We start from the raw sequence: 288,358 nt of genomic DNA, 5'->3' as shown, positions 1-288,358 counted from the left end.
TCCCATCACGCGTCCATTAGCACTTTTGTTGAATTACAAGTTCTGGCGATGTGGCGATTACACTTATAATGCCAGGACTCAAATGTAACAGCGGAAAATGTAAAGAGATGCCAGGCAGCGGATCCATTCGTTCCTGGAGTCCGTCTGTTTTCGATCAAGGTCTGCTAAAGTCAATTTATGGCGTTGTTCGTACGTTGATTTGAAGACGACATGACGCCGGCAATTTGAACGGGGGTGGCCACTTTCGTTGCCGAGATAGCAGGTACATACACTGATAAGGCAAAACATTATGACCAGTGCCCACCGCGAAGTTGGATGCTGCCTGGAGACGTTGCTGGCAAGTGAAGCGGTAACAAAAGTATGTAAGTGGAACAGAAACGGACGGGGTTCACCCTAGCGAAGACGTGGGTTGCAAATGGGGAAATCCACGAATTATATGATCTGTGCGTAGACATCTAATGCCACATACCTCCACAAACCTACCAACAAACTGTCGGAACTATATTACGCAGAAACAGTGATATATTTCGTTGCAAAGACCCCTGAACAAGTGATAAAGCCGGTGGTCATAATGTTTGGGCTCATCAGTGTACTTGTCCCGTATAAGTAATATAAATACGGCATCAATACACCCGAGGGGGAAAGAGGATGTCCCATTCTATGCACATTTCCACCGAAAGAATGTCTCTGTACACCAGCAGTCATTCTTGGGTGGACGAGCGTTGCCGTCGTATACTTCTTATTTCCACATACTTCTATAAGAGAATTCTCATCAATTTCAGGTGGAAGATTAAAACTCCTGAAATTAATATATTCCACTTGGGAACTTTGATGCGAAAGCAACGTGTCTACTTGAAGTGGGTCTAGAAACTTTACAAAAAATGTATAGGAATCTGAATCAAAGTAAGCCTTATGAACGTGTTCTTTTGACCCGAATCTCGTCAACAAGCCAGTAGTGGATTTCCAAGGACCCAAGCTGAGCCGGCTGTGTGGTCGTACGGTTCTAGGCGTTTCATTTTGAAACCGCATGACCGCTACGGTCGCAGGTTCGAATCCTGTCCTTAGGTTAGCTCGGTTTAAATAGTTCTAACTTCTAGGGGACTGATGGCCACAGATGTTGAGTCCCATAGTGCTCATAGCCATTTGACGCATTTTTGACCCCAGGCTGAATATGACATACGGACTTACGAAAACCGAAACTTAGAATACTTTACGTGGAATATTCTTGGGAAGCGTGGTAGACATCATGGCACGGGGTACAGCCACGACCAGAAAAGGCACACTAGCAACAAATGCTGCTAAATGAACGACGATGTCGTGTGCTAAGAGACACACACAGCACTAAAGTGAAACAAAGCATGCACTCGCAACACTACGGTAGAGACGGAAGCAATACATGATCTGCTCGTCCGACTCGCCAAACGGAATTGTGACCTAGGCTATCTGTGTACGCTGACCCAAACTTCACTATTTCACACTGTGGCTCTGAGCACTATGGGACTTAACAGCTGTGGTCATCAGTCCCCTAGAACTTAGAACTACTTAAACCTAACTAACCTAAGGACATCACACACAGCCATGCCCGAGGCAGGATTCGAACCTGCGACCGTAGCAGTCGCACGGTTCCGGTCTGCGCGCCTAGAACCGCGAGACCACCGCGGCCGGCATTTCACACTGTCTTCGCTCTACAACACAGTTCCCTACATTCATCACTTAATGCTCTCATATTTACTTTTTATTTATGCACTAGTGAGAACGAAACTGAGGAATCGAGACACATGATATTATCTTCTTTTGCCCGCTCGGCAATGTAGTATTTACTTTCTCTAATTCTCATTGGTACAGGAATACAGAGGAAAGCTGCGAGCATTAAGTGATTAATGTAGGATGACTGTAGTACAGGCACACAGACAGTGCGAAATGCGGAAGTTTGGGTTGGTCCGTGAAGCGCGCACAGATACCCGAAGTGGTTCAGATGACCCCTTGTGATAAGCTGGAAATCAACTTTCGTGATTCGGTCGGGTGCAAATTTTATATGTTAGTAATAGATAGCACGTCTAGACCTATCACAGCTAATGCCAGTCATTAACGTCTGTTTTTGGCTACATACTTGATCACCACTACAAGTACCTGTGATAAGTACATGTGTAATGTAAAATTGTGTTTCTCATTCTTCTGACGATAATGAAAGAGAAAGAGCAGTGGACTAGAAGACATGATAAATGTACTATAAGATACAAGATGTTTTGAAAGAGACTGTCTAGATGTAAAGTACGTTGTGCAGATTCAATATGTACTATCTGCAAGTGTTGTACATCAGTTGAGTCTATCCTGTTTTACATCTACATCTACATCCATACTCCGCAAGCCACCTGACGGTGTGTGGCGGAGGGTACCCTGAGTACCTCTATCGGTTCTCCCCTCTATTCCAGTCTCGTATTGCTCGTGGAAAGAAGGACTGTCGGTATGCTTCTGTGTGGGCTCTAATCTCTCTGATTTTATCCTCATGGTCTCTTCGCGAGATATACGTAGGAGGGAGCAATATACTGCTTGACTCTTCAGTGAAGGTATGTTCTCGAAACTTTAACAAAAGCCCGTACCGAGCTATTGAGCGTCTCTCCTGCAGAGTCTTAAACTGGAGTTTATCTATCATCTCCGTAACGCTTTCGCGATTACTAAATGATCCTGTAACGAAGCGCGCTGCTCTCCGTTGGATCTTCTCTATCTCTTCTATCAACACAATCTGGTACGGATCCCACACTGCTGAGCAGTATTCGAGCAGTGGGCGAAGAAGCGTACTGTAACCTACTTTCTTTGTTTTCGGATTGCATTTCCTTAGGATTCTTCCAATGAACCTCAGTCTGGCATCTGCTTTACCGACGATCAAGTTTATATGATCATTCCATTTTAAATCACTCCTAATGCGTACTCCCAGATAATTTATGGAATTAACTGCTTCCAGTTGCTGACTTGCTGTTTTGTAGCTAAATGATAAGGGATCTATCTTTCTATGTATTCGCAGCACATTACACATGCATACATTGAGATTCAACTGCCATTACCTGCACCATGCGTCAATTCGCTGCAGATCCTCCTGCATTTCAGTGCAGTTTTCCATTGTTATAACCTCTCGATTCACCACAGCATCATCTGCAAAAAGCCTCAGTGAACTACCGATGTTACCGACCAGGTCATTTATGTATATTGTGAATAGCCACCGTCCTATGACATTCCCCTGCGGCACACCTGAAATCACTCTTACTTCAGAAGACTTCTCTCCATTGAGAATGACATGCTGCGTTCTGTTATCTAGGAACTCATCAATCCAATCACACAATTGGTCTGATAGTCCATATGCTCTAACTTTGTTCATTAAACGACTGTGGGGAACTGTATCGAACGCCTTGCGTAAGTCAAGAAACACGGCATCTACCTGTGAACCCGTGTCTATGGCCCTCTGAGTCTCGTGGACGAATAGCGCGAGCTGGCTTTCACACGACCGTCTTTTTAGAAACCCATGCTAATTCCTACAGAGTAGATTTCTAGTCTCCAGAAAAGTCATTATACTCGAACATAATACGTGTTCCAAAATTCTACAACTGATCGACGTTAGAGATATAGATCTATAGTTCTGCACATCTGTTCGACGTCCCTTCTTGAAAACGGGGATGGCCTGTGCCCTTTTCCAATCCTTTGGAACGCTTTGCTCTTCTAGAGACCTACGGTACACCACTGTAATAAGGGGGGCAGGTTCCTTCGCGTACTCTGTGTAAAATCGAACTGGTATCTCATCAGGTCCAGCTGCCTTTCCTCTTTTGAGCGATTTTAATTGTTTCTCTATCCCTCTGTCGTCTATTTCGATATCTACCATTTTGTCATCTGTGCGACAATCTAGAGAAGGAACTACAGTGCAGTCTTCCTCTGTGAAACAGCGTTGGAAGAAGACATTTAGTATTTCGGCGTTTAGTCTGTCATCCTCTGTTTCAGTACCATTTTGGTCACAGAGTGTCTGGACATTTTGTTTTGATCCACCAACCGCTTTGACATAAGACCAAAATTTCTTAGGATTTTCTGCCAAGTCAGTACATAGAACTTTACTTTCGAATTCATTGAACGCCTCTCGCATAGCCCTCCTCACACTACATTTGGCTTCGCGTAATTTTTGTTTGTCTGCAAGGCTTTGGCTATGTTTATGTTTGCTGTGAAGTTCCCTTTACTTCCGCAGCAGTTTTCTAACTCGGTTGTTGTACCGCGGTGGCTCTTTTCCATCTCTTAAGATCTTGCTTGGCACATACTCATCTAACGCATATTGTACGATGGTTTTGAACTTTGTCCACTGATCCTCAACACTATCTGTACTTCAGACAAAACTTTTGTGTTGAGCCGTCAGGTACTCTGTAATCTGCTTTTTGTCACTTTTGCTCAACAGAAAAATCTTCCTACCTTTCTAAATATTTGTGTTTACGGCTGAAATCGTCGATGCAGTAACCGCTTTATGATCGCTGTTCTGCATTAACTGTTTCAAATAGTTCGGGTCTGTTTGTCACCAGAAGGTCTAATATGTTATCGCCACGAGTCGGTTCTCTGTTTAGCTGCTCAATGTACTTTTCAGATAAAGCATTTAAAAAAAATTCACTGGATTCTTTGTCCCTGCCACCCGTTATGAACGTTTGAGTCTCCCAGTCTATATCCGGCAAATTAAAATCTGCACCCAGAACTATAACATGGTGGGGAAATCTACTCCAAATATTTTCCAAATTATTCTTCAGGTGCTCAGCCACAACAGCTGCTGAGCCTGGTGGCCTATAGAGACATCCAATTACCATGTCTGAGCCTGCTTTAACCGTGACCTTCACCCAAATCATTTCACATTTCGGATCTCCGTCAATTTCCTTCGATACTATTGCACTTCTTACAGCTATAAACACGCCTCCCCTTTCACTGTCCAGCCTGTCTCTGCGGTATACATTCCAATCTGAGTTTAGGATTTCATTACTGTTTACGTCTGGTTTCAGCTAACTCTCTGTCCCTAGTACTATATGGGCGTTGTGACCGTTTATTAATGAGAGCAGTTCTGGGACCTTTCTATAGACGCTCCTGCACTTTACTGTTAGCACATTAATATTGTCATTCCCTGTTGCATTTTGCGTACTCCTACCTTGCCGCGTCTCAGGAGGCGTCTTATCGGACCTAGGGAGGGAATTCTCTAACCTTAGAAACCCCCATGTGCATTCCACACGTACTCCGCTACCCTTGTAGCCGCTTCCGGCGCGTAGTGCACGACTGACCTATTCAGGGGGACCCAACATTTCTCCACCCGATAGCCGGTTGCACCGACACGTCTCTCCTCAGTTGCCGAAGTGGCAAACTAACTGTAGTGTGGGTCGATCTAAATGCAGTTATTCCAATGTTGTTTGCAAAAGTAGCTAAGAAAAGAGGTTAGATTGTCGCCTCACTGTTGTTAAACATCCTTGCGACGTGAACGTCCTGTTCTCAGACCCGAACCGATGCACTGATGCACTGACTTTTTTTAAAAAAAAGATTTCTATCTTTTAGCCAGCATATTCCTTTCTTCAAGAGCTCTTAGATGGGGAATCGACGCGACGAGTGAAAATGCGTACCGGAATGAGACTCGAACACGGAATCTCGAGCTTACTAGGCCTTTGCATTAATCACTGCGCCATCCGGGAACAATATTATCGCAAATGCACGGACTATCCGAGCAAAGCTTCCCTGCCGACCTACATTCACATCCAGCGCCATCCGAAGTCTCTGTCCATGTCCTCCGTGCTCGTTAATTTTAGATTCCACAGGAGGTCCAACGATATTGTACATCTACAATGAAGGCTGTGGATTCATTCCTCATAGATGCTAATCAATTATATGAATGCATAGTGTCTGTTCTTTCGGACATGACCGAAAGAACAGACACCACGCATTCATATAAAGTGGCATCTGTAACGGAGCTGCGTTCCAAGTAGAGAGCTGTCATTGAGTTTCTTTTGGAAGAATACCAGAGTATCGCAGACATTCATAGGCGCTTGCAGAATGTCTACGGAGATCGGGTGGTGAACAAAAGCACGGTGAGTCGTTGCATGAGAAGTCTATCATCATCGCAATAAGGTCGTGCAAACCTGTCCGATCTCCCTCGTCCTACCTCACACTGCTGTGATTCCTGCAACGTTGGAAGGTGTGAACACTCTCATTCGAGGTGATTGACGGATCAGAATCAACATTTCGCTGAACAAATGGATGTGTCTGTTGGTAGTGCTCACACACTCCTCCACCAGTTGGGGTTCTCAAAGATGTATGTCCGCTGGGTTCCTCACCATCCAACAAAAAATCATGAAGAGCCACTAATGACCGGTTGTGTGGAACTGCTTCTGCGTTACGAGGCCTATCGTGACAATTTCTTGTCGCACATCGTCACAGGCAATGAAACATGGGTTCATCACGTCGAACTGCAAACAAAATGGCAATCATTGGAGTGCAGCCACATCGATTCTTCCCTGTAGAAAAAGGTCGAAGCCGCACACTCATTAGGTTAAGTCATGGCGATGGCCTTCTGGGACTCTGAATGGGTTATTCTGTTTCATGTTGTCCCTCATAGTACAACGATCAAGTTAGAAGTGTACAGTGCTACCTTCAGGGAACTGAAGAAAGACCGTGTTCACCACAAAACAAAAATGGAAACGAACTTCTTCTCCACGACAACACAACGCTTCACACATGTCTGCGGACCCGAAAGGTGCTCTTTAAACTCTTCTGGATTTCCTTCCTCATTCATCCGGCCGCCCCTATCTCCCACACTCCGGCTTCCGTCATTTTGGCCCAATGAAGGATTCACTCGTCGGAGAACAATACACGGATGATACAGAAGTCATTGATGCAGCAAAACGTTGACAAGTCATTTGGTAGCTTGCGGGCATTTAAGCCCTCCCAGTAAAGTGACACCGAATAGAGAGTAATGTGAAAAATATGTTTTTATAGCCAGACGACTGGGGAGTACTATGGTGTATAGGAATGTTAAATAAAATCAACCTGTTTTTCCGAAGAAATGTGTTGCATTACTTATTGAACGTCCTTGTATGTTTAAGGAATTACTATCACTCAGAGTCTAAGTATATGATAAAGATATGATTTTAAGCATTCATCACAACTGATATGCGAAGTCCGGAACCGCGCGACTGCTATGGTCGCAGGTTCGAATCCTGCCTCTAACATGGATATGTGTGATGTCCTTAGGTTAGTTAGGTTTACGTAGTTCTAAGTTCTAGGGTACTGATGACCTCAGATATTAAGTCCAATAGTGATCAGAGCCATTTGAATCATTTGAACAACTGATGCGCATTTCTGTACGATCACAATTTCGATCACATGTAGTCTAACAAATTCATAGCATACTCGGTTACAACAATATGTCTGGATTTACGGTATATGAACGAACACATCTAATGCCATTCACCTAGAATACTTAGTCCTTCATGAATAATACACAGAGAATATTTATTATTTTATTTTTCATTTATTATCATGTGTTTATTGTTATTTACGTTCTATTTTATTTATTTTTATTCTATCGTTATTTCGCGGGCAATAAAGAGCTTTATGCGTCTTTATGCTCTGTCATTTCATTTCTTTCATAAACCTTCAGGTTCTAGAAGAAAAGACCTCTCCGCTGCTGACTGGTTGAGCTATGTGTCAACTTTGGATTCAAATGTTTCAATTCCTTAGAATTACTGTTAACGTTTATTAATGTCAAAAATCGGTATGTATGTTTAACTTCAAGGTTGTAGTAATATTTTTTCATGTTTAATGTTACGTCAACTACCTGTACAGGGAAAGAATTCAACAAAAGTATGGAGAAAATGTTATGGTCAACCACAAAATACTACACGTGCTTCAATATGCAGATCATTACTATAATTTCCGTAGGTAGCCATGCAGGATAGTTATTGCAGACTACGGCACTAGAAACATCTACATCTACATCTACATGACTACTCTGCAATTCACATTTAAGTGCTTGGCAGAGGGTTCATCGAACCACAATCATACTATCTCTCTACTATTCCACTCCCGAACAGCGAGCGGGAAAAACGAACACCTAAACCTTTCTGTTCGAGCTCTGATTTCTCTTATTTTATTTTGATGATCATTCCTACCTATGTAGGTTGGGCTCAACAAAATATTTTCGCATTCGGAAGAGAAAGTTGGTGACTGAAATTTCGTAAAAAGGTCTCGCCGCGACGAAAAACGTCTATGCTTTAATGACTTCCATCCCAACTCGTGTATCATATCTGCCACACTCTCTCCCCTATAACGTGATAATACAAAACGAGCTGCCCTTTTTGCACCCTTTCGATGTACCCCGTCAATCCCACCTGGTAAGGATCCCACACCGCGCAGCAATATTCTAACAGAGGACGAACGAGTGTAGTGTAAGCTGTCTCTTTAGTGGACTTGTTGCATCTTCTAAGTGTCCTGCCAATGAAACGCAACCTTTGGCTCGCCTTCCCGACAATATTATCTATGTGGTCCTTCCAACTGAAGTTGTTCGTAATTTTAACACCCAGGCACTTAGTTGAATTGACAGCCTTGAGAATTGTACTATTTATCGAGTAATCGAATTCCAACGGATTTCTTTTGGAACTCATGTGGATCATCTCACACTTTTCGTTATTTAGCGTCAACTGCCACCTGCCACACCATACAGCAATCTTTTCTAAATCGCTTTGCAACTGATACTGGTCTTCGTATGACCTTACTAGACGGTAAATTACAGCATCATCTGCGAACAGTCTAAGAGAACTGCTCAGATTGTCACCCAGGTCATTTATATAGATCAGGAACAGTAGAGGTCCCAGGACGCTTCCCTGGGGAGCACCTGATATCACTTCAGTTTTACTCGATGATTTGCCGTCTATTACTACGAACTGCGACCTTCCTGATAGGAAATCACGAATCCAGTCGTACAACTGAGACGTTACCCCATAGCTCCGCAGCTTGATTAGAAGTCGCTTATGAGGAACGGTGTCAAAAGCTTTCCGGAAATCTAGAAATACGGAATCAACTTGAGATCCCCTGTCGATAGCGGCCATTACTTCGTGCGAATAAAGAGCTAGCTGCGTTGCACAAGAGCGATGTTTTCTGAAGCCATGCTGATTACGTGTCAATAGATCGTTCCCTTCGAGGTGATTCATAATGTTTGAATACAGTATATGCTCCAAAACCCTACTGCAAACCGACGTCAATGATATAGGTCTGTAGTTAAATGGATTACTCCTACTACCCTTCTTGAACACTGGTGCGACCTGCGCAATTTTCCAATCTGTAGGTACAGATCTATCGGTGAGCGAGCGGTTGTATATGAGTGCTAAGTATCAGTGTAATCTGAAAGGAACCTAATCGGTATACAATCTGGACCTGAAGACATACCCGTATCAAACGATTTTTGTTGCTTCGCAACCCCTAAGGTATCTACTTCTAAGAAACTCATGCTAGCAGATGTTCGTGTTTCAAATTTTGGAATATTCCATTCGTCTTCCCTGGTGAAGGAATTTCGGAAAACTGCGTTCAATAACTCCGCTTTAGCGGCACAGTCGTCGATAACAGCACCATCGGCACTGCGCAGCGAAGGTATTGACTGCGTCTTGCCGCTTGTGTACTTTACAAACGACCAGAATTTCTTCGGATTTTCTACCAAATTTCGAGACAATGATTCGTTGTGGAACCTATTAAAGGCATCTCGCATCGAAGTACGTGCCAAATTTCGCGCGTCTGTAAATTTTAGCCCATCTTCGGGATTTCGCGTTCTTCTGAACTTCGCATGCTTTTTCCGTTGCCTCTGCAACAGCGTTCGGACCTTTTTTGTGTACCACGGGGGATCCGTTCCATCTCTTACCAATTTATGAGGTATGAATATCTCAATTGCTGTTGCTACTATATCTTTGAATTTGAGCCACATCTCGTCTACATTCGCATAGTCAGTTCGGAAGGAATGGAAATTGTCTTTTAGGAAGGCACTTTATCCGTTTTTTTTAAATAAAATTATTTTGCGTTTGTTTCTGATGGATTTGGAAGAAATGGTATTGAGCCTAGCTACAATGACCTTGTGATCACTAATCCCTGTATCAGTCATGATGCTCTCTATCAGCTCTGGATTGTTTGTGGCTAAGAGGTCAAGTGTGTTTTCGCAACCATTTACAATTCGCGTGGGTTCGTGGACTAACTGCTCGAAATAATTTTCGGAGAAAGCATTTAGGACAATCTCGGAAGACGTTTTCTGCCTACCACGGGTTTTGAACAAGTATTTTTGCCAACATACCGAGGGTAGGTTGAAGTCCCCACCAACTATAACCGTATATGTGGGGTATTTATTTGTTACGAGACTCAAACTTTCTCTGAACTGTTCCGCAACTGTATCATCGGAGTCTGGGGGTCGGTAGAAGGAGCCAATTATTAACTTAATTCGGCTGTTAAGTATAACCTCCACCCACACCAATTCGCACGGAGTATCTACTTCGACTTACTTCAGAAGCGAACAATTTTGTGTTTCTACAATAATCCATATAAAGTGGAGGTGGCATGATTTTGTGTGAGTTAATGGGAGTCTATTTAGTCGACAGAGCAGTTACTAGTTAGCAAGTTTACAGACAAAAGCACACAAGGTACTACAGGAATTTTGCTACAGTGAGAAGCAAGAGATTGTTACAACAACAATCTTCGTCAGTTTGACTTTATTAGTATCAGGAAACTGCAAAAACGTTGCATGGAGTAACCAAAGGATGTATATGATATGCATGGGAACAACTTTAGTAGGATTACGGATTTTGCTGTGAGTTGTGGTAATTCTGGTACAAACAATCCAATCAACTGAAACAATACTAATATCTGTTTGCAAACAACAATTGCTTGACGTTTAGTCGCCTCAGAATTAACTGGCCAATGATCCGAGAGGAAAATGATTGGTGTTTTACAACCAGAGAAGTATTTTTCACACCAAAAGGTAGAGCTTTGAAAGGTGTGTTACTAAACAAATCAGTAAACGTCACGAGGAAAAGCCGTATTGTTCTTCAACAACCCAAATTTCACATGTATCTTCACTTACTGCTCAATTGCAAATTTCTTTTCACAGCGTATTTAAAGTGACAGATTACTACCAACAGTCTTTAAATGTAACTGTGAAATATCTGATACTACTGAAACCGAAATTAACAAAGAAACAATCTTGTTTTGTTAACTACTTTAGGCCACATCAACACAGCAAAAATCAATCAATGCCTTCTTTAAGTTGCGTGAAACTGTTAACCTGCACTTGTATAAATCTTTTGAGCACAAATCAGTTTTATTAAAGGATATTTACTACATAAATAACGCACGAGAAAATTAATCTGGACTGAACCAGTAGTTATTAATTGCGACTGTAGCTGTTTCTAGCGTACTATATGGTTTCGCTGTTCCGGCATTGATTGTGTCAGTATCATAAAAGTTTATTTGGTACTGGCTAATGTGAGATGGTTTCAAAACTCGTTTTCATTTCGTTACGGCTGAATTTGAACTAAGGTCACAAGTTGCGTGAATAGGAATAAAATGATATGTTCGTTAACGTCAGCAATAGTCATGTATACATATCGTATAAACTGACTCGCTCCACATCGTTTTGACAAAAGAATCGTTCAAATGATCTACGGAACATGTATCTAACTAAACAACTAACTGATTAATAGTTTTTCCTGGGATGAGAATCGTCAAAGTGATCGTCATACTGAAAAGAAACTGCAGCATAGTAAGATTTAAATTTCATGGTGTGTAATATGGAAAGAGCGGGTTCGTTGCTGACACACGGAAGAGTCACTGAGGTGGCTATAGAATCGTGGACACAGCTACTAAAGGTAAACTGCATGTGATTGGCGAATACGACGACGTTCGTCGAATATTAAAGATAGTGGCCTCAATAGCTTCACAGTTTATTTTGAGAGTATATTATAGAGGGATTTAATTTCTCCTAGTCAATTTCCTTCAAATCTTTTGGTATTAGCAATGTTACGTGAACAGTATTCCCTTTTTATAATGTCGTCTAGTTGTCAGTGTACCATACTGGTGTACGCACCAAGTAATATCCTATTTTTCTACGCGTTTTATTTGAAGTTGAGGTATTGTCTACAGTTCTCATTATTTAAGAGGCTGACTGACTGACGAAATCATTAAAGTGAATGAATTTCACCTTCAAAGCAACTCTTACATACTACCGAGTAAATTTGAGCGCTATATCCATTTCTTGTTGTCAGCACAACCCCGTAAACAATGACAAAATCTGTCCAGATCAATATCGTGTTAAAGGACTTCCTGCATGGAATCTGAAATAAAATTTAACAGTTATACACTACTGGCCATTAAAATTGCTACACCAAGAATAAATATAGATGATAAACGGGTATTCATTAGACAAATATATTATACTAGAACTGACATGTGATTACATTTTCACTCAATTTGGGTACATAGATCCTCAGAAATCAATACCTAGAACAACCACCTCTTGCCACCCCATACCATCACGCCGGGTGATACACCAGTATGGCGATGACGAATAAGCGCTTCCAATGTGCGTTCACCGCGATTTCGCGAAACACGGATGCGACCATCACGGTGCTGTAAACAGAACCTGGATTCATCCCAAAAAATGACATATTGCCATTCGTGCACACAGGTTCGTCGTTGAATACACCATCGCAGGCGCTCCTGTCTGTGCTGCAACGTCAAGGGTAACCACAGCCATGGTCTCCGAGCTGAAAGTCCATGCTGCTGTAAACGTCGTCGAACTTTTTGTGCAGATGGTTCTTGTCTTGCAAACGTCCCCATCTGTTGACTCAGCAATCGAGACGTGGCTGCATGATCCGTTACAGCGATGCGGATATGATGTCTGTCATCTCGACTGCTAGTGGCACGAGGCCGTTGGGATCCTGCACAGCGTTCCGTATTACTTTCCTGAACCCACCGATTCCATATTCTGCTAAAAGTCGTTGGATTTCAACCAACGCGAGCAGCAATGTCGCTATACGATAAACCGCAATGGCGATATGCTACAATCCGACCTTTATCAAAGGCAGAAACGTGATGGTACGCATTTCTCCTCCTTACACGAGGCATTACAACAATGTTTCACCAGGCAACGTCGGTCAGCTGCTGTTTATGTATGAGAAATTGATTGGAAACTTTCCTCATGTCAGCACGTTGTAGGTGTCGCCACCGCCCCCAACCTTGTGTGAATGCTCTGAAAAGCTAATAATTTTCATATCACAGCATGTTCTTCTTGTCAGTTAAATTTCGCGTCTGTAGCACGTCATCTTCGTGGTATAGCAATTTTAATGACCAGTAGTGTATTGTGAAAAAGTGTCTCTGGGAATAAACTCAAAAGGCCAAATTAAGAGGTTCTAGGTTATGAAACAGTTTTTAAATAATTCTTCTTAATCACTATTGCTTTCTGTATTTAACTTGCTTTCGAACAATAGGAACTATTTTTAAAATCTAGACCAAAAGTACAACTGTTAGAAAGCTGCTTCAGTTTATAGAGCACAAGGAATTACAAAGTTAGAGGCATATTATAGCATGAATAGACGTACGATGCATAATTTCGATGGCAGAAAAATATACTTCCAAAGTACTCAGAGTAGCGAATCCAGTCCTGTCAACCAGGCATAACTGAGTGAAATTTCTAATGTTCGCTACGTGGGAATAATGTTATCCTAGCCCTTGTCTTCGTTCAACGTCCGAGTTGGTGCAATGGTTAAGACACTAGACTCACACTACGGATGAGCAAATTTCACATCTCCATCCTGCAAATTTAAGTTTCAAGGAGTTTCCCTAAATTGCTGCAGGCAATTCCGAAACGTTTTCCTTGAAAACTGTGGGGCCAGTTTCCTCCTACCACCACCCCAATCATTTTGCTTGTTTTCCATACTTAGAAATTTTGTCGTCCTTTCTTGTTTATTCATTCTCTTGCCTTCTCTCTATTTCGTACTTTTCTCCTTTCCTTCATACGTTTTCCAAAAGTTGATATATTAGAGCATGGTCTTCATTGTCCCACAGGCTAATATAAACGTAATGTTGTCACCAATCACGTCGAAGACTGACTGTTGTTTGAGTCTGCATACAAGTGGCCAAAAACCAACGGTATTATGGGGGCATGCAGTCAAACACTGTTCTCTCCTACTAGTGGCCAATCATTTTTTTCTCATGACTCACAGTGTATCTCATTTTGGCCTCACACGAAACAGAAACCTGACGGTACTACGAAGCGAGACCTGTTGCCCGTGTAACAAGGAAAACACTCAGCTATTTAGGTGAATACATTACTATTGTAGCAATTTGCCCCTTGCATTTCGTTTTAAACAGTTCATTAGAGATGCTCTGCTTTTTTATAGGTCCATTACGCTACACCTCCATGTAAATTAGTATATCAGTGTCCTCGTCCACCAGTTACACCACTTCCAGATCAGCGACATGTGCTGCTCGAACAATAACAAACCATAAGAATAATTGAATATATATTTCTTATTAAGAATAATGATTGTAATACACTGTAAGGCAAAAAGGAAAACACGACGCACCATGAAGGAATTATCCGAAAGGGACGGAAAGCGGTAGGTGTAATGCACATGTACAGACAAGAGAGAGTGCTTCACCAATTAGCACGTCAGTAACACATTGGACCAACTCTGGCCCTTATGCAAGTTATTTTTCTTGGCGTTGAATGATAGAGTTGTTTGACGTCCACCTGACGGATATCGTACCAAATTGGCGCGTGAAGGGCGGTTCAAACAAGCAACTACTCTGGTGCCAAAGCTCGTGGCATCATGAGCTACGCTCACACAGGACGCCACAAATTCTATGTAGTTGCACTGCTTTCACTATACCGTCAGCTTAAATCAAATGGGCTGGTGCTAGTGTTATACTGCAGGTTATGACATCAGAGCTGTGACAAGAGTTAAGTACATGGAAGCCAAAACCCAAATGTTGGATCTGAAAACGGATTTCGCACAGGGATAAATCAGGGGCCACAAACACGTTTATAAAAGAAACAATTCTCGGAGACGAAAATGCTGTCTGCAGTGGCAATAACCAACAGCTAGCATGTCCATGTCATCTGCAGATATGCCTCTCTTCCAAGATTTTGGAATGTTATTGCATTCGTTGATATATGAATTTCGATAACTTATTTTTAGTTTAACAGCTGCCACATCTCACTGGGTAGATATTTCCTGCATATAATCCACAATTTATATAATTCATGGTCTCACAGATCATGTTTATACGTATATTATAATCTCTTAAGATCAGGGATACGTCATCGGTTGACAAATATTCCCCTCACACACACACACTCACACACACACACACACACACACACACACACACACACACACACACAATCGCGCTGCCGCGCGCGCGCACTCGTCCACACATATGCACATGCGCTGGTGTAGAAAATCAAACATAGTTTGCTATTCCTGTAGTTCCAGAAGCTGAGAAAGAGTACCTGCCGATCACTGTTTTCACTTTGTTCAGTAACAAAATGAAAACACACAGAAATTGAATGGATTACACCAGTAATTACTCCACGATAACAGCGACAGAATACTCGTGTTCCGAAATACTGCCACCAGGCTGCAGTGATAGAAGAAAAGTGGCGCAACAAAGTACAACCAAGTTGAACTTTCTGTGGCGTGAGAAACGTTGAGTCTCTTTAGTTACGCCACTAAAAACTGGGAGAAAACACATGCAACTGCAGTATGCAACCAGCTGTGGCGATACTTTTGTTGCACGTTTGAACCCGGATTTAGATTGTAAAACTCCCGAGATGATTGGTGAGCCCTGCCCATAATGTTCCAAACAGTTACAACTTGCAAGAGTAGAATCATCAAAGAAACTTTAAAACATGTTTACACAAGAGAAATGGCTCTCAGTGGGTCGTAGCAAAGACAAGGAACATGTTCGTCATTTGTTTAACAGAGGACACACTACAATCAAGGTTACATTTCGAAATTTAACTAGAAGTGTAATTAACCTCACAGCAGCATTTGATGGATGAATCAACAATTACCTTTCATATGACACTAAGGACAACACTTTTATTAAGGCCAAGTTGCTAGATCCACGTTAACATCAGTTACGCGATGTAAAAATGTAACAGAAGGCATGTAAAGAAGTACAGAAGAAACAAGCGATGAGAGTATATATCAGTGCGAGCTAGAAGTACTTTCGTGTTGTTATCTTTCAGTACGCCATTTAACTAGTGCCTAGTTTTTTGAATGAGAAATAAATGATAGTATCTTAATGATAGATTCGAGGGGAACCCTGTCTGCGATAAAACATGCATGCTGTGCGCCGCGACACGGCGCAACACTGCAGAGCTGCTGTCGACATGCCATATTGTATGCAATGCCAACCCTCAATTAGTTTCGTTATCAAAGCTGGTCTTAGCGGAGAAAGAATTTTATTCGACGAAATCCTACCGGTAGCTGATAATTTGCTAAGCACATACGCTAATGCCTTTGCTTATAATTTTCAGTGCTCACTGCTTTCACATAACCAGCCGTTTTGCGTACCATCCAAGTAACAGAAATCCATTTAGATTATTTTTCCAACCGTGGCCTACACATTCGAGATACGAATTCAGTTGCAGAAATTGTTGACAGGGATATTCCACGGGGTGTGTTTAGCCGCCTGTCTTCCGGATGTCCTTCGTCCGCACGCGTTGGCTATTTTCCTTGCGGATAGGTGAGAGTTGTTTCGTACGTGTATTTGTAGAGAGTAGGTGAGGTTCAAATCAAATGGCTCTGAGCACTATGAGACTCAACGTCTGAGGTCATTAGTCCCCTAGAACTTAGAACTAGTTAAACCTAACTAACCTAAGGACATCACACACATCCATGCCCGAGGCAGGATTCGAACCTGCGACCGTAGCGGTCTCGCGGTTCCAAACTGCAGCGCCCAGAACCAGAGTAGGTGAGGGTAATGGAAGTGTGTATAGTGCAGTGATATGTTTGTGTAATACGATGATGTGAAGAGCAGGGAGAGAGTGAAACTTGCTGCTGCGTGCACCTTTCCTACTGCGCTTGAATAGCAACAATGTAGCCTTCGAGTCCAAAGCCGGCATCGGACAGACGGATCACCATCAATAGTGTCACAAGCTTCATTTCCTGAGATACAGAGGAGAGATTTGAAATTTAATGGCTCGCAATGGCACAAGGATTCACACTAGCAACTCTCTCCCACTTGCCGGCCAAATACTAGCAGTGAAAATTTCGTCCACACCGGTATTGGAAAGAGCTTACCTCTGAGTCGAGCGTCACCGCACAGAAGTGCGTTAGCGACCTCTGCAACGCAGTAGGGTTTATCTAACGGTAAACAGCATCGTTAAGTTCAGTTCAATTTTATTTCATTATTGTCATTTTTTCCAGTTGTCAATTGTTTATAACTTTCTAAGCTCCATCAAAACTTTTAGGCTAAATGATCGCATCGTCGTGTTATTGTACAGACTAAACTTTCGGCCACGGTTCCGTGCACCTTGCGCCATTCATCTCACTTTACATGGTGAAGTACTCATTTACTGTACTGAGTGACGAGGCACTGGTCCAGGTCCACTGTTCATTCTGTCGGCTGTAAAGCTCGCCTCCTGGAGTCATGGCGGATAGAAATGTTGTACTCTACGTGCAGTTAGTCCGATACTTCGGTCACAGTTTTCACCGCAGGCTTTAACTTATCTATGTCTCTTTTTCCTATATTCACATCTGTTGTCTTGCCAGAATTCGAAACAAAGGGCAATAATGATAGGAACTGACTCTGCAATTAAAGTAGCTGTGCTGTATTAAGAAACCTAATCAAAAAGGAAAATAATTATTGCTAAAACAAATTGACGTCTTCACTATGTACAGGAAGTTTGGAAATACAAGCTAAATAAATTTCAGTTACGTGTATCACAGTGAAATGTCAGAAAACAATGGAAAGTGACGCCCTGGGAGGACGGTGTTTCAGATCTCCGTCCGACCATCCAGATTTTGGATTTGTTTCGTTTTCCTAGATCAGTTTTGGCAGTTGGTGGGATCGTTTCTAAGAATAGGGGCAGCCAGTTCCGTTGCCCAGCCAGTTAGTAATCCCTCTCCAACGACTCGTCCTTAGACGTGATACTAAGCGTTAATCTTCATTTCTTCCTTCCAAAAGATATCATTCTACTCTTCCTAATTTTTCCTGCATTTTTGTGATTTTATATTTTTACATTATCTCTTACTTCCCAGGCTTCCGTGCTTCTTTTTACTCATAATTCTTCGCCCCCGTACTTCCAGGTTGTCTAATTTATGGTTCACTGCTCGGAACTTATTTGCACAGAGGCATTTCATTTTCCTACTATGGTGTAATGCACTATTCTTTCATTTCTAGAAATATACTTTTATTGTAAACACTTGTAATTATTCCACATAGTTTTTCAGTTAGTGCCTCTTTGCTGCTATAGAAGATCATACTAACAGATTTTTTTACTACCTGCCTTAGGTACAAGAATTTCTTGCCTTAACTATATTATCAATTATATTAAAAATTCTTATGTATTTTTATGGTAGAAAAAGTTATTTTGTTTGCAGAGATCCTTAACTCTGCTTTATTGATTACCTGTTCACAGAGACCGACTTATATTTCTGTCTCTGACAGATTTTCAAATGCTGTACAGTTAACTTCACCAAAATGTTCCTTTCTTCACAGATTTACAGACGATTTGTATTTGTTTATAAAAACTTTTTATGTTGTACCATATACCGTAAACAAGGTCGTATTTATTTCAAAGAGCTTCGTGGATTCTCCCATGAAGGCTACTTCTGAGCCTATGTCCTGAAGTGCTTTAAAGTGTGGTTATCGATGTTCTTGTTTAAGACAAAATTCTCTGATTACATTGTATATGGTATACTTTTCAACAGAGTCAGCTTTCTTGCTGAAGTCCACAGTTGTTTTTGGAATTCATATGTGACTGTCACATTATAAATTTAAAATTAAATATCGGTGCTGAGTAGAAACTGTGTTTTTCGAAGCCGCTTGCTATCAATTTCTACACGTAAATCTACATATATCCTTCGTATGGCACTCTACAGTGCATCTACTATACGAATATTATTGATTTTTTGTGGTATATCATTCGTGTATTGAGCGACGGAAAGCTGTCTATAGGCCCCCATATGCGCCCTAAACTCTTTTAACACGTGATGGTCCCCACGAAATATTTACGATGTTGGCAGCAGAAGCGTTTCCCAATCGTCAACTAATAGGTTTTCTCTAACTATACCCATGAGATATTCGCGAGGTCTGGGCTATATTTCTTCCAAAGATCCCCGCTAAATTTACCGAGAAATCGTTTCTCTTTGGTATAGGCTCTCCTGACAACAGCGAGTCTGTCCTTTAGTAAAAAAGCTTTCATTTCCTAATGAGAGCTCGTAGGCTTTTTGCGGCAATGTTCTGTTTCTAATTACATGCTTTGTTTCCATTCAGTTTATGTTTTACAATTGTTGCTTAAGATAATTTTGGTTACTTATAGTAATTCAAATTACAAAGAAAATTAGTTCCACTTACCTTGCGTTTATTTGCAAGGAGTGTGTTACAAGCAATTTTCGATTTTAGTACTTTGTTGTCTAATTCTAAGTCTAAGTCTAAATACATATCTTCTACTTTATCGTGACCAGGCTACATTTGTGTTTCTTTTTGACAATGGTTTCATTCAGAACTTGTATTTATTCTCAGTCTGTAACTAAATCTAAGATTACATTTAGAGACCATTTCTCGTCTTGACTAGTCAAGTCAGGTCATGTGTCTCACTGGTAATGATGTACTTATCGTATTTTTCTGTCATCCGTTTCTGTTGTGCGCATCTGAGATCACAGATGCTACGTGAAGAGTGAGGGTGCTGTTTCTCACCAATGCGTCCATCTCGAGGATTATGACATTGTAAGTGACTTTTGTGTTAAATGTAATGGATAGCGGTGGGTATATGTACTTCTGTTTAGGTTTTGTCGTGCGCCGGGAACTATGTGTGAGTATTAAGTAAAATCAAATCCTGTTTTTTAAGTGACGTCCATATCTGGCAAGTAGTTTTGATAGTCTAGTACCTAGGGGTATGACTTTTGCTGCAATGTACACTTCTGTCCTGGATGCGGTCCACTGTAGTCTGAGTATGCTAAGAGGTAGTCGTCTTTCTGCTGCACTGTAATGTTGCAGTGCGCGTAAAGCAGTATATTCAAATACAGGTCTAATGGTAGTCTCATAAGTGTTTACAGCTGTGGTAGTGCAGCGCACATTTAAGTCTTCCATGATAATGTAATGCTGAAAGTTCATCACATAGCAAATGAAGTCTTTTGGGATACTGATTAGGTGTACGTTGTAGATGCAAATTAGATTTGGCCTGGGTTTCTTTCACTGCACACCATTACCTCGTCTATGTTTTGGAATTGCGGAGGAAGGGGACTTCTTTGGTTGGGAGATCTGTTCGGGTATGTACTGCCATTCGTCCTGTCTATGGCTAATGTGGAGGTTGCATTCAGGGAGGTAGGACTTGCTGGTCCAACTTTCCGACAGTATTGCCCCATCTATGTTGTGTTGTTCTAGGGAGTATTTGTGTATCAGCTTTTTGTTATTGAGGCCTGCTGCACTGGCAAAGAAAAGAGTAAGTGGTCTTTTGTTAGCCATTGTGGATGTGAGTAAAAGGGGCTTAGGAGTGGGGGAGGGGTTGGGTGGCGCCGGGCTGGCGGTTACTGGGCTGTCTCGCTCCAGTTATTTTTTACCAATGGGCTGTAGGACAGGTTTTTAATGTTGCAGTACAACTGTAGCCGAATATGAGTGACTATACAAGTCTTCTTAAAGATGCTGTACGACACCTGGCTCATAACTTTTATGATGTCTTGTTCTTTGTGCTGAAACATATTCACAAGCACCGAGCGAGGTGGCGCAGTGGTTAGCACACTGGACTTGTATTCGGGAGGACGACGGTTCAATCCCGTCTCCGGCCATCCTGATTTAGGTTTTCCGTGATTTCCCTAAATCGTTTCAGGCAAATGCCGGGATGGTTCCTTTGAAAGGGCACGGCCGATTTCCTTCCCAATCCTTTCCTAACCCGAGCTTGCGCTCCGTCTCTAATGACCTCGTTGTCGACGGGACGCTAAACACTAACAACCACCACCACCATATTCACAAGCACTGTGGTGGCCATACGAATTAGGTGTTATTTTTGAGTGGACACTACGGTGGCACGGCCTGTGTTCCTTCTTAGTTGCACTGAGGCTGCTGCTTCTTTGAGAGAGGCCTGTAATTATTTTGATACCGCATCTTTTGGCCTGGCAGGACAAGATGGCGCTAGTGGCGCTGTCATGTTATCCTTTACAGTTTACATTACACATTTGAGGCAGTTGTCTTTGGCAGTTTTCTGTTTGCTGGCGGTAACTAAGGCTTCTTGTGCAATGCGTTGGGTGGGAAAGGGGTAGGGGGTGACTGGGATTCTGCCTCATGCCGTTTTCTGTATATCAGCACTCCATTGTTTATTAGGTCACCGTGTGTGACTAAGGAGTGAGTGAGCACTTTGACTATAATTCTGTCATTCTGTCAGCGTCATACCTCTCTGCATCACGTACTCTCCGGCCTATTGTGATGCTACCGCCTCTCTGAATGTGTTCGATGCCGATTGTCATATGTAATTGCTAAGAACGCCAAACGCTGGAAGACCAAACTAGAAATGGTTGAACTAGCCTCTTTTACGCAGTTTCCTCTTCAGATCCCTTCCAGACCCCTTTCATTAAATGCAAGTACCACACTCCCCATCTTCTACCCTCCCTTGTTGTTTTTTGTGACTTCTTAGTTAACTGTCTGCCATCTTACATTGCTACACCAGTCTCCAATCATATTAAACCGTATGTAGCGAGCTGTTGATACGGCTAACCGAGTTGCCGTCCGTAAGACCGATGACTAGCGTTGAAAGTTGATGCCCAGACGTCTCTTAGGCGCATCGGTCGCTTCGTGTCGAGTGCTGTAGCGGCAAAAAGGGCCCACATCAGGTCATATATGTATTTATTTAGTCAGAAGTTCCAATATGTAAACATGAAAAGCTGTAGAGATATGTTCAGTATTTCGAATGCTAAATGTATCTTACAGCAGCTTATTCACAATGGAAATGCAAATAAAATTTGCAATACTGTCGAAAAAACACAGTTTTCGCTTTCATTGTTAATTTTTTTGATTGTTAACTTGTTCTACAACGAGTGACCGAAATATCTATTAGCATGTTAACAGCTGAACAATCCCAAAACTACACACCACGTAATGATCTGTCTGTAGCACCATTTCTGTCAAGTTCCTGCGTATGTGGTATGTTTTTTATACATTTAATCAGGCTTATATTTTACCCCTCAAAGTTAAGGACTTAAGGCCATCCCTTAGATCTAGCCAGACATTCTTAGTGCATAAATATTACAATTTGTAAAGACTATTAGAAATATATACCAATAACAATGAAACAAAAATATAAAGGTAACCATAATTAACGTTCCAGTTTCAAAACGCTGTAGAAAGAGAATCACTACTCAGAATGAAATCAAATTTGAACAACATATTATTGACGCAGGGGGAAATGTCATGAAAAAAAAAAAGAAATTTGACGAAAATTTTACCAATATGTGGCACTGTAAGCATCTTAACGTGAATGGGGTCGGCTACAAATGACAGATCAGTCGCAATACGACGGCTATTATGTGAGTTACACATTACACCATTGTAATGGTGCACAAGTTCGGCAGTCAACAGTTGTGGCAGTTTTAGATGCGCAGCTCATCCGCAACGACAGCATCGTATGGGAAAAATCGGCTTTTAATTGTCCAGAGGCGAATAACCGCGTGCATAAAACCCAAAATTACATCTGTTTTAAATTATTCTGGGCCCAAAAAAGGCGTAAAAGACTTATATGTGTTTTTAATTATCTGGGGGCCAAAAACTTCATAAAAAGCAAAGTGGCATTGTTTCTAGTTGTGAAATTGGCGCAAGACAACTTCAATATGCAGTCCACCATTGCGCTGCGCAGTGCGTGCCTACAGTTCAACTACGTCCGTGATTGGATCTTTGAACAAAACATCTTTCACTTAACACTACAGCCAGAAGTCACACGGGTTAAGATCAGGTGTCCTGAACGGTCAAGTTGCACGGAAATGAGTGTTGGAAATTCTAGCATTTGCGAAATTCCTCTGCAGCAGCCGCATTACTGGCTGTGCATTGTGCGGAGCAGCGCCATCTTGCATAAAAATGATCCTACTCACAAATCCGCGCAGCTAAATGTTGGAATGATACTGTACGCAAAAGACACTAATAGCGTTTACCAGTGACAGTAGAGGCAACAGGACCTTCAAAACACGTCTCCTCGAAAAAATACGGCCCTACAACAAATGATACCGTCAACCCGCTCCTCACAGGAGAATGAAGTGGTACCGGTTGATGCGCGTGAGTGTTTGCCCTTCCTGCTTATTGACACGTCCTTGGATATGGAAATGGGTTTCTTTTGTCCACAGAGTGTTCGGTGGCCACTCATTGCCCACTTCCGTGCCAGCAGTAAGTTCCAGGGTGAACGTTTGCCTTGCTGGCAGGTCAGCAGGAAGCAACTCACCAATATTCATATGGGTCGTTTTGTATGGATATCAATGTATTTTTCGTAGGGTTTCACGTACTGCGCTCGCAGGTACGTCCAACGTGCGGCCAATTCCCCGTGCACTGCATGTTTGAACGCGATCGCTCCACACTTCCTATAATGATGAGGCCACCTCTTCGACAGGCGTCAGAAAACTGCTTTCCTCCCTCTGCCCCAGCGCACTTCAAAAGCGCCTGTCTTTCCAAATTTTGTAATCATTTTCTCCAGACACAGCAGACGTCGGACCAACGACTATTTTCGTATCCTTGAGAATCTGGAACTTAGCAGAACTACTGGCGCACAGTCACCGTTCTTATAAAAGAGCTCTAGTTGGCCATCCTTCATGCAGACAATCATTTTAGGCGTCTAGGTTGCAGAGAGAGGAACTACCGTGTACCATGCACCTGTTGGTGTGCATATTCTGACGCTTACAGCACCATCAATTGGTCAAATTTTCGTCTTTTTGTTGCGTGACGCTTCTCCCTTCGTCAATGACATCCTGTTCAAATGTAACGCCATTCTGAGCGGTGGTTTTCCTTCTACACTGTTCTGAAACTGGGACTTCAATTATAAACACTCTGTAGAGACTATCATAATACGAGGAATTTAAAAAATATTAATCGTGTAAACATTTTGTTACGCGATTTCCTCATTATTTACTTCTCATAAGTGAGTAATGACTTGCGACACAAATGTGTAGCAACAGGATGGAAGGAATCAATATCGAGAAGCCGACAGGTCAGAAGAAGAGCAAGAAATAATACGGTAAGGTTACCGGATGAAATGAACAGAAAAACAGAAGTGGAAAGGGATGAGAAAAGCACTGTTACTTCGCAGTGTAAGAGAGATATAGTCTCTTATTGGATGGAAGGAAAACAGATGGGTTATGCTGAGACCCAAGTTACGTCGATGACTAGATGGTTCAAATGGCTCTGAGCACTATGCGACTTAACCTCTGAGATCATCAGCCGCCTAGAACTCAGAACTAATTAAACCTAACTAACCTAAGGACATCACACACATCCATGCCTGAGGCAGGATTCGAACCTGCGACCGTAGCGGTCGCTCGGCTCCAGACTGTAGCGCCTAGAACCGCATGCCCACTCCGGCCGGCCTCGATGATAAGAGATAAAGATTTAACCTCCTCTTCAATACAGAGTCCTTTTGGATTAGTCGCGGGTTACGGGCTAGTTTCTGTCATAGTCGTATAGAAACAGAAGGTGGGGAAATACGTAGCGTTATGCAAAGGTAGAGCCAAGATACTAGACGTATCTGATCTGATATTGCAGAGATGACGGAATATGATACGCAAGGAGAGGTACCAACGCCTCCAGCGACTATGAAACCGCTGAAATAAACAGCGCCTGTGAAAAGCACGTCCCCTATCCGCTCGCATCGAGCCTACCTGAGCGTAGCAAGAAAGATGTGATTAAGCAACCGAATGTTACACACGTATCTTACACAAGCAGTCATAGCTCGATCGAGTCGTCCGGAGTTTTCACTATTCGTACCCTGTTAAAGTATTTGATAACAGTATTTATAACAATGGAAGACTGGACTCACATCGCTGTTAGCAGCAGCGTCTGCTTGCGCTCTGCTAGCGTCTAGCTGTTGTGGCTGTGGCAGAGGCGCGGCGCGCTGGCCGCTCAAGGACACAAGTGGGGCAGAAGGACGTGGGCGCCTTTTGTCAAGCGCGGGACAAATGGTGGTCGCAGCGCACGCGGCGCCAGATGGCGCGATAGGCGCGCCGGGCCCCGTCTGATCCCTGCCTCGATACCCAAATTGCCTTTTATAAGCGCGCGCGAGCTGCACAGGAAACGTAAGGAATTGTAGCTTTTTGTCAGTGGCCGGCGCCGAGCCCGCGGAGCGCTCCCATTAGTTAACGCCACTGTGGAATGAAACGCCACTCCAGACTTTTGTTTGAAGACAGTGTTCGATGTTATTTATTATATCAGTCGAGTACTTGATTCTGTAAAATCGTTGAAGGTCCTAACGACGATGAACATTGGTCGTCTGCCGTTATATGGATAAGGGTCGTTACACTCTAAATAAGCAATTGCCTACATTGCCCCAGAAACATGCGCCACAAAAAAGCATATTGCCTACAATATTTCCCGACAATAAGACCTCACGAATGGCGGACACATTTACGGTGATATTGCAGGTCACCGTTGCTAGTAATGTTTGCTTCAACACATTGCCCGGCAAAACGTATTTATATAAGCCACACTATGGCCGCGACATGGACGAAAGGGAAATAGTGGAAGTGAGTGCGGCTCTACTGTAGTTTCGTTACAGAAGGGAAAACGTTAGAAAATAAAGAGAAATCTGTCCTCGTGTATGTGTTCCTTTTTAAATAACCGAACTACATCCGAAAATTTAACTTGTGAACGTATGAGCCGACCGCTGTGGCGGCGCCGTTCTAGGCTCTTCAGTCCGAAACCGCGTTGCTGCTAAGGTCGCAGGCTCGAATCCTGCCTCTGGCATGGATGTGTGTGATGTCCTTAGGTTAGTTAGGTTCAATTAGTTCTAAGTTCTAGGCAAGTGATGACCTCAGAAGTTAAGTCGCATAGAGCTCAGAGCCATTTTTATGGAGAGGGAAAATTCTCTGTGTGGACTGGGGCCCATTCGTCCTGGAGCACAACATTACCATTGCTGAAAAAATATTGTACCATTGGACGGGCTCTGTCAGCTAAACTGGTCACATAAACCTTGCAGGTTAACAACGGGGCTCATGGAATACCACGATATGGCTGTCCAGATCATCACCGAACACCAGCGATGTTTTCTTCTAGGGACGTAAACTCGGACAGAAGTATTTAGAACGAGTATCCAGACCCGCTTCTGCGTGATATTAATTCCTTTTTCTTTCACAACAGGTCTGTTTCCGCTAAGATAGCCATTATCAATATTTCTGTACGAGGTTGGTGACATTATTTGCATTACACATATTTATGTTAAGGCAGAAAGTTGAGCATAGACTGCTGTCTAAGTACACATTGTCTTGATGGTCGGTATACATATAACATCGTTGGGAACGATATTTTGAGTGACTTTCTATGTTTGTTACAACAGCAATTTGACAGTTTTGAAGCTACGATGTCAGACGTTTACAAAGTATAAGCACTGTTATGCAGATGATATACACATTGTTTGGTCTGCGTATGAAGAGCATCTACTATCGTTATAAACAAAGGTTACTGCAAACACACTGCAAAAATAGATATACGGTTAATCAAATTGCAAACCTAGGACTTCCTAGCTACAAAACTGTCAAATTAGAGTCATAACAAATTAAGTACTAACTTAATTCAACAAAAATATAACGACGTCAAAATACAGTTACCAACGATGTTACATGCATGTCGATCCATCTATACCAGGGCCAGTTAATCGTTTCCACCTACTGCCCACCTTTGTATCTCTGTTAGCAGTAAAATTTTCGAAGCGTCCACCAGTTCCACACTAACATTAATTTATAAGGTACGGAAGTAAATATGTTTTATAAATTTTATAAATCAGAGCTACAGCAAGTTGAAACATAAAGTAACTATTAATTACCAAATGCATTATGTCAGAATTTTAATAAAAAATGTTTTTCAAACTCCAACCAGCTACCACCCGTCACTAGTGGGCGGTAAGGAGCAGGTTGACTACCACTGGTCTAGTCAGTATACACGTAAGTAGCAATGCATGTTCAATGTTCGACCATAACATAAATACATTGACCAGCCAGAGCATTATGACCTCCGATCTACGGTCGATATAAACCTGTCCATGTGATAGCAGCGTCACGTGACGAGGAATGAGTGTTAGACACACGCACGGTGCATTTAGTATCAGTGAGCGTGCTGTCCGTGTGTAGAACGGCGGTGGTGCGCCTTCTGTCTGAATTTGGCCGATGGCAGATTTTGATGACCTGGAGGCTCGGCAGGAGAGTTTCGGAAACTGAAAGGCTTTCCGGGTGAACGAGGAATGCTGTGGTGAGTGTCTTCAACACGTGGCGAAACCAATGTAAAATCACGTCGTGGGGTGGGGCAGTCATCCTTCATGATAGATGTCGGACGTCATAGATGGGCAGACTGGTGAATCAAGACACGCGGCGAACTATGGCGGAACTAATATCAGACTGTAATTCTGGGCAGAGTGCAAGTGTGCGCCGGCCGCTGTGACCGAGCGGTTCTAGGCGCTTCAGTCTGAAACCGCGCTGCTCCTGCGGTCGCCGGTTCGAATCCTGCCTTGGGCATGGATCTGTGTGATGTCTGTAGGTTAGTTAGGTTTAAGTAGTTCTAAGTCTAGGGGACTGATAACCTCAGAAGGTAAGTCCCATAGTGCTTAGAGCCGTCTGAACCAGTTTGAGTGCAAGTGTGCCTGAACACACAGTTCACCGGGCTACGTGGGGTTTCCTACAAGGGTGCAGCAGGTAGCGAAGCTGTCCCGAGCAACCGGTTCACTAACGAGGTGTTTGCGAACAGAGACTACCCTACTGCTCGTCTACCCCAGTCGCTCACCGTCAGTGCAGGTGTTGTCACCGTTTCTCAGACAGTGTCGTCGTCGATAGCTTTCGTTCAGTGCGTTTTCTTATACGACTTCTGTTCTATGCAGTGTACACGATGGAAGTTATAACAACAACTAAAAGGAGGCTGTGTGTTATCAAGGATGGTCATCGCTACCATATTTATAGGAAAAATGAAGAATATACGAACTGGATGTGCGTCAATTATGAACGGAGTAGGTGCAAAGGCCGTTTAAAAATTGCAAATGGTAAAATCGTTGCTCAACAGCAACATTCTTGTCCACCTGACAAAACAGATGTGGAGATAAAGAAAAGACTACATAATTGCAGAAAAAGTGTTCGTGAAGAAAAGACAGTGCCTGTAGCCCAAATTTTTTAGCTGGAATTTCAAGATTTGAAAGATAAAGGATTAGAATTCGTGCCATACATTCCGAATTATGACAGCTCCAAGACTCAATTGTGTATGGCGAGAAGAGGAGCTACTGGGACAACCCAGTACCCTGGCTCTAGTTCGGAAATTCACCTTGGCGAAGACCCTTTGAAATTAACGGAAGGTAATAGTTTTTTGAAGATTTATGATGGCTGTGTTCCAGGCAAGAACGAGGAATGCTGTGGTGAGTGTCTTCAACACGTGGCGAAACCAATGTAAAATCACGTCGTGGGGTTGGGCAGTCATCCTTCATGATAGATGTATTTCGTATTTGCTTGTGAAGAAGCAGGGAAAATCATTTGTGACAGTGGAACTCTGCTTATGGATGGGACATTTGACAGCTCTTCGAAACAGTTCAAACAATGGACAATTTACACAATCCAATTCGACATCGTAAGTACAGAAGAGGTAACTAAGATATTTCCTGTATTATTTGCTTTGCTGCCAAGCAAAAGTCACCATTCATATGAAAGACTTTTTTCTGGATTGAAATCTAAGATGCCGGGGTGGTCACCAAGAACTGCAGTGCTAGATTCTGAAACGGCTACAATTAAAGCAATGAATTCAGTGTTCCCTGAAACACAACTTTCTGGTTGTAATTTTCAATTTAAACAGTGTCTGTGGAAGAAGATACAGGAACTGGGATTAACGGAAGACTACAGGGATAAGTTGGAAGTCCCACTGTTTTGTCGCATGTGTGCTGCAGTGGCACATCTTCCACTTAACATGGTCGATGAAGCGTTGACTTTAATAACGCAACAAATGCCCAGCGGAGAGAAGATCACAGCATTTGCAGACTATATGGTTTATCAGTGGATGGAAAATCCTAATATACCTATTGAAATATGGAATGTTTTTAACCAACGACACAGAACGGCCAATGCTGTCGAAGGTTGGCATAGAAAACTGAACTCCTCAATAAATCAGAAACATCCAAATGTGTAGTTTCTGATTCAAAAGCTGAAGGAAGAGGCAGTGAATGCCATTTTTGAAATTAAAAAAAAAATCCATTGGCCTACCTCTTCAAAAAAGAAAGAAAAGGCACATAGACCTTGACAAAAGATTTACAGACAGTATGAAAACGTATGAAGACTCAGGAGATTTAAAAAGGTGCTTAAAACCTCTAGCCTTTTTACAAAAAAGTGAATAAAAAATTACAATTGATACAAAAAACGTTATCAGTTTGCTACTGTAATGTTGAACAACAACAATAACAACAAAAAATAAACAATAACAATAACAACAAAAAGTAAATAAAATGAAAAAAATTCAAACATACCTATGTACTACGCCCATAGCCAGTACTAAGCCTGGATAAAATGTGAAGGGATGTTCTTATTTTCATGTCAGTGGGAAAGTTCACGGTTACGATATTTATTTGTGGTCGGAAACACGAGCGTCACCACGGAGCGGGTCTAGAGATTCGAAAAGTTGGATGATAAAAAATTTCCCGTGATGTTCTGTGTGAAAAACTCTGTGATTTACTGTGAGCCTTAAAAATATTGTTGCTTCAAAACGGTATGTGTAAATACAGCACACATTTTACCAGCATCAATAATTTCGCAAAGTTAACTTGCCGATTATGGAGTTTCGTCATATCCGTCATGCGAAACTAATTATTTGTATTTGATGGATCTCATTCACAAAAGTACGCTTTTAACGGTATTTCTAAAGTTCTAATACGAAATCTGCTATTTACTGAATTTTTAACTCATAAAAACTTGGTAAATTTCTAAATAACATGGTCACTCGTCCTGTGAAGCTTCCAGAATTTTTGGGGAAGAAGGACTCGGACAGCTGGTTGCCCACTTTTCTGTCAGCCTTTTAAACACGGTCATTTTTGACTTTATTTTGCTCCAACAGGAGCATTTTTCAGCTGATTATTGTGCAGTTCATTTTAGAAAGATGAAATTCCAAATAGATGAACTTTGGTGGAGTCATCTATATTAAGCAACGAATCTTATCATATGTAGACATCAAGAACAACATTCTAGTTATCGAGACTTTTACGCCGCATCTAACCACAGGAAAATATTCTGTGATTTCTTTCAGATGAACACGCCCATTGTCGCGTAAATTTTTATCAAATTACTAACAGTAAACCAGGCATTGCCCGGATATTTATTCAACACAGTTTTATGTCAGATCATCCCCTCTTCCCTCATCTCTCTTGTCCATTTACTTCTATCTCGTCTCTCTACCCACCTCCTCCTCTACGGTCGCAGGTTCGAATCCTGCCTCGGGCATGGGTGTGTGTGATGTCCTTAGATTAGTTAGGTTTAAGTAGTTCTAAGTTCTAGGGGACTGATGACCTCAGAAGTTAAGTCCCATAGTGCTCAGAGCCATTTGAACCATATTGAACCACCCTCTGCCAATATCCTGCATTTGCCCCCCCTCTCGCACAACACTTCCTCCTCCTCTCCATCTCCATCCATCTTCCCGTCTCTGTCCACCTCCTCCTCCGCTTTTTCTAACATTACATCAAATTCGCAATAACACCCCTAATTTATGTATTTATTACAGTGTTCCATTAGTCATTGACCACCTTCCCCCTTTCTCAGTTTACTTGCTGCGCCCTCTGTCTTTTAATCTGCTTCCCTCACTTCTCTGGATGCACCTCCTCCCCCCTCCCCGCCCTCACCATGTTCTCCTCTCTCCGTATATCTCCTCCTCCGCCTCTGTCATGCCATCTCCTCTTTCTCCGTCTATGAAAAAATACGTATATCTGCCAACTTTCATGCTGATTGACGAAACGGTGTTGAATTTATTTAAAGGTAGGCCAACCCTCCGCCATCCAGGATACGTTGGCTTGTATAAATGCCTTCACCACGAAAACATACATACATGAGCCAACTCCCAAGCTGATCAGTCAAACGGTGTGTAATTCTGTTGTAAGATACCCTCCGCCATACACCGCATGAAATTTCACGTAGACGGTGGGGTTCCCCTTGTTTTGAAATCAAATGTACAAAATTTCATCAAGATCGGAGCAACACTGTGGTTTTTGTTGAAATCAGTAAGTAAAGTACCCTCCTCCATGCACTGATCGAAGTTTTATGTAGACAGTGACCTTCCTCTTGGTTTGGGAAATAGGGATTCATTTCTATACACCCCGCTCCCTCTATACCGACTTAGTTGGGAAACATACATAATAGATTCGAACAAAAGAAATCATGTAATTATTTCTGTCGTATAAGGGCAACATAGCTATTAAATAACAGCAACGAGATTTGGCGTGCAGTCACTTTCAGTGTTATGCAAAATAACGTTATACCTTGTACATTATCACGACCCAAAATGAAGATGATACGCAATGTGGGACTTCCTTCCGTTTGCGTTACAAACTCTCGGAGACTCCTGTGTGGTCAGGAGGGTGGGAGGGGGCAGCAAGGGGAGCCTCAATTTTTTTTTGCCGGCCCGGGCCTCTGATAGATTTAGCGCGCCACTGCTCGTAGGAAACCCCACGGTAGCAAACCCCACGACACCGTCCGCCGAACACTCCTAATGATGGGCCTCCGCAGTCGACGCCCCATGCAAGTGCCAATGCTAACACCACAACAATGGCAACTACGACTGAAATGGGCACTTGCCTGCCAGCACTGTACGTTGTCGGAGTTGCAGAGCATTGGATGGTCTGATGAAACCCGATACCTTCTTCATCTTGCTGATGGTAGGTCGCGAATCCGTCACCTTCCAGGGAAACAGCTCCTTGACATCTGCACTGCTGGACGGAGACATGCTCGTGGCGATTCCATTATGCTCTGGGGAACATGCGAGTGGGCATCCACGGGTGCAGTGGAGCTCGTGCAAGGCACCATGATGACTAAGCAGTATCGCATACGGGTTGCAGACCACGTACACCCCTTCATGACCACCATGTTTCCTGACGACAGTGGCATTTTTAAACAAGATAATGCGCCATTTGACAAGGACAGGAGTGTGACGCAGTTGTTGAGGAACAAAGTGGCGAGTTCCATTTGATGTGATGGCTCCCTAACTCGCCACATCTGAACCCGATCGAACATTTATGGAATGTGACTGAAACTTGGCGCCAGAACTCATCACATCCCTTCACCAAATTTATTGGAATTAGGTGACTTGTGTCTGTAGATGTGGTGCCAATTCCCTCCACCTACTTACAGAGAGATAATGACAATGTTAATTGAAACTGATGTGTAGTGAAATTGAAAGAAATTAAGTGTAATATCACACATAAGGACGTTTCTTATAAATACACTATGTGAGCAAAAGTACCCAGACACCTGGCTGAAAATAACTTACAAGTTCGTGGCGCCCTCCATCGGTAATACTGGAATTCAATATGGTGTTGGTCCACACTTAGCCTTGATGACAGCTTCCAATCTCACAGGCATGAGCTCAATCAGGTGCTGGAAGGTTTCTTGGGGAATGGCAGCCTGTTCTTTACAGAGTGCTGCACTGAGGAGAGGTATCGATGTCGGCCCGTCAGGCCTGGCACGAGGTCTGTGTTCCAATACATCCGAAACGTGTTCTGTAGGATTCAAGTCAGGTCAGTCCATTAGAGGGATGTTATTCTCTTGTAACCACTCCACCACAGACCGTCCATTATGAACTGGAGCTCGAACGTGTTGAAAAACGCAATCGCCATCCCCGAATTGCTCCTCAACAGTGGGAAGCAAGAAGGTGCTCAAAACATCATTTTAGACTTGTGCTGTGATAGTGCCACGCAAAACAACAAGTGGTGCAAGCCCCCTCCATGAAAAACACGACCACACATTAACACCACCGCCTCCGAATTTTACTGTTGGCACTACACTCGCTGGTAGATGACGTTCACCGGGCATTCGCCATACCCACATCCTGCCATCGGATCGCCACGTTGTGTACCCCGATTCGTCACTCCACACAACGTTTTTCCACTGTTCAATCGTCCAATTTTACGTCCTTCCACCAAGCGAGACATTGTTTGATGTTTACCGGCGTGATGTGTGGCTTATGAGCAGCCGCTCGGCCATGAAATCCAAGTTTTCTTACCTCCCGCCTAACTGTCATAGTTCTTGCAGTGGATCCTGATGCAGTTTGGAATTCCTGTGTGACGATCTGTATAGATGTCTGCCATCACACATTACGACCCTCTTCAAATGTCGGCGGTCTCTGCCAGTCAACAGATGATGTCGGCTTGTAAGCTTTTGTGCTGTACTTGTCCCTTCACGTTTCCACTTCACTATCACATCGGAAGCAGTGGACCTACCGATGTTTAGGAGCGCGGAAATTTGGCGTACAGACGTATGACCCAAGTGACACCCATCACCTGATCACGCTCCGTGAGTTCCGCGGGGCGCCCCATTCTGCTCTCTCACGATCTCTAATGACTACCGAGGTCGTTGATATGGAATACCGCTCATGAGTGGTTTGGAAATTCCAGCTGGCTGTGCAATCCCCTGCTTACTGAGCTCCCTTCCTGTTGCTGTGGTGCTGGCAGGGTTCGCGAGTTAGAGATTTATTTCTGGGGTGACTTTTGTAGCTGCCACCCTCTCAATTTTCGTCAGTATCTTCTTCAGTGAGTGTCTGTCTTGATCACTCACCAGACACTTTCGTTATGACTAGATGAAGTTATCCCACTTTCTCCATATACGGTATATATTTTCGATACCGTGTTTCTTGAAACACCAAATACTTCGGTTCCCTTGGTTACGGAAGCGCCCTCCATACGAGGACCAACAAATTGCCCACATTTTAATTCACTGAGCTTCGATTTTATGCGCTCACAGCTATATACGAGAGCGTGCTGGAAAGTAACACCTCCGACTTTTATGTGGAAACTCTTACAGATTTTTAAATAAAACAAACGTTCTTAACATTCTACATTTTTGTTCTTCTTGGACACTCTTCGGATTCATGCTTTCAGTTTTCTGAGGGTTTCGCAGTCCCTTTCAGAGTGAGTGAATTCCAAATCCACCACACCTTGAACATCCCAGAACACTGTGAGCATGACTTTGCTTTCTGATGGCATGCTCTCCAATTTATTTGGCGTCGGTGATCCTTTGCGGCGCATCTCCATTGTACTCTCATTTTTTCGGGGTAAAAATTGTGAAACCAGCTTTCGTCATCTATCACAATGTTACTAAGAAACCCATCACTCTCACGTTCAAAATGCAAAAGAAACTTTTGACTGGTATCCAGTTTACTGGACCGTTTTTCATGTTTTAGTCCGTAGTACCACCTCTCAAATTATGGACAGCTAAAAGCCGAAAATAGAAGACATTTGTTTCACAATACCTAGGATCAAGGAGTGTACATAGCTCTGTTTCATGTCAAGAATGAGCATTCGAGGCACCAACCATGCTCACAGTCGTCTGTAGTGTGGATCTGCAATTATGGCTTGTACAAGCTCTCCTGATGTGCAACACTGACCTGAGAGCTGTGCCTGTGTTAGGCTACTTGACACTTTTCTCTTATGAGTTCATCAAAACGTTTTCGCTAAGCCTTGTCGATTGTCGTACGCGGCCGACCACTCCGAGCTCTGTCACTCACCCTGTGGTTAGTACCACCGGGTCCTTCACTACGAGCGCGGGCAACCCAAAGTCGCACGTTAACGATGACGATACAATCATCAACGTACACAGCTCCCATGGATTTCAATTGGAGGCACTTTTTCTTTGGTTACAAACTCGATTACAGCACATTCTTTATCACGCAACGACATAGTTATGTTACACACTACGATTCGGAGCCCTGTAGCGGCGAAGGGCTGCAGGTTGCGTTAGCGAGGCGAGAAAGTTGACCGATTAATATGCATGACATGTAACAGCTCAACTGACATTGAGAACAGAATGAGAAATTCGGGGGCATTACTTTTCAGTATGACCTCGTATATTTCGCCGAGGAACATAAGTGATTCAAAAGTTTGACCTACCATCCTCTTGGAAAGCGTACATCAACGAAACGATAATGCGTGCACAGGTAGAATTACGGCATTTAGTTCTATTCCAGTAACCTCCCTCCCTCCCTTAAACCGTACTCTGTAAATAATGGAAAGAGATGAGACAGCTTCATATCATTGATTGCTTACAAGTGACATCATATCTCTTGATTATGTGTTGTACATCAATGTAATTGTGCAGGTACATTCAGTGGCATTTGTGGACAATGTCTTCAAAATTTTCTGAAAACGGAGTTGATAGGAATTAAGTAATAAATGAATATGTCGGATCTGATGCTGTAGTTTTACTGCGCAAACAGCAAAAATGTATTAAACGATAAACTTTTTTCCATTCATTACTTTGTGGGGAAAGTCAGTGAGGAAAAGTTTCAACAAGGTTTCATAATATATAAAGTTTGTTAGAAGTAGCTAAAAGCTCTCGTACTCAAAATGCTGGATGAACATAGTCCGAGTTATTAGCAGGCCGTGGGTTACGCTTCCTCAAGTATTATCTACTGACTCTAGGTTTAATACTTTGCTCACTGCGTTAGATCCTTAACGTAAGACTACAGTCTTAATGAACGGGTGATGGTTGCATTTTAATTTTATGTTTCGGTCAGTATTAACATGAAATACTGAAACTAAAATTTTTTGTTCCTGTACTTGGTTAAATAGGCAACATTCAAACGGGATAGTGAGCGTTTTAGCAGTTTAGTGCTCTAGATTTCAGTCCTACGGATTCTTACGATGAGGTCATCCACCGATTTTACAACAGCACTGAACAGTAACTTATCTTACGACGTAACTGTTGACTTTAAATCACTTTCTTCACTGTTTATTCCAGGCGAGACAAACCGCAAGTGACCCATTGCCCTTATCAGCAGTACACAGCGTGTTCCAGTAGGAGTGGTAAATATTCAGGGAGAGGACAGGAATGATCATTCGAAGCAAAGAAGTCGAGTAAACATTGGCTCGAAAATGCATACGTTAAGGGCTATAAGCACTTCCTTATCTTCCATACTGTGAAACAAATCTCTTTTACTGAAAGCTATTTGGTTTCACTATTTTGAGAGGTTGTAATGTGCACCAATACAAGAAAAAATGCACAGTAAACAAGGGTTCTAAAGGATATATCTTAAGAGCTATGAACAATCGTTCATCTTCGCAACTGAGAAAGACATCTCTTCTACTGGATAAGTGCTGATAGGTCTTAAAGTTTTAGAACCTATGTTTACTGTACCTTTTTTCATGTTTTGGTCCGTAGTACCACCTCTCAAATTATGGACAGCTTAAAGCCGCCAATAGAAGACATTTGTTTCACAATACCTAGGATCAAGAAGTGTACATATCTGCCGGCCGCGGTGGTCTCGCGGTTCTAGGCGTGCAGTCCGGAACCGTGCGACTGCTACGGTCGCAGGTTCGAATCCTGCCTCGGGCATGGATGTGTGTGATGTCCTTAGGTTAGTTAGGTTTAAGTAGTTCTAAGTTCTAGGGGACTAATGACCACAGCAGTTGAGTCCCGTAGTGCTCAGAGCCATTGTACATATCTCTTAAGATATGCATTGTAGAACCGACGTTAACTGAACATTTCTGCTTCGAACAATTTTTCTTGTTATATCAATGATTACTGACCATTCCTACCAGGACACACTGTGTATAATGTCCTGTGTGTCTCACATGTGTGTCCGGTTGCAGTAAATTGGAGAAAATCACAAGTTCAGTACTTTTTCTCCAAAATCAAAGTCTCTCTCAAGTCACTCCCTAAAATTTCTAAATGCAGCACGTGTTCTCACAAAAATAATTAAAGTTCCCCAACAAGATGAAGAGAACATATTCTAAGTTCAGCACTGGCGCTCATAAAATCAGAGTCCCGCTATGACCAGAGAAAACTCCTAAGTATGACGCGGATTGTCAACGAATATCCAGAAGTCCGCAACGCTGTAACGTGTAATATAACAAGTCCCTGACCACTCTCAGAAATTTCCTGAGCCTATAGTACTGTCACGCACAATTTCTCCAAGACCCCGAAACTGAACTCTGAAAAATGACGACATTTTTGTGAACCAACCGACATATGGCACACACTTGCAGATATCCATGGCGTTCAGCGTCCAGCTACAGTGTCCCAGGGCAAGATGGTTCCGTCCCTCTACCCCATCCGCCATGCGTTGTATAATTCGCTTGGTCGTCGCAAAATTTCCAAAATCCCATTCCTTATACAATAATCACACATATAGCATGAAAGCTGTGGGTTGATTTTGCCATCTTCGATAGATTCAGTTTGTTCCACGTCGATTATCGGCAAACAACCTTCGCTGCTATCATTAAATCCGCTGATCTAACATCGTTATAGCGTGTACCTGCCGAGATTATTTAGTGAGTAATCAGCCCAGATTTCGTAGGCACGCAGTTGGTGGCCATAATTTGTAAGTTTTGAAGGAGAAAATGCCTATGTTTTCTTCCTATCCCGTTCTTGGCTATCTGAGAGATGAGATGTACTTTCTGATGGTGTGAATTGATTATGTGCGTCTGGATGCTGCATTGGCTTCTATATGTGAGATGTTTTATTGAAACAAAGCTCCACTCATTCTACGACTCGGGACAAAAGGTAACATTTTTGCATTACCAAGTGCAGAACGAGCCATGTTAGTTCGTCGAGATTTATCTGGCCCAAATATTGAATGTTGTGCCTGAGTAGCTATCGCAAGGGGGCAGTTTACGTTCTATTTGTGGACGGCTGTTGTCTCGCTGTCGGGTTTAGCATGTCGACGTGTCATTTACCAGTTGGGTTGTGTGTCTTACCTGATTTGCCTTTGTACGATAACAGCGCGTGTTTAATGTAACTGTAATCATTGTGTGCTATGTAGGCATTTGTATGTGTGGGGCACAATAATAATTCAGAGTTAAGGCAGACCTTCTAATTTTATTTCAAATGCATGCCGTTCATATACTCTCTTAAATTAAGTGCTATTTTTGTGAGATAATATATGTGAGCAACTGAAAAGGCCTTGAACGAATGCTTATGTGGAAGTAACTAAACCATTAATGTTTCACTTGGCATCTATTTTGCTCGTAACGAATATTCAGAAGTAAGTCACTCTTTGTATTATCATGCTACTATGAGTAAACGGAAGTAAAGTTCACCTCGCGATTTTCGAGAAGGCAGGTGCCTCATATTTTCACCATGACGAAGTATAACCACTTTGTATATGAATGCAGAAGTTTGAAGGAGAAAATTCAAATGTTTTTAGAGAGATTAAATTCAGTATCAGTAACGGGAATGTCAACCAGTGGGCAATATGAAGTTATTGCATGAACCAAATAAAACGTCCGTTGCGATATTTACGTATAGGTGTGTGAAAACCATAACATATTGCATCATGTTAATAGGGGCTAACTCATTTTCGTAGAAAGAACAACCTTTATGTGAGACTTTGTGACCAAGTGTTCCCCTTTGAATACAAGCAAAATCTGTCACTGTATAGTGACGATAGAAAATAAGAAAACTAGACAAGAAATTTCCCAGATCATCAATGCTGTCCTCTGAATTTTGTTGGCTAGTATAGTTCAAAAGATATTCACAGTTTGGTCAGTATGGTATCAGGAATACATTAATTAGTTACTAAATAACTGAAAATACGATGAAATAAACACAATTATTGATAGTTATCTTGGCCTAGTGTAGCATACTGTTGCTGCTTTTGTTTATTTGCCGGTTATTTTACATCCAATTCAGTTTTTGATATCACCGAATGCATATTCCGGCTCATAACTCAAATACTATCATTGGTACAAAACATATTTTATGATGTGTCTACACATCTTTGCAACCACTATTCGTTAAGATACATTCTGTAAAAACTTCTCAAGGCGTCAAACTGTTATTAATTTTTAAACTTAGTAAATCTTCATAAACGATCTATATAGTGTAACTTACAAGCTAATGACCCTATCGGAAGCGCATTTAGACATTTGCTAGGCCGAGCGGTTCTAGGCGCTATAGTCTGGAACCGCGCGACCGCTACGGTCGCAGGTTCGAATCCTGCCTCGGGCATGGATGTGTGTGGTGTCCTTAGGTTAGTTAGGTTTAAGTAGTTCTATGTTCTAGTGGACTGATGACCTCAGAAGTTAAGCCCCATAGTACTCAGAGCTATTAAAAAAAAATCCATTCATTTGCTATACTTAATTATTTTCTAGTTGTGTCTGTTCCGATTTTAATGAATTTTGGTCAGCTCGACGAATATTACAGTGTGTCGCTTCCTTCAGACGTTGGCTTGTGCTCACGATGCACTCCTAACAGTCGTTGACCTGTGTTTTCCCGACGTCACTAACGCTGGGAGCTGTACAATTTCAGACGCTCGATATTCCACAAATCATGGATTCTGAATTTTCTCCTCTGCTGCCGAGAGCCAAGCGGCCAAGAGCAGCGGCTAGGGTCTTGCCACTTACTCGCTCACGGTGCCGCATGTATCCAGTCAGCCTAGAATGGCGGCGTCCCCCGTAGCCATCTAAATTAGCCGCGTCTCTCTTGGGTTCCGGCGTTTATCCACACCTTTTTGTTACCTCATAACATAACCGACAAGCCACTCCACGTGCATAGAGTCATAAGTCCACCAAAATTCTAGTACCCATTGTGGCGTTTCACAGCCCACAAAAATATTCTTGCATGTAAACACGAAAATTAAAACTTAGAAAACTGAAAGCCTACAGTTCTAGGTGGTGTATGTTGCCTAATATAATTATTACACTTGAACACATATCTTACATTAAGGCGACTGTCGCCGTGCAAGCCTAAAATAAAGAACAACCCTGTAAAATAAGCATAAACAGTAAACAAAAACAAAAGAAACGTATATTATGAACTCCAGTTTCCTTGTGTGTTTGTGTTATGAGAACTTGCTTGCTGAATATTAAAAATAACATACTAAACGGAAATTTAAGTGTCCATCGTACTACATACAGTCCTTCAAATCACTTCTTAGCAGTTCATAGCTGAAAAAAATGGTTCAAATAGCTCTGAGCACTATGGAGGTCATCAGTCCACTAGAACTTAGAACTACTTAAACCTAAGTAACCTAAGGACATAACACACATCCATGCTCGAGGCACACGATTCGAACCTGCGACCGTAGTGGTCACGTGGTTCCAGACTGAAGCGCCTAGGACCGCTCGGCCACATCGGCCGGCCTTAGCAGTTCATTGTTTCTACCCTTTTCGTCATTTCTTTCGTCTTAAGCATGTCGTAAATTTTCTAGAATAGGACGGAAAGCGTGTCGGTTGGCCGAGGCAATTATGGCAACTGTTCGAGAGAAAGTGGAGCCCCGGTCCAGCTGAAATTTTCTACCTTAACCGTTGATTTATTTCAATGCCTGTAATCGGGCAAATGTGCTGATTTCTCAGAATCAGCTTGTATATTTTCGACGTTCTTTTTAACAGATGTTTCTGAGCGCAATATACGATCACAGTACCCTTCACTGTCTTCTTTGTCTGTTCTCAAAATTGGTACAGGGATTCAGTTTCTATCAACAGCACTTTTTGCAGATCTTTCTGCCGCATGATATTATTAGTATCAAGAAAAAAGAATTCATCCAATTAGTCAACTGTCAATTTATGGGCGTCTGAAACAGGCAAGGACCGTTCAGATTGAAACTCACCCCTTTGCTGTCCAGAACTGCCACAGTCAAAAAATCAGATATTACAGACAGACACGAATAAACACGTAAGGGTGATCGCAAGGAATACAATCTAAGTACAGACTTTTCATTTTGACTGCACCACTAGTGGCATTCAGGTAAAGAATATCTCAAGCAATGGTAACTGTACAGCTTAATGAAACAGACTTTCCAATCAAAATGATTTCACATGTCATAGACACTGCTCAGAAACTGAAGATATACAATGACTGGAGTTCAGCACAAGCTTCATCGAAAAACACTATCTCACTGTTCAGCAGAAAAATAACTGGAAAACCTACTTCATTGACCACAAGTGTGGTACAACAAATGGAAAATTTAAATAACGCTGAATTGATCTCTCATCTTCAACGATTAGAAAAACACAAAACAGATTATGAATAAAAAAGCTTACATGTAACATCCGATGCTAACCATATGTAAAAATTACATTCAGTCACACATTTTCAAGATCAGCTGAGGTGCCCGCTGTTGCAAGCTCGACCCCTATATATGAAATATTTTGTAAAACTTACCATCAATCAAAATGCAGAACAAACTATCAAGTAGCTTCCAACCCCACACAAAAAATGTACTTCCCATACCTTCAACTGCTTTCCCACATAGCTTAAATAAATACTACGTCAGAACAAGGAATAAAAGTGAGATAGTATTAATACTTTCATCTTTCTTTACATCCTCTTCATTACTGCAGATGACGTGTCACTGAGCACATTTGTACTGTGCATGCAGTACACGTGAGGTGCCCCGCTGTTTCCACTGCACTGTGCGGAATACATAAGTTCTTGTAAACTTCACTAACCTGCTGTCTTCATGATGATAATGTCCCCAGCGCAGAAAACATCAGCAGGTCGTGGATTCTTTTTCTTGAGGCTGAAATTAACTTCGCAAGGAACTGCTGCTACGAATAAACTATAACTCATTTGGGATGCCACTCGCATTTTTATTAATATAGACACGAGAAACTATTCTTGATCACAACATCATTATATCTGGCTAAAATAACATGAAATACATCCTGCCACAGACAACATGTCTGTCTACTGGAACCATCAGAACAGGAGAATAAAATCACATGAATCAAATACTACTATTACAGACAACATGTCTGTACCTAGCGACGGTCGGGACTGTAGTAAATAAAATTGTATGAAACAAATACTGCTATAACAGACAACATGTCTGTCTAGTGGAACTGTCAGAACTGGCGAGCAGGACTGCCCGAGACACTTTGCGCGCCAAGCCAGCGAGGCGTGACCCGAACGCTACCGAAGTGCATCGGCAGTAGTATCGTCAGTCTTTTGTTTTAGTAATACTTTCATTTTAATAATTTTGAAATGACTGATTGATAGCTGGCTGTTGAGAGATGTTTACTTAAAAGAATGTAGTAATTTGGATGACAGGTTTAATTAATAATAGCAAGTAAAGTTTAACGTTTTGGTGCTCTACTGCCAAACACAGCAGCCAATCACAGAGCAGCAGCATCATGCAGGCGGTCTTTCTCACGGGAATGGAACAGAATCTAACATCTGTCACCGGTACCTCATCCCACATTGCGTCATCTCTATGCTTCTTGCACCTCCACTGCCCTGGGAATAGCTTCCTGGAGCCTAATATGATGGCTGAATAAGCCAGAAATATTACAATACCCATAAAACACTGTAAATGAATAATTTCACTCAGCGACAAATTCTTCTCCTTCTCGACTGCTGCAGCAAATCACCATGGCATATATTCCCATAGTAAATCAAAACACACTTTAACAATTTATTCCTTCCAAAATTTTAAACTTAACATACACATGTGTATACCCACCACAAAAACTCCAAAATTTTAACCTAAACACAAGAAAATCATTCACTTAACATATACATCACATAAAATTACTACCACTCTGACACATGATTTACCAGCTCAAATCATGATCCGACGCCAAATTTTGATATGAGCCGTCCCATTCGTTTTGTTGCCCTACCTTCGGTTTTCCAAAATTGCTGGCCACCTCTGATTTTAGTGTAGCTGCGCTTTGAACATGGGATAAGAGTGCTTCATTTGACACACATAGCAGAGTTTCAGTATTCAGAGCCTGTGATTTTTCATTTAACGTTTCACGCATCTATGTGTATATTATGTCTTTATGTACTCCTATAACCATGTTTACTATGTTTCTACGCTATGCTTATGTTTTTCCTTTCCTACTCTTTCTCCGAATGCCTGAGAGAGTGTATGAGTGTCGGTCAGCCGTATATCAAGATGCTTTGATTCACACTAGACGGTGTTAGGCTCACTGCTGTAATACTTCCCCGTGATTTCACTCTGACGTTTAAGTGCCCAGTTTCGACCGTGTCGGATGCATATCGACTTTCGTGGTTGCATCGAGTTATAAGAAGAGGGAGAAGTCATACTGAATTTCGTCGTTTTAGCTGAAGTTCGTATTTGGTGAATTTTAATTCGCAACGTAGTTTTAAATGAAAACATACGTCCTACGAATATGTGCTGCTTCAGATATTGAGAATCTCTCGATAACGAGTCGTTATTGGTACGATTTTTTATAATTAAATGTAAGATAAATATATATATAGTCTTCAGCAGAGTCACCAGTTAAATGAGTTCACTGTGATTTAATGTAAAGGAAACTAGGGTTAAGAACTGAAACATTGTTTGCATCTGCTGCAACCTTTTTTTTCATTTTCGCTTACTGAGATCTTTCTTCTGTAATATTCGATGTTATGTATACAGAACAGCGCTCTCTCCCAGGAGTTAGTTGTCATTGTCATTAACTTGCAAATTAAGTGCCAAACACGCAAATGCCAGCAAATATTCAGAACCACAATGATAATCTGCTGAAACAAACTAGGTCCTGCTCAGAATAAAAAGGCACTGAAAAGGCTTATGCATGTGAAAAATATTTATAAGGTAGCTACGCCTCAGTCGTCTATGATCGAGACAATAAAATTTACAAACTAGTTATTCTAGGAGACAGACCAGAAAAGAACATATGCAATTAAAGTTCATATACAGAAAGGCTCTTACTCAATCACACTGCTTTGCCACTGAGGATGGGGGCCTGAATACGTTAACTACTTCGAACTCCATCTGCCTGTAGCCCCATCATCCATTTCTTGTCCTTCTTAACAGTCTGCTATTATATCACCACACTTTCAAATCTGTTACTACACATCAATAAGGAGTGCTGACCTCCTCGACATGGGTACATCTGGAGAAATCTTTTGCACTTGAATGGCCGAGGACTTGGTAAGCTTCATTCACTCACGAGACGTGGAATATGGGCGCCTACTTCCGGTCGGCTGCAGATTAAATCGGTAACGGTACTACAGGTCGAATTGGCCAAAGACGGTGCGAGGGGCTCTTACATTCTCTAATTTTATCAGAAGACTGCGAGAATGCTCTGTGACTACCATCCGCATGGAGATGGATCACAAATTAAACACTATGCTCAAGGTGCTAGAAATATGTAGAGTGCTGTCAGGTATACTTTGAGTATGTATATGTTCGAGAATTAGCAATGAATTAGCGTCCTGCACAGTCATCTACCTACGTTGCTATGATACTCGTAAAGTAGATTGGTTCAAATGGCTCTGAGCACTATGGGACTTAACAGCTGAGGTCATCAGTCCCCTAGAACTTAGAAATACTTAAACCTAAGTAACTTAAGGACATCACACACATCCATGCCTGAGGCAGGATTCGAACCTGCTACCGTAGCGGTCGCGCGGTTCCAGACTGAAGCGCCTAGAACCGCTCGGCCACTCAGTAAAGTAGACAACGGCGGTTTAGCTATGATACTGAAAGTGGGAAACATGCTGTCGAACATTGGTTGATGTTAAAATTACTGTAAAATTGTTAAAACTGTTCACACTATCAACTATGATACTTACTATTACAATATATCAACGGTGTCTTTTCCATCCCATCTGTTCACTGGTACATTGTTGGTTACTACATGATGATTGACTGACATCGCTTGTTTGAGACGGACAAAGTTTTGATGGTGGGGTAACACCCTCTGGGATAGGCTAGCACCGAAACAGTGATCGCATACATGACTGCAATATGAGGAATCCGTTGGAATGGAATGCCGAGCTATCAGATATTCCGTCACTGTGACAGATGAGTTTAAATGTAGAGGTCGCCAATCATCTTCGGACAGCAGTTTCGAAACTCCACCAAGCTCTTCCACTTTTCTTGTGCTATAACTGTCTTTTACTTAAAATCATCCAGTGTATGTGATGTGTTACGGTAACAGAGGTAATAAAATGACTTATACCATACATCGTCTAGTTCTCTGGGGAAAGCAATGGATCCAAACATGTTAATGTCAGTTTAGAACCTGAGACAGACCTCGAAGTCGTGGCTGAAAAAACAAAATACATGGCAGTGTACAAAGTGTGTTAAAGCAGATAAAACAATGTTTCAACAACGACACAGGGCCACAGGAGGCGTATATAGCATGGTATAGTATAGTTAGTAGGATACGCTCATCCTCCGACAGTACAGGCGATGCAACTTTACACTGGTCAGTGCAATGGATCAATAGATGTATATTTAATAGTATCATCACATGTGCTCGATGCAGACACACAGGCGATATTTGTTTTCGATATATGGGTGGAGAGAGATGCGGTAAATATCTTATCGTGTTCTCTATCAGCTGAAGTTAGTAGAGTTTTTATAGTTAATAATTTTTCTCTGTTGGATGGTACAGAATAATGAAGGTACAACGCTGGGATGATAGATGTGAATAGGTCCTGAGGAACGTGGATCTGCTTTGGACAGCAGTACTTGTATATTAGTTTGGGGATGTATCATAATGTAGTATCAAAATCCTTGTCTTTTCCCCAGCTCCCGTACTGTCTTTTGTACTACTTCGTGCTGCAGGAGCACGCTTCATTTGGCGCTTACCTTACATATCGTCTTCCACTGGAGTTTATCTATCATCTCCGTAACGCTTTCGCAATTACTAAATGATCCTGTAACGAAGCGTGCTGCTCTCCGTTGGATCTTCTCTATCTCTTCTATCAACCCTACCTGGTGCAGATTCCACACTGCTGAGCAGTATTCAAGCATTGGGCGAACAAACGTACTGTAACCTAATTCCTTTGTTGTCGGATTGCATTTCCTTAGGATTCTTCCAATGAATCTCAGTCTGGCATCTGCTTTACCGACGATCAACTTTATATGATCATTCCATTTTAAATCACTCCTAATGCGTACTCCCAGATAATTTATGGAATTAACTGCTTCCAGTTGCTGACCTGCTATTTTGTAGCTAAATGATAAGGGACCTATCTTTCTATGTATTCGCATCACATTACACTTGTCTACATTGAGATTCAATTGCCATTCCGTGCACCATGCGTCAATTCGCTGCAGATCCTCCTGCATTTCAGTACAATTTTCCATTGTTGCAACCTCTCGATACACCACAGCATCATCTGCAAAAAGCCTCAGTGAACTTCCGATGTCATCCACCAGGTCATTTATGTATATTGTGAATAGCAACGGTCCTATGACACTCCCCTGCGGAACACCTGATATCACTCTTACTTCGGAAGACTTCTCTCCATTGAGAATGACATGCTGCGTTCTGTTATCTAGGAACTCCTCAATCCAATCACACAATTGATCTGATAGTCCGTATGCTCTTACTTTGTTCATTAAACGAGTGTGGGGACCTGTGTCAAAAGCCTTGCGGAAGTCAAGAAACACGGCATCTACCTGTGAACCCGTGTCTAAGGCCCTCTGAGTCTCGTGGAGGAATAGCGCGAGCTGGGTTTCACACGACCGTCTTTTTCGAAACCCATGCTGATTCCTACAGAGTAGATTTCTAGTCTCCAGAAAAGACATTATTCTCGAACATAATACGTGTTCCAAAATTCTACAACTGATCGACGTTAGAGATATAGGTCTATAGTTCTGCACATGTGTTCGACGTCCCTTCTTGAAAACGGGGATGGCCTGTGCCCATTTCCAATCCTTTGGAACGCTTCGCTCTTCTAGAGACCTACGGTACACCGCTGCAAGAAGGGGGGCAAGTTCCTTCGCGTACTCTGTGTAAAATCGAACTGGTATCCCATCAGGACCAGCGGCCTTTCCTCTTTTGAGCGATTTTAAATGTTTCTCTGTCCCTCTGTCGTCTACTTCGATATCTACCATTTTGTCAACTGTGCGACAATCTAGAGAAGGAAGCACATTGCAGTCTTCCTCTGTGAAACAGCTTTGGAAGAAGACATTTAGTATTTTCCTCTGTTTCAGTACCATTTTGGTCACAGAGTGTCTGGACATTTTGTTTTGATCCACCTACCGCTTTGACATAGGACCAAAATTTCTTAGGATTTTCTGCCAAGTCAGTACATAGAACTTTGCTTTCGAATTCATTGAAAGCCTCTCGCATAGCCCTCCTCACACTACATTTCGCTTCGCGTAATTTTTGTTTGTCTGCAAGGGTTTGGCTATGTTTATGTTTGCTGTGAAGTTCCCTTTGCTTCCGCAGCAGTTTTGTAACTCGGTTGTTGTACCACGGTGGCTCTTTCCCATCTCTTACGATCTTGCTTGGCACATACTCATCTAACGCATATTGTACCATAGTTTTGAACTTTGTCCACTGATCCTCAACACTATCTGTACTTGAGACAAAACTTTTGCGTTGAGCCGTCAGGTACTCTGTAATCTGCTTTTTGTCACTTTTGCTAAACAGAAAAATCTTCCTACCTTTTTTAATATTTCTATTTACGGCTGAAATCATCGATGCAGTAACCGCTTTATGATCGCTGATTCCCTGTTCTGCATTAACTGATTCAAATAGTTCGGATCTGTTTGTCACCAGAAGGTCTAATATGTTATCGCCACGAGTCGGTTTTCTGTTTAACTGCTCAAGGTAGTTTTCAGATAAAGCACTTAAAAATATTTCACTGGATTCTTTGTCCCTGCCACCCGTTTGAACGTTTGAGTTTCCCAGTCTATATCCGGCAAATTAAAATCTCCACCCAGAACTATAACATGGTGGGGAAATCTACTCGAAATATTTTCCAAATTATTCTTCAGGTGCTGAGGCACAACAGCTGCTGAGCCCGGGGGCCTATAGAGACATCCAGTTACCATGTCTGAGCCTGCTTTAACCGTGACCTTCACCCAAATCATTTCACAATTCGAATCTCCGTCAATTTCCTTCGATACTATTGCACTTCTTATCGCTATAAACACGCCTCCCCCTTCACTCTCCAGCCTATCTCTGCGGTATACATTCAAATCTGAGTTTAGGATTTCATTACTGTTTACGTCTGGTTTCAGCCAACTTTCTGTTCCTAGTACTATATGGGCGTTGTGACCGTTTATTAATGAGAGCAGTTCTGGGACCTTTCTATAGACGCTTCTGCAGTTTACTATTAGCACATTAATATTGTTATGCTTGTTGCATTTTGCCTACTCCTGCCTTGCCGCGTCTCAGGAGGCGTTTAGTCGGGCCTAGGGAGGGAATTCTCTAACCTAAAAAAACCCCATGTGCACTCCACACGTACTCCGCTACCCTCGTAGCCGCTTCCGGCGTGTAGTGCACGCCTGACCTATTCAGGGGGACCCTACATTTCTCCACCCGATAGCGGAGGTCGAGAAATTTGCACCCCAGCTCTCCGCAGAATCTTCTGAGCCTCTGGTTGAAGCCTTCCACTCGGCTCCAAACCAGAGGACCGCGATCGGTTCTGGGAACGATACCACAAATAGTTAGCTCTGATTCAACCCCGCGAGCGAGGCTTTCCGCCTTCACCAACGCCGCCAACCGCCTGTACGAACTGAGGATGACCTCTTAACACAGACGGCAGGAGTCATTGGTGTTAGTCGGTGTTATACTGCGCTGTTTTCGTAAACATGTTCTGTCAGAACAAGACTTTCGATGTAGACGACCTGAGACATCACGAAAGCGCCTTCAAAAGCGACCTTTAAGTATTTCTGACACATTATACAATTTCTGAGAGGTCTCTAAACATTCATGGTGGTGTCTGTTTGTCCTATATTGTGTCTCCCTACCACTTTCGCGCAACGACGTTCTAAGCGTGTTTTTTAGGGAATTAACTAGTTTGAACCTGGGACCTGTTGCTGGTAAGGAGACGCCAGACCACACATGAGATGTAGAATTCAGAAGAGTTTAGTGAGACTAGCGATGATATAACCAAATACTCAATGATCTCAGCGTCAGCTCCACTGCACTCACTGTAAAAGAATCTTAATACTAACTAAATTTAGTGGAAGGAGTTCAAGGCTTTCCTAGTTTTAGTTAGCTGGTAAAATAAAGTCGAAAAAGCAGTTAAGTTTACCATTGGAAATTTTATTCTACTCACAAAACATTGTTTATAAATTGCACTATTGATAAAAGGAAACGTTTCGATACAGGATGGTAAAAACCAACTGCGTTCAACAAAAATGAGAACGAATATTCCCTGAGTGGGTTTCCAAGTTCTACAATGGATCGAAGGATGACCTATGCCATATCACATCTACAATCTAGGTTTAAATTAAGTTTCACAAAAGAGAAAACTATCAAAATGGTCTACAGTGACCGTCAATTATCTTTAATTACTTATCTAACTTGTCGTAAATTACAGTGGCTGATGTGGCTTCTCAATAATTATATAACAGAAAAATCATCGCGTTTCAGATTTTTACTTCAAGTGGCAAATGTGAACACCATGAGCTTTAATTTGCAATCGACACTAGTATTACGCAAAAAGGGGGGTGTAACAGATGAGACTTTTGCAGTTCTCAGTGAAGCTTTATGCGCTGTATGCGGCATCGCCTGCGTTCATTACCTTGTCGGTGTTCGTCAGGGGGCCGCGGACCACACAGCTCCGCTCACCTCGCCGACTCGGAACTAACTCTTCACCTAACTTCTCCTTACTACCATTTACCGAAGTTGGTTTAAAAAAAACTATCTGGCTGTGTTTTCATCTGACCACTCAGGGTCTCAATGTTAACCTTAAGCTCCGCCTACAAAAATTCTGTCTATCCAATGAGAAACGTTATACTTTTCGTGGTGGGGCAATGTTTTTAAAGTTTGCAACGTAACAAAGACGCGAAAAAGTCTCACGCTAAAACCTGCAGCTGGTGTGGTCCTTTTAGCGTTATCGTAAGATCTATACTGTTCTTCTGGAGGGCTCTATCTTTTAACATGGGCTGGGGGGTGGTCTTAATGTAACAGACAGGCGAAAAAGTCTCACGCTAAAACCTGCGGGTGGTAGTGGCCCTTTTTGTGTTATCGTAAGATCTATACGGTTTTTCTGGAGGGCTCTAGCTTTTAACATGGGCTGGGGGGTGGTCCTTGACGTAACAGAGACGCAAAACAGTCTCACGCTAAAACGTGCGGGTTGTGTGGCCCTAGTGGTTAGCTGGCGACGTGGGTGTCCAGTCCGTCCCTTATCGTACGGCCTTCTAGCTTAACACGGTTCTGCTCTCGGCTTCTGTTCTCGTTTCTTCTCTCGGAACTGCGTCGGTCTCACGGTGGGAAGGTACGACATGCATTTAGTCATTCTTGTGTTAGTCTGTGGTATTCCATTTGCTCACTCATTACTCGTATTACTTTGGTTAATTTAATGTCAAGATTTATTCGGAGCTATGTGACATACTACTGGATTTGCTTATCATGTCAGGGTTTTCATGGAAGGTGTTGGATTTGCCTGACACCTTACAGGTCAACTTTGCTCTTATATAGACCGCCATGTGACATGAGTGTAACATTGAGAACCTTTTAGATGTGCCTGCGATGGTGAGTCGCTACTCAAACATTTCACATAGATGCGACAGTCACGGTGGGCAAGTATACACGCATGCATGGCTAGATGCAGTTCCCATGTCTTGTTTGGATTGCTAGGATCAATGCAGCCTGTGCCATTCTGGGAAGCTTTGGAACAGATTTCTGAAGCATCTGTGAGGGTGAATCTCTCACCAGTTAGATCTTTGCTGGACTGCAGGTAGAGAGGCATTGCGCCAGCAATGAAGAACATGTGCACGTCCAGAGGGTGACTTGGCTCTTATTTACATAGACATGTGACATCAGTATAACACTCGAAGAACTGGAGACACGACTTTCACCTCCTGGCAGCAGCACTAGAGCAATGGCTAGCACCCCATGCATTCGTCTATCTGGCGGTGGCTCTCAGCATGTCAATGCATGCACATGTTGGAGCCTCAGATACATCACGGCAGATGATACTTCGAAAGCGTTTTGTTTTTACGTGCAAAGAATGTTAGTGCACTGCATTATTTTAGGCTATTTTAAGCGTTGCGAGCAGGTATTATTTTTTGACAATCTACAAGTTGTTTGTGTGTCTGTTGCATTATTTGGACAGTTTACGAGTAAAGAGCGTGTCTGCAGAGCAGTTTACATGCATTATTTTGATAATTTACGGGTTGCTTTCGTGTCTGCACTTCTGTGTACTGCATTATTTCGGTGATTTACGAGTCGATTGCAGGTACATGTGCTGCATGCTGCATTATTTCGGTAATTTACGAGTTGTTTGTGTGTTTGCTTATCCATATACTGCATTATTTCAGTGATTTAGAAGTACTTTTCAGCTCTGTGTGCTGTGTACTGTTTTATTTTGGTAATTAATGAGTTGATTTCGTGTCTGTACATCAGTGTACTGCATTGTTTCGATAATTTTCGAGTAGTTGGCAGCTCTGTGTGCTGTGTAGTGTGGCCCCAAGCATGTCAGAGAGAGTTCTTAGTATCAGTGTAATAAATTTACTATGTCAAATCCATCCCTAGGTAAATTGTTCCTAAATAAATACAGACATTCCTATCCAGCAGCCCAGAACAAGCTGAGTCCTCTTTCCACAATTCCTCCCCCCCCCCCCCCAGACCGCCATCTTGGATTATGTCACAGGAGGGACGACAGTGCCCACTGGTGGCAGTACTATGTACTAGGTCAGTTGGTCTCTGGAGCTCATTGTGAAGACACTGGATGGAGGTACTGCCTCTAAATGTTTAAATAAACACTGCATGCAAAATAAAGACTTACATCCATCCTATCAAGCAGCCCAGCACAGGCTAAGTCCTTTTCCCACCATTTCCTAAGAGGAGGTGGTGCTCAGGTGACTTTGGTTAGTGGAAGTAACCCAAGTGACCTTTTTCCATGCCATTTTCTTAGGTTCATGGAGGTAGCCATAGTGTGTAGCATTGTCCTGCTGGAATTTGAACTTCCCGACATTTTCTGGGATGGGAGAGGATTAGGGGAGGGGGGATGGGAGTGCGTTAGTGGAGGCAGCCTAACTGACCTATCTTCCCGCCAAAATTTGAACTTCTCTCCATGACGTCATTGCAGTGTTCCCATACCTATCGCCTCCACTTTGGATCTGCCACCTTGAACACTTTTGTTCCACTACGACCAATCAGACACCTAAGCCATAACATTCGAATCTTACAGCTCAATGTTGAAGGGCTCAGCCGATCTAAATATCAGCAAAGGCTGTATTCAAGAGATCATGCAGCTGGCTATGAAGTCCTGGGAGCTACATATCACCAGACCTATGGCTGTGCTAGCTACATGTTCAGTAACATCGAAAATGCGTATTTGATATCTGCAAACTCCATGTGAATTATTGAGACTGTCGCAGTTAAAGTTGAAGATGTTACTCTAACTATGTCTACAAGCCTCCAGCAGATAAATGGCAGGCTCATGTTCTGCCTGTTTCCTCGCATCCAAGTGTATTGGCAACCTCAACAGCCATCACAGAAATTGGAAATGCAGAGATACTGACGAAAATGGCGAGGCCTCTGTAAATTGGGCTGAACATAACATCCTTAGCCTAGTTTTTTACTCAAAAGGCAAAGGAACATTTAAATCTGCATCCTCGAACAAGGATTCCAACCCTGACCTATGTGTTGTAACACAGGACTTCCATGGACAATCTCTACAAACACTGAGGACAGTCCTTGGATGTATCCCAAAAAGCCAACACTGGCCAGTAATTCTAGATGTAGGAATTCAAATTCCTGTAGTCAGATCAATGCCTAGGCCAAGGTGGGACTTCAGAAAAGCAGATTGTACTAAATTCTCCAAAGAACTTGATAAAGAGGTCAGATCGATCCCCACGCCAAGTGATAGTTCTGAAAGACTCACAGGAGCAGTTCTGACAAAAAAAAATTCTTACCTAGAGGATTCCGAATATAACCCAGGCTGGAGTAATGACTACGAAGAACTGCATCAGTCCTGTTTAACAACAAATGACAATGGAACTGCTACAGAGCTCCTAGAACACCTTGATAAAGATCGTAAAGTGTGCTGGGAGCCAAAAACTGAAAGTTTGGATTTTAAGAGGTCAAGCAGAGAAGTGTGGAACATCTTGAGAAAACTGGGAGGAAGTCGACCACCCACCCGAAAGGCCCTGAAGTAACACCAGACCACACTGTAAACAGAATAAGTTCTCTCTCCAACACACCCCCACATAAGCCACACACCAGAAAGGTTAAGAAAAAGCTTAGAATCCTGAAGCAGAAGGCACCCAACAAATCAAAGTATTCTAGAGACTTCAGTGTAGAAGAGATCACTGCAGTAATCAAAGAAATGAAAAGAGGCAGAGCTCGAGAATTTGATGGGATACACCAAGAGTTCCTAGTCAATTGTAGAAAAGGACTCGTAGAGGGCTTGCAAGTTTCTTCGCCAATATTATGGTATCATAGAGCATTCAAAAGCCTTCAAAAGAACAAAAATCATAGCGAAGCCAGGTAAACCACAGAATAAAGGTGCTAGCTATCGCCCAGTCGCCCTCCCGAGCTGCTCCTACAAGCTTCTGGAAGGAGTCATCCTCAACCGAATCGGTCCAAAGATCCATGATGTTTTTCCCATCGAACAGGCAGGATCCAGACCAAACAGAAGCTGTGCAGAGCAAGTGCTCAGGTTAACTACAGACACTGAAGCTTGATTCCAACGTCGCCTCAAAACATCAGTGGCTTTTCTTGATCTTACAGCTGCGTATCATACAGTATGGAGATAAGGACTTTTGTACAAATTCGCCAGGGTTATACACTGCAAAACCATAATCAGGTTCGTAAACAACATTCTATCTGAGAGTTACTACCAAGTAGCCCTTGGCAACCAACTAAGCAGACAGAAGGAACTTGACAATGGTCTTCTTCAAGGCTCAGTTTTGGCACTAATCCTGTTCAACGTGTATACATCTGACCTCCCTGAAACACAGTCAAGGAAGTTCATCTATGCAGACGATCTGAACTTGGCCACTCAACAGCAACTCTTGAAGCTGCTGAGGAGATCCTATCCACAGATCTAAGCAGAACAGATGAATACTTCAAAAAGTGGAGACTCATACCAAATCCAACAAAGACTGAAGTCAGCTGCTTTCACCTTAACAACAGAATGTCCAATGCGAAGTTGATTGTCACTTTTAATGGTAAGGTCCTTCGTCACTAAAATTCTCCAGAATATCTATTAGTAACTCCCGAAGGAGCCCTCTCTTACAGGAAGCACATAGAAAACGCCGCAGCAGAACTGAGATCACTCAATAACATCATACAGAAGCTGAGTGTTACCTCATGGGGGCAAGAGCTACGACGCTGCAATGCGCTGCCTTAGAGGTGGTCTATTTTGCTGCCAAATACTGTGCCCCAGTGTGGCTTAATAGCACACACATGAGAAAAATTGGCGTGGAGCTAAGTGCAGCAATGAGGACAATAAAAGGCTGCATCAAACCTACTGTTCTATACTGGTTATCACCTTGAAGCAACATTGCTCCAGCAGACCTCCGAATACAGAACACACTCCTCAAGGAATACCAAAAATTACTTATAATTTCCGAGGTTCCAATTCACTCTGATGTTCCTGCACTCTGAATGAAGCGATTAAAACCTAGGCGGCCATCTGTCCTACTGGCAGAATCGCTACAGGCAGCTACTTTCAGTATCAACAAAAAGTGGACACAAATGTGGAACACTATTGCCCATGAGGAACATCAGACCCTCCAAAGACCAGCCGGTATGGAAATAACGTGACGTGCCTGGAAGACAATTAATCGGATACACACAGGCCACGGCATCTGTGCTGAAAACCTCTACCGATGGGGAAGGGCTTCATTTTCTCAATGTGACTGTGGAAATGAACACCAGGCACTCCATCACATTGTAACAAGCTGCAGCAGAAGGGCCTACCATGGGAACTTGGAAGATTTCTTTGAAGTGACAGAGGCAGCCCTTGAATGGGTCAAAAAATTAGATATTAATTTATAGAATTATTTTTTAAATTATAAATTATGAAATTAGTATGTTTTTGTAAAATGTTGTAAAATTACGTAATGCACGATTGTTAGTTCCTGTTTATGTGTAATTCCATACGCTAAATAAATAAATAAATATTACATAAATACTTTGTTTTGCAAGGAGAGCAGCATCTACGGAAAGGGTAGCTGACTTTGAGGAGCTGTCTCCAAGGAAACTTGTAAATCATTTTCTTGCGCCAAAGTGGAAATATTGTCTTCGAAGAACAAAATAATTGTATAGATTAGAAAATCAATCATCGCTTCTACGTTGATGATTCCCTTGTCATCATTAATGCAAACAAAGACGGACGGGATTAATTTCCGAAACACTTTAACATAATGGACAAAATTATTACACTTATTATCAAATATGAAACAAATAACACCATAAACTTTTTAAATCTTGTAATAACTAATGACAGCAGAATTCACAAAACTGACATCCTTTGCATACTAGCCACAGCCGAAAGCATTAAATGAGAAACCGTGTCTTGAATTAATATAAAGAAACATAGCTTTTCAAGTGATGAGTCCCACCAGAAGTGTCCCACTAAGTGCTCATCGGGAGAACAAGGGAACCGATTTAAACACAATCGTAGAAATGAAAGACTATCAGTAAAGTAGAAAGAAAGAAAGAAAGAAAATTATTGACTACATTACTACACTTGGGGAGCATCTCAGCGAAAATATGCTAAATACGTCGTAATACAAAAGTAAAAGTAAGATTTCACAAAGAAACTACTTGAGTTACAAATGTTGTACACAAAAAATTACTAACAATCCGGGAATCATCATGAAGAAAAATTAACGACCTTAAATTAGAAATAAGTAGCAGTATCACAACTCTTTACAGGACAGAAATGAGGAACCAGAGTACCTCAAGTACCCAATGATGATGAGTAGAATATATGAGAGCCATCAGTACCTTATTGATACATTTTAAATGAGATGAACATGTACGTGAAGAAATTATCGTGTCAAGAGAGACGAGTCATCTCCTGTGACCTTAGGATAGCGTAGTTACGTGGTAAAGTAAATGCAGTTGGTTCGTTTCCCCATCGGATTTGGATGTGAATTTGAGTGAGTCATTCTAGGTTGTGTCCATTATATTTACAAGATCAGCTGTTACGAATGACTGCATGTATCTGTGGTTAGCATTCTAACAGGAAATAAGTGATTATGTGGTACCTGATACCCTCCAAACCCTGAGTTGAAGGTATGGTTAAGCAAAAAACATCAGTTACAAAAAACAAAGAAAGATTCGTTTACCAGATATCAAGAATAGAGGAATGACGTTGATGAGAAATTAAGTCAACGTAAACGAATGACGACATAGTGCCATGTCATATTTAAATAATGAAATTCAGAAGCACTTTTGAAACATGAGAAAGAAATAAGAAAAAAGTTATACAACTAACCTCGTCAGTTCTGTGAACATGGCTTCTAGGCACCAACACAAATTAAAAGGCCATCACCATACAAGTGAATGAGTAAAATTGTGAATATTTTCTATCGGCCTTATATGCAACACTTCTCTTCGCAGATTGTTATGATTTAATGACACTTATCTCAAAAGTCATTTCAGCATTAATAAATGACTTAGAAATCCTGAAAGGCTACATAGTTCTCTAATCAATGAAAATTTTGGAAATCTGACGCATTCACTAGGTGAAATATTCACTAAATCATTTCGAGTTCTCATTTGGATTCCGATGATCGCATCTGTGTTGTTACTGGCGTCATTGTTGAGACTGCCTTTACTCCATATAACAGTTTTCAGTGAGTTTATAACATAATAATATCACCGTGCACAAAGTTGCGAAGCACTCTTTCTCTTCATTTTCCGCATAAGTTGAGGATGAAATTAAATCTCCGTAATGAAAAACATTCATTTAATTAGTTCATTTTCGTCCCTTGCAGTAATATTGTGACAAACTCTTTTGTCTACCCCGTATGAAGTAAGAGGAGACATAGTTTCAGATGCAAAAGGCTACTAACAGCAACAGCCTAATAACGGTTCATTGCCTCCGAACGCAGAATGTAACTATGGGATAACGCAGAGCAAGACGGGACGGAAGATGCCGCCTCAGAGAAGATACAAACAGGTTTAGGTGAGTTCCATCTCGTTACTCTGAGCTCATTTTCGTTCGCCGTTTAGGACTGCTCCGGTACTGTTTATTTACTAATGAATTATCCAACGTAAACGCTCGTTCAGTCTGTAAGCTCATTGAGAGGGACTACGGGAAATGATGTTTTCAGAACGTTGTTTCTGACAATGCAGCGAAAAAAACATCGGAAGGAAGCCTGCGTTTTCCGTATCTTCTTATTTACTGCACCGTAGTTTTGTTTAGATCTGAGGAATCAACCTACAATAGGAAAGTGCTGAGTAACAACATAATTTCCTTTACGTTGTAGACACTCCGAATGAATGTTCCAATCTTATAATGATTTTTTATCAAACAACGACATTATAATAAAACAATGGTTGTTATTTGACACTAAATGTTCACCCTGTACAGGAGCAACCAGCCACAACTTGCTGTTCGTTTGCTTTATTAAAACAGCAACGTTACCGCTTTCGAATGTACCCACTCAGCTTCATAAGACTAGCATGTACTTATAATACGTACTGTTTTGATTGGCTTGGATAAACAAGAATTATCAGCTTCAAAAATCCAACAAATATAGTTGCGCTACAAACTTGTATTAAGACGCAACTTATGTCAAATAAGAACTTGAAAAATTTGCTATCGTCTTTTTCCAGAAAATAATATTTACGTTCTTCTTGATATTTTCACACTCACCTGTCAATCGTCATCGTTATTATACACTTTCGTTGGTTAAAACCAGAAAATTTTTATCCGTAGTGTGTTTCCGTGATGATGAAAAAACTTCTGTGGATAATAGTTAAGGTATTAAGGGGGTAGCCCTCTTTGAATGAACGCATGAAAACCAGGTACTTTTTGTGATTTGTTTTTCAAGTAAAATAAAGAGTTATGCTGAATCTGGCGAGATGGTTTTATTCCTCACAGACTGTCCTTAATACATAATTTTTGGGTTCATATCGCATGTTCCCTGCTAGCACCTGGTGCAAGGACCCTGCAGCTGGAGCATTGATCATCGGCGGGAATTTCCCATTCCTGCTACTTGAATTGTTACGACATAATTTCGTATACTTCGTTTTCAAGATATTTTCTATCAGCACACTTAGGATAACCGAAAAGTGGTGATGTGCTAAAACATATGTCGTTTTCGTCACCCACAAAATGGGGACAAAAGTGTCCACAGACACAAAACGTTTGACGATGTCACAAAGCGTCTATGTACGCTGATGGAGAATTCAATTTCGAATTTAGGCATAAAATTCCTATCAGAATCGTATGTACCGTTCTTAATTTATATTTCGCGCCAATCTGAAAAATTCGGTTACAAGAAAAATGCTTTTAAAGTTTTTCGGTTACTTTTTTTTTTTTTAGTTTATGTAAACATACCTCTCCTCAGCGACCAAGACTCCTACAGCAGTACTTCCATATCCCAAAGGGAGACATCCTCAACGTTCTTCTTGGCCATGGTAGTCCTGCCAGCATCTTTGATAGCTTCGGTCATCCGTTGCCTTGCTCGCTCCATACGCTTTTTGTCCGCTTGTGCAGAAGTTGTAACAGGCTGGCTCGATCTCAAGTTCTGACACATTCGTAAGTTCCATATTGCCGGTTAGGCTGTGGTTGAAATTACATGTTTACTATGTTTCCCCGCTGTGAATGGTTTTCGGAGACATTTTCCACAAATCGCCTTGTGACTTGGTAATGAAGTTTCTGGCTGACTTGGGATGAACACAACAACAAGGCAGACATTCCTGACAAAATTTTAAGCAAAAGAAAAATGTTATTTTTTGAAATTTTCGAAGAGGATGGGGTTATTTATTTAATCGTATGGCTAGGGCACCCCCGCCGGGCAGACCGTTCGCAGGGTGACGGTCTTCCAATTTGACGCCACTTCGGCAGCCTGCAGTCGATGAGAATGATGATGGGGAGAGCACAACACCCAGTCCCTGGGAGGATAAAATTCCCCGACCGAACCGGGAATCGAACCCGGGCCAAGAGGAGTGACAATCCGTCACGCTGACCACTCAGCTACTGGGGGCCGACTGAGTATGGGGTAACCTGTTCCGAAAAACTGCGGCGTTTACAGTTATAAGCAATAATCGTGGAAGCCACAATTAATTTTTGTTCTTTAGGAGACTGTGCGCTGGTCTGAAACATCCTGGTGTATTCATCCTGTTTTCTGGACCGATACTCGAATTTTAAGGGTTTGATTTCCACGGTTAATTGTTCTACCAACTGAACTTCCCAAGCACCATTTACGATCCGCCAGCACAGCTTTATTATCGTTCTCCTACCTTCCAGACTTCACGAAAGCTCTCCAGCGTAAGTTGCTGGATTAGCACACCTGAAAGAAAGGATGCGGCGGTGAACTGGCTTACAAGGAGACCACAAGGCAGTTCCCGCAATTATTTTGTATTTAAGAACTAAACTATCAGATTCGGAAAGCTGTTAGATGCAACGCTCAAAAATTCTTGAGAAAATAATATTGCATATTTTGAAGTTTTTCGAGTGCTTATAGTAATATAAAGTAAACATGATTTTTCGACAGGCAGTGTGCCTCTGTTGTGGAATGTGTGTGTGTGTGTGTGTGTGTGTGTGTGTGTGTGTGTGAAGTGGTCGGTGCAGATTCGATGCCCAGCCGGTGTAGGTATTTAAGCAAAGGTACATCTTCCACGACCGTTTCTGTGAAGCATAAAATGCATAAATATGGATAAAAAATTCAGTAGAGGTCGCGACTGGTAATCGCTGGTTTGAGTCTCGTTGCAGTTATTATTTCTTTCGTTCAATTTAATTTAGATTTAAAAATTCACAAACATATGTCAGTTAACACATATGTAATCGCTACTTTCATAAAAAATTGGCATCTTCTTATTTCTGACTATACATCGCACGCTAAATACAGCTTTCAGTTGAAATATTATTTCTTATTAGCTATCTTCTATTAAATATTATTAACAAAGTTTGTTTCAATTCAAGAAAAACATAAAAAATTATATCTTTTGCACCGTCACGTATTTTACTCATTACGGAAATGCACGTAGATCACGCATTTTTATTTGAAATTTTTCCACAGAAAGGAATCGAATCGGGGCAGCCCATATGACGTGCAAGTACGTTACCACAGCGCTTTGATTCCTGTCGAAAAATTGATCTTACTTTAAGGTATTAACGTCGTTCTAAAAAAACTTAAATGCCGATTTTCTCGAGAATTTTTGAGAATTGCGTCGAACTGCTTTGTGGAATTAATATTTCAGTACTGAACTTCATGTACCATAAATATAAACAATTACAAAAATCTGATTACTGTGTGTTCTCCTTGTTGGCCACAGCCCAGATTGCTTCCAGTGAGCACTACCCGCGAAAAGCGAAGATCCCTGGTTATAGTCCCGGTCCGATATATAGTTTTAATTTGCCAGAAACTTTGAACAGCGTGAAAGCTTCAAATTTAGCATAGTTTTGTAATTAATGCCTCTTCCAAGCGCCAGATCTGGCCGTGGGTCGCTGTGTGTGAGTACCACTCCTTTTTCTAAAACTCATTTAATTTTAGACATGCTGCCATTGAGTTCTTCATCGCAATGAACGCAAAGTTACTTTCTTACTTACTCTTAACATAGCCGTCTATGTCAACAATTAAAGCTCGATAATTTTCGTATGAATATTGTGCTGAGTTAGACCGAAAATAAACAGCAAGTAATGACCGTTATGACGAGTTTTCCAGTTCGCATATTCACATTTGCTTATGCCTACAGTATTTCAGGCCTCCATCAATTTGGAGGCTTTTTCCGCTACTTGTCTGAAGCACATACTTTACTGCTATGTTTCATGAATGCCTGGTGTCTGTTGTTTTGGACACGTCCGAAAGAAGAGACACGACGCGTAATCTGCAGCTGTGACACATATTATGTAAACTGAAGGTGAAAAAGGAGAAAGGAAAGGAAGGGGAAGGAACTATTCATGTCAGCTGCATCGGAACTTTATGTGGAATCAGTGGCGGCGACTGAAAATGTTTGCCGAACCAGTATTCGAATCCGGGATCTCCGGCTTACTAGGCAGTTCACCTCTGCCCCATCCGCACACAGTTTTTTATGGCAATTGCGCGAACTATCTCGGTACGCCTCTCGGCAGACCCATATCCCCAACTGGCGCCGCCTATCCGCCGACCGAGTCCATGACTCCAGGCTCTATAATTTTAGATTCCTTCTGGAGGCCGAACGATATTGTGCATCCGCACTGAAGTTAGTGGATTCATTGCCCATCGAGGCGAAACAGTTTTGTGAATACGTGTTGTCTGTTCTTTCGGACGTCACGCATACATACAACGGTCCATCAACCATCTCAAGCACTGGTCAACCAGACCACAATGCAGACCGATATTTTAACTAGAACAAAATAATAGCAAGTTACCAATGGGTCGCCACGTACAGTTAATGGAACAAATACCTCTTTCTTTCATTATCATTAATTTATTCCTTGCTTTGCTACGCTTTCGGGCTCTCTTGTCAAAACAGTAATTTTCTGGTGGTTAAGTATTCTCTCCATGGGCCAATAATGACTGGGATAATTGCCGTGAAAGAGGATTCTTTTACAAAAATGCACATTTATTTCTCAAATGGTCAAGCAGAAACTGACATGTATATTCATGTCCAATGAATGAGACAACAGCTTCCACTGAATTTATATTGGTCTCCTAACACCTAAGGAATATCGTCAAACAAGGTTTGAAAGTGAATTCAGGACGGGATATGGTTACTGTATTCATCACTGTAATAACAAGGCATCTCACGAATACTCGATGCGATCAGTGTGCCAATGGGGATACACAAAGAACTACGGAATAACATGAGCAACTTAAGCACGGTTAGTGCCTCTTGGGACGGGTAGGAAGTTGTCAAAGTAAACATCGACACACTGTCTGGACGACCACAGCTTCTGATATCCCACAGGCAGGTGGGAAACATGTAATTAGATGAATTTAATACGTCAATTAACATTTAACTGTTTATTAATCAGAAACATACTATACAGCGAGTGCATAGTTCTTGGCCAGAAGGACGCATATCCGACGCTACCATACAAATCGAGGGGTAGGGTGTTGGATTGAATGCTATAAAAACAACAAATTATTTGGATGAATTATTTCTATCTATACTTTAAATTACCTTTCTAAAGGTACTTCAGACAAGAAATATTTATAATAATCACAAAGTTAGCACCAAACAGATATCTGCACACAAATGGCAGGTGCATTGGTCGCACCTCAATTACTATGAATCGCAATAAACGGGTGAAATCCTTATATGAAACGGGAGCATCGTCACTCCTATTCTTTGCATCTAACTTTTAATGGAAATACACTCGCTCAGGTAGATCATTAGGACTCTGTTAATTTTCACCACAGCAAAATTGTTATGCGAGGATTGGGGTGGTTGGATTCTGATTACAAAGAATTCACCGAAAAATCATTGAAATTGCCACACAGAATTATACCAGCTTCTCTGATTTGAAATGAACAAACTTTTAAGGTATGAAGCATCACACAAAAACGTATTTTGGGATTAGTAAATTTAGTACACAGCTAAATGAGGGGATATGTGGTTGAAGACCACCCACAAAGATCAGCGTTAAATCCGTAAAATTCCTAAACAAAATTGGTACAGCCTCATTAATATGAAATGAAACTAATTTTACCATAAGAAAAATCACCTGAAAGAATAATCTGGACATACGTAAACTGAAATACAGCAAATGGCGGGAACACAGAGCCAAGCCCACGTACAAAGAAGTGGCCTGAATTTTCACAGTAAATGACCAAAAAGATACCAGCCCAACAACATTACGGGATTTCACACTTGATTCTACTGTTAAGAGTCGCACTGCAAGTGATAAGAGATCGCAAACTGGTAGTTTACAGTCGACCTGGATGGTCACGAGTAAGTCCCGCCTTTACCATTCAGTCTACCAAAATAACAATTGAAACTTCCACTGTAGTTTCCTTGATTAAAACCATTCTGAAAAATAACTTATTCTATTTTCTATCTCTCACCAGTACATTCTAACTCCTTTTTTCGCACCTTCCCTGAGGAGCCGTTCGACACGGCGACACATTTCGCCACGCGGTCCAGCAAGTGCAGTATGGCGGGATCGTAAAGACAACGTTATACCGTTCAAAATCAGTGAAGGGGTAAGGTTCTTACGGGCTGTGACCAGCCTGACATAGCTTAAGTTAGTGATTCCGTTATGTTTGGTGCAAGCCTCGTTTTGCTGAATTTGCCCACTTACGTTGAGTTGGTACTGCTTCAGTCTACTCCCACTACCTGCGGTTAGTTCTACGCTTTCCTGCTTTCATCTCATTCTCATCCGCTTATATTAAAACACAAACACACAGAATCGAAATGGATGCAAGAAAAAAGGAGTGAAACATTAAATAAACAGAAATGGGTTCATATTTATGTTCATTAAGCGTAGTACAGAAATATAACAAGAATATTATCATTCTGATAATGTTTTATTGAATCAACTGTTAATTCTTGGTAAAACATTGTAAATTAACTAAACAAACACTGTTTTAGAATTGTTCACAATTTATTATTATTGTTATTGAACAGCCTAGGTTTCTTGTTAAAAGCCCATTTTCAGGTACATTACAAGACGATACTGCACAGATAAAGGTGATGATAAGACAAAGATAATCACCTCAACTTCTTCAGGTATCAACCCATAGCTTAGTGTACAATTATGCCAAACACACAATAGATGTAGAAGTGCTGGTCGCTGTGGCCGAGCTGTTCTAGGCGCTTCAGACCGCAACCGCGTTGCTGTTACGGTCGCAACTTCGAATCCTACCTGAGGTATGGATGTGTGTGATGTCCTTAGGTTAGTTAGGTTTAGGTAGTTCTAGGTCTAGGGGACTGATGACCTCAGATGTTAAGTCCCATAGTGCTCAGAGCAATTTGAACCATTATTTGATGTACAAGTCCTACACACAGAGAAAAAGGGGGATAAACGCAACCAATTAGAAATTTCAGAAATTAAAAAAACAGATGTGTATATCCCCACACGTATTTTTTAAAACGAGCAAACCCAATTCAATTATTCACCTGTTTTAGATGAGATCGCAAACCCAGGATAGAAGCACAACTTTGGGCCCCGGTCTATCGAAGTTAGAAATATCTTGGCCAATGCATAACTTTAGTCTGGTCATTGTAGTATAATTGGTGAATGTGTTACAATGTATGTATTTTGTTATTAAATGGTCATTGACATAATTGTACATTAAGCTATGGATCGATATCTTAAGAAGTTGAGATGGTTATCTTTGCCTTATCATCGTGTTTATCTGTGCGTTAACGTCTTTGGGAAACAGTAATGTACTTGAAAATGGGCTTATAACCCAAAACCTAGGTTGTGTAATAACATTAATATATAAACTGTGAAACAAGGCTAAAAACAGTGTTTTATAGTTAATTCAGATACCGTTTCACGATATAAAACTGGGCTCGTTTGAAAGTAGTAAATGGGGCGGAACTAACAGTTCCGGTGCACAGCGATACATCGCTGCCTTCAGCAGTGATCTGTGGAACACACCCACACCTGTGGGTCAGGTTTTAGAAGTTGGCGTAGTACAGGTGCATGTCACGATTCACGCATAACGTGAGCAACAGTAGCCGACAGAACACCATCCAGGGACGAAATATGGCTCACGTTGCATCTGCTGTGACGCCAAGGACCTTTGAGAACCGCGTGCTTGCAGCAGGACTTAGATCACTTGTGCCTCTGGCCGAGCTATCACTGAGGCCATGACACCACCAAGCATGACTGCTCTCATATCGTGAAAGAGTCGACTGGATGGTGGAATGACACTCTGTATTGTCTGTGATGAGAGTGAGTTCTGTATAAGCGAGTGATGGATGCGTTGTCGCCTGTGATACTCCAGCAGAACGACAAGTTATGTATTTAGCAATATACACTCCTGGAAATTGAAATAAGAACACAGTGAATTCATTGTCCCAGGAAGGGGAAACTTTATTGACACATTCCTGGGGTCAGATAAATCACATGATCACACTGACAGAACCACAGGCACATAGACACAGGCAACAGAGCATGCACAATGTCGGCACTAGTACAGTGTATATCCACCTTTCGCAGCAATGCAGGCTGCTATTCTCCCATGGAGACGATCGTAGAGATGCTGGATGTAGTCCTGTGGAACGGCTTGCCATGCCATTTCCACCTGGCGCCTCAGTTGGACCAGCGTTCGTTCGGGACGTGCAGACCGCGTGAGACGACGCTTCATCCAGTCCCAAACATGCTCAATGAGGGACAGATCCGGAGATCTTGCTGGCCAGGGTAGTTGACTTACACCTTCTAGAGCACGTTGGGTGGCACAGGATACATGCGGACGTGCATTGTCCTGTTGGAACAGCAAGTTCCCTTGCCGGTCTAGGAATGGTAGAACGATGGGTTCGATGACGGTTTGGATGTACCGTGCACTATTCAGTGTCCCCTCGACGATCACCAGAGGTGTACGGCCAGTGTAGGAGATCGCTCCCCACACCATGATGCCGGGTGTTGGCCCTGTGTGCCTCGGTCGTATGCAGTCCTGATTGTAGCGCTCACCTGCACGGCGCCAAACACGCATACGACCATCATTGGCACCAAGGCAGAAGCGACTCTCATCGCTGAAGACGACACGTCTCCATTCGTCCCTCCATTCACGCCTGTCGCGACACCACTGGAGGCGGGCTGCACGATGTTGAGGCGTGAGCGGAATACGGCCTAACGGTGTGCGGGACCGTAGCCCAGCTTCATGGAGACGGTTACGAATGGTCCTCGCCGATACCCCAGGAGCAACAGTGTCCCTAATTTGCTGGGAAGTGGCGGTGCGGTCCCCTACGGCACTGCGTAGGATCCTACGGTCTTGGCGTGCATCCGTGCGTCGCTGCGGTCCGGTCCCAGGTCGACGGGCACGTGCACCTTCCGCCGACCACTGGCGACAACATCGATGTACTGTGGAGACCTCACGACCCACGTGTTGAGCAATTCGGCGGTACGTCCACCCGGCCTCCCGGATGCCCACTGTACGCCCTCGCTCAAAGTCCGTCAACTGTACATACGGTTCACGTCCACGCTGTCGCGGCATGCTACCAGTGTTAAAGACTGCGATGGAGCTCCGTATGCCACGGCAAACTGGCTGACACTGACGGCGGCGGTGCACAAATGCTGCGCAGCTAGCGCCATTCGACGGCCAACACCACGGTTCCTGTTGTGTCCGCTGTGCCGTGCGTCTGCTCATTGCTTGTACAGCCCTCTCGCAGTGTCCGGAGCAAGTATGGTGGGTCTGAAACACCGGTGTCAATGTGTTCTTTTTTCCATTTCCAGAAGTGTATATGTTTAGTCGCAGTTTAATTCCTAAATTCCGTGGGTGTTTTTGTATTTAAGTGCTGTAATAACGTGTTAGTAACTTTAAGATGTAGATCCCTTCAATCTGTAGCGCAGTTGTCATTTGTTTGTTCTGGACAGCCTGTGATCTTTCGTGTCAGCCTTGTTAGTTTCTAGCTGCCGCCTGAGGCACACCAGGAGAACTGCAAGTTACGTATTTGACTCTTTCTTTGTTTTATAGTAGTTTAATTCTTAAATTCTGCGCCTGTTTTTGTATTTAAGAGGTGTAATCTTGCGTTTTAGTAACTCTAAAGTATAGATTCGTGAGGGCTGTAGCACAGTTGTAACTTCTTCCGAAAGGTCAGCTACACAACTCAGTAAGGCGTCGGCCTTCGTTGGTGACACGTCAGGGACGTAGCAAGTTGCGAATTGAGCTTTCTGTGTGTTCTTTTATGGTTAACTGTGAATTTTGTGCTACTTGGATGCATAGGATATGTACATGCTTTGTGCGGTCGCAGGAGGAGCTGGACGCAGTTCGCGAAGAGCTGAAGACGCTTTTGGCCCCAATCATCCATCTGCAGGCTGAGATGTAGCGATGGCGGACAATCTGGCAATTTGTATGGTGCACCTCAGGTGTCGCTTGTTTCGCCCACGGGCTCTGCGGTCGAGGAACCTTCCAGTATATCCAAAGCGGTGGATGAGCCCTCACCGCAGGGCGATTGGCGTGTGGTAACGTGTTCGTGTCGCTCGAATCGGAGAGACAATGTGGAGCTGGTCGATTACCCTTAGCCATTCATCCTGTGAGTAGATAGGGGTCCGCTTGATCAGCAGGGTCCGAGCTGGCACACGGGGGAAGTTATCGGGAGCTCCAGTGTTAGGACCGAAAATATCTCCTCAGTATGTCATTCAAGGCTCTCATCGGAGATGTGGAGGAGGGCCCCTCGTTGTACTATTGAGCGCCCAGGGTTCAGTCCCCTTCAAGTTTTTTGGTTTATGTCGGCATTGATGACGCCTGTCGCTTGGTTTCTGAAGCGATCCTTAGTTCATATGGGCGGCTGGCGGAACTGGTTAAGACTGCTAGCCTCGCGTGTGAGGTGCAAGCAGAGGTCACAATTTGCACCATCGTTTTCAGAATTAATCGGGGTTCTTTGCACTGGAGCTGAGTCTATCATGTGATGGTCTTAGCTGAACATTTCTGGACCTGAGATATGGATGGAGAATTATAGGACTCCCCTTGATAAGCAAGGGCTGCACTACACAAACGAAGTAGCCATTCGTGTGGTTGAGTACTTCTAGAGTGCACAAGGTGTTTCTTTTTTTTTAAGGCTCGGCCGTAGTTTGACGTTCCCTGATGAACACACACCAGTAAGTATACAGAGCGCCAAACCAGACCGAGTAGGCCGTGCGGGGTAGCCGCGCGGCCTGAGGCGTCATGCCACGGGCCGCGCGGCTCCCTCCGTCGGAGGTTCGAATCCTCCCTCGGCCATCGATGTGTGTGTTGCCCTTAGCGTAGGTTAGTGTGTAAGACTAGGAACCGATTATCTCAGCAGTTTGATCCCACAGGAACTTACCACCAGACCACGTACAAAGTAAAAATATTTCGGCTGTCAAAATTTTAACGGTAAATTTTCGATCTATTCACAATAAAGCCTCTGAATTTATTGCCTCCAGGAAAGCTGTCGCGCTCAAGTTATTCGAGGGCTGATTGAAATTCAAAGTAGAGAGCACTGAAATGTTCAGCGAGGTGCGAAACCTATACCCAAAAGAGAGATCAGACACCGTGCGAGGGGGAGTGTTCATCAGAGTCGACGAAAATATTGCGTCTAAGGAGGTCGAAACTGAGTCTGACTGTGAAGTTATCTGGACGCCTTTAACAGGTCTACGTGAACTTAGGTTAACTGTGGTATGATTTTATCAGCCACCTGATTCCGCTGTGATAGTTTAGAATCATTCAAAGAAAGCTTACGCACAATAGCGCGGAAATCCTCAGATCATGCAATAAGTCTTTAGGAAATAGTTCCACAGCCCTCACGCAGATTTTGTAGCTTCAAAAAAACCTGACCTTATTGACGGTGTCAATAAAAAAACAGTGATTAGTGGTCATGATATCATAGCAACGATGGTTATTGAAGTGAATAAATCCGTCATGAAGGCTAGGAGAAAAATTTTGCTACAAAGAGTAAATAGGCAGTTGTTAACATCCCACTTAGAAAATGAATGGACAGCACGTAATTCCAGTATGATGGAAGTTCAGGAATTGTAATCAGGGATTAAACAGATTGTAAATCACGCCCTTAAGAGGTATATGCCAACTAAGAGGATTAAGAACGGAAAACACTCACCGTGGGTCAATTAAAAACGCGCAAACGGCTAAAGGCGAAAGTTTGTGGAAACTCTTGCGTCTGTAAAAAGATCGACGAGCGAAGCAGATGACTACCAGCGTCATACATTAGCGACAGATCTCGGCGAGAACCCGAGAAAATTCTGGCCCTACGTAAAAGCGCAAAGTGGGCCAAAGGCTTCTATCCAGTCACTTGTTGACCTGTCTTTTGTAGCAACAGAAAGCAGGAAGAGGACAGTGAAGTTTTAAATCTCTCACTTAAGAAATCAATCACGGAGAATGATCATAGAAACATATCGTCGTTTGAAAGCCATTCGGACTCCTGTATGGAGGAGAAAGAATTTGGTATCCCTAATGCAGAGAAGCAATTGGAAGAGCGGAAAACGAATAGGTTGTCAAGTCCATATGGAATCCCAGTTCGGTTTTACAGAGAATACTCTACGGCAATGGCCCCTTGCTTAGCTTGCATTTATCGCGAACATCTCGCACAACGCCAAGTGCCATGTGACTGGAAAAACGTGCAGGTGCGATCCATTACAAGAAGAATAAAAGAAAGGATTCGCGAAATTACAGACCAGTAACCTTAAAATCGGTTCTGTGAGTTAACGAGTATTGCAGTCTCATTAAAATATATGGGCGAAAGAGTCAGCCTACAGGAATTGTGAAACGAACTCTGTCGTCCAGGACCGCGTGCCACAAAGGGCGCAGATTCACCACGAGATGGGAAAATTCATAGGTGTCTTTTGTCTATTGAGGCCTAACCGCTGTAGTGTGCGAGTGAGACAGACGAGAACCTACGTCGTAGGGAAACGTAGCAGAAGCTGTTTGTGGCCAAGGAGATGTAGCAGTGTGAAATATGGCGGACCTAAGTTCAGCCATAAACGGAAACCTTTATGAAAACTATTTAATTCTGTAGTAATGCAGGGAATCAAGCCAAAGCAATTTTAATCTGCCATCCTCCATAAATTTTTATAGTGATCTTAATAAAACATGAATATTGATCATATCTATAATAGTTTAGGATGTACTGTTAAAATGAAATTAACAAGATTTGTAACAAAGACCTGAATGCTAAAATCTGAACGCTTTGCTCGATCATAACGATCGATTTTTCATGTAGAAGCGCATCATTAAAATGACAAACACTGATATAGACAGTGAAACTTTCTTTGTTTAAAAGATATAGTAAATTTAAATTATCAGTATTTACAGTTAAGCATCAGATCATAATTCCTTCCACAGAAAACACATTGAATGATGACAGCATGACACCTTATTGAAAAATGGTTCAAATCGCTCTGAGCACTATGGGACTTAACTTCTGAGGTCATCAGTCCCCTAGAACCTAGAACTACTTAAACCCAACTAACCTAAGGACATTACACACATCCATGCCCGAGGCAAGATTCGAACCTGCGACCGTAGCAGTCGCGCGGTTCCGGACTGAAGTGCCTAGAACCGCTCTGTCACCGCGGTCGGCTCTTATGGAATCATTAAGTAATAGAATATTTAGTGTTAAGTGTAGTGCATAATAGTTACCTTTGTGCTTTATTTATTTACCGGAAAGCACTTTGGTGCAAGGCTACTGGCCGTGGCATTCAAAGCTAAGAAGGAAAGAGTATTGATTTTGTGTAAAAGAATATAACGTTTATTATGTAATGGATATTATTGTTACTTTATTTAGAAAGTCAAAGTGGTCAAGCTTTGTTTATTTAAATATGTTAAAATGTAAAATAATGTAGAATAAGTTGTAGCCAATCAGATGGATAGCTTCAGGAAAGGGAACTGCCCTAGTCAGTTGAGCGAGGATATTCGGCGCGGGGGAAAGGAGGCCAGGGGCGGGCAGAGCGACAGTGCTGGAGCAGACGCGAAAGCGGACAGTTCTGCTGGAAACACCAAAGGGTACAGTTCGGATTGAGACGCGAAAGTGGACAGTCGGTATTTAGACAGCTAGGAAGTGACACGACTTAGAAAATTTCGCGTTGTGTGGTGTCGTGGGACTTGGTCTCTGAGCGGTGAGCAGCCGCGCGCCTGGTGTGAACTCAAACTTTTCACTGACATTTCGACGAAGAGGAACCGCATGTGAGCCCGAACATCTTTGGGATGTTTGCTCGCAGTTTCCTACAGGATTCTTGTATATGTTATCACCTCGAGCATAACAAAGACGGGAGAGCTTTTGTCCATAATACAGCACGGTTTTAGAAAGCATTGCTCCTGCGAAACTCGGCTTGCCCTTTCTCATAAGATATCCTGCGAACCATGAATGAAGGGCATCAGGCACATTCCATACTCCTACATTTCCAAAACAGCGTTTGACACTGTGCCCCGCTGCAGAGTGTTAACGAGGCTAGGAGCATACGACATAGTTTCCTAGGTGTGTGCCTGACTCCAGGAGTTCTTAAGTAATAGAACCCAGTACGTTGTCCTCGGCGTCGAGTGTTCATCAGAGGCAAGGAGATGGGCAGGTGTCACCCAGGGACGTGTGATGGTACGGTTATTAGTCTCTGTATATCTAAATGATCTGACGGACAGGATGCACGGCAATCTGCGGCTATATGCTGAAGATATTGGGGTCTACTTGAAGGAGTTGTCTTTGAGTGACTGCAGGTGGACACAAGATGACCTAGACAAAATTCCTAGTTTGTGTGATGAATGGCAACTTGCTCTAAATGTAGAAAAAAGCAAGTTAATACAGATAATGTTCGATTTCAGCATTAATATGTACTGCTTGACGTAGTCACATATATTAAATGTCTAAGAGTAATGTTGCAAAGCGACATGAAATGAAACGAACTCGAAGAACCTCAGCAGGGAAGTCGAATGGTCGACTTCGGTTTATTGGGAGAAGTTTAAGGACGAGTAGTTCACCTGTAAAGGAAACCGCGTACAGAACACTAGTGTGAGCCTATTCCCGACATTCCCCGAGCGTTTGGAATCCTCAGCAGGTTCGACTACAGGAAGACATCGAAACAATTCAGAAACTGGCTGTTAGCTGCGTTACTGGGAGGTTCAATCAATACGTAAATATTATGGAGATGTTCCGTGAACTCAAATGGGAATTCCTGGAAGGAAGGTGAAGTCCTTTTCGCGGAACAGTGTTGAGAAAATTTATAGAACCGGCGATTGAAGCTGACTACAGAACTATTCCACTGCCACCAACGTCCGTTTCCGGTAAGGACCACGAAGATAAATCAGGTCTCGTACGGAAGCATATAGATAGACACTTTTCTCTAGCTCCATTTGAAAGTGGAACAGGGAGCAAAATTAGAAGTAGTTGTACTTTTTATGCACCAGATAGTGGTGTACGGAGCATGTAAAATGTTGATGTATACGTGTATGGTGTAGACCTGGTGAGCTACTAATTTCATAATGCATCCGCCCACGACATACAGGCCCATCAAAGGATAGCTAGAATGAATACCCTAACATACAAACCAACCAAACATAAACGCAAAATACAGATATCTATAAAAGCAGATAAAAATTCGCTTGACACCTTCGTAACAGACAGTATCCACCTCTTCCAATATGACTACTTCAGGGTAGATCAGATTGAAAGAAATAGTATCGACGGCATTTGAGAGATATATACAAAATAAATTAATAAAAGACGGTACTGATCCCACATGGTACACAAGAAAGGTGAGAATACTGTTGCAGAAGCAACGAAAAGAGCACACCAAATTTGAATGAATACAAAATCCTCAAGATTGGCGAAGTTTCACAAAGGCTAGAAATGTAGCGCCAACTTCGATACGAGGTGCTTTTAATAATAGTTTTCACAACTGAACTCTCTCTCGAACACTGGCAGAAAACCCGAAGAGATTCTGGTCGTATGTTAAATACTCTGGTGACTAGATGAAATCAATGCCTTCACTGCATGATAACAACGGTGAAGTTGTTGATGACAGCGCCACCTAAGCAGAGTGACTAAGCACGGTTTTCCGAAATTCCTTCACCAAAGATGACGAAGCAAATATTTCAGAATATTCGAATCAAGAACAATTGCCAACATGAGTAACTTAGAAGTAGATTCCTCGGTGTTGAAAGTAGCTTAACTCGCTCAGGAAACTGACCATTCCTAAAGGAAAAATTACAAATATGGCTAAATACAGGGCTAACATGTGCAGCACAGTACTTTAATATTCTACTAGACACTCCATCATAACCATGAGAGTCCTTAGTCTTCAGTGATTTGATTATTGTCTCAATCCCCCTCTTGTCTGTATCACAGAGGAGTATTTCAGACGTCAATCTCGGAAAGGCATTTCCTAAGAAATTTATATGATTTCCTGTAAATACCAAATTTTTACTTCATTCACCAGCAATGCTCAGAAAATGGTTGTTAAATACTGTACATATATCTGATTTATCAGTAACATAAATATTATTACTGCAAACTGACTTTATATCGTCAACCCTGTGCTGCTGACTAGACACTTCCTTCACAACTGACCATATGGCTTTAATTTTATCCTGTGAATTAGCTATTCTATTTGCATACTACATATTTTTGCCTTGCTAATAACATTTTTAAGCACCTTACAATACTGTTTGTAATGGGCTACTGTAGCTTGATTGTGACTACTTTGATATAATTCCCGCTTTGTTCTACATGATATCCTTATCCCACTAGTCAGCCAACCGGACTGACACGTTCCATGACCTTGGAGATTTGCTCCTCAATTTGGTCCTACGGAACTTGACATTTAAATAAATAAATAAATAAATAAATAAATCATTTCAACCCTATCGACGCGCAAGTCACCGAAGTGGCGTCAAATCGAAAGACTTGTACCCAGCGAACGGTCTACTCGACGGGAGGCCCTAGTCACACGACATCTACTTTTACTCGATGCCTTTCGTCAGTTATTACGATCTATGACCTTTGTGGCAGGAAATCCCAAATCCAGTCACACAACTGAGACCATACTCCAAAGGAACGCAATTTAATTAAAAGTCGCTTGTGAGGAACGGTGTGTGTGTGTGTGTGTGTGTGTGTGTGTGTGTGTGTGTGTGTGTGTGTGTGTGTGTGTCTGTGTGTGAAATCTTATGGGACTTAACTGCTAAGGTCATCAGTCCCTAAGCTTACAGCCTGCCGGAGTGGCCGTGCGATTCTAGGCGCTACAGTCTGAAACCGGGTGACCGCTTCGGTCGCAGGTTCGAATCCTGCCTCGGGCATGGATGTGTATGATGTCCTTAGGTTAGTTATGTTTAATTAGTTCTAAGTTCTAGGCGAGTAATGACCACAGAAGTTAAGTCGCGTAGTGCTCAGAGCCATTTGAACCTAAGCTTACACACTACTTAAGCTGAATTATCCGGAGGACAAACACACACACCCATGCCCGACGGAGGACTCTAACCTCCGCCGAGACCAGGACAACACAACACCGAGGCCCTGAGCGGAGGAAATCTCCGACCCAGCCGGGAATCGAACCCGGGCACTTAGGATTGACATTCAGTCGCGCTGACCACTCAGCTACACGTGGGCGGACAGTCATCGAGTAAAACTGCAGTAATATGTCGCGTTGCCCAAGAAAGTTTTCTAGGCCCTCTGTTGTTCCTGATCCACATCAATGATTTAGGAGACGATTTGTGCAGTGCTCTTAGAAAGTTTGCAGATGATGCTATCAACTACAGTCATGTAATGTCATTAGGTGATCAGAACGAATTGCAAAATGATGTAGCCAAGATATCTGTATGGTGCCAAAAGTGACAGCTGCTTCTAAATCATGAGAAGCGTGAAGTCTTCAACATGAGCACTAAAAGGAATCCTCTAATATTCAGTTACACGATAAATCACAAAAGACTAAAGGCTGTCAACTTAAATATTTAAAGTGGTACAAACATACATACAATGTAGTAGGGAAAGTAAACCAGACATTACGATTTACTGCCAGAACACTTAGAAAATGTAAGAGATTTACTAAAGAGACTGCTTACTCTTTTGGAATGTTTCAGTGCGGTGTGGGATCCACATCAGATACGACTGACGGAGAATATCGAAGAAGTTCAAAGAAGGGCAGCTCGTTTTGTATTATAGCGAAATAGTAGAGAGAGTGATACTGATATGAACGAGAATTCGTATGGTAGTCATTAAAACAAAGGCGCTTTTCGCTGCGGCTTGATCTCCTCATGAAATTTGAATCTGTAACTTTCTCCTCACAGTGCTAAAATATTTAGTTGACACCCACATACAAAAGGAGTATTGATTATAATAACAAAATAAGAGAAATGAGAGCCCGCACGGGAAAATTAAAATTTTAGTTTTTCCCACGCACTAAGTGAGAATGGAGCTTAACGGTAGATCAGTGAAGCCCCGGCTAGATACTTAATTGTCAATTGGAGAGTAATAATGCTGATGTAGATAGCTTCATGCTGTAGCTTACTATTAGTCAAAGCTCGCGGTCACATTTGGTGTTTCTGCAGGGCAAAATAACCAGTGCCTAGTACATTGCACAGATTGTTTCCGCCGTACGCCGGCCGGGGGTCCCGAGCGGTTCTAGGGGCTACAGTCAGGTTCGAATCCTGCCTGGGGCAGGGATGTCTGTGATGTCCTTAGGTTAGTTAGGTTTAAGTAGTTCTAAGTTCTAGGGGACTGATGACCTCAGAAGTTAAGTCCTGTAGTACTCAGAAACATTGGAACCATTTACCGGCGTGCTACTGCCATTTCTTCGACAGGAAAGTTGTACGCTTTTTCAGCAAAACAATACACGTCCACGTACAGCTGCTCAGACGCCAGGTGCTCTTCCTGGTGTAAAACAATTCCACTGGCCAGCAGCATCACCAGATTTCTCTCCAACTAAACACATGATGAAGCGGGAACTTATTCGATTTCCAAAGCTTGCAAGAACCGTTGCTGAATGCAAGAAAAAGCAAGATTGTTGGGACAGTCTATTGTAGGATGCCATTCGGCACATTTATGATCATGTGTAAATCAGAATACACGCGTACGTTGTCACCAGAGGGAGGCACACTGAGTATTGATGCGACTGTTTGGTCACCCTTTAGTGTGACGTGTACTTCAATTGGTCTGAATTTATCATCCTATATTCTTCACTAGTCAATAAAATGACCTTGTCAATAAAGGTGCTGCATGTTTTTCTGTCATTTATATCCAGGTGCCATTATGACCACACAAGAAGTTGCCAGTGATATACTATTGACAGTGAAGCTTCCAAAAAGCGCTTGATGCTGTTAATTGCGGTTTATGTAACCGTTTAGTTCATTAAGCAGTTTATGCAAAACCTCTCGCAAAGGAATGACGGTTACTAGGTGGCTGAAAATCCTTTACGAGAGCAAGAATATTTCGGGACATCATACACGCTTGGGAGTCCAGATATTCTTTCAAAAAGCTTTATTCCCCCAGAAAAATATGTGTTTTGAATCAGAGTTATGGTATGATTTATATCGTAAGGTTATGTGCACTAGTTGTCTCAGGTGCAAATGAGAGTGGTTACGTTTTAGAAATGTCGTTTGTTGTAACGAATTTTATTTTAGAAGCGTTAAGGACTGTCTCATCTCTAATAGCGTGTTTACTTATATTTACAGTATCTTGTTATTAATTTACATCTGGACTCACTTCCATACAGAAGAGAATTCTATAGTGCTCACTTGTGATAGCCATTTTGTGGTCAAACGACTGTAACGAAAAGAGGTTGTAGGACCTGCGAGAAAGTTACGTTATGTGGGCTGCATGCAAATCAGGTGGAACGCAACTCGGGTCATTAGGATATTTTTGAGAATAACAGTAAATTAAGGTGTGGTTTACTATTAAATTTTCGAGAGCGTAAGCTTTAGGAGAGTACAGCGATAAGTAATTTCGCCTAAGTACATGCCGCGAAAAGACAAGGAAGGAGAAACTAGAGAGATTAGGGCTCAAACAGAAGTCTTCAGCGCACCATTCGCGAATGCGACAAGGAAGAGGAGGGAGACAGTGGTACGAAAAATAACCTCCGTCACACACCCTAAGGTCCTTAAAGAGTATTCATGTAGAGAAGATTTAGATTAACGTTTCTGCGGCATTAGTTTCTCCGAACAATGTAGCTTGAAATATAGGACCAGAAGGAATCATACCCGATAAATCACTTTTGTTTTGTTATTGGAACCTGCAGTAAAAAGCTTTATTCAGGAATTGAATTTTCGCCAAGGTTTAATCATCCAGGGTCCTACAAATCTCATAAATAAACAACTTTTCCCTACCAACCTTCCAAAAGGAATAGCATACGCGAGGGTCAGAACTAAAATATTTAGACTCGTTCATCTCCATCTCAAAAGTCGCCGCAAGTACCTGTATTGCAGCCAGAATTAAAAGTGCATAGGTAGAGGTTTTTTTACTCTCAAACGGAAGCTACAGAGGTAGTAAAATATCAGAGCCAAAAGGACAGTAAGAATATTTAATGTCAACACTCAACTGGTCTTCCTTTATGCATCAGAAAGGTGGTCTTTGCTATCTACAGGTAGCTGTGTGCGATGTTCCAGTAAAGTTTCAGTATTGGCTCTTTTCAAACCAGCAAAATCCCTTACAGAACTATATTAAACATGTTACGAAATACATGACATCAGACATAGAAATGCTAAAACTTCATCAAATGCTCTAAATACAACGTCTTGTGAGCAGCTATGGGACCCATACGACATCTATTACAATGAACCCTCAGCTCCTAGATTGAGTTCAACCCAAAACATGTAAACCTCATGTTCCAAAAAGACATACTGTAATTCTAAAAATTCACTCTCCTTTAAAATCTCTCAATTACTGAATCAGATTTTGAGGCATTACTTTCATACGTTTAATAATTCGTACTCAGTAAGAAATGCGAAGATTTAGAATCTAAAGATATAGAAATTTTTGCAGGTATTAGGTTTGCCTCTTTCGATGTAACTATCCTTTTTACAAATGTACTAAATGAAGAAACAATAGGGACAATTTTTGAAAATTTATTAAACATAAAAAGTTAGTAATTTCTGAAATATCAGAAGTCACCGACGTCTTGTAGCTAATATTGTTACATAAATACTTTGCCTTTAATGATAAAGTTTACCAAAAGAAAGACAGTCTTTCCGTAAACAAAATTATGTCAGGTTTTCTGGCAGACTTACTTATCAATCATTTGCAAAGCAATGTTTCTAAGGAAACCAGCAGGCTCAGAAGTAATACTGTATATTACTCGAGATATGTTGATAATACAAGGGTATCACCTGATGACGCAAAAGAGGATATTGAAGGACTACTTACATTATTCAGTTATTTCCGCAAAAACATGAAATCCACAGTAAAACAGGAGGAAAACATAACAATAAATTTCTAGGATCTTAGGGTCATAATCCTCCAAAAAAATAATAGTTTAGCATACATAGAAAACACACAAAGACGGACATTACAATAGATAAATCATCATGCCTCCCACCACACAGAAAGAGTTAGTACTTAGGGACGATTTTACGCAGAGTGTACTTAGTTAACTTACAAGAAAAACAGTTTTAAGACAGAACTTGACCCAATATAAAGTAATTCAGTATACAACGGCTACACAACCCAAAATCCAATAATTTAGACACACAAATTCGCAAATGTAAGGGAACAAATTGCCATCCTAAAAAAAAGAAGAAATATTTGCTAGCGTCCCATACCTAGACTCATCTCATAAAAAATACAAACCAATCAAAAAACCAATGTAACAATTACATTCTCCACTAATAACACTAATAGTAACTTAGTAAACGTACTAGTCTATAACATAAAGACCGTCATCCAAAAATTCAACCACAGTAGAATACATAAAGTGTCATGTCCCAGTTGCCTTGTCTACTATGCAGGCGAAAACGCAGATATTTCAAAACCCGGTTCGAAGAACACGCGAAGGCTTTCACATTCATTCATTTTGAAAAATTAATCATTGTACAGCATTTGCTGGAATCCCAACGTATTATCAACAGGATAGAAAACAGTTTGGTGGTACTGCACGACGAAGCGAATAACTAGACTAGAACAATTGGAATTTTGTAGCACCTCCGATTGTCCGTGCATCTGTGGTTTTCATCTTGGGGAGAAGCATGAACAGAAGAGTGTTTCAATAGACAGCCACTGCAGAACTTTAATATTCAAATGTTGTAATTTCTCTAGTTCTGTTTTACGTTTCACACGTCTGTAGATACGTTAAATATTTATGTGTTACGATAATCGTGTTTACTATATATCCATACTATATTTTTATGTTCCATGCTATATTTCTAGGCTTCTTTTTTTTCCTACTTCTTTTCTCATCTGTCAGAGAGAGAGCGTGTGAGTGCGTCTGTGTGATGCTTCCATATACTTTGGTTCTCGGGTACGAGTTACTTGAATGGTAGTTTAGCCAACTTTTGTGTAGAGCTTAAGCAGTTTTCTGTTGGACCGTAGTTACATTGAGGAACGGCAGCTATTGCTTAATTTGGTACAGATAGCCAGGAAGTATTTTCTCTACCCATTTCCGCTGCTATCTATGGACCTTACTTCGGTAGCGTGGAACGACAGTGTACTCTGAGTCATCGTTAAGTGAGGGTGTCTGTTCAGGACGTCTCTAGTAGGGAGAAGCTAATTCACCTCGGTAACACTTCCCCGTGCCATCACCAAGATGGGTAGAGGCCAGTATGTCTAGGATGTTTATCGCCTTTCGATGTCGTACTGTGTATGAGTACTGTGAGCCTACCGTAGTATGAAACCATGTCTGGTATACTTGCTGCGGTACCTTAATGGTTCTTAGGAGTAATGTGACCGGTAGCGGTTTTTAATACCTAAACACTTCCAAGAATGAAAGTGTGACTAACCAGGTTACGCTAATTTCAGAAATGCTGTCGGCAAATCCACAATCATTGGTTGTGCCTCGTTAGAACTAATAAATTGAAAAGCATTTATATGTTGCGCGCCAGTGGATAAATCACACTTTGCGTGATCTTCTTCCTTTTGACCTGTTTACTGACTTCGTTTTAAATAATCTGTTTATTCGTATAAGGACCATTTACATAACGCTACGTTGTTTGGTTACATATACAAAATTGAATGTTTTTTGCCCACAAGAATAATAAATGTTATATTACCATAATACTTTTCTGAAACCGTGAAAATATTGTAAACACGGAGTTACTTTGTGAGTGTGGTAGCTATTCTTGCACACGAATTAAAGCAGCAGCTTATTATCTTCTATTATTACATGCATCGCAACTGTGGAAACTATTGCTGCCTTCTTTCTTTCAAAGTCAGAATCTACCATCTTAATACTCGTGGTTTTCATTTGTGTTATGAGAAGTACTTGGCAATAAGCTCCCCAACTGTAAAAGTGTGCTGGCTGTGTGAATTATGTTAGAATTCAGTGTGAGCAGAAGAGGCTTCTTCCTTCGCACTTAAAAGTAACTGAAACAAAGAGAAACAGCAGCAGGAACATTCCTGTACCAGTACTCGTACAGGATACATTTCATCTGCATATTTTACCCGAATTTTTCTTGTTTGGAAAAGAAATGTTTTAAAATAAATAGCGTGTAAGTTTTATCTTATACTCTGTAGACGGCGGAGACCAAATTACCATTTACCGGCAATTATTTTTCAGATATATCAGTCTTTTAGATGCTTTTGAAGTGAGTGGTACCTACTTTATTTTACCCGATGATCAACGTGCTTCGAATATTTACTGGCATCTGTATGTTTTATGCTTAATTTGTAAACTATTGGCAGTGACAACTCACTCCTGGGAAAGAGCGGACTTTCATGTAAGGGAAATCGCATATTACAAAAAAATCGCTGCTGTACACCATCAACAATTTGTTCCGCGTAATATACTGAGCGAAGTGGCGCAGTGCTGGGGATTTCTAAATCGCTCCTGGCAAATGCCGGGATGGTTCCTTTGAAGGAGAACAGCCGATATCCTTCATCGTTCTTGAATTAATGAGACCTTCTTCTACGTCTCTAATGAGCTCTATGTCGATGGGATGTTAAATGCTGATCTTCCTTTCTTCTTCCTTCTACTTTCAAATAATTTTCATGTGTTTTTTTGACAAAATTGGACGTCCGTACTCAACTGCATCGTCTGCGGACTGCATAAGAGGAATAAAACGTTATATATCAGGCTAATTATGTACATAGCAAACAGTCGAGGTCCTATAACACTTATTTTACAAACATCGGATGCTGCATTCGCTTGTGACGGCGTCTTCCAATTAAGAAATACGTCCTGAGATATTCTCAGTCCAAGTGCATACGTTTCCGGATATGTCGCATCAGGTATTTCTTTTCCAAGGTGACGGTGCGGATCTGCATGATCTTTCTTTATTCTTGTAATTCTCCATACCCTAGTTATCCATTAGCATTCAATCCAATTATTAGCAGCAGTTTGACAGAAATGTGTGAAGTGTGACAATCTGTAAAAAAATTATTATATCAAATAATGAATTGCAACTCTGCATAAACATTTTATTCTATCTGATACTGTTTTGTAAATTTTTGCGAGATGTAGTGCAAATACACAACATAAAATTGAAACTGTATACTGTTTCAAATACAGACGCCAGGAAAGCTCTAGATGTTTTTGAGAAAAACGCCTTAAACTTGGACAAAGATCTTTCCGGATGAATTCAAAATCCTCTTCAAAAAGTCTAATTTTTCATTTATTGAGAGGGATCGAAAATTACCCCAGTTAAAAATTCGTTAACAGGACAATCCTTTTAATGCAGCTCTTAGAACAGCATATAAATTAATCTGATACAGCAGAATAATTACGCCCTTACAAAAAATTATTCAGTGAGAAACAGCCCTTCATTTGAAGACGAAATGAAAAATTTCCAGGTCCCTAGAAAATTTTCAGTTTATGCTCTCGGCCTGTGTACAGATATGCGTGCTGATTATGAATTAACCCTTGTAAAGCAGAACCTAATAAGCCACAAGAAACTGTCCCCAGCACATATCATATATAGATCTTCTGGAGCTAACTCCAGAATATAATTATTTGCCTTTCAATAACAAAATATAAAAGCGCATGAGTGGGCAAACAGTGGGTGCCACCATATGTAGAACAGTATCTGAAATGTTCCTTAACCACCCTGAACATAAGTTATTTAGAAAATACTTCCCATATAGAAAAATTATTCTATTTCATAATAGATATGTGGATGACACAGTAATAACCACTGATGGGAACAATATATGTGATATCCAATCCATCCTTCATTTCTGCAACAATTTGCACAAGGACATCCAATTAACATGTTAGCATGAGAAGGACAGCACCTTTAGATCAATGATGCAAGTAATCTTCAGATAAAATAAAAACCCAGCCCTTACAGTTTGTAAACCAGCTACAACGGATGTCAATATACACAATTCTTCATACCAACCTAGTTGCATAAGTTAGAGGAATACCAAGTGGACAAGATTTTACTGAGTATTGGAAACTACCAGATTGAAATAGAGATTGCGTGAGAAACTGCTGTAACTAATGGATACCAGTCTCCATTTATGGACAATTCACATGTGAGTCTGAAAAGAACAGCACCGTTAGATCTCTGGAGCTAGCCGTATCAGACAGTATAAAAACCTTGCCTTCACAGTTTGTAAACCAGATACAACGGATGTCAATACACACAGTTCTTCATACCATCCCAGTTTGCATGAGTTACAAGCATACGAAGTATACAAGATTTTACGGAGTAATGGAAACTACCAGATGGAAAGAGAGATTGTCAAAGAAACAGCTGTAGCCAATGGATACCAGTCGTCATTTGTAGACAATTTGCCCATCACAGTAACAAAGAAAACAGTATTAAACAGAAAGAAAATTAATACCGTATGTATCCTACATGTAGAAAAAGTTTATCAAGAAATTTCCAACACCTTCAGATGCTAAAACATTGGAACATCTCTCTGTATTAACGGTAAGTTAGGCCACAGGTTGCCCCATAATTTTGAAAACAACCCAGACATTTACTGAAACGCTGATATCAACAAAAAATTTTATTCTTAACGACCTGTTGACTATATAGGCCAGAATGGATATAATTCCAATGTCTGATATAAAGAAGACATAATCGACTTCTGATGCAATATACCTATTAGTTGGGAAATAACGCGACACATCAACGACACAGGACAAAATTCATAAGCCTAAACACTAATCTGCTACTCTATAAATTACAGAAAGGACTTAAGATGGGGCAGTACGAATAACTTGAGAATTTCATACACAACAAGCATATTGTACAACTATCAAATGAATTAAATGAATCAAACTCATTTTATTCAAAAAAATTTCTAATATATCAGGGCGATACCAGTAAAACGTAACCAGTAGTTATCTACACCAACCATAGTTGTAACTTCCCCGAAATAAATAAAATAAATAATAATATATCTTCATACCTTAGAAACCATTTTACCATATAGCCGGAACCTTTGTCAAAGATACTATGTTTAAATTGTAAGACTAACAAACGTGCTAACGTTGAAAGGTGTGCAGCCGGCCGCGGTGGCCGAGCGGTTCTAGGCGCTTCAGTCCGGAACAGCGCGACTGCTACGGTCGCAGGTTGTGTGTGATGTCCTTAGGTTAGTTAGCTTTAAGCAGTTCTAAGTCTCGTGGACTGATGATCTCAGATGTGAAGTCCCATAGTAGTTAGAGCCATTTGAACCATTTGAAAGGTGTGCAGCGACAAACACATGGAACTGGATATGCCAAAATACAGCAAAAATACCCGCGTAGATATGCATGCAGGACGATATGTAACCTTCTCACAACAGCGATGTCTCCGAAATACAAAACACTTGTCTATATCATAACCAAATACTAAAACACAAAAGTACGCCAATGAACCAGAAGATGATGGTATGTAATGATATTAATGTAAAAATAAAAGTGACTGAAGCTGTGCACCAATAAGTGTAGGCCAGCAGTTACAGCCCTTAAAAGGCGTTAAGGACCAAATAATTCTTAATACTTGAACGATTCAGAGTAGGAGACACACACTACATTTCGCCGTTTGTGCTGACATAAAGGACGTGCAACCACAGATTGAAAATCAGAATAATTTCCAAATCGTGGATAAGAATTGATCGTCATCGGCGAACCATGACGAACATTGGAAAAAGAAGATGAGTGGTGATATGAAATTGACTCGTTGCTAATAAGCGTTTTGCTCCAGGTCCCCGCAGTAACGCTGGGAACTATACAGGGTGGTCCATTGATAGTGACCGTGCCAAATATCTCACAAAATAAGCACCAAATGAAAAAACTACAAAGAACGACATTCGTCTAGCTTGAAGGTGGAAACCAGATGGCGCTATGGTTGGTTCGCTAGATGGCTCTGCCATAGGTCAAACGGATATCAACTGCGTTTTTTTAAAATAGTATCCCACATTTTTATTACATATTCGTGTAGTACGTAAAGAAATATGAATGTTTTAGTTGAACCACTATTTTCGTTTTGTGATAGATGGCGCTGTAATAGTCACAAACGTATAAGTACGTGGTATGTCGTAACATTCCGCCAGTGCGGACGGTATGTGCTTCGTGATACATTACCCGTGTTAAAATGGACCGTCTACCAATTGCGGAAAAGATCGATATGGTGTTGATGTATGACTATTGTGATCAAAATGCCCAACGGGCTTGTGCTATGTATGCTGCTCGGTATCCTGGACGTCATCATCCAAGTGTCTGGACCGTTCGCAGGATAATTACGTTATTTAAGGAAACAGGAAGTGTTCAGCCACATGTGAAACGTCAACCAGGACCTGCAAAAAGTGATGATGCCCAAGTAGATGTTTTAACTGCTGTCGCGGCTAATCCGCACATCAGTAGCAGACAAATTTCGCGAGAATTAGGAATCTCAAAAACGTCGGTGTTGAGAATACTGCATAATGGATTGCATCCTACCGTATTTCTATGCACCAGGAATTGCGTGGCGACGACTTTGAACGTCGTGTACAGTTCTGCCACTGGGCACAAGAGAAATTACGGAACGATGACAGATTTTTTGCACGCGTTATATTTAGCGACGAAGCTTCATTCACCAACAGCGGTCACGTGAACCGGCGTAATATTTACTATTGGGCAACGGAAAATCCACGATGGCTGCGAAAAGTGGAACATCAGCGACCTTGGCGGGTTAATGTATGGTGCGGCTTTATGGGAGGAAGGATAATGGGCCCCATTTTATCGATGGCAATCTAAATGGTACAATGTATGCTGATTTTCTACGTAATGTTCTACTACAAGATGTTTCACTGCATGACAGAATGGCACATAGCTAGCGTGCGGTAGAAGCGGTATTGAATAGCATATTTCTTGACAGGTAGATTGGTCGTCGAAGCATCGTACCATGGCCCGCACGTTCACCGGATCTGATGTCCCCGGGTTTCTTTCTGTGGGGAAAGTTGAAGGATATTTGCTATCATGATCCACCTACAACGCCTGACAACATGCTTCAGCGCATTGTCAATGCATGTGCGAACATTACGGAAGGCGAACTAATAGCTGTTAAGAGGAATGTCATTACACTTATTACCAAATGCACTGAGGTTGACGGACATCATTTTGAGCATTTATTAATGTAGTATTTACAGGTAACCAAGCTGTAACAGTTTGCGTTCTTAGAAATTATATGTTCACAAAGGTACATCTATCACATTGGAGCAACCGAAATAAAATGTTCAAACGTACCTACGTTCTGTATTTTAATTTAAAAAACCTACCTGTTACCAACTGTTCGTCTAAAATTGTGAGCCATGTGTTTGTGACTATTACAGCGCCATCTACCATAAAGAGAAAAAAGTGGTCCAATTAAAACATTCATATTTTTTTACGTACTACACGAATATGTAAAAAAATTGGGGGTTCCTATTTTAAAAAACGCAGTTGATTTCCGTTTGACCAATGGCAGCGCCATCTAGTTTCCCCCCTTCAAGCTAGACAAGTTTCGTTCTTTGTAGTTTTTCCGTTTGATGCTTATTTCGTGAGATATTAGGCCCAGCCCCGATCAATGGACCACCCTGTAGTTCTTCAGTTAAGAAACGATCTACACATACCATAGTAATAATTCCGAGAAGCGAAAACAGTTAAGTCAGTCAGTGAGGGTAGAAAATGTGACAGCAGTAAAATATAGGATCGGGTCCGAGACTTACGGAATATTGTATCAGATGATTATTTAGGAAATTCAGGGATAAAAAGGTGGCCTTCATAAGTAATTATACAGAATGTATGGCCACCGGTTTAGAAAATAAATAAAATTAAATTTATAAACCTTGATTAAATAATGTGAAAGTCGAAAGATTATAACTTACTAAGAACAAAAAGAGAACATGGTTTAAATGGTCTAAACATTGAAGAAGGGGTTATAATGTAGCATATGAAAAAAGTTTGAAGATAAAAGTTCAGCAGATGAAAAAAACTGAAATTACCACGTAATCTTAACTGTAAACAAAATACTTCACGATATGAACAGAATAATGTAATCTGCACAACCTTTTGTTTTCGTAATCCCACTACCCCAAAACATTTCTCAGTATGTTGTCGGGTGGCAGCAAAAATCCGCCACGACACCGCTCCAGCACCGCCAGAAAGGCGTATTCTTCAGGTTGAGTGCCTGCCCGAAACTGGCCATTAGCGTGAGTCCGCGAAAAGCGCATGGAACTTTCTTCGGGGACTGGACGTTTATGAGTAAACAGAACTAATCCTGGAGACCCGAACGAGGCCTGGGCGGCTTAAGCCTGCTCAGGTAATGCACCTGTCACGCCGGACTCATTATGGCACAACAAAACTACAAGCGCCGCAGGCCCTTAAGCTGCCACTTCTGCCAACTGAGTATTCTCCGGCGTAGCCAGTGTTTCGCCGTCCTGTCCGAAGGGAGCAGCCGAGGTACAGTCCCGCTTTCTATAGTCAACAACAGCAACTTACTGCATTGTAGCTGTATTCAACGGACGCCTCCTTTTTTATAACAAACGTTGTAAGTTTTTACCTGTAATAAGCATTTTTCCTTTCATGAAGCAATCCTTGCGGCCAACAACATTGTAGTGTAATCTACAGATTTTTTTTAATGTCGTGTGTCATAGAGTTTACTTTGTGGTCAAAGCTATACACACGGTAGAGTATGCTAGCAGAGTAATTTGATAAATAAACTACTGGACTCAAGCGAATATTTAAACGCGGCTGGTCCACATGTTTGTAAACCGTTTACTTTAGTCTTCTGTTATTTGTGCACATTGGACCCTACTATTGTTTGCAGTTTACGACTGGTGCCGGAAGGAGGAGCATTACTGGCTACAAGAAGTTACAGACCCGTGTTTACTGGATGATACAACATGATGTACGGCCCAGAAACACGATGGAAGCTACAGGAAGCAGTATTGCAACAGCCGTCATTCTTACTGGAAATAGATTATTGGTATGGGTAGAATATTGTGAGAAACGTGCTCCTTCGAACTACAGATAATCTGCTCAGGTAATGCACCCGTCACGCCGGACTCATTATGGCACAACAAAACTACAAGCGCCGCAGACCGTTACTTTTTTCGTCAAATAATTGTTCGGATAATGTAATTTGAGGCGACGATGTTTAAAAAAGTTGTGTGTCAGGCTTATACATGCATTTTGATCAACTGCTATGAGCATAAGTTTTTATTTTAATGTGCAGGCTGCTTTTGTTAATAAAATTGTCAATACTGAGTTCTGGCTATTAGTTCCTTCTCTCAAAGTACTCCGTTTAGGAACCTCCAATACCTGTACAGTGCTGAGTCAGTATCTTGATAACCCCTTGTATACACAAATATTTGGGACAGTGGCAGCATCAATAATGACAACCTTGATGGTCATGTACCTCAACCCACAAATCGGGTATATGAGAATACACGAACGGTTAGTATTACGGAGATGGCCCGAGTCAGTCTCATAAGACAAAACAAGCCTTTTATTTCGTAAACGGTTCCAGATATCAAAACGAAGTTTCCAGCAAAAAATGGGACGCGAAGGGACACTTTTTTTGATATGTAATAAAGATTCTTAACTCTTGTATCGATCGAGACATTGAAGCAAGTATGATTTCGTATTTAATTGAATGATATACTTCTCTTAACGACATAAGAAAACGTTGAAAAGACAAGTACTGTGATTTCTTGGTTGTTAATTTTAAAGTTGAAACGTTTCTCAAAAGAATCAGAGAAATATTCTAAAACTAAAAGGAAAGTCTGCTGGAATCAGCGATTGCAGACATTCTCGGACTTCTTTCTGCGCAAGTTTACGATGAAAACCTGGAGCTTTCGACGACTACCTCCATCGTCTTCGTCAGGAGAACTGACTGTCAAAACTGCTGCTGTGGTGGCCTTACATAGCCCATAGACACGAGGTTTAATCCTAAATTGACACCGCAACGAGTCCGAGAATGTTTTATACAACAGTGCCATCGCGAAAGACGTCCTTCTCATATAACTGTCCCCTCTTGGGAGGACACTGCGCGCCGAGTTCATGAAGTGGGAAGCTGAACAGCTGTGGAATAATTTGGCACTTCTCACACACCGTCGGGATAAGGATCTCGTGCCCACGTTTGTTGTGTTTACTCATCACATAGGGTTGGTGGGAGTGAATAATACTATACAGAACATCGACCTGGCCATCTCAAAGAGAGGACATACAAAGGTACGAACTGATTCTAATGTAGCAGTTTATATAGTTGCCATCTCGTTTTATCTGAAGTTATCTCACCTATTGACTGGAAGTGTGTCGATAGGTCAACTGCAGCTCATCACAGAGCTTACCACGGCTATACAACAGCTAAACAAACAAAGAAATCTGATGAGCGACTTGGAACCACGCAAAGATCGGTGTCATCTCGTGGAACATCACGCACTGTCAGCAACCCTTCGGATACGAACCTGGACGAAGGAGCCAACTCGACCCTTAATAACGGATTGAATTTCGCTCCTACACCACGCACTGCACCTATCGTGGAGTGAAACCTGCGGTGAGGCATCTCTCACAAGAAGACGCTGTCGACGTAAAACTTACCACTAATCGCATATAAGATTCAGCCAACCCGCCCAAATCTAACATCAGCAGAGCTGAGAGAGAGAGAGGGGGTGGGGTGGGGGGGGGGGGGGGAGTGCTCAATGCGGAAAGATGATCTTGTGGTACTTCCGGCTGACAAGGAAATTGCCACGGTGGTTGTTAGTACCAATGAATATCACAACAAAGTAGTATCGACGTTGGAAGATAATACGCAGAAATGCTCAAAACGCAGCCCAATTCCTTTATACAGCAGAGGAACGGTGTAGCTCATGAAGATTTCTAGTCTACTAGAGGATGCCATGGAAACTCTTAAAGCACGCGACCCTAGACGTCCTCGGCTGTACGGATTACTTAAAGTCCACAAGGAAGGTATTCCACTGATGCAAGTTATTAACTCTGTTGGTACTCCTACCCACAGGTTGGCGAAATATTTAACTAAGTTGATGACTCCGATAGCTGACTGCTGCGAACATCACATTAAAAAATCTCAGATGTTCGTTCAGGAAATTAAACAGATTAGATCAGCCTGAATGTGGTCTCAATATGGTTCAAATGGCTCTGAGCACTATGGGAATTAACTACTGAGGTCATCAGTCCCCTAGAACTTAGAACTACTTAAACCTAACTAACCTAAGGACATCACACACGTCCATGCCCGAGGCAGGATTCGAACCTGCGACCGTAGCGGTCGCGCGGTGCCAGACTGCGGCGTCTAGACCCGCTCGGCCACCTCGGCCGGCTATTCTCAATATTTACATAAGTTTCTATGGAGGATACACTAAAATTGTTGGCACAGCATTTTCCTCCTGAAATCATAAAGTTGTTCCAACATGTTATGGCGACCACCTACTTCTTGTGTAGCGATAAATTTCAATAAATGACGCATAGAATGGCTATGAGTTCTCCTTTGTTTCCAGCAGTAGGCATCCTTTTTATGGAACAGAGAGACAGAAAAAGACATAGACAGATAAATAAGGACGGCTGCGATTATTTGATGTTTTGGTACATAAAAAGTCGGACGGATTTCTCTGCGCCTCAGCGTACCGCAAAACGACGCGCACTGATTTATATCTTAGCGCCCAGAGTTTTCACCATCCAGCCAGAAGAGAGCAGTTTTAAATGCACTGGTACACAGAGGAAAAATTGATTCTGACGAGGATCACATGGATTGCGAAATTAAGTATTTGAAGTACGTGCTCCGAAAGAACGACTATGCGTCCCGCAACATACTCTCATCGTTTTCCTAGAAAAGGAAACGTGAAAATATCGAACATCCACGTGATGAGTTACCGACTGCATTTCCTTCTATCTGTAGCACTGCATCCAGCAAAACAGACAGAGTCGTGGGAAGACTGGTTCAAGTGGTTCAAATGGCTCTCAGCTCTATGGGACTTAACATATGAGGTCATCAATCCCCTAGAATTTAGAACTACTTAAACCTATCTTACCTTAGGACATCACACACATCCATGCCCGAGGCAGGATTCGAACCTGCGACCGTGGCAGTCGCGCGGTTCCGGACTGAAGCGCCTAGAACCGCTCGGCCACCGCGGCCGGCTGCACACCTTTCAACGTTACAACGTTCGTTAGTCATACAGTTTAAGAATAGTATCTTTGACAAAGGTTCCGGCTATATGGTAAAATGGTTTCTAAGGTATGAAGGTATACTATTATTTATTTTAATTTATTTCGGGTAAATTACAACTATGGGTGATGTAGATAACTACTGTTTACGTTTTACTGGTATCATTTCGATATATTTGAAAAGATTTTGAATAAACTGGGAGTAGATCTATTTTCCGACTTCCTAAGAAGATAGAACAGATGCTACGCCCTGTTAAGGACAGTCTCGACCTCAGGATGCTGGGACTTGCAACAACGTTTGTGAGTGCGGAAGCAACTACATCGGTCACTCCACTCATAACGTCTCCGACCGCTGTGCAGAACATCAACAACATAATTAAAATCGAGAACTGGAGAAATCTTGAGTTCCTAAGCACGGCCACACAAACAGACACAAAACATTGTTTCAGGAAACAAAAGTTTTGTACCAGACTCATATATACTGGGATCCTGTAATTAAAGAGGCTTTAAGAGTGTGCGAGAAAAACTTCAACCGCGAAAGCAGATTTAATCTTGGCGGGGAATGGAAGCTCGATCTCGAAGCAGAGAAGAGCCAGAGATATTTGTATGAATGTTTACCCGGTACCGGACGTGAGTCGTGCTTCGGTAGCTCAGTTGGTAGAGCACTTGCCCGCGAAAGGCAAAGGTCCCGAGTTCGAGTCTCGGTCGGGCACACAGTTTTAATCTGCCAGGAAGTTTCTTAAACAACACTGCTGCTGAGAAAGATGTCGTTCTCAAATAAGAAAGGTCTTGGCTACACTTCTCCATACTATCTGTACATAGCTCCATTTGGCATTGACCATGAAGACCATGCAAATGCTGATGTGCAGGTCAGACAATCTGTGTTACCCGTCGTTTGTACATGGTGGCTTCTGCGTATTGAAACACGTCTGCCCTTCGTTAGAACTGTAATCCTAGCAGGGAATGCTGAATAAACTAGTCTAATCTCTAAATGTATTGAAACTCTGTCTGAATAGTTTCTGAAAATGACTATAATGCAAAGTGTCTATTCATTTACATGTGCGTAAACGTTACCTGACGGTAAGATTTACTCTGAAACACACTCAGCTTCGCGTATTGATTCCTGGAGTGCCTCTGACGCCTTAAAGAGTACCTACATGACTTTCATTTCACAAATAAACACACACACGAAAATAAACTAAATGATGATCCGGAAGCGTAGCTCGTAGAAGTGTGGAGGGTGAATGAATTTTATGGAATATCCTGTAGAATACGAGATACTCGTTGACAAAAAGGTGTGAAACGTCATGTTAGATTATCATCAGCTGTTCATTTTTGTGCTCAATGCTGACAGCTATAAAGCCCCACCTTATCACAAATGAAAAAAAAATTATTTCAAGACATAATCGTCTTCCGGAAACGGCAGAACATCACAAAAAACGTTTCGAAATATGATACATGACTCTGAGAGAATCTAAGAGAATTGTGAAACGATCGATAGCCGTAATTCGCTCGTAGGTGGATCCAATCCGCCACGCTGCCTGCAAAAGAGTGTGTCTACTTTCACGCAAGCATTTCCGGCATCTAATATTTGCCAAGGAGTTTCTGCTTCGCCGGCATGTGTCTCTGGTGCCAAAGAAGATATTACTCACCACCATGCTATGGAGTCAAAAATCTATGTTCATCACCATCATCATCAGTAGTGTTCTGCCAAAAGGCAGGTTTTCACATGGTAGTTCTCCAGGCTGTCCGGTTTTCTGCCATCCTCTTCTCTTTATGTCGCCTATCATCTTGTATCTCCTTCTTCCTCTCAGTTTTCTCCCACAAACCAGTCTTTCCAAGGTATCTGCTAGCAAGCACTCCCTTTTCAATGACCGTCCTAACCACTCGTTTTTCTTTTCCCTTTTAACCTCCAGTAGTCATCTTCTCTCACCAACCCTTTCCAACACTCTTTTATTCCTAACTCTTTCCATCCAGCTTATCCTCTCCATTCTCCTCCACATCCACATCTCAAATGCTTCTAACCTTTTTTCATCCTCTCGTCTCAGTGTCCATGTTTCTGCTCTATATAGTGACGCACTCCAGACAAAACGTTTGCCAAGCCATTTCCTTACACCTTTATCTAATTTGCCACATAAGTCTCCTCTTTCTGTTGAATGCGTCCTTCGCTAATACAATTCGAGTTTTCTCCTCCTGGTGACACCTCAAGTTTTCAGTTAGTCTCCTTCGAATATATGTAAATGCGCTTTCTTGGCTAATGGTAGCTTGTCCTATTTTAATACTGGACAGTCTGCGTCTTGTACTGATGACCATATTCTTTGTTTTTGCTATGTTTCATTTGCATCCCATATTCCACACAAGCTTCATTCAGATCTTTCAGCATGTTATTCACTGTCAGCTCACTTTCTGCCACTACTACCATATCATCAGCAAATCTTGTACAGTCTATTCTCTTTCCACCAATACATAATCCTCCTTTCCCATCTAAACTTACAGCAATAATCTCTTCAAGGTATGCGTTCAACAACAGTGGGGAACGGCAACAACCTTGTCCAACACGTCTTCCAGTATTGCTTCCTTGTGACATTTCATTTCCAGTCCTTATCCTAACTTTCTGGTATAAATATAGATTCTGTAGGAGTTGTCTTTCTTTCCAATCCACTCCTTTCCTCTTCAAAATATCCATCAGCTTGTTCCACTGGACTCTGTCGAAAGCATTTTCTAAATCCATAAAAACAGCAAAGATTTCTCTACTTTTTTCCATATATCTTTCCCCTATATTTCTTAACAAGTCAATAACATCTATTATTCCTTTTCCTCTTCTAAAGTGCCCAAAACACTACACAAAACAGAGAAAGCAGTAAGTGTGCCGACATCTACATGTTACACATTCCCTTCACATTTTGTTGGGCACTTCCGTAATATGGCTTCTTGATTTGTTAGAGAGAGGATGTGTATCAGAACTTCTAAAACCTCCCGGACGTAACAGTTGCTTTCCCAAGTGACTCAAATGGTTCAAATGGCTCTGAGCACTATGGGACTTAACTTCTGAGGTCATCAGTCCCCTAGAACTTAGAACTACTTAAACGTAAGTAACCTAAGGACATCACACACATCCATGGCCGAGGCACGATTCGAACCTGCGACCGTAGCGGTCGCGCGGTTCCAGACTGTAGCACTTAGAACTGCTCGGCCACCTCGGCCGGCCCGGAGTGACTCAAACTGCGCAATTAGAAATCTCATGTTGTATGTAACTGCAGCTGAGGCGACTGTTCACTCTGTTGGTGAACAATGCAGAATGCCAGACTGTCGTATGATAAATATATGCGGCTCATTAGTGTGGGGCAGGTTGATCGGAAACACAAAAATTTTGTTGTTCAGCGACGCAACGAAGTTTCACAAGTCCAGTTTGGGACCAGACTTCTTTTTGGTTTCTGAAACAGAAGTCAATGCAGTTACCTGAGTGCTATTTGTCGAATCCGTAGCAGAGAACGTCTTATCGTCGATACAGGCTGGTTGCAATTTTCTGATGCTGAGTCAACACAATACATGAAGCTCCACAGGCCGTTACAGCCATACAGGCAATATGTTGGTCATCTCAAGCTTTTATCATGCGGTGGAGTTCAGTACAATCCCTTCGCTGAATACGAAAGTCTCCTAACCACTGGTTCCACTGCCACACAAATATGCTTCATGCAAGCTAAAATATCACAATATGACACAGCCTTTACCATAAAGATGGATAATTTTGGCCATTTCTAAGTCATTCATTGGCACATATTGTGCTTTTTTGCATCGACGAGAAATATGACCATTGTCTATCAATTTACAACATGATTTGCTGGCTATACAGTGTGTAGGCTTGTGGTTTACCTGATCTCTTCGACCACACATGACAAGGATGCCTAGTTCAGCATGTACGCCATCTGCTGTTTATCACTTAAGTGTTTCGCACACCCTCTTGTTTGCATTCATTTGTGTGTTTCTTCCTGGGCGCTGTAGTGTTCACAGTCGTTAGAGCATATCAAGTACTTCTTTACTGACGTGAAAGTCGGTTTCAGTTTGATAACAACAAAACGTCTGGGTGCTCAAGAAACTGTATAGTACGAGTAAATGAGGAATCAAAAGTCGTACTGGAAGTAAATATTTAGCTTCTCGTTATTTTTACCATTTTTCGTATCAGAACAAATTTTATCAATCATGACTCTGTGCAAGAAAGACATAGCGTGAAAACTCTATTTTTGAACTACTGAGCAAAATTGTAAGTTTTTCGTGACAATTACTATATGTCAGCGCTGCATCCACAACTGATGTGTAAACTAGTAACGTCTAGGATAAGGCATATATATGTGAATACAAATCTATTCATCTGATTCCAAAATGAATTTTCACACTGCAGTGCATTGTGCAACGTTTTAAGCTTTCTATCAGATAAAAAATGTGCGTCCTTCCCTTATCGCATGTATGTAATTACTTATCTCCAGAGAAATTATCCTGTCACCAAATGCTGCCATGACAATGACAGTGACGGCGTCGGACGTCATGTCTTACTGCACGTGTTTCTGTCGAAAAATGCTCTATGTGTAAAACAGATAGCAGATTTTTAAAGTAATTGACATACATTCCTTAATACGAGAAAAATTTGAGGCTTCCTTTCAGTTATGCAAGACAATAATCCACAGTATCAGATTATTAGTAGAAATAGTCTTACTACAATACTTTACGGCAGATTGAAACTGTATGCTGTACCGGGGTACGAAATCGGGACCTTTTCCTTCCGTAAGAAAGTGCACTCCTTCGCTGAAGGGTAACGTCCCGGCTTCGAGTCCTGGTCCGGCACGCAATTTTAATTAGTCAGGAAATGTCATATCAACGCACACTTCGCTGCAGAGAACGCAGCAAGCATCGCATAAAAATCTGTATTTTACTTAAGATCTATCAACATTTCAGCAGTAGTATAACTATGAACAGTGCCGAAAAGAATAAGAAACGCACGGATAAAGCATTTGAAATGCATAGTACAAGAATCATTTGAGCAGTTTTATAGCTTAAATATTGCACACGAAAAACATATCGTTTAGTAAAGAGTCAAATAGACTTAGGCTATTATTAAAACGACTCTGACCTGCCCACAGCTGAATTCACACTGAGGCTGCTGCTTAAAATCCTAAACAGCCAGTCATAGTGCACTTCATACCTAGTATCAGGTGCTCTCAATACTAGCTGCATATTCGTTAGAAACTGCAATGTATATAAAATCTACATAAAACATTTAAAAACAAAAAAAGCAAATTATTACACTGAGAGCCTCGACATATAATTACAAATCAGCGTTCATAAATAAACTAGACTGAAATATTGCAGTAATGAAACGTGGCCCCAGCTGCCTATAAGATGGTTTTCGAACAGCTAATTACTACCTTCTCATTGAGTTCAACACTGTGAGAGGAACTCCGACAGCAAAAATTATGGATCTCTTTCACAAGATCCGTAAGCTGGCCGTTCTCCCGTCTGTGAAGTTTCTTCATATGCAAGGACATCCCCGAAACGCTATGCATGTTTTCGATCAGATGGGCAGAGAAAATCAATTTTTTGGCCACAGCCTTCCGTGTTATCCAGTCTGACGCACGTAACAAAGAGTCAGATTGAGGAGAATCTACCCCTAAACACCTGACTCATGGTAAATACTCTTTGTGTCCTCCCTGTTCGTTATGATGTGACCAAGGCTTTCACAGTCGAGAAAGAGACTTTAATTTTATGCATGTGAATTGAGCTATAGGCAGGTTAGAGTCGCTTTAGCAACAGGTGCACTTACACGTTTTCTGGATCTACATGACGTCACTAATAAGTATGTTTGTCATGTAATGTAATAGTTAAGCCGTACTACTACTAAAATGCTTCTTGTGGTATCCAGTTCTAATGACAGATAATTGTGGTTCTTATGCTGTTTGACCCTGGCGATGGCTATACTGTAGCTGAAATCTAGATACATCTGCAATAAAATAGACATCTATTTCCAACTGACAGCTGTGTTTAACCCAGTCACTGATCACAACAGTTCCTAATGGATTCCTGCCCGTCAGCTGTCTGTCTTGCCCATTGCCAGATTTCTCATTTTCCGCAGCACACCAGTTAGAGACTTGCCAATTCTACTAGATTACATGGCTTACACAATGGTGAGGGGAATAGGCCCATGGGGTGTAGATCGCTGAGCCGGCGGGTGTGGCCGAGCGGTTCTGGGTTCTTCTGTCTGGAACCGCGCGACCGCTACGTTCGCAAGTTCGAATCCTGCCTCGGGCATGGATGTGTGTGATATCCTTATGTTATTTAGGTTTAAGTAGTTCTCAGTTCTAGGAGATTGGTGACCTCGGATGTTAAGTCCCATAGCGCTCAGAGCCATTTGAACCTTTTTTGTGGTTCGCTGTCTGTAGCGATCTGTGCCACGTAGACCGTGCTTTTAGAATGATTAGCTGCTTTTCTACAACTGACAATATTTTCTTCCACTTTCTATTGGGGCACTCAGTCTCAATTTTCCAGTCACATTGTCCTTGGATGAGGCTGCGTAGCTTTCTGGCCGCTACATTTTGAGTTACGAATGTAACGGTAGCCGCGCGGTATTAGCCGAGCGGTCTTGGGCGCTGCAGTCATGGACTGTGCGGCTGGTCCCGGCGGAGGTTCGAGTCCTCCCTCCGGAATGGTGTGTGTGTTTGTCCTTAGGATAATTTAGGTTAAGTAGTGTGTAAGCTTAGGGACTGATGACCTTAGCAGTTAAGTCCCATAAGATTTCACACACATTTGAACTTTTTTTTGTAGCTGTAGTGTAAAAAAGCAATAGATAGTTTCGAAGAAGAAGACTGACGCCACCCAAGTCGATAAATGGTTCGTTGCTCTACAGCTCTGTGTCTTCCAAGATGTGATTTATCAGGGAATTTATTGTCTCGGAGATGAATTAGCATATTTCGTATGAAGTTTGCTATACTTTGCCCCGATATCGGAGAGTTCGAGACCGCCGTTCTCATAACCCATCTTTCTAATGATCTGTGCAGTTTTCTGCGCAGTCCTTCATTTTATACGAACCACTGTACTGTAATTTCCATCATGCTAGATATTACTGTTGGGAATGGAAATGCGTGACTGACTTATCACATTTTTAGGTAGTGCCGCATTGATTATACGTAACACTCTTTGCACCCGTAAAGTTCCCGGTAACTAGATACTCTTACGACTTGTAGACGTGTTTCTCAGTTTAAAGCACTAGCCTTTTTTTTAGATTTTCCCTAAACTGTGTCTCTGGGATTTTTATTGTATCTTTGGTTTCTGTACCGTCAGTGCATTGTAGTTTGTTCTAGGTCCTATGCGTGTTAATTTACACTCCCTTGTATTAGCTTGCAACTAGTCCTCTAATCTTTCGTATGTCATATGTCTTCGTGACATATATATTCGCGTCATCTCCACACGAGCAGAACTATGAGTTTTTCTCCCTGGTATGGCAGACCACGTGTCTCTTACTCCACTACGGAGAGCAATGATTCATGAATATAAGCGAATAAAACCATTTACAAAGGACAGCATAGTCACAAGTATCTGCTGATTTTTACTGGATTGCTACGGTTATCATTGACCATAATTCTCCATGTTGCACCGTGAACTACTGTTTTTTTTGCAAAATGCTTCGCAGGTCACCATCTTATGTAGGGGGTGCTGGCTGATGCTATCAAAGACCTTTTTAAAATACACTAGTAATGAAATTAATGATTTCACTTTGGAAGCACTTGAGACTTCAATAGCGTCACTAGTACTGGGGTAGTGTGGGGTACTGAACGTTTGTTCCCGATACACGTTTGGTAGCTTCCGACAATTTTTGTTGTTAAAGATACCGTTCTTTATGCTATAACGTGAGTAAAAATTTTAAATTAAGATTTAATAAACTAAATAGGCGATAACTTACAAAATTTTTCTAGCTACCGTCTTTATTGAATGTGATTAAATCTAGAAATTCTTTTTTAAGATTTTTTATGATGGAAACGAACAGCTCTATCTCGATTAGTAGTTGAATAAAACTCACCGTCCTTCGGTAACATTTACGATAGTACTACTCGACCACGATATTATTGCACTTGAAATCCTGTGGCCGTTATCGCAATCGCACGGTTGATGTTATAGTGAACAAATACAGTGGCGACTAAGGAAAAAGCGTCACAATGCCAAAGATTTTAGGACAGCTTGCGTATGCTATCAAGTTATTCGGCGTGCCGTCGTGTAATATCACGATAAAAACCCACGATAAGCCGACCGAAGAGCCATCGCTCCCAGCTGCAGTAATGTTGTGGTTGACTAATATTTGTAATATCAGGATAAACACAAACGATAAGCCTACCGAAGCGTTCTCACTGCAGGTGCAGTAATATTGAGGTCGGCTTCGGTAGGCTTGTCGTGATTTTTTATCGCGATATTTCACGAGGACACGCTGAACCACTTGATATTACATGCACAAATGTCCTGAAATCATTCACAATGTGCCACGTTTCCCGTAGTCACCACTGTAACGTTCACCGTAACGTCACCGCGTGTTTCAGTGAGTGATTGGTTGATATGGGGAAGGGACCAACAGTGAGGTCATCGGTCCCATCAGATTATGGAAGGATGGGGAGGGAAGCCGGTCATGTACTTTTACAGGAAACTTTCGGGTATTAGCCTGAAACTTTTAGTAAAATCACGGGAATTCTAAATCAGGATGGCCGGATGCGGATTTGAACCATCGTCCTCCCGAATACGTGTTTCCAATAACGGCTACAGCAGACCAAGTGCAGTAATGTCTTCGTCGGGTAGTACGTAGCACCACAGTGCCCAAGAGAACAACACACTCTCGGAGCGCTCTGCGCTGCTCCGTGCGTCCCCTCTCGATCAAAGTCAGAAGTACAATGCCGGCTGAGCTACGCAAGCACAACTTATAGCTCTACTCTGCTCATAGCTCTACTTCCGCCAGCACCTCTCCCCTACCTTATAGTATTCATAGAAGTCGTTCTGCACACCTCACGGAACCACCAGTGCTGGAAAAAAGGATACTGAGGAGAAAGGCACACACCGTCCACACTTAAGTTACGAGACAGATTTATTCATGGTGTACAAGGGATGTCAACGCAGTCACTACGGTGGCAGCTTGAACTAACAACTGCAAAGAATAGATGTACTTTTGAATAGATGAATGTTCAAAAATGATTCAAATGTCTCCTAGCACTATGGGACTTAACATCTGTCATCAGTCACCTAGACTTAGAACTAAGTAAAACTAACTAACCTAAGGACATCACACATCCATGCCCGAGGCAGGATTTGAACCTGCGACAGTTGCAGCCCAGTGGTTCCGGACTGAAGCGTATAGAACCGCTCGGCAACAGCGGCCGGCTATACGGATGTGAACAGGCAATGTTAAGCAGTGGAAGTGAGGTGACAGTGCGTTAGCGTTTTTACGTCATATCGTTGCAAAATCTCTAAATAAGGTGTGTTCAGGTCATTCTCCAGAATTTTTGAAGAATCATTGTAACGTGCGATTTGAACATTATCTGAAAGAGGAACTTTTCTGACTGTGTCTCATGGTTGTATGAACGTTCTCTTTGTGTACTCAGATGAGAGGAGATTATGTAAAACGCCTGAAGCATTAGAACTACCACCTTAGCTTTTCGTTTTCTTTTTTATTAATTCAGTCTCGTAAATCTTTCGACTGATGGGGTAGGTTCCTGGTTAGAGACCTGATCCGCACTAGGTTTAAATCAGCTTGTCATCTAATGATGCACTCACCTTTTACAAAGATAAAACAGAAAGGCTTTTGCAGCTAGAATAAACAATTTTAACTGGAGACATGAAGTATCTAATCAGTATATCACAAAAACGTTCAAATTAACAACGAGGTCGCTGGTGCAGCTGATAACATTTTTCGTTTTGAGCAATGAAAGAGAGTGACTGGATGGACAAAAAATATAAACAAATTTTTAAAAAGTCTACAGTGCTCTCGGAAAACTAAGTGGAGTTTACAAAACAACTGGTTTTGTGACCTTCAGTATGAATTAGCCTGTCCCGTGCAAGCGTCTTCGTTTCTGACCAATTGCTCCAACATACAATCATTTGAACCTGCGTAGTGTAGTCAAGCCTTGGTCTGCTCCTACAGTTTTTACCATCTACACTTCTTCCCACTACAAAACTGACGAGTTTTTAATGGCCCAGAATACATCCTATCAGTCGAGCCTAACCTTTGGTCGAGTTGTGTCACAAATTTGATTTTCTCCAGTTCGTTTCATTACCTCCTCATTAGTCATTCGATCTGTCCATCTAATCTTGAACATTTAGCTCTATCAACACATTTTTAAAGCATCTATTCTCTTCTTCTCTGAACTGTTCATAGTCTTCGCTTCACTTACATAGAGCCAGGAATGGCTAGAGGAGAAATGCAACGCTGTAGATGTAAACATGACCATGTGAGAGATAGCTACAGCATACGGAAAAATTAAAAAGATCTTTGGAGAAAAGAGAACTTCTTGTACGATTATTAAGAGATCGAATGGCAAGTCAGTACTAAAAGGGAGGGGTGAAAGCGGAAGTAATAATATTTTAATTTTTATTGAGTGTTAACAAATTTTTCTTTTCCGGAAATTATCTTCTTACTGTTGTGGGTGTGTATTTTATGTATTCTCTACTTGGACCATCAGCACTTAGTTTCTTTCCAGAATAAGAAAATCAATCTACTACTTTAAATGTGTCATTTACGACTCTAATCCCCTCAGCATCAACTGAATTTATTGGACTCCATTGAATTTTGTGGATATTTTTCTTATAAGACGACATTCCTTTCAGTTGATTCTCGAAATTCTTTACCATTGCTGTGAATTACAACGCAAATCTCTTGGTTTAGTTTCTTCTCTCTGAACCTCAGTTCCCACTCCAAATTTCTCCTTGTTTTCCTTCACAGCTTCCTCAATGCGCAGACTCCAAAACACGTGGGATAGGCGGGAAATCTTTCTCAGTCTCTTCTCAATTTCTGCGCTCTCTATGTCTATCGACTCTTATAATGGTAGTCTGCCTTCTGTGTAAATTTCGATAACCATAGCTCCCTGTAATTTACACTTCTATTTTCTGTATTTTAAGAACTGAATTCCAGTTTTGATGTTCCTTATCGTAACTGGTCCTTTTTATATATTTCTTTAATGAAGAGCGTAGCGAGAGCTCGTTCTGACGGCTAGAGGTACCATGAGCACGTGTATGTCGTGGCATAAGGTCCATATAGCGGGTGGGTGATGTTAGGAGCGACTTTCTGTGGGAGTAGATATCTAATAAGCTGACGAAAAGGTCACGTATGATCTCCAGAGTGGGTACCAATCACTCAAACATTGTTGTTGTGGTCTTCAGTCCTGAGGCTGGTTAGATGCAGTTCAACATGCTACTCTATCCTGTGCAAGCCTCTTCATTTCCCAGTACCTACTGCACCCTACATTCTTCTGAATCTGCTTAGTGTATTCACCTCTTGGTTTCCCTCTACGATTCTTACCCTCCCCGCTGCCCTCCAGTACTAAATTGGTGATCCCTTGATGCATCAGATCATGTCCTACCAACCGATCCCTTCTTCTAGTCAAGTTGTGGCACAAACTCCTCTTTTCCCCAATTCTATGCAATACATCCTCATTAGTTATGTGATCTACCCATCTAATCTTCAGAATTCTTCTGTAGCACCACATTTCGAAAGCTTCTATTCTCTTCTTGTCCAAACTAGTTATCGTCCATGTTTCACTTCCATACATGGCTACACTCCAAACAAATACTTTCAGAAACGACTTCCTGATACATAAATCTATATTCGATGTTAACAAATTTCTCTTCTTCAGAAACGCTTTCCTTGCCATTACCAGTCTACATTTTATATCCTCTCTACTTCGACCATCATCAGTTATTTTACTTCCTAAATAGCAAAACTCCTTTACTACTTTAAGTGTCTCATTTCCTAATCTAATTCCCTCAGCATCACCCGATTTAATTTGACTACATTCCATTATCCTCGTTTTGCTTTTGTTAATGTTAATCTTATATCCTTCTTTCAAGACACTATCCATTCCGTTCAACTGCTCTTCCAAGTCCTTTGCCGTCTCTGACAGAATTACAATGTCATCGGCGAACCTCAAAGTTTTTACTTCGTCTCCATGAATTTTAATACCTACTCCAAATTTTTCTTTTGTTTCCTTTACTGCTTGCTCAATATACAGATTGAATAACATCGGGGAGAGGCTACAACCCTGTCTCACTCCTTTCCCAACCACTGCTTCCCTTTCATGCCCCTCGACTCTTTATTACTGCCATCTGGTTTCTGTACAAACTGTAAATAGCCTTTCGCTCCCTGTATTTTACCCCTGCCACATTCAGAATTTGAAAGAGAGTATTCCAGTCAACATTGTCAAAAGCTTTCTCTAACTCTACAAATGATAGAAACGTAGGTTTGCCTTTCCTTAATCTTTCTTCTAAGATAAGTCGTAGTGTCAGTATTGCGTCACTTGTTCCAACATTTCTACGGAATCTAAACTGATCTTCTCCGAGGTCGGCTTCTACCAGTTTTTCCATTCGTCTGTAAACAATTCGCGTTAGTATTTTGCAGCTGTGACTTATTAAACTGATAGGTAATTTTTACATCTGTCAAAACCTGCTTTCTTTGGGATTGGAATTATTATATTCTTCTTGAAGTCTGAGGGAATTTCGCCTGTCTCACACATCTTGCTCACCAGGTGGTAGAGTTGTGTCAAGACTGGCTCTCCCTAGGCTATCAGTAGTTCTAATGGAATGTTGTCTACTCCCGGGGCCTTGTTTCGACTTAGGTCTTTCAGCACTCTGTCAAACTCTTCACGCAGTATCGTGTCTCCTATTTCATCTTCATCTACATCCTCTTCCATTTCCTTAATATTGTCCTCAAGTACCTCGCCCGTTTATAGACCCTCCATATACTCCTTCCACCTTTCTGCTTTCCCTTCTTCGCTTAGAACTGGATTTCCATCAGTGACTCTAAATACAAATTGTTTTAACAACTAAACATTCAGAAAACGTTTCCGCCACCATTGCCTCCGAGTACACACACACACGCACTCGTGTTAATACAAGACGTTACAAAATTTTCCATGAAGTGTAAGGTGTTGTCAAGCAGATGTGGTTTGTGTTTGGGTCTGAAACTAATATATTTGGAAACTGGAAATTTGTGGTAAGGTTTTATGGGCAAAACTGCTGAGATGTTCGGTCCCTAAGCTTACACACTACTTAATCTAGCTTAAACTAACTTACACTCATGACAACACAAACACCCATGCCCGAGGGAGGACTCGAACCTCCGACAGGGGAGTCGCATAATTTATTTATCTATTACATCCTTCACGTCACTAGTTAGGTAGTCAGAGGCGATTCGGACATTAGAGACGAAGAAAAACTCTAACAGGACAAGGGTGGAAACAGAAATTAGCACCATGTTTTTGCTAGAGGCAGGTACAGACGGAAGGATAAAGCAACAATCGACGAGGAAAGTATTGCAATTCTTTTGAAATGTTTTCGTATTGAATATCCTAGTTTAGCGAAGAATTCATTAAATGCTGTGATACATTTGTCCAGTTCGTACTCAAGTGAGGAAGAAGTAGTAATACTACCTCTTTCTCTTAATACTAGAACCAACGACAGGAACAACATCAGTCATCGTTAACATGATTTCCGGCTACTACTCTTAGGAAATGAACATAATGTGAGCAAACTTGTTAACCAAGGGGCAAAAGAGGTGCAGTTAATAATTCTATACCTTCTTTCATAAAATAAATTTTCTACTTTAGTTCTGGTAATTAATACTTTCTTATGAAACAAATAAATATCGATCGAGAACTTATTGCGTCTCATGGCGGCTGCAGTGTAACACGTGTTAAGTTCGGCTCGCGAAATTTAATCGAATTCGAAGGTGTTCTCGCAGGTGGTGTTGTCTAGTACAAGTGGAAATCGTGTAAACAACAGTGTTCTGTGCAGTAGTGCTATTTTTTTCTGTGCTCCGCCAATATCTGCGAGAAAATGGTAAACAGAAGAATCAACAGCAGCGCGTCCAGCAGCGGGGAAGCAGCAGGTGCGGCGGGCCTGCTCCTGGCGGAAGGTGCGGCCGCGGCTCCCGGTATAGCGGAGTTGGTTCGCTCTGAGGTAAACGCTGCGCTTCGCGATAAAAACAATCTCGATCTGATAGCAGGCACCATATCAGATACTGTAACGGCAGCAGTATTGGCCAAAATGCGTGAAACTGTTGAGGCCAATACTGCCGAAATTACAGCACTAAAAAAGTCTGTGTCTGAATACGAGAAAAAGGCACGAGAGTTGGAAGTGAAACTATCTGCCGCCACAGACGAGCTAGAACAGTACCAAAGGCGAAATAGTCTACGACTGTTTGGAGTAGCAGAAAATAAAGAAGAAGACACGGACAACCTGCTTATACAGGTTGCGCGTGAAAAATTAGGCGTCGAAGTGACCAAGGCAGACATTGACAGGAGCCACCGGGTGGGACGAAAACTACCAGGTGCTACCAAACCTCGTCCAATAATTATTAAATTTGTGTCGTACCGAAAAAGGGCTGAGATCTTTACCCAGAAGAAGAAGTTAGCAAGGACAGGGATTACAATAAGGGAAGATCTGACACACGAGCGGCTAAAGATTTTGAACAGTGCCATATCCCATTTCGGTCTTCAGAATGTGTGGACTCAGGATGGCAGAGTAATCATTAAGACTGCAGCTGGAAAGAAGACAGTCACAAACATGACAGAACTAAATAGTACTAAGTGAACCTACTCGAGCCAAAAGTCAAACTTAACACCATTTTCAAATTTTAACAGTCCTATACTCAGATATAGTCTTGTAATTGTATTAACTTTTTAATTATTTGTACCTTCAACTAATTGTTTTTGTAACTTATTAACTTTTCAATTATTTGTACCTTCAACTAATTGTTTTTGTAACTGTATTAACTTTTTACTATTTTTGTGTCTTTAGCTGTAGCCATTGCTTAGTTTTAGTTACTGCTAATACTTTTTTCATTTTCTCAGTTTATTCTCTTCCATTCTGTAATAGTTCTATTGCAATTATTTGTCTCTCCTTTAGTTCATTAGTCAACCATCTCTTCGGTTTAAATTGTTCATAACAAAAATTACTATCAGTATCACTTTAGCAAATTTCAATTTAATTCTAGCTTCCTACGATACTCTATTAAATATTAAGCTTTCTTCCCTCTGCTGGCAGCATCGGCCTCTTAAATCACTCCTCTTTCCCTTATTTCCACCCTAAGCTGTTTCAAATACTCTAATTACACTTTTCCTCTTACGACATAGGATACTCAGTGACACACAGCTGTCACCATTTTGGTCATATTCTCCCTGCACCGAATACCACTAATCCATTTTCTATACTCCCGCAACCTCAGGAAATCTCTTGCAGTCGCTTTTCTTTCGGCTCTCGCGGAGTCACAAACAGGGCGCGCAAAATCTCGGACACCCCTGGAATATGTCACTTGGCGGAAACACCGGTCAGTGCCCCTCGCGGCAGGTAGTGCCTAACAAAGGGACAAACCAGTCTGCCACCCTACTCCAGGCTGCTCAGCGGAACGCGTCCGAGCTTTTAGCAGCTCACTGCAACATTCAGTCTTTACCTGCGCATTACGAAGAACTTAGCCTCCTCTTCCACCAACTAAACTACCACGTAATCCTCTTATCCGAAACGTGGTTGAAACCACACATATCCTCTGCATCTATTCATCTCCCAGGGTACACATTTCTTAGGGCAGACAGATCAAAAAAGCGAGGTGGCGGGGTCGGCGCATATATACGAACAGATCTCAAAGCGAAAGTCTTATGTACGTCAAATCCTGCTGAAGAAAAAGAGGCTGAATTCATGTTCATTGAAATAAATATACAAAGTCGGAAATTCTTGACTGGCGTCGTGTACAAGCCGCCAAAAATAAGCTCAATGAGTTCCTTCCAGTCGGAATTACATTCACTTCAGTGTCAATACGAACATGTCATCGTAATGGGTGACTTGAACATAGACCTGCTAAGAGACACTCCCTCCGCAATAAACCTAAGAAGATTGTTTAGTTGCAATAGCATGAACATTCTTCCATTACAACCTACACACCATACGGCGCACAGTCATACTCTTATAGACGTGATCGCAACGAAACAGACTGACAAAGTAAGAGATGTTGGTCAATCATCGGCCCCTGGCCTCTCAGCACATGATGTAATATTCCTGGCCTACTCTGTGCAGCCCCCAAGGATCAAATCGCGTTACATAACTTGTAGGAACATGAAACGTATTGACCTTGACGCTCTAACAGCCGATTGCTCAGAAATCTCATGGCATCAAATAATCAGAGAACCTACAATCGACGGCAAAATTAATGAACTTGGTGATAAACTCACTGCCCTCTATGACAAACATGCACCTGTGCGCACAGTCCGTGTAAGAAAATCTCCTGCTCCATGGCTGACAGCTGAATTACGTCAAATGATGACTAATAGGGATGCTGCCCACAGGCGTTTCAAGGCAGATCCGAAACCCGAACGTTTTGAAGAATATAGAAAGCTACGGAACAGAGTGAAACAATGCATTCGCAATGCCAAAATCAGGCACGCTCGCTCCCTCGTATGCAGCGATCTGACACCCACGACTCTATGGAAGAATCTCCGTAGCTTGGGGGTCGGAAAGGCAAAATCGGAAACTACTTTTCATGTGTCAGCTAACGAATTAAATGAATTCTTCTCTGCACCTCTGAATACCAGCACGGCTGATGATTTCCGTCCACAAGAATCCCCAAACAGGATAACTAACAACGATACCTTTCATCTAAAACATGTAACAACAAATACGGCACGAAAAGCAATAATGAGAATCTCTTCTGATGCAATAGGCAACGACAGTATCGGTATAACCATGATTAAGAATGTTGCCGATATCTTAGTACCTGTCTTAACTGACATATTTAATTTTTCCCTCGTGAACGGAATATACCCCACAGCATGGAAAAGAAGCATAATTCGACCCATCCCTAAGGTCGAAAACCCGCAACTGCCTAGTGATTACCGACCAATTAGCATACTGCCTGCTGTTTCCAAAGCACTGGAATATATTGTTCATGACCAAATCACTGAACACTTGCATGAATTCAGTCTATATGACAAATTTCAATCCGGTTTCCGTAAACATCACAGCACAAACACTGCTCTAATTAAAGTAACTGATGACCTGAAATATGCCATCGACAATCGAAAGGCAACAATATTGACGCTACTGGACTTCAGCAAAGCTTTTGACACTGTTAACTTTGACATATTACTCAGAAAAATGCAACAGCTTAATTTCTCTGATAGTGCAATGAGATGGTTTGAAAGCTACTTAAAAGACAGACAGCAATGTGTTGTCTGCGCAAATGAAAAATCTTCCTGGAAACATGTTTCTTCGGGAGTGCCACAAGGATCAGTCTTAGGACCACTTCTGTTTTCTTTATATGTCAACGATATTTCGTCGGTTTTGTCCTCCTGTAAACATCATTTCTATGCCGACGACCTCCAGCTCTACCTCAGCGTCAGACCTGAAGACGTAAACACTGCAATCGCTCTGATGAATGATGATCTGTCTTCAGTAGTGACATGGGCGAAAAACCTGGGGCTTAAATTAAATGCAAAAAAGACGCAAGTAATCTTAATAGCCCATCAGAAATTAATAAGTTCAGATTTCCGCGAACGGCTACCTCCTATTCTGCTCGAAGGTACTCCAATACCATATCAGAAAACAGTGAAGAACTTGGGTGTAACGTTGGACGAGCATCTCAACTGGGCGGAGAATACAGTCGCAGTGTGCCGAAAAACGTCTGCTTGTCTCTATGCTCTCAAAAAGTTTCGGAACATATTCCCACAAGACTTGAAACGCCAGCTCGTGCAAGCACTCGTTCTACCGAACCTCCACTATTGTGATGTGATTCAACAAGGCATGAGTAGTGAAAACAAAAGACGGCTAGAGCTAACCATGAATGCCTGTGTGCGTTACACCTGCAACATTCGCCGATATGATCATGTTAGTGCTTCATACTCCGAGCTAGGGTGGCTGCGGCCGGACAAACTGCGTGACTACCACACTCTATGTCTACTTCACCGACTCCTCATCGCGCAAGCACCCCAGTACCTAGCTTCAGAGATTAAAATCCTGTCATGCCATCATAATCGAAACACGAGGTCACTCTTATCTGGTATCCTAACTGTGCCCACTCACAAAACAAAAACTTTTGCAAACTCCTTCTCAGTTGCCGCTGTCCGCCTCTGGAACAAACTGCCCCTTACCTTGAGGAAAATTCAATCTCCTGTTGCTTTTAAGAAGAAGTTGAAGCATTTCCTACTATCATCCGCATAAAATTCTCCACAAAATTAATGTGCAAGGCAAATCCTCTCATCTGTCAAATAACAAAGCTAGTGTCTCCTATCTTGCTCCTGAGATGCCTTCCTCTTCATCTATCTCTATTAGACACGCAGTCTCCCTTTCCTTTATATTTTCCTTAATTATGTTTCATCATGTCTCTCTATTCTTCTCCTCGCTTCACCATGAGTCTCCCTCATACTCCCTGCTGCCAGCACTCCTATCTTAAATCTTTCTCTTCAATAATGTATTTTTCGAGGTGTACCTTTCTAATTGTTTATCTCACTTTTTGTATTAGATGTAGTTTAACATGCCTACTGAAACATATGACTGTAAAATAAGTAGAATGCCTGGTTAGATGTAAGAGAGGGCCTGATGGCCCTAATCTTGCCAGGTTAAATAAATAAATAAATAAATAAATAAATAAATATTTTTCTAATGTTTTCCAGAAGATCTAGACCCTTGGAAAATGGTATTACCTTCTCATCTTACGTTCCTAAGAAGTAACCTATCTATAGTATGCAGGATGTCCCAATTCTGTAGGACAAAATTATGCAGATGGTGCTACATCTTGAACTTAGTACTCTAAGAGAAGTAACTAATAGTAGTAAATCGATATTTAGTACATTAGTACATTATATATATAACATGCTTACATTTAGTAGGAACAACTGTTCGAAGTGATGGCTACCAGTCTTAATACCAGACTAACAATACCATCCTTTGAAATAATAGAACTCTGAGTTCCAGAACATTCGATCTCGTTGATATCATAAATCTTTTATGATATGGATGTAGTTGTTATTACACCAGTGCTCTTCACGCTGTATTCTTCGAAATGTACATTTCAGGGGCAAGACGAAAGGTAACTGTTGATGAAGCTTCTCTCATAATATGAATGTAGTTGTTACTACACCAGTGCTCTTCACGCTGTATTTTTCGAAATGTACATTTCAAGGGCAAGACGAAAGGTAACTGTTGATGAAGCTTCTCTCACACGATTTAACACAGGCTCCTCAAATTCTACTGTGCGAACAATGCTTTGTCGAGAATACTTGCCAGCTTGCTGTGGTTTCTTCATACTTCGTTAAGTTTCTATTATGACGACAATTTCTTAAATTTAAGATGAAGACTGTAGTAAAATTTTTCTCTGTACTTTCCTTCGGCTCTGCGGACGCTAATTCTGCATGCATTAAATGGGTATCTGTAAGCTCTTGTTATGAGTAACTCTCAGTTTTCGGCAACCACTTGTGTGTGTTAAAGTCCGCCGTGTGCACATTGCACATGGATGCACATTATTCTTAAGGCATACAACTGTTTTTATGAAGCATAATAGACCAATAAACACATGCCTCAGAGTCATTGCACACTCAAAACCTCGTACTGTCTGACATATTATTTTCCAATCATTGCTTCCTCGTCTCAGAAGACTCAGTTTAGGGTGTTCTAGCCGTTGTATAACTTCCAATCTTATTGTTTTGTGTCACCCTGTATACTACCAAAAGTAACTAACCCTTCAATTTGCTTTTGCTTACCATATGCGGTACCAAAAATTTGAAAAGTTTACATTTTAATGGGTCAGAAATTTATAAATTGAGCAATATTCTTGAGTTATTATAAAGGATTACGAAGCACTGGGATAGCATATCGTTCATTTTCCACATTAACGATCGCAGAATATTGCCAAATTGATCTGAATCCATCAATTTTCGGAAACGAAATCTGTGTTGAAATTTGGCTTTAGCAGACACCAGAGGTGAGGTGAGGAGCATTTCGACGAAGAAAGTTAAAGCTCCTATAATTTGTGCGAGGCACTAATCGAGAAAAAATTAGAGATAATTTTTGTTGCAGCTACCAGAGTAAAGGACTCAGATTCGAGTACGTTCAGCGGAATGAAACAACGAACGCGATTCAAATTCTTAGTCCAGCGCGGTGAAGCCTGTTATTTACAACTGCACATTAAACATGAGCAACAGCGCGGTAAAGTCGGGGATGTGATCGGGCACATTCTTTGTACTGCTGCGATGGGTCGTCATTCATTAGGCGCGCACATATCACGGCGGGGCGTCGTACGTTGGGGCGGCCGCGACAGGCTTCGCTCAGGGTTGGCGACCTGTGACGAATGGCCCGCGGGGCGGCGCCGGCGCCAGTGAGCCGCAGACGCGTTGCGCCGCAAATCGTGCCTCCCGCAGGATCCTATAAATATTCATTCTCCCCGGAAACCGTAAGAAATGGAGCAGCAAGAGTGTACGCTCTGTGCGCTGAGTGTACGCAGTGCCCGCGACGCTCCTCCTAAGAATAATTTTTAATTATAGTGGGAGAGGGTGCATACCAGTCCATTCGTGGAACAACGTCGAGGGGCTACAGCACTGTGGCAAACTTCGCGACGTAGGACAGCCAAATTTCACTCACTGAAATAGCGCCTTATTACAGGATATCCAAGAGGACGTTTTCCAACAACCTGATGGGTTGTACAGGGGCCGTTCAATAAGTAATGCAACACATCTTTTTTTCTCAAAGCAGATTGGTTTTATTCGGGATTCCAATACGCAATACTGTTTCTAACTCTTGGCTACAAAATCCTATTTTTCAACTTAATCTCGGTCCAGTGCGACGGTCTCTTTATGGTCTTCTGTTAGACGACGAGGGATCCACCTGGTGCACAAACCCTTGTGTACCCCACCTGATGCACGAGTGTGTCAGCAATACCAATAGAGATGTCCACTTGTGCAGCAAGGTGTCTGATTATGATCCGGCGATCACCTCGGCTAAGGATGTCCTCACGTTCCAACATTGAAGAATTTTGCTTTGAGTACAGTCTTCAGCGATACGCAAGCACATGTTGCTGCATGTTTTCTAATATAAATGGCTATGAGCACTATGCGACTTAACTTTTGAGGCCATCAGTCGCTTCGGACTTAGAACTAATTAAACCTAACTAACCTAAGGACATCACACACATCCATGCCCGAGGCAGAAATCGAAATTGCGACAGAAGCGGTCGCTCGGCTCCAGACTGTAGCGCCTAGAACCGCACGGCCACTCCGGCCGGCTTTCTAATATAATTCAGAGTCTTTCAGCTAGATCGGCTTGCTTATCTCCCGGAATCCAGGCAAAGACTTCCACGGTCTTCTCCGTGCAGTCGGCTGGCTGCACGTCCCCTACTTTGATTTAAGCCCGCTTCCGGCCATCCTGATTTAAGTTTTCCGTGATTTCCCTAAATCACTTCTACATCTAAATCTACATCCACACTCCGCAAGCCACCTGACGGTGTGTGGCAGAGGGTACCCTGAGTACCTCTATCGGTTCTCCCTTCTATTCCAGTCTCGTATTGTTCGTGGAAAGAAGGATTGTCGGTATGCTTCTGTGTGGGCTCTAATCTCTCTGATTTTTCCTCATTTTATCCTCATGGTCTCTTCGCGAGATATACGTAGGCGGGAGCAATATACTGCTTGACTCCTCGGTGAAGGTATGTTCTCGAAACTTCAACAAAAGCCCGTACCGAGCTACTGAGCGTCTCTCCTGCAGGGTCTTCCACTGGAGTTTATCTATCATCTCCGTAACGCTTTCGCGATTACTAAATGATCCTGTAACGAAGCGCGCTGCTCTCCATTGGATCTTCTCTGTCTCTTCTATCAACCCTATCTGGTACGGATCCCACACTGTTGAGCAGTATTCAAGCAGTGGGCGAACAAGCGTACTGTAACCTACTTCCTTTGTTTTCGGAGTGCATTTGCTTAGGATTCTTCCAATGAATCTCAGCCTGGCATCTGCTTTACCGACGATCAACTTTATATGATCATTCCACTTTAAATCACTCCTAATGCGTACTCCCAGATAATTTATGGACTTAACTGCTTCCAGTTGCTGACCTGCTACTTTGTAGCTAAATGATAAGGGATCTATCTTTCTATGTATTCGTAGCACATTACACATGTCTACATTGAGATTCAATTGCCATTACCTGCACCATGCGTCAATTCGCTGCAGATCCTCCTGCATTTCAGTGCAGTTTGCCATTGTTATTACCTCTCGATTCACCACAACATCATCTGCAAAAAGCCTCAGTGAACTTCCTATGTCATCCACCAGGTCATTTATGTATATTGTGAATAGCAATGGTCCTATGACACTCCCCTGCGGCACACCTGAAATCACTCTTACTGCGGAAGACTTCTCTCCATTGAGAATGACATGCTGCGTTCTGTTATCTAGGAACTCCTCAATCCAATCACACAATTGGTCTGATAGTCCTTATGCTCTTACTTTGTTCATTAAACGACTGTGGGAAACTGTGTCAAACGCCTTGCGGAAGTCAAGAAACACGGCATCTACCTGTGAACCCGTGTCTATGGCCCTCTGAGTCTCGTGGACGAATAGCGCGAGCTGGGTTTTACACGACCGTCTTTTTCGAAACCCATGCTGATTCCTACAGAGTAGATTTCTAGTCTCCAGAAAAGTCATTTTACTCGAACACAATACGTGTTCCAAAATTCTACAACTGATCGACGTTAGAGATATAGGTCTATAGTTTTGCACATCTGTTCGACGTCCCTTCTTGAAAACGGGTATGACCTGTGCCCTTTTCCAATCCTTTGGAGCGCTTCGCTCTTCTAGAGACCTACGGTACACCGCTGCAAGAAGGGGGGCAAGTTCCTTCGCGTACTCTGTGTAAAATCGAACAGGTATCCCATCACGTCCAGCGGCCTTTCCTCTTTTGAGCGATTTTAATTGTTTCTCTATCCCTCTGTCGTCTATTTCGATATCTACCATTTTGTCATCTGTGCGACAATGTAGAGAAGGAACTAAAGGCAAGGATGGGTCCTTTGAAAGCGCAAGGCCGATTTCCTTTCTCATCTTTCCCTAATCCGAGGTTGTGTTCCGTCTCTGACAACCTCATTGTCGACGGGACGTTAAACACTAATGTGCTCCTCCTCCTCTGTCACTTTGATTTCACTTTTGCTGCAGTCATAACTTTATATCGATTATTACAATATGTTCCCTGATCTGTTTGACTATTTTTCTGTCTCTTTGAGTAACTGGCAAGAACAGCTCTTCATTTCTCACAGAACAACACTCACTTTTCGAATTTTTTAGTCCTATGTCAGTGCTGTAACTCAAAACTGGCAATGCGCACTGGTTGTAAGGTTCTCCTTCCAGTTATTAACAGACATTTCGACACGGGCTCTCCGTGGGTACATTTTAGCTAGAAGTAAAGCGATCAATTCAGTCATAGTATAATCCGGCCGAATAGGTGAGCGCGTTAATGCGCTGCTTTCGGGATTCGGGAAAGCGAGCCCGTTGCGGATGGAATCCGTCTCGCAGGTTAATGACGACGACTGGTTGTGGTTTAAGGAGATTTACCGCATCCAACTATGTGGATAGTGCCGTGGTACCCACGTGCTGCAGCAGATGTACGCTACGTAAACATTTAGAAAACATTTTCACACTTCAATATGAGATTTAGTGTAGTTGCATAGATTTTTTTTTATTTATTTATTTATTTATTTAACCTGGCAAGATTAGGGCCATCAGGCCCTCTCTTACATCTAACCAGGCATTCTACTTATTTTACAGTCATATGTTTCAGTAGGCATGTTAAACTACATCTAATACAAAAAGTGAGATAAACAATTACAAAGGTACACCTCGAAAAATATATACATTATTGAAGAGAAAGATTTAAGATAGGAGTGCTGGCAGCAGGGAGTATGAGGGAGACTCATGGTGAAGCGAGGAGAAGAATAGAGAGACATGATGAAACATAATTAAGGAAAATATAAAGGAAAAGGAGACTGCGTGTCTAATAGAGATAGATGAAGAGGAAGGCATCTCAGGAGCAAGATAGGAGACACTAGCTTTGCTATTTGACAGATGAGAGGATTTGCCTTGCACATTAATTTTGTGGAGAATTTTATGCGGATGATAGTAGGAAATGCTTCAACTTCTTCTTAAAAGCAACAGGAGATTGAATTTTCCTCAAGGTAAGGGGCAGTTTGTTCCAGAGGCGGACAGCGGCAACTGAGAAGGAGTTTGCAAAAGTTTTTGTTTTGTGAGTGGGCACAGTTAGGATACCAGATAAGAGTGACCTCGTGTTTCGATTATGATGGCATGACAGGATTTTAATCTCTGAAGCTAGGTACTGGGGTGCTTGCGCGATGAGGAGTCGGTGAAGTAGACATAGAGTGTGGTAGTCACGCAGTTTGTCCGGCCGCAGCCACCCTAGCTCGGAGTATGAAGCACTAACATGATCATATCGGCGAATGTTGCAGGTGTAACGCACACAGGCATTCATGGTTAGCTCTAGCCGTCTTTTGTTTTCACTACTCATGCCTTGTTGAATCACATCACAATAGTGGAGGTTCGGTAGAACGAGTGCTTGCACGAGCTGGCGTTTCAAGTCCTGTGGGAATATGTTCCGAAACTTTTTGAGAGCATAGAGACAAGCAGACGTTTTTCGGCACACTGCGACTGTATTCTCCGCCCAGTTGAGATGCTCGTCCAAAGTTACACCCAAGTTCTTCACTGTTTTCTGATATGGTATTGGAGTACCTTCGAGCAGAATAGGAGGTAGCCGTTCGCGGAAATCTGAACTTATTAATTTCTGATGGGCTATTAAGATTACTTGCGTCTTTTTTGCATTTAATTTAAGCCCCAGGTTTTTCGCCCATGTCACTACTGAAGACAGATCATCATTCATCAGAGCGATTGCAGTGTTTACGTCTTCAGGTCTGACGCTGAGGTAGAGCTGGAGGTCGTCGGCATAGAAATGATGTTTACAGGAGGACAAAACCGACGAAATATCGTTGACATATAAAGAAAACAAAAGTGGTCCTAAGACTGATCCTTGTGGCACTCCCGAAGAAACATGTTTCCAGGAAGATTTTTCATTTGCGCAGACAACACATTGCTGTCTGTCTTTTAAGTAGCTTTCAAACCATCTCATTGCACTATCAGAGAAATTAAGCTGTTGCATTTTTCTGAGTAATATGTCAAAGTTAACAGTGTCAAAAGCTTTGCTGAAGTCCAGTAGCGTCAATATTGTTGCCTTTCGATTGTCGATGGCATATTTCAGGTCATCAGTTACTTTAATTAGAGCAGTGTTTGTGCTGTGATGTTTACGGAAACCGGATTGAAATTTGTCATATAGACTGAATTCATGCAAGTGTTCAGTGATTTGGTCATGAACAATATATTCCAGTGCTTTGGAAACAGCAGGCAGTATGCTAATTGGTCGGTAATCACTAGGCAGTTGCGGGTTTTCGACCTTAGGGATGGGTCGAATTATGCTTCTTTTCCATGCAGTGGGGTATATTCCGTTCACGAGGGAAAAATTAAATATGTCAGTTAAGACAGGTACTAAGATATCGGCAACATTCTTAATCATGGTTATACCGATACTGTCGTTGCCTATTGCATCAGAAGAGATTCTCATTATTGCTTTTCTTGCCGTATTTGTTGTTACATGTTTTAGATGAAAGGTATCGTTGTTAGTTATCCTGTTTGGGGATTCTTGTGGACGGAAATCATCAGCCGTGCTGGTATTCAGAGGTGCAGAGAAGAATTCATTTAATTCGTTAGCTGACACATGAAAAGTAGTTTCCGATTTTGCCTTTCCGACCCCCAAGCTACGGAGATTCTTCCATAGAGTCGTGGGTGTCAGATCGCTGCATACGAGGGAGCGAGCGTGCCTGATTTTGGCATTTCGAATGCATTGTTTCACTCTGTTCCGTAGCTTTCTATATTCTTCAAAACGTTCGGGTTTCGGATCTGCCTTGAAACGCCTGTGGGCAGCATCCCTATTAGTCATCATTTGACGTAATTCAGCTGTCAGCCATGGAGCAGGAGATTTTCTTACACGGACTGTGCGCACAGGTGCATGTTTGTCATAGAGGGCAGTGAGTTTATCACCAAGTTCATTAATTTTGCCGTCGATTGTAGGTTCTCTGATTATTTGATGCCATGAGATTTCTGAGCAATCGGCTGTTAGAGCGTCAAGGTCAATACGTTTCATGTTCCTACAAGTTATGTAACGCGATTTGATCCTTGGGGGCTGCACAGAGTAGGCCAGGAATATTACATCATGTGCTGAGAGGCCAGGGGCCGATGATTGACCAACATCTCTTACTTTGTCAGTCTGTTTCGTTGCGATCACGTCTATAAGAGTATGACTGTGCGCCGTATGGTGTGTAGGTTGTAATGGAAGAATGTTCATGCTATTGCAACTAAACAATCTTCTTAGGTTTATTGCGGAGGGAGTGTCTCTTAGCAGGTCTATGTTCAAGTCACCCATTACGATGACATGTTCGTATTGACACTGAAGTGAATGTAATTCCGACTGGAAGGAACTCATTGAGCTTATTTTTGGCGGCTTGTACACGACGCCAGTCAAGAATTTCCGACTTTGTATATTTATTTCAATGAACATGAATTCAGCCTCTTTTTCTTCAGCAGGATTTGACGCACATAAGACTTTCGCTTTGAGATCTGTTCGTATATATGCGCCGACCCCGCCACCTCGCTTTTTTGATCTGTCTGCCCTAAGAAATGTGTACCCTGGGAGATGAATAGATGCAGAGGATATGTGTGGTTTCAACCACGTTTCGGATAAGAGGATTACGTGGTAGTTTAGTTGGTGGAAGAGGAGGCTAAGTTCTTCGTAATGCGCAGGTAAAGACTGAATGTTGCAGTGAGCTGCTAAAAGCTCGGACGCGTTCCGCTGAGCAGCCTGGAGTAGGGTGGCAGACTGGTTTGTCCCTTTGTTAGGCACTACCTGCCGCGAGGGGCACTGACCGGTGTTTCCGCCAAGTGACATATTCCAGGGGTGTCCGAGATTTTGCGCGCCCTGTTTGTGACTCCGCGAGAGCCGAAAGAAAAGCGACTGCAAGAGATTTCCTGAGGTTGCGGGAGTATAGAAAATGGATTAGTGGTATTCGGTGCAGGGAGAATATGACCAAAATGGTGACAGCTGTGTGTCACTGAGTATCCTATGTCGTAAGAGGAAAAGTGTAATTAGAGTATTTGAAACAGCTTAGGGTGGAAATAAGGGAAAGAGGAGTGATTTAAGAGGCCGATGCTGCCAGCAGAGAGAAGAAAGCTTAATATTTAATAGAGTATCGTAGGAAGCTAGAATTAAATTGAAATTTGCTAAAGTGATACTGATAGTAATTTTTGTTATGAACAATTTAAACCGAAGAGATGGTTGCACAAATTCCGTATTGCGGTAATGATGGCGTTTGGAAAGACCTCCGGCTACAAACTGTCACTAACAGTGCCAAAAACCCAAGTAAGAATGACTACGCCTTAGAGAAATGATAAGAAGGAAAGGAAAAGAAGAAGATCTTCTGTCACAATATTTTATTTTTATTTTCGAGTATAACGCGTTTCGTAACTCCAGTTTCAGGGGCTACCTTAACGTTTTAAGTCATAACATTTTGATTCAGCTTATTACCTTCATCTTGTAAAAAATATGTGCCCTTTTAGGCTGCAATATTTCTGTATTCCTACTTGTAAATCGAATGGTTTGACAAGTTACCTTTGCACAGATTGCAGAAATTCTCTTTTTTAAAAAAAGTATATTTAGTTTGCCAGAAACACTCCAGACGAATTTCACTCTACTGACCTCCGTTCAGGAGTTATCTTCAACTGCCTTAAATACAAAAACACAAAGAGATGAAACTGTTTTGAAAAGTATCCAATAAAAGAACATCTCAGAATGAAAGCAGACCACACACGGAGCTTTAAACAACTGTGCATCAAAAGCCAAGTTAAAGGATTTGTGTGGGATAATGTTGTTCAGAAAGTGACGAACAAGACATATAGTGCCTCAACAAACTTAGAACACGTGCGCTGGCATTACACAGAGTATGCCGCAACAGTTTGCAACGCCTCATCGCATAGATAAGATGTAGGCTGCAATAATAATGCTGCACCTGAAAAGATCAGATGCTTCAGGCCAAATACCTTGTACTTTGTTTACTAACAACCATAATTTACTAACAAGGAACCTTATACAGTAAGAGTAACCAGATCCTGCCAAAAATTATCAGGAAGTGAAGAGGAAAATGGTTCAAATGGCTCTGAGCACTATGGGGCTCAACATCTTAGGTCATAAGTCCCCTAGAACTTAGAACTACTTAAACCTAAGGACATCACACACACCCATGCCCGAGGCAGGATGCGAACCTGCGACTGTAGCAGTCCCGCGGTTCCGTACTGCAGCGCCAGAACCACACGGCCACCGCGGCCGGCAAGTGAAGAGGATCGTGTAGCTTAGGTGTCCCAGCATATGAAGAGTCAGGCACAAGATGGGATCACACGTACGCCGCACGGAAACAGTGCACCTCATTCCCAAGTGAGGTGGCGCAGTCGTCATGGCACTAGACTCGCAGAAATAGTATATTTGTACTGTTTTCTATATGTTCGTTGTACATGATATTAGTGTAATTGTAAGGTATTTGCTAGCTTATTTTCAAATTACTGGGTTCTTCCATCTGTTGTTCACAGCTATAGAAAACAGTAGATTATACAGTGTCGTCACCAAAATGCATCGTGGGCCTATAAACGTCTTCTAGGAGTGCTGGTAACTGGTTTCGTGTTATAGAACTACCTAGCTTGGTTTCATATAAAATTTTTCACTACGCTGATGAACTCTATAGGAAACTAAAGAGTTCACGTATTATTCTTCACCATGCCAGCATGGTTTGGATTGACATCTCCTTTCTCAGCGGCTCTCTGCACGGATTTCTATACGCTCGAGACAAGGTGGTAATTCATATTCCTTGTTCCACTCTACAATTTAGATTACGACTTCGATATGGCTCACTATTCTGTCAAAATTTCCAAAGCCTCTTTTTCTTTTTCCTACCTGAAATATAATGTTTTTCTTTAGTTTTGATGATAATTATAGAGAATCTCTTATACGTTACGGAAATTGGTCAGAATTCTGTATGAGTCTCTCCTTTATCATTATTGTCTTAACTGACGTACAGATAGTACACCCTTATGTCATTGACATTTGATTACCTTGATGGCTCAAAAGATGAGTACGGTACAGCAGACGAAGTCAGCGTTGCAATTAATATTCTACCATATACGAAATAACTGTGCGACTTTAGATTTAAAACGCTTAATAATTAAATGTTATATACATGTGAGATCGCATTTCTCGAATAGACTGGCAGAAGAGATACAAATGAAACAGACTGACAGAAGATGTATAAATGAAGCATAACACATTTTGAGTTCCAAATGTCTCCCAAACATGATGTAGAGACTACACGTCGACTGACCTCGCTGGCCAGTCAAAGCGTGAAATTGACCCACTAGAACAGCAAGGAACTGTCGGGTATGAGAGATAAAGCAAGACGAACTACAGCTATGAAGTTTCAGGTACGTACCTGCAGTACCTCAGCTTTGTACTTCTGGCCATTACATACACTGAAGAGCCAAAGAAACTGGTACACCTGTACAATATCGTGTAGGGCGCCGGCGAACAAGCAGAAGTACCGAAGTACGACGTGGCATGGACTCAACTAATGTCTGAAATAGTGCTGAAGGGAACTGACACCGTGAATCCTGCAGGGCTGTCCATAAGGTAAGAGTACGAGCGGATGGAACTCTCTTCTGAACAGCACGTTGCAAGGCATCCCCCATATGCTAAATAATGTTCATGTCTGTGGAGTTTGGTGACCAGTGGAAGCGTTTAATCTCAGAGGAGTGTTCCTGGAAATTCTGGACGTTTAGGGTGTCGCATTGTCCTGCTGGAATTGCCCAAGTCCGTCAGAATGCCCAATGGATATGCATGGATGCCGGTGATCAGACGGATGCTTACACACGAGTCACCTGTCAGAATCGTATCTAGATGTATCAGGGGTGCCATATCACTCCAACTGCACACGTTCCACACCATTACAGAGCATCCATCAACTTGAACAGTCCACTCCTGACATGCAGGGTGGATGGATTCATGAGGTTATTTCCACACCCGTAGACGTCCATCCTCTCGATACAATTTGAAAGGAAACTCGTCCGACCAGGCATCATGTTTCCAGTTGTCAACAGTCCAATGTCGGTGCTGACGGGCCCAGTCGAGGCGTAAATCTTTTTGTAGTGCGGTCATCAAGTGTACACGAGTGGGCCATCGGCTTCGAAATCCCATATCAATGGCGTTCCATTGAAATGTTCACACGCTGACACTTGTTGATGGCCCAGCTCTGAAATTTGCAGTAATTTGCAGAAGAGTTGCACTTCTGTCACGTGGAAAGATTCTCTTCCGTCGTCGTTGGTTCCATTAATGCAGGATCTTCTTACGGCCGCAGCGATGTCCAAAATTTGACTTTTTACCGGATTCCTGATGTTCACGGTACACTCGTAAAACGGACGTACGTGAAATTCTGCACCTCATTGGTACCTCGGAGAAAGTGAATCGCATCGCCCTGGCGCCGACTATAACACCACGATCAAACTCACTTTAATTATGATAATCGGCCATTGTAGTGGCAGTAACCGATCTAACAACTGCAACAGTTACTTGTTGTCTCATATAGGCACTGCCGAACGCAGCGTCGTTTTCTGACTGTTTACGTATCTCTGTATTTGAATACACTGGCCTATACCAGTTTCTTTGGACCTTCGGTGTATATTCTTGCGACCGCCAAGGGCAGTACGAAGGACTTCACTCCCATCCCAGATGATGGCTCTACGTTGTTGTTATTGTGGTTGCAACAAGTAGAGACATTTTGAAGGATTATAACGCTCATGGCGCGTCCAAAGGGGTATCCGAAAGAAAGACAGGCAGATAAATTAAAACCATAATTCCAACCAAAGATTCGGGTTATTTACAAACTTCCGAGCTTATTTCCAGAATGAAATTTTCACTCTGCAGCGGAGTGTGCGCTGATATGAAACTTCCTGGCAGATTAAAACTGTGTGGTAGGTAGGAGGCGAGGTACTGGCAAAAGTAAAGCTGTGAGGCCGGCGCGTGAGTCGTGCTTGGGTAGCTCAGTTGGATGCCCGCACGGTAGCTCAGCGTGTTGGGTCAGAGGGTTACGTGCCCTCTGTAGTAAAAAAAATGAGTTAATCGATCAACAACGAACTTTAATGGATGTCTTACGACTTCCGCCCCGAGCATATGCAACGAGCAAAAGCGAACAAAATGAGACTAAAAAAAAAAAGAAAAGAAAAGTTGGTAGAGTACTTTCCCGCGAAAGGCAAAGGTCCCGAGTTCGAGTCTCGGTCCGGCACACAGTTTTAATCTTCCAGGAAGTTCCTAGCTTATTTCTAATAATCTCAGAGAGGACGGCTCATTAATTGAAAAGTGGAGAAAATTACGCACCCCCTCTGCGTACTCCCGACAGTGCAAGGCACACGTCCCGTCCTCCATAAGACGTAGGAGTTGCTGCTTGCTGAGCCCGCGGGCGAAACCAAACCGTTCTGGCGGGTTTAAGCTTTCCATATCTACATGGCAAAGCAGCCTTTTTACGTATGTCCTCTCAAAAACATTTGAGATGGGTGAGAGGAGGCTAATAGGCGTATAGGATATATAGTGGAAAATCCATTTATACTTAAGCACATTTGTTTGTATTAACACTTAGGCATTAAGTGTTTACGTTGTTCCTAAACAAATAAGAGCCCATCACACTGAACGAACAGAACGTAAAGTTTGAATGTTTCCTTTCGAGATTTTGCCTAATAATTGCACTGCGTCACGCCTAATTGCATTCCTCAAGGATAAGTGGATGAGTTAAACATCAGAATTGAAACCTTCAGGGAACGGAAACATTACACTTCCGAACAATGTTTCTTATTCAAAATATTATGAACTCAGTCCCCTCCACATGTCCTGGAATTCTAAACGGGAATTTCGGAACACCCTCTAGATTCAACAAGCTCTTGACAGGTTGTAAGAGAATGAATAAACGTTGTGGTTATTCTGACTCCAGAAAGGCACAAGGCATATTTTGAAAACTAAACAGCCGATATACGGTATTATTATCCACGCAATTTTCACATCTGGGTGCTCCCATTTCTGCTACTGATGCGAAACCACAACAACTAAAGAACTAAGAGTTCCCTACATATTTCAACGAATAGAACTGCTATTGATATAACACCTTTTTAATGTTTCCAAGGAATCTACGTCTTCCATCAGCTTCTGCTGATCTCTACGAAGCGAAACGCTTTGTTGTATTTTACACAAAGTTTAATAACATCAGGCATCTCCACTGGATTTCTAAGTGGGACGTCGGAATATCGAGATCATAGCAGTATAGTTTCTTCAGAAATCAGAAAACAAGAGTTTTACTGTCAGACGTGACTATGAGGATGTGAGAGACAGTGTCAAGGATGCAAGCCAGTTTTCCTACGTGGGGTTGGTAGTGTGAGTACAGAGTTCCAAACAATGGTGGCATACTGTAAGAGAATGAGGCTACTACTTTGTACATCAAACACAACACTGAATCTGTCTGACACAAACCATTCATAGGCTTCCGGAGGTATAGAAGGTCAACTGTTTATGGAATTCCCGTCCGATTACGGTTCGGAAATTATGGTATGTTAACGTCATCCCCTTTAAAATGATTTACAGCAATGGTAAATGTATGTGTCGAAACAATGACGTCTTACTAGAGTAATGATGTGTTCCCTTCTTATCCGTAACATTTACACACAAAAAACAGTCACCAGATCACAGCACACCATGTATTTAAGACCCGCCAGAAGTCATAAAGGCTAAATTTTTATTCCAGCTCAAACTTAATCGAAGAGTAATCTAAGATATGCCCACCACAGATTGACTCTCTGCGTAGTGATCTATTTTGTATAGCACGATTCGCAAAGATGCACCAAAACTGAGCGCTCAAAGTTACATGTCAGACAAAACAACAAGATTAGAAGCATTGTCTCAAAGATATTTTGAAAATGATTTGCTTTTGAAATTCCATAAATACAATATTAACGAATTTATATAGCCGTTCGAAAAAAGAACTCTCTAAATGCTGCAGATTCTCATTTAATACAATAGTGTAAAACTAAGTCCAGATTCTACGACTGCCTGAAAAGTTAACTTTAATCATGTAACAATAAGAATTCAGTGTAAATTATCAGAATTAACACTTGACTTTGCTTTAACAGGTATCCACCTTAATACACTCAAAAACAAGTAAATTCCAATTAAATTCCCGTTGACGACAACCACCCCACCATAACAAATAACTACATATTTAACAAACTAAAACAATTAACACCACCTTTAATAGCCAATGAACCTCTGGTCACCAATCACCACAGGACAACATAACACAGAACTGCTCGATGCATCAGTTCAGTGGTGCAGCGTTATACACTATCCTTCCTACACCCAAAAGCATCAGAACTTAAATAGTTTAACGCGCCTTGAGATATTTTGAAATAGGCCAGCTTAACAGCACTAGATTTGCATTGATACCACTTATGCTCGATATCTGATCAGCAGACTGGCCTAAGGTAGCGTGATGCACCACATCCTAATAAGAATTAGACGGCAGCCCTACTGGGCGCAAGTAAAATCCTTATACTCTTACTTTTATTCAATTTTAATTAAACACAGATTGGCAACCAGTATCAAAAGCTCTAACCGATGGTTATCACAATTTACTAAATAATCATTTCTTTGCTCAAAGAATGTGGCAAATTTCCTATACACTTCCTGGTACTTTTCACCAGGACACATCAGGGATGTAACACTTTCACATACATGCGCTGCCGCTAACGGCGCAATCCCCGCTTTTATCTCTCGTGTGGTGTAATAAAAACCACAGATAAACAAGAATCGCAAACACAATCTTGCACGATCAATATACATGCATAAATCTGTAATCACGTCCTGCCACTGGACTACAAAACGTCAATTACAGGGTACTTATAGCAATGAGCACAGAGAGAGAGAGAGAGAGAGAGAGAGAGAGACAGAGTGAAATGAAGATCCACGGCTTGCTATTAACCTGAAGTCAGACCAACTAAATAACAATAATACCATGCGACAACGCTGGAACAAGTGACGTGGGCCGCACTTGTGTGCTAGCACGTGGCATCAGGCACAGACAACACTGACTTTGTTCCGCGCCTGTTGATAGAGCACATAACAAACCATACAAAGTTCGTAGTTAATTTGTATCGTCTCCTATCCAGTAGCACAGAATTTCGATAATGGCTGCCTCACCCGTAATAGCGCCACTTTTCACTATAAGACATTTTCTCTTACAAATAGTGAACAATCGCCAAAACAGCAAAACCAAGGAGCTCGCAGTGGCAGCAACGATGGACAGAATCCAAACGGTACGCCATACTGTATTTCGCTGACCAGAGGGTATCTGCACATAACTACCACTAACTACGGCGACAACGTTGAACTAAAATAATAGCACACCCAAAGTCTTTACAAAATTGTATATACTGTGTTTTCTCAAAATTTTGTGAGAGTTCATTAGTAGAGAACCATTTAATAATGTTCCCGAAAGACATTATTTACGACTTACTCAGCTGATTCTTGTTTGTTGGATGCGATTACTACACCTGTATCATCAGCAAGAAGAACTAACTTTACATCTTCATGAATACAGAGTGGCAAGTCATTAACATATATTAAGAACACGAGGGGACACAAGACTCAACCCTGTGGGGCACCATTCTCAGGTCTTTCAGTGCTCTGTCAAACTCTTCACGCAGACTATCTGTACCGTTAGTTAAAACCTTCTGCTTTTTTCCAGTTAAATATAAATTAAACCATTTCTGCACTGTCCAGCTCATTGCACAATACTTCAGGTTATGTAGAAGACTTTCATGATTCACATATTCAAAAGCCTTTGAGTGATCACAAAATATCCCAGTGAAAGGTCTCACTTGAACCAAGTCACTAGGACGACAGACGGCTCCTAGCCTCTACTGTGCACTGTTTGTGCGACACTGTGGCTGCTTCTTCGACAGCCGAGAATCTAGTTGCTGATCAGCACCGATAAGCGCGGCAGCCGGCAAGCAGACGCGGGAAATCAGATAGTCGGAACGACAGACATCCGGCACACAGCTTTTCCATTCTTCTGTAAGTAATTTGTCTGAGTTTTTTCCAGCCACGACTTATTTTTTATCTGTTACCTACTGCCCCCCCCCCCCCCATGAACCATGGACCTTGCCGTTGGTGGGGAGGCTTGCGTGCCTCAGCGATACAGATGACCATACCGTAGGTGCAACCACAACGGAGGGGTATCTGTTGAGAGGCCAGACAAACGTGTGGTTGCTGAAGAGGGGCAGCAGCCAGTGGTTGCAAAAGGGAGAGAAGGAAACATAGTAGGTGAATATTGATTGGAGGTAAGAAATGAAAGAGGAAGCCGCCTCGTAGAATTTGACACAGAGCATAACTTAATCATAGTTAACACTTGGTTCAAGAATCATAAAAGAAGGCTGTATACATGGAAGAATCCTGGAGATACTAGAAAGTATCAGATAGATTATATAATGGTAAGACAGAGATTTAGGAACCAGGTTTTAAATTGTAAGATATTTCCAGGGGCAGATGTGGACTCCGACCACAATCTATTGGTTATGAACTGTAGATTAAAACTGAAGAAACTGCAAAAAGGTGGGAATTTGAGGAGATGGGACCTGGATAAACTGAAAGAACCAGAGGTTGTACAGTGTGTCAGCGAGAGCATAAGGGAACAATTGACAGGAATGGGGGAAATAAATACAGAAGAAGAAGAAAGGGAAGATTTGAGCGATGAAGTAGTGAAGGCAGCAGAGGATCAAGTAGGTAAAAAGACGACGGCTAGTAGAAATCCTTGGGTAACAGAAGAAATATTGAATTTAATTGATGAAAGGAGAAAATATAAAAATGCAGTAAATGAAGCAGGCAAAAAGGAATATAAACGTCTCAAAAATGAGATCGACAGGAAGTGCAAAATGGCTGGGCAGGGATGGCTAGAGGACAAATGTAAAGATGTAGAGGCTTATCTCACTAGGGGTAAGATAGATACTGCTTACAGGAAAATTAAAGATACCTTTGGAGATAAGAGAACCACTTATATGAATAACAAGAGCTCATATGGAAACCCAGTTCTAAGCGAAGAAGGGAAAGCAGAAAGGTGGAAGGAGTATATAGAGGGTCTATACAAAGGCGATGTCCTTGAGGACAATATTACGGAAATGGAAGAGGATGTAGATGAAGATGAAATGGGAGATAAGACACGGCGTGAAGAGTCTGACAGAGCACTGAAAGGCCTGAGTCGAAACAAGGCACCAGGAGTAGACAACATTCCATTAGAACTGCTGACGGGCTTGGCAGAGGCAGTCCTGACAAAACTGTACCATCTGGTGAGCAAGATATATGAGACAGGAGAAATACCCTCAGACTTCAAGAAGAATATAATAATTCCAATCCCAAAGAAAGCAGGTGTTGAAAGATGTGAAAAGTACCGAAATATCAGTTTAATAAGCCACAGCTGCAAAATACTAACGCGAATTCTTTAAAGACGAATGGAAAAACTGGTAGAAGTGGACCTCGGGAAAGATCAGTTTGGATTCCGTAGAAATGTTGGAACACGTAAGGCAATACTGACCTTACGACTTATCTTAGAAGAAAGACTAAGAAAAGGGAAACCTACGTTTCTTGCATTTGTAGACTTAGAGAAAGCTTTTGACAATGTTGACTGGAATACTCTGTTTCAAATTCTAAAGGTGGCAGGGGTAAAATACAGGGAGCGAAAAGCTATTTACAATTTGTACAGAAATCAGATGGCAGTTATAAGAGTCGAGGGACATGAAAGGCAAGCAGTGATTGGGAAGAGAGTCAGACAGGGTTGTACCCTCTCCCCAATGTTATTCAATCTGTATATTGAGCAAGCAGTAAAGGAAACAAAAGAAAAATTCGGAATAGGTATTAAAATCCATGGAGAAGAAATAAAAACTTTGAGGTTCGCCGATGACATTGTAATTCTGTCAGAGACAGCAAAGGACTTGGAAGAGCAGTTGAACAGAATAGACAGTGTCTTGAAAAGAGGATATAAGATGAGCATCAACAAAAGCAAAACGAGGATAATGGAATGTAGTCGAATTATGTCGGGTCATACTGATGGAATTACACTCCTGGAAATTGAAATAAGAACACCGTGAATTCATTGTCCCAGGAAGGGGAAACTTTATTGACACATTCCTGGGGTCAGATACATCACATGATCACACTGACAGAACCACAGGCACATAGACACAGGCAACAGAGCATGCACAGTGTATATCCACCTTTCGCAGCAATGCAGGCTGCTATTCTGCCATGGAGACGATCGTAGAGATGCTGGATGTAGTCCTGTGGAACGGCTTGCCATGCCATTTCCACCTGGAGCCTCAGTTGGACCAGCGTTCGTGCTGGACGTGCACACCGCGTGAGACGACGCTTCATCCAGTCCCAAACATGCTCAATGGGGGACAGATCCGGAGATCTTGCTGGCCAGGGTAGTTGACTTACACCTTCTAGAGCACGTTGGGTGGCACGGGATACATGCGGACGTGCATTGTTCTGTTGGAACAGCAAGTTCCCTTGCCGGTCTAGGAATGGTAGAACGATGGGTTCGATGACGGTTTGGATATACCGTGCACTATTCAGTGTCCCCTCGACGATCACCAGAGGTGTACGGCCAGTGTAGGAGATCGCTCCCCACACCATGATGCCCGGTGTTGGCCCTGTGTGCCTCGGTCGTATGCAGTCCTGATTGTGTCGCTCACCTGCACTCCGCCAAACACGCATAAGACCATCATTGGCACCAAGGCAGAAGCGACTCTCATCGCTGAAGACGACACGTCTCCATTCGTCCCTCCATTCACGCCTGTCGCGACACCACTGGAGGCGGGCTGCACGATGTTGGGGCGTGAGCGAAAGACGGCCTAACGGTGTGCGGGACCGTAGGCCAGCTTCATGGAGACGGTTACGAATGGTCCTCGCCGATACCCCAGGAGCAACAGTGTCCCTAATTTGCTGGGAAGTGGCGGTGCGGTCCCCTACGGCACTGCGTAGGATCCTACGGTCTTGGCGTGCATCCGTGCGTCGCTGCGGTCCGGTCCCAGGTCGACGGGCACGTGCACCTTCCGCCGACCACTGGCGACAACATCGATGTACTGTGGAGACCTCACGCCCCACGTGTTGAGCAATTTGGCGGTACGTCCACCCGGCCTCCCGCATGCCCACTATACGCCCTCGCTCAAAGTCCGTCAACTGCACTTACGGTTCACGTGCACGCTGTCGCGGCATGCTACCAGTGTTAAAGACTGCGATGGAGCTCCTTATGCCACGGCAAACTGGCTGACACTGACGGCGGCGGTGCACAAATGCTGCGCAGCTAGCGCCATTCGACGGCCAACACCGCGGTTCCTGGTGTGTCCGCTGTGCCGTGCGTGTGATCATTGCTTGTACAGCCCTCTCGCAGTGTCCGGAGCAAGTATGGTGGGTCTGACACACCGGTGTCAATGTGTTCTTTTTTCCATTTCCAGGAGTGTCGATTAGGAAATGAGACACTTAAAGCAATGACAGAATTTTGCTATTTGGGGACCAAAATAACTGATGATGATCGAAGTAGAGAGGATATAAAATGTAGACTGGCAATGGCAAGCGTTTCTGAAGAAGAGATATTTGTTAACATCGAGTATAAATTTAAGTGTCAGGAAGTCGTTTCTGAAAGTATTTTTATGGAGTGTAGTCATGTATGGAAGTGAAACATGGACGATAAATAGTTTGGACAAGAAGAGAGTAGAAGCTTTCAAAATGTGGTGCTACAGAAGAATGCTGAAAATTAGATGGGTAAATCACATAACTAATGAAGAGGTACTGAATAGAATTGGGGAGAAAAGGAGTTTGTGGCACAACTTGTCAAGAAGAAGGGACCGGTTGTTTGGACATGTTCTGCGTCATCAAGGTATCACCAATTTAGCATTGGAGGGCAGCGTGGAGGGTAAAAACGTAGAGGGAAACCAAGAGTTGAATACACTAAGCAGATTCAGAAGGATGTAGATTGCAGTAAGTACTGGGAGCTGAAGAAGCTTTCACAAGATAGAGTAACATGGAGAGCAGCATCAAACCCCAGGGAAGCGTCCTGGGACCTCTACTGTTCCTGATCTATATAAATGACCTGGGTGACAATCTGAGCAGTTCTCTTAGGTTGTTCGCAGATGATGCTGTAATTTACCGTCTAGTAAGGTCATCCGAAGACCAGTATCAGCTGCAAAGCGATTTAGAAAAGATTGCTGTATGGTGTGTCAGGTGGCAGTTGACGCTAAATAACGAAAAGTGTGAGATGATCCACATGAGTTCCAAAAGAAATCCGTTGGAATTCGATTACTCGATAAATAGTACAATTCTCAAGGCTGTCAATTCAACTAAGTACCTGGGTGTTAAAATTACAAACAACTTCAGTTGGAAGGACCACATAGATAATATTGTCGGGAAGGCGAGCCAAAGGTTGCGTTTCATTGGCAGGACACTTAGAAGATGCAACAAGTCCACTAAAGAGACAGCTTACACTACACTCGTTCGTCCTCTGTTAGAATATTGCTGCGCGGTGTGGGATCCTTACCAGGTGGGATTGACGGAGGACATCGAGAGGGTGCAAAGAAGGGCAGCTCGTTTTGTATTATCGCGTTATAGGGGAGAGAGTGTGGCAGATATGATACACGAGTTGGGATGGAAGTCATTACAGCATAGACGTTTTTCGTCGCGGCGAGACCTTTTTACGAAATTTCAGTCACCAACTTTCTCTTCCGAATGCGAAAATATTTTGTTGAGCCCAACCTACATAGGTAGGAATGATCATCAAAATAAAATAAGAGAAATCAGAGCTCGAACAGAAAGGTTTAGGTGTTCGTTTTTCCCGCTCGCTGTTCGGGAGTGGAATAGTAGAGAGATAGTATGATTGTGGTTCGATGAACCCTCTGCCAAGCACTTAAATGTGAATTGCAGAGTAGTCATGTAGAAACCAGTCTCAGGACTGAAGACCACAACAACAACAACAACAACACCTGCTTTCATAAAATGTCTGACTGACAGGAAAGTAAGTTTTAAATCTGCCCTAAAATGATTTCTCTTGCACAACTCCTTCAGCTTCATGGAAGAATTTCTATTTGAAAAGAGGCAGCCTGTAAAAAATATGATGTCAACAATAATGTGTTCAAAATCATGTATACATGTCGTATAAACTCTCAAGTTTGACATCATTTCTATAAAAGAAGCTTTCAAATGATCTGTGGAATATATATCCACCACTTCGTCCGAAAAAGCATTGGAAAGTCCAATGGTACCGACCGGTCGCCGTGTCATCGTCAGACCACAGGCGTCACTGGATGCGGATATGGATGGGCATGTGGTCGGCACACCGCTCTCCAAACCGTATGTCAGTTTATGAGACCGGACCCGCTACTGCTCAGTCCACTAGCTCCTCAGTTTGCCTCACAAGGGCTGAGAGCACCCTGCTTGGCAACAGCGATCGGAAGACCGTATGGTCACCCATCCAAGTGCGAGCCCAGCCTGGCAGCGCTTAACTTCGGTGATCTGACTGGAACCCATGTTTCCATTGTGGCAAGGCCGTTGGATGTGGAATATATAACTAACTATCAAACTGACAGTTCTATACTATTCACTACTGTCAGCACCTGCTTCCTTTGGGACTGGAATTATCACATTCTTCCTGACGTCTGAGGCTATTTCACCTATTCATACATATTGCCCACCAGGAGTATGGTTTGCTCTCACAAGGATATCAGTAGTTCTGAGTGAACAGGGACCCTGTTACGATGTAAACCTTACAGTGCTTTTCAGATTCTTCTCTCAGTATCATATCCCCGATTACATCTACATTTACTTCCTCTTCCTTGTCTATAATATAGTACTCAAGTTCATTCCGCTGTTAGGATCGGTTGTATACTCGCACTCCTCTTATATTTCAGTTTTCGTTTGTTTTATTGGTACTCATTTTCCATCTAACTCTTGATATTCATACAGCTGCTTTTCATATCTCTAAATATCTCTTTAATTTACTTATCTGCAGTACTATATTTCCAGTAGTTACAGATGCATCTACATGCTTACATTTATCCTCTAGTCATTCTTGCTTAGCCATTTTGCGTTTCTTATCAATCTCATTTTTTATGAGTTTGTATTCCCTTATGCCTACATCATTTGCTGCATTTTTAATTTTTCTCCTTTCATCATTTAAATTCAATATTTCGTGTGATAACTAAGCCGTTTTGCAGTCAGTTCCACAAGAAAGTGTACGCCGTTATCTATATGAAATAAAAGACACTATTATAAATATATGTTTACATGAAAATACATGTTATTACTAATTGGACAATTACCTTATAGTTAATTCAAACGCCGTCATTACGGATCGTAGCTTGGCACCTTTTTGGCATGGGTTTCACGAGATTTTCTACATATTCTCTCAGTAACGATCTCCATATCGCCCTAATTCTATATGACAGCTGCTTCGAAGTACATATTGGCTTCCCTTTAGGCTTCTCTTTTATACACGACCAAATATTTACGAAGGGATTAGCATCCAGAGACATTGTAGGCCAATCCTTCGTGGACACCCCGTTGTCTTGTTTCCACGTTGTACAGAGAGGGCTGCAATGTTTCAGATCATTATCCTCTTGAAGCATCGAATTTGCCTCGTTCGAACCAGATAGCTTCTTAACGGACCTCAGAAGGTATTTCTGATAAATATGGCACATTTTTTCAGCTTTGAAATTGCCTGTAAATAAGTTCAAATAGCCAAAACTGCAACCGTCAAAATAAAACATTCAACTCTCACAATGTTTATCTATACACTGGTCAAAAGCACATTGAGTACAGACTCAAGACCACTACCAGCGGTGTCACTGCGGACGTTACTTTTAACATTATGGTGTAAACTTTCTTGTGGAACTGAGTGTCTAATTTCTCCTTTCGTCATATAAATTCAGTGTTTCCTGTGATAAAAAAGGATTCCTACTAGACTTTCTTTTTACCTATTTGATCTTCTGCTGCCTTCGCTTTATCATTTCTAGCTACTTTTTAGAGTTGTATTATATTCCTTTCCTCTTTTCTAGTCAGACGTTGCATAATGCTCCCTCTGGAACTCCTAACAACCTCTTGTTGTTTCAGCTTATCCAGGTCACATTTCCTTAATTTCCTACCTTTCTGTAACATCTCCAGTTTTAATCTGTAGGTCATTACCAATAATATGTGATCAGAGTCAACATCTGTCGTGGAATTGTCTTACAGCTTAAAATATGGTCTGAAAAACTCTGTCTTACCATTAGATAATCAATCTGAAACCCCCTGGTGTCTCTTCCACGTGTACAGGGTTCTTTCATGACTCTTAAGAAAAGTGTTACCGGTAACTATGAGTAAATTAAGCTCACTGGAGAATTCTACCGGGGAACACCGCATTTCATTCCTTTCGCCCTATTCCTACTATTTTTTTCTTCACCTGCTATCGAATATTAGTCTACCATCACAATTAAGTTTTCGTCTCCCTTAGATATCTGGATAATTTCTTTTATATCATCATACAGTCTTTCAATATCTTCATCATCTGCAATGTTAGATGGCATATAAAGGTGTAGCACTATGGATGGGTGTTTTCTTTATGTCTATAGAGGGTGCGATAATGCGTTCACTATGCTTTTTATAGTAGCTTACCCGCATTTCTATTTTGGTATCAATTATTAGACCTAATACAGCTTTTGGAAATTTTTGTAAAATAATGGTTGGTATACAGCTGTGTTTTCGTTAAACAACCAGTTTAGGTCAGAAGCGGACCATCATCTGATATAATATGACATCATTAATCAAATGCGTGACAGCTCATAACAATGAAGAAGTATCATATCGTAACCCGACAAATTAAAACCAACTATAATACTGGAATACATGCAGAACACAGTAAGTAATGTGGTGAAGCACGGCGCAAGACTGCCACTGCCTTTGAAAGATGATCGTCACCTAAACTAATTTCATAGTTACGTTTACTCTCAGAGTGGCCTTAGAGCCCACTGAAATAATATGCATAGCATAATCATTAGGGACTTCTATCATGCACCACAGTTTTAAGAAGACAATAAGGACTCTTCGCTATCCTAGTGTTCTTTACGTCTTGAAAATGACTAAAAAACCAACAACCCAGCTTCATAACACTGGTTTAGTAGAGGCAATATTGTGTCAATGCATAGCATTACGTTTTTCCGTTAGTCGGTAGATGATCCTAGTGTTTTGTACCGAGAACCATTTTGTACCATCCTGCGAGAGATTTCATGATAGCAGTTCTACCTCGAATATTTTGTTTGTTCATTTCTCATTGTATAGTGTACCGTAGAATATGGAGATACACACAGTGTCTGGTCTAGAACAAACTAAAGTAAAGCTGTGTGACATTGTTGGCTGGGAGACTCGAAAGGCAGGTTCACCCTCCTACGTGGAAAGATTTTGCTGCCCTTCACGCACAGTAGCACCTTTCCTCCCTAAAGAGAGAGAACTGTATGTTTAACAGTAAATAAACCCGCCTCCGTGGGCGAGGTCACTAACGCACGCTTTTGTGATTGGACTTCACCCGAACGTAAGCCAGTTCGAATCCAGGTGGAACATGTAATTTTCACCGCCATTATACGGCCAGAAAGAGGAGGAGAGGTGGTAACGGGGAGTCTTTTATCACCAGTCCTTGCTCCAATGTTCTGTATTAAATTCCAAACCTTTCTGCAGTGTCTCACGAAGTAAGGGCACATGACAGTGTTGATGGCGATCCGTCCATTGAATGGGGACGTTAAGCTCGACGGCCCCATTTGTGTATTCGTTTTGTTTGGTTGTTTGGGGGAAGAGACCCAACTGCGAGGTCATCGGCCTCAACAGAGTAGGGAAGGACGGGTAAGAAAGTCGGCCGATCCCTTTCAAAGGAAACATCCCTGCATTTTAGGAAATTAAGGAAAACCAAAATCAGGATGGCCGGACGTGGCATTGAACCGTCGTCCTCCAGAATGCGAGTCCAGTGGGCTAACCACTACGCCCTTCGTGCATTTCGAGAGGTATAGGCTATATGCTTATACCGAGTTGTCGCTTCTCTCATCATCATCCAGCGCGAGTACGACACTACACTCTACATGCATACACATTAAAGTCACCTACAGTTAATAGATACACTTACACACACAGTTTTCGTATTTCGTGAAGGAAAGGTGCCTGCGAGCGCGATGGGTGCGGAAAACCTTTAAAGCTAGGCTGTTGAACCTGCCCTTCTGGGTCTGCCAGTCATCCATTCGTGTCATACGACTTTACTTTTTAAGTGTATCTGTGAAGTATAGGTTACTGCAATAGATATGTTTAGTTGCTGTCATGTTTTTGTTGAATGATGGTGAGAGGAAGGAGAGGGCGAAGTCCGATACTGGCACCTAGCCTACTCCTCCGGAATAGCACCAATGGGGTCTACGTCCCAATCCGACGGACGGCACGACAGTGTAACATGACGTTACTTCATAAGAAAGTACGAAGAGGTTTCTAACTGAACGTAAAACAGCCGACAGCACGTGACGTACCCAGGCAGTTACACGTCCAGTTACTGGCCACGCCCGACTTTGCTTAAGTTCGGTGATCTGATGACGACCAGTGTATGCAACGAGGCAAGACCATTGGTACAATCTCGAACTAATATCTTGTTTGGAACAGAAATTTTTATCAAGAACTATGTAGCAACATATGGCACTATATTTATTAGCTAGTAGTACCCAAGACGATTTGACAATGTTGACGTGGATCTACCAGCTAAGGGATATGGGGAACTTTGTAAGATCAAATTTAAGAGTAAATAGCACAGTACAACACAACAGCTGTCATCGATGTTCTGCATACTCAGAACACGTCCAGCGATGTAGAGGTGGGAGGAGAAAGTAAAAGGTTTCTCCAAGGTGAAGCGGAAAAGATACTTCTAACAGGATTCTCATTTTAGATTTTCCTAACCAGTAGTCTGTAATGAGGTAGAGGCTGGTCAGAGTTGACGCAGCAGTGTAACGATTCGGAACGAGCCAGCTTGCAGCGCTGACAGCTGGGCCCCGGAGGAGGGCTGCCCCGGGGACCTCGCAGCCTAGTTTATGATCGGCCGCTCTCGCTCTCACATGCACGCCCCCTTCCGGCAACTGGACGACGCGGAGGGTTCTTACCTGCGAGACGGAAACTCGAATGTGCGCCGCTCTGTAGCGGTCCCCTGGGCATTAAGCCGAGACGTTGGGGGGAAGAAATCCGACGTCCACTTGGGGTTGTTGGAGCGAGAGGTTTTATCCGGAGGTGAGGAGAGGGCGTGGCACCGGCCTCAGCCAGCGTAACGACGCCCGCCGGCAGCCGGCAGCCGCCACCGCCGCCTCACTTGCCAACTCGTGCGGAAGCTCACAATTTACAGCTCCTCTGGAGGCCGACACACACGTGCCTCAGGAGTCACCACGACGCCTTTTACGGCGTAAGTGAACGCTAAATGGTAGCATATTTCGACGTAAAAAGCTAGACAGCAAAACATGTACGAGCTGTGAGTCATTTCGAAGTTCAAGAAAAAGGGTAATTTTCCTCTCATCTTGCATAACGATTTCTGCACGTTCTATTCTTCGGATGAGTGTAGGGGTCAGCATTTCTTCTACACCAACTGATTAAAACTATCGAGACACTCCAGAGAAATGGGGAATTCACCACTTGATGCCGTAAGAGGAGGGCCTGCCACTACAGAAGTATGCAGAGAGAATTGTGTTTTCAGTAGAATGACAGTAACAGCAGAAAGGGGTCTGTCAGAAGAGCTCAGTTACTTTGAACGTTGACTGGTCATTAGATGTCACCTGAGTAACAAATCCACCAGGGCCTTTTCAACCCTCCTAAAGCTGTCCAAGGCGACTGTTGCTAATGTGACTGTCAAGCTGAAACGCGAAAGAACAACCACAACTAAAAGAAGGCCATGCAGACCTCATGTACTGATGCATAAGAACCACGGAACTTGGTGGAGGGTGTTGAAATAGCGGGAACAATCAGTCGTGAGTTCGAAGGTGTTAGCAACAGTCCAGACGACACAGTGGAGGTCCGCAGGGAGTTAAGGACAACGGGATGCAATGGTCGAGCAGCTTCTCATAAGCTTTACAGTCCTGTAATCAGTACTAATCAACGCTTTTGGTGGTGTAAAGAGCGACTCCATTGAACAATGGATGACTGAAAGCGTGTGATTTGGTGTCACGAGTCACGCTGTATGCCGTGGCAATCCGATGAAAGGTCTTACGTTTGACGAATGCCTGTAGAAGATTACCTGCCATGCCTTGTAGTGCAAACAGTCAAGTACAGAGGAGGTGGTGTTACGGTATTAGGGTGCTTTACGTGTTCTGGGTCATATACCCTTAACGAGTTTAAGAATTCTGGGAACGTTATGAACGCATTTTACAGCACTGCGTGCAAACAGGATATAATCATCATTTTTGTCAGTGAGACACTGCACCCTCTAGTAAGGCAACACATATGAAGTAATGGCTTGAGGATAACATTCCTCAAATGTACTGGCCTACCCGATCTGCACCAGGTATAACACATTTGAGATGAGTTAGAACGTCGACTTCGCTCCAAACCGCAGTGTCCAACATCGCCATCTTTTCTGGCTTCGGCTCTTGAAAATAATGGGCTGCCGTTCCTCCACAGACATTAAGACGTCTCATTGAAAGTGTCCCAGGAGAATTCAAGCTGACGTAAAGACAAAGAGTGGACATACTCTACTCCATTTCATGGAGCAGCATCTAATGGGTAATGGTTTGTGGGCAATAATATTTCTGAAATGGATTAGACTACCCAGAGTACTGATATGACGCGTTAAATGGACCAGATGTATAGCTTTCACTTGTGGTGTGCTGGTATAGTAGGCATCTCGAAACATATTCTGATAATATCCGTGTCATAGCACAAGGACTGGATGAGCTACGCTTCCGTTTTAGTGATCTTGAAATACTACGTGACCACTGAAAAATACTGCCTCTGATACCCAAAATACCTTACTATAAAACAAAATCTGTTCAATATTTCATGTAATTCAGTCTAGCGTTTGATGACATCTTTGTATTGAAACAATTCAAAAGGTTTGTTACAATAATATTTCGTTTAAATGCGAACATTTTTAGGTTAGGCTATACCGTGACTGTTATTGACATTAAATGAAACAACAAGTTCACTGTTACCAGTCACCGTTTTATTTATTTTCACGTCGCGTTTCGAAGGTTTAAACGTCAATCATCGGGTGGATTTACATTAGTTAGTATTAAATTTGTGTGTGTGATGTGTTACGATTTTTGGAGGAACTTGTGGCACTGCCTAGTGGAGAAACAAGACACTATTTCAGAATATGGTTTAGGATTACTTTTGACAAAAAATTAAACTGATATCTAATGGTAAACCTTAAATAAGTAAACCAGAGTGCCTCCAATGGTCACAGGTTCCTTTTGTTGTCGTAACACATCACATGTATACTGCCACATTTGTTAGTAAATATGGCGTCTGGAATCAGCTGGGTGCAAGGTTCGTAAAGCAGAAGAGAAGACATAATCGCATGATCATTGTAATTCAAGTCTGTAACATTTCACGTAATTGTTATTAACAAGTATGAAGTTTCACCTGATTGTATAAACGAGTACGAAGGTTTAGGTGTTATAACTTTTCAAAATTGGATGTATCTACCACCGGAAGTACACACACATATATTCGACACCTCAAAACAAACACCTCCAAATGCTTTAAACAATTATTCTGTAATAATGTTGTTACGATGTATATTATTTGCTCTTTGCGATTATGTCTTCTCTTCTGCTACACGAACCTTGCACCCAGCTGATTCCAGACGCCATATTTGTTTACAAATGTGGCAGTATACATGTGATGTGTTACGACAGCAAAAGGAACCTGTGACCACTGGAGGTACTCTAGTTTACTTATTTAAGGTCTACCATTAGATATCAGTTTAATTTTTTGTCAAAAGTAATCCTAAACCATATTCTGAAATAGTGTCTTGTTTCTCCACTAGGCAATGCCACAAGTTACTCCAAAAATCGTAACACAACACACACACACACACACAAATGTAATACTAACTAATGTAAATCCACCCGATAATTGAGGTTTAAACCTTCGAAGCGCGTCGTGGAAATAAATAAAATGGTGACTGGTAACAGTAAACTTGTTGTTTCACTTAATAATATTTCGCTTCAAGTGACGTACAGGTAACCAGACATTATTATTGTGTGCGTGTGAGATTAGGAAAATCGTGTCAGTAATAACTAAAGAATAACTAAGCAGTTGGATAGAGACTGGTTTCCAAACATCCTCAGCTGCATCCTGATTTTCTTGTGAAAGTATGTGATACTTGTATACTAAATATGTGCATAATCGGATTTGACAAATTTATACCAAGCGTGACTAAGGATGCCCATAAATCTATCCAACACTTTTAATTGTGGTAGTTCAAATATTGACACCTGCAATGAGCAACAACTTTCAGTCATTAGGGTTAACTGTTAACCAGGAGAGAAATGGCAATGAGTTGATAATATAATGAGTGAAGAATTTTTTATACACATCACTAACCGACAGAGTGTTGACCCTCCCAGTGTGCCGCCCAGAGTAGCACACCATTCCTGGGATTTGTGGAGATGCCGGCCCTGGATCGAATCTACCCACTGGATTAACGACGACGATCAGCCTAGATGCGCTTTTTAGGTAGTTTCCCCACATCTGACTAAGTGCATACCAGGCTGATACCCACATCCCGCCTCAGTTACATGATTTACAGACACTTCGAAAACGTTCTGACACTTTCACATGGGATAACACAACACACAGACAGAAGGATATACAAATTACATTTCGAATATCGTCTGGTGGCAAGAGCAAAGCATTAAGCCACCCTTTTTCATTAACATTGTCAAATCAATATTAACATTCCAGTCCAGAGAAGATCCCGTGAAAATACTGAAAAAGGCCAAGAAAAAGAAGAAGAATGAACCAACAGTGAGTAGTTGTAATAACTACCAATAGAATGAGCGTTGGTTATGGATATAATATTCTACTCAACAGGTGTGACAGAGACTGCAATACTCCTAAGGACTGGAAAATAGTTTTTGTTACAGGAACTATAAAGAACAGATGGAGGAATAAGGTGTGCTATGAATAGTGTGACTTTAAAAAGTATACATGAATCATCACAACAAAACACTACGAATGTAGGGGGACAAGGATGGCATCACCCCACTTTCCATTGTTGCCAGATGTATCCAAGTTGGCGGCGATGACGTCATCCAAGATGGTGGCTTGTAGTCTTGGCAACAATGCAAGACATCATCCAAGATGGCGGATTATGGCGGGAAGTTTGAATTTTGGTGGGAAGATAGGTCAATTGGGCTACCTCCACTATCCTAACCCCCTCTCCCCTTCCCTTCCCCAGAAAATGGCAGCAAGTTCAAACTTCATCAGCACAATGCTACACATCTTTGCTAACCTAATAAACTGGCAGGAAGATAGGTCACTTGGGCTACCTCCACTAACCTGAATCATCCAACTGCCATCCCTTCCTAGGAACTACTCGGAAGTTTGAATTTTGGAGGGAAGATAGGTCAGTTGGGCTATCTCTACTAACCTAAGAAAATGGCTGTAAAGAACGGGCAGTTGGGCTACCTCCACTAACTTAAGTCATCCGACTGCCACCTCATCCTAGGAAATGGCGGGAAGAGGACTCAACCTGTGCTGGATATGTCATTATTCAGCATGCACTATTTATTTAAATGATTAGAGGCAGTACCATCATCAAGTGTAGCCACTATGAGGTCTGGAGTCCAACTGACCTAGTACACAGCACTGCCACCAGAGGGTTCTGTCGTCCATTCCGTGACGTAATCCAAGATGGAGGGGAAAAATGTAGGGAAATAGTGTGATCGTCTTGGAGTCTGGAGTCCAACTGACCTAGTACACAGTACCGCCATCAGTGGGCGCTGTTATCCATTCCATGACATAACCCAAGATGGTTGTCTGGAGGGGAAAATGACTCTGCCTGTGCTGGGCTGCTGCTTAGAGGAAGGAGTGTACTTTTCTTATTTTGGAACAATTTATTTAGGTATGGATTTTAGATAGTATAGTTATCACATATGTGGCACATGCACATACACACACATGCAGAAAACAGAGGGGACACTCTGCGAATGTGGAATGCGTGGGGTGGAGGCGACAGGGTACAATCTAGTGCAGTGCTATACTACACATCCCAATAAGTGCATTTGCGCTATGTGTTGGCAGCTGTACTACACTTGCAAGCAATTTTAGAACTTGGAACGAGAGGTTATGTTATGATCGCATGGTATAGAGCTGACATAAAAAAATTGATAGAAATGCGGAAAATACGTATATATTGATGGAATATTCACCGAAATGCTTTGAAGTTGAGGAAGTACTTGTGTGTCTTCTGCTAGGCACAGAACAATTTGTACATGGGAACAAACACGCAACAGCAAGAGGTATCCAAGAAAACATCAACATGGAAGCGAAGGGGACCAGGGAAACAGTCATTTTTTTCCGTTGAAGTAGCATTCTAGTGCATGTCCATTGAGGTAACAAAGATACACACGAATTGACTACTATATTTGACGCTTTTCAGAAAGACAGATAACCATCTGCCTCTAAACTTGCTTGCATCTGCGTTAAATGCTGACATAGAGTGGATGGATTGGTCGGTTGAGATGGAGTTGTAATGAGGAACAATTTAATGGTAGACTGATGATGCATTCTAGAGAGAGAGGGGGAAAAGTTGCCGCAGGTCATTTGACCATTTTATTTTCCTCATTTTCCGTCAGGATGCATCAGTTGTGTGACAGAGCATGTGTTCCACTCATATACAACCACTTGTTCTGTGTGGCTCTTAGAGCAGTGTGTACTTGCGATCGTTAACAGTAAAACCTGTAGGTCAACAGAGGACTTCCATCTGACGTGTTATGAAACGTGATACAGTCCTCTAAACGAACCAAGATTTATGCGATGTACTCCATTCCCCTGTCGCACGTATGGTGTAAAACCGATACTTCATTTTCACTTGATGGTGGTACTGCCTCTAATTGTTTAAATAAATAGTGCATGCACAATACAAACTTATGTCCAGCACAGGTCGAGTCTTCTTCCCGCCATTTCCTAGGACGAGGTGGCTGTCGGATGACTTAGGTTAGTGAACGTTGACCAACTACCCTTTCTTCCCTGCCATTTTCTTAGGTTACTAGAGATAGCCCACTTGACCTATCTTCCCTCCAAGATTTAAACTTCCCGCCAGTTTCTGGGAAGAGGTGGTGGTCAGATGACTTAGGTTTGTGGAGGTAGCCCAAGTGACCTATCTTCCAGCCATTTTCTTAGGTTATTAGAGGTGTGTTGCATTGTCCTGATTCCTGCCATTTTCATGGGGTGGGGAGGGGAGGGGGTGTTAGGTTAGTGGAGTAGCCCAATTTACCTATCTTCCCACCAAAATTCAAACTTTTCACCAAATTCCGCCATCTTGGATGATGTCATCGCCGCAGACTTGGACACATCTGGTAATAATGAAAAGTGGGGTGATGCCACCTTGTCACCCCTGTCCCCCTACTTACATATTGCTTGGAGGACCATGTTTCGAGACAAAATTTTAGAACTACTAATTTGTAAAAATATGCAAATGGTCTTCAGCACGGATTTCAATTGTGTATAATGTGGAAAAGATCAATAACTAAATTGTAACTAAAAACATGCAGATGAACAACCTAGTAATCGAACTAAATTGTTACACAGCTTGTCTTGTAATTCTCAATATGCTCCGGATACATGTATATTAACAGTAACTCAGTTAAGAAATCTAAAACATGGCTGTGAATCAGCAACTGTATAAATCTGAGGTGGCTGAAGAACTCAGGCAACCAGTTGCAAAACAAAAGTTTATTAAAATTCACAAAACAAGAATTATACCAAGCAATGGCTTTAGATAACGGCCAGATCACATTCAGCGTACTTCAGAATGAATGTCCACTGGTAAATGCGCACTGATAGAGGCTCCTGTGAACATAAAATTACAACAGGAGGCACAGTATGAAATATCTGAATAAGGTAAGTGTACATCGTTCCAGAGACAAAGGCCTATTTCTTTGGCACGACGTACAAGTAAGTTATGCAGTTATTTAATCCTGTGACTCCTGTTATAATTTTATGCTCACAAGAGCCTCTACCAGTAGACATTTAAAAGTGAATATTCATTCTGAAGTGCGCTCATACTAATACGGTGCTATCTAAAGCCATGTCTTGGGATGATTCTTGTTTTTGTCAGTTTTATATATGAGAAGAGCCGCTCGGCTTCAACTAATCTAATGTAACATCATGTGATACAGCAAGTCCCACCCCTTATGAAGAAGATAATTTTAGAAATATCGAAACCTAGGTCAGGGCCTAATAACCCTTTGTTTTGCAACTGGTTGGCTGATTTTTTTTAAACCTACTCGGTAAAGGAGGAACAAGACTTCTGTTCAGGTGACTACAAGGTTATAAACACAAAATCAAATAGGGGTAATGCAGGAGTAGGTTTAATAACGAATAGGAAAACAGGAATGCGGGTAAGCTACTACAAACAGCATAGTGAACGCATTATTGTGGCCAACATAGATACGAAGCCCACACCTACTACAGCAGTACAAGTTTATATGCCAACTAGCTCTGCTATTAAGCAAATGTGGGACGTTAGCGATCAAGATATGCTGGCCTGGGATCAAACTGTCAAGAATCTCTGTATGTTGTGGCCGGCTGTTGAGTGGCCACAGACCAGGATGGCTCAAAAACGCTTTCAGTGTTTTGTGGAGTCCACGTCACATCACGTAGCAGTCAGAGTCAGGTCGAAAGGGTGTGCTACATACCACTAACGGGTAAGAGGGTGGTTCTTCTTCCAGTGTCCAAAAGCGAATTTCCTTTATTCAACGTTTCTATTCTCTGCTTCTAGCCGTTGGACATACTAGCTACTCCTCCTGGATACCTTCAATGGCTGTCTACCTGTCTCATGACTGTTGGTTTGCCGTCTTTATTAACCTCGGACGTACAGAGATTGCTACGGTACGAGATGTCTCTCTAGGTCTTAAGTATTTGATTCCGCTCTACTGGAGCATTCTTTGACAATGAAGACCGACTTCGTAATTCTCTCAGATCTTCTTCAGTGCATAAAAATTGAATCCTCTTGTCCCTACACACGTTGTAAGTGAAACACTTATGCCGGCCGGTGTGGTCATGCGGTTCTATGCTTTTCAGTCTCGAACCTCGTGACCGCTACGGTCGCATGTTCGAATCCTGCCTCGGGCATGGATGTGTATGATGTTCTTAGGTTAGTTAGGTTTAAGTAGTTCTAAGTTCTAGGGGACTGATGACCACAGATGGTAGGTCCCATAGGGCTCAGAGCCATTTGAACCATTTTGAAACACTTATACACCTCTTACGAAGGTCGTATGCTTAAGAGGTGAGCTCTATGTGAGGCAAGTATGACAGCAGAGAGTCACACGAGATGAGAAACTGTCACGGACAGTACATGCTTACGACTTCCTGAAAAGTATGTTCACACCTACGTTCACCAACGGAATACAATGCACCCTTAATAACTGAGATATACTTAAATTGTTATACTTTGCACCCATTTGCTACTTAATAACAAATGGGGCACGTATTAAAAACGATCCAACTTGTTTGCCATACACCAACCTCGAGCTTAAGTATGTTTAATAGAGTGGGGATTCTTGCGGTATTGTTGAGAAAGCATCGTTTGATTTTGATTCTCGGCTATCAAGACAGATGATAAACCTCAAGCCTTCGGAAATACATGCTTGCTCTGCATTTTACGATGCGTTGTGTGTTGTTCTGTTGGGATATTCTATAAACTCTTCCGTTTGAAATAGTCATTTATATCTTGAACGTGATTCTCTTTTCAGTTAATGTTAAGACGTGTTGCTACAAATCGAAAGGAATTCGTCTTGGACCTTGGTGGATACTGTTAATACGAAATAACGTTTACTCCATGTGGCAGCCGTGCGTCGTTCGTTTCTGATGCAGGACTGATGATCTTCGTAATGCCCAAGACGTCGTCAGGAGGCATGAACTCGGCATTCTATGCAAAACAGCTTAGCCATCAGACTAAATTTTGCGTGGTACTTTGATGTTACAAGGTGTATTAATAGGTTCTAGCTTCACTCCCTCTAAGATGAACAGAGGCTTTTATAAAAGTGGAAGACAGAAGTAACATCTGCCAACATTTTAACATCTTAGTTGAGAGAGAGAAATCGGTTATCATGTGTCCTCCATTCCCAACAACATTTACCTAATTTAATCTCTGAGCTGATTCGTACGCAGCCCTCACCGAGGGAGGTGGCATAGTAGTTAAGGCACTAAACTCGCAAGATGAACAACTTTGGGTTCCAATTACCGGGGTGTCCCTAAATCGCTAAATGCAAATATGATTTCTGTGGATAGGCTAAGTTCGATTACCTGACAAATTCCTGCTTGTGAACCTTCCGTAAACTTAATCGTTCTCCCTTCTTTGTATGAGAATCAACCTAATATTTCTAACATAACGAAGGATCCAGAACTGTCACTTTGTTTAATGAATAATGCACTTCATGAAAACAATGTGAAGTTCGCAGAAGAGGAGGAAGCAACGAAATTGAACTCCACAGGTTGAGAGTATATCAGATGTTATTTGATAGATTACAATGTCGAGTCAGATTTGCAGACACCTTGGCAATATGGGCCCACTTATCTATATGACATTGTACCCTATCTAGCCTCGCTAGATGCACTGATTCGGTTGGGAAGGTTGTCGCAAAGCCGTTATGTCCTCTCCTGAAACAAGTTGGAACACAACTGTTGCAAGTCTTCTTGTCCTGGATAGCGTGACGGGAACTAAGTTGACGTCCAAGCTGATCCTCACGTACCGTCTATCGCGGACAGATCCGGAGAACGTGACGGCCTCCCGAGTATCTCAAGATGATGCAGATAGTTTATAGAGACACATGACATGGTCATTGGATGTATCCGTAACGTAAGCTGTGCCGTCAGAGTTCCTTCAGTCACTACCACCCACGACTTGAAGTCATACCCGATGGTTCCTCACACCAAAACACCAGGGCAACGCCGCTGTACCTCTTCAAAACATTGAAAGAATGGGATCAGTCTCGGGATCGTCGTTGTATTCATCGACGATTGTCAACCGAGTTGGTGCAGATCTGCGAGTCATCGCTAAATTCAGTCAGACGGCACTCATCAGCAGTCCATTCTTCGCAGTCACGGCACGACTCAAAAGTCAGCAGTTTGTGTTGTAATGTCAACGACAGCTTACGCATGGCGCGGTAATTCTCCAGTCCGGCTGCTGCTGATCTCCAACCAATGGTGTGGGATGAGACAGAATGCAACCGGAAGTCTGTTCATTGTTTTCGAATGACAGAAGCAGATGTCAAGAGGTTGTGATATCCTTAGTTCAGAATATGGTGACCATCCCTTGTGCTGGTCAGACGTGGTTGATTGGAGCCCTGACGACGAGTATGCGTGCCCTCACGTCGCTGTTCAATTCTACAATGTGCCACTATCTCATTCGAATGCCTGAAAGTCTGGATATAGCACGATTTGACCAGCCGGAAACATGGAGACCTACATTGACGCCTCTTTCGAACTGTGTTATGTGCTGCAGTGCTGTCTCATTCGAGTACGCTGCACTTTGTTGTCATTCAGAGTGATCGCTCAACAACTGACGCTGTTCCTTCCCTTTATATAACCTACACGGAATGGGAAAAACATTAAATACGATAAATTTTAATGCACTCTGGTGGCTGTTCAACCCGTCACAGAGAAATGCAACTCTACACTGTGACGGAAAAACTATACCATTCACATGACCAATAATTTTTTTAGATTTCTTTCGATAAGAGTATCGATCGATTAATCCGGAAATTATGCATGGAGATTATTAATAGAGATGTCTTTATGAACTTCTCAAATGTGTTACTTTCCACACGGGTGTTATTTTAAAAAGATTAAAACAGTGTAATAGCTGTTTATCAAATTGAAAGTGACTTCTCTACTTCGAGGGCTTAAGTGACTCTTTAATTAAGAGAAAACTCAATACCACGAAGATCTAGCAATCGCAGTGATCGAACGGCTCGGCTCTGAGCCCATAGACACATTGTCGATGTGGCAGGATGTAAAATTACTGTGGTGTCTCGAATTTTCATCAGTGTGGTGTAACTTATCTCTTGTGCACTTTTAAGTTGTCTCTTGTGTCATACGGTCGCTGATGCAGTTACTTCCGGAATTAAGTAGCTGTTAAAGTTTCGTCAGCCATAGTTGCCGCTTGAACAGTGGATCTGGAAAGCGTCCTGTTGCTTGGTATGTACACTCCTGGAAATTGAAATAAGAACACCGTGAATTCATTGTCCCAGGAAGGGGAAACTTTATTGACACATTCCTGGGGTCAGATACATCACATGATCACACTGACAGAACCACAGGCACATAGACACAGGCAACAGAGCATGCACAATGTCGGCGCTAGTACAGTGTATATCCATCTTTCGCAGCAATGCAGGCTGCTATTCTCCCATGGAGACGATCGTAGAAATGCTGGATGTAGTCCTGTGGAACGGCTTGCCATGCCATTTCCACCTGGCGCCTCAGTTGGACCAGCGTTCGTGCTCGACGTGCACACCGCGTGAGACGACGCTTCATCCAGTCCCAAACATGCTCAATGGGGGACAGATCCGGAGATCTTGCTGGCCAGGGTAGTTGACTTACACCTTCTAGAGCACGTTGGGTGGCACGGGATACATGCGGACGTGCATTGTGCTGTTGGAACAGCAAGTTCCCTTGCCGGTCTAGGAATGGTAGAACGATGGGTTCGATGACGGTTTGGATGTACCGTGCACTATTCAGTGTCCCCTCGACGATCACCAGAGGTGTACGGCCAGTGTAGGAGATCGCTCCCCACACCATGATGCCGGGTGTTGGCCCTGTGTGCCTCGGTCGTATGCAGTCCTGATTGTGTCGCTCACCTGCACTCCGCCAAACACGCATACGACCATCATTGGCACCAAGGCAGAAGCGACTCTCATCGCTGAAGACGACACGTCTCCATTCGTCCCTCCATTCACGCCTGTCGCGACACCACTGGAGGCGGGCTGCACGATGTTGGGGCGTGAGCGGAAGACGGCCTAACGGTGTGCGGGACCGTAGCCCAGCTTCATGGAGACGGTTGCGAATGGTCCTCGCCGATACCCCAGGAGCAACAGTGTCCCTAATTTGCTGGGAAGTGGCGGTGCGGTCCCCTACGGCACTGCGTAGGATCCTACGGTCTTGGCGTGCATCCGTGCGTCGCTGAGGTCCGGTCCCAGGTCGACGGGCACGTGCACCTTCCGCCGACCACTGGCGACAACATCGATGTACTGTGGAGACCTCACGCCCCACGTGATGAGCAATTCGGCGGTACGTCCACCCGGCCTCCCGCATGCCCACTATACGCCCTCGCTCAAAGTCCGTCAACTGCACATACGGTTCACGTCCACGCTGTCGCGTCATGCTACCAGTGTTAAAGACTGCGATGGAGCTCCTTATGCCACGGCAAACTGGCTGACACTGACGGCGGCGATGCACAAATGCTGCGCAGCTAGCGCCATTCGACGGCCAACACCGCGGTTCCTGGTGTGTCCGCTGTGCCGTGCGTGTGATCATTGCTTGTACAGCCCTCTCGCAGTGTCCGGAGCAAGTATGGTGGGTCTGACACACCGGTGTCAATGCGTTCTTTTTTCCATTTCCAGGAGGGTATTAACGTATCAAAAACGTGAAGAAGCTGTGTGAAGTTATTTATTGAAGACGTGAAGAAGCCGTGTGAAATCATCATCGACCACCGCTTCGACAACGCAACCACAATCACACTTCCGTGTACGCCAGGCTCATCCAAGAATTGTGCCCGGCGGCTGCGCCCGCGCCCCGCGGGCGGAAGACAGTGTAGTTCAGCGTCCCGTCCGCGATCGTGTGTCGCTAGTGTCGGCGTAGGAGCGAGACAGCTGAGGAGCGAGTGAGACCGCACAGCACTGCTCTGCGCTGGACTGTCCCGCGGTCAGATCTAACGTGAACAAAATATTTTATTTTAGAATTAATTTTATGTAAGGGATGTAGAGTATCATTCTGACTGTTAGTAGTTACAAGTAAGTATTTTTTGTTATACTTCGTGCTACAATTTTTTGTATCCCTTTTCAGAGTTTAGAAATCGGATCCTTAGTTTGCTGTTTTGTACGTAATAATTTTAACTGACCAAGTTCTAAAACTTATTAAAATAGAATTAAGATTATAAAGCTCTTTTATTCTTACAGTCAACATTGTTAAAGAAGACAATTAACAATTTACACGTTTTTCTTTTTCGAGGAAATGATTTTGTCTAGGCTTGGTACAAAACTCTGTGAGACTGCTAACCTCAAAGAATTGGTCAAATTTTTATTGCCAAGGAATGAACGGTTCTTAGTTTTAGAAAGTTACACATAAGAAAGCGGTCCTTCAGGTGGATATGACACTGTAGGTCAATCAGCTCTAGTTGAAGCACTTGTGAGACGTCCTCTGCCCAAAAGGGAAAACGGGCGAACAAATATATCTATCGGCTGGCGTTCGGGCGGTTCGTACGGCCAGCTAAGCGGCACGGCTCGGCCACTGCAGCAACACACGAATTCGCCCGGGGCGCTGGCCGCGGGCGATCGCGGGCGCTGGCGCCCCAGGGGCACAGTTTGGACGAGCCTGGTCTACGCAGACCACGTTCAGAAAAGTACTTTTGTTACGGAGTGTCACTCACGCTAGGTCGAAGTGAAGCGACAATTAATTGGAATGCAGTAGTTTATTAATAATCATTATTATACTTTTTCGATTATGCCGTTGATGTTCGATTTTCAGTCCTTTGTCATTCATTACAATCAGTGACGTGTGTGAAAATTATTAAGTTTATAATCGTTATAAAATTTTCAAAGACTACTACACTTCAGAATACAGTGTTAACAATGCAATTCATTTAAACCACCGTTTTAAATAATTATGCACTGGTCGCCTTTCCTTTCCCATTTGCTGACGTAAATTTTGATAACTGAAAGTTCGAAAACCAGTTAATAAAATTCAGTATTTAAGTACGCAAAGAATTTCAAAACTGGCAACCAGAGCATGGTAACAGAATCAGTTTGGCTTACTTCCATCTCTGAATTTTTAGTACATACTGCAGTTAACCAATTTTCTTTTAAATCCATAGTAATTTTCAGAATTAATGAAAGTCAAATTAGCTCTTTCAGAGCTTGGTAACGGTAAGAACCCAGACATAATATTTCTTTCAGAGGGTTTAATAAGTTAGGACACAATCACCTACTGCAAGTGTTCTTGTAATAGCGAATGAATTTTACGATAATGCCCCTGGATAGTCAGGTACTTTGGAATCAGTAATCGATCGCCTTAATTGTTTAACAACAATCTATCTAGTACACAGAAGGTTCAGTTTATAAGGTAAGGTCATAATATCATTAATTTATGAAATAAATACAATGGAAATACTCCATCCATCGATCCTGCGAATATTTTGAGATCACTGATGACATTTGAAAGGGCGTAAAAACCAGGATCTGTGCTACAGCCGAGGTCACACACGACGGGCAGGCAGACGCAGCTCCAGCTTCCGAATTAGCGCGCAGCGCCCGATAGTGTGGAACGATTGCTTTCATTGTCCACCATAAACGTTTTGACCATAATTCGTTCATTTAAGCGATATTAACATTTGCAACAAGTAATTGTAAGAGCAGTTGGTCACAAAATGTCAGTTAGCGATTGTACCCAGATTGTCACCATTTAGAAAACACAAACAGAAATTTCATAAAATTATAAGCGTTCGGTCACACGTGGTGATCTTTGCAAAGACTTGCCTAAATTTTAATGCGTAACAGACATTCTTTTAGGAAAAGTTCATCCACATAGCGTGACGTAACGGAAATTTTCGTTGCAACTCAGCTCTTCTGACTGGAGCACGTTTACATAGATTAAAGTGTTTGTGCCAGATTTTTGTAATGTCTAAGGACATGAACTTGCAAACCAGTGACTGAAAGTTAGTCGAAACGTTGCAAAAAAGTTTATTGAAGTACATTTACGTAACAGCAAGGTGGGAAAGAGATTATCTAATTCGGGATTTCAACCACGACAAAGAACTAGTAACAGAATTCAAAACGGAGCAGAATAGTGACGCTCCAGATGAAAGCAATGTACATGAAAACATGAAATTTCACCTGATTACCAATAGATGACACCTACAGCCTAAAACAGAGGAGCGAGTGGAGTAGGTGTCTCATGATTTGAAGGCAGTTCGTTTGTTGTAGAAATAAAAGAAAAACCAGTCACTTCACGTCCAGCCAATGTGAAATCTGAACATGAAACTCACGAACCTGAAAATGAAGTACTACATTAGAGTGTAGTGTGCGAAACCAAAGTAATGCAACTGTTATGGAACATGTGTGTGAATACTAATACGTTAAATAGCAATATGTGATTTCTATATTATCATTTCACAAGTCTGTTGGGGAGACAAACAAAAGAATGGAAAAAGTGAGAAAATAGAGACTGATCTTAAAGAACTGAAAAATGATCGTAAGAAAATGGAAGAAAATAGTAAGCGAATGAAGGCTAATTTCAATACGCCGTTAAAAGACTTATAAAATACAATATAAAATTAGAGACAAACTTATCTATTATGACTCAACAAGGCAACAAATGACAGAGCTTAGCAGATCTATGAGCTGTGTGACAAAATAAATATCAGATGCTCAAATGCAGGTTATTCCAGAATCAAGCGAATCGAAGGGAGTGTTGAACCGATTGTAGATGAAAAGATACTGACATTAGTTCCCGTCTTAAAAACTGAAGGTGTTTCTAACAACGTAAAAGGAAACTAAAGTGGATAAGTGGCATGGCACAAGGATGCTTGCCAAATATGATGTAGATGAAAGAATGAAAATAATGAAATAATCCCAAACGCAGATTACGTAGAAAGACTCAATCCAGTTAAAACGGTAACTTCCGAAGAGATCGAACACGATCCAAACATAAGGTTAGTGGAAAGCCATGCTGATTTCGATGTTTATGAAGTAAAGGTAGAATGTTACGTTAAAGAGGACGATACAGTTAGTAGTAGTGTGGACTAATACGTATTCCAAAATACAAAATATGAACAAAATAGATATAATGAAACAGACAACAGCGAAAGTCATTCATAGGATAGTGAAAATGAAGAGAATGAAGTATCTGACAATGGAGTAACAACTTTGCCCTCAGGTACGAGACATTAAGTGTACTGCGATCATAACGGGCTGTACTGTATCGCAGTGCCTGTGTATAAGAAAGTGAGAGGGGGGAGGGTGGGAGGTTGGGAAGAGCAAGAGCAGGAGAAGCAGTGAAAGAGAGGTTAAGAACGTATCAATCGAAATAGAACAATAGGTTTGCCCCTGAATGAATACTTGCTCTTGATAAAGGCAACTAACAATTCGTCCTGTCTGTCTTTGAGGCCCTACTGCCATGGGATAATTCCATGTCAAACACGAAGCACATATTTCTCGGACAACGTTATTTTGTCATGGGTGAATGACTGAGTGGTCTGGTATGGAAGGGGGAAGAAGGCAGCATGAGTAAGATGTTTTATAGTTTTTTTTTTTTAGTTGAGAAGGGAGACCAGAACATAATTTTGAAGGAATACGGAAATTCTTTTTTGACTGTAATGAGTGATGCTTTTTGCTGTTTCCAGTATTGGAGGAAAGGAGGGAAAAGAGGAGAACGGCTTGCCAACGATGGTGGTGTGTACAGTGGCCAAAGGATAAGGCACTTAAGCTGATATGGCTTCATACCACCGGGGTCTGATGATTTTGAGTTGATTAATCTTTTAATGATAGAGTTTTTCCAACGAATCAGTTCGTCCATTACACTCAAAGTGGAACTTATGGAGATCATAGTGGTGTTGATGAGGACTGGAATGAATATGACGTTGGCAGATTAAGACAGCAGCAACTAGGATAACCCACATGCTTCACTGACATCTGAGACAGCAAACGTTAGACTCTTGCAAGAGGCGGGAGTACGCATAATGCAAGCACTGCTAGCGACTTCACTGTGAGTAGGCGCTTACTTCGCAAACTTCATGAGTGCCTCGCATATTCCAACGGCCTGGAGTGTGTACCAAAGTGCAGAGCGGGCGCGCCGGGCTCAGCAATTTCAGCCTAAGTGTCATTTTCACTGTCGGAATATCACCGGCAGGACGACGCTCTCGGCACTTGGCGCCGCGAAGCTTGTAACACGTCCTGAAGCTTAAGACCACGTTAACGGCTCAAGTAGTTTGGGAGGCTCCATTAACTTTTAACGACGGGCTGGCAATCAGTGCAGCATCTCTAATAGCGTTAGCGTGTGCGGGAACCCAGCATGTTTGTATATCGGCCGCGATAACCACACCTCGCATTACAGCAGCTGCCGGCCTTACCCGCTGGGGCGATAATTGTGATTTATTGGCGTATTTGGCGAGGGCGCACGCCAGGGGTTAGGTGGATACTTTAAAACAGAAGGGCGGTGAGCCGGCCGCGTCTGTTTCTATCGGAAAGCGAATTCGAACAAACTGCAGCGCTAGGGGATGACCTCGAACACGAGCAACGAATTAATTTCAGACTAGCTTTCCTCTTTAAAAAAAAAAGAAGAAACAAAAATCTCTCATTCAGAGTGACATGGATACGCCAATTAATCTTACGCGGTGATGTACGGCTAGTGCTTTCAGTACCTCTACGCCGATTTCCATTTCGCGCCTCTTTTCGTGCTTCCTCGAATAGTGCCCTACAAAACACACACATTCACACACACACACACACACACACACACACACACACACACACAAACGCGCGCGAATGGACACACGTACATAAAGCGTGCTTCAGTGCTTACATAGTAGCATAACATAGCTTCTACAGGAGATCCAGTGAGATGGAGAGTGATTAACGTATTTGAACCTCATTAGAAACGAGTTAGATCGTATCGCCACTTGGGCATCAACATAAAAAAAATTTATGGGCTGACCTCAAATCAATTAAAATACGTCAGAGTTTCACTGACGGTGTTGACTATCGATCGCACCGAAACGTAATAACATATTAATCGGCTCCTGCTTATTTCAAACGGAATATGAAACAGAAATCCACTTTTACTGCACGCGTGTAGGACTAAATGATGAAATGGCACGTTGTTAGCATGTCATTTGTGAGAGAACTGTCGAAACTGATTCAAGTATTGATCCGTAGAAGAAAAAAAAAAGACAGTGCACCCAAAGCGTTCCTTAGGCAACGATTCAGTGTTTTTTGTTATTCTTAGCTGCACCGCCACGGTTTGACCTAATTATAACGAAATTAATTACTAAAATACTTGAAACGAAAGGCAGTTAATTTCTTTCAACAAATCCATGACCTTTTACCTCCCCCGTAATTGGTCTCTTCCTTTATCGTCTCTTGTAATCTCAAAGTCGACGGTACTTAATTTCTAAGTTTCGTACTAACATTCAACAGAAGATCAACCACTATCTTAACATCAGACAACTTGATGTTTAACTAACACAGAACTCACATTAGCAAAAGGAGAGACAACTCCCAACGTCATACCCAATCCCATGTACTCTGGGCCTGGCCTTGCTTGAGCGCGTCAGCGACGTAGATAAAGTACCATATTTGCTGCCACAGCAGCCTTCTGCGTAGTGACAGGAGAAACGCTCTGGACGATTCACTAATCTCTTCCTGCAATATTAAACCCGTGCTGCTGCTAAACCCAAGAATATGATTCTGAGGGTATAAGTGCAATTTGACTAAGGTGATTATGTGCCAGAGCTGCCAGTGTATTACCATATTCAGCTGCTGTCATGTGCGAAACACATGAAAAGCGTTGAGTAAATGTGGAAGCTGGCAATAAGGTCGGCTGTCCTCAGTCCCGAACAACAGACTCTGACTGAAATCCGCACTACAGTCTCGTGTTCGAAAAAATAAATTACATTTCCCATCCGTCTAGCAGTCTGGATCGGAATACCTAATCTCCCGTTCTGCGCACAACGCGCGAAAAATTACACCACATTAAGTCTGCCAAAACTCGAAACGACTAATAGCGGATGGCGCGATTCCTGCTCGCCTTCTACATAAACGAACCACCGCACAATTCCTCCCATCATAAGATGGACAAAACGCACTCCCCCAATTGGGCAACTAGCCACCCAAAATTAGAGGCGTCTCTTTACATCAACTGATCTCCAACCATAATGCATGCATTCTGGACACTAGGGAATCCAGTAGGCGAGAGAACACAAAATGATGTAGTGAAACGTTCTAGCTACATAGGCGACTGTCTGACGGCCACTCAGCTGCACCTGATGTGTTCTTACCTGGAAGAGGAACATTCACAATTCCTACATATATAGCGCTCAGAAAGTAAGTGCATGGCCATTCAGCCAGCAAACTCTTGTAGGCGTTCAGAAATCTTACCCTCCCTGAAAAGGGATTTAGGAGGCGCCAGCGTTGTGTGACACACTGTGACAGTACGGCAGAGACAACGGGATGGCTAGTGGACAAAAGCGTCGCCTTGTGAGGTATTAGCAGCTGGGTAGGTTCACTAAATCTAAGACATCTCGGTGTGCGGTCTCTGTGTCAGCCAAAGTCAGACCCTCACTTCCTACCTGGCCTGCTCCTTCTTTGCCCGCCAATATGGTCCGATGAAAACACCCCTCTGCATAAAGTGGAAGTGAAACAGAACCCATAAAACTACAGAGAAACGAAGGAATGTTCCAACACCTAAGTAACCAGAGCAACAAGTTGTTGAGGCTCTCAGCAACCAATCACTGTCATTTCATAATACTAAGAGGCACACTATCAATGCATAAACATCATACACGCAATGAAACTGAAAGGGTGGCAAACCAAAACGGCCTGACTTCTTTCAAATTACAGAGAAGCAGTGAACCAAACATATTTCTGATAGAACACATCCTAAGGAGACATTTGAATAAGGCTCTTGTTAAATGGATAGAAATCTCTTCGCCGCTCAACAGTTGGTTGATACCTATGATTCGCTATACACTGATAAACCAGAACATTTTGACCAACGATCTACTATCGACATAAGCCCTTTCAGATGGCAGGAACGTCAATTGTTGTTGTTGTTGTTGTTGTCTTCAGTCCTGAGACTGATTTGATGCAGCTCTCCATGCTACTCTATCTTGTGCAAGCTTCTTCATCTCCCAGTACTTACTGCAACCTACATCCTTCTGAATCTGCTTAGCGTATTCATCTCTTGGTCTCCCTCTACGATTTTTACCCTCCACGCTGCCCTCCAATGCTAAATTTGTGAAACCTTGATGCCTCAGAACATGTCCTACCAACCGGTCCCTTCTTCTTGTCAACTTGTGCCACAAACTCCTCTTCTCCCCAATTCTATTCAATACCTCCTCATTAGCTATGTGATCTACTCATCTAATCTTCAGCATTCTTCTGTAGCACCACATTTCAAAAGCTTCTATTCTCTTCTTGTCCAAACTATTTATCGTCCATGTTTCACTTCCATACATGGATACACTCCATACAAATACTTTCAGAAACGACTTCCTGACACTTAAATCTATACTCGATGTTAACAAATTTATCTTCTTCAGAAACGCTTTCCTTGCGATTGCCAGTCTACATTTTATATCCTCTCTACTTCGACCATCATCAGTTATTTTGCTTCCCAAATAGCAAAACTCCTTTACTACTTTAAGCGTCTCATTTCCTAATCTAATCCCATCAGCATCACCTGAATTAATTCGACTACATTCCATTATGCTCGTTTTGCTTTTGTTGATGTTCGTCTTATATCCTCCTTTCAAGACACTGTCCATTCAATTCAACTGCTCTTCCAAGTCCTTTGCTGTCTCAGACAGCTTTACAATGTCACCGGCGAACCTCAAAGTTCGTATTTCTTCTCCATAGATTTTAATGCCTACTCTGAACTCTTCTTTGGTTTCCTTTACTGCTTGCTCAATACACAGATTGAATAACATCGGGGATAGGCTGCAACCCTGTCTCACTCCCTTCCCAACCGCTGCTTCCCTTTCATGCCCGTCGACTCTTATAGCTGCCATCTGGTTTCTGTGTAAATTGTAAATAGTTTTTCGCTCCCTGTATTTTACCCCTGCCACCTTCAGAATTTGAATGAGAGTATTCCAGTCAACATGACCAAGGGCTTTCTCTAAGTCTACAAATGCTAGAAATGTAGGTTTACCTTTCCTTAATCTATTTTCTAGGATAAGTCGTAGGGTCAGTATTGCCTCATGTGTTCCAACATTTCTGCGGAATCCAAACTGATCTTCGCCGAGGTCGGCTTCTACCAGTTTTTTTTCCATTCGACTGTAAAGAATGAGTGCTCGGAAGGAATAACTGCTAGTTACGCACACACACGGTGCCTGCAGTATCATTGAGCGTGTCGTCCGTGTGTAGAATAGGGAAGGCACGCGGTCTGTCTGAGTTTGACCAAGGGCAGATTGTGATGGCCCAGAGGCTCGGCACGAGCTTTTCGGAAACTGAATGACTTGTCCGGCTTTCGAGGAGTGCTATGGTGTGTGTCTTCGACACGTGGCGGAAGTAAGGTGAAACCTCGTCAAGAAGTCATTGGGATGGGCGGCCATCCCTCATTACAAATATCGGCCGCCGTAGGTTGGGCAGACTGCTGAAATAGGACATGTGGCGAACTGTGACGGAACTGATATCATACTTAAATACTGGGCAGAGTAAAAGTGTATCTGAACACACAGCGCACCAAACACTCCTATCGATGGGCCTTCGCAGCCGACGACCCACCAATATGTCACTGTTAACACCACGACATTGGCTACTAAACTGAAATGGGCATGTAACCACCGGAACTGGACTTCGATTCAGTGGCAGAGCATTGCAAAGTCTAATGAATCCCAGTAGCTTCTTCATCATGCCAACTGGAGGGCTTCAATTTGCAGTCTTTCATGGGCACAGCTCACTGACATCCGTTCTGTAGGATGGAAAGAAACATGCGGCGGTTCCATTATGCTCTTGGGGACATTCACATGGGTATCCATGTGTCCAGTGGAGATCATGCAAGGCACCATGATGGCCAAGGAATATCATGCACTGGTTGCAGGCCATGTGCACCCCATTCATGACGATTAAGCTTCCTGAAGGCAGTGGCATTTCTCAACTAGATGTTGCGCCATGTCACAGTATGTCACAATACAGATCAAAGTTTGGCTGGCAGAGCAAAGAATATAAGTACAAAGGAGATATTGACATAGGTGAGAATACTGCTGCACTTGTTGTTAAAAAAAAGCAATGCATACCAAAATGAATTTAAATTTTAGCCAGTTAATGTGTGAAGCTCATCATTAGCTGGGGGCAAAGAAGGAGAAACAGCAGGTAATCCATTTTAAAAAATTCATTCAGTTATCGTCAGCAGCTGCTAAAAGAGTCTCAGAACAAAATTTGGTTAAAGGGTTTAGAGTCCTATCACTGCCTACAACAATGAGTGTAATTCTTCCATTCATAATTCCAGCGCTGGAAGAACTTTCAGCGATTTGGCTTTTTTTGTGGATGAAGCGGGAACTGTCTCGAGAACAGCGAGAAACGCGGAAAACACACAACAGCAGCTTCACAACGTGACCAGACATAGCAGGGTTTATGGAATCTGCAGTTATTAAGAAAGAACTATATTTAAAATCGTACAACAAAGAGCCCAGTTAGTTCATAAAAATAGGCTAGTAGCTATACTGCCCAACACTCTGCTTACAAATACTAATCTGCCTTAAATTCATCAAAAAGTTCTCCACTGCAAGACTTCGTGGAGTGTTTCTGCAAAATACATTACCTAAGTCAATGTGGAAATCTAATGAATGAGGAATTGTAAATTCCGACTCTGAGGGAGGATCTGTAACTCAATGGATGATATATGTTAAAAGAAAAAACCGAAATTGCATCTTCTGCTTCGATTCATTCGACGACTTCTTGCCACCACAAAATTTCTACAGTACTTTACCGGTAATTCTAAAATTTCCAACACTACTAAAACTTCAATAAATACCTGTGTCGAACACTATGTCTCATGTTCATCCTGACAGCTAAAAGGAGACAGAAAAAAACAACAATTCAAATCAATTTGGAGGTGTGAACTTCAGGAGCAATGACTTTAAAAGGACCATCACCAGTACTATGTGCGAATTACATTCTGCCCACCGAATTAGACAAAAGGGATTGGATTGTTATGTTGACAGGGTATAAGTTTACAAAATTATTTACAACAAGACAGTATGAACCTAGGAAGTGGCAGAGTTTGAGAGGCATCGATCTTTTTGAGACCTCCTCCTCCTCTCATTTCTGTATAAAGTGCCAGACAAATTAAATTTTAATTACGCATCTACGCATGCTAATTTTGATATCGGCGGTTTATTATACAGTAATAAGGGGTATAAGTTTACAAAATTATTTACAACAAGACAGTATGAACCTAGGAAGTGGCAGAGTTTGAGAGGCATCGATCTTTTTGAGACCTCCTCCTCCTCTCATTTCTGTATAAAGTGCCAGACAAATTAAATTTTAATTACGCATCTACGCATGCTAATTTTGATATCGGCGGTTTATTATACAGTAATGAGTAATTACGCGATTCAAGTGTAATGGAGTTTTGACTTAGTCTGCATTTCTTATTCCCTTAATGTTTAGAATTCGCTCTGGTGCATGACATTCCGGTAACTAGCATTCTGAGCAGAGGTTCAGTTTTTCTCTTGGGCTGAAGTGAGTGAAGGATTTATTGCTCCCACGTCGTGAGTGGGCTGAGCGGCGAGAAGCGCCGAGTGCGGACCGAAGGCTTGTTGCAAAGGCAGCACTCTGTGCAAAATTCGCAGTCAGGAAGGGGGCCACATCTGATGGTGTCCAGTCGCCTCACTTGCGATACCTGCGTTTCCGAGATACGTACAGGACAATGTGCCACGGACCACGAGATAGTCCGGCAGAATGTCAGAACTGGACGAAGACTGACGAATGCAGACAGCAGAACTTTCAGTCGAGATAAAATCATTCCCAGTTTCATGGAAGCAGGATACCACTTAAGGTTGAACGTTCAGTTTTAGCTTGCATTCTTATGGGGGAGGTAAACTGCAACTGCGTGTGTGTGCTTGTAGCTGAAAGGTTGGGAAAGTTTGTTTGTACGTCTCCCTTTTGGTAAGAGCAAGCCCATTATGCTAGCCACACTGGTGGAAGAAAAATGTCTCAAATGGCTATGGGACTTAACAGCTGAGGTCATCAGTCCCCTAAACCTAGAACTACTTAAACCTAGCTAACCTAAGGACATCACACACCTCGATGCCCGAGGCAGGATTCGAACCCGCGACCGTAGCAGCCTCGTGGTTCCGCACTGAAGTGCCTAGAACGGTTCGGCCACCACGGCCGGCACTGGTGGAACACTGAAAATGGTTATGAAAGTTTATTTTCGGAGCTGCGTCTGCCATCTGCCCAGCTACTGTTCGTAGGGAAGGCAGTGATGCCGTGCTAAGAGCCTATGTGGCTAGCTCTAGTTATCCTATTAGAAGATTTCGAATTCGGACCCCGGGAAGTTAACATTTGCCACGCAGATATCGTCAGAGGCACTTTCTGTCAGAATTTCGTTAGACACATTTCAGACTCTATACTTATGTTCAGGCACTTCCTTGAATGATTGAAGGTTTTGGTGAGTTATAGTATTCCAGGTTGAAAATTTTCCTTACTCGTTTTCGCTGGTACCGCCAACTTCATCAAGCAGCACCGATGGCACGCGGAGGAGGACAACATTAAGAAGCATTTTCCATTCGTTGCTTACTGACCAGTCAAGGGCGCAGCTGGTTGTCACAGCCCATCTTCTGCGGCCATATCCGCATTCCAGCCATGTGAGAATGCTGCGCAATGGGAATCCTCAGGTGTAGGTTAGGGAAGAGACAGGTAAATTGTAGAACAGGTAATGTGGGTTAAGTGATAAGTAATATGATTGCAGTAGAAAACAAAACTCGAGTCTATAGTGAAAAAATTTCACTTTTCTTCTCGTAAATTGTTTTTATTCGAATAGTCACTCGCTGCTCGGTTAAATTTATCGTAATTTCCACTATCGTATTATGAAAAAAGTTATGTTATTTATTCCTTCAATGGAAACCCACCGGTCCTTCCTTCTCATTCTAATTTAAATTACATGTTTTGTAGTTTTCTCCTAATTTTAATTAATTTTTTTCTTGCCTTTAAAATTGTTCAAGACATAACAGTTTTCAAGCATGTAACCTGCTTATGGTGACAGAAATTTTGTGTGTGTTTTTCAGTTAATGTACAGTCATTATCTGAAACACCTTTCATTTAATAATTGGAAAATTCCTTTGAAGTTATTGACAGTAGTATGATCCTGTAACTACAACTTAGTGGTATTGCTACTATAACTGCATATCAAATTCTAATTAAACTTTTAATATTGTTTCCTACTGCCTACAGATTTAGTGAACACTGTAGTTTGTGGGAGCCCCCCTATCAAAGGATCCAGAGTGTAAGGGACTGGTATGAACATTAAGTTACGTGCAAGCTCGAAATGGCATATTAACAGGTTGAGTAAATACAGCAGAGCATACACAGATTTGATGATTTCGATGTATATTTAAATCAGCCTCTATCAAGTTCTGAATTATGTGCAAACCTCAATATACATAAAATAGGAACATCAAATGCAAAGGAGGTAATGGACTTTCCATGGGAAAATTTAGTAGTATCACTACCAGATTTCTCAAAGGAGCAAGTCTTGCACAAGGATCAGAACAGATTTTATGAGTCACCTCAATCAGCGGATATACTGTTGAGTAGCACAATTTGTGTCAAGTTCAATACTGCAAGGAAATAGTATATCAACTAAAAACTGATTCACAAAACCTATGGATTCATCCAGCAGTCGGCTCAGGATATAAAACTTTAGAGACAACAAGCAACTGTTTTCATCTCCCAGTGGCTGTTCAGACATTAGTGCATCTCGAGTTGTATATTATGGATCAGGACATGCATCTCATCGACATTTGCAGTAAAGTTGTTCGAATATGACTATATATGAAACAGGTTGGGCATACGGTATAAAACTAGAGCACACTGCTGGCAGCGTGGCACATTAGGATGGAAGCGTGATGTGTGAACGCGAAATAACGGTGAACTCCTTAAATCTATCTGCTTGTAACCCTCAGAACGAGTATTTCAGTCGAATATGATGAACGACCTCCCCCCATGAACCATGGACCTTGACGTTGGTGGGGAGGCTTGCGTGCCTCAGCGATACAGATAGCCGTACCGTAGGTGCAACCACAACGGAAGGGTATCTGTTGAGAGGCCAGACAAACGTGTGGTTCCTGAAGAGGGGCAGCAGCCTTTTCAGTAGTTGCAGGGGCAACAGTCTGGATGATTGAATGATCTGGCCTTGCAACAATAACCAAAACGGCCTTGCTGTGCTGGTACTGCGAACGGCTGAAAGCAAGGGAAAACTACGGCCGTAATTTTTCCCGAGGGCATGCAGCTTTACTGTATGATTAAATGATGATGGCGTCCTCTTGGATGAAATATTCCGGAGGTAAAATAGTCCCCCATTCGGATCTCCGGGCGGGGACTACTCAAGAGGATGTCGTTATCAGGAGAAAGAAAACTGGTGTTCTACGGATCGGAGCGTGGAATGTCAGATCCCTTAATCGGGCAGGTAGGTTAGAAAATTTAAAAAGAGAAATGGATAGGTTAAAGTCAGATATAGTGGGAATTAGTGAAGTGCGGTGGCAGGAGGAACAAGACTTCTGGTCAGGTGACTGCAGGGTTATAAACACAAAATCAAATAGGGGTAACGCAGGAGTACGTTTAATAATGAATAGGAAAACAGGAATGCGGGTAAGCTACTACAAACAGCATAGTGAACGCATTATTGTGGTCAAGATAGATACGAAGCCCACTCCTACTACAGTAGTACAAGTTTACATGCCAACTAGCTCTGCAGATGACGAAGAAATTGAAGAAATTTATGATCAAATAAAAGAAATTATACAGATTGTGAAGGGTGACGAAAATTTAATAGTGATGGGTGACTGGAATTCGGTAGTAGGAAAAGGGAGAGTAGGAAAAGTAGTAGGTGAATATGGACTGGGGCAAAGAAATGAAAGAGGAAGTTGCCTGGTAGAATTTTGCACGGAGCACAACTTAATCATAGCTAACACTTGGTTCAAGAAATATAAAAGAAGGCTGTATACATGGAAGAAGCCTGGAGATACTGACAGGTTTCAGATAGATTATATAATGGTAAGACAGAGATTTAGGAAGCAGGTTTTAAATTGTAAGACATTTCCAGGGGCAGATGTGGACTCTGACCACAATCTATTGGTTATGACCTGTAGATTAAAACTAAAGAAACTGCGAAAAGGTGGGAATTTAAGGAGATGTGACCTGGATAAACTAAAAGAACCAGAGGTTGTACAGAGTTTCAGGGAGAGCATAAGGGAGCAATTGACAGGAATAGGGGAAAGAAATACGGTAGAAGAAGAATGGGTACCTTTGAGGGATGAAGTAGTGAAGGCAGCAGAGGATCAAGTAGGTAAAAAGATGAAGGCTAGTAGAAATCCTTGGGTAACAGAAGAAATATTGAATTTAATTGCTGAAAGGAGAAAATATAAAAATGCAGTAAATGAAGCAGGCAAAAAGGAATACAGACGTCTCAAAAATGAGATCGACAGGAAGTGCAAAATGGGTAAGCAGGGATGGCTAGAGGACAAATGTAAAGATGTAGAGGCTTATCTCACTAGGGTAAGATAGATACTGCCTACAGGAAAATTAGAGAGACCTTTGGAGATAAGAGAACCACTTGTATGTACATCAAGAGTTCAGATGCAAACCCAGTTCTAAGCAGAGAAGGGAAAGCAGAAAGGTGGAAGGAGTATTGGAGGGTCTATACAAGGGCGATGTACTTGAGGACAATATTATGGAAATGGAAGAGGCTGTAGATGAAGATGAAATGGGAGATACGATACTGCGTGAAGAGTCTGACAGAGCACTGAAAGACCTGAGTCGAAACAAAGCCCCCGGAGTAGACAACATTCCATTGGAACTACTGACGGCCTTGGGAGAGCCAGTAGCGACAAAACTCTACCATCTGGTGAGCAAGATATATGAGACAGGCGAAATACCCTCAGACTTCAAGAAGAATATAATAATTCCAATCCCAAAGACAGCAGGCGTTGACAGATGTGAAAATTACCGAACTATCAGTTTAATAAGTCACAGCTGCAAAATATTAACGCGAATTCTTTACAGACGAATGGAAAAACTAGTAGAAGCCAACCTCGGGGAAGATCAGTTTGGATTCCGTAGAAATGTTGGAACACGTGAGGCAATACTGTCCCTACGACTTATCTTAGAAGCTAGATTAAGGAAGGGCAAACCTACGTTTCTAGCATTTGTAGACTTAGAGAAAGCTTTTGACAATGTTGATTGGAATACACTCTTTCAAATTCTGAAGGTGTCAGGGGTAAAATACAGGGAGCGAAAGGCTATTTACAATTTGTACAGAAACCAGATGGCAGTTATAAGAGTCGAGGGACATGGAAGGGAAGCAGTGGTTGGGAAGGGAGTGAGACAGGGTTGCAATCTCTCCACGATGATATTCAATCTGTATATTGAGCAAGCAGTGAAGGAAACAAAAGAAACATTGGGAGTAGGTATTAAAATCCATGGAGAAGAAAAAAAAAAGTTGGGGTTCGCCGATGACATCGTAATTCTCTCGGAGACAGCAAAGGACTTGGAAGAGCAGTTGAACGGAATGGATAATGTCTTGAAAGGAGGATATAAGATGAACATCAACAAAAGCAAAACGAGCATAATGGAATGTAGTCGAATAAATTCGGGTGATGCTGAGAGAATTAGATTAGGAAATGAGACAATTAAAGTAGTAAAGGAGTTTTGCTATTTGGGGAGCAATATAACTGATGATGGTCGAAGTAGAGAGGATATAAAATGTAGACTGGCAATGGCAAGGAAAGCGTTTCTGAAGAAGAGAAATTTGTTAACATCGAGTATCGATTTAAGTGTCAGGAAGTCATTTCTGAAAGTAATACTTTCAGAAATGTAGTGTAGCCATGTATGGAAGTGAAACATGGACGATAAAGAGTTGGGACAAGAAGAGAATAGAAGCTTTCGAAATGTGGTGCTACAGAAGAATGCTGAAGGTCAGATGGGTAGATCACATAACTAATGAGGAAGTATTGAATAGGATTGGGGAGAAGAGAAGTTTGTGGCACAACTTGACCAGGACATGTTCTGAGGCATCAAGGGATCACCAATTTAGTATTGGAGGGCAGTGTGGCGGGTAAAAATCGTAGAGGGAGACCAAGAGATGAATACACTCAGCAGATTCAGAAGGATGTAGGTTGCAGTAGGTACTGGGAGATGAAGAAGCTTGCACAAGATAGAGTAGCAAGGAGAGCTGCATCAAATCAGTCTCAGGACTGAAGACCACAACAACACATGATGAACGAATCGTTCATATGGAGTGCTTCAAACACAAACCTTTCGCTTTAGTAGTGTTCGATAATAATGCCGAGACCGTATTCAGAATGCAAGTAGCACATCAACTTTAATAATATCTGTTTCAGTATCAACATTGGGTACTATATAGTGGGAACCGAGGCGTCGTATTGTTGCAGATGTCGCAGCGTTCGTGCTTGGTCTGACATTGTCATTATGAAGAAGAGTGTGCTTCATCTGTGGAGGAACTATTCGAATCCGAAACTCGATTGCAGCACGCTGTTTCTCATGCACTGACATAGTTACATTACACACGGGTGTGTTACTCGCTACAATGCGGATTCCTCTGGCGGCAAAGGGCTGCAGATATGAAGAATAATGGTCTAGTGAATAAAACTCTCGGTTTTCCAGCCGCGTCAATTCAAATAAAATGCTCGAGCTTTCGATGGTCATCTCCGCCATCGTCGTCAGGAGTTCACTGACAGCCGGGGCTGTTACCGTCTTTCGCTTATATAGGCATCATGACATCATCAGCAGCCAGTCAGATCGATCCAATGTGGCGCGCGCGCGTAAGTCGGCCCGGGCAGCTCGTGGCAGCACCGGTGACGTCAGGTGGCACCAGGGGGAGGCGCCACGTTTGAAACTGCCGCTCCCTCGTTGCGCATCTGTCTCTGCTTTCTTTCGATGTCCAACGCCGGCCCCCATGCCCTGCTAAATTTGGATCCCTGGTCTCTGTTGAAATTGTTTCTTTTTAAGCGAATCTCGGCCGCTTCCTTTATAACGGAGTCCCTATATGTAGAAACATGAGCCAGCATTTTTGTATTTTCGAAGTGTATTCGAAGTGTATCTTATGTCCTTTTTCTAGGCAATGCTCCGCTATGGCCGACTTGTCAAGCTCCGGGGACACATAATGGTCTAGTATTTAATAACGTTTGTTTTAATTGAAAAATTTAAGAGTTTTCTCATAAAAAACTTGGAGGCATTACTTTTCATCACACCCTTGTAGATTTCTTTGCTTCATTTTCATCATCATAAATTTACTCATAGCATTTATCCCTTATCAGCGCCCACAATAGTGCCTGAGTCACGGAAGTCGCCCTGTGCCGTGCTGCGACGTACTCTCCTTCGCCATCGCTTCGAAGTCAGGCGATCCGCTACAGAATTTTAAATAGTAAGTGTGCATATCCGGATTGGCCAGCGGTGTCCTGCTAACCAACCTGCTGCTTAAATTTCTGTATGTGTCTGTATATGGTAGAGTTTAGTTTCTGGTGGTTTTATTAGCTATTATACTCTCTCAAGTGTGGTGGTAATATCCAGGAAGGAAACAGTCAGGGGAAATAATTTTGAGACTGTGGGGAAGAAAGGAGCTTGTCCTTAGGTATCTAGGAAAATTACAGATACGCGAATGAATCATGACGCGTGAAATACTATGGACTTTATTGTTGATAGTTTACGACCTTGCTGCAGATTACCAGCGAGAGGAATCCAAAAACTAACTCGATGACTTTAAATGTCTAATAATTCACTTGACGCTCATTCTTGTTACTGATTTCTTAGAACGACAAAAGAAAACCACTAATAATGAACTTCAGCTCTACTTCTAAGTGATTCCACAAGTCTGCACAATTAAATACAGTGCCTAATAAAACCATTCGGTGCACATCGAATTAAAGAGATGGGCGTCTAAATGGTTACATTTCCTCGCATGTACCCCACCCTAACCTATGAAACAGCACTATTTCACAGTTCGTTCCTACTACCTGTTCAGTGCCTGGTTATCAAGCGGATACACTACACCACGCCACGCAAATATTACAGTGGACGGCGTTATGTAGGGTTCTGTCTCTTATCTCAAGCACACAAAGCAAACTCATGTAAAAGAATTTTTAAAACAGAAAGAGCAAGAAAGCCGGTAGTTAAGTTTGAGCGCTAAAACATCTACATCTACGTGACTGCTCTGTAGTTCACGATTAAATACCTCTCGTAGGGTTCACAGAAAAACCTTCACACTGTTCCTCTACCGTTCCACTGTCGAGTAGGGCAGGAGAAAAACGAACACATACATATTTCTGTGCGACATCAGCTTTCTCTTATTTTATTGCGATGATCTGTTCTCCTCATGTAGGTGGGCGTCAAAAAATATTTTCGCATTCGGAGGCGGAAGTTGATGACTGAAATTCGGTGAAACGGTCTGACCGCAACGGAAAACGCCTTCCCTTCAGCGATTGGCATCCCAACAGTGCTTCCTACTTCGCGGCAGTGTAAAACGAGGTGCTCTTCTTTGGACTTTCGCCATGTCCTCTTCCAACCCTATCAGTTAAGGATCCCATAGCGAAGAAATACTTTAGAAGACGCCAGACAAGCATAGTATAGGCAGTCACATCAGTAAAACTTTTCGATCTTCTAAGTAATCTGCTACTATACGACCTTTCGAGTTCAAGTTGTTCGTAGATGCAGTATGTAAGTATGTAGCTGAACTTACGGCTTCCAGAGGTGTTTGATTCATCCCGCAAACTAAATTTAACAGATTGCTTTTAGTACTCACGTGGATGACATCACGCCTGTATAGTGTTTAAAGTCAATTGTCATATTTCGCATCATACAGATACCTTTTCTAAATCATTTGAATTCGTTTTGATCTCCTGATGACTTTATTTATTTATTTATTTATTTATTTATTTATTTAACCTGGCAAGATTAGGGCCATCAGGCCCTCTCTTACATCTAACCAGGCATTCTACTTATTTTACAGTCATATGTTTTAGTAGGCATGTTAAACTACATCTAATACAAAAAGTGAGATAAACAATTAGAAAGGTACACCTCGAAAAATACATTATTGAAGAGAAAGATTTTAGATAGGAGTTCTGGCAGCAGGGAGTATGAGGGAGACTCATGGTGAAGGGAGGAGAAGAATAGAGAGACATGATGAAACATAATTAAGGAAAATATAAAGGAAAAGGATACTGCGTGGCTAATAGAGATAGATGAAGAGGAAGGCATCTCAGGAGCAAGAGAGGAGACGCTAGCTTTGCTATTTGACAGATGAGAGGATTGGCCTTGCACATTAATTTTGTGGAGAATTTTATGCGGATGATAGTAGGAAATGCTTCAACTTCTTCTTAAAAGCAACAGGAGATTGAATTTTCCTCAAGGTAAGGGGCAGTTTGTTCCAGAGGCGGACAGCGGCAACTGAGAAGGAGTTTGCAAAAGTTTTTGTTTTGTGAGTGGGCACAGTTAGGATACCAGATAAGAGTGACCTCGTGTTTCGATTATGATGGCATTTTAATCTCTGAAGCTAGGTACTGGGGTGCTTGCGCGACTTTACTAGACGGTGAACGACAATTTCATCTATAAACAATCTTAGAGCGCTGCGCATATTGTTTCCTAACTTCGTTGGGGAATGCTACATATCACATGGTTTTACTCGAAGACTTTCAGTTAGTTACTACGAACTGTGAACTTCCTGACATCAAGAAAATGAACAATTAAGTGTAAACGCATGCTACAAAGTTCACCGTAATTAACAGAGGCTATTGACTCGGATGAAAGTATGCGAACATTGTCGTGATTAGTAAAAATTAATTTCAAGTGTAAACTTTCACATATAATCCTCACCTAAATAGGAACAAATTTCGCCCTCGGCTCATGGTTGTAGAACGTGGTACATGCATGAAGGGGCACATGCACGTTTTGCTGCTGATGTAGAACGACTTGCTCGCCAGACCGGTATGAGATAAAAAGATAGTGGCGTGCTTTTAGCTTGTCCTCCAAGGCCCACTGACATCAGTCTTCTATGTTTCTCTCTCTGATGTCGCCTCAAAACTGAGATGGTACTGCACTCGCGTTGATAAGTCGGGTAGCAAACTGTACAGTCTTGCCTAGATCATTCAAGGATAGTTGAAAGAATTCCTCACACTCTGTAGAGAAGGCCGCGCTATTGCATCTAAGGGCGAGGCTGACACGTGGAACATCTGCTTTAACGGGTATAACTGTGTAACAAACTGTAACGTCTAACACGCTGGAATAGTATTGTGTTTGTTGTTGACATTGGCCATTGGTGAATTTGGGGCAAAATCAGATGGAGACTTAATGGAAAAATTTACATGTGACATACGTTTGTACTCAGTAGCTCATTACTTCATTCTGAAGTCAGAGGTGGCTCGTAATCACATAATCAAAATTGTCTCGCAAATGACTCCCCTGTTGACCCAAGTTAACCGGAACATTTTTCCTTTTATTATTGTATATTTTAACGTATATAAGTATGCACTATAAACTGTATATTTAAACGAGAGTATTGTGCACACAGTTTTTACTGCAGGGAATGAAACATTACCTTGAAGCTAACCAATGCAAAAGTTACGGACTTCGTGGAACGTGCAAGTAAGTATCTCCTCACTGCAGTGGAGAAGAGGAGGGGGGGGGGGGCAGGAAAGGGAAAACAAATCACATTAAGTAAATGAACCCTGCTTCCACGAAACTCTGTAACTCTGTAGATGATATAGATAAATAAAGTACCAGACTGTAAAGTATTCACCGAAGGCCGTTTACAATTGTTACCTCTTCCTCCATTGGTGGTACAGGATATATTCCAATAATATGACAGCCGTCTCCATAGGGCATTCTTATACAGTAGGAAAGAAGTTATATATATTATAATTACATAGACAAAGTGAATTATTTTCACTGTATCACCCGTCAGTCGAACGAGAATGAAATACATTATTTTGTGTACTGGTTTATATCTTTATAATTAAAATGATGCACTTCGGTTTCCATTATAAGTTCTGAAAAGGCATTTGATTATTTAGAAACATTTTATGTATCTGATATAATTTGTGTAAGGGACAGTCAAATAAAAACGAGACCTATAGAAACAAATTAAGCAAACTGTTTATTATTTCAAAAGTAATCTCAGTAAAAGTTAATACATTTGTCCCATGATGTATGGCTTACATGTTGCCAAGATTCTTTCTACTGCACTGCAAAAATTTATCGGGAATCCCTTACACACATTCCATACTTCCCGATCTCTCACTGTGCGATTTCAGTATTTTAGGAGCCCTGAAGAAAGATATTCGTGACCTTCGATTGATTCACATGAAGATGTGCACGCCTGGGTACAGTCGTGCTTCCGTTGGCTACCGGAACCATTTTTTTTTTCATAAAGTCACATTCATACTGTCTCCCATTGGGATAAATGTATTCACACTTACGACGATTACATTTCAGATAATGATCACTTTATTCACTTTTTTCCCATCTGTCTATTTTGATTTGATTGCCCCTTGTATCTCAGTTATTGACGATTAGTACTTCTCCAGAGTATGGAAACCATTTAAATGCGGTAACTTCTACGCGGGTGATAACCCTGAAGCCTTTAGCCAATGACTTTTACTGAAAAACTTACATTAGAATGCACTGTTTGTACATACTCTTTTTATATTCAAAAATATACGAACCGCTTAATAGTTCGTAAGCTTCTTTATATTAGAGTACTTGTGAAGGTTAGCGTTATTGTCCGCCTGATACTACCATAAAAATGATTGTATGTTAGATAAGCTCGTAATCAGTTCAAAGGAGATAGTGAGGATTTAAAGGCAAAAATTAATTTCGCTATGATTTTTACTCGCTTTATCCAATCGTTCTGTTCTCTTTTGCTCAATACCTGCTTATGTAGTCAGAGGAAAAGGCTCTGAGTAGTTCTCAAAAAAATAAACGGAAACGATACGTCCAACACCCTAAAGAAGGCAAAACAGTGAGAGCGACTTCACGCACCTCTTTTGTCGCAATGGTCAGTGAAGTGTGAAGACAGCCCAGCGAAACAAGTTCTGTGGACTGATGGGCTTTGTTTGCTGTCACTGTATAGCCGGCGTTAGCAGCCAAAAAGCGTGGACAGTCGAATTTAAGAAGAGCGCTACACAGCGCTCATTTGCACCTGTGGCCATATTTCAGTGCCCGTCGCTTCCTGTTGCTGTCGCCTACAACAGCACTACTGTTTAATCATTAACACCTGCCGCGAACCTTTTAGGTTGCTTAAAGCCGCCGCTTCTACGCTTCCACTCCAGCGTTCATGAACTGTTGCTTTTGTAGCATTGTCCTTCTCTACGACACCAACACTGACACGCGAAACTCTTGTGAACTGTGCCTTTGTGAAAAGATTTCCTTTCGGACATGATTTTCTGCTCTAACGTAACTCAATACATAGTCTTTACTCACTGTTCCATTCAAGCGTTTTCATGAAACAAAAAAGTTATTAGCAGACTTTTAAGCTAAGCATTAGCACAAACGTAGAAATAGTTTGTTCACGAAAACACTAATAATATATTAGGTGGATTACAGAACAATGGAAAATTATAGACTTCTGAAAGTTTTGAGTATTTAAATATCATTAGTAATGCCTGCTGAAGGAGTCTGAAAAATGTTGGTCTCATACTCATTTCTCGCATTTGTCGTCTCTTCAAGAAGCGACCTCGCCGCAATGTGGGCACTTAAATACGTTTGCCAATGGAAATAAGTATACGGTAACGCCACTTTCATTGTATCGATGCCTGGGCTGTAGCTCAGCACGGGATGCACATTCGGGAAGATCATGTTTCATACCACCATCTAGTCATCCACATTTACGTTTTCCCTTGTTTTCCTGCAACGCTAAAGTCAAATGATTCCTTTGTGACTGAAAAGTGGCACCTGACATGTAATGTGAAGTGAAAAAATTGAGAACTCTGCTCTCAGTGCAGAGATACAGTTCCTTAGCGTGTCATGACTTTTATTGCAAAATAAAGAGGATTTTATGCGCTATGATGCTTGAGCGGTTCTATTGATTCTCTCACAAAACGAGCGTGGGGCACAAGTTACGAGGTAGCATAAATTTTATGTAACCGAACACCAAAGTTATTATTTTCAGAATGAACCAGAGCTCCAGCGATAAAATTTTGGATTTTGTTCAAGGATACCTTACGAATATTTTTTCGTAAGGGACCCATGGTCTCCTCTTGCTCATTACGGAGTAGTTGTATTCCGCTTAATTTCTTACCCCATTTGTACAGTATATCCGTGGATGAATGCTCAGTATTCAGAGATATGGAATGATAAATCATTCGAAGCAAAAGAGGCTAGTGAACATGGGCTATAAAATGCATACCTTAAGAGTAATGAACACTTGTTCCGTAGAAGAGATGTATTTTATAGTAGTGAAGATGAGTAACTGCCCACGTTTAATCGATTTTTTTTTGTTTCGGTCCATATGGCCATGGATATGGATACAAATATAGAAATCAAAGAGCATGCATTAGAAGAGATTTGTTTCACAGTACCGAAGATGAAGAAACATTGAACTCGCATTCGGGAGCACGACGGTTTAAATCCCCGTCTGGCAATATAGGTTTAGGATTTCCTTGATTTCAGTAAATCGCTCCAAGCAGATGCTAGGATGGGTGCGGCCGATTTCCTTTCCGATCCTAAATAACGTGAGCTTCTGATTAGTCACTAATGATCTCGTTCTCTACGAGACGTTGATTTTCCTTGCTTTGAAGGTGAATAAGTGCTCATGGCACTAAAAGTATGCATTTAAGTGTGCAAGTTTACAAAATTCTGTAGCTTACAATGATCGTCCCTGTCATATCCCTGAATACTGACCATTCTTCCTCGGACAACATGTACATGTATCTGTAATGTACTAAAAATATCTGTTCAACAGGACAGATGTGGAAGCTATGCGCTGTACGTTTTGTTCTGAAATAATCTTGTTCCTTGCACTCAAACTGCTTCCTGTTCAAAATAGTAACATCAACCTTACGCCTCACAATCGAAGTTGCATTCAGTATAGTTCACCTACATGGACACAAATAGTACGCACACACCATGCACTGGAGGGTACCTTGTACCATTAACGATTACTCCCCATCCTGTTCCACTAGCAAATGGAGCAAATATAAGTATAAGGGTAATGTCTCTTCTGAAACACTTTTTATATCAAATTAATAGACCAATTAATTATCACCACCCCACTGATAATGTCATGGACTTTCCCAGCCGGCATATGCCACCTTTGTCCACCACACCTCCGGGAAATTACCTCCCTCACGCAGAACAAACGGCAGGAAATTCCTAAATTGGTGGAACATATAAAATTTTCGGAAAATACGAATTTTGGCTGTAAATTCAAATACTAATTACATAGGATTGCAGAAGACATAAGAATACTGGTGAAATCTAACTCCCTTCCTCATGGCAGCAGGAAATGTCTGATCAAATCGATTGCAGTTCCTGGAACATTGTTTGAACGATTTATTTCTGTGAATCTGTTTATTGTTAAGCTGGTTTCAGAAGCCAAAATAAAGTAGAATATTTTCTGTATAAACAATTCCTGATGGGCATGGGTAGCTGCCACTGGTCGAGCACTAGACTGTATCTCCATCCAGGTTTGTCAATAACTGCTGAGTGTGGAAAAGATATTTTCACTATTAGTCTGAGCAGAAGCCCTCTATGGGTACGATGGCTAACAATACGATGGCTAACAATAACAGGACGGCAAGGTATCACTGAAGTACAGCAAGGGTGTAGGCTCTACAAATGACTAGCTGCTGGGAGGAACATAGAGCTACGTGACAATCCTAGAACAGTGACCCACTGTCTCTATAAATCCCTGCCCCTATATACGGGACTCCTGTAACAACGTAATTGAGGAATGAAACCTACTTATATCTATTTACGAAAGCAAATCGCATACTACCCAACAAAAACATGGGAAAACTTTCTACAAGTTACATTTATGAGTGTAGTCCCACTGTCTTATTTGAACATGGCATCTCAAGACAAAGAGACTGACCAGTCACCTCCAATTCAGTCAAACATCATTTACCAAGTGTATTGTGTACTGAAGAGCTGGCTAGTCGAGACTTTCCTACATAAATGCCGCTTGGAACTTCCTATTGCTGAAACCTCATGACTGCTCCTGCCACTGGTTGTGGCACGATGTGAGACAGTCAGGCATGACTTAGACTAACTGCAGTTCCACCCCTGACCAAGACTCCTCAGTTTAAAAAATCCACTTTACCCAATACAAAATGGGGTTGTTATTTTGTCAAAATATCTGTAATTTTTCACATGAAACGTAGAGCCCTCCATTTTGTACAAGTTATTTTGGAAAAGAGAAGAAATCTGACATACACACGTTTTTACGTCGCTAAAGTATCGTTACTTGTTGCCAAAATTCTGTACAACACTATGGAATTGGGTATATTCCCCCAAAGCATTTTACCATTTGGTATGAAAAAGTCTTTTCGAATCAGTTTATTAAGTGCAATGTCTTGCATCACAGGACTAGAATATTAAACTCAGTTTTGGCTCATGACAGGGTGCTAAAAGATGCTTTACCTCTGTCACAGGTTGCCTCCTCACTTTCGAACTTTGTTGAAGCAAACAAATACCTCGTTACATTCGAAGTCTCTCAAGTCTTTCTACTGCATGTCACGTTACAGATTCGACAGTATCGCTAATTTCATTACGATGCTCATGTCCCTCCGTGTAGGTGGGTTCACTGCTCACAGGATAAAAAATATATCAATGTTGCAAAAGTGACTCATGGGTTTTTGTCTTACTATCAGGCGATGCTGATTCAAAATAGCGTAGTATGGCGATGAAGTACCACAAGAATGCAAGATGGGTCACTAGCGGCGACGTCGTAGTTACATTGCTACTGCTCCCTCGAAGTTCAGTGGTCAAGGAAGCAGAAAATTTATATGATGTAACTGTCAGCCTCCCCCCATCAATCGTAGATGTTGCAATTGGTGGGGAGGCTTGCGTGTCTCAGTGATACAGATAGCCATAACGTAGGTGAAACCACAATAGAGGGGTAACTGTCGAAAGGCCTGACGAACGTGTTGTTCCAGAAGAGGGGCAGCAAACTTTTCAGTAATTGCACGGGCAACTGTCTGGGTGATTAACTTACCTGGCCTTGTAACATCAGCCAAAACGGCATTGCTATGCTGGTACTTCCAAGGGCTGAAAGCAAGAGGAAACCGCAGCCATAACTTTTCCCGAGGGCATGTAGGTCTACTGTATGGTTAGATGATGACGACATCCTAATGGGTAGAAGATTCCGGAGTTAAAATAGTTCAGACTTCGGATCTCTGGATGGTGACTACTCAGGAGGATGTCGTTATCAGGAAAAACAAAACCGCGTTCATGAAGTGTCAGATACCTTAACGGGACAGGCAGGATAGAAAATTTAAAAAGGGAAATGGATAGTTTAAAGTTAAATACAGTGGGATTCTAGGCTCTTCAGTCTGAAACAGCGCGACCGCTACGGTCGCAGGTTCGAATCCTGCCTCGGGCATGGATGTGTGTGATGTCCTTAGGTTAGTTGGATTTAGGTAATTCTAAGTTCTAGGGGACTGATAACATCAGAAGTTAAGTCCCATAGTGCTCAGTGTCATTTTGAGCAGTGGGATTTAGCAAGTTCGGTGGCAGGAGGAACAGGACCTCTTGTCAGATGAATACAAGGTTATAAACACAAAATGAGAGAGAGGTAACTCAGGAGTAGGTTTAACAATGAATTAGAAAATAAGAACACTGGTAAACTACTATGAACAGCACGGCGAACGCATTATTGTAGCCAAGGTAGACACGAAGCCCACACCCACCATAACAGCACACGTTTATATGCCAGCTAGCTTCCCAGATGATGAACAGATTGAAGAAGTGGTTGATGACATAAAAGAAATTATTCAGATAGTTAAGGCAGACGAAAATTTAATGATCTTGTGGGAATGGAATTCGATAGAAGGAATAGGTAGAGAAGGAGAAATAGTAGATGAATATAGACTAGGAGAAACTAATGAAAGAGGAAGCCGCCTGGTAGAACTTTGCACAGAACATAACCTAATCGTAGCTGACCCTTGGTTTAATGATTATGAAAACAGGTTGCAAACTTGGAAGGAACCTGGAGACACTGAGAGGTTTCAGACTGACTGTGTAATGGTAAGGCAGATATTTCGGAACTAGGTTTTAAACTGTGAAACAGATCCAGGGACAGATGTACACTAGCATCACAATTTATTAGTTATGAGCTGCAGATTACAACTGAAGTAACTGCAGAAAGACAGGAGCTTGAAGAGATGGGTCCTGGATAATTTGAAAGCACCAGAAGTTGTTGAGAGTTTCATAGGCAGCATTAGGGAACAATCGAGAAAAACAGGGTAGAGTGTTCCGGCGTAACATCAAGCTCTGGCACGTAGGCCTGAAACGTAACAGCAGAGAAGGCTGTGAGACGACCAGGACCGCACCACGACAGGAGCGGCCCGTATATGAAAAGAACATAAGCGCCGCTTCACGCTAGCCGCAGCCTCACTCGAAGACGAGTCGTGACGCGTGAAGAGTATTATTTGCTTGCACGGAAATTGTATACAGGGTGTTACAAAAAGGTACGGCCAAACTTTCAGGAAAAATTCCTCACATACAAATAAAGAAAATATGTTATGTGGACAGGTGTCCGGAAACGCTTAGTTACCATGTTAGAGTTCATTTTAGTATCTTCCACCTACACTCAATGGAGCACGTTATCATGATTTCATACGGGATACTCTACCTGTACTGCTAGAACATGTGCCTTTACAAGTACGACACAACATGTGGTTCATTCACGATGGAGCTCCTGCACACTTCAGTCGAAGTGTTCGTACGCTTCTCAACAACAGATTCGGTGACCAGTGGATTGGTAGAGGCGGACCAATTCCATGGCCTCCACGCTCTCCTGACCTCAACCCTCTTGACTTTCATTTATGGGGGAATTTGAAAGCTCTCGTTTTCGCAACCCCGGTACCAAATGTAGAGACTCTTCGTGCTCGTATTGTGGACGGCTGTGATACAATACGCCATTCTCCAGGGCTGCATCAGCGCATCAGGGATTCCATACGACGGAGAGTGGATGCATGTATCCTCGCTATCGGAGGACATTTTGAACATTTCCTGTAACAAAGTGTTTGAAGTCACGCTGGTACGTTCTGTTGCTGTGTGTTTCCATTCCATGATAAATGTGATTTGAAGAGGAGTAATACAATGAGCTCTAACATGGAAAGTAAGCGTTTCCGGACACATGTCCACATAACATATCTTCTTTCTATGTGTGTGAGGAATGTTTCCTGAAAGTTTGGCCGTACCTTTTTGTAACACCCTGTATATCGAAGGACAGTGATCATTTGCATGTCACCATTTGCTTGCGACACCTCATTGTAAATCGGTTAAATGAAGTATTGTCAGTTCAATTTACTGTAATACACTCCATTAATATGATTTGCTTGAATTGTTGTCTAGCTATCCGAGAATACAGCTTCATAAGCAATCTTTATTAAACGAGTGTGCTGGACACGACAGAAAAGAATACGGTAGACGAAGAATAGGTAGTTTTGAGAGATGAAATGGTGAAGGCAGCAGAAGATCAAATAGGTGAAATGACGGGTCTAGCAGATGTTCTTGGGTAACACAAGAGATATTGAATTTAACTGATGAAAAGAGAAAATATAAAAATGCAGTAAATGAAGCAGGCGAAAGGGATTACAGACAGCCACGCAGGATTAGCCCAGCGGTCTGTGGCGCTGCAATCATGGACTGTGCGGCTGGCCCAGCCGGAGGTACGAGTCCTCCCTCGGGCATGGGTGTGTGTGTTTGTCCTTAGGACTGATGACCTTAGCAGTTAAGTCCCATAAGATTTCACACATATTTGAACATTTTTTAATACAGATGTCCAAGAAATACGATTGAAAGGAAGTGCAAAATGGATAAGCAAGAATGGCTTCAATGACAAACGTAAGGATTTAGAAGCATATACCACGATATTGCGAGAAGAATTTGATAGAGCACTGAAAGATCTAAGCCGTGTCTACCGTGAGTAGACAACATTCCGTTAAAACTACTGATAACTTTAACAAAATTCTCCCATCTGGTGCTTAAGATGTGCGAGACCGTAGAAATACTCGCAGAATTCAAAAAGAATTTAATAATTCCAATTCTAAAGAAACCAGGTGCCGACAGGTGTAAATATAATCGAACTATTAGCTTAATAAGTCATGGTTGCAAAATACTAACACGAATTCTGTACAGAAGAATGGAGAAACTGGTAGAAGCCGACCGCGGGAAAGACCAGTTTGGATTCGAGATAGATGTAGAAACATGTTGTTGTTGTTGTCTTCAGTCCTGAGACTGGTTTGATGCAGCTCTCCATGCTACTCTATCCTGTGCAAGCTGCTTCATCTCCCAGTACCTACTGCAACCTACATCCTTCTGAATCTGCTTAGTGTACTCATCTCTCGGTCTCCCTCTACGATTTTTACCCTCCACGCCGCCCTCCAATGCTAAATTTGTGATCCCTTGATGCCTCAAAACATGTCCTACCAACCGATCCCTTCTTCTAGTCAAGTTGTGCCACAAACTTCTCTTCTCCCCAATCCTATTCAATACCTCCTCATTAGTTACGTGATCTATCCACCTTATCTTCAGTATTCTTCTGTAGCACCACATTTCGAAAGCTTCTATTCTCTTCTTGTCCAAACTAGTAATCGTCCATGTTTCACTTCCATACATGGCTACACTCCAAACAAATACTTTCAGAAACGACTTCCTGATACATAAATCTATATTCGATGTTAACAAATTTCTCTTCTTCAGAAACGCTTTCCTTGCCATTGCCAGTCTACATTTTATATCCTCTCTACTTCGACCATCATCAGTTATTTTACTTCCTAAATAGCAAAACTCCTTTACTACTTTAAGTGTCTCATTTCCTAATCTAATTCCCTCAGCATCACCCGATTTAATTTGACTACATTCCATTATCCTCGTTTTGCTTTTGTTAATGTTCATCTTATATCCTCCTTTCAAGACACTGTCCATTCCGTTCAACTGCTCTTCCAAGTCCTTTGCCGTCTCTGACAGAATTACAATGTCATCGGCGAACCTCAAAGTTTTTACTTCGTCTCCATGAATTTTAATACCTACTCCAAATTTTTCTTTTGTTTCCTTTACTGCTTGCTCAATATACAGATTGAATAACATCGGGGAGAGGCTACAACCCTGTCTCACTCCTTTCCCAACCACTGCTTCCCTTTCATGCCCCTCGACTCTTATTACTGCCATCTGGTTTCTGTACAAATTATAAATAGCCTTTCGCTCCCTGTATTTTACCCCTGCCACCTTTAGAATTTGAAAAAGAGTATTCCAGTCAACATTGTCAAAAGCTTTCTCTAAGTCTACAAATGCTAGAAACGTAGGTTTGCCTTTTCTTAATCTTTCTTCTAAGATAAGTCGTAAGGTCAGTATTGCCTCACGTGTTCCAACATTTCGACGGAATCCAAACAGATCCCCCCCGAGGTCTGCATCTACCAGTTTTTCCATTCGTCTGTAAAGAATTCGCGTTAGTATTTTGCAGCCGTGGCTTATTAAACTGATAGTTCGGTAATTTTCACATCTGTCAGCAGCTGCTTTCTTTGGGATTGGAATTATTATATTCTTCTTGAAGTCTGAGGGTATTTCGCCTGTCTCATACATCTTGCTCACCAGCTGGTAGAGTTTTGTCATGACTGGCTCTCCCAAGGCCGTCAGTAGTTCTAATGGAATGTTGTCTACTCCGGGGGCCTTGTTTCGACTCAGGTCTTTCAGTGCTCTGTCAAACTCTTCACGCAGTATCGTATCTCCCATTTCGTCTTCATCTACATCCTCTTCTATTTCCATAATATTGTCCTCAAGTACATCGCCCTTGTATAAACCTTCTATATACTCCTTCCACCTTTCTGCCTTCCCTTCTTTGCTTAGAACTGGGCTGCCATCTGAGCTCTTGATATTCATACACGTGGTTCTCTTCTCTCCAAAGGTCTCTTTAATTTTCCTGTAGGCAGTATCTATCTTACCCCTAGTGAGATAAGCTTCTACATCCTTACATTTGTCCTCTAGCCATCCCTGTTTAGCCATTTTGCACTTCCTGTCGATCTAATTTTTGAGACGTTTGTATTCCTTTTTGCCTGCTTCATTTACTGCATTTTTATATTTTCTCCTTTCATCAATTAAATTCAATATTTCTTCTGTTACCCAAGGATTTCTAGCAGCCCTCGTCTTTGTACCTACTTTATCCTCTGCTGCCTTCACTACTACATCCCTCAGAGCTACCCATTCTTCTTCTACTGTATTTCTTTCCCCTATTCCTGTCAATTGTTCCCTTATGCTCTCTCTGAAACTCTGTACAACCTCTGGTTCTTTCAGTTTATCCAGGTCCCATCTCCTTAATTTCTCACATTTTTGCAGTTTCTTCAGTTTTAATCTACAGGTCATAACCAATAGATTGTGGTCAGAGTCCACATCTGCCCCTGGAAATGTCTTACAACTCAAAACCTGCTTCCTAAATCTCTGTCTTACCATTATATAGTCTATCTGATACCTTTTAGTATCTCCAGGGTTCTTCCACGTATACAACCTTCTTTCATGATTCTTAAACCAAGTGTTAGCTATGATTAAGTTGTGCTCTGTGCAAAATTCTACTAGGCGGCTTCCTCTTTCATTTCTTAGCCCCAATCCATATTCACCTACTATGTTTCCTTCTCTCCCTTTTCCTACACTCGAATTCCAGTCACCCATTACTATTAAATTTTCGTCTCCCTTCACTATCTGAATAATTTCTTTTATTTCATCGTACATTTCTTCAGTTTCTTCATCATCTGCAGAGCTAGTTGGCATATAAACTTGTACTACTGTAGTAGGTGTGGGCTTCGTATCTATCTTGGCCACAATAATGCGTTCACTATACTGTTTGTAGTAGCTTACCCGCATTCCTATTTTCCTATTCATTATTAAACCTACTCCTGCATTACCCCTATTTGATTTTGTGTTTATAACCCTGTAGTCACCTGTTCTTGTTCCTCCTGCCACCGAACTTCACTAATTCCCACTATATCTAACTTTAACCTATCCATTTCCCTTTTTAAATTTTCTAACCTACCTGCCCGATTAAGGGATCTGACATTCCACGCTCCGATCCGTAGAACGCCAGTTTTCTTTCTCCTGATAACGACATCCTCCTGAGTAGTCCCCGCCCGGAGATCCGAATGGGGGACTATTTTACCTCCGGAATATTTTACCCAAGAGGATGCCATCATCATTTAATCATACAGTAAAGCTGCATGTCCTCGGGAAAAATTACGGCTGTAGTTTCCCCTTGCTTTCAGCCGTTCGCAGTACCAGCACAGCAAGGCTGTTTTGGTTAATGTTGCAAGGCCAGATCAGTCAATCATCCAGACTGTTGCCCCTGCAACTACTGAAAAGGCTGCTGCCCCTCTTCAGGAACCACACGTTTGTCTGGCCTCTCAACAGATACCCCTCCGTTGTGGTTGCACCTACGGTACGGCCATCTGTATCGCAGAGGCACGCAAGCCTCCCCACCAACGGCAAGGTCCATGGTTCAGAAACATAGAAGGCAATATTGACCTTACGACTTATCTTAGAAGATAGGTGAAGGAAAGGCAGACCAACGCTTATAGCATTTGTATACTGACAGAAAGTCTTGGAAATGTGGACTGGAATACTTTTTTTGAAATTCTGAGGATCAGGGACATATTATAGGGAGCGAAAGGCTCTTCAAAACTTGTACAGAAACCAGACGGCAGTTATTAGAGTCAAAGGGTATGAAAGGGATGCAGTGGTGGAGAAGGGAGTGAGACAGGATATTAGACTATCCCCAATATTATTCAATCTGTATGTTGAGCAAACTATAAAGGAAACCAAAGAAAAACTTGTAGCAGGAACTAACGGTCAGGGACAAGAAATAGAATATTCGAGGTTTTGCGGATGACACTGTTTTGGAAATTTGTGGTAAGATACCATGTGACCAGATGAAGATGCTTGCACTGGATACACATGTATGGAGAGCTGCATCAAACCAGTCATCTAACTGAACACTACAGCACTCATAACTGTAGGAATCAGTGTAAGGAATAATGAGAGTCATACTGGGAGAAGGTATCAGGATTCAGGAAAATATGATGACTAGAAAGTGTTAGTTGAGTAATAGGGATTGGAGTAAGGTTCGCACATTTTGAGGCTGGTAGAGCACAGGTGGATAAATTAATATGTCGTGATACTGAAGAGCTTTTTTGTGACGGTGTGCATAATTCCAGGGGTGCATTCGACCCTGAATCGTTTTTTATGGATCACAATATACGATCGTATCAAACTGTGCAGGCGGAGGAACTCTTGGAACGTGAGGATATTAGGTGAATTGACTTACCTGCCCCGGCCTGCGACTAAAATCCCATCGAGCACATGTTGGGGAGACGTATTACAGCACGTCCACATCCAGCAGCTGTGGAGCAATGCAACTCCCTGCCTCAAGAGCTATTTAGCAAATTTCTTGCTATCTTCGGAGCACGTTCCATAGTGTTCATTGCCGTTCTTTGTGATCACACACCCGATTTAGAACAATGTCCCTCCCTTTGTAATGTCCCGGAGGCCATCACAAATCGCGGTGACTACAGTGTAATTATTTTCCTTGGATGAAATTGTCATTTATGTTCGTCACCTTCTGTACTACACTGGTGCAGATCTCCGTATGCACGTGTTACTTGCCAGTAATATTTTCTGTAAATTTCGTTATAGATAAGTGTAAATTGTTGTGTTGTTTTTGTTGTGCTTATCGTTGTCTTGGGGCGATAACTGTCGTAACATAACGGAGTGATCATGCCTATCTTTTGTTTGGAAAGTTTTATTTAACTTCGCGAACTCTGCTATCGGTTTTAGCGCTCGGCTACCAAAATTGCTTCATGTGACGTAAGCTCTAACTCAGATACAGGCAACTGACACATCTACAAGAGGAACTTAAGCACATGGGCACCACATTCATCAGTCATATGCACTTAAGAAACAACACCCAGCCTTCCAAAATAATGTTTCTGGTTGAACAATACGTTTCTGATTCACAGTGATGGAATACCTGGAGGGCTTCCTAGCTCATAATGCTAGTTCAAATATATATTTTTATTTAGCTAAATGACCACCACCATTGTACTGACAGTAGTTTCGTGAACAGTTTAGCGCCCTGTTGTGGCCAGATTTAGAAATTTCAGTATAAGTGAGATGTCTACACTGTGTCAGTCTGTTCTTCACTCATGAGCGAATTCCTACGATTTTTGATTCTTTGAAAATGTCACTGCAACACTGTACCTATTACGTGGAGTGAATGATCGTCATTCTTTGGAAAAAACTGTTCGCTAAAGGCAAGCAACATCAGAGTAGCTAATGCAGCAATTAATTGGCTGCAGTATAATGACCAGACTCTTTTCCGATGAGGTCTGGTGGCGAAAGTGCTATCTTAACAGTTTGAAATCGTTTCATACAGATATGCTGCACTGTGAATGCCATTATCAGATATTGGTGAGCTTGGAAAAATAGTATACGTTTCTGTTATCTCAGTAATATCCATGTGTCATGATACAGTGTCAATATTTGTAAGTGGCTTACGGGGACACGGAATGAAGCCTCCCCGTGGATTGTGGAAAATACAGTCGCACGTCCCTCGGATAACGGTGTAATATCGGTAGATTCTTCTAAGATGAGTACTGCGACACAGCAACGAAGGATATGTAACGATACACAGATGCCAGAAGTCCTCCTGAGGACCAAATATATTCAGCTCAAAAGTTGATTAATATTGGTTCGAGCTTACCAATTAGTCATTCAAGTCGATCTCATCACCAAAAAGCAAATATCTCTCTCACTTCTGATGTTTCAGAATGATGAAATGCAGACGACTCGTGCTAAGGACGATGAGGATCTCTATAGGAGGGGAAAAACAAATGGCTATACGGTGTCAGGGTAATTAACGATGTGAAATTGTTTCATGTGTCAAGTCAGAGTATACAGATTTCAACGTTATCCATGAAGACAGATCAGCAGATGTATCTTTCTTCGCAGTTGAGCTTTCCATGTTCACGGTGATTAATATCTACAAACCTCTGATAGTCCGAAGGCCCAGTCCGTTTAATAAGGTATTTCAGTAAGCCTTTAGTATATATTAGGAATTTTGAAAAGTAAACCATGATTGGGTGTATGTGGAAATAGAGCCAGTCTCAGGGATTAGAAGAAATTAAGCGATCTCTGCCTTGTATACCATGCTAAGCATCCAGGTATACTGACATCTGATACAAGGCAAAAGTATTGTAAGTAGGCTGTTTAAGTTTCCTTATTGGTAACGCCCCATTGTAGTGTTGGGCAGCTGCATGTTAACAGCGCGTAGCGTTGCGCAGTTGGAGGTGAACCGCCAGCAGTGGTGGATGTGAGGAAGTGAGATGGCGGATTTTTGAGAATGGATAATCTGGAGGTGTGTCCATCAGAAACAGTACATTTGTAAGAATGGATGTCATGAACTGCTATATATATTATGACTTTTGAACACTATTAAGGTAAATACATTGTTTGTTCTCTATCAAAATCTTTCATTTGCGAACTATGCCTATAAGTAGTTAGTGCCTTTAGTAGTGTGAATCTTTTATTTAGCTGGCAGTAGTGGCGCTCGCTGTATTGCAGTAGTTCGAGTTACGAAGATTTTTATGAGGTAAGTGATTTGTGAAAGGTATAGGTTAATGTTAGTCGGGGCCATTCTTTTGTAGGGATTATTGAAAGTCAGATTACGTTGCGCTAAAAAAAATATTGTGTGTCAGTTTAAGCACAGTCATGTATAATTGTTCAAAGGGGAGATTTCAGTATTATTATTCCTCTGACCTCTGTTTAATGTCCTTGTCAGATTCCACGAATGAAAGTATGTCACGAGGGAAAGATTTCAGCTCCCACATAGTCAACAAATACCAACATCACCCCTCACGATATGAAAATTCCACTTGATATCTCAGTTCTTAAACCACTAAGTAACCTTTGGCCAGGACCAGTTTAAGAAATATATTGACGATACCAGTAGATCTCTCAAACCGTAGTCAGTGATGGGAAACTCATAGCTACTCTAAAATCTAATACCGCAAGTTTCATTACAGGTGCGTTTCGACATCTACACTCACTTGGGTGGACACAAAAATACGAGAAGTGCATGTACAGTACCTGTAATAAGACAGTAGAGTAATACAAAATTGTTAAGGCTTTCGTGACCACTTGTTGACAAACTGCCTGCTGGCTTTTGTCTCTAGTTTCTCGGCCGACATCTGTTTGACGATTTTTCTGGCGTTTCGCCAGCACGAGTAGCTAGCATTGTCAAAGTTTCAACCTACATTGCTCGTGGTCACCACCTGCAATGGAGGGTGAAGCTTTAACAATGCCAGCCACTCGTGCTGGCGAAATGTCAGAAAAATCATCAAACAAACTTCTGCCGAAAAACACGAGAAAGTAGCCAACAGGCAGTTGTCAGTCATATAATAGCTGATGATGTATTGAAGGATCTCAGACACAACAGAAGAAATAAATGACCCCAAACCACTGGACTGAATTGTACTCATTGCTGCCGTAAAGCTTGGCACCTAATTTGGAAACTTGGTAGAGATCAACATATACCGAGAAGAACTGAAATATGAACGCTAATGCAGTTGCGGCAAGACCATTAAATGTTTCAAAAGCTGAAATGGGTAATGCACATAAAAACTGTGAAGAAACAACTATAAGCAAAGATATGTTGTTGAGAACCTCACTCTCGGTATGCACATGACTTTGAAATATATGATCTCAACTTAGTCCTCAGCTCCCTGAGAACTAATAAAGCTTTGAGTTTGATGGATCGTATACGACGTTCCTTAAAGCTGTTGCACCAGGCCATAACAATGAGTCCCAGAATTCTTCTACGAAATGTTGAGAAATGGAAAACTACCTGAGATATTTAAGAAAACTAAACTAATCGCAGTTCTGAAAACAGGAAAGGAAGAAACCCATGCGAACAGCTATCGATCTATCTGCCTACTCAGCATGACGTAAGTTATTGGAGAAGATCATTCTCAGTCATATCCAAGTAGTCGTAGATAAAATACTTCCACTGGCGCAGAGAGCCTACAAAAAATTAGAGCTAGCTGATATTGGCTGGTTCTGGATTTCAGAGAGGCCTCATGTCGGCTGCAGCTTTCGTGGATCTAACGGCAGCTTATGATACAGTGTGGAAGGTTAGTTGACGTAATTCAATGTCATGATATATATATAGTTCACTCCCAAAATTGTCTGTAATAGACGGAGTTCAGTTTTTTTTTTGTTTTTTTTTTTTTTAATGGAAATGTTAGAAGGTGTAGGATCCTAAACAATGAGCTGCCTCAAGGATCAGTCCTCACTGCCAATCTGGTCAATTTGTATGTCCATGACATTCCAACTACCAACTATAATAAAATCCAGGATGAAAATGACCTGAAGAAAGACATCAAGCGTGGTGAGAATACACTCTCAACTGAATTCACTATGCTGAATGATTACTTTAGCAAATGGAGACCCCTGCTAAACCCAAGGAAAACAAAAGTTACACTTTCGCAACCCTTAATAAACACACACACAGGAGGTTAGACGTGTTATTTGGTGAGATTGAAGTTTCTCATAGGTCACTCTCTAAATATGTGTCATCTCCGATCAGACACTGTCCTTTAAGCAGCGCTGCAGTTCACTGTGAAATTCTTTTCTAGGGAACAAATTGACTAAGTATGAAAACTGTTTTCGAAAGACAGAAAATGAACATAAGGAGAACAACTAGAAATAATAATCTAACTTATTGTGAAAATCTGCCCAGAACACTAGGGACTGTAACGACACCATGTGAGTACATTTACCAATAAGTTATGAACATGAAAAGTAAATTGGTAAGTACTGCAAAAACAGCTTTGTCCGTGACCATGGAGCAAGATCTAAACTGAACTTACATGACCAACAATACAGCAGTTATTACCAAGGAATCAAATCGTTCAATAAATTGTCTGAGGAGATTTAAGAGATGATTATTAAACCAAACTTACTGAATAAGGAAGGTAAAAAATATCGATTAAATACTATATTATATATTGTGTAGACAACACAGAGAAAGGTTTTGGTAAAGGGTATAACAGAAGTGCATATTAACAACAACAGTATCTATAACTTCACACAGTACTTTGACATAACGTTTTGTTTTCTTTCTTTCTTTACTAGAAAAACTTTCTCACTAACCTTTGTAATGTACTCGTATAATAGTAACTCTCCATCCTGTTTTACAAGCTCAGTGTCTCACTCATTGCAGAGGGATGCTAACTCAACTTTTCAAGTAAACAAACCGAAAGATATGGTATACTAGGAAACGAATATCGTTACAATGGTCCTGATTTCAGCTAATGTGTAGCGTGTGCAGTGACTAAAAAATGGTTCAAATGGCTCTGAGCACTATGGGACTCAACTGCTGTGGTCATTAGTCCCCTAGAACTTAGAACTACTTAAACCTAACTAACCTAAGGACATCACACACATCCATGCCCGAGGCAGGATTCGAACGTGCGACCGTAGCAGTCGCACGGTTCCGGAGTGCGCGCCTAGAACCGCGAGACCACCGCGGCCGGCTGTGCAGTGACTAATAAGATTAAAGAATTAACAATGTAGGCCTAGTATTTTACATTATTAAATAACATCCTGTTAAAACAATGTTGTCTGCTATGGATGAAACGAATGAGGTGGCACTGTTTTAAACAGACTGACCTTGCATTCGGAGAATGGGAGGCTACCACCTTCATGCCGCCATTTTGATTTAGTTTTCCCGTGGTTTCCCTACATTACCTCAGGTAGATGCTAAGATGAGTCCTGCTATGCGGCCACGGCGGACTACCTCTCTCATCCTTGTCGCTCTAAATCTGTAAGTTGCTTGTATATATAACTATGCTAGTTTTGTTGTTCTTAAATTTCAGTATCATGGCATGTCCAGCACCCTTGTAAAAGGGATCCACGGACAAATCATACTACTACCAACCAGATGAAAAATCTGGACATAATTGCACATACGCTACGCAATGACCAAATGTCAAGTGTGCCCCTCCCTGAATATTATGGCCCCTGCTTGGAATAACGGTGCACATGCAAGTAAGATCGACGTACGTCCGAATGATGCTATCAGGACCATAAATTGTACCTGTAGTATTAAATATAGTTCCATTCAGTGGTTACCTTTTCTGTCCATTAATACTCCTCCAGATCTAAGAATAAAAATTACCGACGTACAGATTTTGAAGAAGAAAGAGTCCCATAAAAACTTATTTCCAAACACAAATTTCCAGAATTTACCAAACTTATCGTCTGAAGTACGTAAGTGACCTTGGATCGATGTTTAGGTCACAGATGTGTTCGATGTCATCGAGATGTGTAAAGAACGCTATAATGAATATCCGCCCCAGAAAGCGTACCTGATGCAATATCTTTCCACGAAGCTTGCAGGATTTGATATTTTTCGTACCGAACGGTCGAGACTTAACCGCATCCGAACGGGGCAAGGGCGCTGCGACCACATCTCGAAGAAGAAGGGATAATGTGAAGCCGGCCGAAGTGGCCGTGAGGTTCTAGACGCTGCAGTCTGGAACCGCGAGACCGCTACGGTCGCAGGTCCGAATCCTGCCTAGGGCATGGATGTGTGTGATGTCCTTAGGTTAGTTAGGTTTAACTAATTCTAAGTTCTAGGGAACTAATGACCTCAGAAGTTGAGTCCCATAGTGCTCAGTTCCATTTGAACCTTTTTTTTTTTTTTTTTTTTTTGATTATGTGAAACTGCTGCTTGTGACTGCGGTGCGGGGGAAAAGACAATAGGACACACTGTGGAGAACTGCCTGCTCCTTGCTTTTAAAGCGGGTTTGAAGAACATGGGTGAAGCTACACCGAATGCTGTGATCAAGTTCTCAAACTAAAACATTATTCTGTAAATTCATTATGTATGTATGTTTTGCAGTGCAATAAAATACTAATAGTAAGATGTGACTTAGCACGGCATGTCATGTCGTAGGATGCACGCACTTACAGTCGTCACATGTACACGCTTTCACTAAGTGCTCGTCGTTGTTGGCCAATAGTCCGGCATCTCATTTGATGCAGCTTTTGTCTGTTGCATATGAAGTACAATGTACATCTCTAAAACGGTGATGAAGCGGACAGTGGTGGCTCACCCACAGAAAATTCCAGGATCTACTAAAACACCTACATTCTGTTACTCTGAACAACAATCCAAATACTATAAAAACATAATGTAATACAAAGCAACCAAACACAAGGGTGTAGAGAGGTGGCTCAGAAGCAACTTCATGCTGACTCTGTCAACTCTGACCACCGGCACCTGACGACTATTAATTGCCTCACAACTTGGGCACCTTTATACAAATGAACTTCAAAAAAAAAAGTTACACATCATTACGGCAGGCTCAATAATCTTTTTGAATTCTGTATAGTAACGGGTACATAACTCCATTTACAACCATCACCAAGTTTCTGTGAACAACGATCGGAAACTTCTACCTAGTGTTCAGTTCCTCGACGACTGATATGCACTCCTTAATCGCGGAGTCATTCGAGAAATGCTGTGTTGACTTCCTCATAGTTAGGGAATCTGTTACCTCCAGATACTTTTTCAGCTTGCCGAAAAGAACGCAAGGTGCAAGACCCGATTTCTCGGTTAGCGTCACCCACGTCTGTGTGGGCTTGGTCAAATTGTTGGCAACATTTCTCTTCGGCTCGGTGCGACATTGTATTTCGCCAATATACCGCCACAGTTTCACTATGAATCTGTGTGAAAATTGGACATCTTGTCCACAAGAACAATACTGTTCCCCCTCCTTCAGCTTTTGAGTATGTTCCCTATTGCTGCGTCACTTCAAACGCTCACTGTGATGCATCTCTTATGAGTACCGCAGCAGTGTCTGTAGGAAATCTGTAAGATGCAATATCGCTTCTGATAATAAGACATTCTTTTTGCGAAATATTCTTAGCGTGGTACGTAAAGCGTAGCATATTTTCTGAAGTTTCTACATAAAATATATGGTACCTCCTTGGGCATGTTGACACAAATGTTGGCCTACCACTCATAAAGCTGCAAGTTATTGTTCGTTTGTAAGTGCAAGTACTACTTCCAGATCTTCCCAACAATTCCTTATTTGTCTGTTTGACTGAAATTAGTATTAATAACAGTAACCATCTCTGGAAGACGTTATACAGTACACTGATGTAGAGCATCGCATCATTTCTGCGGGTCAGGGTCCCAGGTAGGGCTCCGCGAGAAAAAAAGAAAAAGAAAACAAGGCATCTTCTTTTGTTTGTTAATGAACGACCTCTGTATGGCTGCAGACGCAGAAACTGTGCAGGAGACGGCGTGTACTGTGTCTTCCCTCGACACGGAAGGAGCTCTGTATGCACATAACTGTTCTGTGTCCAAAGACACAGAGAGATAAATTCTGTCGTCAGGCTGGATAGTCAAAAATCTCACGATACTGTGGAGGTCACATCAGCATGCGAATAAGAATCAAATGTACTGGACACTACAGTTTTGAGGACCACCACTTCCTGCAGTCAACTTTTAATTTGATGTAGTAACAGAAATGAATAATTTGACTTCCATGGAAAATTTTTAAAAGTCATAATCTTTGTTGATGAAAACGGTTACTGATTCTTAACAGATTTCATCACAAAAATCATTCACTTTAGAAATAATGCGTTCCTCTGACCAAGTGGATTGTGATGATCCTATATACTCACTTACAGCAGTTGTTTATTCTTCTAATTTGCGCTTTTCAAGGCTTATTCTTTTGCATGGATGCATAGCGACGACATGTGTCGATAGTCAAGCAGTAACAGCTCGTTAAACTGTATGCAGCAATATAAATTATCCTAAATTTCTCACAATGCTTAAGTAATCATTGCTGTTGTTCGCACACTTTGCGCTTTGTGAACATAATATTTGAATCAAATACAGAGCTCGAGAAATGCAGACACTTTGAGGTATATGTTTCGAAACAGTGGAAACAAAATTACACTCCATAAATTTTATGTTCAGGTACATTATTGAGACCACGCTTACAGTATACTTCAACTTCAATTGTAAAGCAATTCATTATATATTGTAGCAGCCGTAAAAAAATGTGTACCCCTTCTCTGGAATTTTTCTGTCTCCCTTGTTAACCGTACTCGTTGAGGAACCCAAAGTAACGTGCGACACTTCAGAAGCCGTCGAATGACGCTCGTGCAAATTATTTTCTGCGTTGATTAGTTGTATTGGCTTTGGATTTTCCAGTGAACCTCTGTCTGGTATCCTAGACGATGTTTCTGCATTTTCTGACATAACAATTTCCTTGTATGTAAAAATACTTTAGCCACGCTGTGTAGCCATGCCGTTTGAGGCTTCTTGCCACGGTTCGCGCGGCTCCCACCATTGGAGGTTTGAGTCCTTCATCTGGCATGGGTGTTGTCCTTAGCGAAAGTTAGTTTCAGTTAGATTAAGCAGTGTATAAGCCTAGGGACCGATGACCTCAGCAGTTTCGTCCCATAGGAACTTACCACAGAATAGAACAGAATAAAAATACTTTCTGCGGACACCATTGCAGAGCATCGGATGCTATCTGCGAGGTCATAATGCAGAGTGCGGCTATACTTAAACTTCATTTACTTTAGCCAGTGGAGACGGAAATTTATCTACCGATGAGACCCCCAACTTTATAGGACTGATGTTCAGACTATGCGTTGCAGAATTTGCATTGTTACTAGAGTTAGAGTTATGACTTTCCATTGGGCCCCGGTACAGGTACGGCGATGTAGGGTTGAAACACAAGAATCAATGTGCATTACAGTTGCAGATAGTCAATATGGGCTGGATAATACGAGCAAGGCTTTGTCGTGATGCTGCTTCTCTTCGCGAGTATCGACGCGTTAAAGGAATGTGGAGAGGTTCTGTTTCCACACCGGGGTTGGAGAACGTGATTCGAAGGTTCAAATTAACTGTCTTTTCGATAATTGCTCTTGGGGAAGGCCGACGGCCAGTTGCACCACATATTGTTGCAGAAGTTACTGTAGCCATGGCTGAGAATGCTGACCGCCATGTGCGAACTTCAATCAATGCTCGACAGCAGAACATTCTGTGGTCCTGCATTCGAAGAGATGTTGGGACAGCAGCAGAGCAGTCTCAAGTGCTGTTCCAGGTTGTCGTGGATGCAGATGGTCGTCAAATTGGAACGGAAATATGGTACGCAATTAACAAATGTTATCCTCTCATGTGGAGGTTAAAGCGTGTTCCGTTCAGCGGTTTATTTATTGTTTCTCTTTCGAGTGTCCTTACAAATGTTTCCACAAAGTTCCTCTGTCCTATAAGCACTCATTTCTCATGAGGGCCGTCACAATTAGCGAATGTTTAATAATATAACCACAGTGCAAATCGGAAACTGCGTCTATCCTGTAAGTCTTCTTTGGGATATGCAGATATCTACATGCATATCCGTTGAATTCTCCCAGCTGAGAAAAATGTGTACAGCCCTCACTCTGGATAAATATTGCATAAGTTCACATCTTGTTTACTAGGTGACTGTGCGAAATTGTGTCGAATGCCTTCCGGATGTCCAAAAAAACGGCTCATGTCAGTCGCCGCTATGACGTTGCACTACTGCACTCACGGGTGAATGTAGTAGGCTCAGTTATACAGTCGCAGCTTGCGGATTTCATGTTTGTTCCTAAACAGCGTATTTTCAGTCATCAGTTCATAAAAGGTGATATATTATTCAACAACAGACTGCTGTCTTGATAAGAGCAATAGTTATACGTGTTTGTCTAGTGATATTTTTTTGGTAATGGCAATGACTGCGTGTGGAGCGCTTCATTGTGCCACTGGCCTGCGATAAATTGTGCTACATAAGGAGAGAGATCTTTGGCGTCAGATGGCTAAAGAGTGGTCAAAATAAAACTGGCTCGAAACGGTAATGCTGAGCAGTGGGTCGCAATTTTTTATCGACTTGTGGGTTAACTGGCGTTGTAGGGTGGATGTACGGACATTTCCAGCAAGATGGAGCAACAGCACTAACCTCATATGGAACACTGGCACAAGTTCATGAGGCGTTCACTGAGAAGAAGACAGTAGGTAAAAGCAGAACATCTGATCTCTCTCCTTGAGGTTTTTTTACCTGAGCGGCAGTTTTAGGGGGGGTACAGCATAAACGCAAGAAGAACTACAACAGAACACTGAGACGGCTGTTGTTGCCTCTATTTAGGCAGGGCTCTTACTCATGTTTCACAGTTCCATATACTGTGCACCCCACTTTGTGGGGATAATTCCTCACCAAAGTCAATTTTCTTCGTTGCATGCCTTTCAGATGATTCTGATATGCCCAGTCTTCGAGAAAAACTCCCACTTTCAATCCATTTGGTGCCAGTCAGCGCTTTTACTTCCACTGTCTGTGGAAGTTTCAAATCATTTACTTAACCCATTCTTTTCGCGTCTTATTGTATCCAGAAGCACTCAGTAATTAGCAGACTTTATAATCAGATGCTACAGATGGTAAACACGCCAGGAAAAACTATACAAGATGTTAATAATGCACTCCCACTTCAAAAACTTCAACTCTTGCTGTTCTCAATACTGTAACAGGTAACCGTTCATCAACAGTCAGCTCTCACAAGAATGATGCAGTACTACAGGTGAGTATTCAGTATATCTCCTTAAAGTATTCAACCTATTGAACAATGGTAGGTGAGCCAGGTTACTAAACAAAACCCGAGAAATAAGTGAACTGCCAAAAAAATAGTGCACGTCTTATATTATGGCCAGAGACTGAAGTTTACGATGTTGACGACGATGAATGAAATTACGAACGGCTCTCTATAGCTTTCTCTCGTGCCGCAAAGAAATGTAAGGACCGAGATTTTGCAATTATGGGAGATGAACTTGCACAGTTATATTTTTCGTATTAGCAGTATTCTCAAAGTACCTACTAACACGTCGTACTCATAGGTGGCCTCAAATGCTTGACAGTTAATAGTTTGTTTTCATGAATAGGTGGTGGACTCACGAGGCTATATCATTTATCTTTTATGAAGGAATAAATTTCTAATAGCAGACTACAACAACAGGTGTCTTTTTTGCTGCCCTTAACTGTGTTGAGCCTAGCATGTGTTAAGTATATTAAAAGGTTTTACGTAGGTACAGAAATCGATTTTCAGCAGACGGGAAGGTCATTTCCCGTATTTTAAAAATAAACGCTTATACAGAGTGTTACAAAAAGATGCGGCCAAACTTTCAGGAAACACTCCTCACAGATAAAGAAAGAAAATATTTTATGTGGAGATGTGTACGGAAACGCTTACTGTCCATGTTAGAGCTCACTTTATTACTTCTCATCAAATCACATTAATCATGGAATGGATACACACAGCAACAGAACGTACCAGCGTGACTTCAAACACTTTGTTACAGGAAATGTTCAAAATGTCTTCCGTTAGCGAGGATACATGCATCCATCCTCCGTCGCATGGAATCCCTGATGCGCTGATGCAGCCCTGGAGAATGGCGCATTTTATCTCAGACGTCCACAATACGAGCACGAAGAGTCTCTACATTTGGTACCGGGGTTGCGTAGACAAGAGCTTCCAAATTCCCCCATAAATGGAAGTCAAGAGAGTTGAGGTCAGGAGAACGAGGAGGCCATGGAATTAGTTCGCCTCTACCAATCCATCGGTCACCGAATCTGTTGTTGAGAAGCGTACGAACACTTCGACTGAAATGTGCAGGAGCTCCATCGTACATGAAGCACATGTTGTGTCGTACTTGCAAAGGCACATGTTCTAGCAGCACAGGTAGAGTATCCAGTATGAAATCATGGCGGTGAATCGAGGAAGTACAGTACATACTGACGAAACTAAAATGAGCTCTAACATGGAAATTAAGCGTTTCCGGACACTTGTCCACATAACATCTTTTCTTTATTTGTGTGTGAGGAATGTTTCCTGGAAGTTTGGCTGTACCTTTTGTAACACCCTGTACACCTCTGTTTATCTCCTCAGTGCATGTAAAGTGCAACGACTGACAACTATCGCAACGGCTACGGATGTACATGATTGCACTGACAGAGATATTTTAACCATACATGTTAAAACATCTGGCACATACTGAATGATACCGGATCAAAATCTAACCATTGTTCTTAATTTTTCACTATGGTCACTGAAGTGTTTTGCTTAATCATACAGAATTTACAGTGTACATTATTAATTAGCAGATCTATGTCTCAGTCATTTAAATAGGCAGAGAGCCTTTGGAACAATTACCTGTATAACTCGGGTAATAGAAAACGGTAATTTATTTAGCTTGCAGTTAGTGGGATTTTTTTTTATCTCCTCTTTCTTATAGCATGTTTCGTTTACTCCGTTCTTTACCGATAATGAACTAGTGCCTTGGGATACACTCTTACATCGAATCTAACATATATCTACCTTTATAAACTTCAGGCATTTGTGAAGTGCATGGCAGAAAGATCTTCACATAGTACGAGGGCATGCTGAAAAGTAATATCTCCGAATTTTTGAAGTGAAAACTATTAAAGATTGTTTAATACAGCGTATGTTATTAACCTTCTACATCTTTACTCTTAATGACTACGTATTTGCAGCCCTCTGCTGCTAGAGGGCTCCGAATTTCAGCGCGTAACATAGTGGTGTGTAACATAACGACGTGGGGGCGTGGGAAACATCGTGCTTCAACCGAGTATTGGATTAGAAGAGTTCTCCACGCAAGGTATACTCTGTCCTTCGGCATGACAACACCAGATCACACACGAACGGAGCGACATCTGCAACAGTCCGGCGCACTGGTTTCAGTGCCATAGATCATCCTCCATACAGTTCCAAAATTTCTCCATCCGACTTTCAGATGTTTCCTAAATTTCAAGAACAACTTCGAGGACTTCACTTTGATACTGATGAAGCAGGTGTGAGATTGTGGCTCCGTCAATAAAATCCTACATTCTACAGTGACGGTATTAGCAAAGTGGGCTCTCGTTGCGAGATATGTGTTCTTCGCCAGGATGAGTATCTCGAGAAACAAATATGCAGACGTGAAGAATAAAGATGTAGAACGTCAATAAAGTGAGACTTATTTAAAAATCTTAAGAATTTTCAAATAAAAAATTCGAAGGCATTACTTTTCAGCACGCCCTCTTACATTATGCTTGCATCACATTCAAAAAAACGGTTCAAACGGCTCTGAGCACTATGGGACTTAATATCTGAGGTCATCAGTACCCTAACGTCGAAGTACTTAAACCTAATTAACCTAGGGACTTCACACACATCCATGCCCTAGGCAGGATTCGAACCTGCGACCGTAGCAGTCGCGCGCTTCCAGACTGAAGCGCCTAGAACCGGTCGACCACTCCGGCCGGCTTTTAAATAGAGATGGGGCCCCTCCACGACCGCACCAACGTGATGACCAAACCAAAAGTTCTACTGTCAACTCCGTCAACATGTTAGTTATCTAGTATGTGGATCACAGGATGCTGGGCTGTGATGTTGTCCGTGCGTCTGGGTAAGACTACGCATTAACACGGTCCATCAGGTGACAGATAGTGGACGAAACGCGAGTGAGGGTAGCGATTTGAAGAGCAGAGGGAAAAAAAGTTCCAAGGCTCGTACCGTGGGGGAAAAAAGCCTCTGCGGCAGTGGGATGGATAGTAAGAGCAGTAGTGGCTTACTAGCTGCGATAGTTCATGCAAGGTTGGATTTGTTAGTATGGGTATCATGCATCATTACCGTGGCAAGCGATGGCGATGTATCCCAGTTGCTGCAGCCGCTACATTCCTGGAACAATGCATCACATTCGCTTAAGGAGTGCGGGAAGAGTGACTGCTTGGATACCTTTGCGTGCACGCGGTAATCAATTTAGTCATGTCTTCGAGTTCCAGTCCTTATTACTGTTATGAAGCAGTAGTTTATTCTTAAATTGGTCCATGAAAATTTGTGAGTAAGCTTTTCCTGAACACATGTGTCTTCAAACGACTTAGAGTTCGAATATTTTAGCGTTACACTCTCCCGTGAGTCAAAAATTCAGTTATCGCCGTCCTTGTAGAAGAACAGTACCTCTTTGAGTCCTCTCGGTACGCGTCCCACGCGCTTCAACAATATTCTGCATTTCTCCAGCAACCTATCAGTGTACCAGTATCTGTCACAAGGATTTGGGAACAATTCGTGAAGACAGCCTGCAGCACGTCGTGCGCTATGGGCTTTAGACGCTATTTCCATACAGGGTGAAGAAAAATCTGCTCACTCGGACTTCGAAACGCGATTCTTCACATACAAACAATACACAAATGTTTTCGACAAAATTTCGTCCTGCACATATTCCCATCAGTAAATGGACGTCAAAGATTGGCAGTTTGGTATCACTGTAATCCACATCTACAATAACTACCTCTGACAGCATGTACTTACTGCGCCGTGCAGTTGGTGCAGTCGATATCGTTTTAAGTTAGCATGCTGGTGGTCGCGGGTTCGATTCCGAATCGAGGCGAATTTGATTTCATTTCCTAAATTTAGTCTGCGTGGTACGGTACCTGGCACTTACGTGCTACGAACAGAGAAGAGGAAGTACAATCGTTTTCAATTGTAAGCCGTTAAAGAAGTCCTCTGCACATCGTGGACGCGAATTGTGGCGCACCACTTCATCTACCAGATTCCAAACCTGTTTTATGTATACCCTCCCACAAAGGGAAATACGGCATTAATTGAAGATGCTTGAAGTTCGGAAATTTGAAGCTTCTCATATATTACGGAGCAGGTTATTCTTCAAGTCTGGTGTCCGTAACACAGTAGGACTTTGTGTTAAAAATATTTGTACGAGAAAGAACTGAAAGTTCTTTTGAATGTGAGTTCCGAGTATGTTGTAGGTGTTGGTGGAGTGGGAATGCAGTATGCGAGGACCGATATTTCTGGTCTGGATTAAGGAAGAAGCGATTGATCAAACTGTACATTGGCATCGCGTCTTCGGTCTACACAAGTCCACCACAGTTCTTTGTGCGATAGGGTGACATGATCATACAGTTACTTGCTGGTTACGAATTTAACATACAAATGTAGAATAGGATCAATATATCCGTACTGTTCATTATTAGGACAATAGTTGAAGATGGACAACAGTAGGTTCTGGACCGCTTCCTTTTCTACGTCTGATGTATATGTAAGCCTCGGGTTACAGTAGCCACATGCACATTAATGCTCTTTCACTTTCATTCCACTCTTAGACAGGAGACTCCGTCATTGCGTAGTGAGGGGTTATAGAAAAATTCGGTCTTACTAAGGGATGCACATCAGTGATGGTGTTCAAAGTAGAGAAACAGAAAATGCCATTAATATGTGCTAGAGCTGTTTCTACGCCGAAGTTCGCTACTACTACCTACGACAGAACGAAGGAAATTAAAGGACGTTCGACATTTTATAGATTTAGGACGACTTTGCTGTTGCTATAAGTATTTATTAGATAAACAGAGAAAGAAGATGAATTTAGGCTTTTCCAACCCAAGACATTGTTCAAGTATGAGCAATTCTAACTGCGTTACTCATTGTAAACGCATCTCTCTTTTCCATGTATTACTTCTGACACATGTTACTAAATGTCAAGTATTCCTCTTCCCAAAGATCAAACATTTTATAAATTTGTTGTAACTTCTATCGTAGTAGCCTGGGACAGACTTTAAGACTTCAGTTATGGAGGCCGCAATTCATATAATGTGAGAGTGTGAACAGGAAATTTCCATTGGAAGAGTAGTAAATCAGGGTGGCCAAAACAATTTGGAAAGGAAGGGGAATTAGAATAAATAGGAAACGACTCACTAATTTGAAATTTGAAGATTATATAATAATCCCAGCTAACAATATGACAGAACTACAATCCTATACAAAGGATTTATCAGATAGTTGCGAAAAAGTGGGCCTGAAGATAAATCTGTCTAAAGCAAGTATTATTCACAACAAGTGAGTAGCTGGAAGACAGATAACTGAAAAGCAACTGTTTAAAAATGTTAAATATGTATATTTGGGACAATTAATCGATATCCAAGGAGATTTAAAACATGAAATTTTCCGGCGAATCAATCTAAGTTGGGGCTTTATTGGTGAAACGCAAATGTTTTTGAATCTAATATGCCAACAAACTACAAAAATGTCAGTTTTCGAATAGTGTGGTCTTCCCGTACTTACTGATGGCCGTTAAACTTACATTTGAAGTGTGTTCTTCAAAGGAAAACTTGGAACAGCTCAGAGGGTTATGGAAAGGTCGCTCCTGGGTATCACTATGAAAGACCAGGAAAGAAGAGAAGACGTAGGATCAGAAAGAGGAGTTCTGGAAAGAGTAAAGGGTTTGAAAGGGAAATGGGCAAGACACATCCCATGAAGGAAGGACAGGAGATGGACAAAGGCAGTGTTAGAAGCGAGTCCCAGAGAAAGACGAAGAGGCAGCACACTCGAACGCTAGGAAGAAAGTCGCAAGTTTCAGCTGGCAAAGGACAGCAGCAGACAAAGAAGCATAGAAACAGTGACTGACATTGTGTTTGTTAAGATTAAGAGTTTACACGTTTAAAAGGCTGAATTAGCGTAGCAGTAGATACTTCTCCGGGCGAGAACTATAGTCCATTCAGTTAGAGTACTTCAAAAACCCACTGTGCACATTCCAGCTCATCAAGAACTTTCTGCTCAGAATCTGCCATATCTCAATAAAAGCGTCATGGTTTTTAGACAAGGCTGGGCATCCAAAGTTTACCTCAAGACTCAGAGATGTTAAAGAAATATTAACTTCCTCGAAACACTATTTTTCGTGTCGAATTGTTAGAATTCTACGTGGATAGTCATACGTTCTCTCTTCTCAGCTCTCTCTTTCCCATACTTCGGTAAGGGGAAGGTTTGAATACATGTTCACACAAAGGTGACATAAAAATAAACGTCTCTAGTAGTAATTTACCAACATCTGAGAAGTGTTTCAGGCGCGATCATGTCAGCTACTGCATGGATCCAAACGTACAGTGACATCCTGAGCCCCAGCACTGCACCATAAGAGAGAGAGGGGCGCTCTGAGGATCCTCAGCTGGTCATCCTGAAACAAAAATTTTAATTTTTCCGTAGATAACAGCATGCAAATTCTAGGATGATTTCCGCAAAAGAAATAGTACCAGTGTCGTCTTTCTGTTCGAACTTGTACTCCGCTTCCGATTTATCTGAACGTCGACAGGACGCTGAATTCAAACCTTCTTTCTTGCGGGCTGTATAGTTCAGAATCCTATCACAATCGAGAAGTTTCAGCCCTCCAAAAATATGTAGGTCACCAGCATTCAAAATACTAGCTAAGAAGGAACGTGACACAGTGTCCACAGGTCAAAACTCATCCCGCGGACGACTTATTTAGAAAGTCAGAAGCAAAGCAGCTTAATACATTCGGCCAGAAAATTAAAGAAAATTCTACAACACAGCGTCCAAAAGTACTAAAACTAAAATACTAAAAGACTCTTTGGCACGTGTAACATATGCTTGGTTGCTATGATCGAACTACAATCGAGCCTTTAAATGGCTAAAGCTGACAGTTGACTCGCGAACGAATAGAGATTGAAGTAACAGTGTAATTCAGGACAGGAGGTCGAAAGTTGTTGTGTTGCTTAAACAATGTCATGTGTTATTCCGGTGTCAGCATTATGTTCGCAGAATGTGTACAACTCAGGAATGCCTCAGTGAATTTAGCAGTTAGTCAAACTCTAATAGAAATTCCTTGCATGTGGGTGGCTGTTAGTCTCGTCTTGCTATATGCTGCAATCTTACTACTGAGAGGAACATGAATATTCTTGTTACTTTCAAGTTTGTTGCTCTTGTTCAACACTTACTGCAGTTATCGCCAAAAATGAACGCTCATTCGTGCTACACTGTTGAACAAGGTGTAATTTTACTACCGACAAGCCAGCAGATTTTTTTTTTTTTTGCATTTCTTGGAATCTTAACTTGAATTTCGCATACTATTTGTATAGTGTTTCAGAAATGATAATTGACAGGAGTCAGATAATCTCTCATTGTGCATCAAATATTTCTCCAGTATGTACCCTATGTGAAGTAGTAAGAAATTCTATACTACTCGACGCAAAACAAACGAACCTGTTTGTATTACTAATGAACCAAATGTCGTATTGTATTGACCTCGATTATATTTCAACCTTGAAATGTACCCTTGCGCTGTAACACATTCCGCGAAACTGGGAAACTCTTTGGTAATGTAGAAAGCAGGTTATTAGAGGCGTGTTTTGAGCCGCCACAAAATGTCCTATAGAAGAATGCCAAAAAGAAACTGTATTGCTCCAGATAACTTCTACACATGCCGAATTCGTTCAGTTATTAGTCAACGGCGTCCAAACACGGCCCATGTAAGTCCACAGGTGTTTGCATTCGCCTCTTAGAGAGCTCAAAACATTTCTGTGTCTTTCCAGCCACAATTATGGATGGAGAAACAGTAGCAGCATCTCAGTTGTTGGTGAAGTGATAATACGAAACAAACTTTGTTTCAGCTGTATTCTGTTTCACATTATTTAGTTTGCCCTGCAACCGATTTCTGGGTTGCATATCTTCAAGTGGTATAGGTTATTGTCGTCTTTAACAAGTTTAATAAAAGTATTATTAATACCAGTCGCGTTTTAATTTATTTCAAAGCATCGTCAGTGGTCTGTGTAACAATATGGATTTTTATTACAATTTTGTTTGTTATGATCATTAAGAGTTATTTTGATAGTGGTGAAAGCGTCTGCAATCACTCTGCGAGTATGTTTTCCGACTGGGAAGAGGGAGAGAGAGAGAGAATACATTTCATTATTATTATTACTCTGTTAGTATATTTCCCTAACTGGGAGAGAGAGAGAGGGAGAGAGAGGGAGAGAGAGATTACATTTCATTATTATTATTACTATTATTATTAGCCGACGAGAGAGAGAGAGAGAGACACCGAGCGAGGTGGCGCAGTGGTTAGCACACTGGACTCGCATTCGGGAGGACGACGGTTCAATCCCGTCTCCGGCCATCCTGACTGTGTGTGTGTGTGTGTGTGTGTGTGTGTGAGAGAGAGAGAGAGAGAGAGAGAGAGAGAGAGAGAGAGAGAGAGAGAGAGAGACACCGAGCGAGGTGGCGCAGTGGTTAGCACACTGGACTCGCATTCGGGAGGACGGCGGTTCAATCCCGTCTCCAGCCATCCTTGATTTAGGTTTTCCGTGATTTCCCTAAATCGTTTCAGGGAAATGCCGGGATGTTTCATTTGAAAGGGCACGGCCGATTTCCTTCCCAATCCTTCCCTAACCCGAGCTTGCGCTCCGTCTCTAATGACTTCGTTGTCGACGGGACGTTAAACACTAACAACAACCACCAGAGAGAGAGGGAGATAACGATTTTGAAAATAATCCACCGCTATCAAATCAAACAAAAGACGAACGCATACGAGAACAACAGAACAAACCACGGAAAATAGCGAGATGACAGTGATACCTCCCAACACAAAAGTGTAAATGTTTTAAGCGCAGTGAAAGTGCTGTGTGGAAATACTTAACACGTGCACACGGTAGATGAAGAAAAATAGAATAAATAACACAAAATATAAATAAATAAATAATAAAAACTGTTTATAGATAATAAGTAAAGCACGTGAACTGTTAGTGATCATAAAAGACAAAATTGAAAGAAAGAAAACCATATTGCTACTGTGACCACTGAAGATGCTTTAAAATAAAGTGAAATGCGTCTGGTCTTAATAAGACAGCTACTATAAATGGCATTTAACCTATGCAACGTGTAAATGTGCAACTGCGGAAAAAAGACACCGAAAAAAGGGCAAAAAAGTTGTATACGTTCAACCACAAGCGCCTGCGCAATCCATTTTCTCTAAGCCTGTCAAACTGTGAAGTGCTCAAGCTTCGAAAGCATGTACCAACATAGCTACAAGAACAGTAAGAGTTCAAACCATTCACGTCGAGTGAACTGGAACGATTATGTAAATGGTGTTTCAACTAGTAACAGTATTATCGAGCTTTGCTAAAACTGATTATGTGAGTGTCTGTAGCACACACGTGTATATGGGGTCATATGAGCCCAAAATCTATTTCACTGTAAACCTAACAATGAAAGAAAGATCTGTATCTTACAGAACAATTATACTGCGGTGGCAAAAACATGGGATAGCGTTGCCGCGGCAGCCTCGCCAGCGCAGTCCCGTTCAAGGTCACCCGCCTAGCGAGCAAACCAGAGAGCCATCTTTTTTTTTAAAAAAAAATTCACGAGCGGTCTGGTGTGACCCATAACCACCTCAATCATTCTTTTTTTAGAAAGGAAATAAGGAAAGGAGATAAGGAACTTTATTGTCTATAATAAATCATACAAAGGTGGCAGGGGTAAAATACAGGGAGCGAAAGGCTATTTACAATTTGTACAGAAACCAGATGGCAGTCATAAGAGTCGAGGGGCATGAAAGGGAAGCAGTGGTTGGGAAAGGAGTGAGACAGGGTTGTAGCCTCTCCCCGATGTTATTCAATCTGTATATTGAGCAAGCAGTAAAGGAAACAAAAGAAAAATTTGGAGTAGGTATTAAAATTCATGGAGACGAAGTAAAAACTTTGAGGTTCGCCGATGACATTGTAATTCTGTCAGAGACGGCAAAGGACTTGGAAGAGCAGTTGAACGGAATGGACAGTGTCTTGAAAGGAGGATATAAGATGAACATCAACAAAAGCAAAACGAGGATAATGGAATGTAGTCAAATTAAATCGGGTGATGCTGAGGGAATTAGATCAGGAAATGAGACACTTAAAGTAGTAAAGGAGTTTTGCTATTTAGGAAGTAAAATAACTGATGATGGTCGAAGTAGAGAGGATATAAAATGTAGACTGGCAATGGCAAGGAAAGCGTTTCTGAAGAAGAGAAATTTGTTAACATCGAATATAGATTTAAGTGTCAGGAAGTCATTTCTGAAAATATTTGTTTGGAGTGTAGCCATGTATGGAAGTGAAACATGGACGATAACTAGTTTGGACAAGAAGAGAATAGAAGCTTTCGAAATGTGGTGCTACAGAAGAATACTGAAGATAAGGTGGATAGATCACGTAACTAATGAGGAGGTATTGAATGGGATTGGGGAGAAGAGAAGTTTGTGGCACAACTTGACTAGAAGAAGGGATCGGTTGGTAGGACATGTTTTGAGGCATCAAGGGATCACAAATTTAGCATTGGAGGGCAGTGTGGAGGGTAAAAATCGTAGAGGGAGACCGAGAGATGAGTACACTAAGCAGATTCAGAAGGATGTAGGTTGTAGTAGGTACTGGGAGATGAAGAAGCTTGCACAGGATAGAGTAGCATGGAGAGCTGCATCAAACCAGTCTCAGGACTGAAGACCACAACAACAACAACAACACATCACCGTTGATCTTTATTTTACAATTGCCATTACCAACTTTAGCCCATATAAAGAGGTACTCATCAGCATTTAATTTCTTCTTCTTTCTAGTACTCAAAACAAATGGCATGCTTGGAACTAGAGTACCATAAGGGTGTTTAGCCGACAGTCCTGCAGTCTCAGAAATACTCCATGTCTTCCAAGTCAGAATGTTAGCATCAGGAAAAGCTTCAAGGCCACCATGTGCGTAAGCAAGTATAAAACGGCAGTGCATTGGCGAAACTGTCATTTGTACTCAGCTGAGTCACGTACAACGGTTTCCGACATGATTACGGCCCGACGACGGTAATTAACAGACTTTGAACCATTCCGGTGATTGGAGCTAGACGCATGGGACAGCCTAAATCGTTATGGAAGTCAATATTCCTAGATCCACAGTGTTAAGAGCGTGCCGAGGATAGCAAACTTCAGGAAATAGCTCTCACCACGGACAATACAGTGGCCGACGACTTTCACTTAACGTCCGTGAGCAGCAGCGTTTGCGTAGAGTTGTCAGTGCTAACAGACAAGAATTCTGCGTGAAATAACCGCAAAAATCAATGCAGGGCGTATGACGGACGTATTCGTCAGCACAGTGCAGCGAAATTGGCGTTAATGGGCTATGGCAGCAGTCAACCGACGCCTCTGCATTTGCACGACACTAAATCACTCTAGGCAAATGCCGGGATGGTTCCTCTGAAAGGGCACGGCCGACTTCCTTCCCCATCCTTCCCTAATCTGACGAGACCGATGACCACGCTGTCTGGTCTCCTTCCCCAAACCAACCAACCTTTGCACGACATCGCCTGCAGCGCCTTTCCTGGTCTCGTGACCCTAGATGACTGAAAAACCGTGACCTGGTCAGATGAGTCCCGACTTCAGTGGATAACAAGTATGGTAGGGTTCGTTTGTGGTGCAGACTCAACGGAGCCATAGACCCGGTTGTCAACAAGGCACTGTGCAAGCTAGTGGTAGCTCCATAATGGTATTTACTGCGTTTATATGGAAAGGACTGGGTCCTCTGGTCCAACTAAATAGAGCATTGACTGGAAATGGTTATTTTCAGTTACTTGGAAACTATTTGCTCACAAAGAATAATGAAACTATTATGGACGACAATGCGCCATGTCACCGAACCAAAATTGCTCGCGAATGGTTTGAAGAACCTTCTGAACAATTCGAATGTGTAATTTAGCCACCCAGATCGCCCGACATGAATCCCATCTAACATTTATGTGACATAATCGAGAGTTCAGTTCGTGCACAAAATTCTGCACCGCCAACACTTTCGCAACTATGGACGGACATAGAGGCAGCATGGCTCAATATTTCTGCAGTGTCCTTCCGAAGACTTGTTGAGCCCATGTCACGTCAATCTGTTGCGATTTTAAGAGATATACCACCACTTTTGTCACCTCATTGTGGTATATCTCAGTTTACACTGGGCTGCAGGGCAGGCCGATGAAACGTAACGAAAAGACACTGGACTCCTATTCAGAAGAAAGACATTTAAATTCTCCGTCCATACATTTAAATTCAGTTCATTGTGTTTCCTTAAATCGCTCAAGACAAATGTTGAAATGATTCCTTTGAGAGAAATACATCCGTTATCCTTCCCTACCGTTCCAAAATACAAGCTGGCACTCATCTCTAAAAATCTTATCGTTACGTTGAACCAAGTGTTCCTTCCTTTCTGGTGGGAAGTAAGAACGTCTGTGGTGAACTATATACGGAGCTGACATTAATAAGCACAGCAATCCGTCTTCAGGCCACAAGTGGCCCATCGGGACCATCCGACCGCCGTGTCATCCTCAGTTGAGGATGCGGATAGGAGGGGCGTGTGGTCAGCACACCGCTCTCCCGGTCGATATGATGGTGTTCAGTGGCCGTAGCCACCACTACTCGGTCGAGTAATTCCTCAATTGGCATCACGAGGTTGAGTGCACCCCAAAAAATGGCAACAGCGCATGGCGGCCTGGATGGTCACCAATCCAAGTGCCGGCCACGCCCGACAGAGCTTAATTTCGGTGATCAGACGGGAACTTCTTTTTGTAATCATATATATTTATTTAAATATATTAACAACTATACATTAAAAAATACATTTTATTCTATTAACCTATTATATTCCTAGTGTTGGTTAATATTACTGTCATTCATAGGTTTTCGTTTTTATATTTTTCCTTTTTCGTTTTTCTCTTATTGTTGTTCCTTAAACCGTTTTACATGGCCATTTGTCATCTTTTTTGGGGTAGACATTGCAGGACAGTCATAACAACAGTTTATATTTAGCAGCGATGCATTGATTTTGAGTTCATGGTTCTGTGTGTAATGCACTTGTGATGTCACAGGCACATTGTGTATTCTGGCTTGATCTCTTCCTCTAGTTTACACTGTTAGGTGGGACAGTATGAGGGAAACATCACCATGATAGATGGAGCAGAAGTGGAAGAAACCTTTTTACACATACTATAGATTATACCTAAATTGAAGAAGAGAGAAAACTTTGTCATATTATATAAGAGAAGCAGAAAGAAGAGTGTGAGTAAACAATAGAATTCTATAGGCACAAAGTAAAGGAAATCATTTAATAATAATAATAATAAAAATAATAATAATAATAATAATAATTATTATTATTATTATTATTATTATGAATAGTTGGCACTTTCCACTAAGTAATGCTTGTCTCCTACACAATATAGTACAAATAACGAAAAAAAATTAATTAAAAAAAAACAAACTGGTAATACTACTGGGCATACTTTTGACACTGTTTTGACTGCGGGCATGACAGATGTTTGGTGAGAAGCACTTTGTATCACTGATTTCACTAAGAAGAAACACTTTATACTACTATACTTCACTATTTGATGCAAGAGGAGGAGGTACTTTATCTTTTGTATCCACTGCGGCAAGGCCGTTGCTCTCTATATTAATAACAAGACCGAAATTAATCCGCGCACAGATATGCTGCCACAAACAGCTTCTTAGCAAACGAAGCAGTTTTGTATCTTTTGTGACTAGTTGCGACATAGAATTAGTCTCGAATTTTAGAACGATGTTGCTTTAATACCTCACAAGGGAGGAAAATTTATTTGAAACGTTTCTGAATTTTTTTAATGTGCCTCAGAAAAAGTTTGTGATTTCGTCGGAGTAATAATCACTGTAAGGAAGTGTTCTTAGATTGTCAGCAGTCGAGGAACAGCAAAGTAAAACGGAACTATTAGCCATTTCTGTCTGATATTGACCTTGCCTCTGCCCTTGGAGAAGGATTTCTCACAGAACTTCTTCGCAAATGTCAGATGTTACGAAAAGGAGGCTTGCTACACGTAACCTGTTATCTTAAGATGTGTACAGTGAGTAATGGTAAGTTAGCCGGGCTCCAGAGCCGGCGGCAGTCCGCCAAGCCGGCCGGAACCAATCATTTAGTCTCCGGCTAGCGCACAGTCCGTATTTAACATATTGCAAAGGCGAAAACCCCCTAAGGCGAGGGAGTCCACGACGTAGCGTGCCATTTCATTACCGCTACTCGCATACCGGCGGCGGAGCCCGGATTAAGCGGGGGCAGAGGACGACTGGTGCGAGAGCGTCGAGGGTGGCGGTAAGCGCCATTGTGCTCTCGCCAAGGGACGCCAGCTTTTTCTCTGTGCCGCGTCCTCCGGACCTGCTTCAATTTTTGTGATTGTGGGACCACCCGTGCTGGGCCTCTGATGTCCAGCTTAGTCTTTGAGACTGCGGAGAGCGGTAGCGGCAGTGTTCACCAACACGCACAATCCGCAAGCCACCCGATGGTGGATGGCAGAGAGTACTTTGGGCACTACAGTCAATTTCGCGGTATCTTGTTCCAAGAGCGAATGGTGCACCCTAACAACGATTGTGAGTAAGGCGCTGTGCGAGCTCGAATATTTTCCAAACTGCCTTCATATTCTTAAGCGATATTCTCATTCAGCTACTTCGACTCTTCGTATAATTAATAGTCTGGGACTTACTTACTTTAAAGTAAAGTAATATTCTTGGAAACAAACGAATCAACTTCCTGTCATGTTCTGCGCAGTTCCAGTCAGTAATGTCTTATGGAATAATTTTCTGAGCTAACTCATAACTAAGCAGGAAAGTGCTGATAATAGAAAAGGGAGCATTAAGAATAATATGCGATGTTCATCCGCGGTTGTCATGTTGAAGAACGTAGGCATTTTAACGGTTACATCACAATACATTTCTTCCCTAAAGAAATTTTTCATACATCATCCATCGTGATTTCAGAGTATCATTAATGTCCATACCTACAACACTCAAAGTACGACGTTTATTACCCGCTGTCAGTAGCTCAGAAAGCTCGATACGCGGTTCAAAAATATTCTGATTATTTTCCCAGAACCATAAGTATCTATCGGGTAGCAATGTCGGTTTTAAATCTTATGTAAAATCACTTCCCCTATGCAACTCCTTCTGTTCTATGAACAAATTTTTATTTTAAAACAGGTAGCCTGTAGCAAAAGAAAAGCACATATAAAACTACATTTTAAGCTTTGTTGAATGATTAGGACTAATAAATTATATGTTCATTAACTTTAACACTTATTACGTATACATACCTATAAACTGACAAGGCCCACATCACTTCGATAAAAGTATCGTTTAAATGATCTATGGAACATATAACTAAATAACTACGTAGCTAACAACAGAGTAGTAAGAAGCAATATACTGGTCACCTCTTCTATTAACGTACGCTCTCGGAATTTCAACTGTAAACCACGCCGTGACAGCAACATCTGTCTTTTTGCGTCTGCCTATAGAAATTTATGAATATACTTTGACATTTTCGCATTTATTAATCGAATCTGTCTCCTTTATTCATCCTATCCGGTAACGGACCCAGATTGACGGGCAATACTCAAGTATTGGTCGAAATACTGTTTACAAAGCCACCTCCTTCGTGGGTGGTCTACACATCGTGATAAGACCCTTAATGAATTCTACTCTTCCAGAGGACAGCATAGAGAATAATATCGGCAGACACGACGTATAGTTTGAGGACAAGAAGTAAGATGAGCACCGCTTTGGATCACTGCTGATTTTCCCTATCTCACATATCCTTGTTCGTCACACAGATGTCTAAATATTCACAGATTTTTGTTCACTGATGTTCCACGTCTTCGTCTCCAGCAATGAATATTTAATGCTGTCAGTTCAGATAACGGTAACAAACGTCACGGAAGCTCCCCTACCTTGGAAACTGGCATAGAGAATCGTTACTTATGAACTGAGTCGAACGTACCGTAAAGATCTACAAAACGAATATATAGATTTTCATCGGTCCAGACACTTCATTTACGGAAAATTACAACGCCATCATTGTTAAAATAGGAGCCATACGTGAACCCAATATATTGGCACTATAGTACTGCGACGGATCTTAACGCTAGTTTACTAAATCATTCAGTCCCATGGCTTATGACTATAGTGAGTTTTCTGCTCGATCATAGTCTCCTTACTGCAGTCATCGAAGTGAGCATTTCACAAACAAATTGAAGGCTGGTTATTGATGAATCGTCTCTCACACTATGCAGCAATCTCCTTATATTAAACTTTGCAAACAGGTCGCGATCTGCAGCTTGGGAGAGCCAGATGTTCGTAATTTTCTATCTATTCCAATAGTCGCTGTCCTTCATGACTGGGATGTCACCTGTTGCTAAACTCTTATCAGTACATTCGAACGGCCTTCCGAGTAACATATTTTGCCATACCATGCGTAGGATTAGTATCTGAAATTCCTGTAGCTAACAATGCTCTATTTTCTGAAACCGTTTATAAATTGTAAACAGTAGTAAACTCCATCGTGGACACATCACAGATTATCAATGCTTTTCATGGTAGCTTCGATAGAAGAGGCAGCTTTTTTTATACGAAATACGAGCGGTTTAGAAACACGTACCTCATGAGCATTGCTTATTACAGATTTCGTTATACCTGAAATATTCATTTCGGTTCATCTCAAAATAATCATGTTACGATCCCTTGGAAATTGCATCATTTTCATTCAAAGAATTTTGGATATTGTTTATTTCATCCTCGGGCAGGACTACAAGATGGCGACAATGTTACTCACAAAACGGAAATAAAATTTTTCTTTTTCTTTATATGATACAATTTCCGCTTTTGTCTGTGAGTGTTGTGCTATGGTGCTATGCCGGAGCATGGTACATAATTTAACGCTGTGTCATGGCTCGTAAGCAGAACTTGAAATAACACAATTAAAACACAAGCAGTCAAGTAGTGGAAAATGGTGTGATTTAAGGAATTTATAGAGGCTGTTGACCTTCAGTACAAGCATTTAATGAAATAAAACTCATTTACTTTTATTTTCAACATTCGGAAACACCTGGTAACAAGTATTATCAAATAAATAGACGCATTTAAAATTGTGCAGTCGTATCTGATAGTACGACAACGTAGATTCCTTTTGGAAGAACGCACCGTTAAGTACACTTATAGGGTATTAGCAAACATCTGTCGAAGATACCATTCACTCAAAAATTTATATTTATAAACTGACGCTCTGCATTAAAGCTGCTTTTTTCGTGAAAATGCTATCACAAAATGTCAGTCACTAGATTTTGTTCGAGATTCTGAATAGAAGACGAGTTTCGTCAAGTTTCTCACACATGGAAATAAGCTGTCACACATTACACGTTCATGTTAAAATACAAGGAACACTGATAAAATCAAATACACTTCAGAGAGATATTTAGATTTAGCTACTGATAAGAAGTTTCAGATTCTAATTCTTACATTCAACTGAAAATTAACCTTACGATTATTTTTCATTCATCAGACGGTGTTACGTCTTACACGGCTCGTACGTAACCGCTTTTAGCTCATTCGCGTGGAACAGCTCAGTTTAAAAATATGTATTACGATTCACTGTATATCCTGATGTACAGAAAACTGTAAGCATAATGTACACGACTGCTGTAAAACGAAACAAAATCTTAGAGATTTAATTAGGCTAAAAGTACGAGTAAAAATAGATAATATGTGAATCAAAATGTTACCTCTTGGGAGACGGATGTTGAGATTTTTTTTTTTCAGGAACAAATTTGAGGAAATCGGTGATAGGATAGTAGGAAATCAGTTTTGAAAAGAAAACAAAATAAATGAAAACGAAATAACTAAAAAAGTATATTACATCAACGGCGACGAGGAGCATTTAGCCCCTACTAATAACCAGTCACTGCTCACTCAGCCAAACGAAATGCTCTAAATTTTTCGAGTTAGCAACGCTCTTCTAGGCGCGAGACCAGATCATAATGAAATATAAAATAACTGTCATTGGTTGAGTTAGTGTTGCAATCAGTCTTCATTAGTGTGACTATCACCCTAAGCACTGACTTTTCAAACATTATCATTTTTAGTTCAGAACCGAAGCAGTGTTGGATTTATAGGAACGCGACAGGAAAGAAACAGGAAATAAAAATATTTATAGTTTGTATATTGGCTATGCCGATAATTATTGCCAAAACAGTTTCTTATTTCAGAGTGGAACACAGCGTGCACCTATTACAGGAGTTTAATCACATAACATACTAACTCTGAGATTCAATTAACCATTATTCGTTTCTATCAAGCATGACACACAGAAAAGGTACAAGGAAAAGATACAAGATGAGAAGCGCTAAGATGGAAATCACATATTAAAATGAAATCAAAACACTAAACCTTTAATGCATGCGTCTGAGCTACATTTACACGTCGAACAATATATGTAGCTGGCGTCACGTCGGAGGGAGGCCTGCACAAAGACGGAGAAGACGGAGAGTGTGGCTTACACCTTCCAAAGGGTTGTAAAGGATAAAAGTAAATAAAACTGTATCGTCTCTGAAGGGCAGCTTCATTTAATTCCGAAGGGGACGGTCTACGTCCATTCACCATTATCGTTAGGCTGCCGGTAGAGAACAAGAATTCTTCACGACTGTACCGCCCCCAGATGTGACGCGCACTCCAGTTCAGTTTATACAAAGACAGAAATGTAAGCAGCACTCAGTTACAAGAGAAGTAGTGATGAGATGTAAGCCACAACCACACTGTACTAAAATCAAAGAAACTCTGTCTCAACACGAGCGGATACTGTTTGGTACTACTATATGAAGCGTGAGAAAACTTTTAACGGGTGCTTTGAAGTAGCCTGCAAGTAGGCGTTAGAATAAATTGAAAACTACAATGAATATACTCGTTGTGCGTTATTCTTGTTTCATTAAATACTAAGAAAATACTAGCATTATATCCTTTAATAACAATAACAAAATTAAAGCGATATATTGTTCTTACTCATTCCTGTCGACATTTCATAGAGGGAAGTTTACCCTTAAATTTTCTTTGCTACTTTCTCGTTAAAGAATGATCGATACAAGGAAGAAGTTTGCTGCTACAGAGCAGTAATTCTCATTTACTGTTTTCCTTGTATTTAAATTATCTATGGCCGGAATCAGTCCTACAGTTTTATTAATTGGCGTAGGTATTTTACTAACCGTTTCGGAATTACCCTTAACGATAGGTAAAAGCAAGAAAAGCATGTGAAGTAGAAACTCATAGACGTTTGGGTCACAATGTTTTCTTCCTTACTCTTAACTTGTAGCATATTGAAACATCGGATTACGAAAAATGTGGTTATTTCCTGTTTCGAACTATTCGGCACTGTATGGTTATTTGAACATTTTAACCTAATTTTTTGTACAAATCTTAATCATTTTCCTCGTAAGCAAGCAACGAAAACTGGATGTTAGTGTTGTTTATAGCATCTTCCAGTTTCACTTGGTGGTTAAATAAAAGTTTCACTCGATCGTTATGTGGACGAACCATTATAAGCAATAACCGTGCCGTGAAGGGGCTGCAGCCCTCGAACTGCGCGAGGCGACAAGTTAGACGCCTTTGTTGGAAACTTTCCCAATATAGTCCCGCAGCGTTGTCACGCTCACCTCATAATGCCGTAACAAAAGCCTGCACCCTGCAGCCTGTGGTTGTGTAACTCCACGTGTTCACAAGGTCGTGGCTGATAACCGTCCCTCGTACAGCGAAAAAATCAACGTGTAGCACTTATCGCAACGTCAGATGAGTTTCTGCTGATTATCTCAAAAGAGAAGGGACACGGGTTACTATGCTCCATGTATCATACTAAAACATGTAACAAGAATACTGGGAGTATAAATACAGCATAGAATGTACGATAACATAGCAACATAACCACCTGCTGTGATTTTCGTCGTATCTCACTACTCTACTGGCAACGTCTTTGAATGCGAGGATTCAAGAACAGTCCTCTTCTAGTAACTCAGTGTCGCTTCATAGTTCCCTCTTCTTTCTATCACCAACAAATGCAACAAGTGAAAAGCCGAGTAACATATGCCGTATACCGTTGACTGATTCTATCGTATTTACATCATTCAGCTGCTAGCTGGCGGGAATGTACTTCGTTCCATCAGCTGTTCGCTTTCTTCTTCGGCGATTTGCAAGGTGGGCCTGTTGTACGATATCAGAATAAATACAGGAATAGTCTGAGCACGGTACAACTTGCACTGTGCATTGTAGGAAGCCATTTTATTCCCTGATTAGTTATTCATGAAACAGTGTTCTCGTCCAGTAATGTTGGCAACAACAATAGAGCACGCTGTGTATTTTTGCTCATGTCATTTCATATTTATTTAGTCATCGTCTGCAGAAATAGCGTGTTTAACATGAGCGGTAAGCTTTCCAGGTCACAGAACTATTCGCTTCAGGCAGAGGCGGATTTACATATAAGCCCACTAGGCTCTGGCCTAGGGGCGGCAGCTATAGAGGGTGGCAATTTTAGCACTTTATTTAACATTTTGCATTTTAAAATAACTGCGTTTACAAATGACAAAAGTTATTAATACTGTGAAACAACTTGATAGTTTAAACAAGCCGTTAGAGCGACAATCGACAGTATATGCTTTGAAACATTATTCGTTTACTTGGTGACTGAATGGAAATTCAGACAATCAATTTCCGTCTACAATCGTGTTTACGACATTATTCAGTTACGTTTTAAAATGAGGTATCAGGATGACAATCGATAATGCGAGCTTTGAAACATTATTCCGAGAATGCTATCGGTTTACAACTTCTGTTCATTGAGAACAGAGAAAGAGGCGACAAAGACATTAAAATATTCTGTATTGTCGTCTTGACTATTTTACTTCATAGCACATTTCAATCAAGTAATCCGAGCTACTTAGTGGATCACTGTGGTATTTCAAGTAGAAAGCTCGTGTGCCGTGTTTTTACGATTCTGAACTGGATACTTTCTGTTGGCAAATTTTTTTGTGTTGGTGTTGGTTGACGGCCGTGTGTAAGGTGAAAAGTTTATGCTCGTGTTCCGTGGTGTACGATTTTTCACTGTACAGTCTTAATCTACATATTTATTTTCTTTTGTGTTGGTGCTGGTTGACAATTTTGTAAGTCTCTTTAAAATGAATAAGAGGGACAAAAACAAACGTAGGAGCAGAAGTAAGTGGGGCGCATTCTGGAAATTAGCGAGGACGAGAAGCTAATGTTCTATAAACCCTTTGCTGAGAAGATAAATGTTCCGCCAAAAATGTTGCGGGTTCGACGTCAAGCTCAAGTAGTAATGATGATAGATTTAGTGCAACAACTGTAGTAAAAGTAGTAAATGCGAACGAAACAATGTTTAAAAATAAAGAAAAACAAATTGTTGCTGAAATCAAGTCTCACGAAAACCTAAGTGTCGAATCAGCCATTGTAAAAAGAAATACCCTCGTTAGTCATGATGCTACCCGTACGGTGTGTTAATGAAACAACAATAGACATTATTTTACCCAGGGGCATTAATAAAAACTGGAATGATGATTTTACTAATGCACGGAGGTCAATAGATGGCAGAACAAGGAATATGAACAAAAACTTGTTCTAACAGCTGGAGGTTGTAGTCTGGCAGGGAAGAAAAAGTAACTGGAGACGTGACATCTTCAGAGTGTTCTTCTTTGTTTTCTGCAGTTATCTTACCTTAAAACTACCAGTCTGTTTTCAGAATAAAAATACCACTTCTCAAATTTGAAATAATTAGCAAAGTCACAGGTGTTGGTGCTTCAGAAGTAGCACGTCCAGAAACAGAGACGAGAGGAAGAAGCGTACTGGTTAATGGAACGGCATAAAGCTCAAAATTTGGGTTAGAATACAAAAATTAAAACAAATGGTATTACAATAAAAATGTATTCATTCATGTATATTAAAAATTTATTGATCCATATAAATGTGTTTATTTTTCTTTCATTTAATTATAACAGGGAACTGAAGATTGTAAAGTAAGTTTGTGTCGTTAAGACGTCTCGTGGATTTTTTTTTTCACATAGACCGCTATCTCTGTAATTCGATGTATTGAAAGTGCTGAAAATATTTCTTCATTTGTTATCAGTGTCACACTGTCTTCCACGGCTTGTCTGTTCGCTCGTGTTAGTTGACCTATATGATGATTATTGTAGATACCTATTTATAAGTTAAGTATTCCTTTATTTCTGCATTTATAATTGTCGAAAGTACTAGCATATGACAGCCATACGTTTCTTGCTACGTCGGAACTTCAGTCTCAGTTAGATAGCTGAGGTCACTCTAAGCGACTATTAGGAAAACCAAAGAATCTGTATATTGTAGGCGCTATTGCCGTTTCAGCTGTTACACAACATGGTGTGTAACAGGAGGCTAAACTAAAGAAATAAACCTTTATCGGTGATCTGAACGTATTTGTAACTAGTATGTGTGACGTTTCTAAAGGTGAAAATCATCCAGATACTAAAATACTGAGCCTTTAGTAACGTTTTATCTTAGCTGCAGACTGTCGACTTTGAGGTATGAATAGTGTCATATCCAATTCGGATCACATTTTATTTTAGGACAAGTACATTCTTCTAAGTAAACAAGTCACATTTGCGCCCTTTCAAAATAAACTCCTCTTCACACGCCAAATGGTTGCATTCCCTGCTTTGTGAGAAACAATAACAGTGTGTTTAATGTACCACGTATTCTTTCTAGATATGGCGCAAGTGAAACTTCATTACATATGAATTCAGAGAGCATACTGCTCAACCTTGGTAAATTCACTTTCTTTGTCAACTGTTCCTCTCTTATTTGGTTCTTATATATGGTACGTTCGTCACAAAACAAGTTCAGAATTTTGCATCGCCACGAGCGTATTGTTAATATAGATTAGATTAGATTCAGTTTTCGTTCTGTAGTCCCAAAAAATGAAGTGATTCTCTAGGGTGTGGGCAATGTCAGAAAGTATAACATAGAAACATAACACATTTGAATATAATACTTACTACCCTGATGTGCCATGTGGCTAGTGAATCAATAGTGAATAATTATCTCTCGAACACACTGGAACGAATAGAAAAGATAATTAGCTATTGGACGCAGGAAAACTAAGACCTGTGCATGGCTCTGTAAAATGAACTAAAGCTGAGGGTGCTTACACGTTTCACTGATAAACAGGACAATCCACCACCTTCCGTTGACACGTTAGGTTAAACCTTCGTGTCGAACATCGATTTAGCTTCCATAATATAAAACTGCAGATTCTACATAAAGGACGCAATGGAAACATTATTAGGTAACTGCCCTGTACTCGTTGACAGAGCATTTTATAACTTCCGTAATTGCAGTGTTAAGCTTATTTCCTTTTACCTTCTGCATTAAAACTAGTGATGAGAAAGAAAATAACGATTTTTTAAAACATTAACACTGTTAATGATTATAAAATTTAACCAAACAATATATATTATCCCTATAATCTGTTGTAAACAGTACTTTCGTGGAAAGTATGTATCCTTTATCGGGAGCTACCTCTATTTCATAAAGTGACAGTTTCCAGGTATAGGGTATGTGGCCAGTTTTAAGAAAGAGAAACAAATTAACAGTGCACTATCAATACACATGTGTATGATTATTGACGTGAGGGAAAAAAATGTTCATAAAGCGACATGGCTATAGCAGGCCACGCTCAAATTTATGTGACTTATTCTTTTCTCGCTTTGGGACCTAGGAAAATATTTTAGTAGAAATTGCGAACAAGGTTAAGACAGATGTTAGGCTGGAGGTAAGCAGAACTGAGATAAAATCTGGCCGCACAGTTCGGATTCCCCAAGTTACAGCAGTGGCGCCTTAACGCAGGTGGTCCGAACTTGCAGGGTTTTCCCTGTGTTTGCTAACAGGTTGCTGTAGTTAAGAACAATGCGTCAGATGAGTGGACAGGCGTGTTTAGTCGCTTCGGGGAGCGTATTTATTCGTTCTGGCTTTGTTAGGGACAGGTGACACAGCTATGCATCGGGGAGTTCCCTCCTGTGTCGTAGCAAAACAGGCGCTTGCCTGTAAAGTCTCAAGGTGAGTGAAAGACTGCATACCAACGTTCAACAGAGTGGGTTAACATGTATATTCCTGTCCGACAAACCGTTTCTTCCTCCACTGGGTTATAACTGGAGTAATTTCCTGGGATTGGGGAAGTTTTGACGAAATGATGGACAGCATTCGCACAGATCAGTAATAATGGGAACGTGTCATCAACTAGGGTGGAAAGATTTTTGCAGGAATGCTGAGCTGAGAAATGTGGTAAAAGCTTGTGGTAAGACTAAAAGCGGATGTTGCGTTTTATTAGAAATTAAGAAAACTGAAATTAGAAACGATATTTCAGACCCAAGTGCTTGGATATGAAAATGATGACACCTGAATATCTTGACTTCGGCGAGTGTTGTAAGTCAGAGTGCTATTAGCCAGGAGTTCTTCATTAAGTTCGTGAACATTTATGTAGGAATCCTACATGGTTCACATGGTTTTCAGATATGACAAGAAATCTATGTATAACAGAAGGTAGCTATTACAACCATTCTGAGCGAACCTGTGTAAGATTGTTTACGCCACTATCGAAAAGATTTTCCTCAAATATTTTATCTCCGATTAATTTGTTGTACAACTTTATCAGAAAAAGTGTGAGTATTGGAAATCTCCCATTGCTACGGTCCAGAAAAATCTCAATCTTGAAATCACGGTTCATTGGATTATATAATTTTCAGTGCGATACGCTCTACAGCTGAGAAGAGTTTTTTGAAAGATTTCGTGATGCCTTCAGCTGCTATTCTCTTTATATCATGTAAAATTCTAAAATTTCGACTTAGGTCATTTTCAAGTATTTTATGGACTTTTCTTTTGTAGTAAATTATGCCATGTACGTCGTTGCTTCTATGACTTCATTCATGCTCATAAAATAAATCCGAGACTTTTCACTCGTTCATGGGACATGCTACTTTCGAGCAGTTGTTGCAAAGCTCTTCTGTTTATTTCATGTACAAGTGTATAATTTCGGTCTTAGGCCATTTTCAAGCATTTTATGGATGATGTTTTAGTAGTAAATTATGCCATATATGTCGTTGCTCCTACGACTTCATGTTGTGCTCATAAAACAGATCCGAGATGTTTTGCGCTGTCTTAGGAGCACGTCACTTTCGAGCAGTTGTTACAAAGCTCTTGGAACAACTGCTCGAAAGTAACGTGCTTCTAAAATAGGGTAAGATATCTCGGATTTATTTTATGAGCATTACATGAAATCATAGGAGCAACGACATACGTGACATAATTTACTTCAAAAAATATCACCCATGAAATACTTGAAAATTCCTGAGGGGCGAAATTGTACAATCGTACATGAAATAAAGAGAATGGCAGTTGAAGGCATCACGAAATCTTTCTAAAAATTCATCAGAGGATATTGAGAGTTGAGATGGTATTTCGTTAAGCCGCAAGTCTGTGGACGAAGCCAAGCTTGTGCGCACTGTAGGAGGCTCGTGAAAGTGCTTAAACCACATGCACAACAACTCTCCGGTAAGTGTTATGGTTAGCAGCTGAGGTTAGGAAGGACGGTAACTCAAGCCCTGTGGTAAGCGCCAGTTGGCTGCTGTTTCACACTGCGGCCGCTTCTTCCAGGGGCACGCAACACAGCTCAAATGTCTGCAAGCGTTACGTTTCTGTCATTCTGAACACAAATTTGTGGAATCTTTGTTTAGCTTCTCGTGTTGCGCTCAGTACAAACTATATTCTACCTTACATGCAGTGAATAATATTCCATATCCTCCATATGCAGTGGGCAAAGGTTTTTTATTTTGGCCTCTGTCATTTTTTACTTAAATAGTCGGAATTTGCTGACGCCTGTTACAGGTTTAATAAAATCCCGGTTTTACGTTTCGGAGAGTTATGAGTATGGCACTTACGGAAACTCTGCGAGGCACTGACGCCACACTCTAATGAAACTGTACAAAGCTTCGCCCGTCGTACGCAGAGTGAAAATTTTAGCAGACAGGAATGCTCCACCCCATATAACGAATTGCTCTATCATCTCGTTTCTGTATCTAAAACTATATTTACATCCTCAGCAAATCATAGTCTGGGTTTCAGAAGAGCTGCTCTACTGAGAATATCATTTGCATGATCACTCAAAACTTGACAAGCATGAAATGCTAAAACAGTGCCGGTTAGAGTAGTGTTTTCTGCGGCCTATCTAAGATATCTGACTGTATGAATCACACTATTCTCCTAGATAAACTGAAGTTTTACGGGACTGATTGTATAGCCAACCAATGGGTAACGTCATATCTCCCTTAATAGTTCAACCAATATAGTCTGGGGACGCAATTCTGAGTTAGAAGAAATCGTGTATGGGGTTACCCAAGGCTCAGTCTTAGACCCATTATTCTTCCTTCCATTTAATATACAACAAGTAGAATTAGTTCCTTTTGCAGATCACGCTAGAACTGCGCTAGTACTATAATCAATCCAAGCATACTTACAGCAATGGAAGAAATGGTACAAAATGTTCTTAACGGTATCAGTGACTGGTTTTCTGAGAATGGTCTCACTCTCCATTTTAAAAGGACACAACATATTCAGTTCTGCGCATCTAAGTGTATTACACCAGTGATAAATGCAACACAATGTGAGAAAATAATAGATAGTATGGAATCTTATAAATTACTGGGTTTCCATATTAATGAGAATTTTAACTGGAAAAGGCACATCTTGGAGCTGCTGAAACAACTTAGTTCAGCCACATTTGCTCCTGAAGTCATTGCCAATCTTGAGGAAAGACAAGTCAATAATATCAGATGGAATAACGTTCAGGGGTTACTCATCTTTAAGAAAGAAAGTCTTCAGTGCTCAAAACCATGCTGTAAGAATAATGTCTTGTAGACATCTGTTTAAGGAGTTGGGCATTCTAATAACTACTTCACCGTGTATTTATTCCCATCTGAAGTTTGTTGTAAATAATCCCCTGAAGTTCAAAAGGAACAGTGACGTACGTAATTACAACACCAGAAAAAAGACATTCATTACTACACATAAAGGTTGTCTTTAGCCCTTTTGTCAGAAAGACGTATATCAGTGCATACTGTAGGATCGGTAAGACAAGCAGCGTGTGTGCTTTCTGTACGTATAGCTTTACACTACAAACCAATAACACTCACTTATGGAATAAATTTAGTGGTGTGTATTTTTAAAGTAACAGCCTCGGTTTTCTTTTAATGTGAAATGTAATACCCAAGTATTCTTTACCTTCTGCCCAAGCAACTCTGTAGAACAACTGAAGCAGAAAAAAGGATAATGCCAACCAACTGCTAATTTGAGAATATACCCTAGCGTGGGGCCCCTATAATTAGTGGATGACTTTGACATCAGTTTTAGCAGGTGACAAAATAATACAGACAGTTAAGACACGAAAATAATATTGTTTACTTTGTTACGGAGATCAAATAAATTTTTTCTTTGTGACCAGAGGTCTGCCATCGTACTTGTGTATTACAATAAGCAGCCTTCTCATCTATAAATGACATCTGTACATACAGGAGAGGGAGTGTCATGGGTTGGAAATCAGTAAAACGATACTAAAATAGGCTGATGACCCCCTCCAACATATGGAGAAATGGCCATCATAAAATTAGAAATTACAACTCGCACAGAAACATTTACAAGTTCGTATCTTGTTTTTCTCCACATAGACCTACGATTTGGCTGATCACGCTTAGTCGTTTAGCAAATACAAATACGAGCTTTGTGTAAGTTTTGTGACTGAATTCAGCAGCATCTTATTAGATGGGACTCCAATACACAGATGAAATCAACAGATGTAACCAGGACACACAGAAACATTTTGGGGTGTAATGTGAGATTTTTTAAATTTTTTCCCCTCGTTCTCTTCAAGAGTGGAATTATTGAGCATAGTCTATGAATTCTATGCCAAATCCTTACATGTTAACAGCAGAGCAGCTTGTTACAGTTGTTTTACTGTAACACTAACACGTATGGAGCAAAATGCCACAGTTGTGTTTGCTAACCTGTGGTCTTGCAATGTTAAACTCTTAAATATCTTACCTAGACAAAAGTATCCCAGAAATTTCATTACTCCACACTAAATAACTTTTTGGTGTTGTAATTTTTTTCCATCAGTGTGTATATTCGACTCAACTACAGTCACCTCAGATGCGAATCTTTATAGACATTCTATTGGATTTTTACTACAGTGACTGTATTAGGGGGTCATTTATTAGTGAGGGAACTATCACTGAAGATGTTTAAATTAATTCTGGAATATCAAAAAAGTATAATCAGTACCTTGTTTCAGAAAAAATTGTTGATCAGTGTTGCAACTGGTACTTGAATGTTCACAATTTACATTGATCAGCCAGAACATTATGATAACCGACCTACTATCGATATAAATCTGTCCAGGCGATAGCAGCTCCACCCGCCGAGGAATGACTGCTAGTCAGACACACGTACGGTGCATATCATGTCAGTGAATGTGCTGTACGTCTGTAGAATGGGGAACGCGCGCGATCTATCTGAGTTTGACCGAGGGCAGATTGTGATGGCCTGCAGGTTCGGCACCAAAAGGTGAAACCACGTCTAGACATAGAGGGTTTGGGCAGCCACCCCTCATTACAGATATCTGACGTCGTAGGCTGGGCAGGCTGTTAAACCAGACCAGGCGGCGAACTGTGGCTGAACTAACATCAGCCTTTAATGCTGGGAAGAGTGCAAGTGTGTCTGAAGACACAGTGCATCGAACACTCCTAACGATGGGGACCTGTGTAATGGGACAGAGACAAACTGATGGCGGCTCCATCACGTTCTGGGAAACGTTTACTTGGGCATCCATGGGTCGTGTAAGGCACAGTGACGACCAAGGAGTATTGTACACTGGTTTCAGACCACGTGCACCCCTACATGACGATCATGTTTTCAGACGACAGTGGCATTTTTCAGCAACATACGAGCCATGTTGCAGGACCAGGAGTGTAATGGAGTAGTTCGAGTTACACAGCGGCGAGTTCCATTAAATGTGCTGGCCTCCAGCTCGTCAGATCTGAACCCAATCTAACACATATGAGATGGGATTGGAAGTGGCGTCAGCGATCATCGGCCCCCTTCGCGCGATTTGCTAGAGTCAGGTGACTTGTGTGTGTAGATGTGGTATTAACTCCGTTCATCGACCTACCAAGGCCTCATTGCTTCCATCTCACGACGCGTCGCCGCTCTTACTGTGCCAAAGGTGAATAACCCGGCTATTAGATAGGCAATCACAATGCTCTGGCTGATCAGTGTATACGACTACAGCTTCTACCAATAGGGGTCTGCCTCGGTGATAAAAATTCTTAATGCATATTTCTGACCTCTTAATAACTCATCATTATCAAGTTCTGTCATATATTCTTACAGATCATAGATGAGGAAATTTTTAGTTCCATATATCTATTAAAATATAGATATGAAATATAGATGTATTTTCGGCTCCCTCATTTATTCTAGTGCAACATTATTACACATATGCTATTTACACCATTTACTCATTCTATGCAAAACATAACTGCATGCATTGGTAGAGCACCTGCCCGCGAAAGGCAAAGGTCCCGAGTTCGAGTCTCGGTCGGGCACACAGTTTTAATCTGCCAGGAAGTTTCATATCAGCGCACACTCCGCTGCAGAGTGAAATTCTCATTCGGCATGTATAACTTTGAATGTTCCGTAATTCCTCTACTGAAGTATAGAGATGTGCTGGAATCTCTCTCTTATACTGCGGTGTAACCTTATATGGCACATAAACTGTGTACATATTTGAATTTTTCGTCTTTTCTCTGTTAAAGTACACACATGTGGTGTCATGCTTTGATATCAAGCTTCTGCATTACAATGCGACAGCTTCCGATCTAAATTCCGGTTACTGCCTGTGTACATTGCTTTCTCGATGTGTATCTATAAATTAGTGTAATATTATTGAAGTGCTGTAAATTATTCCGACACATGGCTGTAGGCAAAGCATTATAATAGTTACGTTACGGTGGATTTGTGTGGTAATGGAATTATATAGTTTCCATGCAGTTGCGAATCCGTCGATAGTGGTATACCTTTGTGTTTTTGTTTGTGTGTGTAGGGGGGGGGGATACGGAGGGGGGAGGGAGGAGGACGTAGCCATAAAAATATTGTGTCATAGAAACAGTTGTTCATTTTAAATTGTTTACGAAGCTCAAAATAAAAAGTGATGATCAGCCATCGTAAGAACCTGTCAGTTCAGAAAGTTATGTCACCAAATTATCCTCATATTTTGGGAGAGATACGTCTCTGCAGGTGCCTCGAGTCACCACTGGGTCAGCAGAGTCTACAGCTTGAATCTACCCGGTATGCTTTAATTGGGTTATGAAAGGTGTAATATTCTCACATCGCAAATTACTTGTAAACATGATATGGAACCCCGTAGTAAGTACTCAGCAGGGAATAAAATGATATTTTTTAAGCTTGTGGAAGAAGTGTGGACGGACGGTGGTATTATGCATACTCTTGTGTGACAGTTCTACATTTAGGCACTAAAATCATAACTCTTTAATGTTCTGCAGTTTTCCAAAGAAAGTGTTAAAATCATGATTTAATCAGAGCTGTCATTTTAAGAGTTGAATAAGTTTGGTTCATATAGAAAAAAAGACAGTATTCAAATGGAAGTGCTTTATGTTTCACAATTTACACTAACATTGTATGGTAATATATGTAGCAAAATAGAAATAATATTACTTACAAAGTTATTATATTTCCCCCAATCCTCTCTCCTTTTGTACTTATATGTGATTTAAAAGTTTTTAGAATTGTGCAGTCATTGTAGCTCAGGCAGGAAGGGAGTTGTTGAGGTTGATACCAAACGTAGATGTCCCATTGCTATCCTCCCGCCAGATGCCTAAGCCCAACATATTGTACAAGTTTGGTAAGCAGTTTGAGAAAGAAAGACGCAAATAATACTTTGAAAAAATTACTCTATTTGTTCCCTTTCATAACGCTTGCAGCACTGTTTAAAACAGTTATTTGAAAAAAGTGCAGAGTGACATTAGGGATTGGTGAAGATAAAAAGCCAAACTATATAGTTATTGAACGACAGTGAATAATTTTTCACAGTTAACGAAGTGCAAAACATATATTAACCCAGTACAAAAATAGTTGGAAAATATCTGTGTTTGTCATCCTAATTGATACTCGATCTGTTTAAGAAATATAGTAAACTGCTATATTACAAAACATGCAATTCCTACTTCACTCATATGCACGGATATTACTCACTATAAAGGAAAGTAATGCAGTTAAAATTTATATTCCAACATTAATTGGTGAAACTGAATTTATTACATCAAAAATGCTCTTAGAGTAGCTGAAACAGATTTCCAACAAACACCACGTGAGGAAAGGGGAGTTACACATTTGGTGCAAGCAGCAATGCGTCTACATGGAAAGAATGTCACTCTCATCTCATTCTGGAAGCAAATTTTACGCATGTGGGCACTGTCAAAAGCCCTGAGAGTTACATGTTCTGATTCTGCTTTCGGGATAACAACTTTGTCAGATTTCAGAAGATTGATGGAAGTTTAATATTAGTTGAATCTTTTGCTGTAGTTGTTGTGTCTTTGTCCTGATAAATATTACCTACAAAATGTGTACACTTCGTACTAATGACAAACGCTTGGAAAATCACACAACAAATTCAATCCAGGGATTGTGCCTTTCTTCCCAAACTTACAATCCTCCAGCGTAATGGTGACACATGGTAGATCTGCTCAAGTGTCGCTCGTTTCAGCAGTGAAAATTAAATGTAACTACACACATGTCAAGGGTGAGGGTAACAGTTAAAATTTGAAGTAGAAGCTGCCAGTGCAATACTGCTACACGAATGTCTGGATGAACTGCAAAACGTTTCTAAGCGTTTTAAATAAGTGCACCCTATTCCTGCTATCCAACTTGGATTATTTTAATTGCACATCATTTTTATGGCACAGACATCACTTCTACCCTAGGCGCTGTTCTCTGCAACGTCATAGGTGTGAACTTGGCACACTCACACAACACATTGTACATCAAACGTCTAGGTGACTGTTTGGACTTCCGCTATATTGGATCCCTGTATCTGACTGTGTCAACCATACTGGGCCATAAACTGCATCAATAAAAATCCTAATTGTACACCCACAGCTTGTCATAATTAGTCAACGAATTATAGTGATGAAGATAACAAATTGGATAAAAAATTAAGTCATAGATAAACACCAACAACTGCCCTCCAAGCAATATAATAATACCTCAGGGTAAAAATTACGTCCAGAATAAACAATGAATAAAAGCACAAGTGGCTGCATGGAGAAGGGGAAGGAGTGGAACAGAAGAATATTAGGAGGGGGATCATGAAAGTGAAGGTGTAGAAGGAGGGGGAGGGGGCCGAGGGTGATAAATATCTATAGTCAAGAACACCCTTAGCTCCATTACTTTGACGTATCTATATGAGCAGGAAAATTAACATTCTTTATTTTTTGACTAAGAGCTATTCCTGGATGACATCATTAATTAGTGTTAAATACTTTAAAGCAAACTATAGGAAATAAGTTGTAGATAATTAACAATGACGACTTCTGTTATGGTGAATGTAATGTAGGAAGACGTAGAGCACACACTTCCTTTTTTACTCTCGCGAGCTCACACTTGCACCAACCGCAGAAGGCACCTGGAAGCCTACACCAGGGCGCCAGATGGAGGAGGCTGAAACCCTTCCCTGCCCTACCTCCGGTATCCTCCAGTTTTCGTGATGGCAGCCCATAATTTAATCAAAAATGTTTACTGGAGGTGCAGCTGCTCTGAGAATAATACCGCTGCTGGGGCTGCTAGTCTTCATAACCGCAGGAAAATTAAGCTCTGCTTTGAAGACGCGTGCCTTCTCAAGTGAGCCAACAAATAAACAATCAATTAATTACCTCGGGCTGTAGATTACGTTACGGGAGCTAGTAAGACGCCGCCCTGCTCATACGAATATTACATCTAATGAGGCTTGGAGCCTACTCTCTCGTGATGCACACAATAAACAGCTTGCGCGATTTTCAAAGTCTACCGCCCTTATAAGAGAAACCGCATGGCGCTGTGAGGAATATTTCATCACAGTAAGACGGTGCCGAAAGCTCTGATTCTAGTTGCTATATCTCATCAAGGGGCTGTCTCGTATTTTGGTTCCTTACAATGCCGCAATAATTTTATCATCAAATCCCTTCGGAGGAGAATTTAATCACTCTCACAGACGAGCTGATGGGAGGGTAAGGAAACTTCGCTTCTCGCTTTACTTACCAGAACAAGGTTTGAAAGACTCACGGATGCAGTTACCCTACTTCGCTGGCTGTAAATTATCAGAATATGAAATATTTTCACAATTCTATCGCTGCACCAAGTTTTCTACAGTTTATCAAATAAACCAGAAGGTTAACTTTCACGTGTATTGTAGAAAAATACTTTTGTAGAGGCAGAATTGTAGTTTAAATCAAATGTAAGTGTAAAAGGTAGAATACTTCTTGGAGATAGTGTAAAAAAGTTGGTTTTTTGCGTCTGCAGACTTAGGTTCATGTGAGAATACATTCATCCCGTCCAAAACTTGAACAATTGTTAAAAATACATTATAATACTCCATCTTCAGGCCACAAGTGGCCCATCGGGACCATCCGATCGCCGTGTCATCCTCAGCTGAGAATGCGGATGGGAGGGGCGTGTGGTCAGCACATCAATTTCCAAGTCGTTCTGACGGTTTTCTTTGACCGGAGAAGCTACTATTCGGTCGAGTAGCTCCTCAGCTGGCATCACGAGGCTGAGTGCACCCCGAAAAATGGCTACAGCGCATGGCGTTCCTGATGGTAACCCATCCAAGTGCCGGCCACGCCCAACAGCGCTGCCGGCTGCGGTGGTCTCGCGGTTAAGGCGCTCAGTCCGGAACCGCGCGACTGCTACGGTCGCAGGTTCGAATCCTGCCTCGGGCATGGATGTGTGTGATGTCCTTAGGTTAGTTAGTTTTAGGTAGTTGTAAGTTCTAGGGGACTGATGACCAAAGATTTTAAGTCCCATAGTGCTCAGAGCCATTTGAACCATTTGAGCCAACAGCGCTTACCTTTAGTGATCTGACGGGAACCGGTGTATCCACTGTGGCAAGGCGTTGCCCAAAAATACATTAGGAACATGATAATTGAAAGCTAAGCAGCGTTGTGTTTCAACTTCTTAATAGTTTATGACAACACCATTTGGCTCAAACAAAAGCAACGTCTTCGTTTTCCATCTTTGATACGATAACGGAGTGGAATATATTATAACAAGAATATCTCTACTGAACACAACCAAATCGATACTGCATTAATCTATGCCGATAGATATGATGCTTCATATTATGTGGGCATGCTGAAAAATAATGCCCCCGCATAGTTCATGTGAAAACGTTTAAAATTTTTTTAAATATAACTAACGTTATTACCATTTTGCATCATTGTTCTTCATGTCTATATATTAGCAGCCCTCTGCGGCTAGAGGGCTCAAAACGGTAGCGTGTAACATGGTGGTGTTTAACGTAACTACGTCGGTGCATGACAAACAGCGTGCTGTAATGGAGTTTCGGATTAGAGAAGTTCATCCAACCTTGAAGCATCCTCTCCTTCAGCATGACAATGCCACAACTTACACGAGCTATGCGACTGCAGCAAAAACCTTGCGCCCTGGGTTCGCTGTCATTCGTCATCCTCTATACAGCAGCAACTTGGTCCCAACCAATTTTAATCTGTTCCCAAAACTTAAAGAACACCTTCCAGGACTTCACTTTGATAGTGATGAAGCGGTGCAAGCAGAGGTGAGGTTGTCTGTCAACAAAGTCAAACATTTACAGAGACAGTATCAACAAATTGGTGTCTTTTTGGGAGATATGTGTTCTTTGCCAGTAAGATTATATTGAGAAATGAATATGCAGATATGAAGAATATGAATGCAGAATGTTAATGACATCTGATTTATTTTTAACAGCTTTAAGAATTTCCACATAAAAATTTAGAGTCGCTACTTTTCAGCACCCCCTCTTAATTGTTATGTGACCTTATGTTCATTATTTTCAGGGTCAGGGTGGGAGAGGGAGGGAGAGGGGTTGGATATGACAGGACTGATTACGTAATTTTTTATGGGAGGCAGAATGGAAGCCACTATATGGCAAGAATGGTAACGCTGTCGACAGACCCTTCCTAACTAGGGTACCGGATGCCACGTTCAAACAGGCCGCACTACACATCATACCTCAAACGCCTTGAGGAATTTGACTCACCCGCCCGTTTTCCACATTTATCTCCTTTAATACGTATCTTGGACCCGACGAGACGTGTGAATTTTACGACAGGCATTTCGAAGCGGTAATGAAGTGATATAGGATGCACCACTGCTCGACATAGTCAAGTCTGAAAGCAGTATTGTTTAATGGTTAAACAGGACTATCAAAAACAGGATGCAGAAGTAGTTTAATTTTTAAGGGTCGTGGCTCAACATTCAATCACAAACTACGGACGAATATAATCGCAGTACTCATCATACAATTAAGAAGAGACATTTCGATGTCCACGATAATTGTTTTCTAAATAAAGTAAACAATAGTATTAAGTTGGTGGATCGATACAGGTTCAGGATAGATAATTTGGTATTTATTTCGAAATACAAAACTGTTTATGAGAAGTCTTACCTATGCAGCTGGTCAAAGAAAATGTTTACAGTTTAAAAGGTGCAGCACACAAACCCAACAGCCATCTTAAAGAACAGCGATGGTTAGGATATTGCAGGTAATTTTCACACAGAGGAATTACATAAAAGCTCTGAATAGTACGTGCTCCTCTTAGAGTAGGTCATAAGGCGTTGAGAGAGCAAGGCATTAGCGAAATGACTCGGCTGCTCATCAGAGCACAACAGTTGAGAGAACACTAGCAATCTGCTATTTAATAGGTCACGTATACCTCAAACGATGTAGTAGCGTGACATGAATGCTAAGAAACGTATCAACAGACATGGGGGCGATAGTCTCGAGGATTTACCAGTTGAACTTCATATCTCTGCATGCAATTTTTGTAGACCTGGGACAAAGTTGAAATAGCGCCTAGCTTATGACAATAAGAAAATTAATATCCAAGATAGCACACAAGATGCATGATATCGCTTATGACACAAACAACTGTCGTCGTTTTGCAGACCAAATGTTAACTGATAAAGCCAAATAGATATATCGGAGAAAAGACTGTGTTATAGGACAACATACTGCTGCATTCATTGTCGATAAGGCAATGCGCGCCAAACATAAATTGGATGCTAGAATAACCTTCAAGCAAATTATGAATGTCGCTAATGTCATATGAAAGAAGGGAAAAAAGCCGATGGGATGTTTAAAAAACTACATCCAGCCCGCCGTGACAGTGGCGAAGGGTGCCTTAAGGCAGAAAGGAGGAAGGGAAATTATATTAAAATTCTTAGAATTCTGTCAATACCTAAACCATCTGGTGGAGTGATTCTGCTTCTAATTCCGACATCTTCTGGGGTAACAGCCATTGATTTATTAAAAGGGGAAGCACCTGTCGTAATTCAAGCAATAAAGAAAGCACAAAATTCAGAGTAGCAGCTTCAGGGGCTAAAAGACGTATTATGGCCATGGAGGCCATTGCTATTGGTAAAGAGCAATATTTAAATTAACAGGCAAAGCCGTTGACGTCTGATACAAAGAAAACATGAGAGCCTGTAAGTATGGGACAAACCACAACACATTAGCTGGGCACCTAACAGAGCACAGTCACAAACCAACAACTAGAAAAGAAGACAAAAAAGTAATTAGAATCCACAATAAAAAACACCTCTTAACTCTGCTAGGAAATTACTACACACAGAAAACCAAAGTAGGGAGGAAAACCTTGTTGAATGATCAACGATACATGCCAAAAAACCCACTGTTTATAAGAATAAATAAAATAATAGAGCAACACCAAACAGAGGACTATTGTCCTAATAATAGTAACAATAATAATACCACCCGATCCTATTCTACTGAATTGTCCATGAACGTCTCTACAAAACATTTAAACCATAGCTCAAATCAGCTGAACACCAAAACTTTCAACCATTCTCTGACAGTTATTACGTTAATATTCAACATTCTACAACTTGCACTGAATAACCACCAACATCCCCCCCTCCAAGAAAATAAAAGAAAAAAATTCTTGCATATGCTCTTCTCTCTGTTTATCTCTCGCAAACACACACACACACACACACACACACACACACACACACACACGTGAGCATGCATATACACACAGAAATATACAATTAGAATATAAATGAATAAACGTTTGCTTTCAGCATAAACTTCCTTATGTTGGCAACATGTAAGTAAACAAACAAAACAGGACGAGACACATAGTGAACTCACAGTAGTTATGTCATGAAATCACAGTTTTCGATTATATAGTGACATAACACTGATAACGCATCACAACAATAAGCGAAAACAAGATGAGAAGTGGGAAGCAAAAATGTTCGGAACATGAAAATATGCTGATGTTTCGTAAATAGAACTGTCGTGCGACCTGCAGCATGGTACCAGACGCCCACCAAAAACGCTAACTGTAAGTAATTTACACAAAAAGAAGAAGTGAATTGTTTTATAATCTATGAATAATAAATATCAAAACAAAACTCTATCATTCTAGATCGCAGTGATGATACCTTAAAGTGAAAAAAGCGAAAAGCGTTTGAGAGAAATGAAATACAGTGCAGCAAAAAGAGGCGGTTTTTATTTATAGAACAAATATTTCTGTGCTTGGTGCAGAGTATGGCCACGCAAACAGACTCGTTAAGGATTTACACTTCCACGCAAGAGCTTCCCATATTTTGAATTGGTATTGGCACTTAAAAACGCTTCCCTGATATCAGTAAAATCGCGCCCTAGCCTTAACGAATTCATCTTTCTGCTTCAAGAAATAAGATATGAAGTTAATTTGACTGTAATGGACTGCACCAGAATTGCTGGTATCACATCGGCGCTGAAGACATTCATCTCTGCATTGACATCGGATGTCAATGCCCCATAAAATACCGGATTTTTCGTAGAATGATCGGTAGATAAATTCTCTTTTTTTGAGCATTCCATTCAAAATCTTAATGGGCATATTTGAAGATAGTAATCACGTTGTAAGAATGCTAAGCAGGAGCTGATTCTAGTGGGAAGAGCTACTGATTATAATTCCTACATTCTTGGAGAACGAAAAGAGGAGCACAAAACTGTGTAGATACAGAAAGTACCACACTTATCTCCAACAGACAAAAAATGTATTCAATTTTTACATATACTGCATTCCAGAGTCTTCTTGCCATTAACCTTCCACAATCACACTGCCAAGCATGAATAATTAACGCTTCTATTCAGCTAGAAGCTCCTCACTTTTCTATCCAAGTGCTGCAAACAGACACGAAGGCGAATATCGAAAAGGATAAGAGCATATTTGACCTGTAACCTAACCAACGCTATAGTTTTTTTTTCCTATTGGCAGCTTACAGCTTGACTGGAACAGCAATGCATATGGACTGTTGTGACAAGTATGCAAGATTCTACATACCTTATCACGAGATTGGCGATGGTTTGGAGTTACAATTAGCCCATAGGAGTTTATGGGATTACGACCCATAGTACTGATAATGGTGGTAGATTGTTCAGAGGAATGTGAGGCGGTGAAGACTGAAACTGTGGCTGTAGATACTGAATTCGAATAATTGCAAGACCTCCCTGCAACGAAAGAACCTTGCCAAATTCAGAAGAACGCAAAATCCCCAAGACTGGCTATGTTTCACGGAAGCTCCAAATTTAGTGCGGACATCAATACGAGATGCTTTTAATATTTTCCAAAATGAAACATTGTTTCGAAGTATAGTGGGATCCCAAAGAGATTCTGGTCGTATGTAAAGTACACCAGTGGCAAAAGACAGTCAATACCGACACTGCGCGACAGCGATGTAAGTGTTACCGATGATGGTAGCACTAAAGCGGAGTCAGTAAATACACTTTTCCGTAATTCCTTCACGAAAGAAGGCGAAGTAAATATTCCAGAATTCGAAACCAGAATATCTGTTGGCATGAGTGATATAAAAGTAGATATCTTAGGCATTGCGAAACAACTCAAATCACTTAAGAAAGGCAAGTCTTCTGGTCCAGTCTTCCAGAGTATGCACACACAATAGGGCCTTTCTTAGCTATTATATACAACCGCTCACTTAACGAAAGGTCTGTTCCTAAGGACTGGAAAGTAGCACAAGTCACACCATTATTCAAGAAAGGAAATAGGAGTGCCCACTGAATTACAGACCCATATCACAGACCTCAATTTGCAGTAGGATTTTGGAGCATATCCTGTACTCGAACATTATGAATTACGTTGAAGAAAATGACTTATTGATACCAACACGGATTCAGAAAATGTCGTTCTTGTGCAACACAGAAGTAAAGAGTGCTGTCGACAAGGGATCTGATATCGATTCCATATTCCTATATTTCCAGAAGGCTTTTGATACCGTTCCTCACATAGCAACTATTAATCATATCGCTTGCATATGGAGTATCGTCTCAGCTGTGTGACTGGAGTCGTGATTTACTCTCAGAGAGGTCACAATTCGTAGTGATAGACGGTAAATCATCGAGTAGGACAGAAGTGATATCTGGCGTTCCGCAAGGTAGTGTCATAGGCCCTCTGCCGTTCCTGATTTACATAAATAACCAGGTGAAAATCTGAGCAGCGCCCTTAGATTGTTTGGAGATGACGTTGTAATTTACCGTCCAGTAAAATCATCAGACGATCAATTCCAATTACAAAATGATCCAGAGAGAATTTCTGTATGGTGTGAAAAGTGGCAATTGGCACTAAACAAAGAAAAGTGCAAGTTCGTCCACATGGGTACTAAAAATCGCACAAATCTAAGGGCTTTCAGTTCCACTAAATACCTAGGAATTACAATTACGAGCAACTTAAATTGGAAAGACCACATAGGTAATATTGTGTGGAAGGCGAAACAAAGACTGCGCTTTGCTGGCAGAACACTTAGAAGATTCGACAAACCCACTGAAGAGACATCCTACATTACACTTGTCCGTTCTCTGCTGGAATATTGCTGCGAGGTGTGGGATCCTTACCAGGTAGGATTGACGGAGGACATCGAAAAAGTGCAAAGAAGGGCAGCTCGTTTCGTGTTATCGCGCAATAGGGGTGGCTGTCGCTGAAAAAAGGTGGTTTTCTTTGCGGAGAGATCTATTTACGAAATTTCAATCATCAACTTTCTCTCCAGAATGCGAAATTTTTTATTGAAGCCCACCTACGTAGGGAGAAATGATCATCATAATAAAATAAGAGAAATCAGAGCTCGAACGGAAAGACTTAGGTGTACCTTTTTTCCCACGCGCCTTTCGAGAGTGGGATGGTAGAGAAGTAGTATAAAAATGGTTCGAAGAACCCTCTGCCAGGCACTTACGGGTGAATTGCAGAGCAGCCATGTAGATGGAGATAAACTAAAACCCCTTCTAGCTCTCATAAAAACGCAGATGTGGCGGCATGAGCAGACAAGGCTACACATTTACCTCTCGCTAAAACAAAAAGCATAATTGTATTCTCTGTGCTAGATCTGCACAAATGTAGTAGTCTGTCTGACAGTTTATCTCTCTTTACTTACTGTACTTGTAAAAAGATGCATATGTAGCCTACATATAAATAATCAGTGTTGACTGGCCTCTTCTCATTTCAGTCTGGTCAGCCATGAAACGCTCTGCATAGGATGCTGGCAATGGTTTTGGTAACCACACTCATGTATTAAGTTTTGACACTATACCATCACCATTCTTTGAAGATGAGGTAACAGCATTTCTAACAAATGACTTTCATGAAGGGGAATGTATGAACTTTTTTCTACATACATGTAATTTCTTTTCTACCTTTGCACACAATATTTATGCGTTCTGGTACTGATCTTTCATTAAAAACTGTGATACATTTTTCCACCCACTGCTTATGGGGTTTCGGTCAGATCATTGATGACTGGACAGTGAGCTAGCGCCATTTTCCTCCAAGTGCGTATGGGGTGTTGACAAGGTTGTGGATGAGCTACTGCGAGTAACGACACCACTTTTTTCTAGCCAGAGCTCATGAGGGATGACACCAGTGATTCAGATGCTGATACTTGAGTAATAGTTGTACTACTTCCTCTATCAATCATAATAATATTTTTGGTTATGTCCGAATACATTGTTTTACTTCAAAAATGGCTCTGAGCACTACGGGACTTAACATCTCAGGTCATCAGTCCCCTTGAACTTAGAAATACTTAAAACTAACTAACCTAAGGACATCACACACATCCATGCCCGAGGCAGGATTCGAACCTGTGACCGTAGTGGTCGCGCTGTTCCCGACTGAAGCGCCTAGAACCGCTGGGCCTGTCAGGCTGGCCATAGTTTTACTTGTTTTCGGTTCTAGACGCACTTGATGCTTTTGCAATGGAAGGGCAAACCAAGCTAAACAGAAATGTATTAGAAAATACCTCAGCAATTATTATGAATAATAAGGGTGACGAGAACCTGATAAAACTTATCGTCGGTGAACTTCAGCATAATTATCAGAACTTAATTATTGTTGATAGATGCGCACTTCTACTGTTTGAGTGTGTGCCCGAAGTTTATCAGCTACACTTCCTGTTGCATTACAGAAGGAATATTGGAAACTTTTGTAGTGCCCTGGCAGATCTGCAGCCAGATTCTGTAACGCTGTGCATATGTAGACGACTTAATCGGGCAGCTAGAATTGCTAAAAGGTCACATGAAATTGATGAGCAGCTGAACGCTAGCGGGCCCAGGGCTCAGGGCGGGCTACAGCGGACGCTCTAGAGCACTTTCACAGGGATACTGCTTTATTTGTTTGTGGACAAACCTTTATTTACAATTATTGTCATTTATCTGAGTGTAACAGAATATTTATAACATTTCTTTATTTAAATATCTTTGTAATATACACTACATGATCAAAAGTATCGGAACACCTGTCTGAAACTGACTTACAAATGGTTCAAATGGCGCTGAGCACTATGGGACTCAACTGCTATGGTCATCAGTCCCCTAGAACTTAGAGCTACTTAAACCTAACTAACCTAAGGACATCACACACACCCATGCCTTAGGCAGGATTCGAACCAGCGGCCGCAGCAGTCGCACGGTTCCGAACTGCGCCCCTAGAACCGCGAGACCACCGCTGCCGACAAACTGACTTACAAGTTCGTGGTGCCCTCCATTGGCAATGTTGGAATTCAGTATGGTGTTGGCCCACCCTTAGCCTTGAAGACACCTTCTTCTCTCGCAAGCATACGTTCAGTCAGGTGCTGGAAGGTTTCTCCGTGAATGACAGCCCATTCTTCACGGAGCGCTGCCCTGAGGAGAGGTATCCATTTCGGTCGGTGAGACTTGGCACGAAGTTGGTTTTCCAAAACATCCCAAAGCTGTTCTATAGGATTCAGGTCAGGACTCTGTGCAGGGCAGCACATTACAGGGATGTTATTGTGTAACCACTCCGCCACACCCCGTGATTTATGAACAGGTGCTCGATCGTATTGAAAGATGCAATCGCCATCTCCGAATTCCTCTTCAACAATGGGAACTAAGAAGGTGCTTGAAACATCAATGTAGGCCTGTGCTTTGATAGTGTCACGCAAAACAACAAGGGGTGCTAGCCACCTCCGTGAAAAACGCGACCACACTATAACATCACCGCCTCCGAATTTTACTGTTGGCTCTACACACGCTTGCAGATGAGGTTCACGGGCATTCACCATACCAACATCCTGCCATCGGATCTCCACATTGTGTACCGTGATTCGACACTTCACACAACTTTTTTCCACTGTTCAATCATCCGATGTTTACGCTCCTTACACCAACCGAAGCGTCGTTTGGCATTTACCAGCGTGATGTGTGGCTGATGAGCTGCCGATCGACCATGAAATCCAAGTTTTCTCACCTCCCAACTAACTGTCATAGTAGTTGCAGTGGATCCTGATGCAGCTGCCAAGTCGTGTGTGATGATATGGACTGGTGTCTGCCTGTTACACATTACGACCCTCTTCAACTGTCGGCGGTCTCTGACAGTCAACAGACGACGTCGCCCTACACGCTTCTGTGCTATACGTGTCCTTTCACGTTTCCGCTTCATAACCACATCGGAAACAATGGACCTAGGGATGTTTAGGAGCGTAGAAATCTCTCGTACAGACGTCTGACGCAAGTGACACCCAATCACCTGACCACGTTCGAAGTCCGTGAGTTCCGCAGGACACCCCATTCTGTTCTCAAAATGGTTCAAATGGCTCTGAGCACAATGGGACTTAACTTCTGAGGTCATCAGTCCCCTAGACTTAGAACTACTTAAACCTAACTAACCGAAGGACAGCACACATCAATACCCGAGGCAGGATTCGAACCTACGACCGTAGCAGCAGAACGGTTCCGGACTGAAGCGCCTAGAACCGCTCGCCCACAACGGCCGGCCATTCTGCTCTCTCACGATATCTAATGACTACTGAGGTCGCTGATATAGAGTACCTGGCAGTAGGTGCCAGCACAATGCATCTAATATGAAAAACGTATGTTTTTGGGAGTGTCAGGATACTTTTGAGCACATAGTGTATTAGTTTGGTCCGGAAAGTGGTTAAGATGACTTTAATCATGACTAAAATAATGAATATTCGTTGAGGATGGCCTCCATCCAACGAAAATGCAAAAAGAAGCGGAATACTATGAGAGTCAGATGATGAGTGGGACTTTTCGAGTGAAGAGCGCAAAAGAGCGATTCCTGACACTATGTGACGAGTGCTGGAAGAAGGCAGACCTGCCTATGGTAAAGTATGTAATTCAGTCTTATAGGTGATCGATTTTGGGCAGTGAACAGCCACTGCCATATTTTAACTTCTGAAGGGAATTCGTATTTCGAGAGGTCTCATCGTGCTGAAGAGTAGGACTCTACTTTTTTTTCGCTTGTATTACTGAGCTGCGAACAGACAGAGTGCGAGTTATTATTGTTTGAATCGCACACGTTAATTAGTGAATCATCACGCTGAACTCTGAGCTATTTTGAGCTGGTGTATGTTCAATGTCTTGTGATCACGAAATGGACTTAGTTTACGCAAGTATTAGACGACTATTTAGTTTGGGGATTTTGCTACCATTCTCGTGACGCTCTCACCGTAACTTTATTGCATTGTAGAAGAATATTTTGTGTTTATGTTTTAACTTGTTATCGTAGGGTCACTTCCCGTTTATTTGAGATGCCCTTTCTTGAATAAACATTATTGTCTATTGTCTTCATCAGTTACAGACGTTAGAATAGAACACTTTTGATTAAATTATTCGTGAATAATTTATTTTCTATTTCTGTGTATCTTATTACCTCGCAGTTCTATTTATTTATTTTATTTATTTTTATTTATTTATTTATTTAACCTGGCAAGATTAGGGCCATCAGGCCCTCTCTTACATCTAACCAGGCATTCTACTTATTTTACAGTCATATGTTTCAGTAGGCATGTTAAACTACATCTAATACAAAAAGTGAGATAAACAATTAGAAAGGTACACCTCGAAAAATACATTATTGAAGAGAAAGATTTAAGATAGGAGTGCTGGCAGCAGGGAGTATGAGGGAGACTCATGGTGAAGCGAGGAGAAGAATAGAGAGACATGATGAAACATAATTAAGGAAAATATAAAGGAAAAGGAGACTGCATGTCTAATAGAGATAGATGAAGAGGAAGGCATCTCAGGAGCAAGATAGGAGACACTAGCTTTGCTATTTGACAGATGAGAGGATTTGCCTTGCACATTAATTTTGTGGAGAATTTTATGCGGATGATAGTAGGAAATGCTTCAACTTCTTCTTAAAAGCAACAGGAGATTGAATTTTCCTCAAGGTAAGGGGCAGTTTGTTCCAGAGGCGGACAGCGGCAACTGAGAAGGAGTTTGCAAAAGTTTTTGTTTTGTGAGTGGGCACAGTTAGGATACCAGATAAGAGTGACCTCGTGTTTCGATTATGATGGTATGACAGGATTTTAATCTCTGAAGCTAGGTACTGGGGTGCTTGCGCGATGAGGAGTCGGTGAAGTAGACATAGAGTGTGGTAGTCACGCAGTTTGTCCGGCCGCAGCCACCCTAGCTCGGAGTATGAAGCACTAACATGATCATATCGGCGAATGTTGCAGGTGTAACGCACACAGGCATTCATGGTTAGCTCTAGCCGTCTTTTGTTTTCACTACTCATGCCTTGTTGAATCACATCACAATAGTGGAGGTTCGGTAGAACGAGTGCTTGCACGAGCTGGCGTTTCAAGTCCTGTGGGAATATGTTCCGAAACTTTTTGAGAGCATAGAGACAAGCAGACGTTTTTCGGCACACTGCGACTGTATTCTCCGCCCAGTTGAGATGCTCGTCCAAAGTTACACCCAAGTTCTTCACTGTTTTCTGATATGGTATTGGAGTACCTTCGAGCAGAATAGGAGGTAGCCGTTCGCGGAAATCTGAACTTATTAATTTCTGATGGGCTATTAAGATTACTTGCGTCTTTTTTGCATTTAATTTAAGCCCCAGGTTTTTCGCCCATGTCACTACTGAAGACAGATCATCATTCATCAGAGCGATTGCAGTGTTTACGTCTTCAGGTCTGACGCTGAGATAGAGCTGGAGGTCGTCGGCATAGAAATGATGTTTACAGGAGGACAAAACCGACGAAATATCGTTGACATATAAAGAAAACAAAAGTGGTCCTAAGACTGATCCTTGTGGCACTCCCGAAGAAACATGTTTCCAGGAAGATTTTTCATTTGCGCAGACAACACATTGCTGTCTGTCTTTTAAGTAGCTTTCAAACCATCTCATTGCACTATCAGAGAAATTAAGCTGTTGCATTTTTCTGAGTAATATGTCAAAGTTAACAGTGTCAAAAGCTTTGCTGAAGTCCAGTAGCGTCAATATTGTTGCCTTTCGATTGTCGATGGCATATTTCAGGTCATCAGTTACTTTAATTAGAGCAGTGTTTGTGCTGTGATGTTTACGGAAACCAGATTGAAATTTGTCATATAGACTGAATTCATGCAAGTGTTCAGTGATTTGGTCATGAACAATATATTCCAGTGCTTTGGAAACAGCAGGCAGTATGCTAATTGGTCGGTAATCACTAGGCAGTTGCGGGTTTTCGACCTTAGGGATGGGTCGAATTATGCTTCTTTTCCATGCAGTGGGGTATATTCCGTTCACGAGGGAAAAATTAAATATGTCAGTTAAGACAGGTACTAATATATCGGCAACATTCTTAATCATGGTTATACCGATACTGTCGTTGCCTATTGCATCAGAAGAGATTCTCATTATTGCTTTTCTTGCCGTATTTGTTGTTACATGTTTTAGATGAAAGGTATCGTTGTTAGTTATCCTGTTTGGGGATTCTTGTGGACGGAAATCATGAGCCGTGCTGGTATTCAGAGGTGCAGAGAAGAATTCATTTAATTCGTTAGCTGACACATGAAAAGTAGTTTCCGATTTTGCCTTTCCGACCCCCAAGCTACGGAGATTCTTCCATAGAGTCGTGGGTGTCAAATCGCTGCATACGAGGGAGCGAGCGTGCCTGATTTTGGCATTGCGAATGCATTGTTTCACTCTGTTCCGTAGCTTTCTATATTCTTCAAAACGTTCGGGTTTCGGATCTGCCTTGAAACGCCTGTGGGCAGCATCCCTATTAGTCATCATTTGACGTAATTCAGCTGTCAGCCATGGAGCAGGAGATTTTCTTACACGGACTGTGCGCACAGGTGCATGTTTGTCATAGAGGGCAGTGAGTTTATCACCAAGTTCATTAATTTTGCCGTCGATTGTAGGTTCTCTGATTATTTGATGCCATGAGATTTCTGAGCAATCGGCTGTTAGAGCGTCAAGGTCAATACGTTTCATGGCAATTTATAGACTATTTGACTTCAGGGTAAAAGGCACAGGTAATTATCTGGAGTCAGTTAGCTGCGGGACATGAAGGTAGACGTGTGTGGCTCCACCCTATGACTGCATCGAGCTACTCTTTCTAACCAGAGCCGTGCATAGCCCCAGTACCTAACGTACGAGTAACCGCAGGTAAAGACGCAGTTGGTTTGCTCGTATGTAATGCTGTCAGGAAGAGCAACTTCTCAGCAGTAACAGGTAGGTCCTGTCGCAATTGGTGTTTTCTCGTCCGAGATATGGAAGCAATCCCTTTAGATTTACAACTGTAATTCTGTGACATTAGAATGTGTCATTACATTACATTTCATGATAAGCTGTTTCCGTGTATAACATTTTGCAACAATTGCGTGGGTGAGAAATGGTAGCAGAAGTTAGTTGTGGACGTATTATAGGTGGAACGACAAAAGAGAAGAAAACGTCTATGTACAGGCGTGCTGAGTTCGAGTGCTCAGCGGCCACCAGCGGCGGAGATCTCGACCATCGGCACTTCCGGCAGCAGCAGTACTTCAGAAGCAGCCAGTATGACCGGTAAGTTAAGATCTTGTGCCGATAGTTCCAAAATGTGTGAACGTACAGTGTCATCGTCAGTGATACATTTTCCAACGATTAAGCATTCATCCAGCACGCATGGTTCAGATAAGTCTGGTGGTCCAGTTAGTGCAAAATCTGAACGTGTGATATGGATATGGACGATATTAGTGGGGCACATAGTTGAAATCAGAGGAAGGAGACGCAATTTTGAGTACTTCATTGGCATGTTCAAAGGAAAATCCTGAGAAACTAGAATTCTAAAATAGGGGTTTGGGTACAGAGAGAGTTTCAATAAAGACGGAGATAGTTTCAGTACAGACAAGTGTACCAGAAAGTGTAAAATCTGAGGTGAAGAAAATTAAATACGACATGGAAGGGATGGTAGATTATAACTCAGAAACTATGAGACGAGACGCAGGCAAAATTTCTGAATAGGTGAGCCTAGTTGACACCAATGTCGACACAGTGCAATAACATTTCTGGGACACGTTGGAAAAGACACATTACGAGCTAGGAGGCGAGGTGCAGAATTGTGTGCTGAAGCAAAATATGCTTGAGGAAGTGACCACCGGCTCTGTTCACAATTTGCCAGGTAGAGAAGTAGATTGTGAGAAAGAGGTTCTTAAGAAAAGAGGACATTTTGAAGCTGTATTAACTAAATAAGCTGTGCACCAGGAAGAGAAGTTCAAAGACATGAGGACAGAATTAAATTCTTTAGCAGCAAATCAGGCTACTACTGTAGTAGGTGTTCCGTGGATTAATTCAGAAACAACAAAGAGTTTTCCAAATGATGGAAAATACCAATGTTCGAATGTGTGTGAATTCCTAATGGACCAAACTAATGAGATCATCGGTCCCTAAACTTACACGCTACTGAAATTAACTTATACTAAGAACAACACACACACACACACACACACACACACACACACACACACATTCCCGAAGGAGGACTCGAACCTCCGGCGGGAGTCCGTTACGTGGCGCCTCAAACCGCGAGGCGGAAAATACCATCCAGTAGATTTTTTTTTTCTTTTTTGTTGCGTATAAAGATGGTTTCCTGAGAGGGATGTCGGAAGAGGCAAAGATCCAGATCGCTAAAGGCATCATGAGGACAATGCACACTCATAGGGCAAATTTTATGAGTGCTTCGCTTACTGTCTATGAAATGTTTGACAGTTGTTACCTGAACAACTACTAGAGTGAAAGCAAACAAACACGACTTCAGAATTAGTTCCTCAGCGGACCAAGTTTCAGATAGGCAGTGGGTCGATTCGGAATTTTTGTGTGCATGAACTGGGTAAGTTGACACATACAAATCATCCGCTGGGATTGTTGACGGAGATTACGACGTTCAACAGACGCTTACTAGAATGTTTACAGTGGGATCATGTCCACAGTCTGACCAATTCTATCGGAGATTTTTTAGATTTAACTGAGAAACTTGACCAAGAGGTGAAATTCAAACCACATAATGGTAGCAATGGACGGTAAATGGGTATCAGACAGTAATCACCAAAGTAATTACTATCGTAATGTTAACAATGATTTTCAGAGGGGAAATGGAAGTGGGAACTTTCATAGTGGAAGTCATAACCGGGAACGGATGTTTGAGGGGTAGGAGCGTCACGAAACGTAACGCCAGAATAGGAGGTGTGGATATTAGAGATCACCGCATCTCATGTCCGGAGACAGCGAAATAAAAACGCGTTGAAGAAGACACGTTATTTTAAAAAAAAAATTGTAGGTGACGAAAATTCGGCAAAGAAACCTCAAATGTTGGAGATGGATGTTCTAACAAGTAAGAATGAAATGATGAATAATTTTAAGCAGCTCACCCTTAAAGAGTGCACAAGAAATATTGTAAAATGTGTTGAGATATTTGATAATCTTCTGGGGATGAAGAATTTCTTTGGTTAAAGGAAGTGAGTGATGGAATCAATGTATATTTGTTCAGAGATTCTGTGATCAAAAGAGGCGGATTTGAATTTGGAAGAGGTGGTATGTATGATGAATTCTAATGACGCAGTAGTCAGTAGCAATAATTGTAGTAATGTAAGTGAAAGTAATGAAAATGATTTTGCATCGGAGAAATTAGGTGCTGCTTTGTATTAAGGCGGCGAATCAGCGGTCTTGTGGGTTGGACATTAATTTGTGGCATATCAGCGGAAGTAGGTGAAGGTATTTGTGAAGGCAGAATAGCAATAATCTCGTCAGCTAGGGTTCAAAGAGTTCAAATGGCTCTGAGCACTATGGCACTTAATTTCTGAGGTCATCAGTCCCCTAGAACTTAGAACTACTTAAACCTAACTAACTTAAGGACAACACGCACATCCATGCCCGAGGCAGGATTCGAACCTGCGATCCTAGCGGTAGCGCGGTTCCAGACTGTAGCGCCTAGAACCGCTCGGCCATAGCGGCGGGCTGGCATCATTGAGATACTAATGTTACTCACAGAGAGCATGGGAACGAATTGTACACAGGCTAGCACAACCAGACAGTGTATTGCTATCCAATGGTATTTCTCAAATCTGGATTGCTTCTCGCACCTGTTTGCTCAAGAGTGATAGGTTATGGAATTTTCAAGAAGAGAAAAAACAGGAATATAGTTTGTGGCAGTCGGCCGTCCCCTAGGGACGAAGTGGGTGATTTATTGTTAAAAGGTATCTAAGAGGAAGGAGTTTGTGCATTTGTTTCTGTTGATGGAAGTGAACCAATGACTCTTGATGAAAGCCTGAAGTATGAGTGGATGTGGAAGGATGAATATGAAAGCAGTGTGTTAGGTAGTGGGTGAGAATGCGAAGTGTCGTAGAAATCTGAGAGGAGAGAAAGTGTTAGGAGGTGAGAGGTAGTTCCGAATTGGCAGAATTCGAGTATACTGTAAATTATGATATGGTGAAATGCAGCATCGGCAATTTAAGTGGAGGAGGTTGACGAAGTTATTGGTGGTGATTTCTATAATGTATCGACGGATTAATGGATGTTTTAACTAACGACTCATATGAGTTATAAACGGGTGTAGTTGGATTTAATTCTGGTAAAGTTTGTGTTGATTCAGCGGAAATATGTGACGGTTTGTGTAGAGGAACGACGTTTTAAGTTGCTTGGTTATTTGTGAAAATGTTGCAACTACTGATATCATTTCTTCAGAGGAAGGAAGCAGTATATTTGATGCATGCGAGGATGATAAAACGAAGGTTTGTGAGGGCGATTTGAAGCAAACAGATGATTTAAAGGTGAATCCGAAGAATACAGGAATGACAAGGGCTAAACTATTTGTTTAAGAGGTATAGTATTGAGTGGTACGGCAAGGAAGGAAGTGACTGATCTATAAATGATTGTAAAAGATACGGGAAATTTTTAAGTCGTTACTGCCTCACTGTTGGGCACAGGAGAAACATAAAGTTTCAAGAGGTCTTGAAGGAAGGAAAGACGAAAGTGGGGCGAAGGAAGCGTTTCATGAATTTTTCGATAGTGATAATGAAATTGCAGGTTGGCATGATGCTGTAATGTTTACAATATACATGGAGGAGAAAGGAATGGATACTGGAAATGATCTTTTGAGGCAGCGTTGTTTAGAGAAGGAAGAAATCACGAACGTGCAACCAGAAATCGACGTGGGTAATGAAAAAGTAAGTGCACTTTCAGAATCCGGAAGTGATGTGGCTGCCGTATGAGAGCAATTTGTCAACAGAAATAAGAATAAAAAAATTTGCAATGTTTCCTATCAACAGTCTTGAGATTAAGACTGCATTTGATGGGCTACGTCAACCTATAAAATATGAAATGCATTTAGACTGTAAGTGTAGCAATCACTGTTTTAGTATGAGATGTTGTATAGTGAATGATTTAGTTAAAGATGTATAACTTCTCACGGATTTCCTGTGTAAACACTAAATTTTTGTGTATTATGTTGAGAAATACATTGAATTTGAACTACAGGGTAAAAGGAGAGAGTAAAATTTAATAATCTATTAACTGGGTATCAATGGATTCCCCATACAGTAATTACCGAAGTTTGGGACAATTGTAATTCTGTGTCTGACCGAATGCAAGAAGGCATTGAAGATACCTCGAACGAGGAAAAGGAGGAATATTGTGTAATTGTTGAGTTGGTATGAGGATACTCTCATAGACAAGCGTGATAGGGGGTTGGACTTTGCATATTCAGTTAACACGAGCCTATCAGATCAGCTGCTGACAGAATATGCTGACAGGGAGGCAGTGCGGGTTAAAATAAAGCATGTGTTAGAATGAGATATTGTGGAACAACGTATGAGAGATTACTGAAATCCGATTGTAATTGTTAAAAAGAACGATAACCGCTTAGAATAATTATAGATACTCGCAAAATTGAATAAGGTAATAATAAGAGAACTAGACCAGCTAGGCAACGTAGAACAATTCTTACAGAATTTTCGCAATATAAAACTGATGTCGAGTGTCGATTTGACCTCTGACTTTTGGCAGATTCCTTTGGGTGAAGGGAGTAGGTGATACACTGCTTTCCGATTTGAAGTGTGAAGCTATCGCTTCATTGTCGTGCCATTTGGATTAACTAGATTGGTTGTGGTTTTCGTGAGACTGCTACATCACGTACTATGTGACCTGTTAATGAGTAAACTTGCATTGTGGACGATATCTTCAGTGCCACCGAATCTTGGCGCCAACATTGCTAGTTGATGGAGGAAATACTCTTGGTCTTAGAAAGAGAGGAATGACCTTGAAACTCCAACCGTGAATTTTTTAGAGTGCAAAGTCGGTTTTTAGGTCATAAACTCCCATCCGAAAGTATTTAGTGAGATACCTAAACAAATTTCAGAGTGAAGAAAGCCAGCTACAACAAGACAATTAAAACCGTACTTAGGGTTGTGCAATATTTACCGAAAATTTCTGGGTACTAATGTGATGAATACTCCGAACCTACGGACAGTTCAGATTACGGCATCGGATGTGAGTTGTCCCATGAAAAAGTAATAGGAGGATAGATAGAACTTGCTAGCCGTATGTTAAATGAACGTGTGCTCGGCTATAACATTTTTGAAAAAGAGTCTCTCACTGTTGTGTACTGGTTTAAAAAGTTCCGGCTGCAATAGGAAGGTCGCGAGGTACCCGTGCTATCTAGTTATAAAGCACTTATTTTTCTGCAGGTTAGTACGCTGCTAAACGATCGTCTTATGCTCTGGGCAATGCTTTTGCAGCAATTGAGCTCTGGCATAAGATGTACAAAAAGAACCGAAGACTGCATAGCTGGCGCACTACCACGGCTTGGGGAAACAGAAATTCGTTCGGTTTGCAAGGGCATGCGACGAGTGCAAGATGACGACCCTGAACTGAAAAATATTTTAAAAAAATTGACCACAAGGTTGCGAAATGATACCCGACAGTATAGAATTCATAACCGTGTTTTATTTCGCAGGGAAGAAAACGGAGCGATGGAGACCGTGTTTTCCCGAAAAGTATGTGGAACAGCTGATAAACTACGACCTCTTAAGTTGCAGGAATTACAAGTCACAAAAGTGTATAGAAGTTATTGAGGAATATGTGCTCATAAAAAAAAAAAAATTGCGAGACAGGCGCCCACTCGATTGTCCACTTGCGACAAGTGCCAGCGGCTGCAACATTGCATACCTCGCACCAGGGGGAAGTATCATCCGTAGCAAAGTTGGGGAGCAATTGGCGGTAAGCAGTATCTGATCACTTCCAACGGGGCGTGATGGTATGAAAAATATATTTCTGGTTGTTGACGTGTTTATCAAACTGTATCCGATAGGGAAAGCTACCAGCAAAACTCTGATCGCCAAACTTAAATAGGATTTTTACTTAAGTAATAAAACAAGAGATGCTGTTCACAATTTACGTCTAAAATGTGGAATGATTTCATGACTAATCAAGCTTTCTCTATGTGTACAAATGCTAGAAACGTAGGTTTGCCTTTGCTTAATCTTTCTTCTAAGATAAATAAGAAATATGCAGAGACCTATTTTGTACTATAGAAATGTTCAGCAGTGTTTCATGATGGGGATGCGACTTCTTTGAATCACCCACAACACCTCTTTGACCAGTGTTCCTGACTGAAGGAGGACATTGATTTAAACACAAAACAGAGGGCTTTCATAATGCGTGATTTTAAAAAGGTTTCTTATAATTAACCCATAATCACGCACTCTTATTCTTTATGACGCTACTACACATGAGGTATTTCTTAATCCAGTTAGAATAAAAATATTTCCATGAAACACTTCATAAAGTAGGAATATACATATCAAAAACCGTTTTTCATCACACCGATGCATGATACTGAGTAACTTAGACATTGATACAAGAAGGGACTGGCTGAACGGTACATGGAGGGTCACAGTTGTAAAATTCACGTAACAATGCTACCTATGGGGAATATTTTATCTCACGTGTGTGATTCGAGCTTAATTAGTAATTGAATTTTCAGCAAGACCACGCAAGACCATCGCACAATACATTAAGCTTAACATTGTGATGAGCCTTATGGTGTAAGAAATTACAACACGAGGCCAAATTTTAAGTGGACAACTATTTTCAATGAAGGACTAATAGGTGTGGGAATGGCTAAGATTTCAGTGGATTTCAAGATGCCTGTCTATATCAGAATGTGTGTGCTGTATCTTTCCAAACTCCATATGGGTGATCAAACACTTTCCATCGAAAACACTGCAGGAGCATCTTCATTGCCCCTACAGAGTGCGGCCGAGAATTGTCATGCAGAACAAAACGCATGACAGCTATGTTATGTGGGCTGCATGACATCAGACGAAGTCTCACACCAGACCCTCACATTTTCTGGGAGACACTGTTGTTCTAAGCACCTTTGTGTGCTCACTGTGTGCTCAGAACTGAAAAGGGCGACGTGACGCTATCGACGGTCTTGCTAGAGGCACTGACCAATGCAATCTGTACAAAGCTTCATCAGATTTTCACTGTGATTTCCATTTCGCACCCTATCGGACCTCACTTTCCGAATAGCCCTAGTATCAATTCTACTCCAATTTTGCCAACTGAAACGTTGAGTATGTCATGTTGTTTCGTATAGACACAACAGTTTCATTTACTGTGGAAGACTGCAATCCATACGAATCAATTAAGTACAGTCCCAAGGGAATCGACAGTCCTCCATTTGCAAACGATAATCCATATGGAATGACACCTAAGAACAAGAAGGTGTGATGAAAGGTGAGGCGAAAGGCTCACAGATTCTGGAGTTTGTAGGGAGCAGACCGAAAATGGATGGATACCATATAAATTCTGGTGCCACCTAGAGACGAGTTAAGGATGTGCCTCGTTCTACCTCACAGCCTCTCTCGCTTGAAGACTGTAAGGAGTGTCTGTCTTCAGATGGTGAATCCTGACATATGGTGCAGCAAATATTCTTTCCATCATGAGGTATGGGGTATATACAGGACTGTAGCTGTAAGTCGGTCTGTCACACCATGACGGCAATCTGTGCAGATGGGATCAGTGCCCTCCATTTGTCACGCTATTCACTTAAGTGATTTGTATGTATGACTGTGTGTGTGTGTGTGTGTGTGTGTGTGTGTGTGTGTGTATGTGTGAGTGTGTGTTTGTTTGCATATTTGCATTTTTCATAGTTCTATTTGTATATGTGTGTGCTTGCTAACTGTGTATTATTGGGTGCCCCATGTACAAGCCTGCCACAATATGTGCTTTTAAAAATATTATACATGTGTTTCTATGTCTGCGTATGTGTGTGGTTCTACTTGCTGCTGTTAGTCCATATTTACTGTAAATATTATAGCATGCCGGAGTGTCCGTGTGGTTCTAGGCGCTACGGTGTGGAGCCAAGCGACCGCTACGGTCGCAGGTTCGAATCCTGCCTCGGGTATGGATGTGTGTGATGTCCTTAGGTTAGTTAGGTTTAAATAGTTCTACGTTCTAGGCGACTGATGGCCTCAGAAAGTTAAGTCGCATAGTGCTCAGAGCCATTTCAACCATTTTTCGTAAATATTATAAATAAAAAAATCATTCTGCTCCTCTCTAAGTGTAATGGCTCTCTAAGTAAATATTGTACACTTTATCATTTGCTGTTATGTTCATGCAATCTCTTTTAGAAAAAGTGTATGATGTACCTCTGCTGAAATAAATATTATATAATTGACCAGTAGTTGTTACGTAAATAATAAGTAATTCTAAAATTACGAAATTTTTAATGTTTTGTTTCTGATGATAATACATGAGTTAATTTGCTATATATTTTATTATTGTTTGATCCCTCTTAACCTTTAAAGTTATTGTAGGGTGAAAATTAATACAAAAAATTTTAATTTGTAGAATATTTTTTTATTTTAGTACAGTATTATTCAGCTTTACAGTACTGTCCAAATAATTGTTTCTTATATGCTTTGAATTCAGTCTCAGTTGTATTCAGACCTACAGGCACAGTTACATACATTTATATTCTTTGAGTAAATTCAGCCTCCATAGAATTTTTGGTTACAAGCTTTCAACTTACTCACTTGGATATGGGGGACTACAGGCACTGATGTATATTTAAACTGTGGTTGTGCAAATACTCAACAAACTCATAGTACAACCCTTTTCATGTGCGAGCTGAAGACACAATCTGTCTGTTGCGACTGACAATGCGCGATACAGGTCTTTCAGTTTAGCAACAGTTGAAAGTTTATGATATACACTCCCGAAAAAACATCAACAGTGCACCCTTTTAGAGGGCTCCATTTGGCTCAAAATGTATAGTGGCAACAGCGCTTATAGAGTACATTAAATAATTACATTTACTGATCAACAGCACAAATGGTTATCAGCTACTGGGTATTGACCCATACTGAAACACCCATATGGTGTAGCCTCCACAGGCAAGAACGCAGGCGCTGAATATGGCATCCAGTTGATGGCATAGATATTGAATTCTTTTCTCGGATATGATATGCCATGTATCCTTGACTTGTTCATGCAGCTCTGTAAGAGTTGTTGGTTGACGAGCCACACGTGTTATTTCTCGTGCCACCATATACCACAGGTGCTCGATGGAAGACAGTTCTGGAGATATTGTTGGCTGCTGCACATCTTGGAGAGCATGTTGAGTTTATTGACCAGGCCGGCCGCGGTGGCCATGCGGTTCTGGCGCTGGAGTCCGGAACCGCGGGACTGCCACGGTCGCAGGTTCGAATCCTGCCTCGGGCATGGGTGTGTGTGTGTCCTTAGGTTAGTTACGTTTAAGTAGTTCTACGTTCTAGGGGACTTATGACCTAAGATGTTGAGTCCCATAGTGCTCAGAGCCATTTGAAGCTTTTTTTTATTGACCAGTGTGTGGGTGAGCATTATCCTGTTGGAACTACACATCCCCTTTCTGTTGTAAGAATGGAAAAAGAATGAGACTAACAAAATTCTACACTTACCGAGCACTATTTATCGCCCCTCCAGAAACACCAAAGGTGAACAAGAGTTGTAGCTTATCACTCACCAGACGATATGGCCTGGGATGGGGCCTGTGTGTCTTGGTCGGACGCGCGCTTTGAGACAGCACTCGCCAGATTCCTGCCACACTCCCAATAGGCCATCACATCCATGCAGGCAGAATCTAGCTTCGTCGCTGAAGATCACTGTGCTCTATTCCATCTTCTAAGTGATCCTCTGGCAGCTCCAGTCGAGCTGTGCACATCGATGCTGCAGTGTGAGTGGAAGACAGGCTAGAGGTGCGCATGTCCATAGTCATACTGTGAATAAGAGGTTTGCAACAGCTTATGTTGACACGTCTGGGCTCATAAGTCTTCTTATCTGTGCTGTGGTAACTGTATGATCTGCCACTGCTGCCCTTACAATATGACAATCCTGGCAAGCATTTGCGCAGTTTTGACGTCAAGACCCTCGTGTGCCAATGTGAGAATGTTCACGTGACCACAATTTTACCCCTTTCACACTCAGTCAGTTGTCTGTAAAAAGCACGAGTACCTCTCTGTGGAGTGGTTGCTTGCATGGTTCACACATTTGCACCACACTTGGCCTTCTAGTTGTGATCATGCCCTGTTAAAGGGTAGACGCAGATGGCGGTCAAGTAGCTGTGCCAGTACACTGTCTGTTAGCAGACGATTGAAACAATTACCAGTGATGAACTATCCCCAAAGGGACGTATGTCATCTTCAGATAAAAATCGACGTGTTCTTTTCAGGTGTACTAATTCTTCTTTCCGGCTACGTATATTCGTGTTCCATGAGATAGCTCACCGTACATATCTATTATCATCCATCAACTGGATGCCATATTCAGCGCCTGCGTTCTTGCCTGTGGAGGCTACGCCATATAGTAATACACTTTACGACCAAACATGAACGTCAGTAGGGGTAGGAAATGGGCCGTACTCGCCCGCCATCTTCCTATCTATATATTCCATCATGCTGCATAGATAGTCCCACTCATATCGCTAATACTGCAATTTAGCGCTGGCACGTTGTGCATTTTATACCCGCCTCTGTAACTAACTCAGAGTCATTATCAGATGCTGGTCTTACATTTACACATTTAGAACCACTAACAATTACATTGTATGTTTTGGCGAATAACAGTACTCTTGAAGAACTTGGCTGCTTTGATTGTGCTACAACATAGTCCGAGGACACTATGTATGAAATGTCTGGAAAACAACCTATGAGCAGAAACCGTGGAAACATCTGCGTACCCTCGTCCAGCATTGGATCAGGGGCTCGTTGCAGGTGCTGTACTCATGCTACAGCATATCTAACAACACCATGCCAGGAGAACATCCTGTGAACAGTGACTGCTGCCGTCCATCTACAAAAATAATGGCAGCAAAAAATACTAGGTGTAATGAAGCACACATACTTAATAGTAAGATGTTGACGATAATAACAATAATAATAATAATAATAGTTGATAGTCTCCCATCGGGCGCCTCCCCTGGTGGCGGGTAGGGGAATGCTCTCCAGATGTGGTGGGTACCGGGGAAATAAAACACCCGGGGTGGACCAAAACTATCAATAGAAATCCACTAACGTCTGCCTGGTATCCAGCGGTTAGGGGTCAGCGTCTGTTCGCCTAGATCGAAAAATATTCGGAGGGAAAAAAGAAATTATGACAAACGGCGACTAGATGAGATAGAACAAGACTGTAAGAAGAACAACACCAGGAATTTTTATAAGACGTTTAAAGAACATATTGCAGGATACCAGCCACCCAATCTTTGCTTCAAGAAACCGGATGGTTCACTAGAAACTAACACGAAGAAGAACTGCCAAATCCTCGCAGACTATTTCAACAAACTTCTCAACTGCGAAAGACCTACAGAGGATATTCACTACGAGACGTCTACACCTAATCCTGACTTTAAACCGCCAACCATCAACGAAATAGTAGAAGTTATCAAGACACTGAAAATCAATAGAGCCCCAGGAGAAGACGGAATTATTGCAGAACTATGAAAACTAAATTATGAAAGATCAACAGGAAAAATTCACAAAATCATATTCAACATTTGGGAAACAGAACAGATCTCTTTGTCCAACAGCCGATGGTGTGTAATTTGAATGTGTGTTCTCGGCGTGAATAGCCCTTGCTCGGCTGTCAGTGGAGTACAACCTCCGCAACTTTCGAGCAATATGCATAAACAATGCAATCCTCACAAATGATAGAAAAGAAGCCACTAACACCATAGAGAAGTTACACGAAATTGCACAAAGAACTGACCTGCAAATCTCATATGAGAAAACCCAGTACATAGAGAGAGTGCCACAAGGCAAAATGCCTGTTGTGACAACCCATGGGAAAATAGTACAAGTACCACAATTTAAGTACCTGGGAGAAATCATCCAGCCATCAGGGATCAACCTAAAGGCCAATGAGGAAAGAATTAAAAAACTACAGAAAGCATATAGACTCACGTAGAACTATTATAGCAAAAAGTCCATATCCATTAACGCAAAATTGAGGCACTACAACACTGTCGTACTTCCGGAGGCACTGTATGCATCTGAAACAACACAAATAGGTGGGCAAACTAAAATCAAAGAAATAGAGAAACAAGAAAGGAAAATTCTCAGGCAATTTTTTGGACCGGTACAAGAGCAAGGAATCTGGAAGAAGAGACCAACATCAGAATTATATAAATACACAGACAAGATTACAGATACAATAAGGAAAAGAAGAATGCATTTCTACGGACATATCCACAGGATGAATGGAAACAGAATTTCAAAGCGAATTCTTAAAGTCATCAACCCAGGCAGGGGAAAAACTAAATAGATAAAAGAAGTTGAAGAGGACCTCAGACAAGCACACATAACAGTAAACGATGCAGAAAATAGAACTGAATTCAGGAACAGCATCAAAAAACTTAAATTTGACACCACAACACAGAAGAGACCAGGATGCAAATGGACAGCGGAGCAAAAGAAATAACACAGTGAACACATGAAGAAAATTTGGGCTCAGAAAAAACATAAACAAACATCATAAAGGAATTCAAGTTCAAACGCTCTCTTAAATGGGAATAATCGAAAATAATAATAACAACAACAATAATAATAATAATAGTTAGAGAAGGATTTACAAAATAGATGCTGATTGCCTTCTTCTTCATCCAAGCTGATCCCAGTTGCTGGCGGCACTCCACACTGTACAGCAGATAAAAGCACACGCGCAAACGGTTTATTATAATACTATTGCACGAAGGGTGGGAAGCTGGACTTGAATGTCACTGGCTCTGCACTGCAGACATATTGCTTGAATGTTGCGGAGGTTGCACTCCACTGACTGCCGAGCAAGGGCTTTCATGCCGGAACACACATTCAAATTACACACCATCGGCTGCTGGACAAAGGGTGCTGGTGTTCAAGAGAGGGGTTGGTGTGTGTGGTGTGTGGGTGGGGATCATCCCCCTTTCCGTCCCATCCTTGTCTTGGAACGTAGTCCTGGAAAGATAAGGAAGTGCTAATGCTGTAGTCAAAGAAATATAGCAAGTGCAATTCCTTCAGCTGTAATATGCTAGCACAGACGTGAAAGTAATGATGTTAATATTAGCAACATTCCTTCCAGAACATTCACTGCTCTGCTACTCACATTGTCGCCTGCTACCAGTCCTACACAGCCTTCCGTGCCCTAAATCTATCAGTGTACATTTTTAAGAGCACAACTGTCATTTTGGCCTCTCACATTATGTAGATTGTTAATGTCAATTTATATTTAATACGTAACACAATTCTTGAAGGGAGGTGTAATTGCTTTTTTTTTTCGCTAACACTTCATGGATATAGTTCATGCACAGTTACTGCAGCATGATGAAATCATGGCTTTCTGTTACTGTTCTTAATATGTAATAGTTTTGCATGCTACACGAAAGTGACCATTTCTTATTTCATTAATTATTCGCTTGATAATATGAAGTTACCTCCAAAATAAACCTTTCAGCAAAACGTAACTACTACTCTTCAGCGTGAAACGGAACACCACCTTGAGGCCCTGCAGTAAAGAAAGTCTATAAGCAGAGCAGAGACTAATGAGGAATCCCTCTAGCGACGATATAGGTCACTAAGGGTAAGACATATTGACATAAACGACTTTTTCAAATTCCACATCGTTGCGGTTTGGCGACTACCAACGAGTACAACATGACGCTTAAATAATGAGTAGGCTACAAGCTGTCGAAAATTCACGTCTGTTCAGAGAACATGGAGGTCAGAGCCTTACTCACTGTGTGAAATAGCTTTGGTGGTGATATGTAGCAGATCTGATGATACACTACCACAATGGTGCAAACACAAGTATTTTAGGGCACACAAATCATCTCACTTTGTTGAACATGAGGCTCCACAGCAGGTGACCTCAGACTAGCGAACAGGGGTCGACAAGAGGTTCGAGAACTTACACCACTTATTGCCTGAACCGTGCGTTTCTCAGCCAAAAATATCCTTTTAGAATGGAAAGAGTTACCCAAAAATATAATACCATACAACATAAGCGAATGAAAATAAGCGAAGCAGGCTAATTTTCATGTCGAACGATCGCGTACTTCACATACGTTCGAATAGTAAAAATGGCAGCTTTAAGTCTCTGGCAAGATCCTGAACGTGGGCTTTTCACCATAGTTTAGTATCTAGCTGAACTCCTAGAAATTTGAACTGTCCAGTATCACGTATCATATGCCTTTTCTGTAAAATTATAATGTCGGGTTTCGTTGAATTGTGTCAGAAACTGTAAAAACTGAGTCTTAACGTGATTTAGCGGCAGATTATGTTCTACGAGCCATGAACTTATGTCATGAAGTGCACTATTTGAAACTGAACCAGTATGGCATACTATATCGTTTCCTACCAAGCTAGTGTCATCAGCAAGGAGGAACATTTTAGAGTAACCCATTATACTAGAGGGCATATCATTTAACCCTAGGACGCCCAAGCCTTCTGACGAAAAATTACAACTTGCAAAATGGTTTATGTATTTTAACAGGCATCGGTTTATAGATATTGTTAAATGTTATAAATATTGGATTGAGTGAATAAAAAATTGACATATTGCAATACAAAATACAGATGTGTTCATATACAATAGACTACTCTGAGTCCTCAACTTCAAGGCAAGAGACACACTTCACAATTTTTTCTGAATGTGTGTACACACATGTTTATGACACTGTCCACAATACTGTTTTGGTTTACTTAGATTGTTGTACTCCTGCTTCCTTTGTTTTAGCTTTTCTTACACAATGGCACCGACCTTTCCCTGAAGGAGGCTGACGTGCTTCTGTTGTCCCTTCTTTGATTTTCTTTTGTAGAATAGTATTCATTGATTGAACGATTTGGTTAGATAATTTCACAAGTTCCATCCCAGCTTGCAGAAGATAAAGTTTCCGTTTGTTGTGTTTCTTTTCATTCCATCTTGGATGTTACTGGATGTATATGGTGGTCGCATTGATAGCACAAATGTCGATGAGAGAGTAAAATACAGATATAGGCTATCCTTTTGTTTCCCTCTTGCAGGTGTACATACGCGCCATTTGATCAATGGTATCAATTCCACCTTTAGTGGAATTATAATATCCATTTATCTCGGTTTTATTCTTCTCTCCTCCAACGCTGTCTTTTTCTTGGTGAACTGTTGCCAAATATCAGTAAGTTTTTACTTGGTTTCGTTTTTGCTGTGTAGGACACCAAAGTTACTGGAGGCCTACATGTTGGGAACTGCACTAACTCACTGCAAGTTTACAAGATAAATAACAGCTGACTGACATCAATAATCACTTCCTCTGAAAGTAAACCGATTGTCGTGAATATCAAGAATACCGACCAACAAGAAACTAACTTGCATTGTTGTAGAGATGAGAAATACGAAATCCTTCCAAGGGAAATTTTCTATAGCATGGAAGCCTAAGGGGGGAGGGGTGTTTGTTGGACCCATAATAAGTTTATTTATTTTTTCTTTCAAAGCAGGAATTTTCTATAAAATATATTGACACTAACGTTTCATAAAATAGCCTACAAACAATAATTCAAAGAGAATAAGTAGTATGAAAGTTACTTGGGCAAATGCAGGGGACAAAAAATATTGTGGGTTCAACGAACCCCCCTCCTCCCCCCCCTTAGGTGTCCTGTGGTTAAGGAATAGAGGTTGCCTCGACACTAATCTCTGGGGAACCCCCCCATTTGACTGTATCCCACTCAGACCCCGCATCACAGCCATTCTCAACACTGTGAATAATGACCTTTGCGGCCGTTGTTAAGGCAAGAGGTGAACCAATTGTGAGCTACCCCCGTAATGGTCCAACTTCTGAAGCAATATTTTGTGATCAACTCAATCAAACGTCTTAGTTATATCAAAAATATGCCTAGCTTTCGAAACGTTTTGTTTAACCCATTCAGTACCTTACAGAGAAAAGAGAATATAGCATACTCAGTTGTTAAATGTCTTCTAAAGTCAAACTGTACATTTAATAGCAAATTATGTTGCACTCGTATACAATGATTAATTATCCTTATACACACAGCCTTTTCAATAACTTTAGCAAACACCGGAGGCGTAGAAATAGGTCAAAAATTAACTACATTATCGTTATCTCCCTTTTTATAAAGCCGTTTTACTAATGAGAACTTTAATCGTTCAGGAAACTGACCATTCCGAAAGGAAAAATTACAAACGTGGCTAAGTACAGGGCTAACACGTGCACCACAGTACTTCAATATTCTGCTAGGCACTCCATCGTATCCATAAGAGTCTTCATTGATTTAATTATTGACTATTGATTATTGATTTAATTATTGACCCTCTTGTATGTCTCACAGAGAATTCCAGACATCAATTTGGAAAAGGCATTTGCCAAGAGTGTTCATATCGTATCTCATGAAACAGCAATGCTAAAGCATAAAATGTGAGTTTCGATGCCACTGTGGCAGTACCTCCTCTTTTCGTCAATGATTCATCAAGATAAGTAAAATTCCTACATTCGAGGGTTAAAGCGTCTTGGTGTTGATGAAAATTCTAATTTCATGGTTCTTTTTAAATGTGGTTCATGCTAAAGGTCTATGAGAGAACTATTGCTGGCATATAAGACACTCTCCATGTTCCACTGTTCTTGTTATATCGAACGACGTCGATGCCCGGTGTCAGACATAATGACTTAAGAAACTCGTAGTTTGTATGCGTTATCACCTTTCTGTTCTGTTGTGAAGAGCTGTACCGTTCATTGTGTACTTTGGTTTTATATCTTACAACTATCCCGATTTCGTTGACAATACAGGGACACTGCTATCCCTGACTGCTTGAAGCTTGCCGCCGGCGCTAACGGTCTGGAAAGTTAAGGGTCATCGCTTGTGCCTTCAACAGGTCACAGCTGGTTCAAGACCACCGCCATCGTCTCCGCGTCTCAGCACGTTCAAGGTCACTTCCAGTTGCACTTTAAGTATAGCTGTACAATGACTGCCTCACCGAGAAACTCGACATGTTTATCATTCTGCTCCACAACAAACAGCTCCACATAGTCCAAGGCCTGAACTGTTACTGGGAGTTAAATAGCGTCGGTAGCGGTCTCGACTAGCGTATACCCTGTTCACACTGATGGGGAGAATCCTTAAATTGTGTGAACCAATCTGTTGTTGAGATGAGAGATTGTTGCAATGTTAAACTACACATAGATTTCACCGACAGGAAGTATATCCACTGACTGATTAGATGTGTAGAGTTTCTTCAAATCCTTCTTCAAATTCTTTTTCCCAGTAGCTGTTCTATTGAAACTTCCTGGTTAAAGTCAGCTATTGCCCTCATTGTCTTTATTTCAGATAGAAGTGTAATGGTACTTACACGTAGCGCAATCATTGTTATAGACCATTTTAAATCGTAGTTTAAAACGTGTTCCTATTTTCAGTATTTCTTTTCTGTCGTTAATTTCCAGATGAAGTTTATCATCAGCCTCTGTGATATTTGCAATGGTGCTGTATGTCTTCAGTCCAGTCAGTGGCATGCTTCACTCAGTGTCACTTAAATCAATTGGTTGAAAAGTAATTCGCCTATAATACTATCTTTCGTTTAAATTCATTGTACACGTCACTGCATCTGAACCATAACTGGTGGGTCGATGCTTATTGTATCTTCTTAAAAGTATGCTTCTTAGTAAACGTTAGGAGGTACATGATGCACAGACGCCTGTGTAAGTAGATATTAAGGTCTTTCTTGAGATGAAAATTGTAGAACACACGCCTTCTGTCGGCAAAGTACTATTATAACTCTTCTTGCCTTTGAGGTCTCCAAATGATCCGAAATCTTAGACGTTATTTGTATTTTCCTTAACATACGCCAACCAGTGCATACCTGGTCATCCAGCAAAATCTAAATTCAAAATTCCATATTCTCCAGATTTCCACATAGTCTTCAGTAATATATCCTGCATAAACATGCCAAGGAATCTTGTAATGCTGAATTTTTTTCTAACAAACTTGAACAGAAATGTATTTTTAAGCAGTCTATCCCATAGGATAGCAAACAGTTTTTTGTTTTGTTTTTTTGTTTATGAAGCGACCTAATATGGTTTCAGGTATAGTCCTTTTCTCATGGCTGCTGCTTCCATTATTAAGTTACGACTTCTTGCTACCTCTAGTTGCTCCTCGGAGTTCTATGCATTCTTGGCTGTTCTGGCAATAGTCACAGCACCACCAGCTAGGGAACCTCTTCGCTGAGAGACCTGCAAGGGCTAGAACGAGCAAGGGGCTAAAGTCCGCTTGATGTATTGACTATCACTAGAACCTGGGGCGCCTTAACCAGTCGTGTATGCGCCAGAGCATTTTAGGTGCATACATCGCAATCAGGATACAGTTTTTTAAACATACCTGTCCTGGTTTCTTCTTCATCATCAATTTCTTCTTCTTCTTCTTCTTCTTCTTCAGTGCATAACGTGTGACGTTCGTAGCTTGCTTGAAATTCACAGCCAAGCCCAACATAATTTTACCAAGCGTGGTTTTATCAACTAGAAATGCTACCTTGGCTTTATCAGCTAAAATTCGATCAGCAGTGTGACGTCCTGTGAGAACTTCATGCTTTTGTTTATGCAATGTCGTGTTCCCAACACGCTTCGTCAAGCAAGTTACTCCCCTTACCACCACGAGCCAAACGGTTTTGAAGCTTTGTAGCGGGTTTGCAGTAATGATACACCGGAATGTGCACTTCAGCTGGAAATTTCTCAAGAATACCACCACCTCCTATAATCGACCTCCTATCGTGCATGTTACGCTATTGTGCTGGTTGCGTTCTGTGGACCCCATTATACAGAAAATCGTCAGCGTCAATCCATTTGTTTTGAGTTACAATAAAACCATGCCATTTAACTAGTGCTCTGAACCCTAGACGTCTCTATGAGGAAAATGTGTGGTTCTGAGCTCTTACGCATTTCATCTGTGTAAAAACATCCGGAATTTCAGACACACTGCTATCCTTTAAGTTGTAAGTTCTGAGATGTGTTCTTTGCACTTTTGAAACTATGAATATCTCACTCCACTAGTTAGGAAGGTGTGACTTCTCAAATGCTGTCTCTTGTTTTGAGATATGTACTAAATCCAACACACTAAATTTCTGTTTACCTGGATCCAGCATTTTAATATGATAGTACACTGTATCCATTAGTCCATTATCATGAACATACAGTTGTTTCACTTTTAATGGGCAATGTTTGCTTCGATTGAACTGTGAAATTATTTCTTTGAGGGTATCTGTCCATTTGTGTGAGCCACGAAGATTAAAATGCATACACATTTCTGTTCAGACTTCCCACAATATTCGCCTTCAGGTGGGTGAATGTTGAGTAGTGATGTAATCCATACTGCTGCATCACGTTCTTCAAAAAACCATTATAAAACTCTCGACTATGAGCAGTTTGGAGGTTGTCTAGGCATCGATTCATCCCTGCCTGCAACAAACGCTCAAACACCTCCGTACCACCTCTCCCCATTTTCTTTCAACAGGTAATGGCCAGGCAAATTTGGAGTATGTATCAATGACAATTGAAACATATTTGAATCCATCATATCTACAAGATCAGCCTGCCATAAATCATCTAAACCTCTACTTGTAACATTCCTTTGAGGTTACGTTTTGTGTGCTGGTTTGTGCATTTTTCTAATTTATGTTTCCGTACTCATTCAATTATACCTCTCTCTGTAAGCTCTGAAACTGTCAAGACAACCTCATTTGAATGAGTGATATTGCCACCAGCAGCTGATGCCATGAGCGCTTCTAGTCGATCTGACACCTCATTATAGTCGTAAAAATAAGAGGGTCGCGCATAAGGTGCTCCCTGCCGCCGTTGGATAAGCAGCTGCAGCAGCAAGTCGTATACTCCTAGCTCACTCATTTGTTACATAGTTTAATTCTTAATTTCTTTGCGTGTTTTTGACTTGCTTTGTTTAATTCATAAATTTCGGGCGTATTATAGTACTTGAGAGTTGTAGCATCGCGTTTTTAGTACCTGAATAGTGTAAAATCGCGTAGTCACCTTCCGCCGCCAAGCAGTGTGTCAGCAGTGCGCAAGTAGCAGCATTACTGCATTTACTAGGCACTCTTGTATTTTAATAACCGTTTAAATTTTGTGTCGAATTGTTTGTGCTCTCTGTAGATTAATTCAGAGGTTCTCTGCACAACAGTTTTTAGCATGGATAGGGACTGTAACTGCTGTGTTCGGATGCAGACTGAGTTGGCATCCCTTCGTTCCCAGCTTCAGGCAGTGTTGGCTTCGGTCACACAGCTTGAGGCTGTTGCCAATGGGAATCACTGTGCGGTCCGGACGGGGGTTTGTCGGGGACGGCCAGCTCGTCCCACTCATCCCCCGATCGGACTACGACTGTGGCTACCCGGGATACTGCCCACATTGAGGCTGATCCCTCACCTGTGGTAGAGTGGGAGGTCGTCTCCAGGTGTGGCAGGGGGCGAAAGACATTCCGGAGGGCTGAACGGAAGGCCTCTCCAGTTTGTCTGACGAACCGGTTTCAGGCTCTGTCTCCGGCTGATACTGATGTTCGGCCGGAGATGTCTGCTTGTCCTGTTCCAGAGGTTGCCCCTCAGTCTGCAAGATCCGGGCAGTCGCAGAGGGTGGGCTTACTGGTAGTTGGGAGCTCCAATGTCAGGCGCGTAATGGGGCCCCTTAGGGATATGGCAGCAAGAGAGGGGAAGAAAACCAATGTGCACTCCGTGTGCATACCGGGGGGAGTCATTCCAGATGTGGAAAGGGTCCTTCCGGTTGCCATGAAGGGTACAGGGTGCACCCATCTGCAGGTGGTCGCTCATGTCGGCACCAATGATGTGTGTCGCTATGGATCGGAGGAAATCCTCTCTGGCTTCCGGCGGCTATCTGATTTGGTGAAGAATGCCAGTCTCACTAGCGGGATGAAAGCAGAGCTCACCATCTGCAGCATCGTCGACAGGACTGACTGCGGACCTTTGGTACAGAGCCGAGTGGAGGGTCTGAAACAGAGGCTGAGACGGTTCTGCGACCGTATGGGCTGCAGATTCCTCGACTTGCGCCATAGGGTGGTGGGGTTTCGGGTTCCGCTGGATAGGTCAGGAGTCAACTACACGCAGCAAGCGGCTACACGGGTAGCAGGGGCTGTGTGGCGTGGACTGGGCGGTTTTTTAGGTTAGATGGCCTCGGGCAAATACAGAAAGGGCAACAGCGTCAAAGGGTGCGGGGCAAAGTCAGGACATGCGGGGACCAAGAAGCAATCGGTATTGTAATTATAAACTGCTGAAGCTGCATTCGTAAAGTACCGGAACTTCAAGCGCAGATAGAAAGGGCCGAAGCTGAAATCGTTATAGGTACAGAAAACTGGCTGAAGCCAGAGATAAATTCAGTCGAAATTTTTACAAAGGCACAGACGGTGTTTAGAAAGGATAGATTGCATGCAACCGGTGGTGGCGTGTTTGTCGCTGTTAGTAGTAGATTATCCTGTAGTGAAGTAGAAGTGGATAGTTCCTGCGAAATATTAAGGGTAGAGGTTACACTCAACAACCGAGCTAGGTTAATAATTGACTCCTTTTACCGACCTCCCGACTAAGCAGCATTAGTGGCAGAACACCTACGAGAAAATTTGGAATACATTTCACATAAGTTTTCTCAGCATATTATAGTCTTAGGTGGAGATTTCAATTTGCCACATATAGACTGGGATACTCAGATGTTTAGGACAGGTGGTAGGGACAGAGCATCGAGTGACATTATACTGAGTGTACTATCCGAAAATTACCTCGAGCAATTAAACAGAGAACCGACTCGTGGAGATAACATCTTGGACCTACTAATAACAAACAGACCCGAATTTTCGACTCTGTAAGTGCAGAACAGGGAATCAGTGATCATAAGGCCGTTGCAGCATCCCTCACTACGGAAGTTAATAGAAATATAAAAAAAAGGGAGGAAGGTTTATCTGCTTAGCAAGAGTAATAGAAGGCAGATTTCAGACTACCTAACAGATCAAAACGAAAATATCTGTTCCGACACTGACAATGTTGAGTGTTTATGGAAAAAGTTAAAGGCAATCGTAAAATGCGTTTTAGACAGGTACGTGCCGAGTAAAACTGTGAGGGACAGGAAAAACCCACCGTGGTTCAACAACAAAGTTAGGAAACTACTGCGGAAGCAAAGAGAGCTTCACTCCAAGTTTAAACGCAGCCAAAACCTCTCAGACAAACAGAACCTAAACGATGTCAAAGTTAGCGTAAGGCGGAATATGCGTGAAGCGTTCAGTGAATTCGTAAGTAAAATTCTATGTACCGACTTGACAGAAAATACTAGGAAGTTCTGGTCTTACGTTAAATCAGTAAGTGGCTCGAAACAGCATATCCAGACACTCCGGGATGATGATGACTTTGAAACAGAGGATGACACGCGTAAAGCTGAAATACTAAACACCTTTTTCCAAAGCTGTTTCACAGAGGAACACCGCACTGCAGTTCCTTCTCTAAATCCTCGCACAAATGAAAAAAATGGTTGACATCGAAATAAGTGTCCAAGGAATAGAAAAGCAACTGAAATCATTCAACAGAGGAAAGTCCACTGGACCTGACGGAATACCAATTCGATTCTACACAGAGTACGAGAAAGAACTTGCCTCCCTTCTAACAGCCGTGTACCGCAAGTCTCTAGAGGAACGGATGGTTCCAAATGATTGGAAAAGAGCACAGGTAGTCCCAGTCTTCAAAAAGGGTCGTCGAGCAGATGCGCAAAACTATAGACCTATATCTCTGACGTCGATCTGTTGTAGAATTTTAGAACATGTTTTTTGCTCGAGTATCATGTCGTTTTTGGAAACCCAGAATCTACTCTGTAGGAATCAACATGGATTCCGGAAACAGCAATCGTGTGAGACCCAACTCGCTTTATTTGTTCATGAGACCCAGAAATTATTAGATACAGGCTCCCAGGTAGATGCTATTTTCCTAGGCTTCCGGAAGGCGTTCGATACAGTTCCGCACTGTCGCCTGATAAACAAAGTAAGAGCCTACGGAATATCAGACCAGCTGTGTGGCTGGATTGAAGAGTTTTTAGCAAACAGAACACAGCATGTTGTTATCAATGGAGAAACGTCTACAGACGTTAAAGTAGCCTCTGGCGTGCCATAGGGGAGTGTTATGGGACCATTGCTTTTCACAATGTATATAAATCACCTAGTAGACAGTGTCGGAAGTTCCATGCGGCTTTTCGCGGATGATGCTGTAGTATACAGCATTAGAAAATTGTAGCGAAATGCAGGAAGATCTGCAGCGGATAGGCACTTGCTGTAGGGAGTGGCAACTGACCCTTAACATAGACAAATATAATGTATTGCGAATACATAGAAAGAAGGATCCTTTATTGTATGATTATATGATAGCGAAACAAACACTGGTAGCAGTTACTTCTGTTAAATATCTGGGAGTATGAGTGCGGAACAATTTGAAATGGAATGATCATATAAAATTAATTGTTGGTAAGGCGGGTACCAGGTTGAGATTCATTGGGAGAGTCCTTAGAAAATGTAGCCCATCAACAAAGGAGGTGGCTTACAAAACACTCGTTCGACCTATACTTGAGTATTGCTCATCAGTGTGGGATCCGTACCAGATCGGTTTGACGGAGGAGATAGAGAAGATCCAAAGAAGAGCGGCACGTTTCGTCACAGGGTTATTTGGTAATCGTGATAGCGTTACGGAGATGTTTAGCAAACTCAAGTGGCAGACTCTGCAAGAGAGGCGCTCTGCATCGCGGTGTAGCTTGCTCGCCAGGTTTCGAGAGAGTGCGTTTCTGGATGAGGTATCGAATATACTGCTTCCCCCTATTTATACCTCCCGTGGAGATCACGAATGTAAAATTAGAGAGATTCGAGCGCGCACCGGGGCTTTCAGACAGTCGTTCTCCCCGCGAACCATACGCGACTGGAACAGAAAAGGGAGGCAATGACAGTGGCACGTAAAGTGCCCTCCGCCACACACCGTTGGGTGGCTTGCGGAGTATGAATGTAGATGTAGATGTAGAAGGTAGTGCACCGCATTTTTTCTCAGCCAAAAACAATGCTACCTTTGGGAAACGTTACATATGTGTTATTTGAAGTCTCTTGAGTGAGAGTGCCAAGCTTCTGTCACTTCCGACAGATACAGTAGTTTCAAGAGAGTTTGAAAATGGCGTCTGCAGATGATGTACGTTACAAGCAACGTGCCGTCATTGAATTTCTCACTACAGAGAAAGAAACTGTGGGGTATATTCACAAACGCTTGTGCAAAGCCTATGGAGCATCTGCTGTTAACAAAAGTATAGTTAGTTGTCGGGCACGGAGATTGAGATAATTACAAGATGGTTCGGCAGAGCTCCACGATTTGCAGCGGCGAGGGAGATCATCCACAGCTGTCATACCTGACACCCCTGACCTAGCCCCTTCCGACTTGCACTTGTTTGGGCCATTAAAGGGTGCCATTCGTGGAAGACGTAATGACGACGATGAGGAGGCGATTCACACAGTGAAGCACTGGCGCTGCCACCAACACAAGGATTGGTGCCGACAGGACACACACGCCCTTTTTTTGCGCTTGAGGAGGGCCATTGAACTGGATGGAGATTACGTGGAAAAATTGGTTGTTTAGAGAAAACACCATTCTTTCGTGTGTGTTATTCTCATTATGTTCGACAAAGAATTGTTGATGAAAAAAGTGTGGTCCGTTACTGTCTGGATAACCCTCGTATATTTAGTGAGGAGTATGATTGCTGGCTCTTTTACGCTGAATGTCAGTACCATCAACACTGCTATACCAACTGTCTAATAATGATTGTTCTATAATGTCTCTGCATTTCGCTCTATGTTGGTTTCTTGCTTTCCTGTGTACATCTGTCAACTGTAGTGTTTCACTATATATCTACAGATCTTTGGCTGAAAATTTCATTGTTTTTTAACATTTTTAGGAAAATGAGGTTCAGTAGACCTGGTGTTCTTTGAAAGTCTCTATCTCCTTACTGAACTGTTTGTTCATTTAAACTTACAGGCTGTGTGCCCAACATGTATAGTTTCTTACATTTGACACCGAAAGTTTTGTCTGTCCTAGCATCATTGTGATGGTTAATGAAACCAGCAATCTCATTATCATTTTCATTGTATTTTCGCAGAGCGCATTGAGAGATTCAGTAATTGGTATATACTTTCTCTTAGTGTCTGCTCTTGAGCAAAATGTCCTAACCTTTGCACAGTAACTTCTCTCCCGTGCAGCAATGACATTATTCTTAGTCAACATCTTGTTATATACTAAGCAAGCTGCTTCATAGCCTGCACCTTATAAACATTTCGCTCAACCTTACAGTTAAGTCATGTACATTCTTTTCGGTTCCATCAGCTTTTACAGCTAAGTCACCTACTTCCTATCTCAGAATGATCCAGGTGTATGTCTCTAGTACCTAAACCCTGACATCTAATTGGTCGATCACTCTCAAATAGGTCTGGGCATACATCTTTAGGTCCTTAACTTCACATTCGAGAACCGCAAATTTTCCATCTATGTACAGAAGCATTTTCTGCCTAAACACAACTGTCCTCTCAGACTGAGTGGCTGGTATACGTGCAAACTTGTCCATTGTGCAATTATGCTAACATACTAATCACTTTTTTAATAGTAACATGTAGAGGAACTCTCGGAAGCTCCATTTATACCTACCATCACTCAGTTTTCGTTTTCTATCGATAACGAGAAACCTGTACTGTGTGTGATTCTAGCAATTTGTGTATGTCTTTACAAAATCATTGAATTATGTGTTTGTTCCTACATGCGTTTGGTAAATCAGTTTTACATTCAGATTGTCTTTTTGGGATGCTATAATGGCATTAGCAAAGGCTCTCAGCAACCGTTTCGAATATGTCTCATTGAAATAAAATATCTCAATATTTGTCTGACGAACTAAACAGAAATATCGTAGAATGTCATCATGGTTTTCCATCAAATATAAAAACTGTGTTTACTTTTTCTGTCCAGAGGATTTGATTACCTTGACGTAATGTCGTTTCTGTTGCACAATTTACACCTTCCAGTATCTTTGGCACTAGCTAGTACTTGAGTTGAAGTAATGTTTTTGAAAATAGCAAACTTTCTCAAAACTTGACTCTATCCAGGTGTGTCAATAGTGAAATGAGAATATTTGTATTGCTGTAGTTGGATGGACCAGCAGTCATTGATCATATATTATGAGGCAGGAGCACCCCATTGTTAATCTTCTTCTCCCAGTCTTCTTCCACACCATCACAGGACTAGACTCTTACTACAATGACCTGATGGTTCACCCAGACTGCCACGATACCGACTACATGAGGTTTTGACGTTCAATGGGATTTTTTGGAAAAATGGAAAATTGTAATAATAACAATAGTTTATGTACCCACTAAAGTACAATCACCTTACTGACTCAGCTATAATGGCTGCACATTACATTACATAATATCAGGGTAATTAAATAAAAATGAGACAAAGATTTTTGATGATTTTTATACACAAATCTGAAGTAGTACGCATTAGTAAGAATTCACTGTTCAGTCTTCACAATAGTACAGTATTTTGCAAATAAAATTTTCGAGTATGCACAGAATGTAGCATGTATTTCTTACAGTATGATGGGTGTCCCTTTAGCTTCTCCTTCTGAAACCATATTGATGCTGTATTCTAAATCATCTGCTTGCACGATATACATACGGAGATAGTTCACAATGTCTTTGTACACAGTTTGAACACACGACAGCCCACCATTCAGTCTTTTTAGCATAAGGGATAGCACCGTCCTAGGCTGAACAGGTTTGTAATAGTGGGGTGTTGTAGATAGATGGAGCGTCTTCCAGATCTCACTATGTGTGTCAAACCATTGTAGAATGATGTTAGAGATAGTGTCTCCCCAGTACACTAAATGTCTGGAGATAGAGAATATTTGGCAGTCATCTGTTAGTTGATGTTGGGCTCTACATTACATGGATCATCCCATTCCAACTTTGTAAACCACATTTTAACACTCCTCAATGCATTTTCAGTCTCTAACACAAAACGCCAGTCACTGTCCTCTGATGCTTCTGTAACAATATTTATATGCTTTGATCTGCTAGCTGTTAAATTATAATTTGGAGAAATAAGCAGCTTCTTATCCACCATATCAACACTTTGTCCTTGCAGTAACAAGGGAATGTTTTAGAATGGTGCCTGTGTTGGAGGCACATACTGACCAGTACCTTGTGGTGCATGGTCCCGAGCACTGTTCTTCTAAGAGATGGGGACTAGTTGGGCGTCTTCATTACACAGATAAGTGAGCTGGTTGGATATTATCAGCTCATTGTCCATCTCCAAAATGCTGGTCAGGTGTGTTACAGGATACCACAGTGCTACTGCCACTGTGGGTCCTAAGAAGCTGGTGGTGACCACTGGTGGTCTAGACACGCCAGAGGCCGCCTCTGAACAAAGAAGAACGAACAATATGCGTAACTAGACAAAGATATGGAGTGTAACAAGGAAACAGAACTTGAAAAAGAAAAAAACCACTACATGTGGTAGCAGGAGCAAAGACATATAGTGAGTACTTAGTCTAATGGTTTTCCTGTGACATGGAGGCAGATGAGGACCTCAGCTGCTGTTGATGCTTTATGGTTCTTGCGCTGACTGGCTGTGGCGGAGACAGCATTCATCTTGTATCCCCCTGCCATTACTATCACATCACTGGTAGTATTTCTGGGTTCCTGTTGGCTCCCACCAATTTTCAGATAGAGTAGGGGGTTAGCGCGATGTTCCTATTGGTTGCCAAGGGAAGTGATGGGGGAGAAAAAAACCATTTCAAGTGCGCTCTGAGGTGGTTTAGTGAGCTATCTCTGTTGAGGCCCATACCCCAAGGGAACACCTCTGGTTCATTCTGTCTGGGATAGTGGAATAGGACGAAGTAGTCTCCCGAACTGGAGATTCACAAGCTATTTCAAAAAAACACAGCTCAAGCATGGGCACTAGTCTCTATGAGCTGTGAAACGCATCTTCAGCCAACCGTACTGCATCACCATTACTTGCTGAAAAATATTCACCTTACATTCATGCATTATTGCCTCCTTCCCCTCCTCATATAGGAGGCTATGTATGCAGTCATTAGATCTATGCTTACTTATAATAATACTGTTAAACTCTTCTCTCTCCAATACTGTCCCCTCAAATGAAAATAGTATGGCAGTACCTTCCACTGAGGACACTAGATGTAAAGAAGCTACAGTAACATTGGTGTGAACTTCTTCCATCACATGTTGAAACCTTCTTCTCTGACAGCCCAATGTGGATTGAGCAATTCAGGGGTGGGAGCCAAATGGTATGCTGTTGCCACCTGGTGGCAGCATGTGGAACTAGTACCTCAATAGGGGCCCAACATCCACAGCTTGCAGATGTCCAGACGCACAGGTGGGTGACACCAAATGGCACTTAATATACTGCACTTCATTCCATTCCTCGGCACTTACAATTACAACGTCATGAGAAGTGGGGGCAGATGTGACCTCTATCCAAGTGCAGAATCCCTGTCTACCACAAAATGATTAAATAAAGGATATGCATCAGTATGCTATTATTGACAATACTGGGAACTTCCTGCCATGTGATCCTTCCACTCCAGCACTGACTGAGTCTTTTTCCCACAATTTTCCACATGGGGGAGGGGAATGATGAAGCTGGGGAGGAGAGGGGAGTGCTGGGAGATTTCCTACGTTGGGGGAGGTTAATTAACTAGTCAATTAATTTCATTCCAAAAATGTTCTTGTATCAGTTGGCAGAGGGGCAGGAGTCAGGGATATCTCAGAGAGGTGGAGGTGGAGGAGGAAGAGGAGGAGGAGGAGGAGGAGGAGGAGGAAAAGATGAGGTGGGGGTTTCTCAGAAGGATGTGTTAACCATAGGGAGTTAAATCAGTTAGCACAACAGTAGGTTAAAAGGAGGGGAAGAGGTAGGGTTTTCTCAGAAGGAGAGATTATACCCCAAGGATTAAAAATCAACTAGGATAACAATATGTTAAGGGGTGGTGGAGGGATGGGGGCTTCTCAGAAGGAGTGATTATCGCCAGGAGTCATAAATCAATTAGTATAACAATAGGTTCAGGAGATGGGAGGGGAGGGATGGGTGGTTTCTCAGAAGGACATATGATCTCCAGTGGGTCATAAATCAATTAATTTCGGTCAAGTTTACCCCTGAATTTGTGCAAACTGCTCAACAAATTGAGCAAGAACATACGTTGCCCTACAACTGACCTAATGTTTCGGCTCATAAATGTGAATAAAATAAGGAATGAAACAATAAGATTACATTTAAAAATATTTCAAGTCAGTGACAAGATAGAAGAGAGTGGAATAAAATGGACTGATCATGTTGGAACAATGAAATATAACAGATTTCCAAAGAAGAAAATGAACTATCAACTCACTGGCAAGAGCGAGCTTAGAAGATCTTGTAAGGCATAGATGAATGGATAATAGTGACAGAAATAGGTGTTTACAACACCTAATCCTTAAAAGGAGGTTGTGAACTCTATTTAACCACAATCATAAAATACTGTCTTCATGCATACACACATTTACTCTATAAATAGCTTATAAAAGTAGATTTATAATAAGGCATTTCGAGCAATTTATGCTGAAACATCTGAAGTTACCAAATCTTTCATGCTCTTATACTATTCAGTATTGTTAAATTGTCGTTATATTGTTTTGGTGTAATGGAAAAGACTGGAACTCCCACTCAAAAAGATTTTTGCTTAATGAATTCTCTCCATACCTCAAAAAAGTCCATTGACATACCTTGAAACTTGTCAAACAACTGTGTTACTCACACGAAACAGATTTTTAGCTAAAACTTCAAGTATTCACTTTATCACTTCTCCAGTTTAATAGAATTCGTTGGAATAAAGGTCATTTCCAGGAATTAAATGAATAAAAAAAGTAGCCAAATGAAATGATAACGTTGAAATACCTGAAACTGCAATCCAAAGATAAACTGTGCCAGATGGCAATTCAGACTCTGACTCTGACTCTGTAGCAGTAATCTATCTGTACACACTTCCAGGCCCTACTCATACTCTCTCTGCTCACTAATGTTTCATATTATTGTATTACTCACATCACTGCCCTCGGGTACTACAGTTCTAGAGCCATCAACTGATGGATATGGCGGGGGATTGTAACTTAGTGATTTCGTTTTGCATACATTCAACTACATCCAAATTCTTTCAACAGAATCATCACTTTTAACTATGTTTTTCAGACTACAGAGGCTGTTTCTTGACACATTCTAAGAATTAGTTGCCTAACTCTCTTCTCAGTGTTCATTTTAGTGTATATGTGTGGGGGGAGGGGGTGTGTGGGTGTGTGTGCATGCCGGTGTTTTATAGCTATCACTGAAATTATGTACATTCAGTGATTAACTGTAACTTACAAGGAGATCTAATTTTGTACTATCTCACAGAGAGATGGATCAATCAGAGCCATCTCATATTTTTGATACTATATCGAGCCATTCCTGTTTTTTTGTAGACGCTCACTACCAATATGGAAAGGTAGAAAGCCTTAAGGAAGCAAGTGAATCATTTTATTCTCAGATTTTACACTTATATGTGAACCTGTTTCTTTCCCGTATCTTATTCCTATGATCTAATACTGTGTGTGTAACTGAGTTGAATGTGAATTTCATAAAGTTGGACAGTATTTATAGTCAGCTGTTACAGTTTTTCCCAACTACTAATAACATAGACAGAAAGGCATAGAAGTCCAACGGTACCTTCAGGACAGATACTTGGTCAGGTAGCTTCACTTAGGTTGCAGGAGACGATATGATCCTATGTGGTGCCTACCCCTCCCTGTTTGAAAAATGAGAGCAATTTCGATCCATCGTGTGTGGGACACTACTGCTGATACTTGGTAAATACAGATGTGTGTTTTAGACACTCTGTGGGTTGAGGTATTTGGATGTACTCAGTGTGTGACATTTGTAATCAATAATCTTCAATTCAGCACTTTGGACTACAGAGGGAAATCATGTTAGTTACTGTGGGGGTAATTTCTTGTGTCCATTTATCAAGTTCTTGGTATGAACTGCTTTGTGTGTGAGACGGTTTGCTAGTAAGTAAAGTACAGTACAAAGAAACTTAATTCTCAGATACAGCTAGTAAACAGGAAATTATTTCAGCGTGTATGGTAAGTTGATGAAGTCATTCGTGAAGAATGACAGTTAATTATTGCATTTTTCATGATTTGTGGGAAGTTGAAGGACGGTGGCATTGGCCAGAAGATGAATCGATATAACTCTCGCGAAATAGATGGGTTTTGTTCGCATGCATAACACGTACATTCAGCCCGCTGTTACTTAGAGCGCATCGAAATTAATTTCTTTGTTGAGCAGTGTATGATCTCGCGGAATAGAACGGATATCTACATGTGTTAATAATTTTTCATGCCTTATGTGATGTGTAAATTTATGTCTTTTTGCCACAGTTAGATATGAGTTCAGGATAGAGCCATGACTTCTCTGCTGAGTATGCAGAAGGTTCGGTGAAGATAATCAGCACTGGAAAATCACTTTTGGCGCTGTTTCTTTGATGAATGGAGGATCTTGTGATTTCGTTATTTCTATCCTAAACGTCATGCTTATTTTGTGTGCTTTACCGTGACTTCCTATCCACAAGGCCTGCATGATAATATGCATTGCCCATATTCTGTGTGACACATTAGCAACGTTTTCTTTTGAAACTTGGATCCGTGCATTTACACTGCGAAGTGCAGTGAATTTTCTATGTAAATTTTCAGTAAAATCAGCCATACTTTGTACATAAATAGTTTGAATGGAATATTTAAAAGGAAACCAAGTCTTGTTAGTCCCATCAAATCTTCAGTTCATCAATAAAACCATAAGAAAAATTATCGTGGGTGAATGAAGATTTTTATTTTTATTTTTCTGCTGCATAACACATTAGAGATAAAGTTTTCCATTACACGTTACAAAAAGAAAGTAGTCACGGTCAAATTGGTATGGATTCTACAGTGGTCGGCCAAAAATGCAGAAACACTAGAAGCACAACACATTACCACACCTAATTGGTCTAGGAAACCTAATGAAATTCCTAACAACTTCCAGTCGTCTATGAATGGATAAATACGGGTCCTGTACGATTTTAAAAGAAAATATTATACCACTGTACCTGCCAAATAAATGTAGATTCAGATAACGATGATGAAGGTAGATAGCCACCACGCGCTATGCTGTCCAAAGTCGACTCCAAAACCTCAGTATTACTGTGGTGACACGGGAAGGTTTGACAATTCATCCTCCTGCTCTCAAAAGCAGTCCTGAACGATGCGAGCTGTGTGATTAGGACACTGCCGTCTTGGAACACGGAATTGACATTGGGGAACAAATATTGTAACATAGGATGGACCTGATCAGCCAAACTGATCATATAATCCTTGTCAGTAATGCAACCTTCCACAGGGTGTTACATTTATCTGATGAGCCCCTGCCGGAGTATTGCAGACCGGCCACGGAAGCAGCACCTGCCGGTCGAATGGGTCCCGCTGGACCACCCTATGTCCAACTCCTTTAGGGCAATAACGCATTAGTGCGGCGACGGCCACGATCAAAGGCTGGCGGTGGGCGCAGCTACTGCGACCAGGACTGCGGCTGGGCGGCACCGTTGACAGTCGGTTGGCTGCAGCTCAGTCGCACGATGGAGATTACGGAGGTAGCAACGGATGTGTACCTCTGGCATTGTCAGGCGAAACAAAAGAAGAAATGTACTGGCAACATTCTATGTTGCAATCCCGCTCTACAAAAGGAATGTTTGTTACTTTTTTTGTGAACTTCGTGAACAAGAAGATAAACTCTTCTATTTCACTAGAACGTCTATAAGAACTTTTGATGAAGTATTAAAGGAAATTGGAGACAGCATAAGAGGTACAGACACGGGAATGCGACAATGCATCGGAAATGAAGAGAAAGAGCTAATCACATTAAGGTAAGTTTTATTAAAGAAATTTTTTACCAGTAATGAAATTATTAATGTTACATTATGTAGTAAGAAAAAATTAACTTGACCATTCACCGAAACATGTTAGTAGAAGTGATGTAACACGATTATCAATACTGGTTTCTGGTGGAAACTATGGTGAATTATTATTTTATGAAGAACTAGACTCTGTAGGATAGGTTTCCTGGTAATATCCTGTTCCATCACAAGATAATGATGTGGACAGAGGCTGGTGTTGTGAGGAATATCCGGCTTGTGATTATGGACGGTGAAAAATGTACGGTGGATAACTTTCTTAGGAAGACGTAATTCGACAGTTCTGGTGAGGTTGAGCATCTTCAACAATACTGAAGATTCGTCGTTTTACAGACAGCTTCAAATGCTGAGGTATTTTTTTGAAGTCACTGACAAAAGACAAGAAAAAAGCCTGTCCTCATCTGCCATCATTTGCGTGTCCTGTTGCTGCCTGGATTCTGCAGAATATCGATTAGTTGTCTTCCAATTTCGTCTTCTGCTTTCCTTTTCTTACCGAGCACCCTTGGAACTTCATTTTCGGCGGTGGTCTGATTCTCAGCATTCTCAGGTGACACGCTGATATGTGTATGCGACGGTGGATTGGTAATAATCAGAAATGATACGAGATTAAAATACAGATATGGTGTCTTTCTCGCAGTTGTAGAACCACCTTTACCGGTTAATCTCCGTTTTTCTCGGCTGTATGAATCTTTAATGTTACGCCATTTCTTCTGTAACGATATACCTGTGAAAATGAAATATTATCTTAGCTACAAATAATATCTATTCTTTACAAAGGAAAGCTACAAGTAGTGATATGTTAGATGAGTTTCAGCATACCATATGTGGTAGGAACTAATGAGACACACGTTAAGTTTTTTAAAAAAATGATTAGAACAATTTTGTTTATTAGATTATCTTAGAGAAATATTTCAAGAATTTCGTGCGGAAACTTAACTTTGTGTTCTGCCTTACGGCAGGCCTTGTTGTGGAGGGAGCCCCGTCAGAGAGGTCCATCGCATGAGCGTCTAGGGTAGTGATTCCAGTGGTGGTTCCCCGTTGCCTTCCACTGATGATGATGAAATGAAATGAGGACAAAACAACACCCAGTCCCCGAGCGGAGAAAATCTCCGACGCAGCCGGGTATCGAACCCGGGCCCCTGGGCGTGACAGTCCGCCACGTTGACCACTCAGCTATCGGGCCGGACTTTGTACAGAAAAAGGTTGTCTTAAAACTAATCTATCTCGCAAAAGTGTGAAATAATGTCATAATTTCTCCCTTTCAGATATCTGGCAACTGGAAATTCGTTCGTTGATTTGCATCATGGCTCTGAGCACGATGGGACTTACCATCTGAGGTAGTCAGTTTCTTAGAGCTTAGAAATACTTAAACCTAACTAACCTAAGGACATCACATACATCCATGCCTGAGGCAGGACTCGAACCTGCAACCGTAGCAGTCGCGCGGTTCCGGACTGAAGCGCCTAGAACCACTCGGCCACCGCGGTCGGCTGATTTTGCATCATGCTTTCCGATTTGGAGTAACAACAACCAGAGAAATTGTACGAACAGTATGTTCCTCAGTCTGGATTATCTTAAAAGATGAATGTTTGTCATAACCGACCAAAAACGACTGGATGCAAATAGCAAAATATGTTGAAACTAAGACCAATTTCCCGAATTGCCTCGGCGCCGATGATGGAAACCATGTGCGACTGGTGAAACCAGCAAGCAGTGCATCAATGTTCTTCATCTCTAAGAAATATTTCTCTATTTACTAACGTCTATTTGTGATGCAAACTACAAATTTGTCGCTGTAGATGTGGGATCGGATGTTAAATGTGCTGACTCAACGGTATTTCAACACAGTGTTCTATAAGCGAATACTGTCTAATAACTTGGACTTTCCGGAAGACAAACACACTTCCAGCAAGGACAAAACGCCAGTGCCTTATGTGCTTCTTGCTGACGACGCTTTTTAGCTTTCACACAAAATTATGTGTCCATACGTAGGTCTGCGACTTGATACAAAGAAGTATTCAACTATCGTAATTCTCGAGCAAGACGTTTCGTAGAGTGCACGTTTGGGATAATGGCAAATGACTGGAGGATCTTTCACAGACTCTTGAATGTGGACGTCGATTTCGCCATAGACATTGTTAAGGCATGTTGTGTTTTACACAACAATGTACGAAAGAGTGATGGTGTTCAATATTTAAATACGCTGCATAGATATCCTTCAGTTCATGAGAATATTCCACAACGAATACGTTGACGTGCATCCAGTTCACACTACAGAAACGGCTTTGCCAATTACTTTGTACATGAAGCCGCTCGGCTATCGCAGTTGGATTATATTCACTGAAGTCTGAATTATATGTACATGTTGTGTAAATAAAGATAAATAAAAGTAATAAAAGTTACACAGCGTTTTTGTTCCTGCGGTGTTGCACATTCTCTGCCCCCGAACCTGATTGTCACTTCCTCCCACATTCTCTTTTTCGCATTTTTGTCAGCATATTCTTCAGATGACAAGTCCCACAAAGCAGGCCTCCCCCATATTTTTATATTAAATTTCTCCGTATCAAAGCCCATGATGACAGAGAGCCCCTTATGCAGACACACAGCAGCAAACAAATAATGAAATGTAACATATCTCCATAGCGGACCAGCGTTGACATCTGGCAGCACGCTGGCAGTGCAACGTGCGCGCTGCCCCATTCAGCTGCACGTAACGTTGGCCGCAGTGGCGCGCTGGCCCGAGGCTCGTCGCACGACAAAGTGCTGGCCGCACGGGCGGCTGGCCACAGCCTGCTCACTGCGGCACCTTTCCATGCAAACCTGGCGGCATCTGACCAGCCGCAAGTCTGGCCGTCGCTGTCGCCGTGGCCGCACTAGTGCGCTATTGCCCCTAGACATACGCGCCTTGTCGGCCAGTGTCTTTCGAGCAGTGAAGCAGGCATCGCGAGTGTAACAGTGAAGTTTGCGAACGTAACAGTGACAAGAGGGAATTATTCAGCTCCACAACGAGTGTCTATTTACGGTTCGTTTTTGCGTACAGAGTCCGCTTGCACCGTTAGGAGTTGTTTGAACAGAAGTTTCCAGGTGTTCGTGTTCCGAGTCGTGATGCAGTTCACAAATTACTGAATAAATTTCGTGAAACGGGAAGTGTTCAAGACAAGAAGCGTAATCGACGACGTTCAGTGCTCACAGAAGCTCGTCTCGATTACATTCCATACCGCTTGTAAAATTCGCCTAAAATGTCTCTTAGTCGTCTTTCGCAGGAAACACAAATATCACACATCTCTGTACAAACAGATGCTAATGTTCCTGGGGTAAGGCCCCATGAATTATTAGTGAGCCTGCGCACAGGGTTAAGTTTTGCGAATGGGTTTTAAAACATGTGCATGACCGTGAAATGGATCCTTACTTCATTCTGTTTTCGGACGAGGCTTGCTTCCATCTACACGGGTATGTTAATTCCCAAAATTTTCCACACTGGAGCGCAGACAGACCTGTTATAATTCATGAGGAACCCCTTCATGATCAGAAAATAGGAATGTGGAGCGCAGTTAATGGTGACAGAATAAGAGGCCCAATTCTTTTTAACAACGCAGTTACAAGTTAAAGATACGTGCAAAACATTTAGTGACCTTTTTTTAATTAACTGAGTGAAAGTAACGAAGCACCGCATTTTTTCAACAGGATTCGGCAAGGGCTCGTACGACCAACGTTCCTTTGCGCTCAATTCACAATGTGTTCGATGAAAAGAGTGATTAGTAACAGTATCTGGCAGGTAAAAGTCCTGATTTAACTCCGTGCGATTTTTATTTGTTGGGTCAACTGAAGGACAGAGCGTACACAACAAATCCTAGCACGACAGACGAACTCAAGGATAATATCCGTGAACCAATTAATTCAATATTTCTGAGAGAATTACATCGTGCGATTTAATAATTTCTTGTATAGATGTCAGAAATGCATGGATAAGAATGGCAGACAGTTCCAGCATCTTCTTGCATGACATGGGTGAGTACAAAGTTTATTTGCTTATATTTCAAATGTAGTCATGTACCGCAACAGTAGACGGGCGACACGCCATCTGATCGTCGGACAACGGAGTGTTCGCCGCCCGGCATCTACTGCACCGAACAGACGGTCGTCAGATAAGTGGAACACCGGGTAGAAAAACCACCGGGTCCTTGGAAAAAGGACGTAAAGTCGACAGATGTTGGAAATAGTGTGAAACAAGATTCACCCGCCGAAATTACTTTCTTTCATTGCTGCGTAGTCCAGATATTAGACTTCAGCACCACATTTTCCTGTTACGGGCCTTTGCATAGCGTTTGAGTTGTTTTGGAATTAAAGCTCGCCCTGCAATTTCCTGTTTCTGGAGCTTCCTTCGCGTTATTTTCGTGCTGACAGGGTTCGAGAGTGCGACATTCAGTTCTGCAGCGAATTTTGCTGGTATCTTTTTCTTGTTTTTCGTCATAATCCTCCTCAATGATCGTCAGACACCATCACTCAACGCACACTTTCGTTTGCGTTGTGTGTTAGCGGATGACATTTTTCTGCTTTCCCTGTATGGGGTATAAATCTTCGAAACGGTGTTACTTGAAATATAAAACATTTCCTCTCCCTTTACCACGGAAGCACCTACCATACGAGCACCCACAGTTTGCCAACGTTCAAAGTCACTTAGCTGCAGTACAATGCACTCACAACTACATTGAACGCTATTCTGACCACAAATGACACTCACAGTGTATTGAGGACATTGCACCATGTGCCCCTCGTTATCAAATACAACTGCGAAACCTGCAGACTTTCCTAACACCTGGATTCATGTTCAAAGATACATTTCTCGCGGTCTTTCCATAATTTTCTACAACCCTGTAAATCTTCTTATGCACATTTCGCATAGGTGACACAACCAGTATACATCCGCCGCCTTCACTTTTATTACGACAGGCGCCTATATATAGTTGATCCCACTAGGATAATTTATATTTTATTACCATTAGTAGTTTTATATGTCGAGCCCTGCCAGGAGGTACAGTAGGCCATCATTATCTGAAAGCTCCTTTTGAAAGTTTTCATTAACAAGACAGCTTGTACGACATTTTATATAGAGGGTGGTCCATTGATTGTGACCAGGCCAAAGATCACACGAAATAAGCGTCAAACGAAAAAACAACAAAGAGCGAAACTCGTCTAGCTTGAAGGGGGCAACCAGATGGCGCTATGGTTGGCCCGCTAGTTGGCGCTGCCATAGGTCAAACGGATATCAACAGCGTTTTATTCTTTTTTTAAATATGAACCCCCATTTTTATTACATTTTCGTGTAGTACGTAAAGAAATATAAATGCTTTAGTTGGACCATGTTCTTCGCTTTGTGATAGATGGCGTTGTAATAGTCACAAACGTATAAGTACGTGGCATCACGTAACATTCCGCCAGTGTAGCCGGTATTTGCTTCGTGATACATTACCCGTGTTAAAATAGACCGTTTACCAACTGCGGAAAAGGTCGATATCGTGTTGATGTATGGCTATTGTGATCAAAATGCCCATTGGGCGTGTGCTATGTATGCTGCTCGGTATCCTGGACGACGTCATCCAAGTGACCTGACCATTCGCCGGATAGTTAAGTTATTTAAAAAAACAGGAAGTGTTCAGCCACATGTGAAACGTCAACGACGACCTGCAACAAATGATGATGCCCAAGTACGTGTTTTAGCTGCTGTCGCGGCTAACCCGCAAATCAGTAGCAGACAAATTGCGCGAGAATCGGGAATCACAAAAACGTCGGTGTTGAGAATGCTATATCAACATCGATTACACCCATACCATATTTCTATGCACCAGGAAGTGCATGGCGACGACTTTGAACGTCGTGTATAGTTCTGCCACTGGGCACAAGAGAAATTACGGGAAGATAACAGATTTTTTGCACGCGTTCTATTTAGGGATGAAGCGTCAATCGCTAAGAGCGGTAACGTAAACCGGCATAATATACACTATTGGCGGACGGAAAATCCACGATGGCTGCGACAAGTGGAACATCAGCGACCTTGGCGGGTTAATGTATGGTGCAGCATTATGGGAGGAAAAATAATTGGCCCCCATTTTATCGATGGCAATTTAAATGGTGCAATGGATGCTGATTTCCTACGTAATGTTCTACCGATGTTAGTACAAGATGTTTCACTGCATGACAGAATGGTGATGTACTTCCAACATGATGGACGTCCGGCACATAGCTCGCGTGCGGTTGAAGCGGTATTGAATAGCATATTTCATGACAGGTGGATTGGTCGTCGAAGCACCATACCGTGGCCCGCACGTTCGCCGTATCTGACGTCCCCGGATTTCTTTGTGTGGGGAAAGTTGAAGGATATTTGCTATCGTGATCTACCGACAACGCCTGACAACATGCGTCAACGCACTGTCAATGCATGTGCGAACGTTACGGAAGGCTAACTACTCGCTGTTGAGAGGAATGTCCTTACATGTATTGCCAAATGCAATGAGGTTGACGGACATCATTTTGAGCATTTATTGCATTATTGTGGTATTTACAGGTAATCACGCGGTAACAGCATGCGTTCTCAGAAATGATAAGTTCACAAAGGTACGTATATCACATTGGAACAACCGAAATAAAATGTTCAAACGTACCTACGTTCTGCAATTTAATTTAAAAAACCTACCTGTTACCAACTGTTCGTCTAAAATTATGAGCCATATGTTTGTGACTATTACAGCGCCATCTATCACAAAGCGAAAAAAGTGGTCCAACTAAAACATTCATGCCCGCATCTCGTGGTCGTGCGGTAGCGTTCTCGCTTCCCACTCCCGGGTTCGATTCCCGGCGGGGTCAGGGATTTTCTCTGCCTCGTGATGGGTGGGTGTTGTGTGATGTCCTTAGGTTAGTTAGGTTTAAGTAGTTCTAAGTTCTAGGGGACTAATGACCATAGATGTTAAGTCCCATAGTGCTCAGAGCCATTTTTTTAAAACATCCATATTTTTTTACGTACTACACGAATATCTAATAAAAAATTGTGGTTCCTTTTTAACTAAAACGCAGTTGATATCCGTTTGACCTATGGCAGCGCTATCTAGCGGACCAACCATAGCGCCATCTGGTTTCCCCCTTCAAGCTAGACAAGTTTCGTTCTTTGTAGTTATTTCGTTTGACGCTTATTTCGTGAGATATTTGGCCCAGCCACGATCAATGGACGACCCTGTATACATACTGAACACTGGAATACAAATATTTTTTAGGTAACCTGAGAGTAAATAAACAGAAGTGAACGTAATTACACGTTAAATGTGTTTCGCAGCCTATCACAACACCATTTCTAATTAAATTAAATTATAGTTAACGTTGGTCTGGTTACACCAAAAGTTCCGCATCTTCACTCTCGCCCGTTCGCAGCCTGAGAAGTGGCATACAGGTTTGCTGGTGCGCTGCGGGCTGTGGAGAGAGGATTTGTCGGGATCAGCGGCCGCATTTGCGAAGCTGGGATCGGCTCACCGCTTTCCGCGCGGATATAGCACCGGGATATTAATTAACCGGCTTCATTAGGGCTCGACTACTACAAGACTTTGCTTTTAAAGTGAGTCGGCAAGTTCATAACATGTAAACTATGGGGAGTAGCAAAGACCGGAGTAAGAAGCTGTTAACAAAGGAAGGTTGCACTCTGCAGGGAGGGCCGCCAGTGGCGATGCGCGGACGTTGTTCCTCTGCACGCGCCAATGGCACATGCAGCCACTGAATTCGACTGAAAATTTAGAGTTAATTAAAAATCGAAAGGACGAAGTTTTCTAAGTTATGGTGATTAAAAAGTTGGTACAACGGTTAAAATGCAAATGTTATGTCTTCACCGTGCGTCCGTGCTTACCTGCTTCACGCGCTGTTATGTCCTCACGCCGCTAGGAGACCGAGTAAGGATCAGCTTCGCAAGCAGTCGAGACCTCCAGATGAATGTTGCTCTTGACGTTTGAGTTCGAGCGTACTCTTACACGCCCTTAAAATCTGTGTAGAAGTACCAAAGCTGAAATAGACTTCGTTGAGTACCAAATGGGTCAGAGAAGAAATTATTCCATCATAATGGTATTCGTGAGACAATAATAAAACAACGGTTGCTAGTAATTTTCTCTGTGGTAGAATAGGAAAAAGATACAAAATCAGAATTTAGTGTCCTGTCCATAGTATAATTACTAGACACTGCTCACTGACACAGTTCTGTGTAACAACAACAGCGCAGCCTCATTTTATGAATGGGGAGGCTGTCTTGTTAATTGAGATTGATATAAGGGAACTACGTAATAGTTACAAAAGACATCATATTTACGCCAGTGACTGTAACATTTTCATTATTTCACGATTGCAATTTCGGCCATAGGCTGTGGCAGATTCAGTTTAGTGCATAAGTGACTAGAGATGGGCTAGCGCACATGGGTGTCTACAGACTATGTTGTTTTATGACGTATGGATATGTGTGCTCTCCATGAGATTTTCACTCTGCAGCGGAGTGTGCGCTGATATGAAACGTCCTGGCAGATTAAAACTGTGTGCCGGACCGAGACTCGAACTCGGGTCCTTTGCCTTTCGCGTGCATGACCCACGCCCCGTCCTCACATCTGTACTTCTGACAGTACCTCGTCTCCTACCTTCCAAATTTTACAGAAGCTCCCCTGCGAACCTTGCAGAACTAGCACTCCTGAAAGAAAGGATATAGCGGAGACATGGCTTAGCCACAGCCTGGGGGATGTTTCCAGAATGAGATTTTCACTCGGCAGCGGACTGTGCGCTGATATGAAACTTCCAACCTGACATGCGAATTCGAGTCTCGGTCCGGCACACAGTTTAATCTGCCAGGAAGTTTCGACAACAAATGTGTCAGCTCATTTTAAATTGACATGGCTTAAAGCCACAGACATCTGCACTTGATAATGGCCTAAGGCCGACATTCCAATCGTGAAATAAAGAAAGTGTTACAGCCACTGTCGTAAATATGATGTCTTTTATAAAGTTCTACATGACTGTGAATCCCAAGTATAAAATTTTAATATGTTATAGTTAGTCACAACCATCTCATCATCATACGTATCAACTACTCCAGATAATGTCTGTGTAGATTAAGAGTGTCTTACCTTAATTACTACAGTGCATGTAAAGAAAAAAATATATAAACGCAGTATAAATTCGGTCGTGAGAAATACTACGATAAAGACCAGTTACACGCTCATACATTTAAAATATGGCGGCTAGCAGCTATGAAAATTATGGCAGGGATGGAAGATGGAGAGAAAGAAGAAAGTGATAAAACACAGGGGAAAAGAAAGTAACGTGAATGACTTAGAAGTCTAAAGAGAAAGAATCGTAATTGAGAAAAGATGAGTGCATTTGATTTACTATCTGACAGAGGGAAAGCTGGTCACGTACCTCAGTCCTTGGGAGAACGTATGAAGGTGACGGAAGGAAGTACCTCAATTTCATGTTAAAAGTAAGATGAAACTTAATTGGGCGCAGTGTGCAGGGTAGCTTGTGCTGCGAACGGCAACAGCTGAGGCAGAGTTTGTGAACGTCTTTTCTTCTGGATCAACACGTATAGAGTACTTGGGAAGAGAGACCTTGTGTAACGTTTATGATTATCAGAGAAGTACTTCATCTCTGTTGCGATGTACTGAGGTGCCTACACTCTGAGGTGTAGATATAATTTATGGTAGTCACATAGCTTCTCCGACCGCAACCAACCTAACATGCTGTATGAAGCAATGCCAAGTCAGACGGATGTTACAGATGTTATATGGGCATAAATGCAGACAGAAGTCTTCCTGCATGGCGGGTTTATCGGGAAAAAGTTCTTTGGAGCATGCGGGGCTACTGCGAAAAAAATCATTCATCTCATCTTCTTAAACCAGGAAAACAATTCCTGATTTTGCCTTTCCGTCACTCAACTTATGGAAATTCTTCTACAGAATCGCGGCTTTTTTATGTCTCGCTACGGTCGCAGGTTCGAATCCTGCCTCGGGCATGGATGTGTGTGATGTCCTTAGGTTAGATAGGTTTAATTGGTTCTAAGTTATAGGCGACTGATGACCTCAGAAGTTAAGTCGCATACTGCTCAGAGCCATTTCAACCATTTTATGGCTGCACTCAAGGGAACTAGCGTGTCTGATTTTGGCGATGTGATTGCATTCCTTTATTCTGTTTCGCAGCATTCTATACTCTTCGTGACGTTCTGCTTTTGGATTTGAATTGAAATGTCTGTGAACAGCATCCACATTCTTATCGTATGACGTAAGTCAGTTGTCAGCTAAGGAGTAGGACTTCGTCTCACGTGGATTCTACATATAGGAACGCGTTTATCGCAGAAAATTGTGAAGTTATTGCCAGTGAATTTTGTTGTCAGTTGTGGGGACTCTGTTTGATGAAATTCCTTTGGTAAGCAGTCAACTGTTAGAGCGTTACGAGTCTCATTTTTAATACTCCTGCAAGAGATGGTAGCAATGGGATTTGTGAGGAGCAGACAAGGAATATTACAGTACATCACGTGCTCAGAATCCTGGAGTCAAGGTTTGATCTGCAACTCTTTCTCTGTCAGTGTTTTTCGTCGTGAGTACTTTAGAAGAGTATGACTGCGCACCGTCTTGTGTGTTGCCGTAATGATGATTGCTCATGTTTTTGCAATTAAACGATCTTCTAGGGTTTATTGTAGAGAATGTGTCTCTCAAATTGTCTACGTTCATGTGCCGCATTACGATGAGGTGCTCGTATTGACACTGAAACGAACGTAATTTCGACTGAAAGGAAGCTATTGTTCTGATTTTTCGGAGGCTTAAAGTCGACATCATTTAAGCTTTCCTGGCTCTGTAGACTTACTTCTGTGAACATGAATTCCACCTATCTTTCTTCGTTTGGGTTCAGCGTAGTTAAGACTGTGTTGAGTTCAGATCTAATACAGGGTGCTTCCGTAAGAGCATGCAAAAACGTAACAGGCCGTAGAGGATGCCCCATTGAACAGCCATAGATAGGGAACCTTGGGTCGGAGAAGCCAGCTTTAAGAGATATGGAAGTTAGCTTGTCTACCGCTTTGCCTAGCATTACTGTCTTCCATCTTATCTACAACTGACATGCTTACAAGTTTGCACGAATTGTGCTGTTTATTTACATGTGCATTCTTTATTTTCTGCAATTAAACAAGGAGGACGAGCCCGAGTACTATGAAGTCATGGTGCAAGTTTTGCTTACTTAACTTGTCCATAAGGGGAAGTCCTACCGCGTGGCCTGCGAGTTCACCTGACCTGAATCTCCCTGATTACTTCCAATCGGGATATCTAAAGTCACTTAGGTACGAGACTCCAGTCGATACGGAGATGGAATTAGTTGCCAAAATTGTAGCTGCCTGTGATGTGATTAGAAGCAAACCAGGGACATTCGTCAGGATGCGTCAGAATTTTGCTCGCCGATTTCAAGCTTCCTTTGAGGTTGATGGCCGTCACTGTCAGCACAGTAAAAATGGTATGTTCACTGTGTCAGTGATGGTATTTGCAGTTAACTGTAATTAATGTAAATAAAAAAGTACACTGTAGTGTGATTTAGTTCCTGTTATCTCCTTAAGCCAACGTCTCCGACCCCAGGTTTCCTACCTCAAATTATTCAGTGGAGCATCCTCTATGTCCTGTTCAATTTTTGCAAGTTTTTACGGAGACACACCTTATACATGCCAACACTCCCATCGCATTTCCTTGTCATCTCGGCCCCAAGAAACGTATATTCCGGGAGATGAACAGATGCGGAGGATGCATGTACTTTTAGCCATGATTCAGATTGCAGAACTGTGTGAAAGTTAACAGAAAATGAGGTTCAATTCTTCGTAGTACGCGGACAAATATTGTACATTATAATGCGCTACTAAGAGGTCTGACGTATCCTTCCAGGCACCTTGCAGGAAGCCGTTCGACAAGGTGGCCCCTGTCTGCAACGAAAGGCAGTGCCCACTGGGTACAGTTGACAAGACACCACTCACATTTCTGCGAATCGGCATAGCTGGGGGGTGGTCAGGATTTCGCGCTCGCGAGGTTGTCTTTACTTAACGGTCAACGAAAGAAAAGGGATCGCAGAGCTAAGTTACAGAGATACGAAAAACAGTAAAGGAATATTTGTTGTGAGGAGTTATTAGTGTGAAACAATTAACCCTCTGTCTTACAAGTTGGAGAATAGTTACCGTTATTATGTGGTACAGCTCAGAGCGGAAAGAAATACGCGGACGAATTGCAGGGCTGATGCCGCCTGCAGGAAAAATAGGCTTAATAACTATATAATTAGTATAGGAAGATACAATTCAATTTGAAATTACTGTAAAGATTCTGTAGAATTTCTTAGATGAGCAAGAAGACATGTAAGTATCATACTCATGGCGAAGAGTAATAACAAGAGTACTGCTTTTACAAACACATAGAAAACTTTAGGGAAGAAGACAAATAGAGACGTGAGCAGTATATAATATTAATTACGAACTACAATTGGGGCTGTAATAGTAAGAACAGTACTGGTAGCGGGAGCCACAATTACAAAAATAATTAGAGTTATTGCAATTCCCTAACAGTATTTCTGATAAGAAAGAATATATGGTGATCTTAACAAACTCTTTATTGTTAATACCGAAAGCAAGACTATTGAAGAATACAGAAAGGAAGGAAACGTCTCGTCGCTGGCGAGGTCATTAGAATTGTAGTACGAGCCTGGATTGGACAAAATGCTGACGAAGTCTGCTGTGTTTTTCTCTAAGCAACAGTCTCGGCATTCGCTTTAAGCGATTTCAGGGAAGGTT

Source organism: Schistocerca gregaria, chromosome X (assembly GCF_023897955.1).
Source record: "Schistocerca gregaria isolate iqSchGreg1 chromosome X, iqSchGreg1.2, whole genome shotgun sequence".
Lineage (NCBI taxonomy): Eukaryota > Metazoa > Arthropoda > Insecta > Orthoptera > Acrididae > Schistocerca > Schistocerca gregaria.
The sequence above is the reverse complement of the archived record's forward strand: the minus strand, read 5'-3'. Positions refer to the sequence as shown.